At 42.2% G+C, this 288,358-nt stretch overlaps 2 protein-coding genes, 2 long non-coding RNA genes and 1 pseudogene across 5 annotated transcripts; 2 read left to right on the plus strand and 3 right to left on the minus strand.

The window, feature by feature from the left end:
• Positions 1-29,786: 29,786 nt before the first annotated feature.
• LOC117521481 (WW domain-containing adapter protein with coiled-coil-like) lies at positions 29,787-83,523 on the minus strand. 2 transcript variants are annotated; one of them, XM_034182780.1, is made up of 13 exons: positions 83,199-83,523; positions 82,607-82,640; positions 74,834-75,023; positions 66,391-66,482; positions 56,476-56,591; positions 45,072-45,169; positions 44,384-44,650; positions 43,846-43,947; positions 41,871-42,019; positions 41,669-41,760; positions 37,761-37,944; positions 30,884-31,011; positions 29,787-30,795 (listed from the first exon to the last, which is right to left on the minus strand). In XM_034182780.1, the coding sequence occupies exons 1-13, from the start codon at positions 83,237-83,239 to the stop codon at positions 30,726-30,728; spliced, it is 1,563 nt and encodes a 520-aa protein (XP_034038671.1). In that variant the 5' UTR covers positions 83,240-83,523; the 3' UTR covers positions 29,787-30,725. The 2 variants fall into 2 exon arrangements, with proteins under 2 accessions (XP_034038671.1, XP_034038672.1); XM_034182781.1 differs by having other exon boundaries at positions 41,871-42,016; positions 83,199-83,522.
• Positions 83,524-101,851: 18,328 nt separating this feature from the next.
• LOC117521756 lies at positions 101,852-102,287 on the plus strand. Its single transcript, XR_004564048.1, has 3 exons — positions 101,852-101,902; positions 102,029-102,114; positions 102,210-102,287. It is a non-coding gene; the product is annotated as an uncharacterized LOC117521756 (long non-coding RNA).
• Positions 102,288-114,783: 12,496 nt separating this feature from the next.
• On the minus strand, positions 114,784-123,140 carry LOC117522016. The gene is made up of 3 exons (XR_004564115.1): positions 123,065-123,140; positions 122,475-122,508; positions 114,784-114,909 (listed from the first exon to the last, which is right to left on the minus strand). It is a non-coding gene; the product is annotated as an uncharacterized LOC117522016 (long non-coding RNA).
• A 5,614-nt stretch (positions 123,141-128,754) lies between these two features.
• LOC117521220 (MAGUK p55 subfamily member 7-like) lies at positions 128,755-223,071 on the plus strand. Its single transcript, XM_034182561.1, has 17 exons — positions 128,755-128,848; positions 129,545-129,622; positions 134,484-134,564; positions 138,497-138,631; positions 141,736-141,817; positions 141,945-142,030; positions 142,125-142,202; positions 154,388-154,584; positions 154,690-154,748; positions 154,882-154,893; positions 175,087-175,131; positions 198,216-198,389; positions 200,324-200,403; positions 200,490-200,584; positions 203,525-203,633; positions 207,154-207,297; positions 222,907-223,071. Exons 1-17 carry the CDS (start codon positions 128,756-128,758, stop codon positions 223,069-223,071), a joined length of 1,713 nt encoding a protein of 570 aa, XP_034038452.1. The 5' UTR covers position 128,755.
• Positions 223,072-223,090: 19 nt separating this feature from the next.
• LOC117521221 lies at positions 223,091-224,734 on the minus strand (annotated as a pseudogene).
• Between the last annotated feature and the right edge of the window lie 63,624 nt (positions 224,735-288,358).

Consider the following 288,358-nt stretch of genomic DNA (forward strand, 5'->3'; position numbering starts at 1 on the left):
CCAAAACAATGAGTTAGGAATTTTTCAGAGCCAATCAATCTGTTCTTCTTTTGATTGTCTTTCAGCTTATTCAGGCAGCTGCAAAAATCAAGCATGCAGTGAGCTTTTCAGTTCAATATGCTGACTTAAAAGACAAGAATAAAAATGAAGATATATAGCTTATGTTAGGTGTTGTGATTTGAGGGAATACAGCCAAAAAGAAATGCATGGCACAATCAATTTTCCAGCAACTTTGAATGAAGTCAGAGGTTATGTTTTGCAGTTGTAATTCAGTGAGTCAGAAGCTGCACGTTTGTCATCTTTACTCCATCAGCAATGACCCAAGTCTATCTATTTCTTTTTTAATTTAATTTATTTCCAGTTCTTTTCATTTCCTTTAAGTAATTATCCAGAGAAAATGTGTTGACAAAATGTGTGGTGATGAACTGACCCTAAAACTGTTTCTTCCTATCTGCACAAAGCACAAAAACACAACTCCAACTGTGCTTATTTTTAAGAAATAAATAGAGCACAGCACTAGTTTCCAATTCCACAAAATTTTACCTTGGAAAAAATTTTCAAGGTCAAACTCCTGTTTGAAGTGGCTTGTCATAACCTAAATTAGATGTCAGGAGTATGTATCTACAACCCCTGGCAAAAATTATGGAATCACCGGCCTCGGAGGATGTTCATTCAGTTGTTTAATTTCGTAGAAAAAAAGCAGATCACAGACATGACACAAAACTAAAGTCATTTCAAATGGCAACTTTCTGGCTTTAAGGAAACACTATAAGAAATCAAGAAAAAAAGATTGTGGCAGTCAGTAACGGTTACTTTTTTAGACCAAGCAGAGGAAAAAAATATGGAATCACTCAATTCTGAGGAAAAAATTATGGAATCACCCTGTAAATTTTCATCCCCCAAATTAACACCTGCATCAAATCAGATCTGCTCATTGACATTGACCCTATGCCATGACATTGACCTTGTCTTTTGCAAGGAATGTTTTGCAGTTTTTGCTCTATGGCAAGATGCATTATCATCTTGAAAAATGATTTCATCATCCCCAAACATCCTTTCAATTGTCAAAAATATCAACATAAACTTGTGCATTTATTGATGATGTAATGACAGCCATCTCCCCAGTGCCTTTACCTGACATGCAGCCCCATATCATCAATGACTGTGGAAATTTACATGTTCTCTTCAGGCAGTCATCTTTATAAATCTCATTGGAAAGGCACCAAACAAAAGTTCCAGCATCATCACCTTGCCCAATGCAGATTCGAGATTCATCACTGAATATGACTTTCATCCAGTCATCCACAGTCCATAATTGCTTTTCCTTAGCCCATTGTAACCTTGTTTTTTTCTGTTTAGGTGTTAATGATGCCTTTCATTTAGCTTTTCTGTATGTAAATCCCATTTCCTTTAGGCGGTTTCTTACAGTTCGGTCACAGACGTTGACTCCAGTTTCCTCCCATTTGTTCCTCATTTGTTTTGTTGTGCATTTTCGATTTTTGAGACATATTGCTTTAAGTTTCTGTCTTGACGCTTTGATGTCTTCCTTGGTCTACCAGTATGTTTGCCTTTAACAACCTTCCCATGTTGTTTGTATTTGGTCCAGAGTTTAGACACAGCTGACTGTGAACAACCAACATCTTTTGCAACATTGCGTGATGATTTACTCTCTTTTAGAGTTTGATAATCCTCTCCTTTGTTCAATTGACATCTCTCGTGTTGGAGCCATGATTCATGTCAGTCCACTTGGTGCAACAGCTCTCCAAGGTGTGTTCCACATCCTTTTTAGATGCAGACTAACGAGCAGATCTGATATAATGCAGGTGTTAGTTTTGGGGATGAAAATTTACAGGGTGATTCCATAATTTTTTTCCTCAGAATTGAGTGATTCCATATTTTTTCCTCTGCTTGGTCTAAAAAAGTAACCGTTACTGACTGCCACAATCTTTTTTTCTTGATTTCTTATAGTGTTTCTTAAAGCCAGAAAGTTGCCATTTGAAATGACTTTAGTTTTGTGTCATGTCTGTGATCTGCTTTTTTTCTACAAAATTAAACAACTGAATGAACATCCTCCGAGGCCGGTGATTCCATAATTTTTGCCAGGGGTTGTAGTCCGTGCACTTGAATCAAAGTTTGTTGTAGTGTCGTCAGGTTTTGTTTTTTTGTTGTTGTTGTTGTTGTTGTTGTTTGTTTGTTTATTTGTTTTTACATTTTTGGTTTCTGAATTATCTTTCAGATAATTTACACCGAGCATTGTTTTTTGTTTGTTTGTTTGCTATGCACAATTTGTCACTGCTTTTTGGCACTTGGTTTCCGACTGATAACTGGTAGATAGACAAACAGGCATAAAAATGGAACCTCAGTCCAATTTTGGTGGTGTAGGTAAATCCATAACAGAAAAATGAGAGTGACTGAAATACTTTTGATTGAGATTTAATGCAAAATCTACACCAAATGGGCTTTTCAATATTAAATTCAATGGTCCACAAAATCCACAATTGGGATCAGATCCAGACCAAACTTTGTCAAGTGAGAGTGAGTGCCAGTCTGCACCTCACTTTCAAATATGAGAGTGATTGGGACACATTTGATCAAGATATAATGTCAAATATGCATTAAATTGGGGTTTCAGTGTTAAATTTAAATCTCCACAAAATCTGTTATCTGGATCAGATCTGCATGATTTTTGTCAGGCGATACTGAGTGCCCCTCTGCACCTCACTTTCAAATATGAGCGTGATTGGGGCACGTTTGTTTAAGATATAATGTAAAATATACATTAAATGGGAACTGAATTGAATTAAACTGTTTATACTTCAAAGCAGTGGCGTAGCAACCTCAGCTCAGGCACGAGTGCAAGATACAGTAGTGTTCAGAATAATAGTAGTGCTATGTGACTAAAAAGATTAATCCAGGTTCTGAGTATATTTCTTATTGTTACATGGGAAACAAGGTACCAGTAGATTCAGTAGATTCTCACAAATCCAACAAGACCAAGCATTCATGATATGCACACTCTTAAGGCTATGAAATTGGGCTATTAGTAAAAAAAGTAGAAAAGGGGGTGTTCACAATAATAGCAGCATCTGCTGTTGACGCTACAAACTCAAAACTATTATGTTCAAACTGCTTTTTTTTAGCAATCCTGTGAATCACTAAACTAGTATTTAGTTGTATAACCACAGTTTTTCATGATTTCTTCACATCTGCGAGGTATTAATTTTGTTGGTTTGGAACCAACATTTTGCTGGTTTACTAGTGTGCTTGGGGTCATTTTCTTGTTGAAACACCCATTTCAAGGGCATGTCCTCTTCAGCATAGGCAACATGACCTCTCAAGTATTTTGACATATCCAAACTGATCCATGATACCTGGTATGCGATATATAGGCCCACCACCATAGTAGGAGAAACATGCCCATATCATGATGCTGCACCACCATGCTTCACTGTCTTCACTGTGAACTGCGGCTTGAATTCAGAGTTTGGGGGTCGTCTCACAAACTGTCTGTGGCCCTTGGACCCAAAAAGAACAATTTTACTCTCATCAGTCCACAAAATATTCCTCCATTTCTCTTTAGGCCAGTTGATGTGTTCTTTGGCAAATTGTAACCTCTTCTGCACATGTCTTTTATTTAACAGAGGGACTTTGTGGGTGATTCTTGCAAATAAATTAGCTTCACACAGGCATCTTCTAACTGTCACAGCACTTACAGGTAACTCCAGACTGTCTTTGATCATCCTGGAGCTGTCAATGGGTGAGCCTTTGCCATTCTGGTTATTCTTCTGTCCATTTTGATGTTTGTTTTCCGTTTTCTTCCACGCGTCTCTGTTTTTTTTTTTTTTTTTTGTCCATTTTAAAGCATTGGAGATCATTGTAGATGAACAGCCTATAATTTTTTGCACCTGCGTATAAGTTTTCCCCTCTCCAATCAACTTTTTAATCAAACTACACTGTTCTTCTGAACAATGTCTTGAACGTCCCATTTTCCTCAGGCTTTCAAAGAGAAAAGCATGTTCAACAGGTGCTGGCTTCATCCTTAAATAGGGGACACCTGATTCACACCTGTTTGTTCCACAAAATTGACAAACTCACTGACTGAATGCCACACTACTATTATTGTGAACACCCCCTTTTCTACTTTTTTTTACTAATAGCCCAATTTCATAGCCTTAAGAGTGTGCATATCATGAATGCTTGGTCTTGTTGGATTTGTGAGAATCTACTGAATCTACTGGTACCTTGTTTCCCATGTAACAATAAGAAATATACTCAAAACCTGGATTAATCTTTTTAGTCACATAGCACTACTATTATTCTGAACACTACTGTACATACGCAATCACACACATGCACGCACCCACCCACACTATGAGGTCTATATAGATTTTTACCAACAGTGTTTTGGATTTTACCACAAAATAAATGACTTAGATTATTGTATGAGAAATTTTTTAAGAGGTCAAGAAGCTAGATTTAACAACCCAGCCCTGAATCGAATGTGCACAACAGTCTGCAGGTTAACACACCTCATCATCACATCAGACAGCTGAGGAGGAGCTGTCAATTTCAATTGACAAAAAAAAAGCTTTCAATTCAATTTTGCACAAGGGTCTGCTGTACAAACTTGAAAAGTGGGCTTGGAAGAAAGACATATGATATAAAATCAATGTACACAAACAACAAGTGTGCTGTTAAGATTGGCAAAAACACAGAGACTTCTTTCCCCAAACCAGGGGGGTTAGACAGGGATGAAGTTTGAGCCCAACCCTCTTCAACATACACATCAATGAATTGGCGAAATCATTAGAACAGTTTGCTGCACCGGGCATCGCTCTAGTGGACACGGAAATCAAATGCCTTTTTATCACAGATAACCTGGTATTGCTGTCTCCAACTAAAGATGGGCTACAACAACAACTTGACCTTCTACACAATTTTTCCCAAACCTGGGCCTTGATAGTCAATCTAATCAAGACAAAAGTATGATATTCCAAAAAGGACCCAGCCTCCAGTCACACAAATATAATTTCTCCCTGGATAAAATGATCCTAGAACACACACACAAAAACACACCTACCTCAGAATAAACATCAGCACCACAGGCAATTTCAGCAAAGCTGTAAATAACCTAAGACACAAGTCAACAAGTGTTTTTTATGCCATCAAAAAGAACAAGTAGACATCCCAATTCAAATCTCGCTCAAAATATCATAGAATCCATTTCCCTTTATGGTTGTGAGATCTGAGGCCAGCTTGCCAACCAAGATTTTGCAAAATGGGACAAACACCAAATTGAGACTCTGCATGCAGAATTCTGAAAATCTATCCTCCATTTCCAACGGAAAACACTGAACAATACGTGCAGAACAGAATTAGAATGATATCCACTAATTATTAAAGTTCAAAAGAGAGCAATTAAATTTTATGACCAACTTAAAAAATAGTGACCCCAGTATGGTCCATAACAAAGCCTTGATCTGCAGAGAGACTGTAGAGCAGGGGTGGCCAAGTTCGGTCCTCAAGAGCCACATTCCTGACACTCTTAGTTGTCTCCCTGCTCCAACACACCTGAATCCAATGAAAGGCTCATTAAAAGTCTGCTAACGAGTCTTTCATTGGATTCAGGTGTGTTGGAGCAGGGAGACAACTAAGAGTGTCAGGAATGTGGCTCTCGAGGACCGAACTTGGCCATCAATGCTGTAGAGAGATGGCCCCTCAGCCAGCTGGTTCTGGGACGCTCTACACAAACACAAGCAGAGCCACCAAACACAAACCCTATTAGACTAAACCAAATTATAACAAAACAAAAAGAAAATTATGTGACACACTGGAAAAAAAAAAAAAAAAACGACCAAAAACCAGAGTAAATTGGAATGCTATTTGGCCCTAAACAGACAGTAGTACTCCATGGCAGAATACCTGAGCACTGTGACCAACCCAAAGTGCAGGAAATCCTTGACCATGTACAGACTCAGTGAGCACAGCCTCACTGTGGAGAAAGGCTGCCACAGGCAGATCTGGCTCCCCAGAGAAGACAGGCTGTGCACCCACTGCTCACAACACTAGGTGGAGAACAAGCTGCACCAAGACATCAGAGACATGTACTTCCCACAGATCACAAACACCCAAAAAGACTGAGAGCATGACCAACATCGAAAAACTTCCATATCTGTTGGGTGAACTACAACAATGTGCAAACACAGCAGCAAGGTTTGTGAGCTGCTGCAACATGAAAAGAAGGAGCAAAGGACATAAATCACCATACATCCGAAACAGGAGATTAAACTGCTATGTCACTTTATCTACGAGGTCTGTTAGAAAAGTATCCGACCTTCTTATTTTTTCAAAAACCATATGGATTTGAATCACGTGTGATTGCATCAGCCAAGCTTGAACCTTCGTGTACATGCGTGAGTTTTTTCACGCCTGTCGGTTGCGTCATTCGCCTGTGAGCAGGCTTTGAGTGAGGAGTGGTCCACCCCTCTCGTCTTTTTTTTCATTGTTTAGGAATGGCTCAGAGACTGCCGCTTTGCTTGATCAAAATTTTTTCAGAAACTGAAAGCCTCTGCTCCTCTTTCCATGACAAAAACTCCTGTAACAGTGGAATGTGCCATTCTTTTCCAAACTGGCCGCTGTGTTTTATCCGGGATGTCATCTGGCTAGCACAGGAATTGTGAAAAGACGTGGACATCAGCACTTTTTCGGCACATTGAGACAGACGTGCGGAGGAATTCCGCGCGTTGCGGCGGTGCCGCATGGCGCAAAGCAACACCGTGATGAAGCCTCACAGGACATGTTCTGGTATGTCCAGGCTCATCCACAATTTCTCGTATAATCACACGACTGAAAAACCACTGACAGCTGTCTGAAAGCCATCTCAAAGCCGTCCTGTGAGACCAAAACGGAGGTGGTTTTGTCTCACTCCATCAGCGAATCCGTCATGACGCGCGAAGCCTCCGCGCGGCTTTCCATGACAAAATCTCTTGGTAAAAGTGAAATCTGCCAGAAAATGGTTGATGTCCAGCTCTTGTGATAACCAGAGAAATTGCACACGATGGTCACGGATCCATACAGCCATCCGTTTAGAAATGAAATGGTCGTTCAGCCTGTTGATTTTTGCTCGGAGCGCGGCGCACCATCAGCCGCTGTGGGCCATCCTTAAAGCGATAGTAACACTCCTTAATCTCTCTGAAGCCCATAAAATTTTCACCAAAAACCATCTGAATTTCTTGAATGGTGTCCACTTGGATGTGCCTCACAGTTTCTGAAAAAATTTTGATCAAGCAAAGCGGCAGTCTCTGAGCCATTCCTAAACAATGAAAAAAAAGATGAGAGGGGTGGACCACTCCTCACTCAAAGCCTGCTCACAGGCGAATGACGCAACCGACAGGCATGAAAAAACTCACGCATGCGCACAAAGGTTTAAGCTTGGCTGATGCAATCACACGTGATTCAAATCCATATGGTTTTTGAAAAAATAAAAAGGTCGGATACTTTTCTAACAGACCTTGTACATACGAGGTCTGTTAGAAAAGTATCCGACCTTTTTTTTTTTTTTTTTGCAAAAACCTGATAGATCTGAATCAAGCATGCTCGCATTAGCTGACCTTGAACCTTCGTGTGCATGCGTGAATTTTTTCCCGCCTGTCGACAGAGTCAGTTGCTGGCAAGCAGCATTTGCGTGAGGTAGTGTGTAGTGCTCTCAGCGGTTCTTCATTGCAAGGAAAATGACGGAACGACTGGAGCAGCGCTACTGCATCAAATTTTGCCAGAAACTGGGCGACAGCCAGGTGGAAACCATTCGGAAAATTCAGACGGTTTTTGGTGACGATGCTATGAGCATCACACAGATTAAGGAGTGGTACAACCAGTTTAAAGACGGACGCACAATGGTGCAGAGCGAGCCACGCTCCAGTTGGCCATGAACATGCCGAAATGACCAGGTCATTGCCAAAGTGAATGCTGTGGTGATGCGGGACCATCGTGTGACTATCTGAGAAATTGTGGAAGAGGTGGGCATCAGCACTTTTTCGGCACATTCCATTGTGACTGAAGATTTGGCCATGAAGAGAGTGGCAGCGAAATTCGTGCCGAAGCTGCTAACGGTGGAGCAAAAGCAACTTTGTGTTGAAGTCTCACAGGACATGCTGGACTCCACAAGCAGTGACCCCGACTTCATGAACACCATAATCACTGGTGACGAGTCCTGGGTGTACGGGTACGACCCAGAAACCAAATCCCAGTCGTCACAGTGGAAGCATTCCACGTCACCAAGACCAAAGAAGGCCCGCCAAGTGCGCAGCAACATCAAAGTGATGCTGACTGTTTGACTCCCGTGGTGTGGTACACCACGAGTATGCACCACAGGGTCAAAAAATCACCAAAGAGTACTACAGGGATGTCCTCCGTTGCCTACGTGATGCTGTGCGGTGCAAGAGACCGGAGTTGTGGTCAACAGGAAATTGGCGCCTCCATCACGACAATGCTCCAGCACATTCCTCGCACTTGATTCAGACTTTTTTGATGAAAAACCAGACTCCTGTGGTTCAACAGGCTCCTTACTCTCCTGCTATGGCCCCTTGCGACTTCTGGCTGTTCCCCAACCTCAAAAGGCCATTGAAAGGAATGTGATTTCAGACAAGAGAGGACATTATGGCTGCATCGACAGCCAAGCTAAACTCCATTTTGAAAGAGGCTTTCTCTGAATGCTTCCAACAATGGCAGCACCGCTGGGAGAAGTGTGTGGAGTCCCAAGGAGACTACTTTGAGGGTGATTAGGTTTCCAACGCTCCAGGTATGCCAGTTTTTTCCCCCAGCCAAAGGTCTGATACTTTTCTAACAGACCTCGTATAATATAATACATTTTATAGGACAGTATATTTTTACACCGATTACTATTATTTCAATCCCATATCTCCTGTTTAAACATTAATTTACTGTAGAATATTAACTGTATGTTTTGTTTTGTTTTTTTTTGCTCTATGTAACACTTGCTTTGACAATGTAAATGTATGTTTCTTATCTCAATAAAGCTAGATTGAAATTGACAAGAGAGAGAGAAAACCATATGTTTAAATGCAGCTCATTTTAGCAATCAAATTCACATTTTGAGCTGTTCCATCCATTTAATCCATACATATGTACATTTCATATCATTTCATTAATGCCTTTCACCTTGTGTTTAATTCTATTTTACAGCTTGTGATAATGTGATTCACACAGAAAAAAGTGGAGTCATCTTTTAATCAGGGTCATCTTATATTTTGAACAATACAGTATTTTGTGATGAAATTTGGAAGCTGTACTGCAAATACTGAGATATAATGAAGCACACTGTGCTACATCTATCCCCTGTCTTCCCTATTGTAACCCAGAGCAATCAGGGATTTCTGACATCCACCAATCTGGGTCCAGATCACCTCCAAAATTCAGTGGAGTCTTCCATACCCTAATCTGTGGTGCAAATTTGGTGAGAAACTGTGAAGTAGTTTTTACGTAACCTTTAAAAGATTAATATGTGTATGTCACGGGCATGAACGAGTGAAGCTCTTCAGCATCTCACCATGTCATTTAGGTCCTTCAGACTTTTTTTCAGTAAATGCATCTGGGGAGCATTACATGACTAAAAACCTTAAGCTTCTGGGGGGCTTTGCCCCCCTAGACCCCCCTAACTGCAGCCTTCTTAACCCCCTGCCACTTTAGGCATTTTTTTTAAATGTAGATGTAAGTTCATATTCAGACATTTCAGCTAGTTGACAGTACTGCTGCACAATATGGCTAAATTATTGTATCTCAATATCAATATGATATTACCAGCAGGGTTATAGCTACGGTGGGCAGTACCGCCCGGCATTGCAAATTTCCTCCGGGCTCTCGGGTTCAAATTTCCTCTCCCGCCCAGCACAGGTTTTCCAAAAAGTAACTGAAATGTTGCTGAAAAATGTACCAATTCATATTTCAAGCCTATAGTGTTGTACTTTTGTTTTATTTTGCAATTTCAACCAAAGAATTAAAGAAATAACAAATATATTAGTCGTTTTCTTCATATCTCAGCCGCAAACGGCAGAGAGCTCAGTCAACTGCTTTTACAGTTTAAAGGCTCCCATTTCCAAACAGCTCGGATGAATGGTGAGAGCGAGGGGGGGGGGGGGGGGGGGCAGGAGAGAGTAGAGTGCCTTGATAGAGAGAGTAGCGACATGATGAGTCGAAAAAAAAATCGGTCACGTGACTCATGGTGCCATCTTGGGTTCAAAATAGCATTCCCCCTATGTACCAGCTCGGGCCCTGCGTTCTCAGGGTGCAGGACTTCTGTGTGTTCCCAGGGTGAATAAAAAGTCTGCCGGTCACAGAGCTTTCTCCTACCACGCCCCAGCTCTGTGGAACAATCTCCCGGCACACATTCGGCAGTCGGATACTGTGGAGACTTTTAAGTCACGTTTAAAGACTCATTTCTTTTCCCTGTTTTATCATTAGTGTTATGATGTGTTTTTATTCTTGTATTCTTTTATGGTCGTGTTTTTATTGTTTTAAATTTTTAATACAGTTTTTTTTTTTATGTTGTGTGAAGCGCCTTGAGACAATTTCATCGTGAATTGTCGCTATATAAATTAATCAATTTGAATTTTTTTTAATCTGTCTGCATGTACTGTAAATCCAGCTATTTTATTTATTTATTCACTGAAAATGCTGGGTTGTTGTGCATTTGGATGCACAAATAGACACATCAAGATGTACAGATTCCCTTCACATCCAAACAGAAGAAGAAATTGGGAAAATAAGTTCAGCTGTGTGGGATGGAAGGCAACATCATCATCAAAGCCTTGAGAGGTAAATTTATTGTTCAGTCCCATGTACAGTACAATAAAACTCACCTAAATCGTCATCGTATAAATTGGATATTCGCAGTCACCGGACAAAAAAAGTCCCAAAGTTTTTGTATTGTTTTCCATGTAATAAACCCCATATATAATGGATTTTGTACAATGGATTTTTCGCTCACATCAGATAAAATGTCGATCCGATCGCAATGTATTTCCATTAAACCTCTCACATGTGGGACCGGAGTCATTTCCAAGATTAAAAGCCTGGCCGTTTATTTTTTCACACTGTGCTCAGACTTGGACCTGCAGCAGCCTGAGGCACATGTCAGGCTGCGCAGTGAAAGCAGCAAACACGTTGCTGATTTTCCATTTTAACAATGGATCAAATAGATTTGGCCGAAAAAAATTTGCAGAGGAAATTTTGACTCAGTCATTAAATGAGGCGCAGGTCCTGATTCAGGACGTAGATGTTTGGCGCCTCCTGACTGTAACTAATCTGTTACATACATATGGCTCACATCGGATAAATGTCCCGCCGATCACAATGTATTTCCATTAAAAACGCTGAGCAGTCTGGACCTGCAGAGGTACAAATTAAGGCTGAATCTCAATTCTACCCCTTGGCCCTTCCCCTTACCCCTTCTCCTCCATTTTGTGCGGGCACGAGAGACAGATTGGTGTCTCAATTCTCTTTTTGGAGGCTAAGAAATTTGTTATGAGCCCCTTGTCAAAGAATGCAAGGAGGCGGGATAGAAGGTAATGCATTTCCCAGTTGAAGTTGGCTGCAGAGGTTTCATCGTGACTAGCGTCAGAAAGTGGATGGGAGTGGCTGGACTTGGTCCGAAGACAGGGATTGCCATGACAAAAGCTCTACAGGAGACTGTTGGGAAAGCAAGTCACTGAATCTGGTTGAAGAGAGAGGACAGCAGCTGGAGTAAGTCCTGATGGTTGACAGCATACAGTCGAACTGGCAAGGAGACTTCCCATCAGTGAGGTGGCTTAGTGCGCCATTAAAGCTGTAGAGAGGTAGAGCCCGAAACAGTGACACATTCTCTCCTGATGATCTCCTTGCCAGATTCCAGTCTGCAGAGCTTTCGACTGTCATGTAGTGCAAGAAGCTGTTTTCAATTAACAGATCAATCCAGGATGTGTTCAACATTTGACATTTCTTGTTTCACTGTGGAGTCAAAATTTGGCACTTCCTGTTTGGGACACAGTGTACCATCAGCAAGCTTTGCACCGTTGTGTGGGGCTTCACTCCTATAAAGCAAAACTTGATACAGAATCCGGATCACCTCCAAAATTTAATGGAGTCTTCCATAGCCTAATATGTATATGTGGTGAAAATTTGGTGAGAATACGTGAAGTAGTTTTACCATAATCCTTCAAAGCCTATATAAAGTGAAATCTTGATCCAGGATGTGTCTCACTGACATAAAATGATGTGAGTTTTGAGAGACACTGTCATCAGCTATTTCATTTATCAAAAGTTTTACAAGGTCAGGGGAGCCAACAACCATCTCAGTTTGATGTGATGATCAGTCGGCTAGTCTAATGTAGATACTCTCACTGTCAGGGAGTGTGTGATGTTAGTGGGTGATTTTTTTTTTTTTTTTTTTTAACCCAGAGAGGTAAAATGAGAAGAGAGCTGAGGTCAAAGGCTTAGTAGAGAGGGAACAAGGCTAATTGAAGAGCAGAAGAGACCAGTGAATAGGGAAACAAGGCTAATGATGACACCCACAGCTGGATCTCTCACATTCCCAGCTAAAATAATTCAGGAACAGTAACAAATATAGAATGACATCAGCAAGTCTCTCGAGGATAGTGCGGGAAAAAAAAAGGCCAGTACCTTATGAGCTGTTCTGCCCCACTGTTCTGTGGTAGGCTACATTCAATTTTCTCATTTCACTCCTTGAAGATGCTGTTTAGTAGAGTTTCTACTGAGTTCAAATACTTATGTTACTACCTCACTCAGTTTGATGACTTCTTTCTGTACAGATTAGCATATGGCATTTAAAAAAAAAAAACATTTGTCTTTTTTTCAGCAAAAGACAACCCAAACATTTATGAACAACTAATCCCAATACAACCCCTGGCAAAAATTATGGAATCACCGGCCTCGGAGGATGTTCATTCAGTTGTTTAATTTTGTAGAAAAAAAGCAGATCACAGACATGACACAAAACTAAAGTCATTTCAAATGGCAACTTTCTGGATTTAAGAAACACTATAAGAAATCAAGAAAAAAAATTGTGGCAGTCAGTAACGGTTACTTTTTTAGACCAAGCAGAGGGAAAAAAAATATGGACTCACTCAATTCTGAGGAATAAATTATGGAATCACCTTGTAAATTTTCATCCCCAAAACTAACACCTGCATCAAATCAGATCTGCTCGTTAGTCTGCATCTAAAAAGGAGTGATCACACCTTGGAGAGCTGTTGCACCAAGTGGACTGACATGGATCATGGCTCCAACACAAGAGATGTCAATTGAAACAAAGGAGAGGATTATCAAACTCTTAAAAGAGGGTAAATCATCACGCAATGTTGCAAAAGGTTGTTGTTGGTTGTTCACAGTCAGCTATGTCTAAACTCTGGACCAAATACAAACAACATGGGAAGGTTGTTAAAGGCAAACATACTGGTAGACCAAGGAAGACATCAAAGCGTCAAGACAGAAAACTTAAAGCAATATGTCTCAAAAATCAAAAATGCACAACAAAACAAATAAGGAACGAATGGGAGGAAACTGGAGTCAACGTCTGTGACCGAACTGTAAGAAACCGCCTAAAGAAAATGGGATTTACATACAGAAAAGCTAAACGAAAGCCATCATTAACACCTAAACAGTAAAAAACAAGGTTACAATGGGCTAAGGAAAAGCAATCATGGACTGTGGATGACTGGATGAAAGTCATATTCAGTGATGAATCTCGAATCTGCATTGGGCAAGGTGATGATGCTGGAACTTTTGTTTGGTGCCGTTCCAATGAGATTTATAAAGATGACTGCCTGAAGAGAACATATAAATTTCCACAGTCATTGATGATATGGGGCTGGATGTCAGGTAAAGGCACTGGGGAGATGGCTGTCATTACATCATTAATAAATGCACAAGTTTACATTGATATTTTGGACACTTTTCTTATCCCATCAATTGAAAGGATGTTTGGGGATGATGAAATCATTTTTCAAGATGATAATGCATCTTGCCATAGAGCAAAAACTGTGAAAACATTCCTTGCTAAAGACACATAGTATAGTCCGTATCGTAATCCAATTGAAAATCTTTGGTGGAAGTTGAAGAAAATGGTCCATGACAAGGCTCCAACCTGCAAAGCTGATCTGTCAACAGCAATCAGAGAAAGTTGGAGCCAGATTGATGAAGAGTACTGTTTGTCACTCATTAAGTCCATGCCTCAGAGACTGCAAGCTGTTATAAAAGCCAGAGGTGGTGCAACAAAATACTAGTGATGTGTTGGAGCATTCTTTTGTTTTTCATGATTCCATAATTTTTTCCTCAGAATTGAGTGATTCCATATTTTTTTCTCTCTGCTTGGTCTAAAAAAGTAACCGTTACTGACTGCCACAATTTTTTTTCCTGATTTCTTATAGTGTTTCTTAAAGCCAGAAAGTTGCCATTTGAAATGACTTTAGTTTTGTGTCATGTCTGTGATCTGCTTTTTTTCTACAAAATTAAACAACTGAGTGAACATCCTCCGAGGCCGGTGATTCCATAATTTTTGCCAGGGGTTGTATACTAATCATAGGCCCTATGAAATAAGAACACACACACACAAACACGGCAAACAGTTCAAACAGGCCCAAAAGGTTTTAGCGATCCAAGAAGAGCAATACAAGGTTGGCACAATTGTAGAAACTCATCCACTTGATTTTTTTTTTTTTTCAAATTAAAAAACAAACAAAACATGAGACCTTTCAACCATAAAGAAATGGATGGGTAGCGTGGAGCTTTCCAGGATAATATTGTGTGTCATGCTAGCAATGAGGTAAAGGCGATTACATCTACCTACGAGGAGACAGGCTGATGTAAAAGGACAAAGTGAGGACTCCGGGAACTCCAAAAACAGAGGACAGGGCTCCAGTCTGTCTCCAATAACATGAGAGATAACATCAAAATCTGAAATCTAATATGGCTGAAGTTTCTGTCAAAGTAAAAAAATCATACAACTTAAATCACAGGGAGAGGAGTTACATCTTTCACACATTCACGTTTCACAACGTTCATGACCATCTGTCCTCACTGATGGTCATGAATGTTGGGGAATGACTGAAACAACAAGGTCGCAACCACAACCGGTGAAAATGAGATCATTTCTTTGTAAGTACCACCATATACAGCGCTAAACTGACTGTTTGCTTTGTAGCGTAAATGATGCAGTGTCGGCCTTCAGAGCGGAAAATAGGATGGAACCTCACCTGTCTCTTAACATTTCCCTTCTATCCTAACTTCAATTATAAAATGCATATTTTATATAGTTACAGTTGTATGGAAAAGTTTTGTCACTCCTGATAATTTTCATGATTTTCCTTTATAAATCACTGGTTGTTTGGATCAGCAATTTCAGTTAAATGTTATATGGCTGGGGGGGGCCTGGCTGCCGGTTTGTTTGTCGTTTTGTTTTCCTCCCAGGTGGCGTGCGTTTGGGACTGAGTGGCTGTGTTGCTGAGGCTGTCAGGACCTCACCCTGATCACCTGCGACTCGTCAGGACTCACAGCTGAGGTGCATCTGGATGGATTGGAGCATGTTGGCATGTAAGACTGGAGTGCACAGGGTGTATTTGCCAGAGACTCGACCTTGTGACCAGACGGGTGAGATCGTTGTCTCGGGAGCCATCTCATCAGCAGCGGACGCTGAGAATGTCCAGGTTTGATGCACGGTCTGTGAAAGAGGAGGGGGTGAGGTCTCACGCTCGTCAGCACACTTCCTGAGGTACGTTGGATTTTGTGACTAACAGTTATACAGTCAGTAAATGTGGTGTCCCTCACACCTTATTGTATTGAGCTGTATGTTAGTCATGTATCAGCTTCCACTGCGGTGGAGTTTTGTGAACGGGATGTTCCATGCCTGCAGGTTGGGAAGCTGATCAGTAATCAAGCCAGGAAGTGTTTGCTGTTTGTACACCTTTAAGTGTTCTGTGTGTAGAGTGTGGACTCACATAATGGTTCCTTCTTTCACAGACTCGGTTGTTGCGGCCACCTGGGGGGTGTCGGCGGGGTCCTTGGGTCCGAAACAGCTTCTGGCTCCGGACCGTTAGCGCTGCTGGGAGCGCACCACGCCAGGCCGCACCTTTTTGTTATTATATTTTCACTGTTATGTATTAAATTCAGTTAGCCTTTGTACCGTGCTCTGCTTATTTCATACTGGGTCCTTCAAACGCTGGTCGGTTCTCCGAGCTGCGTCCGACACATAACATTAAATATATCATATAGCAGACAAACACAGTGATATTTGAGAAGTGAAATGAAGTTTGTAGGATTTAAAAGTGTGCAATAATTCTTTAAACAAAATTACGCAGGTGCATAAATTTGGGCACCCCAACAGAAGAAATACATCAGTATTTCGTAGATCCTCCTTTTGCAGAATTAACAGCCTCTAAATGCTTCCTATAGCTTCCGATGAGAGTCTGGATTCTGGTTGAAGGACCATTCTTTACAAAACATCTTCAATTCAGTCAGGTTTGTTGGTTTCCGAGCATGGACAGCCCGCTTAAAATCACACCACAGACTTTCAATAATATTCAGGTCTGGGGACTGAGATGGCCATTCCAGAACATTGTACTTGTTCCTCTGCATGAATGCCTTAGTAGATTTTGAGCAGTGTTTACGGTCATTGTCTTGTTGAAAGATCCAGCCCCGGCACAACTTCAACTTTGTCACTGATTCATGAACATTGTTCTCAAGAATCTGCTGATATTGACTGGAATCCATGTGACCCTCAACTTTAACAAGATTTCCAGTACCTGCACTGGCCACACAGCCACACAGCATGATGGAACTACCTCCAAATTTTACTGTAGGTAGCAAGTGTTTTTCTTGGAATGCTGTGTTCTTTTCTGCCACGCATATCTCCCCTTGTTATGTCCAAATAACTCAATTTTAGTTTCATCAGTCCACAGCACCTTATTCCAAAATGAAGCTGGCTTGTCCAAATGTGCTTTAGCATACCTCAAGTGACTCTGTTTGTGGAGTGTACGCAGAAAAGGCTTCCTCTGCATTACAGCATCTTCTGATCCAGACAACCAATGATTTGTAAAGGAAAATCATGAAATTATGATGGGTGCCCAAACTTTTGCATCCAACTGTATGTATATTTTGTATAGTTATGTATGGATGTGATGATTATCACTCCCATACATAACTATACACAATATGTGTGGTTGCATGTACACATCATCAACTGTTTTTTCCTCTGTGTTGGCCAAACGTGAAGCAGAGGGACAGAGCAGATATAAAAACTCACAGTGCAAATACAAGTGAGAAGGAAAAAGTTGACATACAGTCACTGTCTGATGGAAACATCTGTCATAAATATCACATTGGCTGAGCAGAACAATACTGCCCCGCCAAGCGGGGGAAGCAGGGTCTGTGTGTGTGTAATCAACCCTCTTTCCTCCGCTCCTGAACCAATGAATAACTGACAGTATGATAAATATCCTATCTTCCCCAAAGATACTTAAAAGCCATTAAAGACAGCCAAATTAACCCCATCCAGACATCAGTGCAACTGAAATATGTCATAAAAATAGTTAACATTAAATAATGAATAACTAACTGTACATAAATAAATGTGTTTCCAGTACTGTAGTGAGAAAGGAGGAAGATCCAACAGTTCCCTCTAAATGCAATCTAATGGAAACTCACAATCTAAGTATCAGTTAACAAGAATATATTCAAAATGTAACTAGAAGCACTTGGAGAGCGCAAACCTCCGCCAAGGCCATATGGTCACTGACGTCACATGGAATACCCTTTAGCAAAGAGACTTATTCCACGACGTTTCGTGTATCTACCGTCATGTTTCAGATTCAGTGGTTAACCCTCTGGGGTCCGAGGACAATTTTTGGACAGTTCACTCACCTTGCATAATTTTTTTTATTATTGCTGTTAACAGCTCTCCCTGCATCCCACAATCAAGTTTTATGTCTCTTTTTTTCAGGACAACCTGTTCTTTCAAAATATATATGCTATAGTTGTGTTTTATAAGTGTAATAAAGGTTTACAATCAGAAATAAGAAAGGAAAAAGTAAAGCGGGAAATAATTTTCCATACACATTTATTCAAAACACACAGCAAACTATAATAAACTAGTAACACATCACTCCTAAAAACAATCTTTGGAGTGTCACGTGAGGTGAATCTGTCCTACGATTGGATTTTGGAAAACCATGTGACGATGAATCAATTGTGATTGGACACTCACATTGCTCACATCATCACACAGCTTCTATGAGGAGTACAAAGATGGTGGATGATGGCTCGAAAGAAAAAAAAGGAAAAAAGGAGTAAGTTTCTATCTCATATCATTAAAAAGTTATTTATAATTTGGTAAAGCTTGGTCTCAGCCATGTGCTTTGTTTCCTTAGTGGCATCGTGAGGGAGGAAGGAAACGCATGATCTGTAACAACCTCTAACATCAGTTCAAACAACTCACCAATGTAAGTGTGAAAGTGTAAGTTGACAGCATCTGTAGACTTTCATGAGCTGAACGGATAAACAATGTATGTCTGTGTTTCAATGGGAACGATTGTGAGGAAGAAGGAAGGAATGAAGAACTCCTCTGAGACAGCTTAACGACAGCTCACAATGTTAGTATTAGTTGACTAGAATATTAAAGGATTATTAACTGAACATACGGTCTGTACAGGAAAATATCAGATCGAGGTGTAAGTACGGACCAAGCATTAGTGAGGTTGTGCGAAAAACACAGCGGTCTGATATTCCCGTACAGACCAAGCAAGCGAGGTTAATCATTTGTTTATTATATGGCAATTATATGTATAAACACGCGAACATACAGTATCACCTGAATATGAAAACTGCTGACGGTTTTGAGCTCGTCGTCAGATCTCTGTGATGAACTTGCTAACAGATGGTCCGGTCGATAGCTGTAAGCTTTCAATCTGTATGTTTTTTCCAATGCCATTTAGATATTTATGAAGTATTTTCATATCCAACTTGGTTTTTCTAATCGTGTTTTTAGCTTTCTGGTTTGTAACGAAGTTGTCAATCTGTAATTGACTGTTAGCAGCTGTGTTTTCATCTTGTTGGTCTTCATTTTTCATGTTCACTTCAAGCGCGTTTGCTGTTAATTCCATCCATCCATCCATCCATTTTCTTCCGCTTTATCCAGAGTCGGGTCGCGGGGGCAGCAGCTCAAGCAAAGCCACCCAGACCTCCCAATCCACACACACCTCCCCCAGCTCCTCGGGGGGAACCCCAAAGCGTTCCCAAGCCAGCCGAGAGATGTAGTCCCTCCAGCATGTCCTGGGTCTTCCCCGGGGCCTCCTCCCAATGGGACATGCCCGGAACACCTCTCCAGCGAGGCGTCCAGGGGGCATCCGGAAAAGATGCCTGAGCCACCTCAATTGACTCCTTTCGATGTGGAGGAGCAGCGGCTCGACTCCGAGCTCCTCCCGAGTGACCGAGCTCCTCACCCTATCTCTAAGGGAGCGTCCAGCCACCCTGCGGAGGAAACTCATCTCGGCCGCTTGTACTCGCGATCTTGTTCTTTCGGTCATGAGCCAAATCTCATGACCATAGGTGAGGATTGGAACGTAGATCAATCGGTAAATCGAGAGCTTTGCCCCCCTACTCAGCTCTCTCTTCACCACGACGGTCCGATACAGCGACCGCATCACCGCAGATGCTGCACCGATCAGTCTATCGATCTCACGCTCCATCCAAATTCTCCTCTCCAGTACTCTGGAATAGACCTTACCAAGGAGGCTGAGGAGTGTTATCCTCCTATAGTTGGAACACACCCTCTGGTCCCCCTTCTTAAACAGAGGGACCATTCATCATCTTCTGCTGTTAATTCCTCCAATTCAAATTCGTCAGTGAAATAAAATTCGCTCGGAGAATGGTCCTCTTCGTCACTCATAATTTCTTTGTTCGCTGTTCCACATTACATCGGGCATAGACTGTAACCAATCCCAATCCAGTTACTCCACTGCCACAGTACTGTGTCAATAAGTAATACATGCCAGTGTCAAATCCAAAAATGGATTTATGAATGAATATTAAAAAAAATGGAACCTATTCTCTGTTCCCGTTCAACCTGTTCTCAAACTTTACATGGGTAAGTGTTGGGTATTTTCTCCTCCAAACATTTTTAAAACCTTTAACAAGACAAACAGAGTCAAGAAACACCAGTGAGACAGAAAATCAAATATTACGCGCGGAGTGCGGCCAGGCTGTACACCAAGGCTACACTAAAGTCTGGCCTGCTTTTCCGCTCTTTTTATTAAGAGACGCCCTCATCACATAAACAAGAAACTTGTCCTAAGGGTGGGGGTAATGACGCAAGACAAGTTTCTTCCCATAACATAAACGCATACGTCAAGTGCAGCTGTAAGGAAGAACACTTCAGGTCAGCACATCTCGTTCGTCTGTTGCAGTTATCAGCTGTTCTGCATCTGCCTGAAGTGTCCTGTCTTCCACACTCCTTCACACTAAACACCACATCACAATAGTCAAAACGTTCTCTTGCTCCCAGTCGTTAGAGGCTGCGAAAACAAAGTTATGTTATAACAATAAGTACATCCAGTCCTTCATTCCCAGCTCAGATTGACCCCAGAGTGCTAAAACAAAATTGAATTCTCAGGATTGCATTAAGACAGGTGCAAAACAGCACATCTCCGTTCTCATGAGAAAGAAGACAAAGCTAAAACAAGGTTGAATAACACGTACGTTCTCAGGGTGAAGTGCAAAACAGCACAACACCGTTCTCATGAGAAAGAAGACAAAGCTACAAATGTTTAACAGTGATAACATATATATATATATATATATATAAAATCCTTAACATTTCCCACCTGTTTATCACCTGTTAAACGTATAGCAGGCACCACCCAGCTTAGTTAGTTAGTTTATTAACTTAGTTTATTCTGTCCACGTTTTTATTAATTGAACACCACCAACAGATGGAAGATTTGAATCCAGCTGCTATTTGATCAACCAGTTTATACTCGTCAGGCACTCCTCTGGGGACTCCTATTGCGTCAATATATGTTGGATTTCCTACTCCTTTCCAATCTCTTTTTACTCTATGTCTGGCTATGCCTTTCTGCCAATCCTCAGGAATAAGAGGCTGCATATGTCGTAACGTCTTCAGGGGTCATGGGTATGGCTTCAACTGGTAACAATAATGATATTAATGCACAATAACCTGACACATTTCGTGGCAGTCTGTCAAAGATTCTGTTATCCCCACACCACCACCATACGTCACTCCTCCCGACAGGTTTGAATGTGGGAGTACTATGGACCACATTCTTACACCAGGCGGTGTGGTTTAAGCTACCCAAAGTCTTACTTGTCCCTGTCAAGTGTACACATGTATGGTTAGCATGCCCAACTTTGCTTGAGAATAAAGGTTTAATCTTAGTCAATTTGGTCACTGGATAGATCTTGTCCCACTTAGAACATTTGTTGTTTGCCGCAATGTATGTCTGTGTCATAGCAGTCAGTAGACAGTCTTTGGGTAATGCTGCCGGTATTACCTGTAATATAGGTCTGGGTCCCATACACACAACACAGTCCTTCTTTGCTGCTAGTCCTGCTTGTTCTGCCATTAAAAGCCAATTGTTATTTTGTCCACTAATTCCTGTAGTTACTAGGAACCAGTCATCTGCCTTCACGTCTTTTGTGCCTTGTACAGACACCCCCTTTGCTTGTATGGGCACCCCCTTTGCTTGTATGGACACCCCCTTTGACGTACTTAAGTCGGTCAATATTGGTTGCTGTACTCTATCTGTTTCACAGAGGAAGAAATGGAAATACGGATCTTTTCCTTGTTTGTATACCCAAAGGAGGAACAACCAACAGTCTCCCTCTATATCAGGTGGGAATATGGTTCCTTTTTCTGTGGTATTCACCACTATAGACAGCTTATCATCTGTTTGATACATTTTGAGACTTTGACTCTGGTACTTAGCCCACTCGGTTTGTGCCCATCTTGGTGTCCATCTACTCCATTCATCGGCTACCAACGTTTCCCATCTCCTATCTTGTTGATCGTTGGTCATATACCATGAGAAACTATTTCCGTAATTAGTCCCTCTGTCACCATCCGGCATTCCATGGATAAGAGCACTATATGGTACAGAGATGATCACAGAAGTATTTCTAGGAATGCAGGCCTGTACACCAAATCGGTATGCATTATTCCCATCACAGCTATGTACTGTGGCATTGATTATCGGACTGGGGTCTTTGTTACTTCTTTTTGGTCTCTGCAATCTGTGGATGTGATCCTTATTATCATGTCCCGTGCTCATGGCTTTTAATAATAATACCAATTCAAAAAAGAAAAGTAGCATAACAAGGACTGTCCGTGGGGTCCAGAAACCCCCTTTCTTTTTATCTTTTTCTTTCGCCATTTCTGCACACTACAGCACACCTATGTTCAGAACAGTGGCTTCTTAATGTCTTCTGCTAGCTTTCGTGTCTAACCTGGATCTTAACACCAAGCTCACACACTATTACTAGTCTTGTCCTACTGTTCTTACTGTTTGTCTGTGTCTGCAGGAATGACTTTCTTACAGTGAGTTAAATGAATCCATGTACTTCTTTCCCCAATTTTCAAAGCTGTGGGTGTTGTGAGTAGTACTTGATAGGGCCCTTCCCATTTAGGTGAATGCCAGTGTTTTCTCTTGATGCTTCTTATCAACACCCAGTCTCCAGGTACCACTTTAGGGTCCTCCTGTGGAGAAATGGGATCATCAGTGTTTGGAACTCTCCCTCGTTGTCCTTCTAACATTTTTCTCATGTAATCCGCCAAATTGGCTTCCTCAGGTACATCCCAAATTTGTCCATAATATGGCAATCGATATTTTCTGCCAAACAATGTTTCATACGGTGTCAACCCCATGGTACTAGTTATGTTTATATACATTTTTACCAAATCTACACAATGTGTCCATGGTCTGCCTGTTTCCTCCATTGTCTTTCTAAGTCTGTTTTTTACTGTTCCATTCATCCTTTCCACTAATCCGGCGCTTTGTGGATGATAAGCACAATGATTTTTGAGATTAACCTGTAGTGCTTCTCCTACGTATTGCACTATTGCATTAACAAAATGCGCTCCGTTATCTGAATAGACTGTTTCTGGTATTCCAAATCGTGGGATGATGTCTTTGCATAATGCTTTAGCCACTGTAAGTGAATCTGCATGTTTTGTAGGGAACAATTCTACCCATTTTGAGAAGGCATCAATTATGACTAAACAAAATTCCTTCCCTTCATGTTTACTCAGCTGTATAGGAGGAGCATGTAGAACCACATGTAATGACAACATACCTGTCCATCAATTAAGCAACGAACTCTTTAGGGTTCGCTCTGCAAATGGACAAACATCAGACGTCCCTATCACCAAACCCATAACGTTGACAGATCCATTTGGCCTGACGTGTACTATGTCAGTGTTAAGCATGCCACAATGTCCAGTTAACCTCCCGGACGAGCCCCCAGTCAATGTTGGGTATTTTCTCCTCCAAACATTTTTAAAACCTTTAACAAGACAAACAGAGTCAAGAAACACCAGTGAGACAGAAAATCAAATATTACGCGCGGAGTGCGGCCAGGCTGTACACCAAGGCTACACTAAAGTCTGGCCTGCTTTTCCGCTCTTTTTATTAAGAGACGCCCTCATCACATAAACAAGAAACTTGTCCTAAGGGTGGGGGTAATGACGCAAGACAAGTTTCTTCCCATAACATAAACGCATACGTCAAGTGCAGCTGTAAGGAAGAACACTTCAGGTCAGCACATCTCGTTCGTCTGTTGCAGTTATCAGCTGTTCTGCATCTGCCTGAAGTGTCCTGTCTTCCACACTCCTTCACACTAAACACCACATCACAATAGTCAAAACGTTCTCTTGCTCCCAGTCGTTAGAGGCTGCGAAAACAAAGTTATGTTATAACAATAAGTACATCCAGTCCTTCATTCCCAGCTCAGATTGACCCCAGAGTGCTAAAACAAAATTGAATTCTCAGGATTGCATTAAGACAGGTGCAAAACAGCACATCTCCGTTCTCATGAGAAAGAAGACAAAGCTAAAACAAGGTTGAATAACACGTACGTTCTCAGGGTGAAGTGCAAAACAGCACAACACCGTTCTCATGAGAAAGAAGACAAAGCTACAAATGTTTAACAGTGATAACATATATATATATATATATATATAAAATCCTTAACAGTAAGAAGTCAATGTAACATACAGAATAGGCAGAATGATACATGTAACAGAGTCACTCATTGGCACAGAAGAAATGGCATGCAAAATGCATCTGATTTGTGCTGTGTTAATAGACAAAAGGTTATGTTTGTGACAAAGTACTGTGGCAGTAGCCACTTCCAAATTTTATTTCTTTTGTGTCACATGAAAGTTAACTCTGTGGTACGCACGCATATGAATCACCCAGGATAATGACTTGACTATTTGTACGGAAACAGAAGTCATGTGTCCAAGGTCTCCATTAATCTGGATCCTATGAGTCTGCTGGCTGGCTGCTGCTAAGTACCAAGTGGTAACACTCCAGCTGGTAGTTTGACCCTATCCTGCAAGTGTAGTTCCTTGACTGGCCGCTTGAGGCTATCTCCAAAACAGAGCACATTCCTATAGAAGCCCATTTTAAAATGTCCTACTTTAGAGCAGAAACAAACATGTTTTCAATATCTTGTACTGTGTTGCTGTGGTTGTTGTTGACTACATTTCCCAGAATGCTCTGTTAGAGTATGACGGCATCAGTAAATGTTCAGAGAGAAACCCACACTGACTGTCTACGGGTCCTTTAATCTGCACTACCAAGCATAACATGGTACAAAAAACGTTTTTTGTTACGGTTAATACCACTAAGGAGACAGGAATTGTACCCCAAGATGCACGTAGCCAAAAATCAGAAGGATTAGGTGCAAAAACAAAGGTATTTGTTAATTCACAAGAGTGGTAGTGATAGTGGTAGTGGTAACGACTCCCACAATTTCAAATCCCCCCCAAAAAATGCTGACCGTGTCTTTAGTGCAGGAGACTGAAGCACAAACAAGTCCAAAAATCTTCAATTGATAAAGTAACAAATAAACAAAGTGAAACTCCAAGATCCTTTAACAACAGAATCAGAATCACCTTTATTGTCATTGCACAGTAAACCAGCACAACTAAATTTGCTTGTGCATCCTCAAAAACAATGCCCGCCCTCACACATAACTGACCCACACACAAGGGCGCAATTTAGAACTAGAAATTGGGGGAAAAAGTGTGAGGCCTGCAGGGCTGAAGCCTATAGGCCGGGGGTCTGGGGGCCATTTTAGGCCCCCAGAAGCCAACGGTTTCTAGATAAGCTCAGATGCATTCTGAGCATCCAGAACAGTAATTTTAATGTTTTGAGAAAACCATAAAGTGGACACCATTTGCCTTATGCAATTTGAAACTGTGGATATAAGTACTTTATTCTGAGAATAGCAAGCATTGATTTTATTAACATCCTGGTGTAAATAAGGTATCACCACGTGTAGAACTCAAAAAGAATGATAGGTTGAGTTTTCATTAAAAAAATAAAAAACTGCAATGTGGTAAAATGTATTCATAAATATGAAAGAACAGGCTCTTAATAATTATTAACTATCGCATACTGTATTTTTTTTTCCTCAAGATTTGTTTTTGCATAAGTTTGAAAAAACAACAGATCATAAAATTAGAATAAATTACTTATCATGAATTTAATTTTCGAAGTGGCACTAATGACAACACTCATACTGAACATAATTTCGCTTGCATAGACTGATTTTGGAGATCAAGCAATAATTGCAGATGGGCTTTCTGAGGTCCCAGATAGCTTTTCTGATTTCCTTTTCTAACTTTCAGAATTTAGTAAATTAGCATATGGTCCATTGATACTTATGTGTAGACACTAGTCCCTAGAGGCAACTATTTTTTGGTTTCAAATCTGGGCAAATGCAGTCCCAGAAAATTCCAAATGTGACAAACAAGAAACAGGTGTTGTAAACAAGTCAATGCTGCTAAAAATACAAACTTGCAGAAACAAAGATACTATTCTGACATGGTTTGCACATAAGACTGGCATAGCATGTTTCAAATACACACATATATGTCAGAAGGTGCAGGGACATACCATATTCTGTCCCCCGGGTTGAAAAGGTGGGGGGACATGTCCCCCATATCCCCCACCAAACTGCGCCCATGCCCACACCCCCTCACATGCACCCTCATCCACACCCGCACACACACATACTTCAGTAAATATTATGAAGAACATCAGGAGAACAAGATGAACAGACAAAAAGGTGAAATCCAAAAGAAAGACAAATGTCCAAAAGAGAACATGATACTCACAAACCCGGGCAGGTGGAGGTGAAAGACAGGAAAAAAACTAACAAGACTTTGACTGGCAAGACAGTGACTTAAGTTGAACTACAGAAACAGGATTGAACTAAATGACCCGCAAGGAAGGGAGTGACTTAAGTACAAACCACAACTAACGAGCAATAGGTGTGGACATAACAGGAACAGAGGAGGCACGTGAGAGGAATTCAAATAAGTGTACAATGAAAAGAAAATGAATGTACAACCCGAGAAGAAAAAAAATTAAACCCTATCATGAAACAACAAAAGTGTACAACAAACATAAAAAATGCTGAGAAGCAAATAAAAAAGGATAAGCACCTGAAATCTAAACACAGCGTGAACAACCGGGCATGGGCCCTCACATGACAGCTGTCAGAATGCAGCGTTCGGCTGTCAGGCTTTCTCTGACACCCAGGCATGGCTGGACCAGTAGTTTCAAGAGAAAATCTAATATAATACAACCAAAACCCAAGAAAAGAAAAAGGAACCGAGATGGACCTGAGCCACATCGTGAGGGCGGGGCCCTTCGAAGCCCAGGGGAAATGGAGAGGCGCAGCGCAGAGTTGGCCGGAACCGTGGCCACGGTACGCGACAGAGAAAGGAGACAAGAAGGGAAAGAAAATCACCACACTCTCGCAGACACGCCGACAACCCAAGTCTCACACACACACCCAGGGATCACAAAAAGGAGGGGCACACAGAGGAGAAAGACTGACTCACTTCCACACGGACCTCTCAACCAGAGATGCACAACACATCTGTGCTCTCACGCAGGACCCCCCCCCCCCCCCACACACACACACACACACACACAAAATAGGGGGGCAAACAAGACAGGTGCAGGGAGACATGAGAAGGGACACTGAGACAACTCACAAAAACCTGGCCAGAATCAAACCCTAACAGTTTTGGTGTCTATAGTTTCCTCCTCTGTGACAACTGTACAGGGGGTGATTTTTTTTTTTACCTTCTTAGTGTAAGATGTTTTAATCCATAAAATTCTGTATAATTGTGGGCGTGGTTGCTTTGAGTGACAGGGGCTCAGTCCAGTGACTCCACCTCCTACAGTAATGAAGCTACTTGCTGTTGTGTTGTTGCTGTGTCTCTTTAGTGTATTTTATTACAAACACCAGCAATAATATTTCTTGTTCAGTGGTGGGAACACCTAACCAATAAGTTAGCTTCAATAACTGCTAATCCAGTAGTTTGCAATGTGTTTTAGAGTGAGCATTGATTGTTACACATCTTAATAAAGCATTATCAGCAGTCACATTTTCCTTTGTTTTTATCATCTGGACCCACTGTGAAAATGGAATCATCCCACATTGATCTGCTCAATATGGTCGAAACCAGTTAAAGTATATGCAAAAAACAAAAAAACAGCTATTTGTGTTGAACTGGTTTATTATTTATTTTGTCCCCCGGTTTGATTTACATCTCAGTGTATGGAATCAAACTTTAACACACGTCCAAAATAATGAATAATTGAAACAAATACAACATATCTGCATACTATTTATTTGCAAATATTTCCAAAGGAACATGTGTATACATATGTGCACAATAAATTAAATATTGAATTGAATCACCCATTACTTGGTCCATTGTATTGAATGTGCATCAACACTAATCATAACCACTAACAAATAACTAATGGTTCCTCCACAGCCATTTGTAAATACAAAGAACCAAAACTATCTGGTTGTGTTCTTGATTTTGTTGCACCCAGATAACTTATTTCAGTTATTCAAAAAAAAAAAAAAAAAAGAAAGAAATTGTGCTTCTATAAACTGTGGCTTATGACAACACTTATTATAAATCCAGGTGTGGCTGTTGCATATCATAAAGCTTTTTGTTTAAAGTTATTTCATTATAAACCAGACTTGGGTGATAAATGGTTACCATGGTAACTGGGGTGTGGGGGGGGGGGACCTAATAAAATAACACCCAGAAATAGGATTAGCAACAGAAAAAAGGTGGTGGGTAATCACTGCCAGCCCAAGGATTTCTCTGCACACCTGACAGTGTACACTCCTGACCAACTGTATTTATGACTAGTTTACCCCGACAGTGCACATTACAAAACCTGAAATAACTGATCCCCAAAATAATTTATGCAAGAAATGAACAAAACATGTCTACATACAATCAACTATTTATTTGTAAAGACTTTTAAATGACTTAACATGTGCATACAGATAAATGAACTGGTTCATTGTACTGAATAAGCAGCAACAATAATCATAAGACATCAAGGTTTGGTTGATGTAGATCACTACAAAAAAAAAAAGAATGCAGAGAAAATAGATTTTTAAATGGTTACTGTGGTAATGAAGGAAAACCATGCACAAAACCAAGTCAGGCCATCTACAAGCATATCTACCGCACGCCACCACATCCTCCGCATTTCAGAACAACCCCGTTTCCTGGGTGGTGAACCATGGGAGGCAGACAACTGGAATATCACATGTCCAAATGTCATAGCTGAAGTTTCCTCACAATCCAAATGATACTCATCTCAGTCTGTAACAGTGATAAAACTCATCCCTTTAATTAGGCACAATTCAAAAACAATGAACAATTGGCAGCTGTAGTCCAGCACACTGGGACCAACTCTGGCTTTCAAGACTCTGCCTGGGTCAGTGACAGTCAAAGATGCATTTCTTGATGAATGTTTTGATGGCAGAAAGAAACCATAGTGCTCAGAAGAAACCCACACAGCCACAGGGAGAACATGCAAAGTTCACAAACTGGTGGAATTGAACCAGACCTTCCTGCTGCAAATCACAAGTGCTGATCATTGGTCCGTTACACTGCCATTTTATCTGCACCAACACAACCACAGCTCTTATTTCCTCAAGCCTTCGGACATATCACCTGACCCAAGCAGTAAATTTTCATCAGATTACAAGAGGCCGAACCTGACTCAATGCTGCCATCTTCTGGCCAGAACAAAAGCTGCTCTTCAGCCCACAGAACCTTCAGCTCCAACATGTCAGCTCAGTGAAAACATCAGCACACAGGAGGTGTGGTATAATATTTTATTCTCATTTTATGGAATACAACCCCCACCCCACAAATCCCTCCATCCCCAAAGACTGCGCACATCAGATCCTGTTGAGTTTCGAGGGCAGGGCAAATAAAAAGACAATTTACTTTGAGGGTGTAGAAGTGAACATTCACAACTTAATCTGATGCTTAATGGTCATGTAAAAAAACCCGACACCATCGCAAAATGAGCCATTTAAAATAAGTAACCAAATACAGGGCACAGCAGGCCGACTGCTATGACGACCAAAATACTGAGGGGGGAAAAGAAATAATATAAAAACATCTTCCCACCAGTCTCTCTTCAGAGCAAGAGCACGCAATCAAGCGTGTGCAACAATAATTTAGGTTTCATGACTGTGAAAGCCAGTCACTTCACTCATATGTAATTTCATGGAAAACTGCACAGTGGAATGGAATATTTCCCACTTGGATTTGGGGAAACAAAATATCAATTCTACAGAAGAAAAAAAAAAAAAAGGGGCGGTTAAAGAAATGGGCCAGCAAGACTACAAATCAAATGTAATAACAGCCACCCCTATAGGTCCAACAATGTAGGCTTTTTTTTAATGGCTCTGAAAGATTGGAAGGTGTGTGACATAATTAGCCACACCCCCTATACAACCGGAACTGTAATGCTGTTCCCCTCACTTTGGGACAAAATATGAAAATTTTCAAATCAGTCTGTCCAGTGGCCTTTGTTAACATCCTATCATGACAATGACATAAAATTAGGAAAATCACTATCAATTCAGCCATTTCAATGCATGGCGCTCCATTACTGACACGTGCTTTTGAGACCACACAAAAACACCCCGATGAGCGCCCTCAAGCTTATGAGATGGTTTATTTCATTTCAAAGAATGAACTGTCATCTTTTCCTCACCACTACACATCAAAACACACCAGAAACAAGTTAACCCGATACAAAACACACAATCCAAGGTTCACTGTCCAAAAAGGTGCCGTTTGAAAAGGTCCTCCATTGGTCACTGCTTAAAGTGTCCAAGTTTGTGAACAGTCGCTCTCTCTGTGTAATGAGAGACTTTCACATGGTGGACATGGGAAACATTTAAGAAAAGAAACGTTCAAGATCAAAGAACTTCAGCTTGTCGTCTGGCTCCTCCGGGCTTTCGTCTGTCGCTCTGACAGACAGAATACAACAGGCTGCAGCAGCATGTCATCTGAGTCTATTTCTCTTTATCATTGTTTTAGTCCATTTAGTTTTCACCCTCTGGTCAGATTCTCAAACCATGTATGAGTTCTGGTTCTTCAGCTTGTCTAGCTCTTTGCTCTGTTGCCTCAGGAACAGAATTCTGTAGTTGGGGTGATAACAGGAAAATTAGTATACGTTCTCCTTTCTCACTCATTACTGTTACTGCGCATATTTAACCACTGGCTCACCTCTGTTCCCTCAGCGTGGCTTGAATTTCACACACTCTGACCAGAGATCGCAGGTTTTTCATCTCTGTGCAGAGCTCAGACATGTACAAGCTGCCCATGTTGTGGATGTCCTCACGCAAACGTGCCGCCTAACAGAAAGAAACGTGTTTAATGTCAACTTTGCCTTCATATTCTCACCAAACAATTATAAGTACACAATCAGGGCATGGATACATAAATCACCAATGTGATTCGGTAACAGAGAAATTAGAGAAAAGTAAACTCTGAGGCTGCCAGTCTGCGGCTCACCAAGGGACCCATGAAGCTGAAGGGTTCTAGATGGTCTGAAATACGTTCCTGCATTTTGGAGTAATGAACTGAAGAAATTTCATGAGACGATTTCATAAAATACAGCAGTCTGAGTACTTATTAGCAAAGTTACACGTTATGACAATACAGTAAATAATATTCCTCTGTCCCCAACAGCAGGCCTATGATGTGCACAGCAGTAAAAGTTGTACTTAAGATTCATTCATATTCAACTGCACTAACAGAAAAAGAGAGTTTGACAAGTGATTATTCTACAACCCCAATTCCACTGAAGTTGGGACGTTGTGTAAAATGTAAATAAAAAAATACAGTGATTTGCAAATCCTCTTCGACCTATATTCAATTGAATACACCACAAAGACAAGATACTTAATGTTCAAACTGATAAACGTTATTGTTTTTGTGCAAATATTTGCTCATTTTGAAATGGATACCTACAACACATTTCAAAAAAGCTGGACAGTGGTATGTTTACCACTGTGTTACATCACCTTTCCTTCTAACAGTCCAGGGTCTCTGTTGTCGCATTTTGTGCTTCATAATGCGCCACACATTTTCAATGGGCGACAGGTCTGGACTGCAGGCAGGCCAGTCTAGTACCTGCACTCTTTTACTACGAAGCCACGCTGTTGTAACACGTGCAGAATGTGGCTTGGCATTTTCTTGCTGAAATAAGCAGGGACGTCCCTGAAAAAGACACTGCATGGATGGCAGCATGTGTTGCTCTAAAACCTGGATGTACCTTTCAGCATTGATGGTGCCATCACAGATGTGTAAGTTGCCCATGCCATGGACATGAACACATCCCCATACCATCACAGATGCTGGCTTTTGAACTTTGCACTGGTAACAATCTGGATGGTCTTTTTCCTCTTTTGTCTGGAGGACACGATGTCCATGATTTACAAAAACAATATGAAACGTGGACTCATCAGACCACAGCACACTTTTCCACTTTGCGTCTGTCCATTTCAAATGAGCTTGGGCCCAGAGAAGGTGGCAGCGTTTCTGGATGTTGATGTATGGCTTTCGCTTTGCATGGCAGAGTTTTAACTTGCACTTGTAGATGTAGCGATGAACTGTGTTAACTGACAATGTTTTTCTGAAGTGTTCCTGACCCCACGTAGTAAGATCCTTTACACAATGATATTGGTTTTTAATGCAGTGCCACCTGAGGGATCGAAGGTCACGGGCATTTAATGTTGGTTTTCGGCCTTGCCGCTTACGTGTAGAAAGTTCTCCAGAATCTTTGAATCTTCCGATTATATTATGGACTGTAGATGACGGAATTCCTAAATTCCTTGCAACTGAATATTGAGAAACATTGTTCTTAAACTGTTGGACTATTTTTTCCACACAGTTGTTCATAAACTGGTGTTCCTCGCCCCATCTTTGCCTGTGAATGGCTGAGACCTTTGGGGATGCTCCTTTTATACCCAATCATGACACTCACAATTAGTGTCCTCAGTTCCCAAATGCCTATTGAGTGTTGTTGGAAGGAAAGGTGAAGTAACACAGTGGTAAACATACCACTGTCTCAGCTTTTTTGAAAGTGTAGCAGGCATCCATTTCAAAATGAGCAAATATCTGCACAAAAACAATAAAGTTTATCAGTTTGAACATTAAATATTTTGTCTCTGTGGTGTATTCAATTGAATATAGGTTGAAGAGGATTTGCAAATCATTGTATTCTGTTTTTATTTACATTTCATACATCATCCCAACTTTATTGAAATTGGGGTTATAGTCTACTCTTTTTTTTAGATATACCTTAGTATACAGTAGTAGAGTTTTACCTTAGAATTGGAATGTATTATAGAAGACATACCTTACTGAATTTCATGTACAGCTCATTTCTTCCTAAGACAATTTTTTCTCAGATTTTGAGCCTCTAGGTAATAATTTGGCTTTTAATTTCTCCTGTAGAGTTGACTTAATGATAAATCTGCATGTATTATACACCAATCTCTTTGTAATTTTCTTGTGAATTAGGCAGTACCGAATACATAAGTATATTCTAACATTAGATAAATAAATCCAGTGTTTTTACTAACACTGCCCCAACCGATTTTCAGTTTGTGTAAAACATACATCCTGTTGTTAAAAAACACTCAATTTTGAATGTAGAGCTGCCAATATTGTACCCATTCATATGGGCCACAACCAGTTTACATTATTCAAGCCTAAAATTGTCTAAAATGAGATCAAGTTTTTTTTTAATGGCATAATTTTCATACTAGTTTTTGTAAAAGCTTACCAAATTTGCATGTATTGTTATGAATACTCAATGATGGAACCAATTTATCCTGCCAGAACAACTTGCATTGCATTGTGTGTATGTTGGCCCGTTCGGATTGTAATTAAAGTGCACCCTAGCCAGGCGCTACTACGTAGTGAGTAAAGTGTGATGTTTGCTACCTGACCTGAGTACCACGTGAACTGCGAAAATAAAGGCTCCAGTTAGCGGGTCATGATCTAATATATAAGGCTGACTGTGTGTGTGTGTGTGTGTTTGCACATAAGGGCCCCAGTGACCTCCCCCTTGGTAGGCTGTGTAAGTGCATGGCAGCAGGAGCGTGTCTCTCCACAACGCTGGTTTCTTTATTTCCCGTTTTTTTTTTTTTTTTTTTTGCATTCACTGCCCACTGATCATTGTGATGACCTCATCAGCTAAAATACGAAAATCAAGTTTTTGACATTGTGTATGATGTACATTCTATAACACTTTCAATCTTTTATCTTGTTGTCCACTGTTGTAATGAATCTGCTTTGTGTTCAGATAAATTCACAGATCCAGTCTTACCCTGTATGCCTTACTGATCATCTTAACAGCAGGGCTGTGAAATGAAAATTGTGAAATCAGAAGAAAATTTGCAGGGGGTCTGGGGGGCATAGGCCCCCAGGAGCCGGCATCCTGGGCTCCGTGGGATCCCAGAAACCAAATAAATTTTTTTATCTAATGATACATTTTCAGCATCTCCTGGAACTTAAAATGTCAAAATTAGTGCATATTTAAATTACCCTGTATTCAACCTTTCATTTGAACAGTCAATGATCATGTTGAAATAACAGAATATGACATGGAAGTAGGACCTGAAATGATTTTCCTTTTAACTGTAAATCAAATTATGCATCAACTCAGAACAATTAAATGACATGAAATTCATGAAGACTGAAAAGACTGTTACAGCATTTCAAAAACCACAGCTAAAGCTTGGAGAATATTTTGAAAATTATGGTAACATATCAATAACATACCTTATAGTAAAAAAGTCACCGCAGCAACCAACCAGTCCTGCTTTACAACAACTGTGGTAACAGCCAGGCTTTGAGAGGGATTTTTCTCCTTGAAACTGTGTGGATCCGAGGACACTGATTTGTATCTGTAACACATAGATCAGTGTCCGCGGACCGCCGCAGGCTTATAAAACTTGCACGATGTGGTAAAAAAAAAAAAAAAAAAAAAAAAAGAACACTTTGCGATAGACATTTTAAAAACTCAGTGACGATCACAGAGTAAAACACTAACACCCGCCCTCCTCCCTATGATTAAATCCACAGAATTTTGCGAATCCGTGGAGTTTCCATAGCCCTGTAATGGCTATAGTACTGGCGGTAGATGTAGAACCCACAGTGTCCCAAACAAAAAAAAGACAAGCCAAAAACTCCAGGTGGGAAAAAAAAAAAAATGCGTAAAGACCTGGAATGTGGGCAAAATGATAGCAGACAATATATGTAAATGACAAGAATTGGTTGTATTCCAATGGGAACTGTCATTGCCAAATTAGACAGTTTACATGGAACTGAGGCTACACTGGAAGCCATCCTGTAAATGTGCAAAAGTCACATTTCCATGCATTGAACTGTGTTTCTGCAGATGGTCCTCCCAGAAAATTTACAGCAAAATTACTCATGGAAAACTTGTTACTTTTGTGCAGACTTATATTGTTCATTGTAACAACATATTTTTTCTTAGCTGATAATTTTGTGATGGTGACATTCTTTTTCAAAATATGTAATTAAACAGATGCAGTGTACCTCTATATTGATATGTAATAAGATTTAAGGTAGCACTTGTATGTTTAGAAGATGTGGATTACATAAGGCTGGTATATGTAAAAACAGATATACCACTTTATACATGTAACACTGACCCACTTTTACTATCCTCAATACTTTGTGCCATAATAAAGTAATTTTCAAAGGTAAGCAAATAACAGGTTTGTTCTCTTGATGATTACCAACACCTCAGTTTAATTACAGGTGCCACAATATATATATATATACATATATATATATATATATATGTATACATATATATACATACACACACACACACACACACAGACAGTAGTGTTCAGAATAATAGTAGTGCTATGTGACTAAAAAGATTAATCCAGGTTTTGAGTATATTTCTTATTGTTACCTGGGAAACAAGGTACCAGTAGATTCACTAGATTCTCACAAATCCAACAAGACCAAGCATTCATGATATGCACACTCTTAAGGCTATGAAATTGGGCTATTAGTAAAAACAAGTAGAAAAGGGGGGTGCCCATTCGAGCCCTCTCGCGGCAGGTGTCGGCTAAATTCCAGGTGACACACATGAATATCTAACACCGCTCGCTAGGCACTTAGAAAATGTGTGGCGATTCGTGCTGTTAGCATGAAAACAGTCAGCAGACAATCACTTTCGAGCTAGATGAGAAATTTGTCTAATTTGCCCCCACGAGTGTGGCTTTGCAAAAAGGGGGCATACAAATGCTGATATATATGCTGCCCAGACATGATCAGGCCGGACAGGCAGGTCTGAGTTCACACAGCACAGCGAGGTGCCAGTCAGCTGCTGACCAGAGACTCATTGACACCTCACATAACACAGAAGAGAGTGACACGGTGTGTGTGCGCTGAACGGACAGGAAGTGTGGCCGCCGACAGCCACAGCTGTTAAGATCTCTAGCTCTGGACGTCCCAGCTGGAGAACACGTAGTGTGTTTGGATGGACATGAACTGTCCACTGTGACACTTGTGTCTACTTGCTGTCCTCATGTGGACATACATAAAAACATATATTGCTGTTGCGATGGGCTGCAGTGAAGGAGTGCACGGCGCACACATTGACAGATTGCCCCAGGTGATACGGGCCGTCAGACCATAACATGGAATGGGTGATCTGAATGTCACATTACCCATGTGAGCTCTGTTCCATGTGACATGGTGTCTGTCTTGCGGCACTGTGTTCCACATGACGCGTGTTTCAGGCCAGACATGCACATGTGGCTGGCTGGACACACCGGACCAGTAGATGTGGACATGATAAGAGTGCCCTGCTTCTCATTCATGTCATTTCATGACTGTATGTCTGTGACCATGGGTCATCTACAGAGGAACAGATGGTTCATACTTGTATTGTTCGCTCAATAAGAGGGATTCAATAAAATGCGGTGTTTTTTTTTTTTTTTTTTCTTTAAATGGTGTGTGGTTTTATTTTCGTTTCTTTTTTAAATACGTCCATCTCCTTGTTGATTTCAGGCTTTTTCCCCAGACCTTTTACAGGCCAGTGATGTTAGCGCAGTATTATTTTTCCCCCCCACAGCAGCTGTGCAACGTGTTTCCACATGCTCCAGCTACTCGCACTATGCTCCTGCTGTGATGGTTTCGTGCATGCAATGATGTCGTGCATGAAATCGTCACATTGTTCACGCCTACCCGTCGGCACAATGTTTTTGTGGTTCACTCATACAAGCTGTTCTGCTGTTATTTGCCCTGATTTGTACTATATGCGAAGGGGCCCTTAAAGGCATAACAAGCGTTCTGCCACAGTCCAAAAATAGATTGTTTCTCTGCAGCACGGCTTCGCCAGCTGCAACCACGCCACGCATCATCTGTCTCGGCAAGATTTGGAACAGAGTGGCAGTAACAAAGCCATATGGCAAATGTACTTAAACACATAGTACAATTCAAGGTAAAAAAAAAAAAAAGACTCAAGTATATGTAGAAATAAAAAGTACATAAAAAGTGTTAGCTAACGGTGGCCATCATCCAACATTTATAAAGTCAATTTATGACATTTATGAATTAATTCCGAATTGTCCAGCATCTGCACTGCATTCCCCCACCCCTAGTGTGTTCTCTTTACACATGCCTGGTTTCTTTGTACTCTGTTGTGATCCTGGTCACAATTTTGTAATCTGAGAACCATATCTATTACTGCATCAATAGGCAGGTTTCCATTAGCCTCCAAACTGCGCAGGTGGAAGCAAAGTATTGAAAATCCGCTTAATGTACAAAAAGTACAATAAGTAAAACAAATGTATTACAAAATGACTGGAAAATATTTGCATGATACTTGATAATATTGCACAGAACTCTGAGACTGATAGGCTTTGGCACCCCCGTGACCCTTCATTGGAATAAGCGTGTACAGAAAATGAATGACACGCTACATGTGGATGAAGTAATAAGTGAAGAAAGAGCTTGTTGAACATTATAAGAGATGCTATGACATTTAATAACATGAAGAAAGTGCCCTCTGATTCTGATCTTGTCCTTAAGCGGAGGACTTTACCTGTTTTTCAGTGTTCTCTGAAGGCCAGCCTTGGATATGTTTGATGAGCGTTTCATTGAAATGAGTTGCCAAGGTGGGGGTGAATGAGCCGGGGGTCTCAGTCTGGAACTGGCTGGTGCTGCTGGAAGAGACGTGAGACAAAGCAGCACCAGATAGGCCTGATCCCGTGCACAGAAGATCTTGACTGGTCGAGGAAGAAAAGAGGATAAATATAAAGGATAAAGGTGGTGAAAATGAGAGCAAGCTCTGTAATTTAGACAACTACTTTAGAAGCATATATCAAGATGAAATGATTTACTAAAACAAAAATCTGTGGGCAATGCCAAATGATGCACACACTGCTCTGCCATACTAGCTGCTTGCATCTATTTTGTATACATCACTGGAAGTAAATCTTCAATAAGTAAACACCTGAATTAAAGAAACTGGTCAACCTCTGTACCAAATAATACAACTGACAAACACACACTATCAAACAGGGATGGGTATTGATAAGATTTTATCGATATTGATACCATTATTGATTCCGCTTATCAATCCAATTCCTTATCAATTCCCTTATCGATACCTCTTGTGAATTTTCTGTATACTAAAAGTAGGCTTTACAGGTTTTCGATGTCAACAACATTTGATTGAGTCTTAAATTAAATAAATGTAAAATTGGTCACTGGATCCTTAAATTCTGGACATAAACTCTACATGGTGGCTCCTTAATCTCTGGACAAATAGAAATTAAAAAAAAAATCTGTAGTTTTTATCAAAAGTATTTCCATTCAGACATTACTGCCATGAATGTCTTTCCATACATCTGAGCTGAGCTCTTGCAGCTGGCTCTGCTGCACGTCAGGATGCAATTCATAAAGAATGCAAGATGTCTCATTTTGGGAGGAAAAAAAATGTTTTAGTCGATTGTAGTTTGTCTGTATTACAGCGTTTGGAAAGAGGTGATTACAGACCCGCTGCAGGGTCTGTAATCAACATAGAGGAATGATCATTTTCCCGACAAACACCCTCAAAAACAACGGCTGCTCTGAAGGACGGATAAGGGAATCGTTAAGCAAAAAGACTACCGATATCGGTGGATCGAATCATTTCTTAATGATACCCGAAAAGAACTCGATACCCAACCCTACTATCAAATGTATGGCATGTTATATTTTCATCATGAAATATAGACGATGATTATGAACAATGGATGCTGCTGCAGGCTTCAGCTGAAAGGGAATGACTGCTGTCACATAATCCAGACCATGTCTTGACAGTTTCTGAGCAGTGTCTATGGGGTTTCGTGTTGCTTTTGTGACAGCATCTTGCTGGTTCATGGCCATTTATTTTACTCATGCATCACTAAGAATACCATGACTCAGCAAGACACGTCACAAAACCACCAGGATACTGACAGGATGCAAAAATACACAGTCACGACATGGTACAATATGTCAAGACTCGAAAATAAACACTTCAAAATAAAATGTTGAACCACATCATGGGGCCTTTGGGCCCAAGACACCATGATGTACCAAAACATGGTGCCCAACGTCAGCCAGTTATCAACTGGACTCACCAACAGCCTCCAGTTCAGTGTGCACTGTATTAAACATAATTAAACATATTGAACACAAAAAAAAATTCCACATACATTTAACAGAGTTCAGTTTGTGAATACCTATTACTGCATTAAGTAACAATATCTGGGGTGTGACATGCGGGTTTGATTCTTGGGATGCAAAATATGGAGAACCATGCGTACTTTTTCTGGGCCAGGCTCCAAACGTCTCAGTGACCGCTTGGATATAGCACCAAATAACAACATGATTTGCCCCAAGTGCTAAATCTTACCTACCCACCCAAAGCAAGTACACTGGTAACAGCGGTAAAGAAAAACTCCTTCATGCATTTTTTTTTGATTATAGAAAGAAACAAGCTTTTACCATTTAAAATTTTGTTTCGCATACACGCTAATGGGGGAAAAAAAAAAAAAAATTACATATGAACACTATGGTGGTTAAGACAGTGTAGTACAATTTAGGAATCACTTCCTTAACCTTTAAATTCATTTGCCGAATATGAGGTTCTGTGATAACTGCTGGATGCACCAAGCAACACTCCATTAAGAAATTAAATCACTAATCGAAATGTACTTTCACTTAATATAAAGACCACAAAAAACATACAAAATCTGACTAAAATATGATAAACACGAATAAGCACCTGCTTCATAATGGAAACAATTTGAAACAATGATTTTAATCTACAACCCTAATTCCAATGAAGTTGGGACGTTGTGTAAAATGTAAATAAAAACATAATACAATGTATTTGCAAATCCTCTTCAACTTATATTCAATTGAATACACCACAAAGACAAGATATTTAATGTTTAAACTGATAAACTATTGTTTTTGCACAAATATTTGCTCATTTTGAAATGGATGCCTGCAACACATTTCAAAAAAGCTGGGACAGTGGTATGTTTACCACTGTGTTACATCACCTTTCCTTCTAACAACACTCAATAAGCATTTGGGAACTGAGGACACTAGTTATTGAAGCTTTGTAGGTGGAATTATTTCCAATTCTTGCTTGATGTATGGCTTCAGTTGTTCAACAGTCTGGGGTCTTTGTTGTCATATTTTGCGCTTCATAATGCACCACACACACTTTCAATGTTGTAACACGTGCAGAATGTGGCTTGGCATTGTCTTGATGAAATAAGCACGGACATTTTTGAAAAAGACATTGCATGGATGGCAGCAAGTGTTGCTCCAAAACCTGGATGTACCTTTCAGCATTGATGGTGCCATCACAGATGTGTAAGTTGCCCATGTCATGGGCAATAACACACCCCATACCATCGCAGATGCTGGCTTTTGAACTTTGCGCTGGTAACAATCTGGATGGTCTTTTTCCTCTTTTGTCCAGAGGACACGACGTCCATGATTTCTAAAAACAATTTCAAATGTGGACTCATCAGACCACAGCACACTTTCCACTTTGCATCTGTCCATTTCAAATGAGCTCAGGCCCGGAGAAGGCCGTTTTCTGAAGTGCTCCTGAGCCCATGCGGTAAGATCCTTTACGCAATGATGTTGGTTTTTAATGCAGTGCCACCTGAGGGATCGAAAGTCAAGGGCATTCAGTGTTGGTTTTCGGCCTTGCCGCTTATGTGTAGAAAGTTCTCCAGATTCTCTGAATCTTCTGATTATATTATGGACTGTAGATGATGGAATCCCTAAATTCCTTGCAAATGAATGTTGAGAAACATTGTTTTTAAACTGTTGGACTATTTTTCACACAGCTGTTCATAAAGTGGTGATCCTCACCCATCTTTGTTTGTGAATGGCTGAGCCTTTTGGGGATGCTCCTTTTATACCCAATCATGACACTCACCTTTTCCAAACAGGTGTTCTTTGAGCATTCATCAACTTTCCCAGTCTTTTGTTGCCCCTGTCCCAACTTTTTTGAAATGTGGTTGCAGGCATCCATTTCAAAATGAGCAAATATTTGCACAAAAACAACAAAGTCTATCAGTTTGAACATTAAATATCTTGTCTTTTTGGTGTATTCAACTGAATATAGGTTGGAGATGATTTTCAAATTATTGTATTATTTTTTTATTTACATTTTACACAACGTCCCAACTTCACTGGAATTGGGGTTGTAATATACCATTAAGGAAAACTTGTTTGTAAATTATGATTGCTTATCCAATATTTTATAACACAAAAGGTAAAGAAACCTTATTTTATCTATTGCATGTGCCTCCATGTAGTATGCCACTACAAATAAACTGAAAAGTTATTTATATCCATCCATTTCACTGATTCTTTTATCCAAAATGACTTACAAGTCAGAAAAACGCTACAAAGTTCAAATAAAGTTTAAGGTTCAAGCTACTCTGAAAGTACCTTCTCGGATGGAGAGCCCTGGGGTCCTCGGGACGTTTTTCTGCAGTGTGAGACAAGAGCATTGGTGTTTGCTTCCCTAAAGACATACTGCCCTGAAAAGCAAAGAAGTGATAAAGTGAGAAAAATGAGGATTTCATTATTATCCATAATGAAACTTCAAACCGGGCTCTTTTTGGCTCCTGTTAGTTATGGTGCTGCTGACCCTGGTTTGTGAAGAACTCATAGTGCCAGGATGAACACCAAGGGATTTCTGGCTGCTTTGTTGTGTGCCGTTTCGTGGAGAGACATAGGGCCGTGGTGATGAGGCATCCGATGTCAGAGAGACAGGGGACTGACTGGAGTGTTGGGCTGATTGGAATCAGAATACAGGAGAATTCAGGTAAGAATTAAGACTTTAAAGTATATTTAAATACTATATTTTCTAGTGTATAAGTCACTTTTTTTTTTTACTAGTTTGGGAAGTCCTGTGACTTATACTCTGGCATGACTTGCATATAAAAGAAAATGGCATTCGTTATTATTAATAATAATAATTATATTATTATATAATTATATTATTATTATGACTATTTATATAATACCTTCCAAGGAATCAAAGCACTAGACAAAAAAAAAAGTATAACAACAATAAAATACATTAATAAAAGCACACTACAACAATGCACAAAAATCCCAAATTAATGAGCTGAAAAAAAAAAAAAGAAAAAAAGAAAAAAGGTGCAACTTGTACTCCGGAAAATAAAGTAACTGGTTTTCATTACGGTGCGGAGACAAAAATTTAAGACACTTGAATTGACAAATGTTGCTCCAAACCTTTTACAGACTGTCATTTTATCTATGCATGCTGTCATATCACTGTAACATGTAGATTTCTTTACAAAACATTTTGGCACATTACAACATGACCACCCATTAAATATACAGAGTCTACCATGTATTGTTACTTAGTCATTGTGTTCACAAACAAAATCACTTCATCCTCATTAATATGCAATTTTATACATGCATCCATCACACCACAGAACAGCCGTCGGTCCCAGATGGCAATCACCCAGGCACACAGCTGGCCAACCCCCACTTCTCAAAAGTAACATCTATCTGCAGTCAGGTCAAACAGGAGTGTCCTCTTGACCTTTTCCAGTCACTGGGGTAGACGGGCTGGATTACACATATAGAAAATGTGCCGCACAGTCAAAATATTGGAGCTCTGCCATTCCCTCACAATCCAAGTGATATGCCTAAGTAATCACTCATTTGACACAGTATTCCAGTGGTACCCAAGGACACTCCAAAGAGAAGTAGTACTAAAGGCATGTCGTTATCACCATAGTTCACTGATTAGCATCCAAATCCTCCAACAGTACAGTAACAAAGGTAACATAAGGACAAGAACGACTTGGGCCTTCACTCTGCAAAGTTATCAGTTTGACCAAACACATCTGTCCAATGACCTCATGACTCCATAAGCTCTTCCCAGTCTTACAGACCGAGGACTGAAGCTTTATTCAGACTGCCAGTAATAGGACAATTATTTTATTTATTTATTTTTAAAAATTGGATTATATTTCTTCATTCGCATTGAAGTTATTAATTTGTTTTTTCATAACACCAAACTTTCAAGGTCACACCATCACACCACACTGCCTTCAATATTTTGTAAATTTTAAGCTTAACTTTTTATTTATTTTTAAATCTGATCTAAGCGTTCAGACCAATACATATGCACGCAAGTCAGATGTTTATTGGCAGTCTGAACAAGGACTGAAAGACATGAAGCTCACTGCTCAAAGTGTCTCTAAATGTTCAACACCTGCCTCATATACACTTTCACATTCAGAATTACACACACACACACACACACACACACACACACACACACACACACACACACACACACACACACACACACACACACACACACACACACACACACACGGTCTGTTAGAAAAGTAACAGACCTTTATTTTTTTCAAAAACTATGGATTTGATTCATGTTTTTACGTCAGCCAATGTTGAACCTTCGTGCGCATGTGTGATTTTTTTCACGCATATATATATATACACACACACACACACTCGTCCCCCCCCCCCCCCCCCCCGAAAATATTAAGTGTGTCCAATATCCATTTATTGTGTTCACAGACGTCTGTCCATACACAGAGACGATGAGGATGTACCTTGGTTGGAGTGCTGAGCAGCTGAGAGAAGAGCAGTGATGTTGAAAGCAGGTCCAGCAGCGAGTAACTTGTGAAGCACAGACTGCAAGGAAGCTTGAGTGACTGGTAGGATAAAAAAATAGTAGTCAGACAGCTATGACACACAAATACACAAAGTGAGGTCAAACTTTCACAATAAAAATCAGAAAATACATCAGTGGTGAAAACTGTCGACCAGACAGAACTCAATGGTGCCATTCACATTTAAGCTCGGTTTTACTGTGATAAACAATGCGTGTGTGTGTGTGTGGTAGTAGTTTATCACTCACAAATTATACTGTAACCTTGAGAGAAGTACATTATTGGCTTCACCAACAACCACATAATCAAAAGATGAAATGAGAACGGCAGTGTGGTTTCCTATTTTCATGCCACACTTTACCAAATTAAGTTATCTGAAATAAATAAATCACTCTGTAAATAAAGACAGTGTCTTTAAAGACAGTGTGGGTCAAAATTAAAAGTGCAACATTACTTCTATTTTCATTTGTGCCCTCACCCTCATTGATCTTGGCCATGTCTATACTGCCATTGTTCATCTGCAGAGTTGCCTGCAGTGCTGGGAGGAGCTGATGCAGGAGGGCTGGGTCCTGGAGCAGTGCTGATGACTGGGACTGAACAGCTGGGGGAGCCTGCCCCGATGAGGATGAGGATATGGTAGAAGGAGTGGATCCTAAAGCAACGGGAGCAGAATTCATGCTCTGAGAAGAAGAGGAGGAGGAATGGCCGCTGTTGGATGCTGTGGACTGGTCCCCTGGTGTGGTCTCTGTGGAGACAAGCACAAGAGAAGCAGAGCTTTGAGAATCTGAATAAAGATACCTTGACTCTTGCACGTACCCTGTGCAATTTGTTGTGCCAATGTGTATCAGTCAGTTTGGATGTGAAGCTTGATTTGCGTACTGTTCACAAAAAGTTCAGCAACAATTTCCTAGAAGGCACATCTGAGATGGACGCCTAGATTTGATGTTTTGGTGAAAGAAAATTTACCCACTCTGCGACCTGTTGTCAAATACGGTCCTTTTCGACTGCCCATGTTTCATCCACACGTTAATGTGTGGATGAAATGCCAAAACAATAAAAAAAAAAAAAAAAAAAAACTTGTGCAGATGCACCTAAATCTGTTCCCATGTGGAGGGGGCCTTAATCAGAGTCACTGACAGAAGTTCTAATGTCAGGCAAACACTTACTTGATGTGGCTTTGTCCTGCAAGGCCTCTTGTCTGTAGTCCATGTCCCTGGGAAAACTATTTGCTGCCATTTTGACTGAGTCTTTCTGCCGTTGTTCTCTGGAATAGATAAAAAGCAACCAGGATTTTGTAGACACTGTACTTGGGGGACTCAGAAGCCTACAACTGTGTTAAGGTTCCCTGACACAAGCATGTTTTTGATTCATGACACAGGTCGTGATGTGTCGTGCTGGAGAGTAAACTCGTCTTTAACGGGTGCAGATAGGATGCCAAGGGGCACCGGTGCGCGCTATTGCGCACAGAGAATTTCGAAATGTTCAAAATCTTTCACGCACAAATGTCGTGCTATGTGGCGTGATTTAAACTCCCAACACCACGTGTAGCTTGTCAAGTGGAGTAAACAAGAAGTGAACAGAGCGAGTGGTGACGTCAGCAGATCGCATCAGAGTGCAGCTCGTCTGAACAATTATAACAAGAAGTTAAATGTTATAAACATAAAAATAAATACTTTAACAGCTGCACACAAGAAGGTAAAAACATGCAACTGTTTTATCAAGCCATGACAATGTTAACAAGTCAAATAATTACCTTTTGAGACATCTCAAAATGCTTTCTGCAGCTTGTTAGGCGCGCGCACGGCTCCGGCTGCAGCCTCCTCTATGGTTCAGAAAGTGATTAGAGCCGTTTTCAACAGCCAATTTGCAGAAAAAAAAAAAAAGAATAATCCGTTACTAAATAATTATTTTATATACGCAGTGTCCAGCACAGAGCACGTGGCAGCCGGTAGAACAAAGAATGGTGTCCAGCTGTGAACACAGCGGGTGGGATCATCACGACATAGATCGTGCTGTTGCGTGAATCAAAAACATGCTCGTGTCAGTGCACATTTACTTTGCCAAGACAACCATAAAAGGAATAATTTCAGCTATAATCTCACATGACTGCATATTTAAAATAGATAACTGCTGATCACACTGTCTGTGTGATTAAATTAGATAGACACTGCATTAAAGAGACAGTACACTCCAGGCTGAGAATTCATTTCTGTAAGATTTAAACTTCATAACTACAATTCTATGCATAATGTGATATCTCAGGAGGACGTGTAATTTATTTTGCAGATAAATTATGCAAGAGTTTCAAATAACTTGACAATTCATGGACAACTCGTTTTTCTAATATCTGGTACCAATTTAGGACAACTTTTAATTGAAGATACTGGTTTAACAGATATAAATGAAAAAAGACAGGAGGAACTAATCATATTCCATCACATGGTAAGTTATTTTCAAATACAAATTGCTCAAGGTGAAGACAACATGAGAACACCAAATGCACATTGTGAATTTAGTGCGGACAAATTATCCTGAAGCTTCAGCCCGCACCTAATCAATTCATATTTAATTTTCAACTGAGGAACCCGTATCTGCTAATTTGCAATAATCAACTAATGTGCAGTATTATGGTGAAAAAATATATAATTTATGAAATATTGTACTGCTAACAAATTTATATTGTGGAAATACTATTTACTGAATATTGTAACAGAGCACAGTATGAAAAGTTTTATGACATGCATGGAAACTGTATTACAACAGTGTTGTTTTAAGGCCTGAGAAAGGTCACTGAATATGTGTGATGAATTTGGCTACTTCTGCACTTGTCAAAAAATGTTGTACAGGGTTCACAGCCCTGTCAGTTATTGCCATGAAACAACAAAGTCACTGTATAACTATATTTCCATGTCTCCAGATATTATGCATCATTTTTTCCCCAATTGGGCAATGTAGTCTTATTTGAGGGTGGGCGCTAAAGGGGCAAAATATGACGCATATGGTGCAATTTCCCTACATCCAAGGACAGCCCTTGTCTGTCCCTAGCAGAAACATGGCACTTTCTCTGAGTATTTGGGCAAATTACATGCAAACAAAGTGAAAATGCAAAGAAAAAGTGACAATGCAGTGGAAAGTAGACATGACAGCGTGGGACTCCGGTGAGGGCGGTCACATCTCCTCCTCTATCTCTGCTCCAACCTTCAAAGTCCCTACTTCAGCAGACTGTGAATTCTTCAAACTATATTGGATTAACCATGGAACTGATCAGCTGGTCTCTGAATGCTAGTGACACCATCTTTTTCTACAAGAAGATCAGGGCCGGCGGACCCTGCGTGCCCAAATGGAATCTACCCTGCAGGCTATGTTCTCGATGCCTGGGAGACGTGGTGAGTCGCACGCTTTGCTCGATTCTCTGTGGAGGACGTCTAGGATTTATTTATATTTGGTTTCATAGTAGGAGGGCTGGTATTATTGGCTTATGTGCTGCCCTGACCTACTGGAAAATTGGCAAGACAGCTGCCGCCAAAACCACAACCCTCACTTGTCCGTCATGATTAATGAGTTGGGCAAGGGGATGCATTCTCAGACTGCGTTAACCCTTTAACTCAGACGCAAATTGGATAACATCTCAGAGCAATTGCACACCTTGCAGTGGAAGACTTTAGAGACCGGGGAATATTCATAACTGGGATCTGGATTGTTCATGTGAGACTGTAAAAGTGTTTTTCACTGCTCAACCACAAACACGGCAGGCTTATCAGCCTCTGACGGACAAAATGCCCCGTTGTTTTCCTCCAGGAAGAATCTCTATGGCCTTGGTGAACATTCGGCTGCCTCCTTATCTTCGCTAACTCCAGTACACAAGGACAGAAACTGACTCACACATGGACAAAGACTGGAAGTATGCTCCACCCCCCTCCTGCCCCCATCACACACCCCATCCTGGCCACTGCTCACACCACCCCTTTAACCCTCTAGGGGCTGCGCAGTTTTAGCTGCGGCAGGTCCCCATTCCCCACAAGCTGGAGGCGGCACGACTCATGTTGCTGCGGCTACCACACACTCACATTGCCTCAATTCGGAAAACGGACTGTTTCAAGTTTAGTGCACATAATGTCAAATGTATATGTGTTGTCTTAATTCTGATGTGTGCCATTATTACGGTAAACAAGTAATAATTGTGGATTAATTGCTGTAACTTGTCTGTGGCAATTTGAGTGTGGACGTAATCTTGTTATTGCACTTGTAATGACAATGACAATAAATCTCATCCATCCATGTGTTGCGGTTTGTTTATAACTCAGAGCTCAAGCGTGTCGAGGCAAGTGTGCAGGCGAGACAACACACCTACTCTGGTTAGTTGTGTAGGCTAACACTTACCGACACAACCGCTCCCAATTGCCTCGTCTTCACTTCTCAATTGGGAAGCAAAAAAAAAAAAAAAACCTGCACATTTTGCGACTGCTTTGGTGACTGCAGCCGAAAACAAAACAGCACACCATTTTTCCATTAAAAGCGACGCTCTTTGTAGGGAGAGACTAATCCCTGGGTAGATGATGGACGATGGGGGTTTCAGCGAAAACCATTTTATATTTCACTCACTAACCATTGCTGTTCTTTTCTAATGCAGCATCATATTATAGAAAGACTTTAACCCACACATTATTTAAAAACTTAGGGATAAACACAAAGCTGCCACCTTTCTTTATTGGATTACGGCGACCTTTTTTATATGCATGCCCCTGCAAATTGTCTCTAATCTCTGGACTCCGTGTATCACGGTTCCCTGAGGTTTGTTACATGTTGCAAAATCCTCACTCACCCTTGCACCTTATATAGCAGAGTTGAGTGGCCCTTGTTGGCCACATGTCGTCTCTCACACTGGCACATTTTTATTTACAAAGCGATCTTAGGTCTACTCCCCCAATATCTATGTGGCTACATTTCAAGAACCCAGAGCACTTACTCCTTGCATTCCAATGATTGCTATTTGCTCAATGTCCCCAAAATTCGCACTGAGTTAGGTAAGCGATCCTCCATGTACTTCGTACCTGCTACCTGGAATTCACTACAGAGAACTTTGAACTTGAGGTAACTAACTTCTCTTGGAACATTTAAAAACATTATGAGGGACTTAGTATCTGCCTCATATTCTCAGGCCTGTAACCAGGATCTAAAATGGAGAGAGTGCTCTTTTGGTGAAAGTGGACTTTTGTCAGCAGGGGTTTTTCATGTCCAGGGATGCATTCTAGAAAGTTTTTTGATGACTATTTTCTCACCCCAGTCCCTCACCCTCCCCACCAATTTAGTTGTACTGCTTAATGTATGTTTTATTTGTATTTTCTTCTGCACATTTTCACCTTTTCTTTGCCTTTAGCCAAAACTGATACCAACCTACATGTTTGTTTGATAAGATTACAAACTCCAAGAGGCATAATCATTTTCATATTTTTGGCTTCCCTCATTCTAACTCACCTGATTTTAGAACCCCAAAGCAGACCCAGTAATGCTTGAGCTTAGACATTACATAAAAAAGATATTGCTTCACATCCCACTTTACTTATGCAGAAAAATTGAATTAAGTAAACTTATTTTTAAATGACTCATCAATTAAACTTAGTCCCAGAATGATACTGACTCAAACATTTTAGTTATTATTATTATAATAATATCAGAATCTGTTAATGTAATAATTCAAGTATTTTGAAAGTATTACCCTTTTCATGTCTTTATTGCTGGCACTGTGAGCGAACACATGCTAAATAGCCTAATCAATAATACCAAAAGAATTATTTTGCACTCTGAACTATGGAATAGCTAGGACTGAGAGTCTTGTCTGCACTTCAGAGCAGAAAATGGCAGCAGTGCACCGAAACACTGGGTGCCAACTACAGTTTTAAGAAGCAAAAAACAACAAACAATCTAAACTGTTCCTGTGGCTTTTTGTATGTGTGGCTTATACCTGATTAACAGATAGAGAAAAACTGCAAGACAAGTAAGCAGGCCACCTGCCCGCACTGTTAGCCTTCAAGCTTCTTGACTACAACAGTGAATGTTTTAATGAACTGGGAGACGACAAGCCTATTCTGAAAGAGAAGTGTCTGATCTTGTTCACTTTAAAACTTGGTTCAACTTATTCCTTCACAAATGCTACATTAATCTGTGAAAAGTATTTGTCTCTGTGGTCCACCTGCTTTGTTTTAGAGGAAGATGGCGACACTTCCTGCTCGCAGTGCAGCTCACCTGTCCAGTGCTTGCTTTCTTTATTTTTCTACTCACTCTGAAAGTTTTGCTCAAGTCACATGAAGAGGAGGAGGCAGAAGGAGAAAAAAGAAAAAAACACTATAGTCCAGTGGATCCTACAAAGCAAAGTCTAAAAATAAAATAAAATAAAATAAAAGTCAAAGGTCCACACACTGGTCTCCCATTTTCCAGCTGAGCTCTGCATACAGTAAGGATAAAGTTTGCTGTTAACAAAATCCATAATGGTGGACTTTATATGCAGCTCATTTCACTCACCTCTATTTAGCTGCACTTTTTGTGGACACGTGAGACTTTGTGTCACGCGTTTGTTTCTTAACCAACAGAAACAAGGAAGTGAGTTTGGTGACGTATGACTGAACATGTTGCTGTGAAAAACTGCGGTCAGCCAAATTTGCAAAAAAATTGCACTGACTGTTGCAAAAAATTGCAAGTAACTGTTGCAATCGGGATACCGCAACTCCCTGGAGAAACTGAAGAGTTGTTTAATACGTTCACCAAGGACACAATAAAATCATCGGTGTTTATTTATTCATTTGTCTGTCTGTCTGTTAGCAGGATTACGTCAAACCTACTGCACAGATTTTGACAACATTTTCACCACAGACAGATATTAGGCCACGGAAGACTCCATTAAATGTTGTAGGTGATCCAGATCCGGATTAAGTTTCACTTTATATAGGCTTTGAAGGATTACATCAAAACTACTTCACGGATTCTCACTAAATATGCACCACAGATAGATAGTAGGGCACGTTAGACTCCACTGAATTTTGGAGATGATCTGGATTCTGGATCAAGATTTCCCTTCATATAGGCTTTGAAAGATTACTTAAAAATTATGCAGGGATGAGAATGGGCAAAGAAAAAAAAAACTCTGAAAATCAGCAGGGGCCCGGGGGCCACCATAGGCCCCCACCAGGCCCCTGGACCCTGGTGGGGGTCCACAGGTTTTGAGCATTTAAGAGGCATTTTGGGGCCACTAGAGAGACCTAATTTCATGAATTTCCATTTTACATTTTTTTGTATGTTGGCGTATGTGGAAACCTGACTGTAATAACAGAATCTGTCTATGTAGACCTTCTTTCAGTGATACCTGCCTCATGCTATAGCATATGTACTCGTACTTACTATAAATGCCATAGCACTGGACAGATATTACTGAACGTGCCAAAACTATTCAAGTGTCTTTCCTTAACCTGCGATGAGCTCTGAATATACTCCAACTTCATGCAAGTATGTGTACATCATTTAAAGAGATTAAAACCTATCAAAAGAACATCTGTGGTATAAAACAGTGACTTTATTAATATTTACATGTGAACTGTATGCTTACAAATTATTGTCCCATAATAAATTCTGAAATCACACCATGTGAGTTTGCACCCCAACTACTTATGTCAGTCAGCAGGAAAACCCCACAGGCACATACAGCGTAGTATCATTAAAAGCACACATTCTGTGCACCAGCTGTACTGCAGTCTATGAATTCACCAAAATAAAAAATTTGATGAAAGCCAATTTCAGCATGCAGGCAAAATATATTGTCATTTTTGAATGGTTTATCTATTAAAGAGTAAAAACTGAAGGAATTCATAAGCCCACTGAAAAACATAAATGTATCTGGCAAAGAATTTGGAAATTTAACAATATTTAACAACTTACCTTTGTCAGTTATTAAATGGGGCCAAATTTGCAAACAACTACCAACTGAACACACTGACAAACTTGTAGCCCTATGCACAGCCTTATGTTAATTACAATTTGTTTATAGAGCACCAAATCACAAAAAGGGGGCCCAAAGGTACTACACGCAGTTAAGGTTTAACCTTAGTCACCACCTGGGCAAACAAGTAACCAAAAACTCCCTCAGATGTTTTGATTGTAGGAAGAAACCTCAGACAGTGTAGTGCCTGCCTGCTTTAGCCACACTAAAAACAACAACAACAAAACCCCACCAAAGAATTGTTAAACACACAGAGACAGAAATGTTGCAGCTAAACCATATACATATAGCGTCTGATTTACAAAGATCCCAGATAAAGAGTGCTAAATTGCCTCCAAAATTGAAACTGAATCCAAACTCTGTGTGGGATGGAGACAGTTTTGCAAGTGATTAAGTCAAATTAAACGCACAATTGGCAGCAGGAGGTAATGTGACAGACAGCAGGATTTAAATGAGGATTTTGTGCATGTTTACGACAGTAAGTGCAAAATTAAATTAAATATGCCACTTAAGTTACACTCAACAAAAATATAAACGCAACACTTTTGGTTTTGCTCCCATTTTGTATGAGATGAACTCAAAGATCTAAAACTTTTTCCACATACACAATATCACCATTTCCCTCAAATATTGTTCACAAACCAGTCTAAATCTGTGATAGTGAGCACTTCTCCTTTGCTGAGATAATCCATCCCACCTCACAGATGTGCCATACCAAGATGCTGATTAGACACCATGATTAGTGCACAGGTGTGCCTTAGACTGTCCACAATAAAAGGCCACTCTGAAAGGTGCAGTTTTGTTTCATGGGGGGGATACCAGTCAGTATCTGGTGTGACCAACATTTGCCTCATGCAGTGCAATACATCTCCTTTGCATCATCCGTGAAGAGAACACCTCTCCAACGTGCCAAACGCCAGCGAATGTGAGCATTTGCCCACTCAAGTCGGTTACGACGACGAACATGCAGATGAGCTTCCCTGAGATGGTTTCTGACAGTTTGTGCAGAAATTCTTTGGTTATGCAAAGCGATTGTTTCAGTAGTTGTCCGAGTGGCTGGTCTCAGACGATCTTGGAGGTGAACATGCTGGACGTGGAGGTCCTGGGCTGGTGTGGTTACACGTGGTCTGCGGTTGTGAGGCTGGTTGGATGTACTGCCAAATTTTCTGAAACGCCTTTGGAGACGGCTTATGGTAGAGACATGAACATTCAATACACGAGCAACAGCTCTGGTTGACATTCCTGCTGTCAGCATGTCAATTGCACGCTCCCTCAAATCTTGCAACATCTGTGGCATTGTGCTGTGTGATAAAACTGCACCTTTCAGAGTGGCCTTTTACTGTGGGCAGTCTAAGGCACACCTGTGCACTAATCATGGTGTCTAATCAGCATCTTGATATGGCACACCTGTGAGGTGGGATGGATTATCTCAGCAAAGGAGAAGTGCTCACTATCACAGATTTAGACTGGTTTGTGAACAATATTTGAGGGAAATGGTGATATTGTGTATGTGGAAAAAGTTTTAGATCTTTGAGTTCATCTCATACAAAATGGGAGCAAAACCAAAGAAGTGTTGCGTTTATATTTTTGTTGAGTATAAATTACTGGATGCAGGTGCAAGGTGCATCTTTATCCAGATCTAATATACATGGAAAAGAAAACTCAGTACTCAAACAGCAGTGTATTTTATTGATTTTTGCTATCTATATTTATTATTATTTCTCCAACATTTTGAGTTTTTAATGATTACACTGTGCTGTTTCTCATTACAGACAAAAATGTCCTCTAATCCAGATGCAACCTTAAAATAATTTCTTGCTGTCAGCCCTTCTATCGTCTTCTGATGACAGATCAGGAGTACATTCACTTGCAGTATGTGCTTTGTGCTGCAAACTGACACATAATAATTGTGTTTAAATGCTGGCAATGAAAAAAACCTAATAAATCATGATATCAATATCATGATGCTTGCACCACCATGGTTCACTGTCTTCACTGTGAACTGCGGCTTGAATTCAGAGTTTGGGGGTCGTCTCACAAGCTGTCTGCGGCCCTTGGACCCAAAAAGAACAATTTTACTCTCATCAGTCCACAAAATATTCCTCCATTTCTCTTTAGGCCAGTTGATGTGTTCTTTGGCAAATTGTAACCTCTTCTGCACACGTCTTTTATTTAACAGAGGGACTACGCGGGGGATTTTGCAAATCAATTAGCTTCACACAGGCGTCTTCTAACTGTCACAGCACTTACACGTAACTCCAGACTGTCTTTGATCATCCTGGAGCTGATCAATTTTCTTCCACGCATCTCCGTTTTTTTGTTGTTGTCCATTTTAAAGCATTGGAGATCATTGTAGATGAACAGCCTATAATTTTTTGCACCTGCGTAAAAGTTTTCCCCTCTCCAATCAACTTTTTAATCAAACTGCGTTGTTCTTCTGGACAATGTCTTGAACGTCCCATTTTCCTCAGGCTTTCAAAGAGAAAAGCACGTTCAACAGGTGCTGGCTTCATCCTTAAATAGGGGACACCTGATTCACACCTGTGTGTTCCACAAAATTGGCAAACTCACTGACTGAATGCCACACTACTATTATTGTGAACAACCACTTTTCTACTTTTTTTTTACTAATAGCCCAATTTCATAGCCTTAAGAGTGTGCATATCATGAATGCTTGGTCTTGTTGGATTTGTGAGAATCTACTGAATCTACTGGTACCTTGTTTCCCATTTAACAATAAGAAATATACTCAAAACTTGGATTAATCTTTTTAGTCACATAGCACTACTATTATTCTGAACACTACTGTATTACAGCAAGCGACCTCAAAGGTATTTTAAAGGCCTGACTAAAGTGTAATATGTGATCTTTAATAAGTTATTTTCATGAAAAAAAGACACATATTTGCATTAAACTTAAATAAAACAGAGATGAAGTGGAGTCACTAGGTGTTCACAGGAAACAGTTATTTATTTCTATATTTATTTATTTATGTTCACTGTTAGTTGGTTTACCTTTTCTGTTGTGTTTTGTTTTATCAGGTTCTTTTTGTCTGTTTCTCTAAAATTGTAGTGTAGCAATATTAGTTATTACTTATGTTGTTTATTATTATTAATATAGAAATAAAAATAAATAAAAAATATTACAATTAGTAATACATCTGACTCTTTTACGGCAACAAACACTAAGCCATTAATTATTTATATATGGAAAACAAATGCACACGAACTGTGCTGAGATGCGAACAGCTTAATGCTAACTTTAACATTGAAAATGCCATAGACATGCTAACGCATTAGCATCGGTCCCATTTTTAAGTAAAAAAAAGTACATCTATCAACTGTTTTAGAAGACCATAACAGGTCGGTTCAATATAAAAAAGGTAAATATTGCTCACAGACATATCTCTTTCAGGTTTTAGCGGGGGAAAATTAAGATAAAGCGAAATAATACAACAAACCATTGAAGCAGTAAGTCGGATCAATGCTTCATAGGTTCAAAGCAAAGCCACACCCTGCTCTACTTGGGGAGTGTTTGCCAATGTTCTCACCAAGACAGGGAGGAGAAAGACCGTGGCTCATGGCAAGCAGTAAACAGAGCAGGGCGGAAGGAAAATTCACACAGTCCCTTCTTCCGCAGTGCGGCGCCATCCACACAGACATTGCTGCTTTGATTAGTGCAGAATGGCATGTTGCTTTGAAGGCCCCAAAACACGCATGACACCACGTGCGCACGCGTATGTGTGGTTAAATTTTCCAAATAACAGAAATCCGTTGTGGTGACGGAGAACTTTAACCCATGAGTTAGGTGGACTCCAATTAAGCTGTAGAAACAGCTCAAGGATGAACAGTGGAAACAGCATGCACCTGAGCTCAATTTCGAGCTTCATGGCAAAGGCTGTGCATACTTAAGTACATGTGATTCCTTAGGTTTCTTTGCTTGTTTTTTTTTTTTATATATATATATATATATAAATTTGCAAAAATCTAAAACACTTTTCCCCCACACTGTCATGGGGTGTTGTGTGTAGAATTTTGGGGGAAAAATTAATTTAATCTATTTTGGAATAAGGCTGTAACATAATGTGGAAAAAGTGAAGTGCTGTGAATACTTAATGGATGCACTGTATTTGCATGCTTCCTCCCCCAATTTTGCACTCTTCAGTGGACAAACCCCAAATTGCATCGTCATGAAGGCAAATGCACTAAATTGACATTACAATCTATCTTGTGCATTTGACAGAAGCAATCCACTGTTAATAACTCAGCATGCAGGTGTATTTGCAAGTACATTTGGGTTTGTGCATATATTTTGCACACGCAAGCCTTTAGTAAATCAGGCCCATAGAGCCAAGTGGTCCCAACAACCAATGACTCAAAGGACATCCAAATGATGAAGAGCAGAATCTTAGTACGGACTGCAAATGGCCATTCAGCAATAGATGCCAGATCAGTCATTCAAGAAAACATTACCCAGTTTAAATCTACATCAGCTGCCGCAGTCAGCAGCAATTTTTTTTTTTTTTTATTTGTGCATGTCAGATCAAAAACCAAAAACTTAATCTCTCCCCCATTCAGGTTTACCTCTCCAACAGGTCTTTGGGCTTCTCCCACTGAGAAACTTCTGTTCTACAGTTGTAGTAGTACTTCTTCCCAGAAGAACTGATGTGTTCTGTCCAGTCATCTGCTGGGTCTTGGTGCTGAGTGAGACAAAGCAACAGATTGTGAAGACTGCATCACAAACTGGAAGGCACCCATGAGACATGTGAACTAACTGAGACAACCAAACGCATTACTAACTCTTTTGAAACATAAATTTGTCCCTGCACTTGTAACGTTTGGACAGCAAAGTGGGTGACTCAAAACTAGGCCTGTTGCGATAATTACTACAGATGAGGACCAAAATATTAGCCGTCCTACCCCACCCCTATTAAAGTTAACATTTTTCAACAGAGCAAGAAATTTTCAACACAGCATTTCTGAACATCCCAGTTTTATTTTGGATGCTTACATTATTTTACTGTGCCCACAGAAACAAAATTATTTCACAATAATTTTCCATTTTAGAATTGATTTTAAACTCTTAATATTTGTTTTTAAAACTATACATGGACTTGCACCTTCTCATCTTTGTGAACTTTTAACTGCATACACACCCACCAGATCTTTGCGGTCCGCTGGTCAGCATCATCTGGAGGTACCTTGGACCAAAAGCAGGCAATGGGGTGATCGCTCTTTTGTTGTGGCTGGGTCTAGACGTTGGAATTCTTTGCCCCTTGAGTTGCACTCAATCAGTACCTTGTCTCTGTTCAGAGTTAAGCTAAAAACTTATCTGTTCAGAATTGCTTTTAGCACGTAGAGTCGTATTATGATGGTTGTGTTGTTGCTTTATTGTTGTTGATTTTATGTATTCGTGTAAAGCACTTTGATTCAGTGGTTACTGTTGTAAAGTGCTATACAAATAAAGTTTGACTGATTTATTGACAATAACTAAAAAGTAGCAGGGCACACATTTGATCTAAAAAAAGACTTATTGCACATTTAAAATTAAGCAGTGCATTTATGTATGTTTTTAAAAACACAGCGCTGTGTGTTGATCCCCTGGTTGCTCGCTCTACCTCACACATGGTGCAAGGGGATCAAGGGAATCAAGCTTAACTGACTAATACTAATAATAATAATGTCTATATCAGGCCAATTTCTTTTTGAATAATGGGATTTGATTAACATTTTCTACAATTTTTCAACACGGCTAACACAGATTTATCAACATGGCTTCTGAGGAAATAAATGCAGAAAAGCCCCACACTACACTTATTCACAGGCTGTATTTACAACATGCATGTGCTGCCCCTCCACTCACTGTAATTTTACTGCAAATGCATTAAACAAGTAACCATGACACACACACACACACACACAAAAAAAAAACTAATGTAAACTTTCAATTTCAATTCAATTAATATCGCACCAAATCACGACAACGTCGCATCAAGGCGCCTCACATAAAAACTGCTCAAAAACAATATATATACATATATATAAAACAATGTAAAATAAAATAAAATTAAAAATGGAATTTTCTTAAAAGTCTTCACAGAATCTGAAAGTCTCACTGTGGTCAGGACAGCATTCCACAAAACAGGAGCACGGCAGGAAAAGGCTCTGTCCTGTAGACCCTTTCCTCACCCATGGGACACAGAGCAGTCTTGCGTCCCGTGAAAGCCCAGGCCGGTACATAAGGTTTAACTAAATCAGCCAGATAGGCCCGTGCCAATCCATGAACAGCTCAATAGGCCAATAGCAAAACCTTCAAATCCGACCTCGCAAAAACAGGTAGCCAGTGAAGGGATGCCAAAATGAGGGTAATAAATGATCAAAACTTCTGCTTCGTGTCAAGAGTCTGGCAGCAGCATTTTGAACCAGTTGAAGACCCCTAGTACTGGACTGATGCAAACCAGAAAATAAAGCATTACAATAATCAAATCTAGCAATAAATGCATGCATCAAAGTGTCAGTATCAGCCATAGAGAGGATGGGATGAATCCTTGCTATATTTTGCAAATGGAAGAAAGCAGTCCTCGTGAGGTCTCTAATGTGGAGGTCAAATCCTTGGTTGGATCCTCTTGCTTGCCTCTACTGGTGGTTGGCTCTCACTGCGGTATTGTATCACTTCCTGTTCCGGAGCACAGCTGTGTTTTTCTGTATCTGTTAGCTGTTTAATCTGCGCAGTTAGATTGATCTAGTTATCTAGATTACGATTTGTTTCCCAGTGTAATCTTTACGTGCCTTAACTAAAGCACTCCTTCTGCTGAATCACCTCTAAATTATTTACACATTATTCACTTTGCGTGTTTTTAGGAATCCGCTAGCTTAGCGTAGCTACTAGCTCTTAGCCGATTTAGCATGGTGGCTTCTCCTGTCTCTCCCGCACTTTTCTGCTCTGGGTGTGAAATGTTTAGTTATTCCTCGGCCTCCTTTAGCAGTAACAGTACTTGTAATAAGTGTAGCTTATTCGTAGCTTTGGAGGCCAGGCTGGGCGAATTGGAGACTCGGCTCCGCACCATGGAAAATTCTACAGCTAGCCAGGCCCCTGTAGTCGGTGCGGACCAAGGTAGCTTAGCCGCCGTTAGTTCCCCCCTGGCAGATCCCGAGCAGCCGGGAAAGCAGGCTGACTGGGTGACTGTGAGGAGGAAGCGTAGCCCTAAACAGAAGCCCAGTGTACACCGCCAACCCGTTCACATCTCTAACCGTTTTTCCCCACTCGACGACACACCCGCCGAGGATCAAACTCTGGTTATTGGCGACTCTGTTTTGAGAAATGTGAAGTTAGCGACACCAGCAACCATAGTCAATTGTCTTCCGGGGGCCAGAGCAGGCGACATTGAAGGAAATTTGAAACTGCTGGCTAAGGCTAAGCATAAATTTGGTAAGATTGTAATTCACGTCGGCAGTAATGACACCCGGTTACGCCAATCGGAGGTCACTAAAATTAACATTAAATCGGTGTGTAACTTTGCAAAAACAATGTCGGACTCTGTAGTTTTCTCTGGGCCCCTCCCCAATCGGACCGGGAGTGACATGTTTAGCCGCATGTTCTCCTTGAATTGCTGGCTGTCTGAGTGGTGTCCAAAAAATGAGGTGGGCTTCATAGATAATTGGCAAAGCTTCTGGGGAAAACCTGGTCTTGTTAGGAGAGACGGCATCCATCCCACTTTGGATGGAGCAGCTCTCATTTCTAGAAATCTGGCCAATTTTCTTAAATCCTCCAAACCGTGACTATCCAGGGTTGGGACCAGGAAGCAGAGTTGTAGTCTTACACACCTCTCTGCAGCTTCTCTCCCCCTGCCATCCCCTCATTACCCCATCCCCGTAGAGACGGTGCCTGCTCCCAGACTACCAATAACCAGCAAAAATCTATTTAAGCATAAAAATTCAAAAAGAAAAAATAATATAGCACCTTCAACTGCACCACAGACTAAAACAGTTAAATGTGGTCTATTAAACATTAGGTCTCTCTCTTCTAAGTCCCTGTTGGTAAATGATATAATAATTGATCAACATATTGATTTATTCTGCCTAACAGAAACCTGGTTACAGCAGGATGAATATGTTAGTTTAAATGAGTCAACACCCCCGAGTCACACTAACTGTCAGAACGCTCGTAGCACGGGCCGGGGCGGAGGATTAGCAGCAATCTTCCATTACAGCTTATTAATTAATCAAAAACCCAGACAGAGCTTTAATTCATTTGAAAGCTTGTCTCTTAGTCTTGTCCATCCAAATTGGAAGTCCCAAAAACCAGTTTTATTTGTTATTATCTATCGTCCACCTGGTCGTTACTGTGAGTTTCTCTGTGAATTTTCAGACCTTTTGTCTGACTTAGTGCTTAGCTCAGATAAGATAATTATAGTGGGCGATTTTAACATCCACACAGATGCTGAGAATGACAGCCTCAACACTGCATTTAATCTATTATTAGACTCTATTGGCTTTGCTCAGAAAGTAAATGAGTCCACCCACCACTTTAATCATATCTTAGATCTTGTTCTGACTTATGGTATGGAAATAGAAGACTTAACAGTATTACCTGAAAACTCCCTTCTGTCTGATCATTTCTTAATAACATTTACATTTACTCTGATGGACTACCCAGCAGTAGGGAATAAGTTTCATTACACTAGAAGTCTTTCAGAAAGCGCTGTAACTAGGTTTAAGGATATGATTCCTTCTTTATGTTCTCTAATGCCATATACCAACACAGTGCAGAGTAGCTACCTAAACTCTGTAAGGGAGATAGAGTATCTCGTCAATAGTTTTACATCCTCATTGAAGACAACTTTGGATGCTGTAGCTCCTCTGAAAAAGAGAGCTTTAAATCAGAAGTGTCTGACTCCGTGGTATAACTCGCAAACTCGTAGCTTAAAGCAGATAACCCGTAAGTTGGAGAGGAAATGGCGTCTCACTAATTTAGAAGATCTTCACTTAGCCTGGAAAAAGAGTCTGTTACTCTATAAAAAAGCCCTCCGTAAAGCTAGGACATCTTTCTACTCATCACTAATTGAAGAAAATAAGAACAACCCCAGGTTTCTTTTCAGCACTGTAGCCAGGCTGACAAAGAGTCAGAGCTCTATTGAGCTGAGTATTCCATTAACTTTAACTAGTAATGACTTCATGACTTTCTTTGCTAACAAAATTTTAACTATTAGAGAAAAAATTACTCATAACCATCCCAAAGACGTATCGTTATCTTTGGCTGCTTTCAGTGATGCCGGTATTTGGTTAGACTCTTTCTCCGATTGTTCTGTCTGAGTTATTTTCATTAGTTACTTCATCCAAACCATCAACATGTTTATTAGACCCCATTCCTACCAGGCTGCTCAAGGAAGCCCTACCATTATTTAATGCTTCGATCTTAAATATGATCAATCTATCTTTGTTAGTTGGCTATGTACCACAGGCTTTTAAGGTGGCAGTAATTAAACCATTACTTAAAAAGCCATCACTTGACCCAGCTATCTTAGCTAATTATAGGCCAATCTCCAACCTTCCTTTTCTCTCAAAAATTCTTGAAAGGGTAGTTGTAAAACAGCTAACTGATCATCTGCAGAGGAATGGTCTATTTGAAGAGTTTCAGTCAGGTTTTAGAATTCATCATAGTACAGAAACAGCATTAGTGAAGGTTACAAATGATCTTCTTATGGCCTCGGACAGTGGACTCATCTCTGTGCTTGTTCTGTTAGACCTCAGTGCTGCTTTTGATACTGTTGACCATAAAATTTTATTACAGAGATTAGAGCATGCCATAGGTATTAAAGGCACTGCGCTGCGGTGGTTTGAATCATATTTGTCTAATAGATTACAATTTGTTCATGTAAATGGGGAATCTTCTTCACAGACTAAGGTTAATTATGGAGTTCCACAAGGTTCTGTGCTAGGACCAATTTTATTCACTTTATACATGCTTCCCTTAGGCAGTATTATTAGACGGTATTGCTTAAATTTTCATTGTTACGCAGATGATACCCAGCTTTATCTATCCATGAAGCCAGAGGACACACACCAATTAGCTAAACTGCAGGATTGTCTTACAGACATAAAGACATGGATGACCTCTAATTTCCTGCTTTTAAACTCAGATAAAACTGAAGTTATTGTACTTGGCCCCACAAATCTTAGAAACATGGTGTCTAACCAGATCCTTACTCTGGATGGCATTACCCTGACCTCTAGTAATACTGTGAGAAATCTTGGAGTCATTTTTGATCAGGATATGTCATTCAAAGCGCATATTAAACAAATATGTAGGACTGCTTTTTTGCATTTACGCAATATCTCTAAAATTAGAAAGGTCTTGTCTCAGAGTGATGCTGAAAAACTAATTCATGCATTTATTTCCTCTAGGCTAGACTATTGTAATTCATTATTATCAGGTTGTCCTAAAAGTTCCCTAAAAAGCCTTCAGTTAATTCAAAATGCTGCAGCTAGAGTATGGACGGGGACTAGAAGGAGAGAGCATATCTCACCCATATTGGCCTCTCTTCATTGGCTTCCTGTTAATTCTAGAATAGAATTTAAAATTCTTCTTCTTACTTATAAGGTTTTGAATAATCAGGTCCCATCTTATCTTAGGGACCTCGTAGTACCATATCACCCCAATAGAGCGCTTCGCTCTCAGACTGCAGGCTTACTTGTAGTTCCTAGGGTTTGTAAGAGTAGAATGGGAGGCAGAGCCTTCAGCTTTCAGGCTCCTCTCCTGTGGAACCAGCTCCCAATTCAGATCAGGGAGACAGACACCCTCTCTACTTTTAAGATTAGGCTTAAAACTTTCCTTTTTGCTAAAGCTTATAGTTAGGGCTGGATCAGGTGACCCTGAACCATCCCTTAGTTATGCTGCTATAGACGTAGACTGCTGGGGGGTTCCCATGATGCACTGTTTCTTTCTCTTTTTGCTCTGTATGCACCACTCTGCATTTAATCATTAGTGATCGATCTCTGCTCCCCTCCACAGCATGTCTTTTTCCTGGTTCTCTCCCTCAGCCCCAACCAGTCCCAGCAGAAGACTGCCCCTCCCTGAGCCTGGTTCTGCTGGAGGTTTCTTCCTGTTAAAAGGGAGTTTTTCCTTCCCACTGTAGCCAAGTGCTTGCTCACAGGGGGTCGTTTTGACCGTTGGGGTTTTACATAATTATTGTATGGCCTTGCCTTACAATATAAAGCGCCTTGGGGCAACTGTTTGTTGTGATTTGGTGCTATATAAAAAAATTGATTGATTGATTGAAAAGACAAAGTAGCATCAAAAATTACCCTAAGATCGCTCACTTTCTCCGTATGATGTATCAATCATGTATGTATAACACACAAACCCAAGCTAAGCACTAGCTGGTCAAATTGATGCCAATGCCTCGCTGGACCAAGAACCATCATTTCAGTCTTATCAGAGTTTAAAAGTAGGAAGTTACTAGACATCCAACTTCTCACTGATGCAAGGCAATCTTCCAAAAATTTTAATTTGACTGAGATTACTCATCTTATTATTAAATTTTGCAAATAATCCTGCATGCCTATCCGTGGTATCAGCCGTTACACCACTAGAGCTCTCATTTACCTCAGGCCATCAAAATATGGCCATCGGGTACTGTGAAGGCTTTGCGCTTATCTGTCTGTGCTCAGCATAAGTCCATTCTTATTACGGCCAGAGTTTTCAAATTCACAGGGAACATTGTTGGGACACAGACCTTGGACAAGTTCAAAGATGGCTCTATGGATGGATCTATTTTAAAAGGCATTTAATAGGTTAAAAATTCACATTCAGTTTCCTATTTTTATGCTATGAATCATGCAAATCTGTTTATTTTCCCTTTTTTTATTTTTTAGGGGTGGGGAAGACAGCCAATCACAGTACAGCAGCACCGTGACTTCACTGGCTGGTCGCTCTCTAGCACTCCAAAACCACTTCATTTATGTGTAAATATAACATGTTTCTCATATATTATGTAAAAGCTAGCGAGAAATAAACACTTCTAAAACTGAAAGCGCTGTTTTTGTAACCTGGTAACACCTCTGGAGTGATTCACAATACATCTTGCGGACGTCAGCAAGCACACGCATTACAAGCAGTCAAAACTACCTTCCGCCCTTTTCAAAAGCTCATGTATCCGCACACGCACGCCCTCCTGCAGACACTGTTAAAACGTAAATTAAATATTGTTTATGACTGTTTCAGTTTATTTTGCAACATCAATATAAACATACTGAGGTGAATGTATTCAAGATACACTGATAACACAAAGCATAAAAGCTTATTTCCGTAATGGCCCTAGTGAAATTATCATGTGACAAAACAGAGGGGCTTGAATGAACATGAACAAATTGTGCATAAGACAATAGGATCTTAATAATTAAATGCAAATATACACTCAACAAAAATATAAACGCAACACTTTTGGTTTTGCTCCCATTTTGTATGAGATGAACTCAAAGATCTAAAACTTTTTCCACATACACAATATCACCATTTCCCTCAAATATTGTTCACAAACCAGTCTAAATCTGTGATAGTGAGCACTTCTCCTTTGCTGAGATAATCCATCCCACCTCACAGGTGTGCCATGTCAAGATGCTGATTAGACACCATGATTAGTGCACAGGTGTGCCTTAGACTGTCCACAATAAAAGGCCACTCTGAAAGGAGCAGTTTTATCACACAGCACAATGCCACAGATATCGCAAGATTTGAGGGAGCGTGCAATTGTCATGCTGACAGCAGGAATGTCAACCAGAGCTGTTGCTCGTGTATTGAATGTTCATTTCTCTACCATAAGCCATCTCCAAAGGCGTTTCAGAGAATTTGGCAGTACATCCAACCAGCTTCACAACCGCAGACCACGTGTAACCACACCAGCCCAGGACCTCCACATCCAGCATGTTCACCTCCAAGATCGTCTGAGACCAGCCACTCGGACAGCTGCTGAAACAATCGGTTTGCATAACCAAAGAATTTCTGCACAAACTGTCAGAAACCGTCTCAGGGAAGCTCATCTGCATGCTCGTCATCCTCATCGGGGTCTCGACCTGACTCCAGTTCGTCGTCGTAACCGACTTGAATGGGCAAATGCTCACATTCGCTGGCGTTTGGCACGTTGGAGAGGTGTTCTCTTCACAGATGATGCGAAGGAGATGTGTTGCACTGCATGAGGCATATGGTGGTCACACCAGATACTGACTGGTATTCCCCCCCAGTAAAACAAAACTGCACCTTTCAGAGTGGCCTTTTATTGTGGGCAGTCTAAGGCACACCTGTGCACTAATCATGGTGTCTAATCAGCATCTTGATATGGCACACTTGTGAGGTGGGATGGATTATCTCAGCAAAGGAGAAGTGCTCACTATCACAGATTTCGACTGGTTTGTGAACAATATTTGAGGGAAATGGTGATATTGTGTACGTGGAAAAAGTTTTAGATCTTTGAGTTCATCTCATACAAAATGGGAGCAAAACCAAAAGTGTTGCGTTTATATTTTTGTTGAGTATATATATATATATATATATATATATATATATATATATATATATATATATATACACACACATACACACATACATACACACATATTTAGCACTAACACACCAATTAAAACAACTACAAATTATAAAGAAGACAATGCTCATATGGCCTAAGGTATTTTAGTATTGCATTATATTTAAAATCCACAGTGTTTGCCATTCTGACTGCCGATACTTATGGATCCCTGCCAATGCATGCCCTACAACTTCTCTGAATGATATCAGAATGCTCTTTAATACTGAAACACCTTCCCCAATGAACGTGGGCAATTCCAGTGCAATTCTTGGCAGCTTTTGAGGGTCCTATAAGCAAAAGAACTCCTACAATGCATGAGGGTCACCCGTTGTGTCCATGTTTGCAGCCCAGAAAAAAATAAGCACTATACATTTAAATACCAAAAAATACACTGTAATTAGGATGGGGGGGGGGCTTTCAAAACTCACTTGAAGATCCCAAATCAAGCTGTAATTGATAAGCAAATGTATCCTTTGTGATGAAGAACTTATCTGAGTTATTCATCTCCAGAGGTGCAAAGGTGAAATGAAGTGTTGTGGAAAACCTGAAACCGTGGTGTTATATGCCATACAGTGACAGTATTTATACGATAAACTACCTCAAATTACAAAGATTCAAATATGATGCCTCTCCATTGAAATAGGGCACTTGAGTATTAAGTCACTTCTCAGTCATTCAATGACTAATTGGAAAGTTTAATTTGCAATTAAGCCTGAAATTCTATCAAACTACTCCTGAGAAAAGCACCACACACATGAAATTCCAATTACGTCTTCATTTTGAGTTTAACTGGCAGAGTCTACAGAAGTACAATGCTGCTTTATAATGTCTCACAAGCCATGTGTCAAGTTATCATGACTACAAATTTTACAGGAAGTACTGAGGACATTTTATCAGCTTACTCAGAAGAGCATCTTACCCTGTCTGGAGGTTTGTTTTGAGTCCCATGTGAGTCGGAGCCATGGTGCGATGTGTTGTTTTGGGAGTTCTCCTGAGGAGAGCCACTGGTCCCTGCAACAGATCCATTAATTAGGGAAAACACAAAACTGTGGCACGTTAGGAACAATGCATCAAATGAGACCACGTCCTGCCTATTATTGCTCTGTCTGCATATTTATATTAGAGCAGTATGAGCTTCAGTATTATTAAAGCTAAAACACCAGATTCTATTGTGATACAAATTAAACAAAATAATGGATCAGTATTTGATCTTGTTGCTATTACTGTTTCTTGTCAGACACCACGGACTGCATATTACACATGAATATTACTATAGAAACCTTGCGTGATGTCACCTATAGTTTTTCTATAAAGAACCAGAAGAATTGCTGCTCTGGGGTTCGCCATGTTGGTGGTGCTTAAACGGTGCTTATGTCACGGTCAACCCATATCTGGATAATAAAGTGAATCGTAGGTGAGAGTATGACCTGGGCAGGTCAAATAAAGCCCAAGCATGCCCGGATCTAAGTGTTACTGAACAAGCTAAGCAAACAGGCTAACCTTGGTTTGGGTGTTTATTAAATCATATTTTCACGGACTGGCCAGGGATTCTCATAACAGCTTGCTTTGGTGTGGGCAATAAAACTGACCCACTTATTTCCATAGTTCATCAAGCTACCAACAGCTGCTAAAAGTACTAATGCCTTTTACACCCAATATTAAATAAAATGATAATTTTACTTGATGGAAATTCTGGCATGTTACAACAACAGACGTGTTACAAGATACATTAAGACAATTAACACAAGTCACATTATTACAGATATTTGTAATAAAATGGTCAGAAAGAACAGACACGTTCCTCCAAATAGCTAGCAGCTGCAGCCATTCTGAGCAAACTAAACCATGAACTCAGCAGCATACACAAGCCGTCACTGAAAGGAACCACACCTCTAATTATGCATTTTCAATTGAATTTATTTTCATTTATATAGTGCCAAATCACAACCAAGTTGCCTCAAGGCGCTTCACACAAGTAAGGTCTAACATTACCAACCCCCAAAGCAAGCACACAGGTGACAGTGGTAAGGAAAAACTCCCTCTGAGGAAGAAACCTCAAGCAGACCAGACTCAAAGAGGTGACCCTCTGCTTGGGCCATACTACTGACAAAAATTCTAAAACAGATATACAGGAAATGTTGCCACTGCACAGGACAGGAGGATTTCAGAAACAGACACCAGACCGATCTCTGGATGGAGCCACGCCTCAAACAGAGAGAGACAAAAAACAGAATCAGGCATCAGAAAGACAACAAATACAGTCAAATTTGCCAGCATTAAGCAACAAGAAAAACAAAAGAAATACTAAGGCGATCACTGGCCACTAGCCCTAAGCTTCACTAAAACCATAATTTAGATAAAGTTGAGGCCGCGGCATGCTCCGTTTCCTGATAAAATTAATTAAAAGAGTAGAAAGCATAGTAACATACTATGCCAGTATGCTAGCCATACAAAAGGGAAAATAAGTAAGTCTGGACTTGAAAGTCTCTATAGAATCTGACTGTTTTACTGATGCAGGGAGATCATTCCACAGAACAGGGGCACGATAAGAGAAAGCTCTGTGACCCACAGACTTTTTATTCACCCTAGGGCCAGTATTCCTGCAGCTTGAGAACGCAAAGCCCGGGCTGGTATGCAGGGTTTAATTAGGTCAGCTAAGTAGGGAGGTGCCAGTCCGTGAACAATTTTATAGGCTAGTAAAGGGGTGGCCAAGTTCGGTCCTCGAGAGCCACCTTCCTGTCACTCTTAGTTGTCTCCCTGCTCCAACACACCTGAATCCAATGAAAGACTCGTTAGCAGCCTTTTAATGAGCCTTTCATTGGATTCAGGTGTGTTGGAGCAGGGAGACAACTAAGAGTGGCAGGAAGGTGGCTCTCGAGGAACGAACTTGGCCACCCCTGGGCTAGTAGCAGAACCTTAAAATCTGATCTCACAGGGACAGGAACCCAGTGAAGAGATGCCAAAATGGGTGTTATGTGGTAAAACTTTCTGCCTATTGTCAAAAGTCTGGCAGCAGCATTTTGAACCAATTGGAGACCCCTAATGCTGGACTGCGGTAAACCATAAAATATAACATTGCAGTAGTCCAATCTAGAAGAGACAAATGCATTAAGTAAGGATGATACATGGTCCAAACTATTCATTTTTAAAACTGTTAACTCAACTAGTAATTTGCATCACTTTTTACCAAAATTGGAGCAACTTTAACTTTTGACCCCTGTACAAAATGAAACTGACCTTTGTCACCATTCTTTCTGTTTTTATCCCGCAACTCCACAGAATTCAGTCACAGATAGTCCAAACTATACCTTTTTGGAATCTTTATGATCAGGCAAATAATGTGGAATATTTTCAATATGATTAGAGAATCTTTTAGTTTTGACCTCTGTGTAATTCTTCAATTGACCCCTACCTGACCACCGATTGATAATTCGTGACCAATCGGTTTTTCAAAAGAGGATTGTCTGAGGAGTATGTCTGCCGAATTTGATGCTTTTATCACCATTTGCAGGATTCCCCTCTAAATATTCTCTTATCCTCTGCACTATGAGGGTTGCTTCATACAATGCCACTGTTCCACAATGCCACAGCAATGCACTGGGTTTCTCAGTGTTATACAGAGTCTGTGCTGCTAACAATCTCTCACTTTGGTTTTCACATATTAGATGAAAAAGTAAAAGTGTGATATTTAAAAACTGAAAGTAGTGGTTTTTACAACTGTTAGAATGTACACTTTAGCCCCACAGTACACAAACACAGAAGCACTTCAAAAATTAATTTTTGGGAAAATGAGAGACCAACACGATAAATATTGGACATAAAATTAAAATGTACCCAATCAGTTTCTAGATATAGTCTGTATATATAAACTACTGTTTTCTCCAGGAATTACAATAATGTCTGCCAAGATTTTCTTCTGAAACATTTCTTTACACCTGTACACAAGTGGGGAAAAAGATATACTGGGCAAAATCTGTGGCACCAGTGACAACATAAGTATAGCGCAAAGCCGTCTTGTGTCACCAACAGTCTGCTGCACTGCCTTAGTGCTGGTTATGTTGCGCATTTTTAATCATTTTATGTTTGCAATATAAGTTAAAATTACAACACAAAAACAATCTATGGTTGTAGGTACACAGGAAGAGCAGTTTTAAAGGCAGTCTGATTTTTTGAGCAGTTAATTCAATTAAATACTATTATATTTTGTCTATTGAGAGCCAATAATGATACTTCCTGGTATATATTGTAAAACCACAAGTAATAGTTTATCAATCAAAGGCCTACATTCCCATATTTGATCTTGTACTCAAACATTCAAGAGCTTGGCAGCAAAATCCAGATGTTTATGCAGATTCAGAACAGTCTTTAATGCGCACCAACTTCCCTATTCCCCTCTAAATACTACTCTAGTTTTTTAATGGTGTTTTAACACCACTAGCATCCACCTTTCTTGTTCTTGTTTGCAAGTATTTGCACACACACAAGATCACACCTCTGCTCACATGGGCTTATGTCAGACACATGAATTGTTTTTATTAATACATGAAACAAAAACAGTACACATGTAAAATAAGATCATTGGCGATACTAAGCCCACAATTTGGGATGATTTTATGGGAAAATCTTTGTATTAAGCCAACATAAACTGATAGCGGGAGAAAATAAATTTAGGAGGAACTGACTGAGTACCTTCAACAAAAGCAGAAGGAGAGAGTTACTTTCACTGAATTTACCCTTTTACAATGTGAAATACTACAGAATTCAACCATCTATTTTTGTCAAACTTAATCCATGTGAGAAGCATTTGGACATGGACAATTATGAATCAGTTCACATATTCCAAAAATGTAATTTCTAAATGCAAATGGAAGAAAAAGGAGGAACTCATGAGTACAGAACCCCGACAGTCAATGGCAAGCAGACAACAGATCAGTTGTTCGCAAATCTTTAGCTGCACATTAGTCATTTCTCTCGTGCAGAAATCAGAAATACATCCAACACAGCAAAGAAAGACACACACAGGGAATAAAACTAAGTTAGTACAGTACGCATTTCTACTTCTACTTAGGAAACATCTACAAGGCATTTTCTTTTTGCATTGTTTTGTCTGTCTGGCTGTAAAGCCATGCAAAGTTTTCAGCATAAATAACTGATATGAAAGCTGGCCATATACTGCACGATGATGCTGTCAAAGTGCTACTGCAGGATTATGCATACCATATTGCTGTGTGTACAGAGTACCCGCATTGTGATTATACATTTTAGTGAGATCAAACCACATCATCACATTTCAAGCATGTTTAGATACAGTGCATCCTGGATGTGACCAGTGCAATTGTTTGTCTACTCCATTCTGATCATGCACAAAGACATTTTCCAAAATTAGCAACACTTAGCATTCTGAGCATGATTTCCTTCAAATCTGCTGTTGTCTTCACTTTCCCCTGACCAAAACAAGGTATGTGTTCTGAATACATCCCAGTCGATTATACAGTAGGGCCAAAAAGTATTTATTCAGTCCCTGATTGTGCAAGTTCTCCTACTTAGAAAGATGAGAGAGGTCTGTAATTTTCAACATAGGTACACTTCAATTATGAGAGACAAAATGAGGAGAAAAAAAAAAAATCCAGAAAATCACATTGTAGGATTTTTAAAGAATTTATCTGTAAATTATGGTGGAAAATATGTATTTGGTCACCCACAAACAAGCAAGATTTCTGGCTCTCATAGACCTGTAACAACTTCTTTAAGAAGCTCTTCTGTCCTCCACCTGTTACCTGTATTAATGGCACCTGTTTGAACTTGTTATCTGTATAAATGACACCTATCCACAGCCTCAAACAGTCAGACTCCAAACTGAACAATGGCCAAGACCAAAGAGCTGGCGAAGGACACCAGGAAGGAAACTGTAGATGTGTAACAGGCTGGGTGAGTGAATCTACAATAGTCAAGCAGGTTGATGTGAATAAATCAACTGTGGGAGCAATTGTAAGAAAATGGAAGACATACAAGACCACTGATAATCTCCCTCGATCTGAGGCTCCACGCAAGAGTTGAAAGTCCATGTTGCTCAGTGACAGACCCAAAACGTCACTGGTCTGGAGGAGATCTGCATGGAGGAATGGGCCAAAATACCAGCTACAGTGTGTGCAAACCTGGTGAAGACTTACAGGAAACATTTGACCTCTGTCATTGCCAACAAAGATTATGTTACAAAGTACTGAGTTGAATTTTTGCTACTGACTAAATACTTATTTTCCACCATAATTTACAAATAAACTCTTTAAAAATCCTACACTGTGATTTCCTGGATTTTTTTTTTTCTCATTTTGTCTCTCAGAGTTGAAGTGTACCTATGTTGAAAATTACAGACCTCTCTGATCTTTCTAAGTAGGAGAACTTGCACAATCAGGGACTGACTAAATACTTTTTGGCCCCACTGTACATGCATCACATTTGTTAAAAATTTTCATACTATACAGATTAAAAATAGAGTCTAAAACCCAATTTGAACAGAATTAGATTACAGTGCAGCCGGAAAGCATTCACAGTGCTTCACTTTATCTACGACTAGCAAAATACCTGTCCTTCGGACAGTGAAGGAAGAGTGTACTAACTGTGAGTCACTGACCCGGGAAAGAGTGCAGAACTACAACCCCTGGCAAAAATTATGGAATCACCGGCCTCGGAGGATGTTCATTCAGTTGTTTAATTTTGTAGAAAAAAAAGCAGATCACAGACATGACACAAAACTAAAGTCATTTCAAATGGCAACTTTCTGGCTTTAAGAAACACTATAAGAAATCAATAAAAAAAGATTGTGGCAGTCAGTAACGGTTACTTTTTTAGACCAAGCAGAGGAAAAAAAATATGGAATCACTCAATTCTGAGGAAAAAATTATGGAATCACCCTGTAAATTTTCATCCCCAAAACTAACACCTGCATCATATCAGATCTGCTCGTTAGTCTGCATCTAAAAAGGAGTGATCACACCTTGGAGAGCTGTTGCACCAAGTGGACTGACATGAATCATGGCTCCAACACGAGAGACGTCAATTGAAACAAAGGAGAGGATTATCAAACTCTTAAAAGAGAGTAAATCATCATGCAATGTTGCAAAAGATGTTGGTTGTTCACAGTCAACTGTGTCTAAACTCTGGACCAAATACAAACAACATGGGAAGGTTGTTAAAGGCAAACATACTGGTAGACCAAGGAAGACATCAAAGCGTCAAGACAGAAAACTTAAAGCAATATGTCTCAAAAATCGAAAAATGTACAACAAACCAAATGAGGAACGAATGGGAGGAAACTGGAGTCAACGTCTGTGACCGAACTGTAAGAAACCACCTAAATGAAATGGGATTTACATACAGAAAAGCTAAACGAAAGGCATCATTAACACCTAAACAGAAAAAAACAAGGTTACAATGGGCTAAGGAAAAGCAATTGTGGACTGTGGATGACTGGATGAAAGTGATATTCAGTGATGAATCTCGAATCTGCATTGGGCAAGGTGATGATGCTGGAACTTTTGTTTGGTGCCTTTCCAATGAGATTTATAAAGATGACTGCCTGAAGAGAACATGTAAATTTCCACAGTCATTGATGATATGGGGCTGCATGTCAGGTAAAGGCACTGGGGAGATGGCTGTCATTACATCATCAATAAATGCACAAGTTTATGTTGATATTTTGGACAATTGAAAGGATGTTTGGGGATGATGAAATCATTTTTCAAGATGATAATGCATCTTGCCATAGAGCAAAAACTGCAAAAACATTCCTTGCAAAAAGACACATAGGGTCAATGTCATGGCATAGGGTCAATGTCAATGAGCAGATCTGATATGATGCAGGTGTTAATTTGGGGGATGAAAATTTACAGGGTGATTCCATAATTTTTTCCTCAGAATTGAGTGATTCCATATTTTTTTTCCTCTGCTTGGTCTAAAAAAGTAACCATTACTGACTGTCACAATCTTTTTTTCTTGATTTCTTAGTGTTTCTTAAAGCCAGAAAGTTGCCATTTGAAATGACTTTAGTTTTGTGTCATGTCTGTGATCCGCTTTTTTTCTACAAAATTAAACAACTGAATGAACATCCTCTGAGGCCAGGGATTCCATAATTATTGCCAGGGGTTGTATACTGAGACAACATACTAGCTTCCAAAAGAAAGCTTTCAAAACATTTTGAAGTAGCAGCTATAACAGACACACTAAGCCCTTATTTAAGAAGGTTAAGCTTCATATTTTCTTAAGTCCTAATAATTATGAAATGACTGACTCTGTAGTGTAATGAAAATGGGTTTAACATTTTTTTTCTGATTATGTTATGAAGTTGTCAATAAAATATATCTATCACAAACACCAGGTGGCAGTAAAAGACATTTTCAGCAGTAACAGTGCCACCTAGTGTACACTGAAGTATGATGTGAATGACAGATTATAATAAATTATGAGAATGCATGAAATTCAAGGCAAGACTGGAAAGAAATTGTAATAAAAATATGCTGGCATTTGTTTGCAATAATTAAGAAGCAATGCTTTCACAAAACTATACTGTTTTATGCATTTTTTGGGGGCCTGCCCGACAGCTATTTTCGGCCTTAAAATGGGGCCTGTAGTACCCAAACCATAATAACTGGAGCAAATGTGATGGCAGATTTGGAATCTGTGGATGTTTTTGCCCTAGAAAACATCTTCAGATAATTTTAAATGACCTACCTCTATGAAATACGGACAAAAAAAAAAAAAAAAGCAGCGCTCAGTGACTGCATTAATGTCATACATGGAAGCTGGATGAATTCATACTCACTAGGCGAAAATGCCATTTGGCGGAAACTGGCGGTATATCACAGATCGGAGGTTCTAATTAACTGCAAAATGTGGCCAATTAAGGGGGTTTGTGAAAGAGACAAGATGTGCGCCTGTAACTACAGAGGATATGGAGAGCGTAGCGATTATGTGTGAGGTGAGCAGATCCAGAGAACATTGAGGACAAAAAAATGGGACCGCCACGGTTAGTATATAGATTAATGTTGCAGCCTTATTCCAAAATGGTTGAAATGTTTTTTTTCCCCCCTCAAACATCTACACACAATACCCCATAATGACAATGTGAAAAATTGTGAAATTTTTGCAAATTCATTAGAAATTACAATTTGTTACATCTTTCTAAAAAAAAACATAACATCTGCACATCTACTTGCAAATAACTATCTATACAGAATGTTCTGAATAAAACTGAGCAACCAGTGAAACCAATCAAATAAGTAAACACAAGTACATACTGTCCAACTCTGGACAGTTTGCAGTATATTCCACACTACATATGACATGTAGGTGAACTCTGACCTTACCATTTTTACCTCTGACAGTGTGTGAGGCTTTTGGCTTGCTATCTCCTCCGCTGTCTCCTTGTCTGCTAACAGGACTCTCATCTGAACGCCGCAGCATCTTGTATGGAGGTGTGGGATCCGACGAGCCATCACGCACCTTGTCATAACGGTGAATGCCGCTGGACTGGCTCTTTGGCTGGGATTTATGGGTCTAAAGTCGATAATGAATGGTCAACAAATGTGTAGATGTGTTTTCATCACAGTCACTGGTTAACATTCAGTCATGCTCTTGTGGCATGTATAAAAAAAGCAGTCATCATATCTCAGCCCAAACAAACACCCATGGGATATCATGACTTATGTTCTCAAGTTTTCGTAAATCCTAGAGCTGTTAACTAATCTCTAATAAAAGAAGTTGGGTTTGCCTCCAAAAATGCACTGTGCACCACAGCAAATGGCTCCAAAGGTAAAACAAAGGGTTGTTCACTACATCAGGATATTATGACTTATGTTCTCAAATCTTCATAAGTCCCAGATCAGTAAACTAATCTCTAAAGAAAGAAGCTGGATTTAACCTCCCAAAATGCACTGTGCACCAAAGTAAACGGATCCAAAAGGTAAAACAAAGTGTTGTTTACTATATCTCCAAACGCAAAGTTTTTTGTTTGTTTTTTTTTTTTTTAAATAAAACTTCATGGGCGTGTTTTACATTCAAGTCTGATGCAGGTATTAAATCAAAAAATGAAAAAAATCTGACAATTTTTTTTCACAGCCAAATCATAAGCTGTTCACCATATATCTTTTAATAGAAACTCCTTTGCAATTGTGCCCTAGGATTTAAGGTAAAACAAGGTGGAGACAGCTTAAAAAAAAAAGTCAGCTAATTGTTCTCCCACTGAACAGGATATTTCACTCACTCATTGCTGCTCTTTCATAATGCAGCATCGTATAACAGAAAGGCTTCAACCTACACATTATTTAAATACTTCAAGATAAACACATTTTAAGAGGGTAGCTTTTCTACAGCTTTTATGTAATTCAATACCAATTAAAATCTCAGGCCTGTAGCCAGGATCTAAAATAGGGAGGTTTGGGGAAAGTAGACCTTTGTTAGCATGGGGTCTAAAATTTTGGGTTTTGATGTCCAGGGATGCATTCTGGAGGGTTTTCTGTTGACTATTTTCTCACCCCGGTCCCCCGCCTCCAATTTAGTTGTACTGCATAATGTGTGTTGTATTTGTATTTTCTTTTGCACATTTTCACCTTTTCTTTGCCTTTAACCAAAATTAGTATCACAACCTACATGTTGTTTCATAAGATTACTAACTCCAATAGCCATAATCATTTTCATATTTTTGGCTTCCCTCATCTTAACTGACCTGATTTTAAAGCTAGAACCCCAAGCAGACTCAGTAATGCTCGAGCTTAAGGCCCAGTCACAAATTGTTGAGAAAATGTGGACAAATAAGCCTGGACTTCTCCCATCACCAAAAAGCCTGCGAGTACAGAACACATAAAAGATGAAAACGAAACCAAAACTAACAAAAGAAAACGAAGCGAACGGTGACCTTGACGCTTAAACAAAATCAAAATGAAGCGCCAGCATGTGATCTTTTCTGCAGTAGTCTGTGCTGTCCTCAGCCACCTGCAGTTGTATTGTGCTGACAACGTGTGCACGCACACACGCATGTCACAGCCAAAGACGATGAGAGGCTGGAGAGAGACAGAGTGGCTGGAGCTTGGACAAAGTTGGACAACAATCAAACAGAATGCTGATGGTACGGGAACCATACAAATGATGAGGAACAGTCAAGACAGAAAACAAAACGGAATACGGACGAATCGAGGTTGTGGTCAGTTAACAGTTTGCAAATTCTGACAAAGCGCCTGCTACAGAAACAAAGCTGGACAACAATGTCTCCGAAAGTCCACGTAACTCCAGATTTGTTGTTTTGTTTTGGCTTCGGTGTCCTTCGTTAGTGCCGTGTGACCAGGGCTTTAGACATTTCATAAAAGATAAAAAAAAAAAGGTATTGCTTCACATCCCACTTTAGTTATACAGAAAAGTTAAATTAAATAAACTTATTTTTATATGGGTCATCAATTAAACTTAGTCCAGAACTACAGTAAAACCTAGGCCTGTTATAATAATAATAATAATAATAATAAGTAATAGTAGTAGTAGTGTGAAAAAGTTTTCAAAAGTGGAGTTTTAATGAAGGGGTGTTGTTTAGGGCACCCCCCACCACAACACCCTCTTTCCGTCTGGATTTGCCCCTGGGTTGCAGTCTCTGAGCAGGAACAATCAAGAATTTGTGTATTTATGTAGAAAGCGCGACCTGATTGAGAGGTAAGAAGGTTTTATGGAGCATAGAACAGAATAGAAACTTTACTGTCATTGCACATATATACATATCACAAAACTTGTCCTCTGCAGTTAACCCATCTTAATTACAATTAGACACAATCCAACCACTAGGAGCAGTGGGCAGGCACAGTCCAGCGCCCGGGGACCAACTCCAGATGTAAACGTTGGTCAGAGGCAGAGAAAGGAGCAAACCTTCAATAAGCATGTTTTTGATTGTGGAAGGAAACCGGAGCGCCCAGAGGAAACCCACGCAGACACGGGGAGAACATGCAAACTCCACACAGAAAGGCCGGTGTTGTCGATCGAACGGTCCCCCTAAAAATCGGTCCCCCCTGATGACGCGGTTCACGGATTAACACCTCGTTTCTGCTTCAAACTGCACTCCAGTCATCCTCTACCTCGTCGACAGATATCTGAAGCTTTGGTACAACAATCATTTCCAAATAAATTCAGCATTATTTCATCATAAACAGCAGAAAATGTGATCAGAGCGCCACGGATAAACAAGCTGCTAGCTAATGCGTTCACTGCGCATCAGTCATTTCAAAGCGTCACAGAATTTTGTTGAGTTTCTGCTTAAAACAGCCTTGCTTCTGTTTAAAACTGACTTTAGAATGACTTAAGAGGTTTTACCTTTATCATCTGATGGTTAATAATCCCATTAATCCATTTGATTACTTTGGGTGAAGAGACGCCGTCTCAGACATGCTGCTGTGGTCCGAAATGACGCATGCGCAGATGCAAAAGGCAGATCGAGTTTTAGAGGCAGACCATTCGGTCTGCGACAACAGGAATTGATCCCACAACCTTCTTGCTGTGAAGCACCAGTGCTAACCACTAATCCACCTTGCCACCATTGCATATTTTATGTCATGCCATCCCCAGGAAGAAATTTTAGGCATATTTTGGGGAAAAAAAGCCTTCATATTTGTTGTTTATGTGTTGGAGTTCTGCAGCTGTGCTTTTAGTTTAGCCACAGCAACGACACTCACAGAGACCCTCAGAGCAGACTTTGACAGAAAAGTTTAAAAATATGTTTCTAAAACTCTGTCCTACTCGCTCTGTCATTACCACGCTGTGACTTAAACACATAGACTGACCCACCCCCTCTCACCTCCTCCTCATCCCTTTGGCGGAGTGCACACAGGACACAGAACAGACATAGGAACTTGTTGCAAGCATAAAAAAACAAAAACAGAGTAAATTCTATATCTTGCGTCCAGCCTTGATTTAGCATCAGGACAGCTCAGGGCAAACTCTGCCTGTTGGCAGCCCAATTGACGGAAATCTGTTGTAGCGACAGAGAACTTTAATCCCTGGTAATGTGCCATTGAAGGCAGAGACCAGCAGTTTCACTGCAATACAGCAACACAATGAATCTGTTGGTTGCAAGACTGGAGGTCCTGGTTGCACGTAAGTAACCTGACTATGACAACAGGCAGTAACAGTATTTAATGAGATAATGTGAAAATATGTTAAATCACATAACATATCTCAAATCTCTAAAATAATGTCTGTATGCTATGAACCATTTGTTTAACCTTTGGCAAATATAGTGGCACCAGGTTGCTGAAGGTCACGTGACTGTAAAGGGAGTCCTCTTATCTGTATAAGGGATGTCCCAAGCCAATCTCAAAGACTGGTACTGAATCTGATTTTAATTACTAACTCCTCTTCCACTTTACCACAAATTTAACCAACATTGCTGTCATGTAGCAAGTCAATCCTGAGACTATGCTGTAGTACAACACTTCAATCAATAAATCAACTTTTTTCTTATATAGCGCCAAATCACAACAAACAGTTGCCCCAAGGCGCTCCATATTGCAAGGCAAGGCCATACAATAATTATGAAAAACCCCAACGGTCAAAACGACCCCCTATGAGCAAGCACTTGGCAACAGTGGGAAGGAAAAACTCCCTTTTAACAGGAAGAAACCTCCAGCAGAACCAGGCTCAGGGAGGGGCAGTCTTCTGCTGAGACTGGTTGGGGCTGAGGGAAAAAACCAGGAAAAGGACATGCCGTGAAGGGGGGCAGAGATCGATCACTAATGATTAAATGCAGAGAGACCCACTTCAACAGAACCACAACACCACTGAGCCACCTTGGGTCCTAGACAGCAACCATCCAGGTACACATCCAATCCATTCCCACATCTCTAAAATAATCATCTATCTGCCACAACTAGGTCAAACGTGGTCATCTCCTTGCCCTTCTCCAGCCACTGGGGTCCTCAACACTCAGGCACCATTGTGCTGGATCATGCAAAGAGAACATGTCTAAGCTGATGCACCCTCACTATGCAAGTAATACTCATCCTAAACTCCCTAAGTAGCCACTTGTTTGATACAGTCATTCTGCAGTACCCAAGGATCCTCTCAAGGGACCTAGTACCAAAGACATTTAGTCATCACCTTAGGTCACAGGTTAAAGTCCCAAGTTTCACAAAAACACTGGAAGACAGGCAGGAGTCCTGTCTGCACCTAGCCATCTTAAATAAATACCAATTGATTCTTCGCTGTACCGTGATGTAAAAAGGATTCTGAATTAATTCCCAAATGTCAACATTGATTTTATAAATGTTAATTGTGGGGTTGGAATGCAAATGAGTACTTTTCATGTTCCCTGTTCTACCTTTGCAGAAGTCATTTTTTTGACCTGTAATGCACTTTTTATGCAAGTACACTTGCCATATAGCTTCAGTACAGCCTCACTATTTATAAGAATGGGAGGAGACAGTGCAGTTGCAGCTTCCATTCTGCATCCGCAATGAAACCGCAGCAAAACCAGCTGTTTTTCTGTCTGTTCTGCCTAAATCTGATCACAGATTTTAATGTCAAAATTTTAAAGACTATGTGACAGACTGTTTGTTTGCACCACTAGAGAAAATCTCTGCTTTTATCCATGTTTGGCTGATGGCTAAGCTGAAAACGGACTCATTCTGATGTTTCACAAAGGGCGAAGAAAGAATCAAAAGAGATTATTTGTGTTGTACCATGCCCAATTGCCTAACATTTCCTCCACCATTATTTTCATTTTAATATACACTGTGCAGTGCATGTACACTGCATACCTGTTTTAATTATTCTAGCATATGTACAAAGTACATCACAGCCAGTATGCACATGATGTGAAAAGAAAGATGTCAAGAAAGAAAGAAAGTTGTCACTGACAACTTTTTATTTTTTTACTGGAGTGGTAATATTCCAAACACGTGTCAACAAAAGCAACACTTACACAGGCAATTTTAACAGGTGGGATGAGCGGCAACAGCCCCCCTGGGATTTAGAAGGTAGAATGGCAATGAGAGCCAAGCAGGTGCTGAGTTGTTATCATTACAAATACTGTTATTTGAAAAGTAACAAGTAGTCACAGAGAGAAATAAGAAATCATGTATAGAAAAAAAACATGCATCGATAATCGTTTTCTAAATCGAATCGCAGCCCTCTGAACTGTACTTGAATCACAAAATGCGTAAAGATTCCCACTCTTAGACAGACACAGACACACACACACACACTATGCAAGTGTATTACTGAAGAAAATACAGAAATGAAAATGAATTAGATTTGGGGTGGGGGGTGGAGAGCTGCTTAATCAAGAGATCCCTACTATTTATTAGGGGTGCTGGAAAAAAAATCAATTCATGTCCAAATCGTGATTCTTATTTATTACGATTCTGAATAGATCCAAAATATCCAAGAATCGATTTTTAAAAAGCATTTTTTTTTTTTTTACATTTTCTTGCTTACTTGCTGCGTGTACTGTCTGTCAGGCAACGGCCTCCGTACTACAGTGTCCCCGTGAGGGGGGGTCCGGCGTGCTTCAAACATTCGTGAGCTGCAGCTTAGCATGGCGGATGAAGAGCTAATTCAGCCAGCACTGTCTTTGCTGAAGGCAAATCTTTGGACGCATTTTGGATTTTATTATTTGCTACGTAAGAAGGAGCTTGACATGACTTATGCAGTGTGCAAAATCTGCAAAATGAAAGTCAAGTACTTCAGAAACACTTCAAATCCAAACCCACATGCTACGCCATAACCTGGAGCTAAAAGGGGCGGAGCAGCGGTATCTGCCGACTACTGACCAGCGCTTCGCTAAACTGCCAGCCAACCCTGAATGAGCAAAGCAGGTAAGTAAATTTACATCTAGAATCACTTAATTAACCTTCACAGGTCTTGCGAAGTACTGTTAAGGTAGTAAAAAAAGTGCAGAAAAAAAGATTAGTACCAAATTAAAGTTCAGAATCTGAGGATTAAAAAAATGTAAAAAAAAAATTTTTTGATGAGGGATTCTCAAGAAATTGCATTTTGAAAATTATGCTTATTTTCATCCAAATAATGCCGTTTTGAGGTTTTCGCAAAGGCACAGTATTGTAAATGTTGGACCCAAATAGCATTTAAGACATGAAAGTGGATGTTTCAAGGACAACTTAGTGTAAATATTCTCGTTTTTGACTGGATTTAGTTCAGAGGAGTTACATACCTCCTTAAGCCTATCTACCACATCAAGGTACCAATCACAGACAGCATTTTTTTTTATATATTTCATATATGGTATTAATTCTGAAATATGAAAAGAAACAAGAACAAACATCTAACAACTAATGAAAAATCAATCATGAGCTTACGGACCCCTGAGTCTTCTGCAGCGGGTACAGATGCCATTTGGCAACTTTTGATCACTTGGATCAAAATCTTCCATGGAATATTTTTATACTCTGTCAAGAACAATGGCAATGATAGCAGTCATGGATGAGCCTTTCTTAAAGCAGACAAGGCAAACAAAAGATCTATTGACATCATGAGTTTTTGCTGGAGGCAGGTTGAGTTCAGCTAAAGTCACTATGTATCTCACCTTCACAAAAAAGAACCAATTGCTTTTGAAAGAGCTGACAATTTCTTTTTGGATATACCAAATGCTTTTGAAACAGTTGGCCACAGACCTAAAAATCATAATTTTCATGCTTTAAATGCTCTTTGATTCTAAAATTTGCAATGACCTCAAAATCACGTTATTTAGGTGAAAATAAGCATAATTTTCAAAATGCAATTTCTTGAGAATCCCTCATCAAAAATTTATTTTACATTTTTTTGATCCTCAGACAATGAACTTTAATTTGGCACATATCTTTTCTTCTGCACTTTTTTTACTACCTTAACAGTACTTCACAAGACCTGTGCCTTGTAAAGCTGCATTTTCTTAAACATAAACATTTTTTTAAGTAATATAACTATTTCTCAGAGCTCTTTGAATCGAAAATCGATTCTGAATCAAATCGTCACCCCAAGAATCGGAATCGAACTGAATCGCGAGTTGTTGTACGATTCACATCCCTACGATTTATCTATTTCTGTATTAATGCAGGATTTCATTTTTTCCTTTTGTCACCTGTCTGTAAATTCAGATCATGTTCAACACATACCTGATAGGATTGTGAATCCCTTCTGTCATTGCACCTGCAGAGATACACAGTAAATCAACACAATGGTGAATTAATCAGATGAATGACAGAAAATTAACAATCAACTATTTTGATAAACAAAGGAAACAAGTCTCTGTAATTCCTTGGACTATGGGTGAGACAACGTGAATATATGAACTCTATACATGAATATATTAAATAGCACTTTATAACCGACGGAATAAGGTACGGGGTAATCTCAGTACGTGACACAGGAGTTAAATACTACAATAAAATATCGCTAACTAGCTACAATTACCAAAGTTATCTTAACTATTTAGTTGTAGCTACTTGTTCAACTTGCACACAAGAGGTAACAAAAAAGGTAGAAAACGCTAAATGAGCTTAATATAAAGCGAGTGTCACAACAAAATGACATCAAGCTATCGTTAACTTAGCTAACGTTAGCTAGAGATAGCAACATCCGGTAAACTTAACGCTCGTTAGAAGCGCCGATCGATTCTTAGCGGCCAGCAATATAAAAATAAGTTAAGCCAAGTCCAAAAACTAAGATGTCCACATGAAGATCATTTTAGGTGTGTTCTTGGTTTACCCATCGCTGACTCTTGCTGGTTTCCTTGCATACATCACCATCAAGGCCGTGCTGATGTATGTGTGTGAGGGGGAGCCGTGGCCTCCTGTCCGTTTGCCTCACGGTGCCCTTTACTTCAGCTTCCTGACGGCTGCACTCGGTCTGCCCGAACAAACCGAGAGCTACAAGCTTTGCACCCAACACAGGCACCGCATCGCGGGTGGTGTTTGTGCAAAAACCACCCTCAGTGCATCAGCAGACAGGTTAGTCACGGTCACTGCTGTGGACGATGATGGAGCTCGTCAGAAAGCGCAAGAGGAAGCGAAGAGAACGTGACGCCACCACAAACACGACACATTCCGATTCGACCTTTCAAAATAAAGGCTTTATAGAACAGATCGCAATAGTCGGGTCTAAAGTATTTGGACAGTGACACAAAATTATTATTATTATTATTATTATTTCTTGCAGCTGATCTGCTCTGTGTAAGTCTGATCCCGTCAGATCTCGGAAGCTAAGCAGTGCAGGGACTGGTTAGTACTTGGATGGGAGACCTCTTTGGAACACCAGCGGCTGTGTGTGTTACTCCAGGTTACACTGGAGTTGCGTCAGGAAGGGCATCCGGCGTAAAACTTGTGCCAAATACCAATGCAGATCTGGCTGTACCCGGTGTGGCGACCCCAAACAAAAAACGGGAGCTGCCGAATGGACGACGACAACATTATTTTTTTTATTTCTTGGAATTTGTAAAGATGTTCATTGCACAAACTAAATATAAGGTTTACTGTTCATACAAATAATCACTTTTACAGACATTTCTTTTTTCTATTAAATTCAGGGAGTGGATATGTGCTATCTTAAAAAAGTAAGGCCCTTCAACTGCTCCCTCACAGCAGATCCAAGCACAAATTTCTTATGCCGGATGCTTTTCCTGATGCAAATCCATATTACATAGAGAAATTAGTGAACTCAAGATCTGCATGTGCTGATTAAGTACTTCAATTTAATATTGCCACAAATCAAATTTTTGCTTTATTATTTTACATCGAATGAATATTCTAAAGTTATTGCATTTGCCATTATCTTCTACCATTTGCTACTGCAGACAACAGTAATTCCATTGTAATGACTAGTATGACTGTTTTTCTACTGTGCTCATGTGAATGCATCATCAGAGGTATCATGGGTGTCTTGGTAACTTATGTCGTCTCGTTCATGCTTGGGTCATCCTGTTTTTGTTTTTGTTTTTTTCAGGATGGGCTGCAGGCCATCCATGATCTTTATGTTGTGTGGGCCGCCAGAAGAGGAGGTACTGCTGGCCCACCACCAGAGGGCGCCCTGCCTGAAGTGCGGGCTTCAGGCACGAGAGGGCGCTGCCGCCACAGACACAACCGGGAGTGACAGCTGTCACCCATCTTCATTTCATCACTCCATAAAAGCCGGATGTCATCTCCACCTCGCTGCCGAGATATCGTCTACCTGTGAAGGTAATTCTCTGCTAAACTGAAAACACTGACTAATAGTCTGAACTTCTTTGCAGCCGTTTTCCTGTACGTGTTTCCTTATCTGTGGGATTGGCGTTTGGTGTGATCAGCGACGGCTTCGCTTCACACCCCAACCAGATAAGTGGTTAGACAGGAGCTGCACGTGTGTGTGATTAGAGGTGGAGGTGACTTTCCACCTTCTGACTGTTTTTGTTACTGGGTGTGCACACACCCACATCTCACTGTTTGTGCTCCTCGCCAGCAGTACCAGATCCGACAGTCGGGGACGGTGATCCCCTGGGAATTCGGGACTTGGCGGCTCCAGTATTCTCCGGGTTCTGTGGCGGTGGGAATCGTGTGGTTCCGGCTCTTCTCAGGACAGACGTCTTCTATCCTCGAGCCTGCCCACACGTCACCTTGGTGTATTGACTGCTGTCAGATTCTGTGATTGTCTGTATCATCGTTGTGCACATTCACAACATTAAATTGTCACCTTTTGGCTCATCTATTGACCGTTCATTTGCGCCCCCTGTTGTGGGTCCGTGTCACTACACTTTCCCCAACACTTTATCGTTTTAAAATGTTGTCATGATAAAATTAACTGAACACCGCAAGATATGTAACACTATAAGTCAAATGTTGCTTTATTGAGTGACTTGTTCATGAATTATTGACATGTTCACATACAGTACATCTCATAGTAAAACAGCTCAGGTATTACATTGGGCCGACAAGTTTCTTTTATCAGTGTACTTGCAACTCCAATATGCTGTGCTTAAATAGCAAAAGCTTTATTATTGTCCAAATATGTATTTAACTATTTTATCACAAGAAATTATTTTATTTTACCATAGCTGGGCTGGTACTGGTGACAGTATAGAGTTGGGTCTGCAGTAACATGAAATTTTATTGATACCTGGTTTGATCTGGGCCAGGCTTGACACATTGGCTCAATGAAGTACAGCCCCTGATACAATCCGATACTATCAGTCAGAGAGGGTGCAGGCTATTTTAAAAGTGAATGATCAGAGTCTACAGGAGTAGTTTTATTAGTAGATAGCAGTCTGAAGTGTGAGGACAATCTCTGGTGAGTGCACCCTGAGCTTTTTGTTATTCTGATTTACTCATATTTTGACATAAAAACGATGTAAAATATGACCGTTGTATTCCTACTATTTATTAACTCATTTGTTAGGGTCCACAAAATTTTTATTTCTCACTGTGGCTTCTCTCTCTCTCAAACGCATACATGCATATATATATATCGTGATATATGTGACTGATCAATGAAGCAACATCATTGAAGCTGCACTGTAACACACAGAATGGTGATTAGCCCTAATAATGCAACCCCTAATCAGAAAAAGTTGAGATGCAAAATTTCAAAAAAGCTTCCTTTTTCATTGCGGACATTATGAACCCAAGATATTTCATGCTTGTTTCTGATTAGTTTCATTCCATCAGTTCCTGTATTTAATGCCTCTACATTCCAAAAAAAAGTTGGGACACTAAATGGTAAATGGACTGCATTTATAGAGCACTTTTCCATCTGCATCAGACGCTCAAAGCGCTTTACACATCAATGCCTCATATTCACCCCAATGTGAGGCTGCTGCCATGCAAGGCACCTACCGCACACCAGGAGCAACACAGGGATTAAGGACCTTGCCCAAGGGCCCTTAGTGATTTTCTGGTCAGGCTGGGATTTGAACCGAGGATCCTCTGCTCTCAAGCCCAACGCTTAACTACTAGACCATCACTGAAGCATTTACCACTTTGCATTGTTGACATTCCTTCTCACATTACTTAAAAAAAAAATTTGACATTGAGGATACAAGTAATGCAGCATTTCACGTCTTCCATTCTTCTTGCAAACATGCCTTAAGGTGTACAACAACAGTGTTGTCATCTTTACATTTTACATTTCAAAATTTTATCCAAATTCTCAAATGGGGACAGGTCAGGACTGAATGCAGGCCAATTCAGTCTCCCTCTGCTTCTGTAGACATCATGCCTTTGTAATGCATGCAGAATGTGGTTTTGCAATTTCTTGTTAAAACATGCATGGCCATTCCTGGAAAACATGTCCTCTTGAAGGCAGCATATATTGTTAAAATGCCTCAATGGACTTTTCTGCATTAATGGTGCCATCACAGAAGTGTACTGTAAACTACCTTTGCCAAGAGCACTGACACAACCCCATACTATGACATGGCAGACTCTGGTTTTTGGACTTTCGCTGATTTCATCTTTGGTTGTGAGCACAGAGTGTTCATTTCTTCAAAAATCAAATAAATTGCTAAAATGAAATCTGGAATACTGATTTATCTAACCACAATACATGTTTCCACTGTGTGATGGTCCAATCCAGATGCCTCTGAGCCCAGATACCTTCACATTGCTTCAGGGAAAGTTTAGCTTCATTTTTAATCAGTAAAGTTTTAAGTGGCATTTGTGAATGTAGCTCCACACTGTAGCATTTGACAAAGGTTTCCCAAAGTAATCCCTTGCCCATGTGGTTGTATCAGTATTGATGAATGACGGTTCCAGATGAAGTGCACCCTTACTCCTTTGTGCAGTGAAATTCCTCCAGATTCCTTGAATCATGTAATGATATTACGCACATGGGGGGAACTAAGCTCATTCCTTCCAATCTTTCTTTGAGGAACATTGTTTTTTAAACATTTCAATATTTTTGCAGTGTTTTTGTTGACAAATTGGAGATCCTCTGTCCAGCTTTGCAATTCAAATACTCAGACTTTCATGGATGCTGCTTTTGTACCAAATCATAATTACAATCATCTGTTGACATCACCTGTTTCAAATAACATCATTTATTTTTCACTAATTTCTAAAATCATGAGGTCATACTGTCTACAATGAAATAGAAGTCAAAGTAAATGCAAAGATCAGTTTTTCTTTCTATTCTTTAAATTTCCATTTCCACATTGTCCTAACATTTCCTAATTAGGAGTTGTACCTGGACCACTACAATAATAGTTATTTTTGATGGTGGGAAAGGTGACATCAACACTGAAATATCCAATTCTGCCATAAGGTGGCAGTAACATCTTAGAAGAATAATTTTACAGTTTTCCTTCCCTTTCAAATCACAATTTTTCTTTCTGTCTCACACTGTCAACTTCCACTAGACTCGTAAATATGAAGTAAACTGTAAAGGAACATTAAACAGTTTATTCTATTATGTCAGAGGAAGGATGTTGAACTGAGTAGAACACTTACACATGTAGATAGATAGATAGATACTGGCTGGGATGAGGTTAAAATAGATTTTGTAGGTGGGGTGGTGATGGTCTAGTGGTTAAAGCGTTGGGCTTGAGACAAAAGGATCCTCGGTTCAAATCACAGCCTGACTGGAAAATCACCAAGGACCCTTGGGCCTTGGGCAAGGTCCTTAATTGCCCCCTAGTTGCTCCGTGTGTGTAGTGAGCGCCTTGTATGGCAGCACTCTCACATCGGGGTGAATGTGAGGCATTATTGTAAAGCGCTCTGAGCGTCTGATGCAGATGGAAAAGCGCTATATAAATGCAGTCCATTTCTGAACAGAAGAACCACAGGGGAAACCCAAAATATGGTGGTTCTCATTGGCATACGCTGGTTAAATGATCATGGTGTGACAGCTGCATAACTTGACGTAGCTAGCGTATTCGCCAAATTTTTCACAAGTCGGCATGCGCTGGCTAATCATCAAGGTGTGACAGGCCCTTCAATTTTCATAAACACTTCATTAAATGTCAGTATTAACCCTTTAGATGTTGACAGTTACAGGGGACTCTTGACTCAGGCTGATTTTGTGGAGAACACAGAATGTCAGAGTCCCACAAACAAATTTTTTCTTGAGAACTGTGGCCACCAGCAGAATCAAAAGATCACGCATGTGATGTGATAATTAGGGATAAAGCGAATGTCACCACTTACTGTCCAAGTAACGTCTTTTGTGAGTCTCCCAAGTATGTAACAGTTGACCATGTTGGATTGTACTATGCAGGGAGCGTGCTTGAGATTGTAATGTTTTAACAGGTATTTTGATTTGGTTTAGTGTAAACATGGGCAGACTAATACACTGACTTAACTGGGTTGAAAGCGAGGATCCCCACGTCACACAGCCTAATATTTGTCACAAAATCATACTGGTGATTTACAGTAAGAGGTTGGAAGACTGCCTTGGCATGTGTTTGATTCTTGGTCCATCCTCCAGGTAATATCATCAACAATGTCAGTGAAAGCATCTCATCTTGACAGAGAAGAAGACTACAGGTTCCTCCACAGCATGCTGGTTGAAAAAAGCTACATCTGCTATTCAAGGTGAAATGGGAGATGGGACATTTTTGTTTGGTGCTCATATGAGAGCGCTTTACCGCCTGCTTTGCTTGGCACATGCAGCGTGACTGTCAAATAGAACCATTCTGGCACATAGAGAACACAGAAATGGGGAAAAAAGCACAGAAGCCTGGTCATTTAATTTAACTTCATTTATTTTATTAATTTATTTATTTGTAGGGCTGAGAGGTGGTGGGGGGGGAAGGGTATTGATTGAGGAGCCACTCCCATCTCTGTTTATACTGAAATTTCTTGTCATGCAAATCATGTCGAGAACAATTATGTTGAAAGACATTCTGGGGGTAAAATGACATTGCTCCATCTCCCAAAATAAAACTAATCTCATCCAATTGAGCTTAAGTATGAACTTTTTGGGTTCCTTATTCTGAACTACTTGAATCTGCTAAAACAGGATGTTATCTTTATTCTGATGTGATTCTGACTTTATCAGTATCTACAAATGACATCGGTCTGAAAAAAAGGGATGTGAGTTAATCAAGAGATTGTCATGACTGTTTGTTTTTTTATTTAACCAGTTGGGTTCCACCCTGACCAAAGCGCTTTTAATTCCTGGTATTTCAAAGGGACTGTGGGTTTTGTTGGGGTTTCTGTTTACCTTTTGGCGCTGTGACAGAATATATAATAACTGTAAGACTATATTGTGACACTCTACTCGACAGATCCACGAGCAGCTGAAGCATTTTGAGAAGCAATGCCCAGTCCCTTCTCAGGAACAGGCCGAAAGTCTGGTCGCGAACGTAAGTGACTCTCTCCAAACATCTTTTGCAGACAGACCCGCTGCCGAGAAAATCGACCTGACCTCAGAACAAACACGGAATATTTGTCACCACTTATACCCTTCTCACACGACTTTCCTGTCCACACACAGGCTTAAGTGAAGCGCGTGGTGTACAGCCCCGTATGTATTACATTTTGAAACGTTATGTCAAAGCGATGTCATGGCCGGATACTCAAGATGTTTTAAGGCGTGCTTCAGACCTGCCAGAAGTAAGGTCAGCAGGGACAGTGCTGGTGATCGACTGCTAAAAGCATTTAGTGCCTTGTCTAATGTTTCAGGTTGGCGGAATATAATTAATTTGAGATTTAAGATGAAGTGACATGGCGCACTCCCGCTACCGCTACGACCCACAGTTAAACAGCCCGTCTCTGTTCCACTCAGATGTACATCTCATTTCTTACCAGTCCCTTTACTTCATCTCATTCAGTCTCCCTCTTCTTTATTTCCTGATTGCTCTCCTTTCCTTCTTTCTTTTACTTTTCCATCCTCACATCCCCTTTCCAGTTCTTCCATTTCATTATCTCTCCTTGTTTCGGCCATGTTTCCATACCCACAATCCTCCTTCTTCTTCTTAACTCCCTTTGCTTCAGATTCGCTCTGACAGCCACCCTCCGCCTGGCTTATATCCTCACGACCTACTGGAAGGGCCAAACCATGAGTCTGTTTCCCCTCAGAGAGGCTTCTGTTTGCTCACAATGGAAACTAATACCTTCATGCATTGTGTTTTTGGAGACTGCCTCAACATCTTGAAGCAGTAGAAGTTATTACAGTAATACACACAAGAGGACGTCCGTGCACACTCACTCACTGCCTCTCTGCCTGCTGCAGACGATTGTGGCAACCCTGTTTTAGCTGTCGCCACACCTATTGTATAGCCTGAACATTAAACATTCAGAAGGTTTTTTTTTTTTTTTTTTATCAACAGGGGCTAAATAGGAACACAGAAAATTAGCATCAACCAAGGAAAGCACTTACTAATGAAAGGCACCAGAGGGCTGATACAAACCCTGTGTGCTCTCTGCTCTGCACACTAGGATATATCTATGTCCGACAGTTCATGTTACCAATCAATCACAAATATTTTGCTGTTCAATATAACTTTAAATAATCTCTCTAGCCCTTTTGGCTGTGGCGATATAACAAAAATGTTTTTTACACCATGTTGACCTTGACCTTTGTCTGATCCTCTTCAAAAATTAATCATCAAGATATCTGCCATATAATATTCCAGTCATGCTCAATGAAAATGTGTCTAGCTGTTTTTTGTTTTTTTTTTTGTTATCTTGTTCATAGTCAGACCACACACAGAACCAATTACAATACCCTGCTTTGCCGTTGTGCAGGGTAACAAGATGAGCAGTAGTATCTTAATAACTAGCCCCATCTGAGGATTTGTAAAGTACTATTGGTCTTTTTTGGCAGGTGATCCTGAAAATAGAATAACTGTTGTGGGAACTGAACCTGGACCACATCAGAATTTTGCTCCAATGCAAGACTTCCAACGTGTGCAAAGCTGTGGTGTGCAAGCAGAAGTTCAAATTTCCAAACTTTTCAAATATGCAGGAAATGAAACCTTACACCCTGACTCTTAATCCTGCCCATAACCTAACCATTTAAATCAAATAAATTGCAAGGTGCTATATAAAACTATATACTATACTACATCTATACTAATATACCATTATATTCAACTCCAGCACAGAAATTGGGATTGTATGGCTAAAGAATGTAACAAAACCCCTGCAGTATTCATCATTTACTTTGAACTCTGTTTCATTGCAGACCACATGAACCCAAGTTATTGCTTATATTTGTTAGTATACATCAATTCCTGCATTTAAAGTTATAGAGCATTTCAGATTTCATAAACCCTAAGAAAATTTAGTTTCTATCAAAATCCAAGCATTATAATGTAGGTTTATTTTTGTAACATGTTGCAAAATTACATCTCATTTTAATGAAGAGAACAAATTAATTTTGTGGAAAATTCCATAGTGAATATTTTCTTTTACGTCATTGCCATTATGCAGATTAACTGCAGGAGGAAGCATGTATGCGCATGTGTGATGTTATGAGATTACCTGTGCCTCATCTTATGTTAGCATCCATAAGATTTTTATAAATCACTTCCAAATCTACTAAATGTTCCTTTGAATTCCTTTGAATTTCTCCCCCTCAGGGGTTGAAATTCTAAATTCTTTTCAGACAGCATGAAATTTGATCACATTGGTAATATAATATTATGAATCCCTTATCTAAGTGTTAAAGAATAAAATTATAGTGGTGCCAAGAAAATTCTTTTTATGACTTAAATCGTAAAAAACCCTGGTGGCTGCCCTTCCTGGCCCCTGTGCCCTTCCACTGCCCTTTTTCTCCTGGTTTCTCCTGGGGCCCTGCATCCTGGACCCATTTCCATCATTGCTTATGGTCGGCTTCTGATGTGCCGGAGTGGTCCACGTCATATGGTAAGGTTCTGTACTCTTGTCTTGGCCCAACACACCAAGCCACAGTAGTGATCGGATATTTAGCTGTGATCTGGGTCTCTGTGTGTGGATGGTTGCGTGTTTGTGGCCGTCACCACAGTTCGGTTTTGGGTGCTCTCAAGGGGATCAAAACTCTGGTGTCCTAGATTAGGGTATGGATGCTCACTAATTAGACAACAGACTGTTGCTGTCACTACTTGTTCATGTGTGGTTGTTTGTCCTGGTATGTTGTATGGTTGGGGCCCCGTCTCCTCGGTGTCTCACTTCACAGCTTTTGCCTTCACCACTTGTCTTTCGTTCTTGTCTGTCTTTGTGTTGTTTTGGTGGTCGGCCCTTCCTGATAGAAGTTGCTGATTGGCTTTGAGTAGGATGTTGCAGGCTTATCGGGAAGGGCGGATGGGGGTCACACATGCACACCATGTTCACTCATGCAGTACATACCTTCTGTTTTGCAAGAATAAATGGCATATATGTGTACTAATGTTTATAAATGGTTCTGCAAGTGTGGCATTTACCATTACTGTGTATGCAGACAGGGAAAAAAAAGGTAAAAAAAACCCAGTGGCACTGACACTATATCTTTAAGGCCTGCAGCACATACACGTATAATGCAATGCTAAAATACCTTTGGCTGTATGAGCATAAAAATAGCAAACACAATGTGACCTTTTGACTTCTTAAAATAGATCAAGGTTAGCCATCTTTGAACTTGTCCATGGTCTGTGTCCCAAGAATGGTCCCTGTGAATTTAAACACCCTGGCAGTAACAGTAATGGACTTATGCTGAACCCAGATAGAATGATGGACGGACACAAATTCTTTGCACTACTCGATGGCCATATTTTGGCCTCGGCTAAAAAAAAAATCCCCTAGGCAGTCAAATGTTTTCTGTCTTGGATTAGCAAAGATTGTTTCAAAAGCCATTAAGTCCATTTTACAGTAATTTTGCACGAGTAATTTTCCACTGTAACTCATGAAATGTAGAGAAGTCTCTTTAACTTTTCCTGAGTTTTATAGTTAAAAACATTGTGAACTCAAATTTTACAATTATCATCATTGTCCTTTAAGTAAAAGCTCGCTCATGGTACAGGGAGTCCCAAATAGGAAGTGCCAAATTTTGAGTCCACAGTGAAACAGGAAATGTCAAACACTTCCTGGATTGACAGATGAGATCTCATGGAATCTCACGGGAATACAGTGGCAAGTTCACACTGAAACAGAAAGTGCCAAATTTTGAGTCCACAATGAAACAGGAAATGTCAAATGTTGAACACTTCCTGGCATGGGTAGAGCTAGAGCAGAGGCCAGGGTTGCACTGGACTCGCCTGAAATCTGATAGGACACATATGATTGACATGCCACGGCACCGCACGTCTGGTTAAAAAGAGTTGCATTTTGAAATCAGTTACACATATTGACTGCTAGGCCCCTCCAGTACAGTAGCTGGTGCTGTGCACCAAAAAGTTCTAATCCAGCTTAGCGGAAGAAGAAAAATGTTTGACTCATAGACTCCAAATGACACCAAAGTTATACCGGTGAGTAAACAAGTGTATTTATGCAAGAAATGAGGTCCAGGTTGTTAAAAGTGGCATTTCTCCTTTAATTCTGGTTGCCTTATATGTACATGTTTTTCCAGTGATTTTTAAATGCGCAAGCAGCTGTTGATTCATGAGATATAATGTGAAGATGCTCAGGCTGAAAGAAATACAGGTAATTTACTCCTAATCTGTTCTGTATAAAACCTGGTAACTAGTTTTAATTTAAGTTCATTTAATTTATTTTCAATTATATAGCACCACATCACAACAAGGTTGCCTCACACAAGTAAGGTCTAACCTCACCAACCCCCAGAGCAACAGTGGTAAGGAAAAACTCCCTCTGAAGAAGAAACCTCAAGCAGACCAGACTCAAAGGTGTGACCCTCTGCTTGGGCCATGATACAGACATAAATTACAAAACAATTCACAAAACGAATATACAGGAAATATTAGTTTCCTCTTAATTTTGCTTTCTGAAGGACTTATTTTTAAATAACCTCTTAATTTTGCTGTCTGAGTGACACACCAGTAACACAACTTTAGATAAATAAATCTAAAGTTATCTTCCTTAAACTCAAACTGAAAGCAAATCTCTACAACTTATAAATATATATATATAACAATATAAATTAATTAAAAATATAAATTCAGCTTCCTGATGAAGTGGTTCAGTCGTTCGTTCATGTCCGCAACATATACATATTAAAATGCATGCTATATTTAAACCCTGGCTGTGTTTCTCTCTCTGTTTTTGTTTGTTTGTTCCTCCAGTTGATAAAAGAGCTGATATGCCAGGGGTGGAGAGATGAAGTCAAAGAGCTGGTTGCTATCATTTCTAAACCTCACTTTAAGGTAAAGAGTTTTTCCATCTATGGCAGTATGGACCATTTATGATCACTGGGGTCAAAGGGCAATATAAAAGTTTGTTGTTGTGTTTGTTTTTGTTTTTGTTTTTTGTTTTGTCCATTTTGCCCCAAACTTGGCATGCAAGTTGGTGGGTTCTGGAATTGCCCAGATGAGGGCCAAGGTCAATCACTGGAGTCAAGGTCATTAGGCACAAATGTCAGGTTGCCGTAGCTGTTACTGTCTTCAAGTCCTAGTGACAATAACCACAAACATCATGCTGTGAGAAACAATTATACAACAGTGTGCAAGTAATGGAGTGGACACAATAACAAGGAATTACAAGGGCCCTCAGAGAATCCAACACCCATAGCTCACTTTTGACACAGACATACAAACAATGGAAGGTCATGTGACCAATGGAAATGTGTCATATTACTTTATGTTAGTATTTAATAGGAACATCGTGTATCTTTAACCACTTCATTAGAATAGTAGAGAAGCTTGAATCTTCTACTGGACTGGGTTGCTTGACACGAGGACGTTTCGCTTCAAATCGCAGAAGCTTCCTCAGCTAAAATTCTTGCTCTGGTGGTCTGACTTCTGTCTTGACTCTTGTAGAGAAGAATACAAGTCCGTCTGAGAAGTCTGAGAAGAAGTCAGACCACCAGAGCAAGAATTTTAGCTGAGGAAACTTCTGCGATTTGAAGCGAAACGTCCTCGCGTCAAGCAACCCAGTCCAGTCGAAGATTCAAGCTTCTCTACTATGGAAACCACCTGGACAACTGAGGGCCTACACAGATTCATTAGAATAGCCCAAATTTTGACCTTGTCCTGGCGTTTTTCCTGTATATCACATTAGTCTATCCTAGGATGACCCTCAATCATTTGCGTTTGGCCCAAATAAGATCAAAAATTTTGTTCACACTTGAGCAGATGAGCATTTGTGTTATGAGATTCTCCGATCTTATTTTTGGGGACAACTGTTGTTGAGAAGCTATGCTTAAGCTGTGAGGAACACAATACCTCCCTCCCAGGGAGGGTGAGAGAAAGTTTTTTTTATAGTATGTAGATATACCTGCTTACTTCAATTAAGGGTCATGAAGGGCTGGAGCCTATCCCAACAGTTATGGGGTGTGAGGCAGGGTACATCCTGGACAGGACACATAGTAACAAAATCACAGGCTACAATTATCAATGACAGATCTGCTTAAGTAAAGTAAATCGTTTCCAGGCAAATTTCCATATTTGAGTTTGAGGGAGATAGTTTTTAGAAAGTTTTATTCTTTATATTTTGTATTTCTTGTATTTGAAATGACATAAACAAATTAAAATGTGCGATATACCAAGTGTTCCAATACCTTTGGAGGACACAGTATCCTAACCTGTAACCTGTCGTGTTAGCATGAAGGTCATGAGAGCCTTTGACTCCCCATGGTAGGATGCTAGTGCATTGCAAGTTATTCCCAATCCAAATCTGGTACTCAATTACAGCTGGTGGAGTGGGACAGTAGAGATGAAGGATCTTGTTCAAAGACACAGACAGGATACCTCAATTGACACATCTGGAATTGAATCCCAGAGTTTAAGTTGGCAGTTCACCTCCAATTCAAAACCTCGCTCTGTCACCATCAGTTTAAGAACAGTTAGTAAAGCAAAGCTTCATTTAACTAAAACAAACAATAAATAAATAAAAAACAGCCAAATCATGACCCAAAAATGCTAACATTAACGATTTATGGGTGATATTTGTGTCCCTACAACATGCTGTATTAAATTCCAGTCAACCACACGGAGTGTCTGGTTTTCCAGTGAACGGCACACATCTGAGTTTTTCTCCAAGAAAAGCTGGAGACATCTGAGAACTAACAAGTTTATTAAACAGTTCTTAATGACGTGTATGTTGTTGGCTCCAGTGCAGGAGCTCACACATACTTATGGCAGACTCTGGCTAAAATATTCTGTAAATGAATGTTTGTTTTTGACAGCCCGAACCTAAAAGAGGCCAGACACACACCGTCTATGTGTCAACAGCTCGTAAGCAGAGTAACTGTCGACGGACACAAAGGATTCGAGCAGACCAATCGACAGAAGGATTGGCTGATTCGTAACTTGATGAGCAGATGTTTCCTCTCTTCCCAGTCTTTATTATCATTGTTTTATTCCCTCCCAAATGGCACTTCATACAGGATAAAATGAATGATTGGAATTGTTGTATTTTCACTACACTAAACAAACTGGAGTTCCTCACACTGCCATAATTCCTAAAAATCACCCGCTAACGCACAGATAGTAAAATTAGTGAACACTCTTGAGATGGGCATCATGTTTTTTTCAGCCCAGTCTCACAAGTTTTTTCATGCCCCCATCATGAAATGATTCAAATTTTCATGATGGGCTTGTTTTTAACTTACTATTACTAACCCTACCCTCTATAACTCTAAATATGTACTGTATACTAATATTTATATAACTGTAACTGTGGAGTAATGTAAAAAATGGAGGTATATATAAATCTACATTTTTTTTTTTAGGTATGTTGGTATATTGTAACATTATAATTATATTGGTATCTTGTAATGTCCTGGCACCACTTAATCCATGAGGCCATTACAATTCGAGCATAGGTGGAGGGGTGCCTCTGGAAGAAAAACACCAGAGGAGGAAAACCCGGGCTGCTACTGCCCCTTCTAACCCAAATATCATGCAGACTTTTAACTGCTGCCACTGTTGTAGAACTTGCTACTCACAGATTGTGTGTGTCCTTCCTAAATCTTCATCCGTGAAATCAAGCCAGAGAGAGATCAATGAAAGTGTAAGAGCCCTACATTTTTTATCAGAATTCCTGTCATATTAATGGCAAGGTTAAGTACACTCACAGAAATATTTACCCTAACTTTTAAGATTTATGTAGTTTTATTACATGACTAATTCCCATTTACTTTTTTAGATCATTTTAATACAAACCTACCACATAAACCTTACATGATGCATATTCATTAATCCTGTTTATTTCAAATGCATAATCCTCAGCTTTATGTATTTAGTATTAATAAAATATAATTACTTTAAATCAATAATAATGACAGTATTATTTAAAATACATAAAGTATATTGTTTGAATTGCATAATAATTATGTTACCTATACATAGGTAAAATAATTAAATTGTATTAAATTGTATTAATTTGTATTAAAATTATCTTTAAAAAAGTAAATGGGAATTTGTCATGTAATAAAATTACATAAATCTTAAAAGTTAGGGTAATATTTCTGTGAGTGTACTTTCATTTCATAATTTGATATATTGTAAGAATATCAATAAAATAATGCCACCTTTTTATTCATTTCTAGAGTGTTGAAAATGTGTGCATAATTCCACATTACTCTCATGTTGGCTCATTAATCAATGGCTTTTCAGTGGATGGTGGAGTGTTAACATGTTGAAACCCTCTGTTTTGTACTTCAGGGTTATGTGACAATTTCATTTCCATTTCGACCACAGATTCTTCCACTGAACAGATCTATTTAAGTGCACTCAGTCACCTTAATGGGCATGGTCATATGATGTTGGTAAAACATTGCATGACCTTGTAGAACAGGAGTTGTGATGTTGGTAAAACATAAATGTTGGTTAAATTTGTACTGACAGTGTTTCACAGTAGCTCACTCCAAAGCGGATGATGATGTACTGACTTTCCTCAGTGATTACTCTGGCACTCATTCTCCATTCTAAAGCTGAGAGCGATTTGACAGCCAGCATGCCTTACTCAATGTTTGGAGTTCTTCTGCCCAAAAATAGAAGTGAACCTTAAGAAATGCACCGTTTTTGCCCTATATATGTTAGATCCATCAGAGTAATGTGTAAGGATGTTGTCGTAATACCTCTGACTACTGATCAGCATCTTTAAATTGTTTGTCACAGAGTCTCCTGTTTGTGCACGATGCCGTTGCTCAGAGAGACTTTGAGCCTTCACTCCCCGCGATACCTGATGGAGCAATGGACGATGATGAAGACTCCATCAAAATCGTCAGTCTGGTGAAAACCAAAGAGCCCCTGGTCTGTGTGTCCAAGTTTTCATGTTTAAAAGTTCAAGGCAAACCTATATCTGTCAATAATAACAGGAGAATTACAACCGCTGGCAAATTCCTTGCTATAAATTATGAAATAAATGTTAATTTCCTATTTCCCGTCAACCCACAAGAAGTGGAAAAAAGATTATTTTTTATGGCTGCAGGGAACAAAATTTGACATTTCACTTTTCAAACCATAAGAAATGCAGAAATGACTCAAGTCATGTTATGTTGCTAAACCTCATCCTGTTTCTAATTTGGTCTTCTTGACCTAGTAATCCACATTAAACAAAAGAGAGCTGTGTCCTCAAAGTAAAGTTGCAGGTATTGAAGTTAAGACAACCATGAAACAGGGAAAGTACACTTGCAAAATTTGTAATTGTGTAGCCCCAATATGTGATGTACACAGGCCGTTCAAAGCAATAAAATAGATTCAAAGCAGTAATTCTTTCCCCCTCTATGGTGAGTAGTTTATGTCATGTCAAAATGCAAGAAAGCCTCTATATGAAAGTGCAGCAGGATGAAAGCCCAGCAGGAGAAGTAAAAAATTCCTAATGCAGTCTGGATCATGCTGTGAAACACAGTATAGATGTGGCATCATTGTGTAGTACATGTGCTATGTAGGATATGCATAATAATAATAATAATAGTAACAACAAGAGCAATCAGATATTTCTGATTGTCCGCCAACCAATCTGGATCACCTCCAAAATTCAGTGGAGTCTTCCACGCCCTAATAGCTATCTGTGGTGCAAATTTGGTGAGAATCCGTGCAGTAGTTTTGACATAAACTTTAAAAGCCTATAAGAGAAACTTGATCAAGAATCCAAATTTGGATCACCTAGAAAATTAGTGGAGTCTTCCATGGCCTAATATGTATCTGTAGTGCAAATTTTGTGAGAATCCGTGAAGTACTTTTGATGAAATCCTTCAAAGCCTACATTAAAGTGAAATTTGAGCCAGAATCCAGATCTGGATCCAGATCACCCTCCAACATTAATGAACTCTTCCATGGCTGAATATGTATCTGTGGTGGCAAATTTGGTGAGAATCCACGAAGTAGTTTTGATGAAATCCTTCAAAGCTGACATAAGTGAAACTTGACTCCAGAATCCAGATCTGGATCCAGATAACCTCCAAATTACTGAAGTCTTTCATGGCCTAATGTGTTTCTATAGTGCAAATTTTGTGAGAATCTGTGAAACACTTTTGACGACGATTCTTCAAAGCCTAAATAAAGTGCAACTCATCCAGAATCCAGATCTGGATAAAAATTTTCTGAATGAATAACATACATAAGCACAGGGAAATATGGTGGCCAGGGGATTTCTCCGGTTAAGACCCACCATGCCTATTTTCTATGTAATATGGAGTTGCATCAGAAAGGGCATTGGTGTGAAACTTGTGCCAAATCCAGCATGCAAACTCGTCATGGTCTGCTGTTGGTGAAAGCTGAAATAGGCTAATGCTTTTAACATTTGAGAATGGCTGATCTAAGGTTTTACAAAGTATGGACAATGTTTAAACCATGACCATCCGGAGTGTGCATCCATGTATTTCCTTGATTTTAAGAGTTTGTTACTAACAGAAGAACAAACAGGACAGAAGCCATAATTCTAATTGTGCAAAATGTCTTTGGAAATTCTCAGTATCTGAGTCATGGTATCAAGAAAACCTTCATCAAACAGAAGGTTCCCGGTTTAAGACCCACCCATGCTTATTTTCTGTCTAATATGGAGTTGCTTCAGAAAGGGCATCCAGCGGGAAACGTGCCAAATCAGCATGCAGACTCATGCCACATCTGCTGTGATGAATAGCCAAATAAGCTGATGCTTTCTAACATTTGCGAATGGCTGCTCTAAGGTTTTACAAATATGGATGATGTTTCAGACCATGACCTTCCAGGGTGTGTATCCATGGAAATTTCCTTTTCCCTTAGTTTCGTGATGTTTTGTTACCTCACAGAAGAGTAAACAGGACTGAAACCATAATTCTAATTGTGCAAAACGTCTGTGGAAATTCTCATTCATCCAAGTCAAGGTGTCCAGAAAAGCTTCATCAAACGAAGGATTTATGGATGAAGACCAAAACATTTACAAGGAACCAAACAAGTCCAGCTGACCTGACTCATCTTACTTGGACATACTGTGCAAAATTGTTGTTCTGTTTTTGAAATGCATATATTCCAATGGTGTGTGTGTGTGTGTGTGTGTGTGTATATATATAGGTGTGTGTATGTGAGGTTTCATCTTAAATATCTTAAAATCCGACAAAGTTCTGCATGTGGTCACTCGCTTGCCATAAGCAAAATATCAGCCTGAAACAGCAGCTGATCCTTTCCATTTAAGGTGACAGGCACAAGATCAGTTTACTGTATTTCTTGCAGACTTAAAAAACAAACAAACAAACATCAAGATATATCGCCTTGGTGTTGTATTTCCCCTGCAAACTGTAATAACTGTCTTTTAGGACATCTGTATGAGCTTGTTAAAAGTGGGGGAGAGGGGGGTACTATGACCCCTTTCATGAAAAATATGACTTTAACAGCAAATATGAGAATTACTTCACTCTATGACAGCCATTTGTTTGCAGTATGCAGTTGAGCTTTCAGAAAGGAATGTACTTAGAACCAATAATTAGAGAACATACTTTTGTATTGATCCCAAAACGATTGGAAGGGGTCTGACCTCTTTCTGACATGTCTCGTTTGATCGATCCAGTATGTTCCCGTTTCCAGACAACAGGGTTACACCCTCGCGCGAGAGCTGGATTGTAGTCAAATACATAAGAAGCTTTTTCCATTGTGATTTGCTCCCATCAGTCCCATCTGTTGAAAAGAATACACATTTTTAAAACCTTTTCCAGCTCTTTTTGTGTTACATGAATGCAGCTGGCTAATGGCACCATCATATACAAACAGCCTTCACTGAAATGAAGAAGCCGGTCTGGACTACATAATGAAATCATCATGTATTTGTACTTTCTGGGCTGCACGTCTCCTTTTGGACCACATCTGTCCATTTATCTAATTTTTCAATATTACTATCAGCCATTTACATTTTGCTCATCATCATCCATTAAAGGGGGCAACCATTAAGACAGATGAATCGACCGGGCTATTATTGTGGCGAGGATCATGAGAGGAGGTGCAGCTGACAAAAGCGGTGAGCCAACAGTGGAGTCGTCTACTCCTCCATCCATAACAATCTGTCTAGTGTTTGTCGAAGCATTACGATGGCATTACACCGAGGTGCATGAGGTATGAATTCCACACATCTATCTATTTGAAGATCTTATCCATGAAGGGGATGAGCTGAAGGAGGTGAACGGAGTGTCACTGGAGCACAAAAAGCAAAAGGAAATCCTTCGTCTTCTGGTTCGTCGCACCTCTATTGCTCATATTGTTTCTTTTTACTGTTTCACTGTTTTTAATTCCTTCTGTTGTACACGCCTTTCCCTGTTCTTGTGCAGGCGCGTTCTCAAAGTGAAGTGACTTTTAAAATCATTCCTGCCCCCACAAAGGAAGAGGTGTCATCAAGTGAGAGGAAGGTACAATCTGCACACATTCCTAAATCCTTACATCAGGAGAAACAAACTAGCACCCCGCAGGCCTGATTAAGGCCCACAATGTACAGCACTATGCAAAAGATTAGGCATCACAGAGTTGTAACAAAAGTAATGTTTGATGCCCCCACCCCCTTTTATTGGCATGTCAACACAAAATCAGTTGCAACAAAAGTCAATATGTGAGCTATATTTTGTCAGCCATAATAATAATATAATAATAATAATAATAATGTGTTTGTGTGGTAGCATACCACACAAACACAGTTGCAAATGATCATGCAACATAAATATGATTGTAAAACACTATCAGTCATACTTTAAAGGTACAGTGCCACTGGGTGTTTTAAGATTTAAGTCATTAAAAGAATTTTATTTGGCACCACTATAATTTTATTCTTTAGCATTTAGATAAGGAATTCATAATACGATATTGGCGATATGATCAAAATTTATGCTCTCTGGAAACAATTTAGAATTTCAACCCCTGAGGGGGAGAAATTCAAGGGATCAGATACTATGACCAGGGCAAAGAAGAAGAAGAGGAGGAGAATGTGTCCACAGACAGGGGAGAAGAGGAAAATTAGAATGTTGGAAGTGTGACCAGTAAAGAGAGAGAGCTGGCTGATATGATGAGGGGGAAAGGTAGACATATTGTCTGTGCAAGAGACCAAGTGAAAGGGAAGTAAGAGCAGGAGCGTAGGTGGTGGGTTCAAGTTGTATCATGTTGTGGATTAGAAGAGAAATGGTTTAATTAAACAGTCGGATTCCCCTGGTCCGCCAGCCGAGGCGCCTAGCAGCACCATTTCTCTTCTAATCCACAACATGGATTAAAGGAAGAGTATGTTAAGAGTGTGCTGGAGGTTAACCCTCTGGGGCCGACGCCGTCGTATACAATGGCTAAGACCAAGTTTTACTAAATTATAAATAACTTTTAATATGAGATAGAAACTTATTTTTTACTGAAAGGTTAACTCCGCAGACTTTGGAGCCAGCCATCGGCCATCTTTGTACTCCTCATAGAAGCTGTGTGATGATGTGCGCAATGTGAGTGTCCAGTCGGAATTGGTTCACCGTCACATGGTTTTCCAAAATCCAATCATAGGGCAGATTCACCTCACGTGAAAAGCCAAAGATCATTTTCAGGAATGATATGTTACTAGTTGGCCCATTTGAATAGCCCCTCGGTGCTCCAATGAGTACATCCAGTGCACCCTGCGCCATTACGCACAGCAATCATGGAAAGCAGATGGAGCAGACAGAGAGCCTCTGATGACAATTTCACGTGCTCAAACAAAGAGTGTGTAACTATCAGGATTGCTCCACTAGTTTGCATGTGGATGTTACTGGATAACTCTGTTGCTTTTACCATGAAGACAAAAAAACGCATAGACCATTTTGTATGTATTGTTCAAAATGTGCATTTGTGTTTATTGCATGAACCTTTTGTTGTACAGTCTTTCACACAAGACCTCAAATTACCTTTATAAAGTGTAAAAACAGTTGTTTATTACACTATGTAACACAATTTTTGTTCCTGGCTTCTAAGTGTTATACACTCAACAAAAATATAAACGCAACACTTTTGGTTTTGCTCCCATTTTGTATGAGATGAACTCAAAGATCTAAAACTTTTTCCACATACACAATATCACCATTTCCCTCAAATATTGTTCACAAAGCAGTCTAAATCTGTGATAGTGAGCACTTCTCCTTTGCTGAGATAATCCATCCCACCTCACAGGTGTGCCATACCAAGATGCTGATTAGACACCATGATTAGTGCACAGGTGTGCCTTAGACTGCCCACAATAAAAGGCCACTCTGAAAGGTGCAGTTTTATCACACAGCACAATGCCACAGATGTCGCAAGATTTGAGGGAGCGTGCAATTGGTATGCTGACAGCAGGAATGTCAACCAGAGCTGTTGCTCGTGTATTGAATGTTCATTTCTCTACCATAAGCTGTCTCCAAAGGCGTTTCAGAGAATTTGGCAGTACATCCAACCAGCCTCACAACCGCAGACCACGTGTAACCACACCAGCCCAGGACCTCCACATCCAGCATGTTCACCTCCAAGATCGTCTGAGGCCAGCCACTCGGACAGCTGCTGAAACAATCAGTTTGCATAACCAAAGAATTTCTGCACAAACTGTCAGAAACCGTCTCAGGGAAGCTCATCTGCATGTTCGTCGTCCTCATCGGGGTCTCGACCTGACTCCAGTTGGTCGTCGAAACCGACTTGAGTGGGCAAATGCTCACATTCGCTGGTGTTTGGCACGTTGAAGAGGTGTTCTCTTCACGGATGATGCGAAGGAGATGTGTTGCACTGCATGAGGCAAATGGTGGTCACACCAGTTACTGACCGGTATCCCCCTCCAATAAAACAAAACTGCACCTTTCAGAGTTGCCTTTTATTGTGGGCAGTCTAAGGCACACCTGTGCACTAATCATGGTGTCTAATCGGCATCTTGGTATGGCACACCTGTGAGGTGGGATGAATTATCTCACCAAAGGAGAAGTGCTCACTATCACAGATTTAGACTGCTTTGTGAACAATATTTGAGGGAAATGGTGATATTGTGTATGTGGAAAAAGTTTTAGATCTTTGAGTTCATCTCATACAAAATGAGAGCAAAACCAAAAGTGTTGCGTTTATATTTTTGTTGAGTATATTTCAACTGCTACATTCAACACAAACTTTGATTTTATTCTTTTTTTTTTTTTAGGGTCTAGAAAGTTCTAAAATTTTCTTGAAATTTCTAGATAATTCTGGAAACTTCTAGAAAATTCTGGACAGTTCTAGCAGTTCAAGAATATTCTAGAAGACTACTCAGTAGTAGTGAAGGTGAATCAAGAATATTCTTGAAAACAGACAAATTTAAAAATATCATTGTGCTGATCACAGAAGCAAAGTTTCTGTAGAATAACAGCTATTTTCTATTTATTTAAGGCATAACAGGTTAGGAAAACACACTGTGTACCCAGGAACAAAACAAAAATAAAAATTTGTTACATAGTGTTATAGTTTGCTGTGTGTTTTGAATAAATGTGTGTGGAAAATTATTTTCCGCTTTACTTTTTCCTTCCTTATTTTTGATTGTAAACCTTTATTACACTTATAAACAAACAAAAGCATATATTATGAAAAAGCACAGGTTATCCTGAAAAAAAGAGACATAAAACTTGATTGTGGGATGCAGGGAGAGCTGTTAACAGCAATAATAAAACATTTATATCAGGTGAGTGAACTGTCCAAAAAATGCCTTCGGACTCCAGAGGGTTACGCAACTGTCTGACAGGGTGAGGAGTGTAAAGTTGGAAATTGAAGGGGTGATGATGAATATCATTAGTGCATATACCCCACAGGTAGGTTGTGGTACAAAGGAGAAAGATGCTTTCTGGAGTGAGTTCGATGAGGTGGTGGATAGTGTGCCCAAGCAAGTGTGGTGATAGGAGCAGACTTCAATGGGCATAGGGAACATAGGTGATGAGGAAGTAATGGGTAGATATTGTATCAAAGACAGCAATGTGGAAGGACAGATGGTCATTGATTTTGCAAAAAGGATGGAAATGGCTGTGGTGAATACCTAGTTTAAGCTTTTCTTAAACAGGAGTACAGGGTGATGTATAAGAGTGGAGCAAGGTGCACACAGGTGGACTACATTCTTTGTAGGAGATGCAAGCACAGAAATTGGAGACTCTCTCCTGCGGTGGCAGGAGAGAGTGTAGCTAGATGGCATAGAATGCTGGTTTGTAGGATGACTTTAGAGGTAAAGAAGAAGAAGATTGTGAGAACTCAACAAAGGATCAGATGGTGAAAGCTGAAGGAGGAAGACTGTCATGTGAAATTCAGTGAGCAGGCGAGAGAGGCAATGGGTGGAGAGGAAGCAATTTTGGGCAACTGGAAAAGTACTGCAGATGTGGTGAGAGAGACAGCTAGGAATGTACTGGTTGTACTGGGTGGAGACTTGGTGGTGGAACGAAGATGTCCAGGAAAGCATAAGGAGAAAAAGGCTGGCAAAAATTAATTGGGATAGTCAAAGAGATGAAGAAAGTAGGCAGGATTGCAAGGAGATGCTGTGTAGATGAAAAGAGAAGTGGCAAAAGCTAAGGAAAAGGCATATTGCGAGCTGTACAAGGCGTTGAATGGTAAAGGAGACAAGGACTTGTACCAATTGGCTGGACAAATGGACAGAGCTGGAAAGGATGTGCAACAGTTTAGGGTGGTAAATGATGCAGATGGTAATGTGCTGTCAAGTGAGGAAAGTGTGTTGAGAAGGTGGAGGGAATATTTTGAGGAGCTGATGAATGAAGGGAAGGAGAGAGAGAAAAGGCTGGATGATGGGGAGAGAGTAAATCAGGAAATGCAAGAGATTAGTAAAGATGAAGTAAGGGCAGCTATGAAGAGTGGAAAGGCAGTTGGTGCAGATGGCATTCCAGTGGAGGTATGGAAATGTCTAGGAGAGATTGCAATGGAGTTTATAACTGGATTGTTTAATCAAATCTTGGAAAGTGGGAGGATGCCTGAGGAGTGCAGACAAATTGTGCTGGTTCCTATTTTTAAGAACAAGGTCGATGTGCAGACCTGCAGTAACTACAGAGGCATAAAGTTGACCAGCCACAGCATGAAGTTATGGGAAAGAGTACTAGAAGCTAGCCTTAGAAAACAGGTGAAGATCTGTGAGCAGCAATATGGTTTCATGCCGAGAAGGAGCATTACAGATGCAATGTTTGCTCTGAGAATACTGATGGAGAAGTATAGAGATGGCCAGAAGGAGTTACAATGTGTGTTTGTGGATTTTGAGAAAGCTTATGACAGGGTGCCAAGAGAAGAGTTGTGGTATTGTATGAGCATGTCTGAAGTGGAAGACTATACAAGTGTACAAGTATAGTGTAACAGTGGTGAGATCTGCAGTCGGAATGACAAACACATTCAATTTGGAAGTGGAATTACACCAAGGATCAGCTCAAAGACCTTTCTTGTTCACAATGGTGATGGATAGGTTGACAGATGAGCCCAGACAGGAGTCTCCATGGACTATGATGTTTGCAGATGACATTGTGATCTGTAGTGAGTGTAGAGAGCAGGTTGAGCATAGCCTGGAGAGGTGGAAACATGCTCTGGAGAGCAGGGGAATGAAAGTCAGTAGGAACAGGACTGACTGTGTGAATGAGAGGGAGCCCAGTGGAATAGTGTGGTTACAAGGAGAGGTGGTGAAAGTCGATGAGTTTAAATACTCGGTGTCAGCTGTCCAAAGAAATGGAGAGTGCGGTAGAGAGGTAAAAAAAGAGAGTGCTTGCAGGGTGGAATGGGTGGAGAAAGGTGGCAAGAGTGATTTGTGACTGAAGAATATCTGCAAGAGTGAAGGGGAACGTTTACAGTGGTAGTGAGACCAGCTATTTTGTACGGCTTACAGATGTTGGCACTAGCAAAAAGACAGGAGGAAGAGCTGGAGGTGGCAGAGCTGTAGATGTTGTGATTCCCTTTGGGAGTGGCAAGGTTAGGAATGAACATATCACAGGGACAGCTCAAGTGGGACGTTTGGAGACAAGGTCAGAGAGGTAGACTGAGATGATTTGGACATGTGCAGAGGAGAGACCCAGGGTATATAGAGAGAAGGATGCTGAAAATGGCGCCACCAGGCAGGAGGAGAAGACGGAGGCCAAAGAGGAGGTTTATGGATGTGCCGAGGGAGGACATGCAGGTGGTTGGGGTGACAGAGGAAGATGCAGATTACAGGCTGAGATAGAGTAAGTGGTTGAAGATGAGTGAGTGACTATCCATGTATGTAAAATGACTAAAAAAAAATCATCACACATTTAATTTATTTATGAATATTTATTTATTTATTATCTTTATTTATTTATTTCAGGTTTTCAAACTTTTGCACAGTGCTGTATCGCATCATGTATCATTAACCTCCAGATGCTATAAGTAATAATACACCCTGAAAACACACCCGCTATGTTTTTTTTAAGCAGTGAAGGAAGACTGGCATTAGCTTGAATGAACCCTGAAATGATATATTCACCTTTTATAAACTTTCCTGCTGCTTTCCAGTCATGAAGTATGTACTTGGATGCTAACCAGTGACCTAAAGTGAGGCTTGCAGGTCTTTGGTACTAGGCCTCTCTCAAGGATCCTTGGGTGCCCCTGCAATAGTTTTGTGTTAAATAAACAGACTCAGATGCAGTGTACTACTTGCAGTGTTGGGACAGTCACCTATAACATTTTGGGCATGTGGCACACTTCTATGAGCATACTGGAGTTTCAATTTTGAGGACTACAATAGACCCTGGACTATTAGTGAACCGAAGACATTTCACGGGTGACCGTGCCTCGAATACCCAAATCCAGACTACACTCTTTTTCGGTAATGAGTCAGTTAAACTCTAGGTCCTCATTGATTCAGGTGCTGATGCTTTTTTAGATCCTAGCCTTATTGATCAGGCTCACATCCCGGTTGTGGAACTGTACTGTCCTATCCACTTTTCTGCACTTGACGGCACTCATCTTCCCTCAATTACACATCAGACCATTCCTGTCACACTGTTAGTCTTGGGTAATCATCGTGAGTCTCTGCAGTTTTATGTTTATTCCTCTACTCCTTCTATCGTATTAGAGCACCTCTGCTTAACCTTTAACAACCCTGGTGTTGATTTGCCGACCGGGACTCACGGTGGAGTGAAGCCTGTCACCTCCATTGTCTCCATTCTTCCATTCCCCCCACCCAGAGTTCCAGGGAGTCTACGACCACTACAGTTGATCTTTCCTTAGTTCCTAAGCATTACCATGACCTTCAGGAGGCATTTAGTAAGAGCTGTGCACTCTCTTTGCCACCTCATTGACTGTATGACTGCTCCATTGATTTGCTTTCGGGGCGTCGTTCCCTTCCAGCCACCTTTACAATCTGTCGCGCCCGGAGAGGTAATTGATGGAGCAGTATATCCAAGACTCCCTGGTGTCTGCCAGATTTTCTTCTGAAACATTTCTTTACACCTGTACACAAGTGGGGAAAAAGATATACTGGGCAAAATCTGTGGCACCAGTGACAACATAAGTATAGCGCAAAGCCGTCTTGTGTCACCAACAGTCTGCTGCACTGCCTTAGTGCGGTTATGTTGCGCATTTTTAATCATTTTATGTTTGCAATATAAGTTAAAATTACAACACAAAAACAATCTATGGTTGTAGGTACACAGGAAGAGCAGTTTTAAAGGCAGTCTGATTTTTTGAGCAGTTAATTCAATTAAATACTATTATATTTTGTCTATTGAGAGCCAATAATGATACTTCCTGGTATATATTGTAAAACCACAAGTAATAGTTTATCAATCAAAGGCCTACATTCCCATATTTGATCTTGTACTCAAACATTCAAGAGCTTGGCAGCAAAATCCAGATGTTTATGCAGATTCAGAACAGTCTTTAATGCGCACCAACTTCCCTATTCCCCTCTAAATACTACTCTAGTTTTTTAATGGTGTTTTAACACCACTAGCATCCACCTTTCTTGTTCTTGTTTGCAAGTATTTGCACACACACAAGATCACACCTCTGCTCACATGGGCTTATGTCAGACACATGAATTGTTTTTATTAATACATGAAACAAAAACAGTACACATGTAAAATAAGATCATTGGCGATACTAAGCCCACAATTTGGGATGATTTTATGGGAAAATCTTTGTATTAAGCCAACATAAACTGATAGCGGGAGAAAATAAATTTAGGAGGAACTGACTGAGTACCTTCAACAAAAGCAGAAGGAGAGAGTTACTTTCACTGAATTTACCCTTTTACAATGTGAAATACTACAGAATTCAACCATCTATTTTTGTCAAACTTAATCCATGTGAGAAGCATTTGGACATGGACAATTATGAATCAGTTCACATATTCCAAAAATGTAATTTCTAAATGCAAATGGAAGAAAAAGGAGGAACTCATGAGTACAGAACCCCGACAGTCAATGGCAAGCAGACAACAGATCAGTTGTTCGCAAATCTTTAGCTGCACATTAGTCATTTCTCTCGTGCAGAAATCAGAAATACATCCAACACAGCAAAGAAAGACACACACAGGGAATAAAACTAAGTTAGTACAGTACGCATTTCTACTTCTACTTAGGAAACATCTACAAGGCATTTTCTTTTTGCATTGTTTTGTCTGTCTGGCTGTAAAGCCATGCAAAGTTTTCAGCATAAATAACTGATATGAAAGCTGGCCATATACTGCACGATGATGCTGTCAAAGTGCTACTGCAGGATTATGCATACCATATTGCTGTGTGTACAGAGTACCCGCATTGTGATTATACATTTTAGTGAGATCAAACCACATCATCACATTTCAAGCATGTTTAGATACAGTGCATCCTGGATGTGACCAGTGCAATTGTTTGTCTACTCCATTCTGATCATGCACAAAGACATTTTCCAAAATTAGCAACACTTAGCATTCTGAGCATGATTTCCTTCAAATCTGCTGTTGTCTTCACTTTCCCCTGACCAAAACAAGGTATGTGTTCTGAATACATCCCAGTCGATTATACAGTAGGGCCAAAAAGTATTTATTCAGTCCCTGATTGTGCAAGTTCTCCTACTTAGAAAGATGAGAGAGGTCTGTAATTTTCAACATAGGTACACTTCAATTATGAGAGACAAAATGAGGAGAAAAAAAAAAAATCCAGAAAATCACATTGTAGGATTTTTAAAGAATTTATCTGTAAATTATGGTGGAAAATATGTATTTGGTCACCCACAAACAAGCAAGATTTCTGGCTCTCATAGACCTGTAACAACTTCTTTAAGAAGCTCTTCTGTCCTCCACCTGTTACCTGTATTAATGGCACCTGTTTGAACTTGTTATCTGTATAAATGACACCTATCCACAGCCTCAAACAGTCAGACTCCAAACTGAACAATGGCCAAGACCAAAGAGCTGGCGAAGGACACCAGGAAGGAAACTGTAGATGTGTAACAGGCTGGGTGAGTGAATCTACAATAGTCAAGCAGGTTGATGTGAATAAATCAACTGTGGGAGCAATTGTAAGAAAATGGAAGACATACAAGACCACTGATAATCTCCCTCGATCTGAGGCTCCACGCAAGAGTTGAAAGTCCATGTTGCTCAGTGACAGACCCAAAACGTCACTGGTCTGGAGGAGATCTGCATGGAGGAATGGGCCAAAATACCAGCTACAGTGTGTGCAAACCTGGTGAAGACTTACAGGAAACATTTGACCTCTGTCATTGCCAACAAAGATTATGTTACAAAGTACTGAGTTGAATTTTTGCTACTGACTAAATACTTATTTTCCACCATAATTTACAAATAAACTCTTTAAAAATCCTACACTGTGATTTCCTGGATTTTTTTTTTTCTCATTTTGTCTCTCAGAGTTGAAGTGTACCTATGTTGAAAATTACAGACCTCTCTGATCTTTCTAAGTAGGAGAACTTGCACAATCAGGGACTGACTAAATACTTTTTGGCCCCACTGTACATGCATCACATTTGTTAAAAATTTTCATACTATACAGATTAAAAATAGAGTCTAAAACCCAATTTGAACAGAATTAGATTACAGTGCAGCCGGAAAGCATTCACAGTGCTTCACTTTATCTACGACTAGCAAAATACCTGTCCTTCGGACAGTGAAGGAAGAGTGTACTAACTGTGAGTCACTGACCCGGGAAAGAGTGCAGAACTACAACCCCTGGCAAAAATTATGGAATCACCGGCCTCGGAGGATGTTCATTCAGTTGTTTAATTTTGTAGAAAAAAAAGCAGATCACAGACATGACACAAAACTAAAGTCATTTCAAATGGCAACTTTCTGGCTTTAAGAAACACTATAAGAAATCAATAAAAAAAGATTGTGGCAGTCAGTAACGGTTACTTTTTTAGACCAAGCAGAGGAAAAAAAATATGGAATCACTCAATTCTGAGGAAAAAATTATGGAATCACCCTGTAAATTTTCATCCCCAAAACTAACACCTGCATCATATCAGATCTGCTCGTTAGTCTGCATCTAAAAAGGAGTGATCACACCTTGGAGAGCTGTTGCACCAAGTGGACTGACATGAATCATGGCTCCAACACGAGAGACGTCAATTGAAACAAAGGAGAGGATTATCAAACTCTTAAAAGAGAGTAAATCATCATGCAATGTTGCAAAAGATGTTGGTTGTTCACAGTCAACTGTGTCTAAACTCTGGACCAAATACAAACAACATGGGAAGGTTGTTAAAGGCAAACATACTGGTAGACCAAGGAAGACATCAAAGCGTCAAGACAGAAAACTTAAAGCAATATGTCTCAAAAATCGAAAAATGTACAACAAACAAATGAGGAACGAATGGGAGGAAACTGGAGTCAACGTCTGTGACCGAACTGTAAGAAACCACCTAAATGAAATGGGATTTACATACAGAAAAGCTAAACGAAAGGCATCATTAACACCTAAACAGAAAAAAACAAGGTTACAATGGGCTAAGGAAAAGCAATTGTGGACTGTGGATGACTGGATGAAAGTGATTATTCAGTGATGAATCTCGAATCTGCATTGGGCAAGGTGATGATGCTGGAACTTTTGTTTGGTGCCTTTCCAATGAGCTTTATAAAGATGACTGCCTGAAGAGAACATGTAAATTTCCACAGTCATTGATGATATGGGGCTGCATGTCCAGGTAAAGGCACGGGGAGATGGCTGTCAGTACATCATCAATAAATGCACAAGTTTATGTTGATATTTGGACAATTGAAAGGATGTTTGGGGATGATGAAATCATTTTTCAAGATGATAATGCATCTTGCCATAGAGCAAAAACTGCAAAACTTCCTTGCAACAAAGACACATAGGGTCAATGTTCATGGCAATGGGTCAATGTCAATGAGCAGATTGATATGATGCCGGTGTTAATTTGGGGGATGACAATTTACAGGGTGATTCCATAATTTTTTCCTCAGAATTGAGTGATCCATATTTTTTCCTCTGCTTGGTCTAAAAAAGTAACCATGTACTGACTGTCCAATCTTTTTTCTTGATTTCTTAGTGTTTCTTAAAAGCCAGAAAGTTGCCATTGAAATGACTTTAGTTTGTGTCATGTCTGTGATCCGCTTTTTTCTACAAAATCAAACAATGAATGAACATCCTCTGAGGCCAGGGATTCCATAATTATTGCCAGGGGTTGTATACTGAGGACAACATACTCAGCTTCCAAAAGAAAAGCTTTCAAACATTTTTGAAGTAGCAGCTATAACAGACACACTAAGCCTTATTTAAGAAGGTTAGCTTCATATTTTCTTAAGTCCTAATAATTATGAATGAACTGACTCTGTAGTGTAATGAAAATGGGGTTTAACATTTTTTTTTCTGATTATGTTATGAAGTTGTCAATAAAATATATCTATCACAACACCAGGTGCAGTAAAAGACATTTTCAGCAGTAACAGTGCCACCTAGTGTACACTGAAGTATGATGTGAATGACAGATATAATAAATTATGAGAATGCATGAAATTCAAGGCCAAGACTGGAAAGAACATGTAATAAACATATGCTGGCATTTGTTTGCAATAATTAAGAAGCAATGCTTCACAAAACTATACTGTTTTATGCATTTTTTGGGGCCTGCCCGACAGCTATTTTCGGCCTTAAAATGGGGCCTGTAGTACCCAAACCATAATAACTGGAGCACATGTGATGGCAGATTTGGAATCTGTGGATGTTTTTGCCCTAGAAAACATCTTCAGATAATTTTAAATGACCTACCTCTATGAAATACGGACAAAAAAAAAAAAAAAGCAGCGCTCAGTGACTGCATTAATGTCATACATGGAAGCTGGATGAATTCATACTCACTAGGCGAAAATGCCATTTGGCGGAAACTGGCGGTATATCACAGATCGGAGGTTTCTAATTAACTGCAAAATGTGGCCAATTAAGGGGGTTGTGAAAGAGACAAGATGTGCGCCTGTAACTACAGAGGATATGGAGAGCGTAGCGATTATGTGTGAGGTGAGCAGATCCAGAGAACATTGAGGACAAAAAAATGGGACCGCCACGGTTAGTATATAGATTAATGTTGCAGCCTTATTCCAAATGGTTTGAAATGTTTTTTTTCCCCCCTCAAACATCTACACACAATACCCCATAATGACAATGTGAAAAATTGTGAAATTTTTGCAAATTCATTAGAAATTACAATTTGTTACATCTTTCTAAAAAAAAACATAACATCTGCACATCTACTTGCAAATAACTATCTATACAGAATGTTCTGAATAAAACTGAGCAACCAGTGAAACCAATCAAATAAGTAAACACAAGTACATACTGTCCAACTCTGGACAGTTTGCAGTATATTCCACACTACATATGACATGTAGGTGAACTCTGACCTTACCATTTTACCTCTGACAGTGTGTGAGGCTTTGGCTTGCTATCTCCTCCGCTGTCTCCTTGTCTGCTAACAGGGACTCTCATCTGAACGCCGCAGCATCTTGTATGGAGGTGTGGGATCCGACGAGCCATCACGCACCTTGTCATAACGGTGAATGCCGCTGGACTGGCTCTTTGGCTGGGATTTATGGGTCTAAAGTCGATAATGAATGGTCAACAAAATGTGTAGATGTGTTTTCATCACAGTCACTGGTTAACATTCAGTCATGCTCTTGTGGCATGTATAAAAAAAGCAGTCATCATATCTCAGCCCAAACAAACACCCATGGGATATCATGACTTATGTTCTCAAGTTTTCGTAAATCCTAGAGCTGTTAACTAATCTCTAATAAAAGAAGTTGGGTTTGCCTCCAAAAATGCACTGTGCACCACAGCAATGGCTCCAAAGGTAAAACAAAGGGTTGTTCACTACATCAGGATATTATGACTTATGTTCTCAATCTTCATAAGTCCCAGATCAGTAAACTAATCTCTAAAGAAAGAAGCTGGATTTAACCTCCCAAAATGCACTGTGCACCAAAGTAAACGGATCCAAAAGGTAAAACAAAGTGTTGTTTACTATATCTCCAAACGCAAAGTTTTTTGTTTGTTTTTTTTTTTTTTAAATAAACTTCATGGGCGTGTTTTACATTCAAGTCTGATGCAGGTATTAAATCAAAAAATGAAAAAAATCTGACAATTTTTTTCACAGCCAAATCATAAGCTGTTCACCATATATCTTTTAATAGAAACTCCTTTGCAATTGTGCCCTAGGATTTAAGGTAAAACAAGGTGGAGACAGCTTAAAAAAAAAGACAGCTAATTGTTCTCCCACTGAACAGGATATTTCACTCACTCATTGCTGCTCTTCATAATGCAGCATCGTATAACAGAAAGGCTTCAACCTACACATTATTTAAATACTTCAAGATAAACACATTTAAGAGGGTAGCTTTTCTACAGCTTTTATGTAATTCAATACCAATTAAAATCTCAGGCCTGTAGCCAGGATCTAAAATAGGGAGGTTTGGGGAAAGTAGACCTTTGTTAGCATGGGGTTCTAAAATTTTGGGTTTTGATGTCCAGGGATGCATTCTGGAGGGTTTTCTGTTGACTATTTTCTCACCCCCGGTCCCCCGCCTCCAATTTAGTTGTACTGCATAATGTGTGTTGTATTTGTATTTTCTTTTGCACATTTTCACCTTTTCTTTGCCTTTAACCAAAATTAGTATCACAACCTACATGTTGTTTCATAAGATTACTAACTCCAATAGCCATAATCATTTTCATATTTTTGGCTTCCCTCATCTTAACTGACCTGATTTTAAAGCTAGAACCCCAAGCAGACTCAGTAATGCTCGAGCTTAAGGCCCAGTCACAAATTGTTGAGAAAATGTGGACAAATAAGCCTGGACTTCTCCCATCACCAAAAAGCCTGCGAGTACAGAACACATAAAAGATGAAAACGAAACCAAAACTAACAAAAGAAAAACGAAGCGAACGGTGACCTTGACGCTTAAACAAAATCAAAATGAAGCGCCAGCATGTGATCTTTTCTGCAGTAGTCTGTGCTGTCCTCAGCCACCTGCAGTTGTATTGTGCTGACAACGTGTGCACGCACACACGCATGTCACAGCCAAAGACGATGAGAGGCTGGAGAGAGACAGAGTGGCTGGAGCTTGGACAAAGTTGGACAACAATCAAACAGAATGCTGATGGTACGGGAACCATACAAATGATGAGGAACAGTCAAGACAGAAAACAAAACGGAATACGGACGAATCGAGGTTGTGGTCAGTTAACAGTTTGCAAATTCTGACAAAGCGCCTGCTACAGAAACAAAGCTGGACAACAATGTCTCCGAAAGTCCACGTAACTCCAGATTTGTTGTTTTGTTTTGGCTTCGGTGTCCTTCGTTAGTGCCGTGTGACCAGGGCTTTAGACATTTCATAAAAGATAAAAAAAAAAAGGTATTGCTTCACATCCCACTTTAGTTATACAGAAAAGTTAAATTAAATAAACTTATTTTTATATGGGTCATCAATTAAACTTAGTCCAGAACTACAGTAAAACCTAGGCCTGTTATAATAATAATATAATAATAATAAGTAATAGTAGTAGTAGTGTGAAAAAGTTTTCAAAAGTGGAGTTTTAATGAGGGGTGTTGTTTAGGGCACCCCCCACCACAACACCCTCTTTCCGTCTGGATTTGCCCCTGGGTTGCAGTCTCTGAGCAGGAACAATCAAGAATTTGTGTATTTATGTAGAAAGCGCGACCTGATGAGAGGTAAGAAGGTTTTATGGAGCATAGAACAGAATAGAAACTTTACTGTCATTGCACATATATACATATCACAAAACTTGTCCTCTGCAGTTAACCCATCTTAATTACAATTAGACACAATCCAACCACTAGGAGCAGTGGGCAGGCACAGTCCAGCGCCCGGGGACCAACTCCAGATGTAAACGTTGGTCAGAGGCAGAGAAAGGAGCAAACCTTCAATAAGCATGTTTTTGATTGTGGAAGGAAACCGGAGCGCCCAGAGGAAACCCACGCAGACACGGGGAGAACATGCAAACTCCACACAGAAAGGCCGGTGTTGTCGATCGAACGGTCCCCCTAAAAATCGGTCCCCCCTGATGACGCGGTTCACGGATTAACACCATCGTTTCTGCTTCAAACTGCACTCCAGTCATCCTCTACCTCGTCGACAGATATCTGAAGCTTTGGTACAACAATCATTTCCAAATAAATTCAGCATTATTTCATCATAAACAGCAGAAAATGTGATCAGAGCGCCACGGATAAACAGCTGCTAGCTAATGCGTTCACTGCGCATCAGTCATTTCAAAGCGTCACAGAATTTTGTTGAGTTTCTGCTTAAAACAGCCTTGCTTCTGTTTAAAACTGACTTTAGAATGACTTAAGAGGTTTTACCTTTATCATCTGATGGTTAATAATCCCATTAATCCATTTGATTACTTTGGGTGAAGAGACGCCGTCTCAGACATGCTGCTGTGGTCCGAAATGACGCATGCGCAGATGCAAAAGGCAGATCGAGTTTTAGAGGCAGACCATTCGGTCTGCGACAACAGGAATTGATCCCACAACCTTCTTGCTGTGAAGCACCAGTGCTAACCACTAATCCACCTTGCCACCATTGCATATTTATGTCATGCCATCCCCAGGAAGAAATTTTAGGCATATTTGGGGAAAAAAAGCCTTCATATTTGTTGTTTATGTGTTGGAGTTCTGCAGCTGTGCTTTTAGTTTAGCCACAGCAACGACACTCACAGAGACCCTCAGAGCAGACTTTGACAGAAAAGTTTAAAAATATGTTTCTAAAACTCTGTCCTACTCGCTCTGTCATTACCACGCTGTGACTTAAACACATAGACTGACCCACCCCCTCTCACCTCCTCCTCATCCCTTTGGCGGAGTGCACACAGGACACAGAACAGACATAGGAACTTGTTGCAAGCATAAAAAAACAAAAACAGAGTAAATTCTATATCTTGCGTCCAGCCTTGATTTAGCATCAGGACAGCTCAGGGCAAACTCTGCCTGTTGGCAGCCCAATTGACGGAAATCTGTTGTAGCGACAGAAAACTTTAATCCCTGGTATGTGCCATTGAAGGCAGAGACCAGCAGTTTCACTGCAATACAGCAACACAATGAATCTGTTGGTTGCAAGACTGGAGGTCCTGGTTGCACGTAAGTAACCTGACTATGACAACAGGCAGTAACAGTATTTAATGAGATAATGTGAAAATATGTTAAATCACATAACATATCTCAAATCTCTAAATAATGTCTGTATGCTATGAACCATTTGTTTAACCTTTGGCAAATATAGTGGCACCAGGTTGCTGAAGGTCACGTGACTGTAAAGGGAGTCCTCTTATCTGTATAAGGGATGTCCCAAGCCAATCTCAAAGACTGGTACTGAATCTGATTTTAATTACTAACTCCTCTTCCACTTTACCACAAATTTAACCAACATTGCTGTCATGTAGCAAGTCAATCCTGAGACTATGCTGTAGTACAACACTTCAATCAATAAATCAACTTTTTTCTTATATAGCGCCAAATCACAACAAACAGTTGCCCCAAGGCGCTCCATATTGCAAGGCAAGGCCATACAATAATTATGAAAAACCCCAACGGTCAAAACGACCCCCTATGAGCAAGCACTTGGCAACAGTGGGAAGGAAAACTCCCTTTTAACAGGAAGAAACCTCCAGCAGAACAGGCTCAGGGAGGGGCAGTCTTCTGCTGAGACTGGTTGGGGCTGAGGGAAAAAAACCAGGAAAAGGACATGCCGTGAAGGGGGGCAGAGATCGATCACTAATGATTAAATGCAGAGAGACCCACTTCAACAGAACCACAACACCACTGAGCCACCTTGGGTCCTAGACAGCAACCATCCAGGTACACATCCAATCCATTCCCACATCTCTAAAATAATCATCTATCTGCCACAACTAGGTCAAACGTGGTCATCCTCCTTGCCCTTCTCCAGCCACTGGGGTCCTCAACACTCAGGCACCATTGTGCTGGATCATGCAAGAGAACATGTCTAAGCTGATGCACCCTCACTATGCAAGTAATACTCATCCTAAACTCCCTAAGTAGCCACTTGTTTGATACAGTCATTCTGCAGTACCCAAGGATCCTCTCAAGGGACCTAGTACCAAAGACATTTAGTCATCACCTTAGGTCACAGGTTAAAGTCCCAAGTTTCACAAAAACACTGGAAGACAGGCAGGAGTCCTGTCTGCACCTAGCCATCTTAAATAAATACCAATTGATTCTTCGCTGTACCGTGATGTAAAAAGGATTCTGAATTAATTCCCAAATGTCAACATTGATTTTATAAATGTTAATTGTGGGGTTGGAATGCAAATGAGTACTTTTCATGTTCCCTGTTCTACCTTTGCAGAAGTCATTTTTTGACCTGTAATGCACTTTTATGCAAGTACACTTGCCATATAGCTTCAGTACAGCCTCACTATTTATAAGAATGGGAGGAGACAGTGCAGTTGCAGCTTCCATTCTGCATCCGCAATGAAACCGCAGCAAAACCAGCTGTTTTTCTGTCTGTTCTGCCTAAATCTGATCACAGATTTTAATGTCAAAATTTTAAAGACTATGTGACAGACTGTTTGTTTGCACCACTAGAGAAAATCTCTGCTTTTATCCATGTTTGGCTGATGGCTAAGCTGAAAACGGACTCATTCTGATGTTTCACAAAGGGCGAAGAAAGAATCAAAAGAGATTATTTGTGTTGTACCATGCCCAATTGCCTAACATTTCCTCCACCATTATTTTCATTTTAATATACACTGTGCAGTGCATGTACACTGCATACCTGTTTTAATTATTCTAGCATATGTACAAAGTACATCACAGCCAGTATGCACATGATGTGAAAAGAAAGATGTCAAGAAGAAAGAAAGTTGTCACTGACAACTTTTATTTTTTTACTGGAGTGGTAATATTCCAAACACGTGTCAACAAAAGCAACACTTACACAGGCAATTTTAACAGGTGGGATGAGCGGCAACAGCCCCCCTGGGATTTAGAAGGTAGAATGGCAATGAGAGCCAAGCAGGTGCTGAGTTGTTATCATTACAAATACTGTTATTTGAAAAGTAACAAGTAGTCACAGAGAGAAATAAGAAATCATGTATAGAAAAAAAACATGCATCGATAATCGTTTTCTAAATCGAATCGCAGCCCTCTGAACTGTACTTGAATCACAAAATGCGTAAAGATTCCCACTCTTAGACAGACACAGACACACACACACACACTATGCAAGTGTATTACTGAAGAAAATACAGAAATGAAAATGAATTAGATTTGGGGTGGGGGGTGGAGAGCTGCTTAATCAAGAGATCCCTACTATTTATTAGGGGTGCTGGAAAAAAAATCAATTCATGTCCAAATCGTGATTCTTATTTATTACGATTCTGAATAGATCCAAAATATCCAAGAATCGATTTTTAAAAAGCATTTTTTTTTTTTTACATTTTCTTGCTTACTTGCTGCGTGTACTGTCTGTCAGGCAACGGCCTCCGTACTACAGTGTCCCCGTGAGGGGGGGTCCGGCGTGCTTCAAACATTCGTGAGCTGCAGCTTAGCATGGCGGATGAAGAGCTAATTCAGCCAGCACTGTCTTTGCTGAAGGCAAATCTTTGGACGCATTTTGGATTTTATTATTTGCTACGTAAGAAGGAGCTTGACATGACTTATGCAGTGTGCAAAATCTGCAAAATGAAAGTCAAGTACTTCAGAAACACTTCAAATCCAAACCCACATGCTACGCCATAACCTGGAGCTAAAAGGGGCGGAGCAGCGGTATCTGCCGACTACTGACCAGCGCTTCGCTAAACTGCCAGCCAACCCTGAATGAGCAAAGCAGGTAAGTAAATTTACATCTAGAATCACTTAATTAACCTTCACAGGTCTTGCGAAGTACTGTTAAGGTAGTAAAAAAAGTGCAGAAAAAAAGATTAGTACCAAATTAAAGTTCAGAATCTGAGGATTAAAAAAATGTAAAAAAAATAAATTTTTTGATGAGGGATTCTCAAGAAATTGCATTTTGAAAATTATGCTTATTTTCATCCAAATAATGCCGTTTTGAGGTTTTCGCAAAGGCACAGTATTGTAAATGTTGGACCCAAATAGCATTTAAGACATGAAAGTGGATGTTTCAAGGACAACTTAGTGTAAATATTCTCGTTTTTGACTGGATTTAGTTCAGAGGAGTTACATACCTCCTTAAGCCTATCTACCACATCAGGTACCAATCACAGACAGCATTTTTTTTTATATATTTCATATATGGTATTAATTCTGAAATATGAAAAGAAACAAGAACAAACATCTAACAACTAATGAAAAATCAATCATGAGCTTACGGACCCCTGAGTCTTCTGCAGCGGGTACAGATGCCATTTGGCAACTTTTGATCACTTGGATCAAAATCTTCCATGGAATATTTTATACTCTGTCAAGAACAATGGCAATGATAGCAGTCATGGATGAGCCTTTCTTAAAGCAGACAAGGCAAACAAAAGATCTATTGACATCATGAGTTTTTGCTGGAGGCAGGTTGAGTTCAGCTAAAGTCACTATGTATCTCACCTTCACAAAAAAGAACCAATTGCTTTTGAAAGAGCTGACAATTTCTTTTTGGATATACCAAATGCTTTTGAAACAGTTGGCCACAGACCTAAAAATCATAATTTTCATGCTTTAAATGCTCTTTGATTCTAAAATTTGCAATGACCTCAAAATCACGTTATTTAGGTGAAAATAAGCATAATTTTCAAAATGCAATTTCTTGAGAATCCCTCATCAAAAATTTATTTTACATTTTTTTGATCCTCAGACAATGAACTTTAATTTGGCACATATCTTTTCTTCTGCACTTTTTTTACTACCTTAACAGTACTTCACAAGACCTGTGCCTTGTAAAGCTGCATTTTCTTAAACATAAACATTTTTTTAAGTAATATAACTATTTCTCAGAGCTCTTTGAATCGAAAATCGATTCTGAATCAAATCGTCACCCCAAGAATCGGAATCGAACTGAATCGCGAGTTGTTGTACGATTCACATCCCTACGATTTATCTATTTCTGTATTAATGCAGGATTTCATTTTTCCTTTTGTCACCTGTCTGTAATTCAGATCATGTTCAACACATACCTGATAGGATTGTGACTCCCTTCTGTCATTGCACCTGCAGAGATACACAGTAAATCAACACAATGGTTGAATTAATCAGATGAATGACAGAAAATTAACAATCACTATTTTGATAAACAAAGGAAACAAGTCTCTGTAATTCTTGGACTATGGGTGAGACAACGTGAATATATGAACTCTATACATGAATATATTAAATAGCACTTTATAACCGACGGAATAAGGTACGGGGTAATCTCAGTACGTGACACAGGAGTTAAATACTACAATAAAATATCGCTAACTAGCTACAATTACCAAAGTTATCTTAACTATTTAGTTGTAGCTACTTGTTCAACTTGCACACAAGAGGTAACAAAAAAGGTAGAAAACGGCTAAATGAGCTTAATATAAAGCGAGTGTCACAACAAAATGACATCAAGCTATCGTTAACTTAGCTAACGTTAGCTAGAGATAGCAACATCCGGTAACTTAACGCTCGTTAGAAGCGCCGATCGATTCTAGCGGCCAGCAATATAAAAATAAGTTAAGCCAAGTCCAAAAACTAAGATGTCCACATGAAGATCATTTTAGGTGTGTTCTTGGTTTACCCATCGCTGACTCTTACTGGTTTCCTTGCATACATCACCATCAAGGCCGTGCTGAGTATGTGTGTGAGGGGGAGCCGTGGCCTCCTTCCGTTTGCCTCACGGTGCCCTTTACTTCAGCTTCCTGACGGCCTGCACTCGGTCTGCCCGAACACACCGAGAGCTACAAGCTTTGCACCCAACACAGGCACCGCATCGCGGGTGGTGTTTGTGCAAAAAACCACCCTCGTGCATCAGCAGACAGGTTAGTCACGGTCACTGCTGTGGACGATGATGGAGCTCGTCAGAAAGCGCAAGAGGAAGCGAAGAGAACGTGACGCCACCACAAACACGACACATTCCGATTCGACCTTTCAAAATAAAGGCTTTATAGAACAGATCGCAATAGTCGGGTCCTAAAGTATTTGGACAGTGACACAAAATTATTATTATTATTATTATTATTTCTTGCAGCTGATCTGCTCTGTGTAAGTCTGATCCCGTCAGATCTCGGAAGCTAAGCAGTGCAGGGACTGGTTAGTACTTGGATGGGAGACCTCTTTGGAACACCAGCGGCTGTGTGTGTTACTCCAGGTTACACTGGAGTTGCGTCAGGAAGGGCATCCGGCGTAAAACTTGTGCCAATACCAATGCAGACTTGGCTGTACCCGGTGTGGCGACCCCAAAACAAAAAACGGGAGCTGCCGAATGGACGACGACAACATTATTTTTTTTATTTCTTGGAATTTGTAAAGATGTTCATTGCACAAACTAAATATAAGGTTTACTGTTCATACAAATAATCACTTTTACAGACATTTCTTTTTCTATTAAATTCAGGGAGTGGATATGTGCTATCTTAAAAAAGTAAGGCCCTTCAACTGCTCCCTCACAGCAGATCCAAGCACAAATTTCTTATGCCGGATGCTTTTCCTGATGCAAATCCATATTACATAGAGAAATTAGTGAACTCAAGATCTGCATGTGCTGATTAAGTACTTCAATTTAATATTGCCACAAATCAAATTTTTGCTTATTATTTTACATCGAATGAATATTCTAAAGTTATTGCATTTGCCATTATCTTCTACCATTTGCTACTGCAGACAACAGTTAATTCCATTGTAATGACTAGTATGGACTGTTTTTCTACTGTGCTCATGTGAATGCATCATCAGAGGTATCATGGGTGTCTTGGTAACTTATGTCGTCTCGTTCATGCTTGGGTCATCCTGTTTTTGTTTTTGTTTTTTTCAGGATGGGCTGCAGGCCATCCATGATCTTTATGTTGTGTGGGCCGCCAGAAAGAGGAGGTACTGCTGGCCCACCACCAGAGGGCGCCCTGCCTGAAGTGCGGGCTTCAGGCACGAGAGGGCGCTGCCGCCACAGACACAACCGGGAGTGACAGCTGTCACCATCTTCATTTCATCACTCCATAAAAGCCGGATGTCATCTCCACCTCGCTGCCGAGATATCGTCTACTGTGAAGGTAATTCTCTGCTAAACTGAAAACACTGACTAATAGTCTGAACTTCTTTGCAGCCGTTTTCCTGTACGTGTTTCCTTATCTGTGGGATTGGCGTTTGGTGTGATCAGCGACGGCTTCGCTTCACACCCCAACCAGATAAGTGGTTAGACAGGAGCTGCACTGTGTGTGATTAGAGGTGGAGGTGACTTTCCACCTTCTGGACTGTTTTTGTTACTGGGTGTGCACACACCCACATCTCACTGTTTGTGCTCCTCGCCAGCAGTACAGATCCGACAGTCGGGGACGGTGATCCCCTGGGAATTCGGGACTTGGCGGCTCCAGTATTCTCCGGGTTCTGTGGCGGTGGGAATCGTGTGGTTCCGGCTCTTCTCAGGACAGACGTCTTCTATCCTCGAGCCTGCCCACACGTCACCTTGGTGTATTGACTGCTGTCAGATTCTGTGATTGTCTGTATCATCGTTGTGCACATTCACAACATTAAATTGTCACTTTTGGCTCATCTATTGACCGTTCATTTGCGCCCCCTGTTGTGGGTCCGTGTCACTACACTTCCCCAACACTTTATCGTTTTAAAATGTTGTCATGATAAAATTAACTGAACACCGCAAGATATGTAACACTATAAGTCAAATGTTGCTTTATTGAGTGACTTGTTCATGAATTATTGACATGTTCACATACAGTACATCTCATAGTAAAACAGCTCAGGTATTACATTGGGCCGACAAGTTTCTTTATCAGTGTACTTGCAACTCCAATATGCTGTGCTTAAATAGCAAAAGCTTTATATTGTCCAAATATGTATTTAACTATTTTATCACAAGAAATTATTTTATTTTACCATAGCTGGGCTGGTACTGGTGACAGTATAGAGTTGGGTCTGCAGTAACATGAAATTTTATTGATACCTGGTTTGATCTGGGCCAGGCTTGACACATTGGCTCAATGAAGTACAGCCCCTGATACAATCCGATACTATCAGTCAGAGAGGGTGCAGGCTATTTTAAAAGTGAATGATCAGAGTCTACAGGAGTAGTTTTATTAGTAGATAGCAGTCTGAAGTGTGAGGACAATCTCTGGTGAGTGCACCCTGAGCTTTTTGTTATTCTGATTTACTCATATTTTGACATAAAAACGATGTAAAATATGACCGTTGTATTCCTACTATTTATTAACTCATTTGTTAGGGTCCACAAAATTTTTATTTCTCACTGTGGCTTCTCTCTCTCTCAAACGCATACATGCATATATATATATCGTGATATATGTGACTGATCAATGAAGCAACATCATTGAAGCTGCACTGTAACACACAGAATGGTGATTAGCCCTAATAATGCAACCCCTAATCAGAAAAAGTTGAGATGCAAAATTTCAAAAAAGCTTCCTTTTTCATTGCGGACATTATGAACCCAAGATATTTCATGCTTGTTTCTGATTAGTTTCATTCCATCAGTTCCTGTATTTAATGCCTCTACATTCCAAAAAAAAGTTGGGACACTAAATGGTAAATGGACTGCATTTATAGAGCACTTTTCCATCTGCATCAGACGCTCAAAGCGCTTTACACATCAATGCCTCATATTCACCCCAATGTGAGGCTGCTGCCATGCAAGGCACCTACCGCACACCAGGAGCAACACAGGGATTAAGGACCTTGCCCAAGGGCCCTTAGTGATTTTCCGGTCAGGCTGGGATTTGAACCGAGGATCCTCTGCTCTCAAGCCCAACGCTTAACTACTAGACCATCACTGAAGCATTTACCACTTTGCATTGTTGACATTCCTTCTCACATTACTTAAAAAAAAAATTTGACATTGAGGATACAAGTAATGCAGCATTTCACGTCTTCCATTCTTCTTGCAAACATGCCTTAAGGTGTACAACAACAGTGTTGTCATCTTTACATTTTACATTTCAAAATTTTATCCAAATTCTCAAATGGGGACAGGTCAGGACTGAATGCAGGCCAATTCAGTCTCCCTCTGCTTCTGTAGACATCATGCCTTTGGAATGCATGCAGAATGTGGTTTTGCAATTTCTTGTTAAAACATGCATGGCCATTCCTGGAAAACATGTCCTCTTGAAGGCAGCATATATTGTTAAAATGCCTCAATGGACTTTTCTGCATTAATGGTGCCATCACAGAAGTGTACTGTAAACTACCTTTGCCAAGAGCACTGACACAACCCCATACTATGACATGGCAGACTCTGGTTTTTGGACTTTCGCTGATTTCATCTTTGGTTGTGAGCACAGAGTGTTCATTTCTTCAAAAATCAATAAATAAATTGCTAAAATGAAATCTGGAATACTGATTTATCTAACCACAATACATGTTTCCACTGTGTGATGGTCCAATCCAGATGCCTCTGAGCCCAGATACCTTCACATTGCTTCAGGGAAAGTTTAGCTTCATTTTTAATCAGTAAAGTTTTAAGTGGCATTTGTGAATGTAGCTCCACACTGTAGCATTTGACAAAGGTTTCCCAAAGTAATCCCTTGCCCATGTGGTTGTATCAGTATTGATGAATGACGGTTCCAGATGAAGTGCACCCTTACTCCTTTGTGCAGTGAAATTCCTCCAGATTCCTTGAATCATGTAATGATATTACGCACATGGGGGGAACTAAGCTCATTCCTTCCAATCTTTCTTTGAGGAACATTGTTTTTTAAACATTTCAATATTTTTGCAGTGTTTTTGTTGACAAATTGGAGATCCTCTGTCCAGCTTTGCAATTCAAATACTCAGACTTTCATGGATGCTGCTTTTGTACCAAATCATAATTACAATCATCTGTTGACATCACCTGTTTCAAATAACATCATTTATTTTCACTAATTTCTAAATCATGAGGTCATACTGTCTACAATGAAATAGAAGTCAAAGTAAATGCAAAGATCAGTTTTTCTTTCTATTCTTTAAATTTCCATTTCCACATTGTCCTAACATTTCCTAATTAGGAGTTGTACCTGGACCACTACAATAATAGTTATTTTTGATGGTGGGAAAGGTGACATCAACACTGAAATATCCAATTCTGCCATAAGGTGGCAGTAACATCTTAGAAGAATAATTTTACAGTTTTCCTTCCCTTTCAAATCACAATTTTTCTTTCTGTCTCACACTGTCAACTTCCACTAGACTCGTAATATGAAGTAAACTGTAAAGGAACATTAAACAGTTTATTCTATTATGTCAGAGGAAGGATGTTGAACTGAGTAGAACACTTACACATGTAGATAGATAGATAGATACTGGCTGGGATGAGGTTAAAATAGATTTTGTAGGTGGGGTGGTGATGGTCTAGTGGTTAAAGCGTTGGGCTTGAGACAAAGGATCCTCGGTTCAAATCACAGCCTGACTGGAAAATCACCAAGGACCCTTGGGCCTTGGGCAAGGTCCTTAATTGCCCCCTAGTTGCTCCGTGTGTGTAGTGAGCGCCTTGTATGGCAGCACTCTCACATCGGGGTGAATGTGAGGCATTATTGTAAAGCGCTCTGAGCGTCTGATGCAGATGGAAAAGCGCTATATAAATGCAGTCCATTTCTGAACAGAAGAACCACAGGGGAAACCCAAAATATGGTGGTTCTCATTGGCATACGCTGGTTAAATGATCATGGTGTGACAGCTGCATAACTTGACGTAGCTAGCGTATTCGCCAAATTTTTCACAAGTCGGCATGCGCTGGCTAAATCATCAAGGTGTGACAGGCCCTTCAATTTTCATAAACACTTCATTAAATGTCAGTATTAACCCTTTAGATGTTGACAGTTACAGGGGACTCTTGACTCAGGCTGATTTTGTGGAGAACACAGAATGTCAGAGTCCCACAAACAAATTTTTTCTTGAGAACTGTGGCCACCAGCAGAATCAAAAGATCACGCATGTGATGTGATAATTAGGGATAAAGCGAATGTCACCACTTACTGTCCAAGTAACGTCTTTTGTGAGTCTCCCAAGTATGTAACAGTTGACCATGTTGGATTGTACTATGCAGGGAGCGTGCTTGAGATTGTAATGTTTTAACAGGTATTTTGATTTGGTTTAGTGTAAACATGGGCAGACTAATACACTGACTTAACTGGGTTGAAAGCGAGGATCCCCACGTCACACAGCCTAATATTTGTCACAAAATCATACTGGTGATTTACAGTAAGAGGTTGGAAGACTGCCTTGGCATGTGTTTGATTCTTGGTCCATCCTCCAGGTAATATCATCAACAATGTCAGTGAAAGCATCTCATCTTGACAGAGAAGAAGACTACAGGTTCCTCCACAGCATGCTGGTTGAAAAAAAGCTACATCTGCTATTCAAGGTGAAATGGGATGGGACATTTTTGTTTGGTGCTCATATGAGAGCGCTTTACCGCCTGCTTTGCTTTGGCACATGCAGCGTGACTGTCAAAATAGAACCATTCTGGCACATAGAGAACACAGAAATGGGGAAAAAGCACAGAAGCCTGGTCATTTAATTTAACTTCATTTATTTTATTCATTTATTTATTTGTAGGGCTGAGAGGTGGTGGTGGGGGAAGGGTATTGATTGAGGAGCCACTCCCATCTCTGTTTATACTGAAATTTCTTGTCATGCAAATCATGTCGAGAACATTATGTTGAAAGACATTCTGGGGTAAAATGACATTGCTCCATCTCCCAAAATAAAACTAATCTCATCCAAATTGAGCTTAAGTATGAACTTTTTGGGTTCCTTATTCTGAACTACTTGAATCTGCTAAAAACAGGATGTTATCTTTTATTCTGATGTGATTCTGACTTTATCAGTATCTACAAATGAACATCTGTCTGAAAAAAAAGGGATGTGAGTTAATCAAGAGATTGTCATGACTGTTTTGTTTTTTTATTTAACCAGTTGGGTTCCACCCTGACCAAAGCGCTTTTAATTCCTGGTATTTCAAAGGACTGTGGTTTTGTTGGGGTTTCTGTTTACCTTTTGGCGCTGTGACAGAATATATAATAACTGTAAGACTATATTGTGACACTCTACTCGACAGATCCACGAGCAGCTGAAGCATTTTGAGAAGCAATGCCCAGTCCCTTCTCAGGAACAGGCCGAAAGTCTGGTCGCGAACGTAAGTGACTCTCTCCAAACATCTTTTGCAGACAGACCCGCTGCCGAGAAAATCGACCTGACCTCAGAACAAACACGGAATATTTGTCACCACTTATACCCTTCTCACACGACTTTCCTGTCACACACAGGCTTAAGTGAAGCGCGTGGTGTACAGCCCCGTTATGTATTACATTTTGAAACGTTATGTCAAAGCGATGTCATGCCGGATACTCAAGATGTTTTAAGGCGTGCTTCAGACCTGCCAGAAGTAAGGTCAGCAGGGACAGTGCCTGGTGATCGACTGCTAAAAGCATTTAGTGCCTTGTCTAATGTTTCAGGTTGGAGGAATATAATTAATTTGAGATTTAAGATGAAGTGACATGGCGCACTCCCGCTACCGCTACGACCCACAGTTAAACAGCCCGTCTCTGTTCCACTCAGATGTACATCTCATTTCTTACCAGTCCCTTTACTTCATCTCATTCAGTCTCCCTCTTCTTTATTTCCTGATTGCTCTCCTTTCCTTCTTTCCTTTACTTTTCCATCCTCACATCCCCTTTCCAGTTCTTCCATTTCATTATCTCTCATTGTTTCGGCCATGTTTCCATACCCACAATCCTCCTCTTCTTCTTCTTAACTCCCTTTGCTTCAGATTCGCTCTGACAGCCACCCTCCGCCTGGCTTATATCCTCACGACCTACTGGAAGGGCCAAACCATGAGTCTGTTTCCCCTCAGAGAGGCTTCTGTTTGCTCACAATGGAAACTAATGACCTTCATGCATTGTGTTTTTGGAGACTGCCTCAACATCTTGAAGCAGTAGAAGTTATTACAGTAATACACACAAGAGGACGTCCGTGCACACTCACTCACTGCCTCTCTGCCTGCTGCAGACGATTGTGGCAACCCTGTTTTAGCTGTCGCCACACCTATTGTATAGCCTTGAACATTAAACATTCAGAAGGTTTTTTTTTTTTTTTTTTTATCAACAGGGGCTAAATAGGAACACAGAAAATTAGCATCAACCAAGGAAAAGCACTTTACTAATGAAAGGCACCAGAGGGCTGATACAAACCCTGTGTGCTCTCTGCTCTGCACACTAGGATATATCTATGTCCGACAGTTCATGTTACCAATCAATCACAAATATTTTGCTGTTCAATATAACTTTAAATAATCTCTCTAGCCCTTTTGGCTGTGGCGATATAACAAAAAATGTTTTTTACACCATGTTGACCTTGACCTTTGTCTGATCCTCTTCAAAAATTAATCATCAAGATATCTGCCCATATAATATTCCAGTCATGCTCAATGAAAATGTGTCTAGCTGTTTTTTTGTTTTTTTTTTGTTATCTTGTTCATAGTCAGACCACACACAGAACCAATTACAATACCCTGCTTTGCCGTTGTGCAGGGTAACAAGATGAGCAGTAGTATCTTAATAACTAGCCCCATCTGAGGATTTGTAAAGTACTATTGGTCTTTTTGGCAGGTGATCCTGAAAAATAGAATAACTGTTGTGGAACTGAACCTGGACCACATCAGAATTTTGCTCCAATGCAAGAATTCCAACGTGTGCAAAGCTGTGGTGTGCAAGCAGAAGTTCAAATTTCCAAACTTTTCAAATATTCAGGAAAATGAAACCTTAACCCTGATCTTAATCCTGCCCATAAACCTAAACCATTTAAAATCAAATAAATTGCAAGGTTGCTATATACAACTATATACTATATACATCTATATACTATATACCATTATATTCAACTCCAGCACAGAAAATTTGGGATTGTATGGATAAAGAATGTAACAAAACCCCTGCAGTAATTCATACATTTACTTTGAACTCTGTTTCATTGCAGACCACATGAACCCAAGTTATTGCTTATATTTGTTAGTATACATCAATTCCTGCATTTAAAGTTATAGAGCATTTCAGATTTCATAAACCCTAAGAAAATTTAGTTTCTATCAAAATCCAAGCATTATAATGTAGGTTTATTTTTGTAACATGTTGCAAAATTACATCTCATTTTAATGAAGAGAACAAATTAATTTTGTGGAAAATTCCATAGTGAATATTTTCTTTTACGTCATTGCCATTATGCAGATTAACTGCAGGAGGAAGCATGTATGCGCATGTGTGATGTTATGAGATTACCTGTGCCTCATCTTATGTTAGCATCCATAAGATTTCTTATAAATCACTTCCAAATCTACTAAATGTTCCTTTGAATTCCTTTGAATTTCTCCCCCTCAGGGGTTGAAATTCTAAATTCTTTTCAGACAGCATGAAATTTGATCACATTGGTAATATAATATTATGAATCCCTTATCTAAGTGTTAAAGAATAAAATTATAGTGGTGCCAAAGAAAATTCTTTTTATGACTTAAATCGTAAAAAACCCTGGTGGCTGCCCTTCCTGGCCCCTGTGCCCTTCCACTGCCCTTTTTCTCCTGGTTTCTCCTGGGGCCCTGCATCCTGGACCCATTTCCATCATTGCTTATGGTCGGCTTCTGATGTGCCGGAGTGGTCCACGTCATATGGTAAGGTTCTGTACTCTTGTCTTGGCCCAACACACCAAGCCACAGTAGTGATCGGATATTTAGCTGTGATCTGGGTCTCTGTGTGTGGATGGTTGCGTGTTTGTGGCCGTCACCACAGTTCGGTTTTGGGTGCTCTCAAGGGGATCAAAACTCTGGTGTCCTAGATTAGGGTATGGATGCTCACTAATTAGACAACAGACTGTTGCTGTCACTACTTGTTCATGTGTGGTTGTTTGTCCTGGTATGTTGTATGGTTGGGGCCCCGTCTCCTCGGTGTCTCACTTCACAGCTTTTGCCTTCACCACTTGTCTTTCGTTCTTGTCTGTCTTTGTGTTGTTTTGGTGGTCGGCCCTTCCTGATAGAAGTTGCTGATTGGCTTTGAGTAGGATGTTGCAGGCTTATCGGGAAGGGCGGATGGGGGTCACACATGCACACCATGTTCACTCATGCAGTACATACCTTCTGTTTTGCAAGAATAAATGGCATATATGTGTACTAATGTTTATAAATGGTTCTGCAAGTGTGGCATTTACCATTACTGTGTATGCAGACAGGGAAAAAAAAGGTAAAAAAAAACCCAGTGGCACTGACACTATATCTTTAAGGCCTGCAGCACATACACGTATAATGCAATGCTAAAATACCTTTGGCTGTATGAGCATAAAAATAGCAAACACAATGTGACCTTTTGACTTCTTAAAATAGATCAAGGTTAGCCATCTTTGAACTTGTCCATGGTCTGTGTCCCAAGAATGGTCCCTGTGAATTTAAACACCCTGGCAGTAACAGTAATGGACTTATGCTGAACCCAGATAGAATGATGGACGGACACAAATTCTTTGCACTACTCGATGGCCATATTTTGGCCTCGGCTAAAAAAAAATCCCCTAGGCAGTCAAATTGTTTTCTGTCTTGGATTAGCAAAGATTGTTTCAAAAGCCATTAAGTCCATTTTACAGTAATTTTGCACGAGTAATTTTCCACTGTAACTCATGAAATGTAGAGAAGTCTCTTTAACTTTTCCTGAGTTTTATAGTTAAAAACATTGTGAACTCAAATTTTACAATTATCATCATTGTCCTTTAAGTAAAAGCTCGCTCATGGTACAGGGAGTCCCAAATAGGAAGTGCCAAATTTTGAGTCCACAGTGAAACAGGAAATGTCAAACACTTCCTGGATTGACAGATGAGATCTCATGGAATCTCACGGGAATACAGTGGCAAGTTCACACTGAAACAGAAAGTGCCAAATTTTGAGTCCACAATGAAACAGGAAATGTCAAATGTTGAACACTTCCTGGCATGGGTAGAGCTAGAGCAGAGGCCAGGGTTGCACTGGACTCGCCTGAAATCTGATAGGACACATATGATTGACATGCCACGGCACCGCACGTCTGGTTAAAAAGAGTTGCATTTTGAAATCAGTTACACATATTGACTGCTAGGCCCCTCCAGTACAGTAGCTGGTGCTGTGCACCACAAAAAGTTCTAATCCAGCTTAGCGGAAGAAGAAAAATGTTTGACTCATAGACTCCAAATGACACCAAAGTTATACCGGTGAGTAAACAAGTGTATTTTATGCAAGAAATGAGGTCCAGGTTGTTAAAAGTGGCATTTCTCCTTTAATTCTGGTTGCCTTATATGTACATGTTTTTCCAGTGATTTTTAAATGCGCAAGCAGCTGTTGATTCATGAGATATAATGTGAAGATGCTCAGGCTGAAAGAAATACAGGTAATTTACTCCTAATCTGTTCTGTATAAAACCTGTGTAACTAGTTTTAATTTAAGTTCATTTAATTTATTTTCAATTATATAGCACCACATCACAACAAGGTTGCCTCACACAAGTAAGGTCTAACCTCACCAACCCCCAGAGCAACAGTGGTAAGGAAAAACTCCCTCTGAAGAAGAAACCTCAAGCAGACCAGACTCAAAGGTGTGACCCTCTGCTTGGGCCATGATACAGACATAAATTACAAAACAATTCACAAAACGAATATACAGGAAATATTAGTTTCCTCTTAATTTTGCTTTCTGAAGGACTTATTTTTAAATAACCTCTTAATTTTGCTGTCTGAGTGACACACCAGTAACACAACTTTAGATAAATAAATCTAAAGTTATCTTCCTTAAACTCAAACTGAAAGCAAATCTCTACAACTTATAAATATAATATATATATAACAATATAAATTAATTAAAAATATAAAATTCAGCTTCCTGATGAAGTGGTTCAGTCGTTCGTTCATGTCCGCAACATATACATATTAAAATGCATGCTATATTTAAACCCTGGCTGTGTTTCTCTCTCTGTTTGTTTGTTTGTTTGTTCCTCCAGTTGATAAAAGAGCTGATATGCCAGGGGTGGAGAGATGAAGTCAAAGAGCTGGTTGCTATCATTTCTAAACCTCACTTTAAGGTAAAGAGTTTTTCCATCTATGGCAGTATGGACCATTTATGATCACTGGGGTCAAAGGGCAATATAAAAGTTTGTTGTTGTTTTGTTTTGTTTTTGTTTTTGTTTTTTGTTTTGTCCATTTTGCCCCAAACTTGGCATGCAAGTTGGTGGGTTCTGGAATTGCCCAGATGAGGGCCAAGGTCAATCACTGGAGTCAAGGTCATTAGGCACAAATGTCAGGTTGCCGTAGCTGTTACTGTCTTCAAGTCCTAGTGACAATAACCACAAACATCATGCTGTGAGAAACAATTATACAACAGTGTGCAAGTAATGGAGTGGACACAATAACAAGGAATTACAAGGGCCCTCAGAGAATCCAACACCCATAGCTCACTTTTGACACAGATTCATACAAACAATGGAAGGTCATGTGACCAATGGAAATGTGTCATATTACTTTATGTTAGTATTTAATAGGAACATCAGTGTATCTTTAACCACTTCATTAGAATAGTAGAGAAGCTTGAATCTTCTACTGGACTGGGTTGCTTGACACGAGGACGTTTCGCTTCAAATCGCAGAAGCTTCCTCAGCTAAAATTCTTGCTCTGGTGGTCTGACTTCTGTCTTGACTCTTGTAGAGAAGAATACAAGTCCGTCTGAGAAGTCTGAGAAGAAGTCAGACCACCAGAGCAAGAATTTTAGCTGAGGAAACTTCTGCGATTTGAAGCGAAACGTCCTCGCGTCAAGCAACCCAGTCCAGTCGAAGATTCAAGCTTCTCTACTATGGAAACCACCTGGACAACTGAGGGCCTACACAGATTCATTAGAATAGCCAAATTTTGACCTTGTCCTGTGCGTTTTTCCTTTATATCACATTAGTCTATCCTAGGATGACCCTCAATCATTTGCGTTTGGCCCAAATAAGATCAAAAATTTTGTTCACACTTGAGCAGATGAGCATTTGTGTTATGAGATTCTCCGATCTTATTTTTGGGGACAACTGTTGTTGAGAAGCTATGCTTAAGCTGTGAGGAACACACATACCTCCCTCCCCAGGGAGGGTGAGAGAAAGTTTTTTTTATAGTATGTAGATATACCTGCTTACTTCAATTAAGGGTCATGAAGGGCTGGAGCCTATCCCAACAGTTATGGGGTGTGAGGCAGGGTACATCCTGGACAGGACACATAGTAACAAAATCACAGGCTACAAATTATCAATGACAGATCTGCTTAAGTAAAGTAAATCGTTTCCAGGCAAATTTCCATATTTGAGTTTGAGGGAGATAGTTTTAGAAAGTTTTATTCTTTATATTTTTGTATTTCTTGTATTTGAAATGACATAAACAAATTAAAATGTGCGATATACCAAGTGTTCCAATACTTTTGGAGGACACAGTATCCTAACCTGTAACCTGTCGTGTTAGCATGAAGGTCATGAGAGCCTTTGACTCCCCATGGGTAGGATGCTAGTGCATTGCAAGTTATTCCCAATCCAAATCTGGTACTCAATTACAGCTGGGTGGAGTGGGACAGTAGAGATGAAGGATCTTGTTCAAAGACACAGACAGGATACCTCAAATTGACACATCTGGAATTGAATCCCAGAGTTTAAGTTGGCAGTTCACCTCCAATTCAAAACCTCGCTCTGTCACCATCAGTTTAAGAACAGTTAGTAAAGCAAAGCTTCATTTAACTAAAACAAACAATAAATAAATAAAAAACAGCCAAATCATGACCCAAAAATGCTAACATTAACGATTTATGGGTGATATTTGTGTCCCTACAACATGCTGTATTAAATTCCAGTCAACCACACGGAGTGTCTGGTTTTCCAGTGAACGGCACACATCTGAGTTTTTCTCCAAGAAAAGCTGGAGACATCTGAGAACTAACAAGTTTATTTAAACAGTCTTAATGACGTGTATGTTGTTGGCTCCAGTGCAGGAGCTCACACATACTTATGGCAGACTCTGGCTAAAATATTCTGTAAATGAATGTTTGTTTTTGACAGCCCGAACCTAAAAGAGGCCAGACACACACCGTCTATGTGTCAACAGCTCGTAAGCAGAGTAACTGTCGACGGACACAAAGGATTCGAGCAGACCAATCGACAGAAGGATTGGCTGATTCGTAACTTGATGAGCAGATGTTTCCTCTCTTCCCAGTCTTTATTATCATTGTTTTATTCCCTCCCAAATGGCACTTCATACAGGATAAAATGAATGATTGGAATTGTTGTATTTTCACTACACTAAACAAACTGGAGTTCCTCACACTGCCATAATTCCTAAAAATCACCCGCTAACGCACATAGTAAAATTAGTGAACACTCTTGAGATGGGCATCATGTTTTTTTCAGCCCAGTCTCACAAGTTTTTTCATGCCCCCATCATGAAATGATTCAAATTTTCATGATGGGCTTGTTTTTAACTTACTATTACTAACCCTACCCTCTATAACTCTAAATATGTACTGTATACTAATATTTATATAAACTGTAAACTGTGGAGTAATGTAAAAAATGGAGGTATATATAAATCTACATTTTTTTTTTTAGGTATGTTGGTATATTGTAACATTATAATTATATTGGTATCTTGTAATGTCCTGGCACCACTTAATCCATGAGGCCATTACAATTCGAGCATAGGTGGAGGGGTGCCTCTGGAAGAAAAACACCAGAGGAGGAAAACCCGGGCTGCTACTGCCCCTTCTAACCCAAATATCATGCAGACTTTTAACTGCTGCCACTGTTGTAGAACTTGCTACTCACAGATTGTGTGTGTCCTTCCTAAATCTTCATCCGTGAAATCAAGCCAGAGAGAGATCAATGAAAGTGTAAGAGCCCTACATTTTTTATCAGAATTCCTGTCATATTAATGGCAAGGTTAAGTACACTCACAGAAATATTTACCCTAACTTTTAAGATTTATGTAGTTTTATTACATGACTAATTCCCATTTACTTTTTTAGATCATTTTAATACAAACCTACCACATAAACCTTACATGATGCATATTCATTAATCCTGTTTATTTCAAATGCATAATCCTCAGCTTTATGTATTTAGTATTAATAAAATATAATTACTTTAAATCAATAATAATGACAGTATTTATTTAAAATACATAAAGTATATTGTTTGAATTGCATAATAATTATGTTACCTATACATAGGTAAAATAATTAAATTGTATTAAATTGTATTAATTTGTATTAAAATTATCTTTAAAAAAGTAAATGGGAATTTGTCATGTAATAAAATTACATAAATCTTAAAAGTTAGGGTAAATATTTCTGTGAGTGTACTTTCATTTCATAATTTGATATATTGTAAGAATATCAATAAAATAATGCCACCTTTTTATTCATTTCTAGAGTGTTGAAAATGTGTGCATAATTCCACATTACTCTCATGTTGGCTCATTAATCAATGGCTTTTTCAGTGGATGGTGGAGTGTTAACATGTTGAAACCCTCTGTTTTGTACTTCAGGGTTATGTGACAATTTTCATTTCCATTTCGACCACAGATTCTTCCACTGAACAGATCTATTTAAGTGCACTCAGTCACCTTTAATGGGCATGGTCATATGATGTTGGTAAAACATTGCATGACCTTGTAGAACAGGAGTTGTGATGTTGGTAAAACATAAATGTTGGTTAAATTTGTACTGACAGTGTTTCACAGTAGCTCACTCCAAAGCGGATGATGATGTACTGACTTTCTCAGTGATTACTCTGGCACTCATTCTCCATTCTAAAGCTGAGAGCGATTTGACAGCCAGCATGCCTTACTCAATGTTTGGAGTTCTTCTGCCCAAAAATAGAAGTGAACCTTAAGAAATGCACCGTTTTTGCCCTATATATGTTAGATCCATCAGAGTAATGTGTAAGGATGTTGTCGTAATACCTCTGACTACTGATCAGCATCTTTAAATTGTTTGTCACAGAGTCTCCTGTTTGTGCACGATGCCGTTGCTCAGAGAGACTTTGAGCCTTCACTCCCCGCGATACCTGATGGAGCAATGGACGATGATGAAGACTCAATCAAAATCGTCAGTCTGGTGAAAACCAAAGAGCCCCTGGTCTGTGTGTCCAAGTTTTCATGTTTAAAAGTTCAAGGCAAACCTATATCTGTCAATAATAACAGGAGAATTACAACCGCTGGCAAATTCTCTGCTATAAATTATGAAATAAATGTTAATTTCCTATTTCCCGTCAACCCACAAGAAGTGGAAAAAGATTATTTTTTATGGCTGCAGGGAACAAAATTTGACATTTCACTTTTCAAACCATAAGAAATGCAGAAATGACTTCAAGTCATGTTTATGTTGCTAAACCTCATCCTGTTTCTAATTTGGTCTTCTTGACCTAGTAATCCACATTAAACAAAAAGAGAGCTGTGTCCTCAAAGTAAAGTTGCAGGTATTGAAGTTAAGACAACCATGAAACAGGGAAAGTACACTTGCAAAATTTGTAATTTGTGTAGCCCCAATATGTGATGTACACAGGCCGTTCAAAGCAATAAAAATAGATTCAAAGCAGTAATTCTTTCCCCCCTCTATGGTGAGTAGGTTTATGTCATGTCAAAATGCAAGAAAGCCTCTTATATGAAAGTGCAGCAGGATGAAAGCCCAGCAGGAGAAGTAAAAAATTCCTAATGCAGTCTGGATCATGCTGTGAAACACAGTATAGATGTGGCATCATTGTGTAGTACATGTGCCTATGTAGGATATGCATAATAATAATAATAATAGTAACAACAAGAGCAATCAGATATTTCTGATGTCCGCCAACCAGATCTGGATCACCTCCAAAATTCAGTGGAGTCTTCCACGCCCTAATAGCTATCTGTGGTGCAAATTTGGTGAGAATCCGTGCAGTAGTTTTGACATAAACTTTAAAAGCCTATAAAGAGAAACTTGATCAAGAATCCAAATTTGGATCACCTAGAAAATTAGTGGAGTCTTCCATGGCCTAATATGTATCTGTAGTGCAAATTTTGTGAGAATCCGTGAAGTACTTTTGATGAAATCCTTCAAAGCCTACATTAAAGTGAAATTTGAGCCAGAATCCAGATCTGGATCCAGATCACCTCCAACATTTAATGAACTCTTCCATGGCTGAATATGTATCTGTGGTGCAAATTTGGTGAGAATCCACGAAGTAGTTTTGATGAAATCCTTCAAAGCTGACATAAAGTGAAACTTGATCCAGAATCCAGATCTGGATCCAGATAACCTCCAAAATTTAATGAAGTCTTTCATGGCCTAATGTGTTTCTATAGTGCAAATTTTGTGAGAATCTGTGAAACACTTTTGACGAGATTCTTCAAAGCCTAAATAAAGTGAAACTTCATCCAGAATCCAGATCTGGATAAAAATTTTCTGAATGAATACATAATAAGCACAGGGAAATATGGTGGCCAGGGGATTCCCAGTTTAAGACCACCCATGCCTATTTTCTATGTAATATGGAGTTGCATCAGAAAGGGCATCTGGTGTGAAACTTGTGCCAAATCAGCATGCAAACTCGTCATGTCTGCTGTGGTGAAAGCTGAAATAGGCTAATGCTTTCTAACATTTGAGAATGGCTGATCTAAGGTTTTACAAAGTATGGACAATGTTTAAAACCATGACCATCCGGAGTGTGCATCCATGTAATTTCCTTGATTTTAAGATGTTTTGTTAACTAACAGAAGAACAAACAGGACAGAAGCCATAATTCTAATTGTGCAAAATGTCTTTGGAAATTCTCAGTCATCTGAGTCATGGTATCAAGAAAACCTTCATCAAACAGAAGGTTCCCGGTTTAAGACCACCCATGCTTATTTTCTGTCTAATATGGAGTTGCTTCAGAAAGGGCATCCAGCGGGAAACGTGCCAAATCAGCATGCAGACTCATGCCACATCTGCTGTGGTGAAAGCCAACATAAGCTGATGCTTTCTAACATTTGCGAATGGCTGCTCTAAGGTTTTACAAAATATGGATGATGTTTCAGACCATGACCTTCCAGGGTGTGTATCCATGAAATTTCCTTTTCCTTAGTTTCGTGATGTTTTGTTACCTCACAGAAGAGTAAACAGGACTGAAACCATAATTCTAATTGTGCAAAACGTCTGTGGAAATTCTCATTCATCCAAGTCAAGGTGTCCAGAAAAGCTTCATCAAACGAAGGATTTATGGATGAAGACCAAAACATTTACAAGGAACCAAACAAGTCCAGCTGACCTGACTCATCTTACTTGGACATACTGTGCAAAATTGTTGTTCTGTTTTTGAAATGCATATATTCCAATGGTGTGTGTGTGTGTGTGTGTATATATATAGGTGTGTGTATGTGAGGTTTCATCTTAAATATCTTAAAATCCGACAAAGTTCTGCATGTGGTCACTCGCTTGCCATAAGCAAAATATCAGCCTGAAACAGCAGCTGATCCTTTCCATTTAAGGTGACAGGCACAAGATCAGTTTACTGTATTTCTTGCAGACTTAAAAAACAAACAAACAAACATCAAGATATATCGCCTTGGTGTTGTATTTCCCCCTGCAAACTGTAATAACTGTCTTTTAGGACATCTGTATGAGCTTGTTAAAAGTGGGGGAGAGGGGGGTACTATGACCCCTTTCATGAAAAATATGACTTTAACAGCAAATATGAGAATTACTTCACTCTATGACAGCCATTTGTTTGCAGTATGCAGTTGAGCTTTCAGAAAGGAATGTACTTAGAACCAATAATAGAGAACATACTTTTGTATTGATCCCAAAACTAGATTGGAAGGGGTCTGACCTCTTTCTGACATGCTCTGTTTGATCGATCCAGTATGTTCCCGTTTTCCAGACAACAGGGTTACACCCGCGCGCGAGCTGATTGTAGTCAAATACATAAGAAGCTTTTTCCATTGTGATTTGCTCCACATCAGTCCCATCTGTTGAAAAGAATACACATTTTTAAAACCTTTTCCAGCTCTTTTTGTGTTACATGAATGCAGCTGGCTAAATGGCACCATCTATATACAAACAGCCTTCACTGAAATGAAGAAGCCGGTCTGGACTACATAATGAAATCATCATGTATTTGTACTTTCTGGGCTGCACGTCTCCTTTTGGACCACATCTGTCCATTTATCTAATTTTTCAATATTACTATCAGCCATTTACATTTGCTCATCATCCATCCATTAAAGGGGGCAACAATTAAGACAGATGAATCGACCGGGGCTATTATTGTGGCGAGGATCATGAGAGGAGGTGCAGCTGACAAAAGCGGTGAGCCAACAGTGGAGTCGTCTACTCCTCCATCCATAACAATCTGTCTAGTGTTTGTCGAAGCATTACGATGGCATTACACCGAGGTGCATGAGGTATGAATTTCCACACATCTATCTATTTGAAGATCTTATCCATGAAGGGGATGAGCTGAAGGAGGTGAACGGAGTGTCACTGGAGCACAAAAAGCAAAAGGAAATCCTTCGTCTTCTGGTTCGTCGCACCTCTATTGCTCATATTGTTTCTTTTACTGTTTCTACTGTTTTAATTCCTTCTGTTGTACACGCCTTTCCCTGTTCTTGTGCAGGCGCGTTCTCAAAGTGAAGTGACTTTTAAAATCATTCCTGCCCCCACAAAGGAAGAGGTGTCATCAAGTGAGAGGAAGGTACAATCTGCACACATTCCTAAATCCTTACATCAGGAGAAACAAACTAGCACCCCGCAGGCCTGATTAAGGCCCACAATGTACAGCACTATGCAAAAGATTAGGCATCACAGAGTTGTAACAAAAGTAATGTTTGATGCCCCCACCCCCTTTTATTGGCATGTCAACACAAAATCAGTTGCAACAAAAGTCAATATGTGAGCTATATTTTGTCAGCCATAATAATAATAATATTAATAATAATAATAATAATGTGTTTGTGTGGTAGCATACCACACAAACACAGTTGCAAATGATCATGCAACATAAATATGATTGTAAAACACTATCAGTCATACTTTAAAGGTACAGTGCCACTGGGTGTTTTAAGATTTAAGTCATTAAAAGAATTTTATTTGGCACCACTATAATTTTATTCTTTAGCATTTAGATAAGGAATTCATAATACGATATTGGCGATATGATCAAAATTTATGCTCTCTGGAAACAATTTAGAATTTCAACCCCTGAGGGGGAGAAATTCAAGGGATCAGATACTATGACCAGGGCAAAGAAGAAGAAGAGGAGGAGAATGTGTCCACAGACAGCGGGAGAAGAGGAAAATTAGAATGTTGGAAGTGTGACCAGTAAAGAGAGAGAGCTGGCTGATATGATGGAGGGGGAAAGGTAGACATATTGTCTGTGCAAGAGACCAAGTGAAAGGGAAGTAAGAGCAGGAGCGTAGGTGGTGGGTTCAAGTTGTATCATGTTGTGGATTAGAAGAGAAATGGTTTAATTAAACAGTCGGATTCCCCTGGTCCGCCAGCCGAGGCGCCTAGCAGCACCATTTCTCTTCTAATCCACAACATGGATTAAAGGAAGAGTATGTTAAGAGTGTGCTGGAGGTTAACCCTCTGGGGCCGACGCCGTCGTATACAATGGCTAAGACCAAGTTTTACTAAATTATAAATAACTTTTTAATGATATGAGATAGAAACTTACTTTTTTTACTGAAAGGTTAACTCCGCAGACTTTGGAGCCAGCCATCGGCCATCTTTGTACTCCTCATAGAAGCTGTGTGATGATGTGCGCAATGTGAGTGTCCAGTCGGAATTGGTTCACCGTCACATGGTTTTCCAAAATCCAATCATAGGGCAGATTCACCTCACGTGAAAAGCCAAAGATCATTTTCAGGAATGATATGTTACTAGTTGGCCCATTTGAATAGCCCCTCGGTGCTCCAATGAGTACATCCAGTGCACCCTGCGCCATTACGCACAGCAATCATGGAAAGCAGATGGAGCAGACAGAGAGCCTCTGATGACAATTTCACGTGCTCAAACAAAGAGTGTGTAACTATCAGGATTGCTCCACTAGTTTGCATGTGGATGTTACTGGATAACTCTGTTGCTTTTACCATGAAGACAAAAAAACGCATAGACCATTTTGTATGTATTGTTCAAAATGTGCATTTGTGTTTATTGCATGAACCTTTTTGTTGTACAGTCTTTCACACAAGACCTCAAATTACCTTTATAAAGTGTAAAAACAGTTGTTTATTACACTATGTAACACAATTTTTGTTCCTGGCTTCTAAGTGTTATACACTCAACAAAAATATAAACGCAACACTTTTGGTTTTGCTCCCATTTTGTATGAGATGAACTCAAAGATCTAAAACTTTTTCCACATACACAATATCACCATTTCCCTCAAATATTGTTCACAAAGCAGTCTAAATCTGTGATAGTGAGCACTTCTCCTTTGCTGAGATAATCCATCCCACCTCACAGGTGTGCCATACCAAGATGCTGATTAGACACCATGATTAGTGCACAGGTGTGCCTTAGACTGCCCACAATAAAAGGCCACTCTGAAAGGTGCAGTTTTATCACACAGCACAATGCCACAGATGTCGCAAGATTTGAGGGAGCGTGCAATTGGTATGCTGACAGCAGGAATGTCAACCAGAGCTGTTGCTCGTGTATTGAATGTTCATTTCTCTACCATAAGCTGTCTCCAAAGGCGTTTCAGAGAATTTGGCAGTACATCCAACCAGCCTCACAACCGCAGACCACGTGTAACCACACCAGCCCAGGACCTCCACATCCAGCATGTTCACCTCCAAGATCGTCTGAGGCCAGCCACTCGGACAGCTGCTGAAACAATCAGTTTGCATAACCAAAGAATTTCTGCACAAACTGTCAGAAACCGTCTCAGGGAAGCTCATCTGCATGTTCGTCGTCCTCATCGGGGTCTCGACCTGACTCCAGTTGGTCGTCGAAACCGACTTGAGTGGGCAAATGCTCACATTCGCTGGTGTTTGGCACGTTGAAGAGGTGTTCTCTTCACGGATGATGCGAAGGAGATGTGTTGCACTGCATGAGGCAAATGGTGGTCACACCAGTTACTGACCGGTATCCCCCTCCAATAAAACAAAACTGCACCTTTCAGAGTTGCCTTTTATTGTGGGCAGTCTAAGGCACACCTGTGCACTAATCATGGTGTCTAATCGGCATCTTGGTATGGCACACCTGTGAGGTGGGATGAATTATCTCACCAAAGGAGAAGTGCTCACTATCACAGATTTAGACTGCTTTGTGAACAATATTTGAGGGAAATGGTGATATTGTGTATGTGGAAAAAGTTTTAGATCTTTGAGTTCATCTCATACAAAATGAGAGCAAAACCAAAAGTGTTGCGTTTATATTTTTGTTGAGTATATTTCAACTGCTACATTCAACACAAACTTTGATTTTATTCTTTTTTTTTTTTTAGGGTCTAGAAAGTTCTAAAATTTTCTTGAAATTTCTAGATAATTCTGGAAACTTCTAGAAAATTCTGGACAGTTCTAGCAGTTCAAGAATATTCTAGAAGACTACTCAGTAGTAGTGAAGGTGAATCAAGAATATTCTTGAAAACAGACAAATTTAAAAATATCATTGTGCTGATCACAGAAGCAAAGTTTCTGTAGAATAACAGCTATTTTCTATTTATTTAAGGCATAACAGGTTAGGAAAACACACTGTGTACCCAGGAACAAAACAAAAATAAAAATTTGTTACATAGTGTTATAGTTTGCTGTGTGTTTTGAATAAATGTGTGTGGAAAATTATTTTCCGCTTTACTTTTTCCTTCCTTATTTTTGATTGTAAACCTTTATTACACTTATAAAACACAACAAAAGCATATATATTATGAAAAAGCACAGGTTATCCTGAAAAAAAGAGACATAAAACTTGATTGTGGGATGCAGGGAGAGCTGTTAACAGCAATAATAAAACATTTATATCAGGTGAGTGAACTGTCCAAAAAATGCCTTCGGACTCCAGAGGGTTACGCAACTGTCTGACAGGGTGAGGAGTGTAAAGTTGGAAATTGAAGGGGTGATGATGAATATCATTAGTGCATATACCCCACAGGTAGGTTGTGGTACAAAGGAGAAAGATGCTTTCTGGAGTGAGTTCGATGAGGTGGTGGATAGTGTGCCCAAGCAAGTGTGGTGATAGGAGCAGACTTCAATGGGCATAGGGAACATAGGTGATGAGGAAGTAATGGGTAGATATTGTATCAAAGACAGCAATGTGGAAGGACAGATGGTCATTGATTTTGCAAAAAGGATGGAAATGGCTGTGGTGAATACCTAGTTTAAGCTTTTCTTAAACAGGAGTACAGGGTGATGTATAAGAGTGGAGCAAGGTGCACACAGGTGGACTACATTCTTTGTAGGAGATGCAAGCTAACAGAAATTGGAGACTCTCTCCTGCGGTGGCAGGAGAGAGTGTAGCTAGATGGCATAGAATGCTGGTTTGTAGGATGACTTTAGAGGTAAAGAAGAAGAAGATTGTGAGAACTCAACAAAGGATCAGATGGTGAAAGCTGAAGGAGGAAGACTGTCATGTGAAATTCAGTGAGCAGGCGAGAGAGGCAATGGGTGGAGAGGAAGCAATTTTGGGCAACTGGAAAAGTACTGCAGATGTGGTGAGAGAGACAGCTAGGAATGTACTGGTTGTACTGGGTGGAGACTTGGTGGTGGAACGAAGATGTCCAGGAAAGCATAAGGAGAAAAAGGCTGGCAAAAATTAATTGGGATAGTCAAAGAGATGAAGAAAGTAGGCAGGATTGCAAGGAGATGCTGTGTAGATGAAAAGAGAAGTGGCAAAAGCTAAGGAAAAGGCATATTGCGAGCTGTACAAGGCGTTGAATGGTAAAGGAGACAAGGACTTGTACCAATTGGCTGGACAAATGGACAGAGCTGGAAAGGATGTGCAACAGTTTAGGGTGGTAAATGATGCAGATGGTAATGTGCTGTCAAGTGAGGAAAGTGTGTTGAGAAGGTGGAGGGAATATTTTGAGGAGCTGATGAATGAAGGGAAGGAGAGAGAGAAAAGGCTGGATGATGGGGAGAGAGTAAATCAGGAAATGCAAGAGATTAGTAAAGATGAAGTAAGGGCAGCTATGAAGAGTGGAAAGGCAGTTGGTGCAGATGGCATTCCAGTGGAGGTATGGAAATGTCTAGGAGAGATTGCAATGGAGTTTATAACTGGATTGTTTAATCAAATCTTGGAAAGTGGGAGGATGCCTGAGGAGTGCAGACAAATTGTGCTGGTTCCTATTTTTAAGAACAAGGTCGATGTGCAGACCTGCAGTAACTACAGAGGCATAAAGTTGACCAGCCACAGCATGAAGTTATGGGAAAGAGTACTAGAAGCTAGCCTTAGAAAACAGGTGAAGATCTGTGAGCAGCAATATGGTTTCATGCCGAGAAGGAGCATTACAGATGCAATGTTTGCTCTGAGAATACTGATGGAGAAGTATAGAGATGGCCAGAAGGAGTTACAATGTGTGTTTGTGGATTTTGAGAAAGCTTATGACAGGGTGCCAAGAGAAGAGTTGTGGTATTGTATGAGCATGTCTGAAGTGGAAGACTATACAAGTGTACAAGTATAGTGTAACAGTGGTGAGATCTGCAGTCGGAATGACAAACACATTCAATTTGGAAGTGGAATTACACCAAGGATCAGCTCAAAGACCTTTCTTGTTCACAATGGTGATGGATAGGTTGACAGATGAGCCCAGACAGGAGTCTCCATGGACTATGATGTTTGCAGATGACATTGTGATCTGTAGTGAGTGTAGAGAGCAGGTTGAGCATAGCCTGGAGAGGTGGAAACATGCTCTGGAGAGCAGGGGAATGAAAGTCAGTAGGAACAGGACTGACTGTGTGAATGAGAGGGAGCCCAGTGGAATAGTGTGGTTACAAGGAGAGGTGGTGAAAGTCGATGAGTTTAAATACTCGGTGTCAGCTGTCCAAAGAAATGGAGAGTGCGGTAGAGAGGTAAAAAAAGAGAGTGCTTGCAGGGTGGAATGGGTGGAGAAAGGTGGCAAGAGTGATTTGTGACTGAAGAATATCTGCAAGAGTGAAGGGGAACGTTTACAGTGGTAGTGAGACCAGCTATTTTGTACGGCTTACAGATGTTGGCACTAGCAAAAAGACAGGAGGAAGAGCTGGAGGTGGCAGAGCTGTAGATGTTGTGATTCCCTTTGGGAGTGGCAAGGTTAGGAATGAACATATCACAGGGACAGCTCAAGTGGGACGTTTGGAGACAAGGTCAGAGAGGTAGACTGAGATGATTTGGACATGTGCAGAGGAGAGACCCAGGGTATATAGAGAGAAGGATGCTGAAAATGGCGCCACCAGGCAGGAGGAGAAGACGGAGGCCAAAGAGGAGGTTTATGGATGTGCCGAGGGAGGACATGCAGGTGGTTGGGGTGACAGAGGAAGATGCAGATTACAGGCTGAGATAGAGTAAGTGGTTGAAGATGAGTGAGTGACTATCCATGTATGTAAAATGACTAAAAAAAAATCATCACACATTTAATTTATTTATGAATATTTATTTATTTATTATCTTTATTTATTTATTTCAGGTTTTCAAACTTTTGCACAGTGCTGTATCGCATCATGTATCATTAACCTCCAGATGCTATAAGTAATAATACACCCTGAAAACACACCCGCTATGTTTTTTTTAAGCAGTGAAGGAAGACTGGCATTAGCTTGAATGAACCCTGAAATGATATATTCACCTTTTATAAACTTTCCTGCTGCTTTCCAGTCATGAAGTATGTACTTGGATGCTAACCAGTGACCTAAAGTGAGGCTTGCAGGTCTTTGGTACTAGGCCTCTCTCAAGGATCCTTGGGTGCCCCTGCAATAGTTTTGTGTTAAATAAACAGACTCAGATGCAGTGTACTACTTGCAGTGTTGGGACAGTCACCTATAACATTTTGGGCATGTGGCACACTTCTATGAGCATACTGGAGTTTCAATTTTGAGGACTACAATAGACCCTGGACTATTAGTGAACCGAAGACATTTCACGGGTGACCGTGCCTCGAATACCCAAATCCAGACTACACTCTTTTTCGGTAATGAGTCAGTTAAACTCTAGGTCCTCATTGATTCAGGTGCTGATGCTAATTTTTTAGATCCTAGCCTTATTGATCAGGCTCACATCCCGGTTGTGGAACTGTACTGTCCTATCCACTTTTCTGCACTTGACGGCACTCATCTTCCCTCAATTACACATCAGACCATTCCTGTCACACTGTTAGTCTTGGGTAATCATCGTGAGTCTCTGCAGTTTTATGTTTATTCCTCTACTCCTTCTATCGTATTAGAGCACCTCTGCTTAACCTTTAACAACCCTGGTGTTGATTTGCCGACCGGGACTCACGGTGGAGTGAAGCCTGTCACCTCCATTGTCTCCATTCTTCCATTCCCCCCACCCAGAGTTCCAGGGAGTCTACGACCACTACAGTTGATCTTTCCTTAGTTCCTAAGCATTACCATGACCTTCAGGAGGCATTTAGTAAGAGCTGTGCACTCTCTTTGCCACCTCATTGACTGTATGACTGCTCCATTGATTTGCTTTCGGGCGCGTCGTTCCCTTCCAGCCACCTTTACAATCTGTCGCGCCCGGAGAGGTAATTGATGGAGCAGTATATCCAAGACTCCCTGGCCGTGGGTCTTATCTGTCCCTCCTCCTCGCCCCTAGGGGCAGGGTTCTTTTTCGTAGGGAAGAAGGATGGAACCCTCCCCCCTGCATTAACTATTGTGGGTTAAATGCCATAACCATCCGTAACTGGTACCCTCTGCCTCTACTGGATTCCAAGTTTGACTCACTGCAGGGAGTGGCTATATTTTCCAAACTGGACCTCAGGAACATTTACCACCTGGTCCGCATCAAAGAGGGGGACGAGTAGAAGACTGCGTGCTTGGGCACTTTGAATACCTCGTCATGCCCTTCGGCCTCACTAATGCTCCTGCCATTTTCCAAACCTTAGTCAATGATGTCCTCTGGGATTTTCTGAACCGGTTTGTTTTTGTGTACCATGACAACATTCTCATTTTCTCCAGAAATCTGGAGGAACACATTCAACATGTCAGATTTGTTCTGAAAAGACTCCTAGAAAACTGTATCTTTATTAAGGCTGACAAATGTGGCTTCCACCAGTTCTCCATGTCCTTCTTATGGTTTATTTTCAAACACAACCAGCTTAGATCTGATCCAGCCAAGGCCTCAGTGGTCGCTAAGTGGCCTGTTCCTTCCAACATCAAAGAACTTCAACAGTACTTAGGTTTTGCCAATTTCTATCACCGTTTCATTTGTAACTTTAGTCAAATAGTCACACCCCTCCATAAACTCACCTCCTCCAAAAAATCTTTTCACTGGTCCCCCGAGGTCGAGCATGCATTCCAATCTCTGAAACATAGGTTCAGCACAGCCCCTGTCCTCATCCAACCCAATCTGGATTGCCAGTTCATAGTGGAGGTTGATGCCTCTGACATCAGATTGGCTTGTCCTCTCCCAGCAGGCTGTGGGTGATAAACAGTTGCACCCTTGTGCATTTTTTTTCACGACGTCTCTCTTCTGCTGAGTGCAATTACGATATTGGCAACTGGGAACTCCTGGCCATTAGGGGGCATTGGAGGAGTGGAGACATTGGTTGGAAGGCACGTCAATTCTTTTTGTTGTTTGGACTGATCATAAAAAACTGGCCTAAATACAGATTGCTAAAAGACTTCCAGACAGGCCAGGCGATCTCTGTGTTTTGGCCGTTTCAATTTCTCACTCACCTACAGACCTGGCTCCAAGAACATTAAGCCTGATGCCTTATCCTGGCAGTTTGTTCTACAGGACTATTTTACAACTCCGGACCATATCCTCCCAAGCCAGATGGTAATAGGAGCTCTCACCTGGGACATCAAGAGTGTTGTCCGGGAGGCCCAGAAGACTCACCCAGACCCTGGAGGGGGAACTCACGGCTGTCTCTTTGTGCCCACCTCAGTTCATTCAGATGTTCTGCAGTTTATCCACACATCCACGTTCTCCTGTCATCCCGGAATTCATAGAACATTTCACCTGGTCCGGCAGCATTTCTGGTGGCCCTCAATCCAAGCAGACATTCGGGAGTTTGTCAACGCATGTACCACCTGCGCCAGGAGCAAGGCATCTCACCAGCAGCTGTCTGGTCTCCTACATCCTCTTCCCACGCCGGGCCGACCATGGTCACACATCTGTTTGGATTTCATCACCGGATTGCCTGCCTCAAGTGGAAACACTGCCAAACTCACCATCCTGGAATGGATCTCAAAGGCAGCACATTTCTTGGCCCTGCCCAAGTTACTTTCAGCACTGGAGACTGCCAACCTCCTAGCATGTGTTCCAGCTGCATGACATGACATCCCGCTGGACATTGTATTGGACCGAGGGTACTGTTGTCCTGCCTTTGTCTGCCGTGTTTTGCTTCTGTTTGCTGCTGTCTGCCTCACTCCCCCTCCTTTCCTGTGCCGTCTGGAGTCTACAACTGGAGCTGATTGGATTCACGTGTTCACACTCATCACCACCTGAATCAATACCACGCCTCTTCACTCAGTCAGACACCAGAAACTCAGTTTCATCAGCAGGGTATCCAGGCCTCGTTCAAGTTTTTGAACTCCTACTGTTCTCTGTTTTTGGCTTGATCTAATTCTGTGTTTCCTACATCCTTACCTGGTTCCATCAGCTCCGTTGTGCCACCTGGTTCTGTTCTGGATCCTTCTGTGCTGCCATCTGTTTTGGGAGTTCATTGCACCAGCCTGTTCCAGTCGTCTCTCCCTCCTCCATTGCTGGCTTCTCGGCTTGTACAATTTATCTACCTTTTGTTGCAACAATAAATTGTTCAATTTTTGAAACTACAGTTTGCTTTCTGCTATTTGGGACCTACTTCCTTGTCTCTGGGGTTTTTACCGCAACTGTTGCTGTGATAGATGATGACTGTAGTGCAGTTTTAAGCAGAAATGTGGTGATGATTGGCAAAATGTTGGTGAAGCTCAGGAATGATGTGGCTCAGCTCCGAAATGATGCATGTGCAGTGAAGGCAAGGCGGGCCGATCTTTAAGCGGGACAGTTCGGTCTGTGTCACTGGTCCTAGTGCATGCTGCATACATATTTAAAAAATTGAAGTGAATAGAGATTACTGCATTTTCCAAGTCATAAGTCAACCTGTGTAGAAATTGCACCTGTTAAAAATGCCTCTTGAAGAAGGAAAACCCATATATAAGTTGCACCTTTTTCTGAATTGTCAGATCTATAATTTGGGATTTTTGTGTATTGTTGAAGTATACTTTTTATTATTGGCATTTATTCTTTTATTATTAGTGTTTATTTTGTTTAGTGCTATGATTTCTGTGAAAGTCCTATATAAATAATCATTATACACTCAACAAAAATATAAACGCAACACTTTTGGTTTTGCTCCCATTTTGTATGAGATGAACTCAAAGATCTAAAACTTTTTCCACATACACAATATCACCATTTCCCTCAAATATTGTTCACAAACCAGTCTAAATCTGTGATAGTGAGCACTTCTCCTTTGCTGAGATAATCCATCCCACCTCACAGGTGTGCCATATCAAGATGCTGATTAGACACCATGATTAGTGCACAGGTGTGCCTTAGACTGCCCACAATAAAAGGCCACTCTGAAAGGTGCAGTTTTATCACACAGCACAATGCCACAGATGTCGCAAGATTTGAGGGAGTGTGCAATTGGCATGCTGACAGCAGGAATGTCAACCAGAGCTGTTGCTCGTGTATTGAATGTTCATTTCTCTACCATAAGCCGTCTCCAAAGGTGTTTCAGAGAATTTGGCAGTACATCCAACCAGCCTCACAACCGCAGACCACGTGTAACCACACCAGCCCAGGACCTCCACATCCAGCATGTTCACCTCCAAGATCATCTGAGACCAGCCACTCGGACAGCTGCTGAAACAATTGGTTTGCATAACCAAAGACTTTCTGCACAAACTGTCAGAAACCGTCTCAGGGAAGCTCATCTGCATGCTCGTCATCCTCATCGGGGTCTCGACCTGACTCCAGTTCGTCGTCGTAACCGACTTGAGTGGGCAAATGCTCACATTCGCTGGCGTTTGGCACGTTGGAGAGGTGTTCTCTTCACGGATGAATCCTGGTTCACACTGTCCAGGGCAGATGGCAGACAGCGTGTGTGACGTCGTGTGGGTGAGCGGTTTTCTGATGTCAATGTTGTGGATCGAGTGGCCCATGGTGGTGGTGGGGTTATGGTATGGGCAGGCGTCTGTTATGGACGAAGAACACAGGTGCATTTTATTGATGGCATTTTGAATGCACAGAGATACCGTGATGAGATCCTGAGGCCCATTGTTGTGCCATACATCCAAGAACATCACCTCATGTTGCAGCAGGATAATACACGGCCCCATGTTGCAAGGATCTGTACACAATTCTTGGAAGCTGAAAATGTCGCAGTTCTTGCATGGCCGGCATACTCACTGGACATGTCACCCATTGAGCATGTTTAGGATGCTCTGGACCGGCGTATACGACAGCGTGTACCAGTTCCTGCCAATATCCAGCAACTTCGCACAGCCATTGAAGAGGAGTGGACCAACATTCCACAGGCCACAATTGACAACCTGATCAACGCTATGCGAAGGAGATGTGTTGCACTGCATGAGGCAAATGGTGGTCACACCAGATACTGACTGGTATCCCCCCCCAATAAAACAAAACTGCACCTTTCAGAGTGGCCTTTTATTGTGGACAGTCTAAGGCACACCTGTGCACTAATCATGGTGTCTAATCAGCATCTTGGTATGGCACACCTGTGAGGTGGGATGGATTATCTCAGCAAAGGAGAAGTGCTCACTATCACAGATTTAGACTGGTTTGTGAACAATATTTGAGGGAAATGGTGATATTGTGTATGTGGAAAAAGTTTTAGATCTTTGAGTTCATCTCATACAAAATGGGAGCAAAACCAAAAGTGTTGCGTTTATATTTTTGTTGAGTGTAGATGTTCTTATTAACAACAAATGTGTGATATTTCGGTCTCAGAGTGTAAGATATAGGACCTTCCAAAACATGTAAAAAAAAAACACGAGTTATACCCTGGAAAATATAGTATATCTAATGTGCCTTTGGTCATATTTTGTGTTTTTCCTTTTATTGTTGCATAATACACCCAATATACTCATAATACAAATGTTATGATAGTGATTACAATTTAATTATTTGGCTTACTTTAATGTTTCTTAAATCACACCTCACTTCTGCAGTGATCAATTCATTTTACAAAAAAAAAAATTTTCTTCCACATCCTCTGAGTAACCAGTCAAGATGCTCAATCCTTTCTTTAATCAGGAGGATTTCTTGGCCATTGCCACATATACTGTAATGGAACACATCCAAGATTGAAACTTAGAGATTTATTTGCAAGGGATGAAGAGAAATTCTTTTCACCGAGTGTTGTTTTTGTTCAGAAATGTGAAATGGCATAAACTGAAGAATTTGTGACTCAAGATTCAATTTAATTTATTTCATTTATATAGCACCATATCACAACAACGTTGCCTCAAGGCGATTCACACAAGTAAGGTCTAATCTTACCAACTCCAGAGCAAGCACAAAGGTGACAATGGTAAGAAAAAACTCCCTCTGATGATCTGAGGAAGAAACCTCAAGCAGACAAGACTCAAAGGAGTGACCCTCTGCTTGGGCCATGCTACCGACATACAGCTAAAAGACTCAATTGCAGACAGGCCAGATAGAGACATAAGCAATATTATTGATACAGATTTAAAAGCTAAACTGTTCAAATGTTGTCTTTTACAGCTGTTTGTTCAGACTCTGTTCGACTATGATCCGCGCAAGGATCCCACTGTGCCATGCAAGGATGCTGCAATAGCCTTTAAAAAGGGCGATGTCCTACAGATTGTCAGCATGGATGATGACATTTGGTGGCAGGCTTTCCACTATGAGGATGGTAATGCCCGGGCGGGGCTCATCCCCTCACAGCAGCTTCATGAGAGGTGTCTCCTCTGTTCCAACTGCCTCCAGTAACAAAGTGCTGTCACTTATTTTAACAAAACATTTTAATCTGTCCTGGTTTTATTGTTTTTCTGGGTTTCTTACAGGAGAGTTGCCCTGCAGCGTCCTAAAGAGTTGTTCAAGCCTCAACGAGTCAAACCAAAAGGTGATTCTACAGTTTGTCCAAAATTACTATAACTAAAAAAAAAAAGCAAGAAAGAAAATAAAAATAGAACCATCACTGCCCTCTGCCCTTCCTCTTGTATTTACTGTTCTTGTTTCCTCTACATGCTCTGCAGATGAGGATGAAGGTACTGTCAATGTGAATTTACCTTTTTCACGACCACAGACATAATGATTTCTTCTCCTTCTTCCGGCTGCTCCCATTAGGGATCGCCACAGCAGAACATCCGTGTCCATCTCTGTTTCGTCGTTGTTAACAGACTTCCATTCAAAATGCTCATGAAGTTTGTCTGTTTTGATCCACTGCAGTGTTTTCGCAGTAATTAAAGATGGCGCCATTAAATGTGTCAAACATACGCCGCAATAAAGCCTTAAAAAGTGGTGTAAAAAACGTAGTTTAGATGCACAAAACGTGTCAAATACACGATCACGGTTGGGCGAATACGATAAGACATTATATTTATCTGCCCAACGGTTGTGCATGTAACGTTCAATGTATGACTTACCTGCCCAACGGTTGGGCGAATAAGGTAAGACATTATATTTGTCTGCCCAACGGTTGGGCGTATAGCCTTTGCCATATTTGTAGATCACCCTCTGTGCATTGGCAGGTATTAATGAGACAAATATAACTCTATAGTAAGTTAGCTTTGAGTTAATGAAAGTTAGCGTGCATGCTAACGTCCACAATTTTGCTCCAGAGGTGTTATTAGGTTCCAAAAACAGCATTTTCAGTTTTAGAAGTGTTTATTTCTCGCTAGCTTTTACATGCTATATGAGAAACATGTTATATAAACACATAACTGAAGTAATTTTAGACAGACCTGCCACTGATGTCACGATGCAGCTCTACTCTGATTGGCTGCCACCCTCGCCACTCAAAAAATAAATATATAAATAAACAGAACAGATTGGAACAAAATTTGACTTTTAAAATTCCTAAAATACCTCTTAAAATAGGTCAAGGTTAGTCATCTTAGAACTTGTTCAAGCTCTGTGACCCAAGAATATTCCCTGTGAATTTGAAGACTTTGTAAGTAATAGGACTGGACTTATGCTGAGCACAGACAGATGGACAGACGCAAATCGTTCGCAATATCCCGATGGCCATATTTGATGGCCTCGGATAATAAGAGAGTATACTTTTCAGATTACTTTTTATGTACCTATCAGATATATACTTAACAGCTTATACTACTTTGTTTATACTGACAAGTATACTAAAAAAAAATAAATCACAGTATACTTGGCATAGCTCGAGCTCGGAGTCGAGCCGCTGCTCCTCCACATCGAAAGGAGTCAGTTGAGGTGGCTCGGGCATTTTTTCCGGATGCCCCCTGGACGCCTCGCTGGAGAGGTATTCCGGGCACGTCCCATTGGAAGGAGGCCCTGGGGAAGACCCAGGACACGCTGGAGGGACTACATCTCTCGGCTGGCTTGGGAAGGCCTTGGGGTTCCCCCGGAGGAGCTGGGGGAGGTGTGTGTGGATCGGGAGGTCTGGGCGGCTTTGCTTGAGCTGCTGCCCCCGCGACCCGACTCCGGATAAAGCGGAAGAAAATGGATGGATGGATGGATGGATACTTGGCATATATTGACAGCTTTTCTTGTCATGACTTATGCTGGTAGCTACAAGGAGCATCTCTAGGGAACATACATCAGTAGTTATTAAGCTGGACGTCATGGTCTAGGATGGAGGGTGGTGGGCTTGTAACAAGAGCCTTTGTTCAAATCCTCATTAGTCTGAAAAATCCTTTAATACTGTGGCAGAATGTACTTTCATAAACTTAAAAAGTGGGCCAGAGCTTCCATCTGTAAGTTCACTTGCACTGTAAATTAAAACTAGTTGTGTACTCATCCTTTTCTACCCTGATATTATACTTAGTAGTTGTATACTAGTACACTAAAAAGGGAGGCAATTTGTCTCAGCTTGCATCTTGCACCCTGCCACTATGTGTTGGACTGCCTCAGGGGCATCTTTGCACAGCCTGCACCTTAGATTTTGGCTACCATTGCAGACTCCTGCCCTGCCTCTATGGACCAAGTGTTTGTATTTGGACAAAGTGCCCAGCCTTTGCTAGCCATTGTTAACATTCCTTGATGTCAGCCACCCCCACTCTTTGCCTGTGGTACATTCCATAGAGAGGTCTGATCTTCCATGAAGTCTCCTTTTCTTCCTCACCACTCTATGTCTTTGTCTGTTGGAGGCACTCACCTTGCGATTTGTCACTGGGGACCAGAAAATTTCTTTGATGTTTATTAACATCCAGCCTCGCTCTTTTTGTTGATCACAGTTTCAGAGTGCTGGACTTTAGGTGGGATCCTCCATGTTTTGTGAGGAGCTTGTGCCTTGTCATTTGTACATAGCATCTCTCTTCCTGTGGCCAGCTTATTATTCAAGCAGACTGTATGATGACTGGTAGGGCATACGTTTTGATGGCTTGAATCTTATTTCTACCCCTGAGCTGGGTCATGACTACTTGCCTTACTCTGTAGAGGTACTTGGCTGTGGCTGTCCTCCTGGCTTCCATTGAATGTGGAATACCAAGGAACTTGCAACTGTCCTGTATGTCCACAATCCTGCCTTCCTGTAATGCTACGCCTTGAAATGCTACCATTTGTCCAGTCTGAATGTAATGTTGGTATCACTGCTGAATATCCTGGTGGCATGGATCGGTGAATCAATGGCTCATTCACTGATCGTACAGTTTGATGTCATCCATGTAGAGGAGGTGACGGTGGCCACCCCACTCCAGAACCCGTATCCATGTTCAGTCCTTCCAGGACTATACAGAACAGCAGCGGGGACCATCCATCACCTTTGTATATGGTACACCTGATGATCACTTGTGTGATGATCCTATAGTTTGCCTCTAATCTTGTTCACACCCAGACTGAGTTCCTGCTTTCTTGTCATCAATCCAGGTCATTCTCAGATTAATCTGTCTGGTCTTAGAATTCTGGGTGATTGCTCTGTCGATCAGTAGCTGGAGCTTTAATATTCTGGTATTGTTTACAGTGTTCTCTGAGCTTCGCTCATGTACTGACTCCTGTGCCTGTTTAAGTTGCCCACGATGATGCCTTCATATTGTGAAGAGGCAGGTTATTTGATGTTGGGGGTACTTCATGATCATTATTGTCCTGCACTATGTTAGCCAGCCAGCGTGGCACTCTGATGTTCGCAGCTGGTTCAGTTGTACTGCCAGATGCTCATGGAATGCTGTTAGCTTCTTCTGTCTGGCTTCTGGCTCATTCAGGTCCTGGTGCTGCCTAGCTTTTCTGTCTTGAGATGAATTACTGGATAGTTACCTTTGTGACAATAACTGGGTTTTTTTCTCGGAGGTTAATATGGTCTGCTTTCAGGTCTATCAGCCACTGGGCAAATATGGAGTTGCATCAGGAGGGACATCTGGTGTGCCAAATTAAAATTTAGATCAACCTCCAAACTGCTGTTGCAACCCCAACTGAAACATGGGAGAAGCTGAAGAGACTCGCAATGATGCCTCTGATCTGTTATTTTGCCCGGGTGGATTACTAATGACTTTAAAAAACAAGAGTTGGGTGCGCAAGTTTGAATTTATCTTATTTAATCCACACAAGGTCAAAATTATACATACAGGCTCAAATGTATACATTCATGTATTCACTTGGTGGACACAGTTCAGATAATCCGATAATTATTGAAGATAATGTTTTCATTATCGGAATATCTTTTCAGATAACTTTAAAAAACATTATCGGACTAATTATCTTCTGATAAATTTTTGTTCGATAATTTTTAGACCGTTAACGTGGTAAACTAAGCTGAACTGTTGTGAAAGTGTAGGAACACGGACCCACAACAGGGGGCGACAATGAACGGACAATGGAGGAATCAAATATACTGTTTTTACTGTTGTGAAAAAAAGGGCACAACAAATACAACTGATAACAATAGAGAGATTAAGTCTAATTCAAAGGTGTCGTGTGGGCAGGCTCGACGATAGGAGACGTCTGTCCAAGTCGAACCGGAACCAACCCGATCTCCGCCGCCACCGGACCCCGGGGATACTGGAGCCGCCAAGTCCCGAATTCCCAGGTGGCCACTGCCTCCGCTTGCCAGATCCGGTACTGCTGGCAGGAAACAGAAACAGTCAGGTGTGGGTGCGGCTGCACCCAGCAAAACGGAGGGTGGAGAGTCCACCTCCACCTCTCGTCAGGAAAATACTGGTGAGTGCAGGAGTGTGAGTACTTATCCAAGAAGTCCAATACAATCTCCCGCTGTATTACTCACTATCTGCTATCCAACACACAAGCAACAAGGTATTATCGTCAAGAATACAATCGGCTGAGTACGTTACCTCTTAGGTATGGCAATATCTCGGCAAATGAGGTGGAGATGCCGTCCTGCTGATATACCTCCGTCTTGATTGGGATCAGCTGTCTCTAGTGATGGATGACAGCTGTCGTCCTGGCTGCTCCTGTGAGGCGGCAGCGCCCTCTGGTGCCTGGAGCCCGCACTCCAGGCAGGGCGCCCTCTAGTGGTGGTGGGCCAGCAGTACCTCCTGTTCAGCGGCCCACACAACAGGACCCCCCCCTCAACGGGCGCCTCCTGGCGCACGACCGGGTTTGTCAGGGTGGCGACGGTAGAAGTCGGCCAGGAGGGCCGGGTCCAGGATGAAGCCCTTCTTCACCCAGGAGCGTTCTTCGGGGCCGTACCCCTCCCAGTCCACCAAGTACTGAAAACCCCGGCCCATTCGTCGAACGTCAAGGAGCCGGCGCACGGTCCAGGCCGGCTCTCCGTCGATGATCCGGGCAGGAGGTGGCGCCGGACCCGGAGTGCAGAGGGGTGAGGTGTGATGGGGTTTAATCCTGGAGACATGGAAAACCGGATGAATCCGCAGTGAGGCCGGAAGCTGGAGCCTCACTGCGGCGGGATTGATGACCTTGAGAATCTTGTAAGGACCAATGTATCGCTCCTGCAGTTTCGGGGAGTCCACTTGAAGGGGAATGTCCTTGGTGGACAACCATACCTCCTGCCCAGGACGATACGTGGGAGCCGGGGCCCGCCGCCGGTCTGCATGGTTCTTCGCCCTCGTCCGGGCCCTCAACAAAGCAGAACGGGCGGCACGCCACACCCGACGGCACTTCCGTAGGTGGGCCTGGACCGAGGGCACACCGACCTCCCCCTCAACCACCGGAAACAAGGGGGGTTGATACCCCAAGCACACCTCGAAGGGGGAGAGGCCGGTGGCGGACGACACTTGGCTGTTGTGGGCGTACTCGATCCAGGCCAGGTGGGTACTCCAGGCCGTCGGGTGCGCGGCTGTCACACAGCGTAGGGTCTGCTCCATCTCCTGGTTGGCCCGTTCTGCTTGTCCGTTGGTCTGGGGGTGATACCCGGACGAGAGACTGACCGTGGCCCCCAGTTCCCGGCAAAAGCTCCTCCAAACATGCGAGGAGAACTGGGGACCGTGATCGGAGATGATGTCTGATGGTATCCCATGCAGACGGACGACGTGGAGGACTAGGAGGTCCGCTGTCTCCTGGGCCATTGGTAGCTTCGGGAGGGCCACGAAGTGGGCCGCCTTGGAGAATCGGTCCACTATCGTGAGGACGACGGTGTTTCCCTGGGACGGCGGGAGACCCGTGACGAAATCCAGGCTGATGTGAGACCAGGGGCGATGAGGCACGGGCAGCGGCTGTAGCAATCCCGGTGTCTTGCGGTGGTCCGCCTTGCCCCTGGCGCAGGTGGTACAGGCCTGGATGTAACCCCAAACGTCGGCCTCCAGGGACGCCCACCAGAAGCGCTGCCGGATGACTGCCACGGTTCTTCGCACCCCAGGATGACAGGAGAGCTTAGAACCGTGACAGAAGTCCAAAACTGCAGCCCTGGCTTCTGGTGGGACGTAAAGTTTGTTCTTCGGTCCGGTTCCGGGGTCCGGGTCTTGTGTCAGGGCCTCCCGGACGGTCTTCTCCACGTCCCAGGTGAGAGCGGCCACGATAGCGGACTCCGGGATGATGGGTTCCGGGGGATCCGACGGCTCCGTTTTGACCTCATCTTCATGTACCCGGGACAAGGCATCCGATCTTTGGTTTTTGGTCCCGGGACGGTAGGTGATCCGGAAGTCAAAACGGCCGAAGAACAGTGACCAGCGGGCTTGCCTGGGGTTCAGCCGCTTGGCGGTCCTGATATACTCCAGGTTCCGGTGGTCAGTGAAGACCGTGAATGGCACGGACGTTCCCTCCAACAGATGTCTCCACTCCTCAAGAGCCTCTTTCACCGCAAGGAGCTCTCGATTGCCGACGTCATAGTTCCGTTCGGCTGGGGTCAACCTGCGGGAAAAATAGGCACACGGGTGAAGGACCTTATCGGTCTTCCCGCTCTGGGATAGCACGGCTCCTATCCCTGAGTCCGAGGCGTCCACTTCAACCACTAACTGGCGATTAGGATCGGGCTGCACCAGAACAGGTGCAGACGAGAAGCGCCGTTTCAACTCCTTGAATGCGACATCGCACCGATCCGACCAGGTGAAGGGGACTTTTGGTGAGGTCAGGGCTGTCAGGGGGCTAACTACCTGACTGTAGCCCTTAATGAACCTCCTGTAGAAATTAGCAAAGCCTAGGAACTGTTGCAATTTCCTACGGCTTGTGGGTTGGGGCCAGTCTCTCACCGCCGCAACCTTGGCCGGATCAGGAGCGACGGAGTTGGAGGAGATGATGAACCCCAGGAAGGACAAAGAAGTGCGGTGGAACTCACACTTCTCGCCCTTCACAAACAGCCGGTTCTCCAACAACCGCTGCAGGACCTGACGTACATGCCTGACATGAGTCTCAGGATCCGGAGAAAAGATGAGTATATCGTCTAGATATACAAAGACGAACCGGTGCAGGAAGTCCCGCAAGACATCGTTAACCAAGGCTTGGAACGTCGCGGGGGCGTTTGTGAGGCCGAACGGCATGACCAGGTACTCAAAGTGACCTAAGGGGGTGTTAAATGCCGTTTTCCACTCGTCTCCCTTCCGGATCCGAACCAGATGATACGCATTTCTAAGATCAAGCTTGGTAAAAATTTTGGCTCCATGCAGGGGTGTGAACACCGAATCCAACAGGGGCAACGGGTATCGGTTGCGAACCGTGATTTCGTTCAGCCCCCTATAATCAATGCATGGACGAAGTCCGCCGTCTTTTTTACCCACAAAAAAGAAACCTGCGCCCATCGGGGAGGTGGAATTCCGGATCAACCCGGCAGCTAACGAGTCCCGGATGTAGGTCTCCATTGATTCACGCTCAGGCTGTGAGAGGTTGTACAGCCTACTGGATGGGAACCCACTGCCCGGAACCAAATCAATGGCACAATCGTACGGACGGTGGGGGGGAAGCGTGAGAGCCAGATCTTTGCTGAACACGTCGACAAGGTCGTGGTACTCCACCGGCACCGTCCCCAGATTGGGCGGGACTCTGACCTCCTCCTTAGCTTGGGAGCCGGGAGGAACCGAGGAACCTAGACACACCCGATGGCAGGTCTCGCTCCACTGAACCACTACCCCGGACGGCCAATCAATCCGGGGATTGTGCTTCAACATCCAGGGAAAACCTAAAACCACACGGGAAGTGGCCTGAGTCACAAAAAACTCGATCACCTCCCGGTGGTTTCCTGACACCACCAGCGTTACAGGTGGTGTCTTATGCGTGATCGGAGGGAGTAGGGAGCCATCTAGTGCCCGAACCTGTACAGGCGAGGTAAGCGCCACCAGAGGGAGCCCTATCTCCCTGGCCCATCTGCTATCCAACAGATTCCCCTCAGAGCCCGTGTCCACCAGTGCTGGGGCCTTCAGGGTTGAGTCCTCATAAAGGATCGTAACTGGGAGTCGTGTGGCGATGTGGGTGTGTCCCACGTGAATGTCTCGGCCCACCCCTAGCCCAGTTTCTAGGGGCGGGCGTTGGAGTTTAACCGCTCGGGGCAGTCTCTCATATGGTGCTCTATTGCACCACAAACAAAACAAGCTCCATGGGCTCGTCTCCTCTGTGCATCTGGTGCCCTAAATGTTGCCCTACTCGTGTCCATAGCTTCGTCAGTAGGAGGAGCTGTGGCCCCACGGAGCGCAGGGGCCGTGGAGCGTGGGGAAGGCCGAGCGCGGTCGGAACCGGAAGGGAGAGTGACGGCGCGTACCCGGCCACGCCCTTCGTCTCGTTCCCGCCGACGTTCTTCTAACCGGTTGTCTAATCGTATGACGAGATCGATGAGCCCATCTAAGTCCCGCGGTTCGTCCTTAGCCACCAGGTGCTCCTTAAGAACCAAAGACAGTCCGTTTACAAAGGCGGCGCGGAGGGCAGTGCTATTCCAGCCGGATCTCGCAGCCGCAATGCGGAAGTCGACTGCATAGGCAGCTGCGCTCCGGCGCCCCTGTCTCATTGACAGTAGCACGGTTGAAGCGGTCTCGCCTCTATTAGGGTGATCGAACACGGTTCTGAGCTCCCTTACAAACCCATCGTATGTCAGAAGGAGCCGTGAAGTCTGCTCCCAGAGCGCTGTAGCCCAAGCGTGTGCCTCACCTTGAAGCAGGTTTATAACATAAGCTACTTTACTAGCATCGGTCGCGTACATAACGGGACGCTGTGCGAAGACGAGCGAACACTGCATCAGAAAATCCACGCACGTCTCCACACAGCCTCCGTACGGCTCTGGGGGGCTTATGTATGCTTCCGGGGAAGGTGGGAGAGGTCGTTGAACAACCAGTGGAACGTCAACGCTACGCACAGGGTCTGCGGGAGGGAGAGCCGCAGCGGCGCCCGGAGGGCGCGCTTCCACCTGCGCGGCGAGAGCCTCCACCCTGCGGTTCAGGAGGACGTTCTGCTCGGTCATCAAATCTAACCGAGTCGTGAAAGCGGTGAGGATCCGCTGCAACTCACCGATTACCCCTCCCGCGGACACCTGCGCGTCCTGTTCTTCCATTGGCCGTTCAACAGCCGGTTGACGCCCCTCGGGATCCATGACGCTGGCCGAGATATCCTGTTGTGAAAGTGTAGGAACACGGACCCACAACAGGGGGCGACAATGAACGGACAATGGAGGAATCAAATATACTGTTTTTACTGTTGTGAAAAAAAGGGCACAACAAATACAACTGATAACAATAGAGAGATTAAGTCTAATTCAAAGGTGTCGTGTGGGCAGGCTCGACGATAGGAGACGTCTGTCCAAGTCGAACCGGAACCAACCCGATCTCCGCCGCCACCGGACCCCGGGGATACTGGAGCCACCAAGTCCCGAATTCCCAGGTGGCCACTGCCTCCGCTCGCCGGATCCGGTACTGCTGGCAGGAAACAGAAACAGTCAGGTGTGGGTGCGGCTGCACCCAGCAAAATGGAGGGTGGAGAGTCCACCTCCACCTCTCGTCAGGAAAATACTGGTGAGTGCAGGAGTGTGAGTACTTATCCAAGAAGTCCAATACAATCTCCCGCTGTATTACTCACTATCTGCTATCCAACACACAAGCAACAAGGTATTATCGTCAAGAATACAATCGGCTGAGTACGTTACCTCTTAGGTATGGCGATATCTCGGCAAATGAGGTGGAGATGCCGTCCTGCTGATATACCTCCGTCTTGATTGGGATCAGCTGTCTCTAGTGATGGATGACAGCTGTCGTCCTGGCTGCTCCTGTGAGGCGGCAGCGCCCTCTGGTGCCTGGAGCCCGCACTCCAGGCAGGGCGCCCTCTAGTGGTGGTGGGCCAGCAGTACCTCCTCTTCAGCGGCCCACACAACATGAACAGCTACAAACATTTCTAAAATTTAAAATCAGTTGAGCACCAACCTGTTAAATGTTTCTTAGTAGATGTGTAGTTCTACCCTCTGCAAACAGAGAAGAGCTGCTTCTAGAAGAAACCGCTCTGTCCTCTGCAGTCAAAGGAGAACTGGTCACACACACACACACACACACACACACACACACACACACACACACACACACACACACACACACACACACACACACACACACACACACACACACACACACACACACACACACACAAAAATTTCTTTTAAACCCATACTGATACGCGGGCAATATCACCCAAGTCATCCAGAGTCATACATTTTTAACTTATGGTTCAAATTTTAACCAAACTAATTTCGGACAAGTTATTTAAAATAATGTCATGTCTGAAGTTTTATAAAGTGAAAATATCATATATGTGTTTTAGTTTTAAAGTAATGCGCTAATTTTTAAGGTTTTAGTGTGGACATGCTGTGCCAAGTGCATTATGGGTAGGATAGGGTAATCTCAGTACGTTCACGACAGGAGAAATGCATTTCAGACATGCTGATCAGGCTCCACGGACAACAGCATTAAACTCTAGTGCCTAAAACATTCGTGAATATATTCTCTGGGTTAATAGACGTTATTGTGTTTACGTTTATTAAATTCCACGCATCTTAAATGTAGCAGACATGGATTATCTGGAATTTTGTTTTGGCAAGTTTTCACGGCCTCTACTGCCATCTACTGGCCAGTAGTGTTCATGGCAGTATTGGCCCTGAAGCTGGGCAGACACTGACACTGTATGATATTTTCAATCACTGTACTCGGTTCCAGCTCAGACTGTACGACAGAACCGCACGGTGTAAAAGTTCTGAGCGCACGATTTATGTTCTCACACACATTGTACATTCAAAAACCACACGTCGGACTCGTGTTTCCAGAAGCAAAACGTAAACAGAAGCTTTTTTTCAAATTTAATTTACATTTCTTATTTTTCACAAAAACTCTTGATGGGAGACATCAAAGTTTAAAAAAAAAATTACAAAACAGGTCTGCGGTGTTTGCACAGGCACAGTGCGAGAAGTTGGACACTTGTAGCACTTCAGCAGTGGGATACCCTCATGACAGCCGACTAGAATATCAAGCAGGTTTGATTTTCATCTGACCATATGATCGCCAATTAGGGGGTGGTCTTGAGATGTTAAACGCAGCTCGTTACTCCATGTATACTAAACGATGCAGGACGCGCGATTAACCTGAAACTCGGTGCGATCCAAAAAATTCTCGCACAAATGAAAAATCTGCTGAAAAAGGGCCAAAACTTGCACAGTTTAAACCCAGCTTAAGTACTGAATGTCTGGCACCAGTAGATCATGGCAGTGTTCTATTTATTTTTGACACTGATTATATCAGACATCTGATTACAGCTTGGCTTTTTTTTTTTTTTTGAAAATGCCTTTTTTTACAAATAAAAAATGGAATATTTTACAAAAGCACATTTATCTGTAAACACCAACACATGACACACCTCACATTAACGTATTGGTTTACATAATGAATGAGTCAACCAATCAGTATTAGCGGACGCACATTTTACCCAGAATCCTTTGCGATCTGTCTGTGTTTGTTACAGAAATTCAGAATTAGTGCATTATTCAACATTAAAAGGTATATGTTATATTTTAACTTTGTACAAATGACAGAATTGACATTAATGGAGTTATTCTATCTGTATTCATTTTATTTATACACCAAAGTATAACTCAACACTGCTTTATTTTCCAAGACCTCCGCCTGACAGCTCGAGGTGGGCGATACCGGGAGTTTTGGTATTGATCCGATACGATAAGTAAATACAGGCCCAGTATCGCCGATATCAATACTGATACCAATACCAATACTTTTTCATATTTAAGCTTCATAGATGCAAAGGATCCAAAAGACCTAGGATAGAATTTTGCCAATGTGACAACAGAATACTTTATTATCACAATCAACATTTTTGTTTAAAAAAAATCACTCAACACAACTTAAAACAAAATCTCCTGAGGTAGAGGGCTGACAAACCACAATACAAGGGTGTTGTGTGACACAGCGCAGTGCTGCTCTTACAGACAGAGAGTAGACTTTGATGAATCTGCGTGCGCAGCAGTCAGTGCATGTGGGAGAGGAAAAAGCTTGAGTATCAATCTTTTTACACGAGGATCATTCGGTATCAATACCAGCGTTGGTATCGATATTATCGATATTAGGATCGATCCGCCCACCTCTACTGATGGCAGCATTATGATTGAGTAGAGAGTTGAACTTCGTGGCTCCTCTCAGCTAGCTTCTGTGCTGGAAGCCATGTACTAAACAAGAACTTCCAGCAGGGGGCAGGATGTTCAAAGACAGAAGTATTGACTCATTGTTTGGGTCTGTTGTCGCTTTTGATGCTACCAGAAGAGATTGTGGTGTTAAACACAAAATCAGCTTGTTAGTAGTTGCAAGTGTACCGGAGACAATAATGGAATTTATCAGTTATCTGTAACTTCCGATACATTTTTGGGTGGTTTATCGGTTTAGTTTTATAAAAGATAACTTTTCAGTTATCTGATTATCTGTTATCGAAGTAAATGTTTTGGTTATCTGTGCCCACCACTGCACTTAAATCATTTAAGGTTCTACAGTGTCTTTTAATATTTTGAGGTCAAGGCCTATTAACTCCTCATTAGTGATCGTGACTGATTAAAATTGATAGTTTCTCTTTGCCAGTGTAAAAAAGGTGTGTTTGACAACACTCATTGGACTGGCTAATAAGCAGAAAAATCAGAAAGTCCAAGGAACTCAGTGAAGATCTAAGAAGGGGAATTGTCGATTTGCACAAGTTGGGAAGGCCTTTTGGAGCCATTTCTAAACAAGTGCAGATTCCAAGATCATCTGTTCAAACAATTGTACCTAAGTACAAGTTAGTTGGATGTGTCACCACTTTTCCAGCGTCTGGAAGAAACCGTCACCCTCATTTGAGAGGAAATTGGTTAGGATGTTCAGGATCACCCCAAGAACCCTAGGCTGTCATGAGCTGGAAACTGTTGGAACACCAGCGTCACTGTCCAGAGTGAAGTGAGTTTTACATCGCAATGGACTGAGACGGTGCTAACCAAGAAAGAAGTCTCCGCTCCAAAATCAACACCTTCAAGCTAGAGTCCAGGGATGGGCAATGAGGGCCAAGACAGTGCAGGTTTGCCTTGAAACCAGTCACCTTAGCAGGTGGGTTTGCTGATGAGCTTCTCCTTTGAACATAAACATCTGATCATTAATGAAATCACCTGCTGAGACAGCTGAACATCAGTGAAATCACCTGCTGAAGTCATTGGTAGAAAGTCCACCGGATCCTGGTTTTAATTCTGTTTTTAACCAGTTGTCACCTCAGTTGTTTTCCACACCTCTAGCAGATGAGTGGCTGATGAGTGACAGACTATTGAAACCTTGATCAGTAGTTGCCAGATTCTTCCATGGTCCTAGAGCCATGCCAGCTTCTCCCTGATGACAGATGATCCAGGACATTCTGTGAGACTCCTCAAGCCTAAGACTTCCAAGAGTCTTACCAGACGCTTCCATGATCTAGACTGTACAGTAGGGCCAAGCCTGACTCCTCTCTGTGACCTTTACCACGTCTTTCTGTTGCTTTCAAGCACCCAAGATGTTGTAACTTTCCGTAGCTAAGCTCAAGGTAACCTGGCCAACACTCTAATTCCCGTATTAGAGTGAACTGTCTTTACTGGTGTTCCAGATGCTTCCTGCGCAGTTCCCACGCTGCCCTGGTTCCTGGCAACCTGCACAGCAACACCACTTTGGAACTCTATGGCTCTCTGCTCAGAGCGTGACTCTGAGCAGATCCTTCCCGTTCTCACTCGTTCCTGTCTGTGACTGTGCAAAGATAAAGAACTGTTCCAAGAGCACTTGACTGGATACAGTTTATGAACTGTGTACAATTCCTGAACAGTAAACCTTATTTCCTAAGAAGAGAACATTATTTCCAGACATCTGAAAAATCCTGTGTTAAGCCTTCTGTGAACTGGTGAATTCACTCACCAGTTGTGGCTTTATTCCTCTAGTTCCTGGTCTCGGAGGCGAGCGTTCCACCTGGTCCTGGTCCCTGAACCCCTGTTATCAGTTTTCCTTCAACACTGGCTCGGGATACTGTAGCTCCCTATTTTCACTGGCAGGAGGCAGGTCATCTCTCCATTCTGCAGGCACCCCCAGCGCAGCATTGTTATTTTTATTCTTATAAATAAATATATTTTCCTTTGTAATCTTTCACATGTCCTGCTCCCAAGCATTTGGGTCCATTGCCTGATTCTGTCCGGTTCCGCCCGGACCTCTAATCATAACAAAACCTGCAGTGCCTTGGCCCTTCATGGTACATGACTGCCCACCTCTGAGCTAGACTGAAATTTGTAGCTGCCCACACGGACAAGTAAAATGCCTTCTAGAGAAAAGTTTAATGGTCAGACGAGACAAAGACTGAGCCTTTTGGCCACATTAACAAGAGGTAGCTTTGGAGGAGTAAAGGTGAGGCTTTCAAGTTTCAAGTTCAAGTGTATTCGGTTCAAGGAAAGAACTTTGCAACACAAAATAAAAGTAAACTAAACTAAACTGATTTGCACAGTCTTAAATGTAATCATATCATGAAGTTTTAATATTTTAGATTTAATAAACAGTGATTTAGTGTGATCTCGATAACCTACACTGTGAATTGTTCTTAATGCTCTTTTTTGAAGAATGAATAATGACTGCTATGTTTTATAATTATTGCCCCATACTTCAGCACAGTAAGTCAAGTAGGCAGCAACCAATGAACAATACAGAGTATGAAGTGCTTTGCAATCAAGAACATGCTTTACCTTATTTAATACTGCAATACTTTTTGACACTTTCTTTAGAATATGCTGAATATGAGCTTTCCAATTTATTCTTTCATCGATAATAACACCTAAGAACTTATTTTCTTTGACACGCTCTGTGATTACCCCTTGTATATTTAACTGAATTTGTATGTCTTTAATGTAATTCCCAAATAACATTATTTTAGTTTTAGAAAAACGTAGTGATAATTTCTTAATAACAAACCATCTCTTTAACTTTATCATTCCAATATGTAAATCTGACAATAATTGCTGCAGATTTACAATGATGTACAGAATAAATAATTTTGGTCCAACACAGAACCCTGAGGAAGCCCACAAACCATGTCCAGATACGAAGAGCAGCAATCCCCGAGTTTAACAAACTGTTTCCAGTTTTGTAAGTCCTTTTTATTCCAGTTCAAAGCTACCCCTCTGATCCCATACAGTTCCATCTTTTGAAAACACATGTTGTGATCTATTGTTTTAAAAGCCTTTTTTGGGTCAATAAATAAACCTATTACTATTTCAATTTTGTCCACATGACTACTGATCTCTTCTACTGAATTGAGCAGAGGACCTACCTGCTCTAAAACCATATTGACTTTCGACCAGCAAGTTATGTTGTTCAATAACTTTATTCAATCTGCTATTGTAAAGCTTTTCCAATATCTTAGAAAATTGTGACAATAGAGACATAGGCCTGTAATATGTAAAAAGATGTTTACTACCAGATTTAAATAAAGGTATCACTTTTGCCACTTTCATACTGTTTGGAACAATTCCAGTTTGAAATGATTTATTAAAAATATATGCTAATGGTTTTGCAATTTCAGTAATTATTTGCTTTACTAAGGACATATGTACCTCATTATGATCCATTGACTTTTTACTTTTACAAGTACTAATTACCATAATAATTTCCCTTTCATCTACTGGACCAAAAAACATTGTGTGTGGATTTCTATCAAGTAATTGATGATTTTCCCATGGGCTGTGTGGAATTTCAGCTGCCAGAGCTGGCCCAACATTAGCAAAGAATTTATTGAAACTATCCACTACTTGGCTCATGTCATATTCATCTTTGTTCTTATACGTAAAATATGCTGGATAGTTATTTGATTTGGATTTATTTGTTATAATACTATTCAGTATTTTCCATGTTTCCTTTATGTTGTTTTTACTGTCATTTAGTATTTTTCCAAAGTATGATTTTTTTTTTTTTTTTACAATTCCGCATGATAACTGTTAATTTATTTTTATAGTCCTTATATTTAATCTCTGCCTCTCTTTATTTAGTTTTAATGAATTCTCTGTATAGCATTCAAACCCAAGAACACTGTGCCAACTGTCAAGCTTGATGGTGGTAGCATCATGCTCTGAGGATGTTTTGCTGTTAGTGGTACTGGTGCATTGTGCAAAATGGACGGAATAATGAAGGAGGACTACCTTCAGATTCTTCATCATCAGCTCAAATCAGCAGCTAGACAGTTGGAACTTGGCCTCAATTTGGTGTTCCAACAGGAAAATGATCCCTAACACACATCAAAACTGGTTGTGGGTTGGATAATAGCATTAAACTTCTGGCATGACCTTCCAAAAGCCCCAAACCTCAACCATATTAACAATTTGTGGGCTGTGGTTGAAAGCCAGATCCGTGCCAGGAAATCAACCAATTTAAATAAACTCTACCAATTCTGCCAAGAAGAGTGGTGAAATATCTGGCCAGAATTATGCCAGAAGCTTGTTGATGGCTACCAAAAGCATCTGGTCAAGGTTCAGCTTGGTGAGGGACGTTTAAAAAGAAAAAAAATTCTGGCGGTGTATGTACTTGTTTGCGCCTGTATGTATACTTTTGACCATGTGTGGATTAGAGAAGATCCAAAATAAATTCAAACTAGTGCACCCAATTCTTGTTTTTTAAAGTCATTTTTGATGTATGCTGTACCATCTTTCCACCCTGGAAAAAAGAACAGTTCAAAGACATTATTAAAACCCTAAAATTACCATGACATTCATGTTCATGATGAGTGTGTGTCAACTTTTGACCACAACTGTATGTCCTACCAGTATCGTCTATCTCAGGTATGGGGGGGTGTTTAATCCACCGGTCGTTTTCTTGCAGCTGTGAGTACAGGACGGTTCTTTGCACATTCATCCTCTTGGCTTCTGCTTCCTTGGTGTGTCTCTTCAGGCTTATTGCCAGAGCTGAAACTATGTATTTCGCCATTTCTTGTCATACTTCCTTTTGAGCCAGGACCTGTCCTAATCTTTGAAATATTGTGGAGGTGAAATGGTACAATTCTTGTCCCCTCCCTAATGAGCACAACAAAGGACAAAGGCTGACTGAAAATTACACAAAGATTCCAAACTGTATCACTGTGTTTAATCACACCACAGCCTGAAGATGACTACTTAAGTGACTGAATACAACCCTTTGCACTCTGCAGAGTACTTAGTATGTGCTCAGACTACATTCCATCATTAGCAAAATTAAACTGGACACTCTCCAAATGCACTTTCACTATGTTCTTTAGACCATGCACCATAATTCGCCCTATTGAGATATCCCATAATCCCTTGTGCACCAGAGTCACTGCAGTCAAAACAGCATAGAGAATCTACATGATGACAATTGCAAATGAACATTATCCAACCAAAATGTAATTTTTTTTTTATGCTTTTCATTGTGTTAATACAAAACTGCAGCAATGAGACCCTGAAAACGTCCTAAAACAAATATTCCAAATAATCCATGTCTGCTACATTTAACCTGCATGGAATATAATAAATGCAAAACATATTTCAGACATTATATATGCATTACTCTGGAACAAACAGGACAAACAGTGTTGTAAAGGACAATAAGCAGGGTGTTAAAGAACAAACTTCACTTTCCCGCAGAACGGCATGAACAGGAAGCGGTTGCAGCTCACAGCAATTACGATTGAAAATAACGGAGAAACAACCTGAGCTTCTCGTATGTTTACATAAAACAAACACAGTAACAATGTCTAAAAATCCAGATAATGTATTCACAAGAGTTTTAGGCACAATATACAAAGAGTTTTATGTTGTGACGTTAATGCTGTTGTCCATGTGCAGTGGTTAAAATGCAGCCTGACAGATCGTCTCATTGCATTTCTCAGTGTTACTAACATCTCGCAGAGTGGCAAACTTTCTGAAGTTTTATGAAATTTTACGGGATTTGAAACCTCAGTAGGGCGAATGGTAACACTGGGCCATCTAATATATAAAGCTGACGGGTATCTCAGCTAGTACCTTAACTAAAGTGACATGAAATGTGCAATGACATGGTCAATTCATCTCTTTTACCTATACATAGAACGGGGAGCTCAGCTTGTATGTTTTATAATAAACTAGCTGAGTTACCTAATCTACACAGGGGTAACAGAGAAGAATTTTAGCCCTTTGTGTATTTCATGTCACTTTAGCTAAAGTGTAGTTAGTTGCATTGTGTTGTGTGTATCTAATCATTAATTTTCTTAGAGCAATTTGTGACATTCATGAGACTGAAGTTTATGATGATAAATAGGTGATAGCATGTCATATCACTGCAATGCTGTGGGATATATGTTCTTAGTGTCTCTACAGATGTTTCCCCAGCTCCATGACATTTCATCCATTTAGCACTTGGGGTTTTACGACCTAACATCTCTCGCTTCTTGGGAGGCACATCAACAGTTTACCAGTATGCATACCGTATACAGCAGGTATATTTTATGTCGAAAAACACATGCTTTAACTCACTCATGGTGTGCACTAGCTCGTTCGGATTGTAATTATTGAATAATGAATAATGACTGCTATGTGGTTTTATAATTATTGCCCCATACTTCAGCACAGTAAGTCAAGTAGGCAGCAACCAATGAACAATACAGAGTATGAAGTGCTTTGCAATCAAGAACATGCTTTACCTTATTTAGTACTGCAATACTTTTTGACACTTTCTTTTGAATATGCTGAATATGAGCTTTCCAATTTATTCTTTCGATAATAAAACCTAAGAACTTATTTTCTTTGACACGCTCTATGATTACCCCTTGTATATTTAACTGAATTTGTATGTCTTTAATGTAATTCCCAAATAACATTATTTTAGTTTTAGACAAATTTAGTGATAATTTCTTAATAACAAACCAGCTCTTTAACTTTATCATTCCAATATGTAAATCTGACAATAATTGTTCCAATTTTTTTCCTGAACTAAACAGGTTTGTATCATTTGGAAACAGAACTGCCTTAAACAGATCTGAAACTTTACATAAATCATTAATGTACAGAATAAATAATTTTGGTCCCAACACAAAACCCTGAGGAAATCCACAAACCATGTCCAGATACGAAGAGCAGCAATGTAATAATTAAAGTGCACCATAGCCAGCTGCTACTACGTAGTAAGTAGTGTGTGATGCTTGCTACCTGACTCGAGTACCACGTGAACTGCGAAAATAAGGCCTCCAGTGAGCAGGTCGTGATCTAATATATAAGGCTGACCGTGTGTGTGTGTGTTCACGCACATACGCTTTCAGCCTAAGGGCTGCAGTCACCTCCCCCTTGGTGCCCCCAGTCACTATAGCAAGTTTGGTGTCGATTTCTTAATTACTGTGGCTGCGAACACACTTGCACATGGTCAGCTTTATATATTACACAAGGGCTTTCTCTTTGTGACTACAAAAACAGGCAAAACAAAAACTGAACACCTGAACATTTACAGACCATTGTATATCTTGAACTACAAGAGTTTTTTTTAACATGACAGCTATCCGAATGCATGTGTTCAAGAGACTTTAGATTTATATGAATTTGCAGATGCGTAGTCAGCAGGTTTTCGTTGTGTCACGGATGTTTTGTTTGAATATCACCAAGGAAGCTGACAAGTTTGCACATGAACACAGCAAACTTTATTTCTGGTCTGAAACAACCAACGGGTCTCGTCTTCCACCTAATTCTATGCTGGGCTGTCCATAGCTACATCCTTATATAGTGGCGCTTAGCCTCAGGTATTGCACTTATAGAACCTTCCAGATACCACAGTTTCATCAAGATAAATGGATTTGATTTTGAAAACATACCAATTAAGAAAAATGCTCCAATCTTACCTTGCAAAATAAATGCTTAAAAACACCCTAATCCCAATCAGAACCAGAATTGAATGACTTTTTCCTCTTGATGATGCCAATCATTCCTCTGAGTTTTGACTGTTGGTTTATTTAACTGCAGGATTACTCAAAATATTGCAGTTAATCGCCACAAATCTCTATGCAATGATCAGTCTGGTGAAGAGGAAGAAATTATTCCATTCTGGTTTTGATTAGGATCTGGATGTAGATTATGGATGTTTTAAAAAAAATTCTTGCACAAGGTAAAATTGTGTCATTTTATCATAATTTTTTTTTTTATCCATTTCTTACAAAATGAATACATGAAATAACATCATTGATGGCAGCAGTAATGAAACTGGTGTTTATAATGATTTTCACATTGACAAAAATGTGATGTATTTTTTTTTAAAACAAATATGCTTTCTATTGAAAATGATTTATAACTTGACAGTATTTTCAAATAAAATATATGCCTGAACATAGGTTTGCACAAATGTCAAGGTACATTTGGAGTTTGAGACTATGGTTTCCTGTCCCTTTAATCTTCTGTCTTTATGTTTTTCTAGTCACAGAGGATGCAGACTATGGCGCTATAACAGGGATCCACATTGGTGAGTTGTTTGATGAGTTTCACCCAAATCCCACCAACACTAGAGAGCATACATCAGTCAGCTATAATGTCTTGACCATTGACAGCTGAAGTCAGTAACACTGATTATCTTGTTACAATGGCATCTGTCAGTGGGTGAGATGTACTAAGCAGCATGTTGACATTTTGTTCTCAACATTGACAAGTGACAAGTGACAAAGTTTTTTATTCGGCACACAAAATATTCAAATAGAAAAAAATGAACAATTCCACAAACAAACACAGACAAAACTAGTGAGTCCGAAAGGGTGTGGGCTGAAGCAAAGCTTATTAGCGCCCACCCCTGCTAGTACAAGTCCAACAATTCTAATCAGTCATATTTACATAAATATAAATTCACTACTACATGTCGACACAGACATACACATCAATATACTATTCACTTATAATTATATTTATATAGTACCAGATCACAAGAAAGTCGAATCAAGGCACTTTACGCCAGTAAGGACTAACCTTACCAACCCCCAGAGCAAGCACTAGGCAACTGTGGTGAGGAAAAACTCCCTATAAGGAAGAAACCTCAAGCAGACCAGGCTCTTGGGGGTGACCCTCTGCTTGGGCTGTGCCATATATACCTATATACATACATATACACAGTCACTTATATACATATACACCTACCCATATCTATATATCTACATACGCATATACATACCCACACATTCAAATATACAATAAGTCCCATTTATAAATTGAACATTCCATATAAATCAAATTATATTAGCTTCTTTATGATACTTAGACATGATGTTCTTTTTGAGTAGTTTCTTAAATCTTACTAAGGTACTACTCATTCTAACCTCTGTTGAACATTTGTTCCATTTCCTCACCCCAACCACAGACACACAAAAACCCTTCACATTTGTTCTTACTGGTGGTTTCATAAAAATTGCACAACCTCTTAAACTATATCTGGATTCCCTCAATCGGAACAGACTCTGGACATGTCTCGGTAAGGCTTGGTTTTTCGCTCGAAATAAAGTTTGAATTGTAATGTAATCGACCAAATCAATGAATTTTAATAAATTTAAAGACACAAATAGAGAATGAGTTGGTTCACGATATTGTTTATTGCAGATGATTCGTATGGCTCGTTTTTGCAAAAGGAATATTGGATTGGTATTTGATTTGTAAGTGTTTCCCCATGACTCAACACAATATGTCATATATGGTACCAACAGAGAATGATATAAAGTAAGTAACCCTTCTTGCGGCAGTAGGTCTTTGGCTTTCACATAATTTATATGTGGTTTCCAGCTAAGTTTATTATCAATTATAACACCTAAAAATTTATTCTCTGTTACTAACTCAATTTCCTTATTGTTTATAGTTAATTTTTTACATTTGGGTGCCTGTTTATTTCCAAATATAATACATTTAGTTTTCCCAAGGTTGAGTGACAACTTATTAGCGTCAAACCAAACCTTAAATTTTTCCAGTTCTTTCTCCACTATGTCCAGAAGCTGTTCAAGATTTTCACCGCTACAGAACACAGTTGTATCATCCGCAAAAAGGACACATCTCAGTGAACTCGACACCCAACTTATATCATTTATATAGATTATAAACAACAAAGGACCCAGCACTGAGCCCTGCGGCACCCCACATGTGACATCCCTGAGTTCAGAATTTGCATTATTGAATTGAACATACTGAAATCTGCCTTGTAAATAACTAGCTATCCATTCATATGCCAGACCTCTGATTCCATATTTCTGCAGTTTACTTAATAGTATTCCATGGTTAATTGTGTCAAACGCTTTCTGTAAATAAAAAAAAAAACACCTATTGTGTATTGTTTATTGTCAATTGCTACGTTGGAAGTAGGAAAAATGGGGATGCATTAAGATTTGAATGTCTTTGACAAGGCCCAAAATGTGATGGCAAGAATACTTGGTCAGGGCATCTCCAAAACTGAACCTTTTTTGGGATGTTCCCAGTTTTTAGTGGTCAGTACTTTCTAAAAATGGACCAAAGAAGGAAAACCGGTAAACAGATGGCAGGATCATGGGTGGTCAAGGCTCACTGATGCACTTAGAGAGAGAAGACTGGCCCATGTGGTCCAAGCGAACAGAAGGATCTGCAAGTAATGTTTCAGTACTGGATACCACAGCACACCTTCAGGAGTCTAATGGAGTCCATACCTCAGTGGATCGGGGCTGTTTGGGTAGCAAAAGAGGACCTACATAATATTAGGCAGGTAGTTACAATGTTATGGCTGATTGTGTATGTACCAGCAAAACCAGTACTAAAGAAACATTTGTCTTCATCACAAAATGACACAACCAGCAATGCAAGAAGAGAAAAAAATGTAAGAAGACGAGAGCTCAGTTATATTTACAGTCCAGTTTGTAGAGTGCGATGATGTCGTTTTGTGGTTTTGATCTTTTGGAAGGAAAGGACAAGAACAGCCAATGCGGTTTTAGCATTCCCATTTATCCCATCTGTCTTGATGTCATGGACTGGATGTGATGTGCGCTTATGGAGTACAGCGTGTTTATACAGGGGTGTGCACTTACGGCTGATTGTGAAAAGGCTCTTGTGTCTCTTTGAGGCAAGGTGTAATTACAGATGTTAAGAATCATGTGCATTTAATAACACATACTTCATTTTATGTGAAGCCAGGTTCCACCTAAAGACACAGTGCAGACTGCACTTTTTTCTCAGCCAGAGATTGTACATCTGGTTTGTTGATACTGCACAACACGGAAAAGGGCCACACTGGAACATTAAGGATACACATAAAGTTGAACAGGGGAAAATGGGTTGGATTATTTCCTTTTCACACTCAGAAAAATCCACATTACCCTGAAAATAAGAATCAAGCTTCAAATCACTCATGTATCAGCATCTTCAAGGTCATGCTGCTCTGCTTGACCTACTTATACCTATCTAATAAAGGGCAAGGTGTCATTAAACAGTAAGGCACTATTGTGTATGTTTAATAATAAAGGTTCTATTTGCATCTTGAAAATTTGACTGTATTTTCATTTAAAAACATCATTAATATACTTGTGTTATAGTGCGATTGTGCCATCATAACATACTGTATGTAATACGAGCAAAGCGATGTGCAGCGGTGCAAAGCTCACTGCAGGGGGTTATGGTTTAATGTTTCCCCTTACTTTGACCCACCTTCTGCTCCAGTTGTTTTATTAGTTATTTATCAGTGTTTATTCTCTGTTCTATTTTGCTTTGTCACTTTGTTTCTTTGTTACTTTTCATTCTTTAGCCATTGTCCAGTTCCTTTCTAGTTCTGCCAGACTGTGTTTTCATTGTTTATCATTCAGTTGTCATCTGTTAATTTTTGCTGTTCTCATTTCTGTTTTCTGTTGTTCTTTAATATCAGATTTTGCTTTCAGTTTATTATGTAGTCTCTGCTTGTTGATTTTGTCATCCAGTTTTCTTTTTACATTCTTTAGTCATTTGTCAGTACCAGTTTAGTTTTGCCTTTGTGTTTACATTCTTATTTTTCCCTGATCAGTTTGTCATGTTCTTGCCCGGTCCATCTATTCTGTCTTCTGTTTAGCCTGATTCATAGTTCCCTGTTTGACTCCATGCCCTGCACCTGCCATTATGTCTTCATCCCTCTCACATCTTTGTTTGTATTGTCACATCACTTAACCAGCTCAGTGCCCTCCTCCCACACTTTGATCCAGTCTACTTTGTGTTTTCATTTACTCCCGCTCTTGCACCAGCTCATGTCTTTGTCTATTACATCACTCCACTTTGCATACTCCCTTCTTCACTATCTTGCCCCATCCATACTCTTTGATCACCAGCCACATCCCCTTTCTAGAGTCTTCTCCTCATGTGCACCTTGTTAATACTTGCCTATTTAATCTCCTCCCAGGCACACCTTTGCCAGTTTGTTGTTGCTTGTAGCACACATTTCAGCCTTTTTGTAGTCAGTCCTGATTTGTCTTGCCGTGTACCAGTATTTTGCTCCGTGTTTCTCGACTGCACCTTTTGCCTCAGCCCTGATGTCACTGCTTGTGCCTCCGACCCCTGCCTGGATATGACTGCGTCTTTGCCTTACCCTGTCTGTACCTCTGTTCTGCTGCCCGACAACCTGTGTATTGAACCTCAGCCTGGAATAAACACGACAACTACTTTTACTCCAAAGCCTGGTCTGGGAGTTTGTATTGTGGGTCCACAGGTGCCAAAGTTATGCTGGTGAGTAAATGACCGTATTTTATGCCAGATATGAGGTCCAAGTTGTTAAAAGCAGCATTTCTCCTTTAATTTAGGTTGTCTTATATATGTGTGTGTCTCCAGTGATTTTTAAATGAGCAGGCAGTTGTTGATTAAATAACCTCTTAATTTTGCTGTCTGAGTGACACACCAGTGGCAACTTTCGATAAATAAATCGAGTTATCTTCCTTAAATTCAAACTGAAAGCAAATCTCCATATCTTGATATAAATGAATTAAAATATAGAATCCAGCATCCTGATGAAGTGGTGTAGAGGGGTATTTTCTTAAAAAGAACACCTGATAGTTCAGCAACAATTTGCCAGAAAGTACATCTGAGATGCAAGCCTATATAGATTTGATGTTTTGGTGAATGAAACTTTTGTATTTCTTCATAATTGATGTAAATAAAATCCAAGACATATTCAGTGACTTGGGAATGTTCATGTTTCCATCCCCTGACTTGCCTGAAGAAAACTGCCAATAAAACTGATTATTATTTACAGGTATTATCAAGTTTTAGAGATTTGTTTTCAAGAGTTTGAGGAAGATAATTTTAGAAATTTTTATTCTTTTTTTTTTTTTTTTGTATTTCTTGTATTTGAAATGGCATAAACAAATTAAAATATGTGAAATACCAATTTCGAGGAATGTCACCTCGCTAGGGGGGAAAGAGCCTGAGCTTGTGCGGGAGGTTGAGAGATACCGACTAGAGATAGTCGGGCTCACCTCCATGCACAGCTTGGGCTCTGGTACCCAACTCCTGGAGAGGGGCTGGACGCTTCATTTTTCTGGCGTCGCCCACGGGGAGAGGCGGAGAGCTGGGGTCGCATTGCTTATTGCTCCTCAGCTCAGTCGCCAAGTGTTGGAGTTCACTCCGGTGAACGAGAGGGTCGCGTCCCTACGCCTTTGGGTTGGGGACAGGTCTTTCACCGTTGTCTCGGCCTACGGGCCGAGCGACAGTGCAGAGTACCCGACTTTCCTGGAGTCCCTGGGAGGGGTACTAGATAGCGCTCCGACTGGGGACTCCGTTGTTCTCCTGGGGGATTTCAACGCCCACGTGGGCGGCGACAGTGAGACCTGGAGGGGGGTGATCGGGAAGTACGGCCTCCCCGATCTGAACCCGAGTGGTGTTCAGTTGTTGGACTTCTGTGCTAGTCACAGTTTGTCCATCATGAACACCATGTTCGAGCACAAGGGTGTCCATAAGTGCACGTGGCAACAGGACACCCTGAGCCGGAGGTCGATGATCGACTTTGTAGTCGTATCATCTGACCTTCGGCCATGTGTCTCGGACACTTGGGTGAAGAGAGGGGCAGAGCTGTCGACTGATCACCACCTGGTGGTGAGTTGGATCCGCTGGGAGGGTAGGAAGCCGGTAAGACCTGGCAGGCCCAAACGTATCGTGAGGGTCTGCTGGGAATGACTGGCAGAACCCTCTGTCAGCGAGGTCTTCAACTCCCACCTCCGGGAGAGCTTCTCCCAGATCCCGGGGGAGGTTGGAGACATGGAGTCCGAGTGAATCATGTTCTCCACCTCCATTGTCGATGCAGCTGCTCGTAGCTGTGGTCGCAAGGTCTCTGGTGCCTGTTGTGGTGGCAATCCCCGAACCCGGTGGTGGACACCGGAAGTAAGGGATGTCATCAAGCTGAAGAAGGAGTCCTACTTATCTTTGTTGCTAGGTGGGACCCCAGAGGCAGCTGACAGGTACTGGCAGGCCAAGTGTGCTGCAGCCCGTGTGGTCACAGAGGCAAAAACTCGGGTCTGGGAGGAGTTCGGGGAGGCTATGGAGGAGGACTATCGGTCGGCCTCTAAGAGATTCTGGCAAACCGTCCGACACCTCAGGAGGTGGAAGCAGCTCTCCACCAGCACTGTTTACGGTGCGGGTGGGGAGTTGTTGACCCTGACCCCTGGAATGTTGTCGGGCGGTGGAAGGAGTACTTCGAGGATCTCCTCAATCCCATCGTCACGTCTTCCGAAGAGGAAGCAGAGACTGGGGACTCGGAGGTGGACTCATCCATTACCCAGGCCGAAGTCACCGAGGTGGTTAGAAAGCTCCTTGGTGGCAAGGCTCCTGGGGTGGATGAAATCCGTCTTGAGTACCTTAAGTCTCTGGATGTTGTGGGGCTGTCTTGGCTGACACGCCTCTGCAATATCGCGTGGCGATCGGGGACAGTGCCTCTGGATTGGCAGACCGGGGTAGTGGTCCCTCTGTTTAAGAAGGGGGACCGGAGGGTCTGTTCCAACTATAGGGGGATCACACTCCTCAGCCTCCCCAGTAAGGTCTATTCCAGAGTACTGGAGAGGAGAATTCGACCGATGGTCGAACCTCGGATTCAGGAGGAGCAGTGTGGTTTTCGTCCTGGTCGCGGCACACTGGACCAGCTCTACATGCTCCATCGGGTGCTCGAGGGTTCATGGGAGTTTGCCCAACCAGTCCACATGTGTTTTGTGGATCTGGAGAAGGCATTCGACCGTGTCCCTCGGCGCACCCTGTGGGGAGTGCTGCGGGAGTACGGGGTCCGGGGTCCTTTGCTAAGGGCTATCCGGTTCCTGTACGACCGCAGCAGGAGCTTGGTTTGCATTGCCGGTAGTAAGTCAAACCTGTTTCCAGTGCACATTGGCCTCCACCAGGGCTGCCCTTTGTCACCGGTTCTGTTCATTATTTTTATGGACAGAATTTCTAGGCGCAGCCAGGGTGTAGAGGGGGTCTGGTTTGGGAACCACAGAATCTCGTCTCTGCTGTTTGCGGACGATGTGGTTCTGTTGGCTTCGTCAAATCAGGACCTTCAGCATGCACTGGGGCGGTTTGCAGCCGAGTGTGAAGCGTCCAGGATGAAAATCAGCACCTCCAAATCCGAGGCCATGGTTCTTAACCGGAAAAAGGTGCTTTTCCCTCTTCAGGTCAGTGGAGTGTCCTTGCCTCAAGTGGAGGAGTTTAAGTATCTCGGGGTCTTGTTCACGAGTGAGGGACGGATGGAGCGTGAGATCGATAGACGGATCGGTGCAGCGTCTGCAGTGATGCGGTCGCTGTATCGGACCGTCGTGGTGAAGAGAGAGCTGAGTAGGGGGGCAAAGCTCTCGATTTACCGATCGATCTACGTTCCGATCCTCACCTATGGTCATGAGATTTGGCTCATGACTGAAAGAACGAGATCGCGAGTACAAGCGGCCGAGATGAGTTTCCTCCGCAGGGTGGGTGGGCGCTCCCTTAGAGATAGGGTGAGGAGCTCGGTCACTCGGGAGGAGCTCGGAGTCGAGCCGCTGCTCCTCCATGTCAAAAGGAGTCAGTTGAGGTGGCTTGGGCATCTTTTGCGGATGCCCCCTGGACGCCTCACTGGAGAGGTGTTCTGGGCATGTCCCACTGGGAGAAGGCCCCGGGGAAGACCCAGGACACGCTGGAGGGACTACATCTCTTGGCTGGCTTGGGAACGCCTTGGGGTTCCCCCGGAGGAGGTGTGTGTGGATCGGGAGGTCTGGGCGGTTTTGCTTGAGCTGCTGCCCCCACGACCAGACTCCGGATAAAGCGGAAGAAAATGGATGGATGGATGAAATACCAATGTTCCAATACTTTTGGGGGGCACTGTATCCTAACCTTATGATGAGTGCAAAATGACTGTGGTATTATTACGGTTTTGTTTAAGAATGTTTAATTTTCACTGTTGCTGCACTTTGTGTGAAATCATAGTCATATCGTATATCATACTGATATGACAATACTGAGCTATGGTCATTTGGCCATATTTTACAACCACAATTCCAATGAAGTTGAGACATTGTGTGGAATGTAAATAAAAACAGAATACGTTTTGCAAATCCTCTTCAAGCTATATTCAATTGAATACACCACAAAGACAAGATATTTAATATTCAAACTGATAGACTTTTTTGATTTTGTGCAAATATTTGCTCATTTTGAAAGGGATGCCTGCAACACATTTCAAAAAAGCTGGGACAGTGGCAACAAAAGACTGGGAAAGTTGATGAATGCTCAAAGAACACATGTTTGGAACATTCCACAGGTGAACAGGTTAATTGGAAACAGGTGAGTGTCATGACTGGGTATAAAAGGAGCATCCTCAAAAGGCTCAGCCATTCACAAGCAAAGATGGGGCTAGGATCACCACTTTGTGAACAACTACATGAAAAAAATAGTCCAACAGTTTAAGAACAATGTTTCTCAACGTTCAATTGCAAGTAATTTAGGAATTCCATCATCTACAGCCAATAATATAATCAGAAGATTCAGAGAATCTGGAGTACTTTCTACATGTATGCGGCAAAGCCAAAAACCAACATTGAATACCTGTGACCTTCGATCCCTCAGGTGGAACTGCAGTAAAAACCAACATCATTGTGTAAAGGATCATACCGCGTGGATTCAGGAACACTCAGAAAACCATTGTCAGTTAACACAGTTCGACGCTACAAGTGCAAGTTAAAACTTCATCAACAACATCCATAAACACCGCCGCCTTCTCTGGACCCAAGCTCATTTGAAATGGACAGACGCAAAGTGGAAAAGTGTGCTGTGGTCTGATGAGTCCACATTTCAGATTGTTTTTGGAAATCATGGATGTCGTGTCCTCCGGACAAAAGAGGAAAAAGACCATCCAGATTGTTACCAGCGCAAAGTTCAAAAGCCAGCATCTGTGATGGTATGAGGTGTGTTAGTGCTCATGGTATGGGCAACTTACACATCTGTGATGGCACCATCAATGCTGAAAGGTACATCCAGGTTTTGGAGCAACACATACTGCCATCCAAGCAACGTCTTTTTCATGGATGTTCCTGCTTATTTCAGCAACACAATGGCAAGCCACATTCTGCACATGTTACAACAGCGTGGCTTCATAGTAAAAGAGTGCAGGTACTAGACTGGCCTGCCTGCAGTCCAGACCTGTTGCCCTTTGAAAATGTGTGATGCATTATGAAGCGCAAAATACAACAACGGAGACTCCGGACTGTTGAACAATTGAAGTCATGCATCAAGCAAGAATGGAAAAGAATTCCACCTACAAAGCTTCAACAATTAGTGTCCTCAGTTTGAAAATGCTTATTGAGTGTTGTTAGAAGGAAAGGTGATGTAACACAGTGGTAAACATAGCACCATCCCAGCTTTTTGAAACATGTTGCAGGCATCCATTTCAAAATGAGCAAATATTTATACAAAAACAATAAAGTCTATCAGTTTGAACATTAAATATCTTGTCTTTGTGGTGTATTCAGTTGAATATAGGTTGAAGAGGATTTGCATTTATTTACTTTTTACTTTTTTATTTACTTTTTACAACAACGTCCCAACTTCATTGGAATTGGAACATTTTTAAACTTTACTCACTTTACCAAAAAAAGTTAGCGGGCTGAAAGTTAGCTGAACTAAATTTTTATGGGAAGCTAATTGGTCCGCTGATGGTTTTCAAAGTTAGCTGAAAAGTTAATATGCTAATAAAAAAGTTAGCTTTGCTAATTCGCGGTTAGTGGAACTGTGCATACTATAAGTGACTGCATAGGCAGAGAACAACAGGATGTACTTCCCAGTATTTATTTTTTTAAATTATCTGTTAAATTAAAATGGCATAATTTTAAGAAGATGTAGTATATGCATGAATTAATGTTCTGGACTAAACTATATGGGTCATGTTGAGTTTGTCGCCACCCTTTGCACTGAAGGTTAAGGGTCATATTTTATCATCTTGAGAAGCAGGAATGTGTCTAGTCCAGCTCATGATGTGTCCCATATGTCACTGACCTCTTTGTCTTATCTGTCCTGTCATACTTAATTACGCTGTCAGTGAGGCAGAAATATGCTGTAGCATTTCCAAATAAATGGACTCAGGCTGAAAGCTTTTCATAGCTGGATGCTTTTCCACTGGAAGAATGGTTAATAGCTTAAATCAAAATGATTTAAAACACACAATGACAACATCTTTCCTCTTCATTTTATCCCCCTCTAGTATTTGATACAGTGTATAACATTAGTTTATCATTTCTGTGTGAAATCAGCCATTTGATCCTTTGTCAAGAGCCTGTAAACAAATGTTTGAAATCCCTTGTCACACAGAATTATACTTCAGAATAAAACAGGACAGGAACAGATTGTAAAATTACAGTGATGTTCAAGAAAACCTGGCAGTATCACTTAGCGGTTACCATGATGAAGGAGAGCCTGGCAGGTCAAACCGCAGTGGTATGGCGAACGCTGGCTGTTAGACGTGCTACAAGCCACCCCCCCCCCCACACACACACACACTCTATTCTGGGATTCTTACGTTGCCATCTGTTGAATTTTGTTCCACCCAAAGATGTGTGTTGAATCAAGATAATTTTTAAGGCACTTTTGGATGTAGTGGTGATGATTTTTTCGTCTTTTGTGTCCCGCTGTTCATTTGTACTGAAATGTTTGTTCCAACACTGTATTGATACAGTTGTATGTAAAGGTTTGGGCACCGCTGATGATTTCCATGATTTTCCTTTATAAATCTTTGGTTGTTTGGATCAGCAATTTCAGTTAAATCTCTCATATACTGTAGCAGACAAACAGTGATATTTGAGAAGTGAAATAAAGTTTATAGGATTTACAGAAACTGTGCAATAATTCTTTAAACAATTAGGCAGGTGCATAAATTTGGCCACCCCAACAGAATTAATACATCAATATTTAGTAGATCCTCCTTTTGCAGAAATAACAGCCTCTAAATGCTTCCTAAAGCTTCCACAATGAGAGTCTGGATTCTGGTTGAAGATATTTTGGACCATTCTTCTTTACAAAACATCTCAGGTTTGTTGGTTTCCGAGCATGGACAGCCAGCTTAAAATCACACCACAGATTTTCAGTAATATTCAGGTCTGGGGACTGAGATGGCCATTCCAGAATGTTGTACTTGTGCAGATTTTGAGTAGTGTTTAGGGTCGTTGCCTTCTTGAAAGATCCACCCCCGGCGCAACTTCAACTTTGTCACTGATTCATGAACATTGTTCTCAACAATCTGCTGATTTTGACTGGAATCCATGTGACCCTCAACTTTAACAAGATTCCTAGTACCTGCACTGGCCACATAGCCACACAGCATGATGGTACCACCTCCAAATGTTAATGTAGGTAGCAAGTGTTTTCTTGGAATGCTGTGTTCTTTTTCTGCCATGCATACCTCCCCTTGTTATGTCCAAATAACTCAATTTTAGTTTCATCAGTCCACAGCACCTTATTCCAGAATGAAGCTGCCTTGTCCAAATGTGCTTTAGCATACCTCAAGCAACTGTTTGTGGTGTGTACGCAGAAAAGGCTCCCTCTGCATTACAGCAAAGTGCGCTGTATAGTTGAATGATGCACAGAGGCAATATCTGCAGCAAGATCATGTTGTAGGTCTTTGGAGCAGGTCTGTGGTTTGAATATGACTGTTCTCACCATCCTTTGCTTCAGCTTATGAGATTTTTCTTGGCCTGCCACTTTGGGCCTTAACTAGTACTGTGCCCGCGGTCTTCCATTTCCTCACTATGTTCCTCACGGTGGAAACTGACAGCTGAAATCTCTGAGATAGCTTTTTCTATCCTTCCCCTAAACCATGATGTTGAACATTCTTTGTTTTCCGGTCATTTGAGAGTTGTTTAGAGGCTCCCATGTTGCCACTCAGTAGAAGAGATGCAAAGAGGGGAACCATTTGCAAATGGGCACCTTAAATACCCTTTCTTGTGAGTGGATTCACTTGTGTAAGGAGGTCAAGGGTCAGTGAGCTTATCAAACCAATTTTGTGTTCCAATAATTAATGCTAAATGTATTCAAATTAATAAAATATCAAGGGTGCCCAAATTTATGCACCTGCCTAATTTTGTTTAAATAATTATTGCACACTTTCTGTAAATACTAGAAACTTCATTTCACTTCTCAAATATCAGTGTCCTCATCTGCTGTATGATATATTTAACTGAAATTTCTGATCCAAACAACCAATGATTTACAAAGGAAAATCATGAAAATTATCAGGGGTGCCAAAACCTTTGCATACAACTGTATTTGATGAAGTTTATTGAAGTTGTTTCCTCATGGAAGTGCCCAAACCTTTTAATAAAGTGCACTAAATGGCAATGAAAGCATAGCACAACTAAACCTATTCTTAAAATTGAAGTCCCCTTGGCCACCACTGTAATTTTGTTCCTTAGTATTCAAGTAAGGAATTCAATCAAAATTCACCTTTTCTAGAAAAAAATTAGGATTTTCCCAGCTAACAAAATGAAGTTCCCAAACCATTATATAAACGGTCAAATGTTATCAGAACATTAGCTGTAAAGTCCTTGGAACATTTTTCAGGAAAGTATCTTTTTGGTTGCCAGAACATTTGACAATAACATTAGCACGAACATTCCCATAATGTTGGTCTAACATTCTCTTACATAGTCCAACCTTTGTGCTTGGACTATGTAGAAGCAGATGCCCTTCTTGATGCAACTCTACATTACATGTAGGAATGTGGCTGGGGTGAGGTTTGAACCAGGAAGCTTCCACACTGAAATAAATCATTATTGCCTTCTTCTTCTTGTCATCGTCTTCTTCGTCGCCGTCTTCTTCGTCTTATTTGTCATCGTCAACTTTGTCTTTGTTGTCTTCATCATCTTCGTCATCTTCGTCGTTGTCTTCTTCTCCTCATCTTCTTCGTCTTCGTCATCTTGTCGTCGTCGTCTTCTTCTTCTTCTTCTTCTTATCTTTGTTGCTGTCTTCTTCATCATCATCTTGTTCTCATTGTTGTCATCTTTTTCTTGTCATTGTCTTCTCATTGTCATCATCATCTTCTTCATCTCGTCATCGTCTTCTCGTCGTCAGCTGCTTTCATCATAATCTTCCTCATCGTCGTCTTCTTCATTGTCTTCTTTGTTGTCTTGGTTTGTCATCATCTTCTTCTCATGTTCTTTGTCTTTTTTGTCATTGGTGACTTTGTCTGCATTATCTTCATCATCTTCGTCGTTGTCTTCTTCATTATCGTCTTCTTCTCATCATCGTTGTCTTCTTCTTCTTCTTGTCCTCTTCATCGTCATCATCTTCTTCATCATTGTCTTCTTCCTGGCATCGTCATTATCTTCTTTGTCATCATGTTCTTCATCATCAACATTGATGTCTTCTTCTTCATGTCATCGTCTTCTTCTCTTCATCGCCATCTTCTTCATCTTTTTTGTCATCGTCTTCTAAATCTTCATCGCCATCTTCTTCATCATCATCTTGTTGTCATCATTGTCGTTGTCTTTTTCTTGTCGATGTCTTCTTCTCATTGTCATCGTCGTCTTTATCATTATCTTCTTCTGGTCATTGTTGTCTTCTTCTTGTCGTTGTCTTCTTCTCATTGTCATCATTGTCTTCTTCATCTTGTCATCTTCTTTGTTTCGTCATCATCTGCTTTCATCATCGTCTTCATTGTCTTCTTTGTGGATGTCTTCTTCGTTGTTTTTGTTGTCATCGACTTCGTCGTCATTGTCTTCTTCATCGTAGTATTCTTCTTTTTGTCGCCATCGTCATCGTCTTTTTGTCATTGTCGTGTTCTTCTTCATGCCTTCGTTGTCATCTTCACCATTGTGTTCTTCTTCGTCTCGTGGTTTTGTTCTACTTTGTCAAAGTTGTTGTCTTTTTGCCATCATTGTCATCATTGTCTTCTGCATCATCATTGTCATCTTCTTCTCCTCATCGTCATCTTCCTCATTGTTGTCTTCCTTGTCTTCTTCTTGTATTGTTCTTCTTCATCATCGTCCTCTTCATCATCGTCTTCTTCATCATCATCTTCTTTGTCATCTTCTTTGTTGTCGTCTTCGTCATCTTTTTGTCGTCCCGTCTTCTTCTTCTGAGCATTGTCTTCGCCGTTTTCTTCGTCGTTGTCGTCTTTGCCATCTTCTTCATCATCATCATTGTAGTTATCTTCGTTGTTGTCATCACTGTTGTCATCTTCTTCTTCCCATCATCTGAATTGAAAACAAAAATAAATGCAATACTAGTAATATGCATATGTCGCGGACACGTACAAGCGAAGCTCGTCAGCATCTCACCATGTCATTTAGGTCCTTCAGACTTTATTTTGAGTAAATGCTTCAGGGGAGCATTAGCATGGCAAAAACCTTTCAGCTTCTGGGGGGCTCTGCACCCCCCCAGACCGCCCATGTTTTTAAGCATTTTCCTTATTTTGCCTTTCAGTTTCTGGAGGACTCTGCTCCCCCATACTCCCCACCTTTTTAAGCATTTTTCTTTTTTTTGCTTTTCAGCTGACTCCCCAATTACAGCCCTGTTAACCCCATGCCACTTTAAGCATTTTTTTTAATGTAGATGTAAATTAATATTCAAAGTTTTCAGCTAGTTGACAGTAGGGTTGTACAATATGGCCAAATTATCATATCTCAATATTGTCATGTAAATGTCACTTATATACATGCTGTCCATATTCTGAGCAACTTAGGTGGCTTTTCAACCTACCATCCCTGGTTCTCAAGACCAGGCACCTAAGTAGCTCTTCTCTCTCTCTCTCTCTCTCTCTCTCTCTCTCTCTCTCTCTCTCTCTCTCTCTCTCTCTCTCTCTCTCTCTCTCTCTCTCTCTCTCTCTCTCTCTCTCTCTTTTTAAAGATATTTAGGTGTACCTTAGTAAACACTAGTAGAGTTCCACCTTAGATTCGGAATGTATAATCGAAGATATACCTTACTGAATTTTCATAACAATATGATATACAATATGACTATGATTTGACACAAAGTGCAGCAACAGTGAAAATTTAACATTCTTAAATAAAACAGTAATAATACCACACTCATTTTGCACTCATCATAAGGTTAGGATACAGTGCCCTCCAAAAGTATTGGAACACTTGGAATTTCACACATTTTAATTTGTTTATGCCATTTTAAATACAAGAAATACAAAAAAATAAAGAATAAAAATTTCCTAAATTATCTTCCACAAACTCAGCCTGAAAGCAAATCTCTAAAACTTGATAAAACCTGTAAATATTAATCAGTTTTTCAGTTTTATTGCCATTTTTCTTTAGACAAGTCAGGGGATGCAAACATGAACATTTCCAAGTCACTGAATATGTCTTGGACTTTATTTACATCAATTATGAAGAAATACAAATGTTTCTTTCACCAAAACATCAAATCTAGGCTTTCATCTCAGATGTACTTTCTGTCAAATTGTAGCTGAACTTTCAGGTCTTCTTTTTAAGAAAATCCTCCTCTACACCACTTTATCAGGAAGCTGGATTTTATATTTTTAATTAATTTATATCAAATTGTAGAGATTTGCTTTCAGTTTGAGTTAAGGAAGATAATTTTAGGAAAAAAATGTATTTGATATGGAATAAACAAACTAAAATGTGTGAAATACCAAGTGTTCCAATACTTTTGAGGGCAACTGAGAAACACTGAGGAGGAGCATCTTACATCTCATATATAGTGCAACAGATAAGAGAATATTTAGAGTGGAATCCTGTCAATGGTGATACAAGCATCAAATTCGGCACACATAATCCATAGACATTAACTCTTTTTTAAAAAATTGATTGGCCACTTGAATTTTCAATAGGTGGCCAGATAGGGGTCAATTGAAGAATTACACAGGGGTCAAAATTAAAAGATGCTCCAATCATATAGAAAACTACACCACATTATTTGCCTGATCATAAAGATTCCAAAAAGGTATAGTTTGGACTATCTGTGACTGAATATTATGGAGTTATGAGGTAAAAGCAGCAAAAATGGTGACAAAGGTCAGTTTCAGGTTGTTCCGGGGTCAAAAGTTAAAGTTGCTCCATTAATTTTGCTCGAGCTGTATTTGATGATTGTATCACAATTTGAAGGACTGTTTCAGTTATCTGCTGCACTAATAAACCAACAGAGCATGAACCAGCTGCTGTCTGTTAGCTTAAACGTGTCCATAAGGCAACCAGAATTAAAGGAGAAATGTTGCTTTTAACAACCTGGACCTCATTTCTGGCATAAAACATGGTCGTTTACTCACCAATACAAGTTTGGTATGATTAGAAGTTCATAGCTGAAACAACGTGTTCAGTTCAAATCTGAAGCAAACATTTTTCTTCTTCTACTAAGGTGGATTAGAACCTTTTGTGGTACACAGCACCAACTACTGGACAGGAGGAACCTAGCAGTCAATGTGACTCACTGATTTGAAAATGCAGGTCTTTCAACCAGACGTGTGGTGCAGTGACATGTCAATCATCTGCGTCCAATCAGATTTCAGGGGAGTCCAGTGAAACCCCGGCCTCCGCTCTAGCTCCACCCATGCCAGGAAGTGTTCAACATCGGACATTTCCTGTTTCACTGTGACTGAAAATTTGTCACTTCCTGTTTGAGTGTGAGCTTGTCACTGAGTTCCTGCGAGATTCCATGGGATCTCATCTGTGTCAGTCCAGGAAGTGCTTGAGTTTTACTGTGGATTTGAAATTTGGCACTTCCTGTTTAGGACACCCTAAATCTCTATCCAGAGATGTTCAATCAGATTCAGCTCTTGGCTCTGGCTGGGTCATTCAAGGACATTCAAAGAGTTGTTCTGAACCACTCCCTTGATATCTTGGCTGTGTGCTTAGGGTCATTGTCCTGCTGAAAGATGAACTGTCGCACCAGTCTCACCAGTCAAGAGTGCTCTGGAGTAGGTTTTCATCCAGGATGTCTCTCTACATTGCTGCATTCATCTTTCCCTCAATCCTGACTAGTCTCACAGTTCCTGCAGCTGAAAAACATCCCCACAGCATGATGCTGCCACCACCATGCTTCATTGTAGGGATGGTGCCTGGTTTCCTCCAAACATGACGCCTGGCATTCACGCCAAAGAGTTCAATCCTTGTCTCATTAGAACAGAGAATTTTGTTTCTCATGGTCTCAGGTCCTTCAGGTGCCTTTTGGATCATCTGGTCTGAATCCCAACACTTAACCACTAGACCATCACCTCCCCTAGAATGGATGGACCAGAATGGATAGAGTGGCAGGGAACCAGAACAAGGTGGTCACACACAGAGCTGACTGGAAGTAGGAATGCTGAGGAACACAGAAACAAAAGGCGGTTCAGAAAAAGGATAATGTGGAGACAAGAGCAGCATGCAAACACTGTCGCAACAGGTAGGGAGGCCAGGTTACCATGGAATGAACACCGAGCTTCTGGCAAAGGTGGAGTGACTGAACCAAAGCTTATAAGCAGGAGAGTTGACTGGTGACAGGTGTGGTCATTTGCCCTGTGATGCAGCACCTGGAGAAAACAGAAAGTGAGGGGAAGGAGAGCAGAGCAAACCCCAAGGCAGCACAACAGTCCGTCTGTCTGTGCTCAGCATAAGTCCAGTCGTATTACTGCCAGGTTCTCCAAATTCACAGGGAGCATTCTTGGGACACAGACCTTGGACAAGTTCAAAGATGGCTAACCTTGACCTATTTTAAATGGTCAAAAGGACACATTCTTTCTACACAGTCTTTCATTGATTACATCCATTCTCTCTGTTGTAACATTTACAGGGTGTAATCTCAAGATAATGAACTTGCAGGAGAATGAAGGTAGCTGACCTTGGCCAAGTGAAACTACATGTTGCGCTTCCTATTTTTATTCTCATACGGCTGAGGGTACTTTAGCATTGCATTCTAAATTTTTATTTCTAATAAATTTGCAAAAATCTCTAAAACGTTTTTCACATTGTCATTATGGGGTATTGTGTGTAGAATTGTGAGGAAAAAATGAATATCATCCATCTTGGAATAAGGCTGTAACATAACAAAATGTGGAAAAAGTGAAGCTTGGTGAATATTTTCCAGATGCACTGTACATACAGAACAGAGTTTCTCTCAATATACTTATGAGTGCAACAGCGAGAATGCATCTGTTTTGCACGCTTCTTTATCTTTCAGCTCTCACTATTCCAGGAAAGCCCAACCGAGGTTGACCCGTGTGTGACATGCTCTTTTTTCTCCTTGCTTCCACTGAGAGTGGTTTTCTTTGCTTTTTTGCCAGCTCTGCCATGACAATGAACATGTAGGATATAAAGCTTTCGGCAACTTTCGGCAGTTCTTAAAGCTGCTAGCTTGTTGGTGCCTCAATAGGGGGTTCAGTATGTCTTTTTGTTTCTTGCAAAACCCAAGATTCTCATTCAAAGGACACCGGGTCAGTGTCCCTAAAGTTGCAAGGCTGGTTTTCTGCTATGAGGCATCTGTGGGGTGGGAGTGCCCCCCGTTTCTTCCCAGAACAAGCCATTTAGTAATTACAATTACTCCCAAACTGTAAAATATAGGTTAAAAATGTTGCATATTTCTCCTTTAGACCCCCATCACACATAGCATGAATGAGGCCGAATGGCATCAGAATGATGAATCGGCCCACATCTGAAAGTGTCAAAGTACAGTCTGAAAAGGTCGGACAGCAGTCTCAGAGCAGTCTACATAGGCGGGCCCATTAGCGCAGCTGCTTTGAATATTATGCACATGTCCAAAACACTCATGGCACAGTCCAGGTGGGACACCCATCGAACGGCAGTCTAAGCGTAATCCCACTGCAATCTACATATTTGTATGGTGTCATAACAGCATTCAGAACAATCTGATCTCAGTTGGGGAAACCCCAAAATGGATGGGACACATCAGATCCTGCCGGCATGTCCTGCTTGTGCCACATAGTGCACCTCCACTGGATCCCATTCAGGGAGCCCAAAGGATATGTTGATATGCAACATGTATGTGGCACGCATCCATCATGTAAAGTGGATGTGAACACTGTGCAATCAAACTGAAAGCACCATCTGTTACTGCAAATCCATGCGTCATTATGCACGTCAGAGGCTCGTGCAGCACCCACAAGACAGCTGAACAGAGTGTCATACCCGTAATACACAAATTATGACATATTTGTCATCTATAAGAATGATGGTGGAACTGTTTCACCAGCCCATGACACCGTAAATCAACATGTGAACTCACCTCCGGTACGGCCCCAGGTGTGTTTCACAGCACAGGAAAATCCCTCTTGCCACAAATGCACCATATTCTGACAACATTGGCTCACAAATGCCTCGTTAAAGACAGCATAAATATATCTATCCCATGTCCGGTGCCGTCACATGGCGCGCCGCGTGCCAGTGATCCAACCGGTCAGTGTGGCACACAGCTCTTCAGTGCACTCCATTTGCTGACAACAGTGACTTACAAATGCCTCGTCCACCATGGTAAAGAAATGTCCCATGTCAGGCACTGTCCCGCAGTGCAGCGTGGCACGCCGCGGGATGGTGATCTGACCAGACAGCACGGAGCACAGCTCTTCCATGCACTTCATGTGCTCAAAACACCACTGTTGCTGTGCTGTGTTCATGAGCACAGTGCTGACAGTCTGTCATGTGTGGGACCCATATGGCAATCATGGCCACACAATGTCCCGCTCAGAGGTCAGTGTGCGAGAAGGAGTAGGTGGACGAGCGAATTAGTTAAGCCCGGCGCCAGAAAAAAAATATTAAGGGGGCAATGAGTTTATCACAGGGGGCGGGGTTGCCGGTTGCCCCCCCCCCCCCCCCAAAAAAAGTGCGCACTGGAGGGGACGTGCCTCTGAGCGTGCGTAATGAATTGGGTACACTCCTGGAAAGCTCATGTGTTTAGGCTACACCGTTGTAAGAGACTGACTGAGTAAGTGTAAAGAGTGATGACAGTATTTTTTTAATTATTATTTGAACGTATAGACCCTCGGTCAAGTGATCTCCTGCATACCACAAAACCAAACCAACAACTGATCTGAGAAACGACATGAGACAGTAGATTAACCCCACATACAGCCCTCCATCACAAGCGCAAACACAGCGCAATTGGGCATGTGCGCCACTCCATGGCACAGAGCCCAACTACGCATGCAGTCACAAAGTTCTTCTGAAAAACTGAAGTGATCTGAATTCGGTTGGATGAATATGGGTTTGTGTGTGTGGAGACAATTCACCTCGTTCACAATGTGACAGAACTTAACGATGCGCTGTTACGCACAATAGCGCGCAATAGCGCACAATAGCGCGCAACAACATGGAACACTATTCTTGACCGTGCATAATGGTTCCTGATAATTCTCCAGCAACACGTGCCATTAATTGTAACATGTGGTAACAGGTTGCAGCAGTTTCTGAGGACACCTGACGCCTCCTCCCCGAAACATCACATTCGTGATCAGCGGCCAAGAATGTGTACTTTGTGGCATTCGTGACTTGTCGTCGTTATGTGTAAACGCAGCATTAACACCCTCCCCAAGTGAGTCGTGCTGCATGATCTGCCTTTTGCTTGGTGGACTTGACGAATCCCAGGAACTCCAGCTCTGACACTGCTTGAATAAATAGAGCATGCTTTAGTTCGTCCACCTTGCCATAATTGCTGGACTAAGGATCCTTGCCCTCTGCCGCACTGACAAGCGCAACCCTCAACCTATCAAATCACTTGAACACAGACACACGCCATATCCATTTGCTTTAAAATTAATGACTTTAGTTAATAAATTTGGTTTATTTGTTAAATACGTGATATTATTGAATAACTAATATTTTGCTATATTTTCCAGTATTTCTTTTTCTTTCTTTTTTGATAACTCTCACATCCAAGGGGGCGGGGTTGATGACGTGAGGGGGCGTCGCCCCCAAACGCCCCCTCGTGGCGCCGGGTCTGGAATCAGTGAGTGAGTGAGTGAGAGCACTCCATCCGCCCGGCAGTCTGAGCGCTTATTCTGATGCAGTCTGACAGCAGTCCTTGTCTACATACTGTTGTCCAACAATGTTTGGGCTGCGGTCATGCAGGTGTGCACGACTCAGTCTGGACTGGCTCCGACCACATTCTACGTGGTTGTCTGGTAGTTAATGTACACGGCCAACTGTCTGTGACCCCCAACTGCACCTTGATGTTTGGGTTTTTTCCCCATTCAGGCTGATTCTGCTTGATTCCTGCTCATTCTTGCTGTGTGACCGGGGTCTTAAATAAAAAATATCAAATCCAAAATAATGGACTGCATAATTCATGGTACCATTCACTCTAACATAAATAAATCATGAGTTTCACCACCATTTTTCTTTTTTGACAAGTCAGGGGATGAATACATGAACGTTTCCAAATCACTGAATATGTCTTGGACTTCATTCAGTTTCTTTTGAATGAGATTACACAAATGCAATGTAAAATCTTCATGAAAAACATCAAGGATGTGTAAACTGTCGCTCCTCAACCCAGGTGTTGAAAAATGCCTAGTAATATTATTCCATGTTTTGAATATTGTGTTTTTTTGTCTGTATGAAGAAAAGTGACAGGAATGTACCATGATTTGAACCGTACCATGATGTTGAAAGTATGATTTGTAAAGAACTGTGAGGGAGGTGTCCTGTTACTCCCGTTATACAAATGCACAAGCACTTGGTGTCCATATATTCTAAAGGGAATGACAGATAACACTCTGACTGCTTTATTGTGTAGCCCAAAGCATGTCACTTACTTTATCCAATGCCTTTGCACCTTGCTATATATATATATATATATATATATATATATATATATATATATATATATATATATATATATATATATATATTGGCCAGGAGTTAGGTGGAGTCAAGCACTGCCAAGTTAGTGACATACAGAGCTGCCACGCCACTCTTCAAATAAGCTATGGGTGACATACATATATATATATATATATATATATATATATATATATATATATATATAAAAAAAACTCCCGGCCAATCTATAAATGGGTAAAGAGGTGTAGCATGAGCAACACCAGCGTGAAGAATGACTGATGCATATTTTTTTGCAGACTGGTTGGTGGTTCTTATAAAAGGGGTGGCTTAGGTGCGGGTATTAAACATTAGCAATGGAGCCATGAATTTGTTTGTTATTACTGATACCTGCTAATTACTGCTAATGGCATGAACATACAAATTCAATAAAATAATAAAAATTTCACTGAAAGGAAAAATAAAGCATAGATTTCTTAGAAGGTCATTGGTACAGTTAACCACACAATAAGCCATATCATCTCAGGTATTTGTAATAAAATGCCCAGAAAGAACAAACTTGACTGAAACCACAGATGCTAACGGCCACTGCTAGTGGGGCTACTAGCTGTCATGCATAGCTACCACAGCCCAAATTATTCATAGGTTTATGGTTTAAAATAGGCATAACATATATGTTATATAAAAATTTACCCCATATTGTTGTCATGAACAAGGAGACTAGTTATAGAAATAAAAAACCAGCCTGAAAACATGTTATTTCTGCTGTAAAGTTGGACATTTTAATATGGAATTCTATGGGGAGTGGCTCACCATAAAAAAAAAAAAAAAAAAAAAATAATAATAATAATAAATCAGGTTTTGGTACCTCCACATTGGCTTAATTTTGTAGCACCAGCTGGTGGGGGCTTTGGCTTATATTATTTATGGCACTCCTTCAATTTGACTGGGCAGAGATTTGTTTGTATAGCACTGTATAGCCACCAGTTGGCGGAATGGTGTCATAAAGCCGAGCAACTACCGCCAGTATAATCAATAATCTATTAATATATCATATCTGAGTATGACTGCACACATTAAATTCTAAGTTATTCATTTGTTCATGTTTGTACGTGCATTCATTTGTGAATTTTAATATTTTGTCTCAGTATCAAGTTTCATGTATTGAACCAAATTGCCTGCAAACTACATTATACAGGGCAAGACAAACAGTAGGCCTTAAACTACTAGATTGTGGGCATGAATCAGCCCACCACCACCTGTTTGGCACTTCTGTTATAGGGTTCCTATTATATTTCAAACATGTATGTTCTGTTGTTCTCTTCTACAGCCACATGCACGCATACAAACTCCTTCTCTGTTTTAGATGGTTTAAGGAGGAGTTTCCGGCTGGGCAGAAAGGGAAATCAGGCCCGACAAGCAGCCCGATCCAAGCTGTGGAATGCTGGGGTTCACAGCACAGTTCCTGTACCAACTTACAAGGAGGTGATCTCGTACCGCAGAAACCCCAAAGACAGACATCGTCTGGTGGTTCTGGTTGGTATGTGTGACCCAAACATGCAATCATGTAGGATAGAGTCAGATTTTGAGCTAAAAAGCTTTGCATACAAAACTGAGTGAATAATTTACAGCAAAGCTTCTCAATCCTGATCCTGGAAGAGATCTGCTCTGAATATTTTCCATCTCTTTGCTACAAAGCCCTGATTATCTGAGTCAGGTAGGATCAGCCAATCAATAGCTAGTACCTGCCAGATTTTGATTGGCTGAATACACCTGATCCAGACAGACAGTCAGTTTGTGATGAGAGCAAGGACAGATGGAAACTATGCTGAAGCAGGCCCCTTCGGGATCAGGATCGTGGAACAGAAAGTTGAAAAGTTGAGAAAGAGGTTGGAATCATCCGAAGGGGTCAGTGTGGTAGATCATATTGACACACTCTGGTGATAACATGAAATCCCGATCATGCGTGCGTTGTGTTCTGTACTTTGTTAATCCATCCAGAATCCTGTGGTCCAACTCTTTACTGAAGCTCCTGCTGCTCCAAAGGGGGTGGGGGGGTGGGGGGACTAAGTGAGGAAGAATTATGGTCCCAGTTTTAGTGCAGCAATCATTTCCCATCAGAACCACATAAACACCATCAAAAGACACCAAATGTGTTTTCTTACGTTACGTATCAGCCCACCCAAAACCCACATTTGTGCCAAATACACAGATCTGCTCTCTGTATTTATGATCTGTATCTGTCCCAAGAGAATTTTACATTGGGTCCCGCTGAAGATCTTTTTAAATGTTGCATTATTGTAGGTCATCTGTGACAGAGGAGGACAGAAGACAGAAGAGGAGGAAAGAAAAGTGGAAGCGGAAGAGAGAGAGAGGAGAGAGATGCAGTGAAATGAAGAGGTGGAAAAAAGGGACAGAGGGCTAGATAAATGATGAATGGAGAGAATCTGATGAGTGGATTGTAAATAAGATCCCTCATAATGTCATCCAAGTGCTCCATCATAAAACTGGAACAGTTAAGACAGCTTGGATTTAGATTTAGACCCCGTTAATTGAGTTGGACCTCCTTTCAACTCTGGATTACATTTTACTGTCTGCTGCAGAGGCTCTTCATTGACTAGAGGACATCGTTAAGGAGATATAGCTCATTGGCAACGATAGTTATAGACGGGAAAATGAAAACCAGGATAGCTAAAACAGCATCAGCTGGGTAATTCTTGAGCAGGTTGAAAATCTATATTTTTGTTTTTGTGTTTGTTTACATTTTCTTTGGATATGTTGACTGCAGTGACTCCGGAAAGCTGGCAAAAATTAGTCACTTTAATTCCTTTAGATCAAGTAACACTGAAAAAAAAATGGTTTAGAAGAAAATTCCCAATTGGGAGTGCCTGACGATGCTCCTCACTGACTCTTTTCAACGTCTGTAAAAGTCATTAGTGGTGTTAAAGTGGAGAATCTATAAACTTGATATTTTGTAATGTATTGAGCTCATGGAACGCTGTGATGGAAAAGGCAGGTATGTCAGGAATCCTAGCTTCAGACAGCACTCCATTTGTGTCTGATGCAATCTGGAGCCGGAGAAACGTGCCTTAGAAGAAAATCCCAGATGCTACGTGTATGCATGTGCACATTTCCTGTCCATCCTACACTATAATTGACAATGATACTGTGTTGCTTTGCTGAGGTCACATTTCAGTGCGATGCTATGGATTTTCCAGAGGGTATAGAAGCATAAAGTGTTCAATACGGAGACACAGACAAAGAAAAGAAAGCGGGGCCGGGTGGAGAATAGACAGACTGAAATCGGTATGAAATCAGACCTCTGTCTGTCTCCCCTTTGCACTCCTTGTTTCCAGTTAATGATCGAGACAGATGTGTCCCCAGATCACCAAGTCCATCTGATGTTGAATTTGTCTTCAGGAAAACATTAGTCTGCAGTGATATTGCAAACCAGTTTTTTGTGTTTGTGTCGAGGGCCCAGCGGCGTTGGTGTTAACGAGCTAAAGAAGAGACTTCTGGTCTCTGACCCTGATCGCTATGGCGTCACCGTGCCATGTAAGGCAAACACCAGAAAAGATCATTTTCCTATTTGCATGCTAAATGGATTTTCTTTTGTTCAGCCTTTAGCCTTTTGTCCTCTTCCACCACACGTGAGAAAAGAAAGGCTGAGAAGGATGAGGTTGATTATCACTTTGTGTCGATTCCCATGTTTGAAGAGAACATCCTCAATCACAGGTAAGGACATCAGCTATGTCTGAGGATTCCATTTCAATGGTATAAAATACCACAGCTTCTACATGTTCATCCAGCCCAGTTTCATCACCAGCGCATCAAATCCCAATGCGTTGTCACTGTTTTGTTACTCTGAGATGGGAGCGTGTTCAGGCTCTTTTCTTCTTCCAAACAAAAAACTGGCTTTGCTATTCTTTGTGCTGATGAGTGGGTCTGGAAAATAACAAGTATTCCCAGTTCTTCCAAGCATCTACTCAGTAGGAGTCGTAGCACCACTGATCTGAATTCATTCAGATTAGTGTATAGGATTTATATATTTATCCCGAACAGGTTCTAAATGAAGTTATTTTTGTTATCGTCTTATCAGACAACATAGACATTCTCATCTTTCTGAAAAAGAATATGAAGTTATAAACTACAACTTTTTATTATATGGCTGCAACACTATGCACACTCTGATTGGCTGATTTCCGGTCTGATATTTTCCCATATCAGACTGGTTACCATGATGATCGGTCCGGAACGCATATCACATTCGTTACAAACCAGAAAGCTAAAAACACAATTAAAAAAAGCCAAGACGGACATGAACATACAGCATAAATATCTATACAGCATCGGAAAAAACCACACAGATTGAAAGCTAACGACCGGACCATCTGTTAACAAGTTCTTCATGGAGGTGAAGCGAACAGGTCTGACTACAAGCCGTGACCAGCTTTCATATTCTGGCGATACCGTAAGTTCGCATGTTTATATATTGTTGTTGTTGTCCATTTGGCTGCTCCCGTTTTGTGTTCAGGGTAGCCACAGCGGATACAGCCAGATCCGCTTTGGTAGCTGGCACAAGTTTTACGCTGGATGCCCTTCCTGAAGCAACTCCAGTTTTACCTGGTGAAACACACACTCTTTGGTGTTCCAAAGAGGTCTTCCATCCAAGTACAAACCAGGTCCCACACTGTTTAGCTTCTGAGATCTGAAGGGATCAGGCTGACACAGATCGGATATATATATATATATATATATATATATATATATATATATATATATATATATATATATATATATATATATACATATACGAGGTCTATTAGATAAAAAAAACAACACTTTTATTTATTTTTTTTAACTATATGGATTTGAATGACGTGCGATTACACCAATCATGCTTGAACCCTCGTGCGCATGCGTGAGTTTATTCACGCGTGTCGGTGACGTCATTTCCCTGTGGGCAGGCCTTGAGTGAGATGTGGTCCCGCCCTCTCGGCTGAATTCCTTTGTTTCACACGCTGCTCGAGATGGCGCGTGTTGCTTTATCAAAATTTTTTCTGGACCTGTGAGGAATATCCGAGTGGACAAGTGAAAAGTTTAACGGCTGATGAGAGATTATGGGGTGTTTCTGTTGTTGTAAGGACTTCCCACGGACCGGGACGTCACGCAGCGCTTCCAGGCGCCGTCGTCGGCCTGTTTCGAGCTGAAAACATCCTAATTTAAGGCTTAATTCACCCAGGACGTCATGAGAGAACAGAGAAGATTCAGAAGAGGCCGGCATGAGGACATTCCACTGTTTAAGGACATTTTTTAATGAAAGACATGCGCGCAAATTCGCCGAGTCGTTTCCGTGACGACTCGACAAATCTGTGTGCGCCGCGACAGGAAAAACACCTCCGTGTTGAAAACCATTTGTAAAATTCAGGCGGCTTTTGATGGCTTTCAACAAGTGAGTAACTGAGAAATTGTTTAAAAGCTTGGGCATGTTCCAACTTGCCCGTTAAGGTTTCCAACGGAGATGTTTTTCCTGTCGCGACCCCCCGTGGTCGGGTCCGGCCCGACATGCGACTCTGCCCGCACGTTCTTTCATTACAAAATGTCCGTTAACAATGGAATGTCCGAATAAACTCGTGCCGACTTCTTCTGAAAGTTCTCTGTTCTCTGACGACTTACTGGGTCAACAGAGCCTGAAATGTGGAAGTTTTCAACTTGAAACGGCGAGATGCTGCCGCCTCGAAGCGCAGATCGCTGTCAGGCGCCGTGGGCCGTCCTTACGGTGACACTACCAGACCAAAATCTCTCATCAGCCATTAAAATTTTTACCGAAAACCAGCTGAATTTATCGAATGGTGTCCACTCAGTTGTGCCTTACAGTTTTGAAAAAATTTTTATCAAACAAAGCAGCAGTCTCTGAGCCATTCCTAAACAATGAAAAAATCGACGAGAGGGTGGGCCACTCCTCACTCAAAGACTGCCCACAAACGAATGACGTAACCGACAGGCGTGAAAAAACTCTTGCATGCCCACGAGGGTTCAAGCATGTCTGATGTAATCACATGTGATTCAAATCCATATGGTTTTTGAAAAAAATAATAAGGTCGGATACTTTTCTAATGGACCTCGTATATATATATATATACATATATATATATATATATATATATATATATAATAAAGGAATTACTAACCTCGCTTGCTTGCTAACCTCAGTGTTTTTCGCACAAATGTCGCTCCTCTGAATTACTGAAACCAGCCCCACTGACTAACTCTGTTTTGTTTTTTTGGGGGGGGGGGGGGGGTCGCTATTCCAATATTTTTGCCAGAGAATGAACATCCAATTCTTCAAGATACTGGTGCCTTTAGTTTTCGTCTGTGGTTGTGAGATGTAGAAATTAATCAGGAGAGAGCTGATAAGAGCTTTGCCCTTTGCCTCCTGTGCTACAATAATCACACTGACAAGTACTCCATTGTAAAGTAAGGGAAGGCCTGAGTGCCAAGGGCTCTGACAAACTGTTGGTATTTGATGCCTCTGAATAAGAACACATTGGTCCTCCAAGTTTTCTTTCCAGGTTGTCTTCATTGATTATTGTCACCTTTATAAATGTCAGCAGAAAACCACATTTTGCTGTCTTTCTGGTTTTTCTGTTCAAGTCTGTTTCTTTCTATTACCAGGTTTATAGAATATGGACAGTACAGAGGTCACTACTATGGAACAACTCTTGACTCTGTTCAGCAAGTAATGGCAGAGGGCAAAGTGTGCCTTCTAGACATACAACCGAGTGTGAGTAGTACATCATCATGAAAGGCCTATTCCCATTCCACACGTAAGATGACAAAATGAGTTTAGAGAGGATTTTTGGGGCGAGTTAGTGGAAAGCATTCCTAAGAAAGAAAGATGGATGAGTAAAGCGGACTTCAATAGGTTTGTTGGTGAAGGGAACAGAAGTGATGGGTACATACAATGGAAAGGAAAGTGACACAGCAGATGGTGGCTTTTTTTTAGAAAATATATGGCAATAACTGTGGTGTCATACTTTATAGAAGAGGACGGGGTCATGTGCAAGAGTGGAGGAAGGTGCCCGCAGGTGGACTATGTCCATGCAGAAGATGGAATGTGAAAGAGATTGGAGACTGTAAGATGGTGGCATTAACAAAAAAGAGAGGAGGTGGAGCTGGAAGTGGCAAGGATGAACAGGATTATGAATGAGCATATCAGTTGGACAACACAGTGTAATGATTTGGCAAAAGGACCACAACTATGGCAGGTAAAAGCAGGTTTATTGTCCTGCAGACAAAAATAGCACAGTCTTACATTTGCAGAAAAACAGGCTTGGTTATGAAAACAGAGTTCAGGCACAAGGGTAGTCAGTGTCACAGGGAGGCAGCTGACGATAATCCTAAAATGGTCCAAAGGTCAATTACAGAGAGATCTCATCCCAAATAATCAAACCAAAACGGTTGACAAAAACCAGGAACAGCAACGTCTGGTAAAAGGATTGTAATACCACCAGGGGAAAACAATGTAACATTACAGCAAGAGTGTAGGATGTAGCCGTCCAATCTGGTGATGAGGGAATGCTCCAACAGCAGTGATGAAGATGAGTAAACAAATTAAACACATAAGTGCAGAGATCCATGAACTTGAAAGACCAGAAACAAGAAGTTAAGCTTCAAGAGATGAACACAGCAGAAACGTTAAAGTAAAAGTGCCAGGGGAGGTGATGGTCTAGTGGTTCAGCGTTAGGCTTCAGACCAAACAATCCTCGGTTCAAAACCCTGCCAGACCAGAAAATCACTAAGGGCCCTTGGGCAAGGTCCTTAATCTCCTAGTTGCTCCCTGTGTGTAGTGAGCACGTTGCATGGCAGCACCCTGACATCGGTGTATGAGTGTGTCTGTGTGAGTGGGTGAATGTGGGGCATAATTGTAAAGCGCTTTGAGCTTCTGATGCAGATGCAAAAGCGCTATATAAATGCAGTCCAGTTACCATTTGTCAGAAAATATTTACAATGAGGCAGAAGTAGCCAAAAAACTAGAGAATAATAACGCCAGCGATGGGAATTCTTCACCCACAGACAGAGCAACACAGAGAATAACACCAGAATCAGAACAATGTGTGAGATCAAACCACAACACCAAAGTGTGACCCATGACTCAAAAGTTGTACATACTGGAGAAAAAGTGAGAGGGGCAAGACTGACATGCAGAGGAGATGCAGGGTATATCCAGAGAAGGATGCTGTGGATAGAGACATCCGGTGTAAGAGCCCTGTCCCACTGGCGTTTACGAGGACTTGCGTATGGATTGCGCACAAAATTGGCCCATATTCGCCAAACATCCGCAATATCTGTGTAACATGCCTGTATGAGTTGGCCGTTATCCGACCACGTCCGTGATCATCCGCAGAGGCACGCATGTCCGCAGCCAGGATTTTTGAGCTGTTCAAAAATCTGGATGCGACTGACATCCGCCTTACATACTCCATATATACTCAATTCATACACAATACATACTCACTCTATGCGTTGTATATCTGCCGTTAACCGCTGATATCCGCAACTGATGGGGATTTGCGGCTTGGCAGCGGACCGGGACAGTGTGTAAAACAGATATATATCATGCCTATCATGTCCACATCACAAACTAAAATATGTTGTAGTGACTGCATACAGATTGGCCATGAATAAAACATTTTTATTACATCTGCTTTGCAGCTGATTTGCGGACAATCTGTGAATGCATAACAAAGATGTCACGTAAACCCAAAGTACTATATGTGGCAGAAAGCGACATACCTGCCAGTCAGTGCCAGTCCGGATGTGTAGATCCACAAAGACGTAGCTGCTGCAATCGTGTCTCCTCCAGGACTTTTATTTAACACCAACAAAAGGAAGCGTTGCTGTTTAGCCACAACTCACGATGAAGTCTGTTTTCTGTGACACTCTCAAAAAAACCAAAAAAAAAACCACCGTCTCACACCCGAGCGGCTTCCCCCCTCCCACTCTCCAAACTTATGAACAGTTAACCCTCACATAACAAAATGAACATTAACTCTGTGATCAACTTGTCCAAGTCCAGCAAATGCTCCAGAGGCTGTATTGTTGGTGTGAATAGTGATGCTGAAAGGCCCGAGTGAGCTTATTTTATGACCGCAATGCAGATGCCGTGCACGCGCAACACGTGCGCGATGCATTCATAATACACCCATAATACTGCCGTGATAATCTCACTGTGTCGGATCAGTTTCCTCACTACATGTGTTATATAACCGTGATTGTTCATTATATATTCGCTATATATTATTAATATATCCGTAATTCATACTGGGACATTTGTCATTTTTGGTCATTTTTGTTGCGGACGACAACGAACGCCTGTAATTTGTGTACTCAATTCATGCACAATTGATCCTCTCCCCAGTGGGACAGGGCCCTAACAGTATATCTTTCACCTTATCCAGCGGGGAAGATAAACTGTTACACCGGCAATAGGAGCAATAGGATAAGAGGAAGGCTAAAGAGGAAGGTTAGGATGGCTGTTAAATTAAGTTTTTGAAAGCAGGCATATAGCAGAAAGTTAATAAAAACAAGATGTCAAAATCAGCTTTGTGTCATTTTTCTTGTCAGCATATATATATATATATATATATATATATACACACGAGTGTGTGTGTGTGTGTGTGTGTGTAAAGACTGTTATTGCTGATTTTGATGAAAATTGCAGAAATTCTGGCTTTCCTACTCTCTTCAATCAAGCACAAATGTCAGTCCTTAAAAGTTCCGAAGCCAGCAAAGACTCATGTCATTCTTGCTACTTACTGACTGCCAATGTCATTTGTGAGAACTTTGGGATGCTTTTGAACTGACAGCTCAATGTCAGTTCGCTGAAGCATTAGTATGGCTGTGTTAAAAACGAATGATTTTCGAATGTCACATATTTCCAAAATCTTGATGTCTTCCTTCAGCCAATGACCATTTTTACCCCAGTCTCTTGACAAAACATCCACATGGTGACACTTTCGGTATTTATGAAGCCACCCTTCTGAGAGAGGCATGTTGCTTCACCTCCAATCAAACAAAAATGTAGTCCATGAAAAGAAATCATTACACTGTTTGGCATATGGATTTCTATACAGAGACTGAAGCTGCCCTTTTATATCCTGTAGTAACAAACTATCGGGTGTCACAGTGCAGATGTTTTAGGATGAAAATGTCTTGACTTTTCTGGCATTTAGCACCACATAAATACCGCATTCTGGCTCCATCTACTGAACTCAACTTTCTTATTCTCTTTGTCATGACAGAGTATAATCCACGTGTACACATCTGAATTCAAACCCTATGTGGTGTTTGTGAAACCCCCGTGTATCGAGGAGCTACACCTGACCAGAAGCAGGGCTAAATCCATCTGCGATGAAGAGAAGAAGAATCCAGTCAGGGTGTTTTCTGTAAGAGCAACTACACAGGATAACGTGCACATAATCTCTCACATTTAAGTATTCTGTGTGAAGTATGGTGTTTGTTGTCCCACCGCGTCCACGTGGCACAGGGTGGGGTCAAGTCAAAGACAATGGCTTCTGTACACATGATAGTGAATTTATTATATATCCGACACCAAGTAAATACAGGACCAGTACCCAGTGGGCACAGCTAACTGAAAAGTTAACTTTTATAAATGCTAAACCAGTAAACCGCTAAAAAATGTAGTGGATGTTACCGCTAATTTTTAGTATTGACTCCGCCACGTCATATTACACTGTCAGTCACTGATAAGCCAGTTTTGAGGTTAAGCGGCGCAGGGGCTGCTGGGTAAGTTCAAAGGACAAGTCACATAACCCGCACATTCCCAGGATCACAAACACAAAACTAATGCACCAAACACACACACACACACACACACACACACACACACACACACACACACACACACACACACACACACACACACACACACACACACACACATATTCAACCACTTAGTCCAATAAAGGGTAGCAGGGGGCTGGAGCCTATCCCAGCAGTCATAGACACCAGTCTGTCACAGGGCCACATATAGACAATCAAATACATTCACACCCGCACGCACACCTACAGACAATTTAAAATTTCCAGTCCACCTAACCTGCATGTCTTTGTATGTGGGAGGAAGCCGAATACACGCAAACATGGGGAGACATTACACGGTTTGCACACGATTCCTGCATCATGCGCACTAAGTGTGCACTTCGTCCAAACTTCACACTATGTGTGAAGGGGCCCTAATATGTGCAAATTTAAATCCACATTCAAAACAAGTCACAGCTGCACTTTCAGCAAGAAAACACATTTGCTAAAGTATTGATATTTGAACTTCTTATCTCCTTAGTTTCTTCAGTCATTCTGAAATACATGCTGCCTTTCATTACTGCTTGTTAGTGCCACCTTCAACCAATGTGCTGCAGACAATTTTTGTTTGTTTGTTTGCTATAGGCTACACAAAATCAGATGTTTCTAATCTTTCTACCCCATAGAGGTACTAAAATATTGAACTATATTTTTTTGGTTCCCTTCACACATAGTGCAAAGTTTGGATGAAGTGCACACTTAGTGCGCATGTCACAGGTATCCTGTGCAAACCGTGTAATGCCGTCCCTGCCTCCAACGCCTCATACACCTGTTGCTACAACTATTTGTGCACACAAACGCCTGAAAGACAGTGTACGCTGTGCGAACCCATCGCACCCTCTCGCGGCAGATGTCGGCCAAATTCCAGGTGACACACACAAACATTTAACACCGCTTGCATGGCACTTAGAAAATGTATGGCCAGTCGCACTCTTGGCACGATAACAGACTGCAGACAATCACTTTTGTAGTCCCACACGAGTGTGGCTTTGGTGTGTGCACTGAGATGACAGGAGGTGTGTCCTTCCACTGAAGCGGCTGTGGAGATCGGTGGATCTGGGCAGTCCAGCTGGACACCACGTACTGTGTTTGGACAGACATGGACAAATAACTACCCACTGTGACACACATGTGTCTGTTTGCTGTTATCAAGTGGACATAAATAAAAACATATTTCACTGTGGTGCTGCAGCGAGCAAGCGTGCATGGCGTGGACATGGACAGGCTGCTCCCAGGTTGAAATGGACCGTCAGATCAGATCACGCAGCAGTGATCTCACTGACATGGCACCTATGTGAGCTCTGTTCCACATGATGCAGCGTCCTATGGCGCATCGTCCACAAGACATGCGCGTGAGGCCAGTTGGAGATGCACCACCAGATGTGGACATGAATGAGATGAGTGAACTGCTTCTCATTTATGTTATTTCATGACTGACCATGGGTCATTTACAGAGGAACAGAATGGATCATATTTGTATTGCTCGCTTGATAAATGCGGTGTTTTTATATGGTGTGTGATTTTAATTTTTTTTTTTAATAAAAACTCCATGTCCTTCCTGATAGGACACAGATTCCCGGAGCTTTCAAAGAACAGCTCCGTAGCTCAGTGGTAAAGTTTGACTGGTAATCAGAGCTTTTGGATGGCATGGGTTCACGTCCAGTGGGTTGTATTTTTTTGCCCCCCCCCCCACACACACACACATAAACGGCGCAATGTGGTGCCACAGGTACCGGCTGTTTTTTTTATATTTCCTCCACATAAGCGGTGTGATGTGCCATAGCTGGCACTGTGTATTCCTTCCCGAAAGACACCGGCGCATGCACAAACTCTCCCACCGGGTTTGTGCATGCCTGCCCGTTGGCACAATGTTTCGTGGTGCGATAATTTTGAACTGTTTTGCCGTTTTCGTCCAAATGCCATCCAAACTTTGCACTATGTGTGAAGGGGCCATTAAGGATGCATGAATAGTCAGATTTCTTGTGTAATTGTGCTAGTTTTTTGGAGATTTGGTAAACTATACATTTTTAGAAAGCTTATGAAATGACCAATTACGTTAGGTTTTTTGTTTGTTTTTTGAGATTTGATAAAGTATGCATTTTTAGAAAGCTTAGGAATTCAAAAAACAAGGTTTCCATTTGTTCAAAGGTTGTTATTTAAAATTGGTGACCTTCAGAAACTAACTTTTCACTTTCTTGACTTCTGGTTATTTGTGCGCTGACTTCATGGTACACAATTAACAAATAACAGCACCATTCTTGGTTGAAGGGGTCATAACCACTATTACAAATTACTAGTAGTGCCAATTTCATACCACTGTTGCCTGTGTGCTTGTTGAGGGGGGTTGGTCAGTCCATGCTTGTGTGAAGTGTCTTGAGACAGCGTTGTTGTGATTTGGTGCTATTAAATAAAATAAATTGAAAAACGGATTGAATACATTTTTTGTTTTGATTTTTAAATAATGAACAGTTACAAATAAATCTATTTAGTAAGGAAAAGATACCCACATAGATCATAACTCATGCAACCTTTTCCAAAAAAGGGGAAACACTGTTTTTTGGATTCCTCATTTCATAAGCTTTACAAATATGTATAGCTGATCAAATCTCCAAAATTACACAACAAACCTGAGTATTGCAGAAGGTTGTCAATTTTGGAAATTGAAGATATTGGCCAGAACAACGTTTGAAAAAAATATGTACAGTGTTTGTGGATTCTCATTTCATAAGCTTTCTAAAAATATATTTTAAACAAATCTCCAAATGTGTGGAATGTGTTATTTATTACAGAGATTAGAGCATGCCATAGGTATTAAAGGCACTGCGCTGCGGTGGTTTGAATCATATTTATCTAATAGATTACAATTTGTTCATGTAAATGGGGACTCTTCTTCACAGACTAAGGTTATTATGGAGTTTCACAAGGTTCTGTGCTAGGACCAATTTTATTCACTTTATACATGCTTCTCTTAGGCAGTATTATTAGAAAGCATTGCTTAAATTTTCATTGTTACGCAGATGATACCCAGCTTTATCTATCCATGAAGCCAGAGGACACACACCAATTAGTTAAACTGCAGGATTGTCTTACAGACATAAAGACATGGATGACCTCTAATTTCCTGCTTTTAAATTCAGATAAAACTGAAGTTATTGTACTTGGCCCCACAAATCTTAGAAACATGGTGTCTAACCAGATCCTTACTCTGGATGGCATTACCCTGACCTCTAGTAATACTGTGAGAAATCTTGGAGTCATTTTTGATCGGGATATGTCCTTCAATACGCATATTAAGCAAATATGTAGGACTGCTTTTTTGCATTCGCGCAATATCTCTAAAATTAGAAAGGTCTTGTCTTAGAGTGATGCTGAAAAACTAATTCATGCATTTATTTCCTCTAGGCTGGACTATTGTAATTCATTATTATTAGGTTGTCCTAAAAGTTCTCTGAAAAGCCTTCAGTTCATTCAAAATGCTGCAGCTAGAGTACTGACGGGGACTAGAAGGAGAGAGCATATTTCACCCATATTGGCCTCTCTTCATTGGCTTCCTGTTAATTCTAGAATAGAATTTAAAATTCTTCTTCTTACTTAAAAGGTTTTGAATAATCAGGTCCCATCTTATCTTAGGGACCTCATAGTACCATATCACCCCAATAGAGCGCTTCACTCTCAGACTGCAGGCTTACTTGTAGTTCCTAGGGTTTTTAAGAGTAGAATGGGAGGCAGAGCCTTCAGCTTTCAGGCTCCTCTCCTGTGGAACCAGCTCCCAATTCGGATCAGGGAGACAGACACCCTCTCTGCTTTTAAGATTAGGCTTAAAACTTTCCTTTTTGCAAAAGCTTATAGTTAGGGCTGGATCAGGTGACCCTGAACCATCCCTTAGTTATGCTGCTATAGACTTAGACTGCTGTGGGCTTCCCATGATGCACTGAGTGTTTCTCTTTTTGCTCTGTATGCACCACGCTGCATTTAATCATTAGTGTTTGATCTCTGCTCCCCTCCACAGCACGTCTTTTTCCTGATTCTCTCCCCTCAGCCCCAACCAGTCCCAGCAGAAGACTGCCCCTCCCTGAGCCTGGTTTCTTCCTGTTAAAAGGGAGTTTTTCCTTCCCACTGTCGCCACTGTTGCTTGCTCACAGGGGGTTGTTTTGACCGTTGGGATTTTTCTGTAATTATTGTGTGGCTTTTGCCTTACAATATAAAGCGCCTTGGGGCAACTGTTTGTTGTGATTTGGTGCTATATAAATAAAATTGATTTGATTGATTTGATTATTTTGTACTCTGTAAAGTGCAATTTTTCTTGTGGTTTTTAATTCATTACCATAGAAAAAAGAATACAATAAATGAAATGAAATTATCAGGTCACTAAAATATGTTAACATAAAAATGTGTTCATATTTTATGGCACATGTTATCAACTTAGATTTTTGCCTTGTTTTTCACTCTGAAAATGCTCTTCAGTTGAAGTTATACAGACTAGCTCCATGAAACAGTCTTAAAGTGTACCTGGATATTCTTGGCCTCTGCCAGTGAACACTGTCTCTGTCTGTGCTGTAGGGTTTCTTTCTGCAGCTCGTAGTTTTTTCATGGATTTTGCTTTTATAAGTTGGTGGTGTTGCAACAGGAGTAAATAGCCTCGTTACAGACATCACAGTTGGCAGTATTTTCATTTACAGATGTAAAATATGTCCATACAGCGTTGCTCTTTCTCTGCCATGCACTGTGTGTGTGTGTGTGTGTGTGTGTGTGTGTGTGTGTGTGCGTGCGTGCGTGCGTGTGTGTGTGTGTGTGTGTGTGTGTGTGTGTGTGTGTGCTCTAGAAGCCTGCAGTTTGTCTGTGCTGCTGGTGTTCCTGTCACTCCTGGTAATAGTTGATATAATGCATATTCACCCAACATTACTGACTTTAGAAATATCGATTTATTTATTTATTTATTTTTGATTGATCCACACATCACTAGTGCATGGTTTCTTGTTAACCCTCAAGCAACCGAGTGGGGTCATTTATGACCCCGTGCATATATTTGTGTGCACCCATTTTTATAATTTTAATTGGAAACGTTTCCTACCATGAAACTGTCAATCCATCTGTCCTGCATTTGTTCACAGAATTTTGCAAGGATCTGCCTATCTGTGTGGAAAGTATAATCCAAACTTGTGTGGGGTCACTTATGACCCCTGAAAGATATATGAGATTTTCAACATTATAGCTTCAGATGGTATTGTAATTTGCCAACTCTAATCATATTTTACGCTTTTGCAAGGAAGCATAGCCAACAGAGCCAGAATAGCAAGATTTTATCAAGGTTCATGACATGAAATGGCTGGACACAAATGCTTTGCTCAGACACAAACGGGATTCGTTCAAAAGGATTTACTGAGAGAACAAGCGGGATTCAGTACACAGAAAGGTAGTCCAAAATCAGCAACGGCAGAGACAGAAGCATGGTCAAAAAACAAGCAGGCAATTTACTAAAAACACAGCAAGGCAAGGAAGACAAAATAAATAAATAAATAACAAATAAACAAATAAAGATCCAAAGCAGGGCATGGAAAACAGAAAGGCTTCCACCCAAGTGACAGACAAGAGAACGCAGTGAAACAAACCCCAAACAGAAAAGTAAAAGACAAAATTAACCCATAACACCCAACAAAATCCCCAAACCTGACAGAATTACAGCTACACAGGCATTGAGATTGATTCTTGATGCCCACAATGGGGATGAAAAGGATGATGGACAAATATATTACAAAGTGAAAAAATATGAAAAACCCTATCACAATCATTTATATAGATGTATTTCAATATAAAGTCAATGGGGTCATAAATAACCCCACTCGGTCATATTAGTCACTAATGTAGCTTGGTCGCTTAAGGGTGAATGTTAGACTGTACAGTGTAAAAAAGTGCATTCAGAATATGTCAGCTTATCTGTTGTATCTGTGACTTACGAATGAGGGACAGAGGGGTTTTCTTTTATTTAGACCTTTGGGTGTGTACACCAGTTTTAGGCACTGCTAACCCAATAGTTAGCTTCTAAAACTGCTAACCCGCTCATCGAAAAGTTAATTGTGATAACACTAAACTCATATACTGCTAAAACAATTAGCTGAAGCTACCACTAACCACTAATTTTTATTATATGAATTTATCTTTGCCTTTATTTAGATCAAAAACCCTGAAAAACAGGCCTAAAATTTTAATATGTTAAAGTGCACGCTGGTTCCTTTTTGCCAGGGGTCATCACATCATCCACACTGGACACAAGTCCAGTATGGATGTACATGTTGATTTGGTCACAGGTTTTATGCCAGATGCCCTTCCTGACACAACCGCACATTACATGAAGACTGGGTCCAAGTGGCCCTGAACCGGGAACCTTCTGTTTTGAAAGAAAGTGCATTAACCACTTGGCCACTGAAACATGGAGCTTCCCAAAAAAGGTTTGTGAACAGATCAATTTATGATTAAAATCTAATTTTAATCATCTAATTAATGCATTGACTCTGGCTTGATCTCCTGTTCCCTCATCTCCTTAAGGTGATGCTTGTTTGTCCAATATTACACTGCCCAACCCCCTATATATTTAAATAAAATATCTGATTTCATCTCAAATAACTCACCCCATGTAGTGCCAGATGGTATCAGATTAGTCTGCCTTGTGCGCAACTCTTGTACTGAAAACTCTCAAATTGACATCATTATCATGTGACTACTACTGATGTTTTTTTGTTTTTTTTAAGAAAAGTGTGTGCATGTGTAACATAATTCTTAACAGTTTCCCAGTCAAAACAAAAATTATTGTGGGTCACCTGGTACAGTTCTGGAACTAGGGAAAGGCCAGCACACACTGACGACATTGTGAAAGATACAATGTGGAAACGATGAGAAAAACCTCATGAAAACTTACTATTTTTTGGTTTTTATCATGTGTTGGTGTCACAATATGAATTTAACTGAAGGTGGGCCTGATGGTAAACACACCACAAGCAATGACAGTAATTGACAGATGACAAAACAGAAACAGATTATTAATTGTCATTGTAACCAGTACAGTGAAAGGTCAGGTGCAAGCCTTTCAGTGCAAATATAAACATGAGAAAACCACACGCAGACTTGAAAGGTCTGGAGAAGAAAAGAAAAATAAACGTAAAATTTCACCAAATGAAATAGGTATGTCCAGAGCGCAAATTAAAGAAATAAAAATTATAAGCATGTAGCAGCAAAAAAGAGATTGTATTTAATAAAAGAGAAAAGTATGAACAGAACTGGATATTTTAAGGATGGTGTTGGCTCTTCTGAGACTGTAACAGCCATGAAGGTCCTCCAGTGTGGGTAGAGGGCACCCAGTGATCTTTGCCATTTTGGTAACCTTCTGGAGCTCCTGCTTGTTTGCCACCATGCAGCTGCCAAACCACATACAGAGGTCGTATGTGAGGATGCTCTCCATGGTAGAGCAGTAAAAAGACATGAGCAATATCTGGTTTATGTTATTTTTCCTGAGGCTTCTCAGAAAGTGAAGTATTTGCTGTGCCTTCTTTACCAACTGTGTGGTGTTCCTGTCCAAGGTCAGTTTCTCCTCTGTGTGGACTCCCAGGAAGGGAAAGTCTTTGACCCTTTCCACACAGGTACCCCCAATGATAATGGGATAAAAAGTACAACAAACAAGACAAAATACAAGAAATAATAATCATACAATCATACAAATCATACAGTTTGATGATTGTATGATTTGTATGACAGATTTTCTTAAAAATAAGTCATTACATTTAAGCTACAATTTGCCAGAAGGGATATGAGAGATTCAAGCTTAGATCTGATCTGTCCTCTTAAAAAATAAAAATCCTTTTCTACTCCACTCCACCATAAAACTGTATAATTAGTGAATAAACATACTGAAGTTGCAATATGTATATAGGTTTTTTCCAGTCAGAAGCACAGAAGCCTATAAAGGCCTGGTCCCACTAACATGTGAATTGCGCACAAACTTGGTTTATATTTGCTAAACATCCACAATATCCATGAAACATGCATGTATGAATTGGCCAAAAGCGTCTGTATTACGTCTACTTTGTATCTGATTTGCGGACAATTTACAAATGCATAACAAACACTTTATGTAAACCCAAAGTACTATATAAATGTGGCAGAACTCGACATACTTGTCAGTCATTGCCAGTCCAGCTGTGGAGACATACAGATGTAGTTATGGATCCCCAAAGATGTAGTGTGATAGTTGCTGACATCCAACAACATACCAATGAACTTGTCCAAGTCCAGCAATCGCTCCAGAGGCTGTGGTGTTGGTGTGAATAGTGATGCCGAAAGGCCCGAGTGCGCTTCTTTTATGACTGCAATGCAGATGCCGTGCATGCGCAATACAACCGCTGTTTCCACAACATGCGCAATGCATTCTCAATACATCCGTAATATTTCCGTGATAATCGCAATGCGTCCGGTCCGTTTCCTCAATACATGCGTTATACATCCGTGATTGTTCGTCATATATTCGCTATACATTATTAATATATCCGCAATTCATACTGAGACATTTGTCATTCTTGGCCAATTTTGTTGCAGACGACAACGAACGTCCAAAATTTGTATACTCAGTTCATGCGCAATTAATCCTCTCCCCAGTGGGAGCCTTTAGTCCATAAGAGTTGTCATGGGTGTCTTTGAAGCTTCCCTCACTAGTCACCTTGCCTAGTCATTTGGTTTTTGAGAACTGTCTGTTGTGTGGGCCGCTGAAGAGGAGGTACTGCTGGCCCACCACCAGAGGGCGCCCTGCCTGAAGTGCGGGCTTCAGGCAAGAGAGGGCGCCGGAGCAACCGGGAGTGACAGCTGTCACTCATCAACAAGCACCAGCTGTCACTCATCATCACCATCACCTTAAAAGCCGGGCAGCAACTCCACCTCGCTGCCGAGATATCATCTACTACTTAGGTAATATTCTCTGCTGTATCCCTACTGTGACTTACGTCTGATCTGTTTTGCAGCCGTTTTTCCTGTGGTGCACTCTGCTGGGTTGGCGTGTAGTGAGAGAAGCAACGTCTTCGCCTCTCACTCCATCCAGATAAGTGGTAACAGGAGCTGCTCATGTGTTCCTACTTCGGAGGTGGAGGTGCTATCCACACACCCACCATTAACTTTCTCTGCTTCCTGCCAGCAGTACAAGGTCTGACAGCTGGAGACGGTGGCCACCTGGAGATTCAGGGCTTGTCAGCTCCAGTGTTCTTCAGATCCATTGGCGGTGGAAGCCGTGTGGGACCCGGCTCTTCTCTGGACGGACGTCTTCTATCCTCGAGCCTGCCCACACATCACTTTTCGTATAATTGACTATCATTCTTAAACTGTATTTGTCTGTATTCCGTTGTGCACAATTTGCAACATTAAATTGTTGTATTTTGGCTTATACATTGTCCGTTCATTTACGCCCCCTGTTCAACTCAATCAATCAACTTTTTTCTTGTATAGCGCCAAATCACAACAAACAGTTGCCCCAAGGCGCTCCACATTGCAAGGCAAGGCCATACAATAATTATGAAACACAGTCTACGTCTAAAGCAACATAACCAAGGGATGGTCCAGGGTCACCCGATCCAGCCCTAACTATAAGCCTTAGCGAAAAGGAAAGTTTTAAGCCTAATCTTAAAAGTAGAGAGGGTATCTGTCTCCCTGATCTGAATTGGGAGCTGGTTCCACAGGAGAGGAGCCTGAAAGCTGAAGGCTCTGCCTCCCATTCTACTCTTACAAACCCTAGGAACTACAAGTAAGCCCGCAGTCTGAGAGCGAAGCGCTCTAATGGGGTAATATGGTACTATGAGGTCCCTAAGATAAGATGGGACCTGATTATTCAAAACCTTATAAGTAAGAAGAAGAATTTTAAATTCTATTCTAGCATTAACAGGAAGCCAATGAAGGGAGGCCAACACGGGTGAGATATGCTCTCTCCTGCTAGTCCCCGTCAGTACTCTAGCTGCAGCATTCTGAACCAACTGAAGGCTTTTTAGGGAACTTTTAGGACAACCTGATAATAATGAATTACAATAGTCCAGCCTAGAGGAAACAAATGCATGAATTAGTTTTTCAGCATCACTCTGAGACAAGACCTTTCTGATTTTAGAGATATTGCGTAAATGCAAAAAGGCAGTCCTACATATTTGTTTAATATGCGCTTTGAATGACATATCCTGATCAAAAATAACTCCAAGATTTCTCACAGTATTACTAGAGATCAGGGAAATGCCATCCAGAGTAACGATCTGGTTAGACACCATGCTTCTAAGATTTGTGGGGCCAAGTACAATAACTTCAGTTTTATCTGAGTTTAAAAGCAGGAAATTAGAGGTCATCCATGTCTTTATGTCTGTAAGACAATCCTGCAGTTTAGCTAATTGGTGCGTATCCTCTGGCTTCATGGATAGATAAAGCTGGGTATCATCTGCGTAACAATGAAAATTTAAGCAATACCGTCTAATAATACTGCCCAAGGGAAGCATGTATAAAGTGAATAAAATTGGTCCTAGCACAGAACCTTGTGGAACTCCATAATTAACTTTAGTCTGTGAAGAAGATTCCCCATTTACATGAACAAACTGTAATCTATTAGACAAATATGATTCAAACCACCGCAGCGCAATGCCTTTAATACCTATGACATGCTCTAATCTCTGTAATAAAATTTTATGGTCAACAGTATCAAAAGCAGCACTGAGGTCCAACAGAACAAGCACAGAGATAAGTCCACTGTCCGAAGCCATAAGAAGATCATTTGTAACCTTCACTAATGCTGTTTCTGTACTATGATGAATTCTAAAACCTGACTGAAACTCTTCAAATAGACCATTCCTCTGCAGGTGATCAGTTACCTGTTTTACAACTACCCTCTCAAGAATCTTTGAGAGAAAAGGAAGGTTGGAGATTGGCCTATAATTAGCTAAGATAGCTGGGTCAAGTGATGGCTTTTTAAGTAATGGTTTAATTACTGCCACCTTAAAAGCCTGTGGTACATAGCCAACTAACAAAGATAGATTGATCATATTTAAGATCGAAGCATTAAATAATGGTAGGGCTTCCTTGAGCAGCCTGGTAGGAATGGGGTCTAATAAACATGTTGATGGTTTGGATGAAGTAACTAATGAAAATAACTCAGACAGAACAATCGGAGAAAGAGTCTAACCAAATACCGGCATCACTGAAAGCAGCCAAAGATAACGATACGTCTTTGGGATGGTTATGAGTAATTTTTTCTCTAATAGTTAAAATTTTGTTAGCAAAGAAAGTCATGAAGTCATTACTAGTTAAAGTTAATGGAATACTCAGCTCAATAGAGCTCTGACTCTTTGTCAGCCTGGCTACAGTGCTGAAAAGAAACCTGGGGTTGTTCTTATTTTCTTCAATTAGTGATGAGTAGAAAGATGTCCTAGCTTCACGAAGGGCTTTCTTATAGAGCAACAAACTCTTTTTCCAGGCTAAGTGAAGATCTTCTAAATTAGTGAGACGCCATTTCCTCTCCAACTTACGGGTTATCTGCTTTAAGCTACGAGTTTGTGAGTTATACCACGGAGTCAGACACTTCTGATTTAAAGCTCTCTTTTTCAGAGGAGCTACAGCATCCAAAGTTGTCTTCAATGAGGATGTAAAACTATTGACAAGATACTCTAACTCCCTTACAGAGTTTAGGTAGCTACTCTGCTCTGTGTTGGTATATGACATTAGAGAACATAAAGAAGGAATCATATCCTTAAACCTAGTTACAGCGCTTTCTGAAAGACTTCTAGTGTAATGAAACTTATTCCCCACTGCAGGGTAGTCCATCAGGGTAAATGTAAATGTTATTAAAAAATGATCAGACAAAAGGGAGTTTTCAGGGAATACTGTTAAGTCTTCTATTTCCATACCATAAGTCAGAACAAGATCTAAAATATGATTAAAGTGGTGGGTGGACTCATTTACTTTTTGAGCAAAGCCGATAGAGTCTAATAATAGATTAAATGCAGTGTTGAGGCTGTCATTCTCAGCATCTGTGTGGATGTTAAAATCGCCCACTATAATTATCTTATCTGAGCTAAGCACTAAGTCAGACAAAAGGTCTGAAAATTCACAGAGAAACTCACAGTAACAACCAGGTGGACGATAGATAATAACAAATAAAACTGGTTTTTGGGACTTCCAATTTGGATGGACAAGACTAAGATACAAGCTTTCAAATGAATTAAAGCTCTGTCTAGGTTTTTGATTAATTAATAAGCTGGAATGGAAGATTGCTGCTAATCCTCCGCCCCGGCCCGTGCTACGAGCATTCTGACAGTTAGTGTGACTCGGGGGTGTTGACTCATTTAAACTAACATATTCATCCTGCTGTAACCAAGTTTCTGTTAGGCAGAATAAATCAATACGTTGATCAATTATTATATCATTTACCAACAGGGACTTAGAAGAAAGAGACCTAATGTTTAATAGACCACATTTAACTGTTTTAGTCTGTGGTGCAATTGAAGGTGCTATATTATTTTTTCTTTTTGAATTTTTATGCTTAAATAGATTTTTGCTAGTTATTGGTGGTCTGGGAGCAGGCACCGTCTCTACGGGGATGGGGTAATAGGGGGATGGCAGGGGGAGAGAAGCTGCAGAGAGGTGTATAAGACCACAGCTCTGCCTCCTGGTCCCAACGCTAGACAGTCACAGTTTGGAGGATCCCAAAAAATTGGCCAGATTTCTAGAAATGAGAGCTGCTCCCTCTAAAGTGGGATGGATGCCGTCTCTCCTAACAAGACCAGGTTTTCCCCAGAAGCTTTGCCAATTATCAATGAAGCCCACCTCATTTTTTGGACACCACTCAGACAGCCAGCAATTCAAGGAGAACATGCGGCTAAACATGTCACTCCCAGTCTGATTGGGGAGGGGCCCAGAGAAAACAACAGAGTCCGACATTGTTTTTGCAAAGTTACACACCGATTCAATGTTAATTTTAGTGACTTCCGATTGGCGTAACCGAGTGTCATTACTGCCGACGTGAATTACAATCTTACCAAATTTACGCTTAGCCTTAGCCAGCAATTTCAAATGTCCTTCGATGTCGCCTGCTCTGGCCCCCGGAAGACAATTGACAATGGTTGCTGGTGTCACTAACTTCACATTTCTCAAAACAGAGTCGCCAATAACCAGAGTTTGATCCTCGGCGAGTGTATCGTCGAGTGGGGAAAAACGGTTAGAGATGTGAACGGGTTGACGGTGTACACGGGGCTTCTGTTTAGGGCTACGCTTCCTCCTCACAGTCACCCAGTCAGCCTGCCTTCCCGACTGCACGGGGTCTGCCAGGGGGGAACTAACGGCGGCTAAGCTACCTTGGTCCGCACCGACTACAGGGGCCTGGCTAGCTGTAGAATGTTGTGGGTCCGTGTCAGTCCCAACACTGTCTGCTTCAGACAGACTCTCCATGCAGTATCATATTGTTTGTATTTCTGACTGATTGATACCACTGAAGTCCAAGAATGTTCAGCACTTGAAAAATGTCTTGAAAATTAAAAATAATACATGTTTGTTCAGTTACTTATGAGTTCTAAAAATGAAGACTTTATGTATACAAATTGTTGTCATTCCTAAATAGCTAATGCAGTATTTTTGTAAAGGCCCTTTAATTAAATCATAGGGCACCTGAACACATCGTATGAACAAGTACAAATCAGGGCGAATCACGGCAAAACAGCTCGTATGCTCCTTGTGTGCTCCTCCCCCCCACGCCACATGTGCGGGGGGGGGAACACACATACGCCAGATGTATTTCGGGGGGAGCAACACGCGTACACGTGCAAGACACATGCAGCACGTGTGTTGCTTTTTTGCAACGCCACACTGGTGGGGGCAGCTCAAAAGTGATCGTGTGCTCACTATTCTTGTGCTGACAGCGCGAATGGCACCACATTTTCAAAGTGTCAAGCGAGCAGTGTTAGATGTTCATGTGTGTCACCTGGAATTTGGCCGACACCTGCCACGAGAGGGATCGAATGGGCTCTCACAGGGCACTCTCTGTCTTTCAGCCGCTGGTGTGCGTACACGTGTATGAGGCGATGGAGGCAGCTCCAATTTTTCATAAATGGCATGCAATTCCTCCTTCATGCGTTAGTCAGCTTAAATCGTGTTACGTGTGAAGGGGCCCTTATTGTCTACACTACAAGCAGCTCTTGGATGTTTGATTTCAAGCTCCTTGTGGTCGTTGAGAGAGAAATTACAAAAATGATATGTCTGTCCGAAATACGTATGGCCCAGACAGTATTAATGAGTCAACTGATCCTTTGTGCGGATCTTTTCTAGCCTTATTTGATATGTTTGGGTTTCATCCATTTGTTAGGAATTCCAATTTTGGCATAGAGTGGAGATGATTCCACTCTTTCTCATCTTCTTTCTGATCACCTTCATTTCACCACCATTGTGGTGAGGTACAGAGGCAGAATCAAAAACTTTGTCACTGTCCAACTGCTTTTGGACCTGACTCTATGGAATGGGCATGCATCGTTACCACTGCATCTGGTTTTCCAGTATTTATTGATTATATAATTCCAAACAAAGTTCTTCACAGACTTCTTTTAGCCAAAGAAATGGAATATTCTCGACTGGTGGAAGCATCTGTGGGTTCCAGGCTTTTGGGAGTTATGACTGCATAAGATTGGTAATTCAACAAAAATGTAAATCCAACACTTGTTTTCATTCTCATTTTTCTTTAATCGAAGCCAGGCTTATTTCCCCTCAGATTTTTGTCCCATATATAGTAAAATCTGTGTTTACATTTGCCAGGGTAATCCAACCACCTAGAAGGCCTAGCATATCAAGATGGTGATTAAACATAATTATGCCAGCACTGTCACATATTTTGAGGGAACATGCAACTGGCATGCTGACTGCAGGAATGTCAACCAGAGCTGACGTCCATGAAATGAGTGTTAATTTCAGAACTATAATCCACCTCCAACATCGTTTCTGAGAATGTGGCAGGACATTCAACTGTCCTCACAACCATAGACCATGTGTAAGCATCCGTCTTCATCACCTGACAAATAATCTGAGACCACACACATAGACACCTCTTGCACAATTGAAGAATTTATCTGGACAAACTGTCCGAATCCATCTCAGGTGTCATCCTCACGAGATTCTTGAACCTACTACAGCCCATCATTGTACCCAATTTGATTGGGAAAATATTCACCTTTGATGACATGTGGCACTTTGGAGACTTGCTGTCTTCAAGGTCGAATCCTGTTTTACAATCTATGGGCCAGATGGCAGATCACATGTGTGGCATTGTGTCAGCAAGTGGTTTCGTGGTGGGGTGATGGTATAGGTGGGCATGAGCTACGGACAATTATTTATTTGGTATGCATAGAGATACCAAAGATGTCCAAACATAGACAGAACATGAGCAGCATGAAGTTGAAGCTGTGGCATCACACCAGGGGGCAGAACACGGTAAAAGTCCTCGATTTCAGCATCCTGGAACTTTGCTCTCAGGCCACTGTCGCTTTGAAGCTCGATTAACTCCATCTGAAGGTGATGGGGCACACTGCTGACATCGGTGGTGAAAGGACTGGAAAAGATGGCAAAGCTCGAGTGCCGTGCTCTGAAGTCAGAGAAGCGCTGATCAAACTCATTCATTAACTGGCTCAGTTTGGTAGCCAACCTGGTACATGAAAAAACACCGGGAAGTGAGGCCGAAATGTTCTGACAAACAGAAAAGTGGCCAAGATTGCCCTGTTCCATTTGGCACTTCCATAGGTCAAGTTTACGCTGGAAACATGTGATCATGTCCGACATCTGCGTGATCATTTGTTTGAGTCCCTGCAGCCTCTTATTCAGTTGGGCAAGATGGTCAGTTATGTCACATAACAGCAAAATCACACAGCCAGTTTGGATCAGCCGGTTGAGACACGGGTTTTCCTTTACTCTGCATGAAAACAGCAATATCTTTCCTAAGCTCAAAAAATCATTTGAGTATTTTGCTCCTACTCAGCCACCGCACTTCTGTATGGTACGGCATACAGGTCTTTGTGCTCTGAGCCCATCTCCTGCAAGAACAGCTGGAACTGGCGGTGATTCAGGCCACGCGCCCGAATGAAGTTCACTGTTTTCGTGACTGTTATCATTATATTCTCCATCTCCAGCACCTTTCCACACAAAGCTTCTTGGCGTGTGACAGTTACTTTTTTGCATTGTCTCCTTCATTAATCCAACCTGGCCCGTTTTTTTCTCCACTCATTGCAGGTGCACCATCTGTAGTTAATCCCACCAATTTTTCCCAGGGCAATCCAGTTTTACTTACAGACTTCTACGCTTCATAAATATCCCGTTCCGTTGTGGTCCCATGCATGGCAGCTACATCCAAGAGCTCCTCGGTGACCGAGAGGTCCGACTTTATGCCTCTAATAAAAATAGATAGGTGGGCCGTGTCCGTGTTTGTGCTTTCATCAACAGCTAATGAAAAAGCTGTGTAACTGCGTGACTCTTCAGCCAGCTGTGTTGACAGGCTTGCTGCCAGCTCCTTAACTCAGTCCGCGATGGTGTTTTTTGACAAACTGACATTTTTAAAAGTCTCTGTCTGGCCGGGGCACACCTGCTCACACACCTTCAGCATGCACTGCTTCAAAAAGGCACCCTCAGAAAAAGACTTTGAAGTGCGAGCAATTTCTTCAGCCACAATAAAGCTAGCTTTCACTGCTGCATCATTTTTGGTGGTGGCTTTTGTGAACACATTCTGTTGTGATCGCAGTTTGCCTTTTAATTCTTTCGCATTTGTTGTTTTTCTTGAAGGCTAACTTTAGCATACTTAGTTCCGTGTTTGGTCTCAAAATGCCGACGTAGATTGTACTCTTTGATGACCGACAACGCCTCGTAACACACAAGACATACCGGTTTTTCTCCCTGAAGCACAAACATATATTTGCCTTCCCATCTTTCATGAAACTGCCTTCCATCTTAATCAATCTTTCGCTTCCTGGACATTTGGGGATATTTTGTGGATATTTCTATATCTGATGAATCTCACTTGTGGGCACTGCGATGTAGTGGCAGGATGCTGTCACCAGAGGGGTTCTGGCCGTCACTTCATGGGTAACATAATCGCCATGTATTGTGGGAAATGTAGTTTATGGTCAAAACACGATTTAAAGCAACATAGACCTATAAGACAACCTGTTTTTTACGACCAATTAAGCACTTGCCAAATAAAATGACGTGGTGGGCCACATCTGGCCTGCAGGCCTAGAGTTTGACACATGTGATCTAGAGGTAAAAACAGTGAGCTGGAGTCAGATTGAGGATCTAGTTTGATTTCCCCATCAGGCACCCAAATGTGTGTCGAGCGCATTGCATGGCGGGACGCTGACATCGAAGTATATGTGTGAATATGAATCATCTCTGTGAAGTGTAATGAGCATCTGCATCAAATGGAAAAGTGGTATAGAAATACAGTCCAAGTTACTGAGGTCCAGTCATGTGCAATTCATCTACCATCATCACCTCAGCATGATAATGCATGACCCCATGTTGAAAGGACGTGTACATTCACCAATACAATTACCCGTTCTTGCATGGACTGCATACTCACCGGCCTATGTGGGATGTCTTGGATTGACGTGTATGACAGCATGTTTCAATTCCTACCATTATCCAGCAACTTCACACAAACCATAATCTTGTCCAGGTGGTTTCCATAGTAGAGAAGCCTGAATCTTCGACTGGACTGGGTTGCTTCACGCGAGGACATTTTGCTTCTAATCTTAGGAGCTTCCTCAGCTAAATTTCTTGCTCTGGTAGTCTGGCTTCTGTCTTGACTCTTGTAGAGAAGAAAAAAATCTTCTCTACAAGAGTCAAGACAGAAACCCAGTCCAGTCGAAGATTCAAGCTTCTCTACTATACAAACCATAATCAACAACCTGACTAACTCTATGTGACGGAGGCAAATGGTGATCACATGAAATGTGTGTGTGTGTGTGTGTATATATATACACACTTTAAGACATGTTTGCACAAAGAATGAGACAAAATAACACCTGAAACATATCATGGCTTGGTATTCTCAATGCCAAAATGTGTTTTAAGTGTTGTGAGAAGGAATGGCAAGATTACAAAGTGGTAAATTCTTCAGTGTCCAAACTTTTTTTGGAAGATGTTGCAGTCCTTAAGTGCAGGAACAGATGTATATTAACAAATGAAATGATGTTGCCCAGACAAAACATAAAATGTATTGGGTTTGTGGATAATCTTTCCAAAGGTGAAGATCTTAGTAACGCAGATTTTAATATATTTTGGAAAACAATTTGAGAGAAAAAAGCTCTTTGTGTGCATAGAAGTCATCTATCTTTTACTTCAATTCATGAACAATGACAATGAAAACAAAAGTATCCTTTGGAATCACAGCTACTGAAAGCATGGATGAACACAGGCATGCCCACCAGTCCAGAACATTCCATTTCTTTGGCTAAAAGAATTTTGTAAAGCACATTTGTTAGGAGTCAGACTGTGGTCCAGTTGTAGCAACCATGCACTCCATAGAATCAGGTCCAGTAGAAGTTGGACTGTAACAATGTTCATAATTTTGCTCCCTACCTCCCCACCAAAAAACTTATCAGAAAGAACATGGCTGAGTGGAAGCATATACTACAAACCCCAATCAGAAAAAATTGGGACAACATGGAAAATGCAAATTGAGATAAAAAAAAGAAAGAAAAGAAAACCAAACACAATGATCCTGATATATACTTTTTCTGTTTCACTGCAGACAGTATGAACCTGACATTTCATCTTTTGAGTGATCAGCTTCAATACATTTTTTAAAAAACAACAAAAAAAAATCCAATCCTGCATTTAAGCCCCCCCCCCCCCCAAAAAAAAATGGGACAGGGGAATTTATTATAAATGTTACGATTAAATCATCACTTTTAGAGCCACTGTAATTGAGACAAGTCAGGGGATGAATACATGAACATTTCAAAGTCACTAAATACTAAATTTTCCTGAATTTTTCTTTTGTTTTGTGACGCCCTAATTTTTTTTTAAACATGTACTTGTACAAGTTCAAGGGTGCACAAACATTTTCACAGCACTAATGTATCTGCAATGAAACAGAAGTCAAAGAAAGTGTAAGGAGCATATATATATATATATATATATATATATATATATATATATATATATATATATATATATACGTACCACCTTGTTCTGATTTGGGGTTGTACAGTCTGGGCTAAAAGTGTGTGGAAACTCTGTGAAACTAAAGAAACCAAAACATATCCAACAGTGTGAGAAAAGATCTGCACACAGGATAGGCTGGCTTATTAATACCATCAGGTCCATAAGTATTTTCGACGGTGATACAATTTTTGTAGTTTTGCCTTTGTACACCACCACAGTGGAGCTGAACTGAAACAAAATACTGCATTAACCATTTAAGAATTACAAATATGATCATTTGTATGCATAGTCCCTCCATTTTCAGAGCTCATAAGTAGTTGGACAAGCTACGGTGCATCCGGAAAGTATTCACAGCGCTTCACTTTTTCCACATTTTGTTATGTTACAGCCTTATTCCAAATTGGATTAAATTAATTTTTTTTCACTCAAAATTCTACTCACAACATGCCATAATGACAACTTGAAAAAGTATTTTTAATTTATTAAAAATACTTTTACTATAGTACTAAGAAATCACATGTACATAAGTATTCAGACCCTTTGCTCAATACTTCACTGATGCACCTTTGGCAGCGATTACAGCCTCAAGTAAATGGACTGCATTTATATAGCGCTTTTCCATCTGCATCAGACGCTCAAAGCGCTTTACAATAATGCATCACATTCACCATGGTTGCTGCCATGCAAGGCGCTCACTACAGACTGGGAGCAATAGGGGATTAAAGACCTTGTCCAAGGGCCTTTAGTGATTTTCCAGTCAGGCTGGGATTTGAACCAAGGATCTTCTGGTCTCAAGCCCAGTGCCTTAACCACAAGACTGTCACCTTCCCACAAAGTGTCAAGTCTTTTTGAATATGATGCCACACGCTTGGCGCACCTATCTTGGGCAGTTTTTCCCAATCCTCTTTGCAGCACCTCTCAAGCTCCATCATGTTGGATGGGGAGCGTCAGGGTTTCTTCCCTTTTGGAATAAGGCTGTAACATAGCAAAATGTGGAAGAAAGTCAAGCGCTGTTAGTACTTTCCGGATGTACCATACATATAAGGGTCCTATCTCACTAGCCACAACTGTTGGAGTGCAGTTGGACATGTGAATTAGCAACCAAACACATCAACGAGTGCCAGTTTCGCAATTGATATCTCAATGAAGTGACCAGTTTGCACACAAAGTGTTCAGCTCTTATTATCCACCTGTGATTCATGGGAATAGACTGTGGAAATTTACCCGCTGTACCCAGTAATGGTAAAATTAATAATAAAATAATAACAATAACAAAATATTAATAATAAAACCTACAGCACACTCACTGACTTGCAGAATGATGTCCCTGCTGGATATATCATCCCCAGCTTACATGATCCTTTTGTCATTGGCTCAGAGATCACCTTACAGCACTTGTCTGCATGTTGGGCCAGCCTCTTCTCTATGACATGGTGATGTCCAGCAGCGCTTCAGTACATCCTTTGATTTGACCCGCATTGGACCCGCATGTTGATTTCACACAGATCAAAAACAAATTTATTAATTCATATAGAGCCAATTTGCGATGAGCTCACCTCAAGGTGCTTCACACAGCATAATAAAAACAGAAAAAATGGAATTAAAATTTCAAAACACAATAAAAAGACAAAACCATAAAAGAATACAAGAGTAAAACACATTATAACACTAATGAAAGCAAATGAGTCTTTAAACATGATTTAAAAGTCTCCACAGTATCCAACTTCTCGTATGTGTGTCGGGACATTGTTCCACAGAGCTGGGGCACGGTAGGAGAAAGCTCTGTGACCGGCAGACTTTTTAATCACCCTGGGAACACATAAAAGTCCTACACCCTGCGAACGCAGGGCCCGAGCTGGTACAGAGGGCCTTACCAGGTCAGCCTGATAGGGAGGTGCAAGTCCATGAACAATTTTATAAACTAATAACAGTACCTTAAAATCCGATCTTGCAGCAACTGGAAGCCAGTGTAGGGATGACAAAATGGGCGTAATGTGGTCAAACTTTCTGCTTTGTGTCAAAACTCTGGCAGTAGCATTTTGAACCAGTTGAAGACCCCTAATACTGGACTGCAGTAAACCAGAAAATAGAGCATTACAATAGTCCAATCTAGAAGAGACAAATGCATGAATCAAAGTCTCAGCATCAGCCATAGGCAGGATGGGATGAATCTTTGCTATATTTCGCAAATGGAAGAAAGAGTCCTCATAATGTCTCTAATGTGGAGGTCAAAAGACAACATAGGATCAAAAATTACCTCAAGATTCCTCACTTTATCCATATGATGTATAACACACAAACCTAAGATAAGTGCTAGCTGATCAAATTGATGCCGGTACCTCGATGGACCAAGAACCATAACTTCAGTCTTATCGGAATTTAAAAGTAGGAAGTTATTAGACATCCAACTTCTCAATGATACAAGGCAATCTTCCAAAGATTTTATGTGAATGAGATTACCAGCAGTTATCGGCATGTACAATTGGGTGTCATCAGCATAGCAATGAAAGGCAATCCCAAAACGCCGCAGTATATTAGGGTGCTACATAAAGGGAAAAAAGCAGGGGGCCTAAAACAGATCCCTGTGGAACCTCAAACTTCATATTCTTATGATCAGAGGAAGTGCCATTGCACAACACACAGTAAGAATGACTGGACAGGTATGACGTCAACCATGCAAGGGCAGTTCCAGTAATCCCAAAATGATTCTCCAGCCTATCAAGTAAAATATGATGATCCACGGTATCAAACACAGCACTAAGATCCAACAGCACCAAGACTGTAGTTGGTATCCGAGTCCATTGCTCGCAAAAGGTCATTCACAACTTTAGCAAGTGCTGTCTCTGTGGAGTGATATTTTCTAAAAGTAGATAGATATGTCCTCCTGCATTCTGGCTCTGATGGACAGATGTGGTCACATTTCCACAGCACAACATTTAGCAGAAAGATTTTCCCAGTTTAAAAACACATATGTGTGCTGTGGGAGAGCTGGATCTGAGCAGAGTGTTTAATGAAAGTATGCTGTAATATTTCCTCACGCACAATGAGCACATCAAAGGACCTCAACTGCATGTCCTCAGAGAAAGAAAGGGGGTGAGAGAAAGAGAGAGGGGGAGAGAGAGAAGGAGAGAGAAAGCAAGAATGAGAGAGAGGGGGAAAGAGAAAGGGAGAGAAAGAGAGAGGGAGAAAGTGCTCAAGAAGATTAAAAATGACAGCACTGTGTGCTGCCAAACTTGTGCTCCTCATGAAAAAACAAAATGTTGGGTATTTTCTCCTCCAAACATTCTTAAAACCTTTGATAAGACAAACAGAGTCAAGAAACACCAGTGAGACAGAAAGTCAAATTAATCACGCGCGGAGTGCGGCCAGGCTGTACACCAAGGCTACACTAAAGTCTGGCCTGTGCTCCCGCTCTTTTTATTAGAGATGCCCTCATTACATCATAAAACTTGTCCTAAGGGGGGGGGGGGACAACGCGAGACAAGTTTCTTCCCGTAACATAAACACATACGTCAATAAGCGCAGCTGTAAGGAAAAACAGTTTCTTTCTTTTACTCTTATCGTCGGAGGTCAGCACATCTCGTTCGTCTGTTGCAGGTATCAGCTGTTCTGCATCTGCCTGAAGTGTCCTGTCTTCCACACTCCTTCACACTAAACACCACATCACAATAGTCAAAACGTTCTCTTGCTCCCAGTCGTTAGAGGCTGCGAAAACAAAGTTATGTTATAACAATAAGTACATCCAGTCCTTCATTCCCAGCTCAGATTGACCCCAGAGTGCTAAAACAAAATTGAATTCTCAGGATTGCATTAAGACAGGTGCAAAACAGCACATCTCCGTTCTCATGAGAAAGAAGACAAAGCTAAAACAAGGTTGAATAACACGTACGTTCTCAGGGTGAAGTGCAAAACAGCACAACACCGTTCTCATGAGAAAGAAGACAAATGTACAAACGTTTAACAGTGATAACATATATACAAAATCTTTAACATTCCCCTCCTGTTTATCGCCTGTTAAACATACAGTAGGCATCACTCAGCTTAGCACTTCTTTTTGAGATTTTCACTAAGAGGTTCATCATGGTATGTTTTCTCTATAGGCTTACACCCCAGAGGTGATGTCATCATTGTCACCATCATCGGTGTCTGGGTCATCATACTTCCATTGGTCTGGGTACAGGTCAGGAGAGCCATCGTCCTCCTTGTCGTCATCTGTCCCCAGAAGTGGATATGATGCTGGACCCCCTCCTGGTCCTGGACTTATTGCTGTGGTTATCATTCTATTTACAAGGCCTCGGAGACATGGAATACAACAACATCCACACAATGTTAGAATTGCAGCAAATACTGCTATAGACACTAATAGTGAAGAAATCAAAGACCTCCATTTTCCCATCCCTTCCAGCCACCAATCCCAGCCTTCGGTGTTTACTCCACTGTGCTCTTTCATCTTCCTGTTCAACGTTCTCAGCCCGTCAATGGCTTGAGTGAGACTGCCGTCTGCAGCTGTGTTGTTGGGAATGAATGTGCAGCATTGTTCTCCGAACATAGCACAAACACCTCCTTTCTCCACCAACAACATATCCAGAGCAATACGATTCTGGAAGGCCATAAGGGACGTGGCTTCTAACTGTGAATGGACAGCCTTAAATCCTTCCTCAGTCCAATTTCCTAATTTCTGTACATTGTAGTGGATGTAGTTTATTCTGTCCACGTTTTTATTAATTGAACACCACCAACAGATGGAAGATTCGAATCCAGCTGCTATTTGATCAACCAGTTTATACTCGTCAGGCACTCCTCTGGGGACTCCTATTGCGTCAATATATGTTGGATTTCCCACTCCTTTCCAATCTCTTTTCACTCTATGTCTGGCTACGTCTTTCTGCCAATCTTCAGGAATAAGAGAGGCTGCATATGTCGTAACGTCTTCAGGGGTCATGGGTATGGCTTTAACTGGTAACAATAATGATATTAATGCACAATAACCTGACACATTTCGTGGCAGTCTGTCAAAGATTCTGTTATCCCCACACCACCACCATACGTCACTCCTCCCGACAGGTTTGAATGTGGGAGTACTATGGACCACATTCTTACACCAGGCGGTGTGGTTTAAGCTACCCAAAGTCTTACTTGTCCCTGTCAAGTGTACACATGTATGGTTAGCATGCCCAACTTTGCTTGAAAATAAAGGTTTGATCTTAGTCAATTTGGTCAATGGATAGATCTTGTCCCACTTAGAACATTTGTTGTTTGCTGCAATGTATGTCTGTGTCATAACCGTCAGCAGACAGTCTTTGGGTAATGCTGCCGGTATTACCTGTAATATAGGTCTGGGTCCCATACATACAACACAGTCCTTCTTTGCTGCTAGTCCTGCTTGTTCTGCCATTAAAAGCCAATTGTTATTTTGTCCACTAATTCCTGTAGTTACTAGGAACCAGTCATCTGCCATCATGTCTTTTGTGCCTTGTACGGACATCCCCTTTGCTTGTATGGGCACCCCCTTTGCTTGTATGGACACCCCCTTTGACGTACTTAAGTCGGTCAATATTGGTTGCTGTACTCTATCTGTTTCACAGAGGAAGAAATGGAAATACGGATCTTTTCCTTGTTTGTATACCCAAAGGAGGAACAACCAACAGTCTCCCTCTATATCAGGTGGGAATATGGTTCCTTTTTCTGTGGTATTCACCACTATAGACAGCTTATCATCTGTTTGATACATTTTGAGACTTTGACTCTGGTACTTAGCCCACTCGGTTTGTGCCCATCTTGGTGTCCATCTACTCCATTCATCGGCTACCAACGTTTCCCATCTCCTATCTTGTTGATCGTTGGTCATATACCATGAGAAACTATTTCCGTAATTAGTCCCTCTGTCACCATCCGGACCTGGAGGATCTTTATGCCACATTGTGACATGCAGGTCAGGTGGTGACATCTGTTGTTCAGGATTTTTTAGTAGGGCTGTCGCTTGCAAGACGACATCTTTACCCCATCCTGCAGCATCTTCTTCTGAGATGTCAAATGTATAGTAATAGTGGAATGTGGGGTCAGCGCTTTCTTCTCTTACCATGTTAACGCCTCCTGTGCGTTCAACAACTAATTTCCCTTGTTCCACAATTATGGACAAGCCCAATGCAGTCAATCCGTCTCGTCCTAGGAGGTTAACTGGACATTGTGGCATGCTTAACACTGACATAGTACACGTCAGGCCAAATGGATCTGTCAACGTTATGGGTTTGGTGATAGGGACGTCTGATGTTTGTCCATTTGCAGAGCGAACCCTAAAGAGTTCGTTGCTTAATTGATGGACAGGTATGTTGTCATTACATGTGGTTCTACATGCTCCTGTATCACAAAGGAATGTCACTGGTCGTCCATTTACCAACAAAGTCACTTCTGGTTTTGGTACCGGATTTCCCAGTAAGGCACACAGATCCATATCACAATCAGACTGCCTATCTGATGTGGAATCATGGATTATGGATTCTAGTCATTGTGGATACTGTGGCTGCGGAGGATTATTCCGTTGTGGAATTCCTCCTGCTGCTCCCTCAGTAGGTGGATTCGGACAATTTCTATACATATGTCCCTCTCTTCCACAGTTCCAACAAATCAGGGGACCACGTGGTGGCCCTCCCTGTCTGGGCTGCTGTTGTGGTTGCCATGGTCCTTGACGTTGTGGCTGTCCACCTTGTCTATTTTGCCATGGCTTTTTGGGGCGTTTGCACTGCTTCTGCTGTCTTAAGTTACCCTGCTGGTAATATATTTCGTCATCTCCATGTGCTACATACACTCCTTTGTCGCTGTTTCTTGTCTTTTTCTGCTTTAAGACTTCTTCTGCATGACAGCAGTGTGTATGTGTGTCTTCCAATGTGCCTGTAGGCAATCCAATCCAATGTTTCTGTATCCAAGCTTTTATATCCTTATTGGAATGTTGGATCAGAGCGTTTTTCAATTGTTGTTCATACACAGGTGTTTCTGGCAATATGCCACTATGGACCCTAAACACATTCTCAAATCTGCACTTAAACTCTGTCCATGGCTCTCCTTCTTTCTGAGTTGTCCTGGTAATTTCAGTATAATTTATCTTTGGTCCTAACACTCCTTTTGCACGTGTAATCATAGCTTCCACTCTTGTTTTCAAGACTAGATCATCATGTGTCAGTGGTACGCCTTGTTGATCTGCAGGATTCCAGTCTCCGCGTACCTGACTCCATTTAGGGCCACATGCTTTCATCCACACCTGTTGGACTTCAGGTCCATTAAGGTGGTAAGATGTTCTAATGTTTTCTATATCCTGCATAAATCCCTCAATATCGACATGTGGCGATGGTATCATGTCGACTGCTGCTTTGATATCATCAGCATTCCATGTCCGATAAACGAGCATGGTTGGTAGCTGTCCTGCTGTTCCTGCACGAGGATTTGGTACTTCTATCATAGGATAGGCACCTCCCTGATCACTATGTTCCACCATGGGAGGGGCTGTAGGCACTTTCGCTTGACTGCGTGTTTGTGGTTTTTCTGGTTTTTCTCTTTTTACCTTAGGTTTTACCGCCAAATCATACTGTGGTGGCGGTACATCATCATCCTCTGGTAGAGGAGATAAAGGTCTCTTTGTCACCGACGATCCAGCCGGCGGTGGTTGTTGAGGCTGTTCTGGTTCTTTGTGCTGAATTATCACATCTTCTTCTACCTTACCTACAGCTTTCTTTTTCCTTGCTTTCTCTAATCGTCGCTTCCCTGCTCCCTTCTGTCTGTTCTCTGCTTCCTCCTCCCAAAATGCCACTAAATCTGCCCCTACTTTCTGCATCTTTTTCTCATCACCTTTATGTTTCTGTTCTAACTCCTTCTTTAGCTTCTGTATGCTGATCAGGTTCAGTCGTCCGTCAAAGTCATGTTTATTTATCCAGGTCTCCAATTTCTTTGTTGCTTTTGGATTTTTTGCTTCCATAAATTTCCAGTCGTCAGTTGATAAATTTTCCTTATTTTTAGACGTCTTACCCCCCATTTTTATTATCCCTTGTTATAATTTGGACTTCAGACGGGGGCACACCTAGGGTGTTCTAAATCTGAAGTTTTCACACTTTCTTTGGACGTGACAATTAATTTGCCGTCGTGTGGTTGATTCCTTTCACCTCCCCGTAGGAAGCGGAATCACTTGCCTTCGCATCCACACACACGGTTGTCACTAACGTTGTCCAAAGTATTACACTTTCACACAGTTATTTACACTTACACAAAACACTATTTACACATAGAAACACTTTTAATAATCGTACGCGTATTCTTATGCCAGGGGAGCTCGCCCTCCCGTGAAATTTAACTAATGTCCTGCATTAGGGGACTCCGCCGTCCCTGCCGAATTTAACTACTTTTTTACAGTGCACGTATTTCTACCCGGGATTTCCTTTACGTATTAAAACAGAGGAGTCCGTATCCTCCTTCCGGAATTTAACTACGGGCGTCCCTCGCAACCGTAGAGGAGTCCGCCCTCCTTACAGAGTTTAACTGTGTTTCATTAACAGACGATTCCACGCCATCGCTTACGGAGTTTAACTGTTTTATGTGATCACTTTTATCCCCTACCGGTACGCGTATTAAAACAGAGGAGTCCGCACCCTCCTTACAGAGTTTAACTGCTTTGCATTAACAGGCGATTCTGTATCATCGCTTGCGGAATTTAACTGTTTTATGTGATCTGATCACCACTCACTCAGTACTGTTTACAAAGAAATTTTACTCACTGACTCGACTTCCTGTCTGTCTTCTTCGGGAAAATCTCGTCAACCAGACGATGCCAACGGTGGTCGACAATTGCAGACACGATCAATCGATCGGACCTTGGCCAAGGATTTGCGTCTGGACTTGACGACCTCCGCCGGACACCTCCGGTGTTGTTGAGATCCCGGACGAGCCCCCAGTCAATGTTGGGTATTTTCTCCTCCAAACATTCTTAAAACCTTTGATAAGACAAACAGAGTCAAGAAACACCAGTGAGACAGAAAGTCAAATTAATCACGCGCGGAGTGCGGCCAGGCTGTACACCAAGGCTACACTAAAGTCTGGCCTGTGCTCCCGCTCTTTTTATTACAGATGCCCTCATTACATCATAAAACTTGTCCTAAGGGGGGGGGGGGACAACGCGAGACAAGTTTCTTCCCGTAACATAAACACATACGTCAATAAGCGCAGCTGTAAGGAAAAACAGTTTCTTTCTTTTACTCTTATCGTCGGAGGTCAGCACATCTCGTTCGTCTGTTGCAGGTATCAGCTGTTCTGCATCTGCCTGAAGTGTCCTGTCTTCCACACTCCTTCACACTAAACACCACATCACAATAGTCAAAACGTTCTCTTGCTCCCAGTCGTTAGAGGCTGCGAAAACAAAGTTATGTTATAACAATAAGTACATCCAGTCCTTCATTCCCAGCTCAGATTGACCCCAGAGTGCTAAAACAAAATTGAATTCTCAGGATTGCATTAAGACAGGTGCAAAACAGCACATCTCCGTTCTCATGAGAAAGAAGACAAAGCTAAAACAAGGTTGAATAACACGTACGTTCTCAGGGTGAAGTGCAAAACAGCACAACACCGTTCTCATGAGAAAGAAGACAAATGTACAAACGTTTAACAGTGATAACATATATACAAAATCTTTAACACAAAACAAAACATTAAATGCATAAGTCCAGAAGTCATGATGTCCGCCACAACTGCAACCAGACTGGCAGTAGTGCAGACACGTCCAGAAGCAGCTGTTCCTCTTGGATTCAGTGTCCTGGGGGCGTATCGCAGCAGTCTTTGGGCAATAGGCAGGGTGCACCATGAGCACTGTTCTGTTTGTATTTCATAATGGATGTAAATGAATTCCAAGACATATTCAGTGACTTGACAATATTCATGTATCCATCCCCTGACTTATCTAAAGATAACTGGCGGCAAAAATGATTTGCTGCAAATTCATTAAAGTGTGTCAATAACTGTATCACACATACAGTATATTTATGGCTATTTTTTCACTATATTAAAAGCATTTATGTTGTTGCTATTGTTCTATAGCTTTGAACTTTTTTTTAAATATCATATATTAAATTGGTTCATTTACAATGATTTTTTGAACATGTTGTAAATTATGGCCAAGTGGCCTCTGTGTGTGTACATGCGTGCATGCGTGTGTATGGCTTTGATCACGCAGAAACCGGGGAGAGCTAACATCTGCCATTTGGTATAAGAATGCTGTGAAAACAGAAAGTTGATAGGACAAATATTTTTGGAGAAATTAGCCATTTTATCTAACCAGTAAACAATGGACATTGTGCTGCAATCCACCATGGGAGTTCAAAGTTTTGGGGTTTTACATGTTGTTGTGGTTCATGTTAGTTAGTGTTGTCTTGTTAGTGTTGAGATTTATTGTGTTTTTGTAGTTCAATTGGTTTGTCAGTTTAGTTTCGTCTCATTTTGCCAATAATATGAGTAAGTTGTTTCTTGTTGCCGGTACTATGAGTGAAAAGTGCATTACGTTTGATGTCTTCCACCACCGTCTATGTTTCTGCCTGTCTAAAAATAGAAGCACCTGCTTGCAGCAGAATGCAGAAAACACAAAAAGCTCTCAGTGCGTGCGTGCATATAACTTTGATCACAGACAAAACGGAACATTGATTGGACTAATATTTTTGGAGATGCTACAGATATTAGCTAACAACACTGAACAATGAATGTTGGTAACTACATTCTGTACTCACACGCCATTCCAGCAGGGGTGGTAAATCATCTTTATATTAAAAGCATGAGTCTGTGCATGTGTGATTGTATGTAGTAAGTTCAATGTAAGTACATAATATAATTGTAAATATGTTAAAAATACATGGATGACACAAAAAAGCGAAAACAGTTATTTCCATTGTGGTCCATTTACAAATTAATGACTAAATAGAAGTAATAATAAAAAAGAAAGGAATATAATAATAATAATAATATAGTGTGTATATGATAACAGTAACCTAAATAATTTATAAATACATTAAGACAGGAAATTAACATTAAAAAAATTACATAATTAACAGGAAATAAAATGGCTGAGTTCCTCTTCTAAAAACTGTTGAAGTCTAACGTTCTAAAAACATTCTGGACTCACAAGCCATTCCAAGTCATTATGCAAGCTATGCTTAATTTATTACCACCTTTGAAAAATGTCAGCTACCTATTTTATAAACACTACCCAGTCTAGAGCCCATGGATCCCCATCAGGGCCGGCCCAAGCCTTTATGGGGCCTTAAGCAGAATTTCATTTGGGGGCCCCCCTACCATCACCTCAGCACCAGATGCCTCATTATTCCGTAGGCTACACTGTTGTGTGTGTAACGTACCCACAATCATTAGCATTATTTGTAATTATCTTACATCATACAGGTGTCATTCTTGTTTTTAACCTTAAAGGGGTAGCAAACTCATAAATATGTTTTAATTAACTTCTACATACAGAGTGATGTATAAGTATGGCTCATTAATTTAACTATTTGAAAGTAACATCAGCAGGCAGGAGACTGCATTTACAGTAGCACCCGCTGCTCGGTAGCGACAGAAACTGCGATAGAAGTCAGAAAGAGTGATAGAAGTCAGTCTCCAAACACAAGCAGCTACAAAAAAAAAAAAACAAACACCAGAAATAGAAGCTCGATTTGTCGCTAGTCATTTTTAACAAAGAAAATGCCGCTAAGAGGATTAGGAAAGTCTCCGGTTCAACTCAGGACAGAATGAAAATGCTCCCACGGATGTTTACACCAAAAGATCGCTGATTCGCTCATTTCGCTGTCAATCAAAAAGGGATTCAGCCTCAGACAGATCATCCAATCATCATGCAGAAGCTGAGCGTCCGGGCCGGCCGAGGCCAGCCCACTGCCCCATAGACCCACAGACACGCTGAGCATCCGATGGGCGGGACAAAGCCCAGCATTTATCCAATGACTCGTCTCGTTTCGCTGCATGCTTTGTGTCGCACACTGTTTAAAGCACTGTGAAGCTGCGGGTTTGAGTGAGAGGAAAGCCGCGTCGTTACCAGTGATAAGAAGCTGATTCTGAACAAAAGTTGAGCGCGTTGTAGCGCATATTTAGTCAATGACATGTACACACAACAGTATATATTTAAACACTTATTTTTTGACATTTTAGGGGAAGCTGAGCTTCACTTGCAGTCTTAGAGCAATCGCCTCTGACTTTAAGACACCTAAAGCACTTTACACTAAACGAACGGATCATTTCGCAAATGGCAACAAAAATTATAATATTGCAAACCTACTTTTGTTTTGTTTTTTCTCGTCTTCCAACTTCTTCTTTTTTCTTTTCTCCGCTCCAGAGGGATAATTTCTTTTCTGAGACCTGACTTACACTCGCTTCATTCCTCACGATTAGTCATCGACCACCTGACCCAAGCGGTGTATCTAAATTTGCCCAACGGTGGCAGCAGCCAACAGGAGGCATCAATTAACCTAGTATTGGTATTTTGTCAAAATGAATTTATTTTTTTCGGGTGTAATACAATTTCGTTTAAATTATTCAATATTATTTTAATTTCATGTATATATTTACTTTTTTATCACAACGTCTCAGTGCTCTCGGGGCCCCCTGGTGGCGTGGAGGCCCTAAGCGACCGCGTAGTTGGTGTATGCCTTGGGCCGGCTCTGATCCCCATGGGCAACACACTAGTTACTTTTAACATGGTTTTAGGTATTTAAGCAAATTAGATTTTAATTTTATATTATAAATAAAATCTCAGGCTTTTGCCAATATAACTGTAACACCAGACCTGTCCACGGACACACACAGGATTTTTATTTTGTTTTTTATTTTTGTTTGTTTGTTTGTTTTTTTATGGGGATTTTCCACCTTAGTTCTTTCAATAAATCCTATCTATCCAAGGACTCTTTAAAAATAAAAATCTTAATTCACATGGAAAACAGCAGTTAGCTGAGGTGCATAGGGAGCTGACAGGGGCTGTACTGTCATGTACTAAGCCAGTGCCTGAGGTGGGGGTTGGCAGGTGTGACGGTCAGTCTGATTTTTATCCATGTAAGAGCCCAGCACACGTCTGTAAACACAGTCATTAATTTCTCTCTCTCTCTCTCAACAGAACACACATAATGAAACCTCTGAGATGTCATTTCATCACAATCAGGAGGCATTTTCATCTTTTCCTGGGAATGGGAAAAATAGTAGGCGGTGCTTCCAGCTTTCACATGTGTTTTTGCTTCATGTTTATTCCCATGTCAGAAAAAAAAACACGGGTCCTTCCACAAAGCGATCCAGCGTATCGCTCACATTCTGTCTGTTGTCTCTTTCATTTCTGCACTCAACCACAGTGAACCTACGAGGCATATTTCTACACTAAATGATGCCTTTTCTGATCAGTATCAGAGCTGTAATAGCCATCCGTGTCACATGAGTCTTGCTGCTTCAAGGGTACTTTTACTGGACATTTTAAATCTTATAAAAATTGCAAATTGGCACTTTGTAGCATGTTTTTTATGTATTATTGGGACTTAGTACATTATGTGCAATTGTGTTATGTAAAGCATAACAAACAATGTCAGTTACATTTTAAAGTGCATTAGTTTTGAAATTTTGGCATAAAGAAGCATGACTTTCTCACCCATTTGGAGCAACGTGATTGTATTGTATTGTTTATGATCCTGACTGTCTATCCTGTGCCTGTGCAACAAATGTGTGATGAAATCACATATATTTCACCAAAGTGGAAAGGCTGAAGGTTATCTTGGGACAAAGTGAGAAGAATTGATCAAATATATAGAGAATAATTTGAATTGTTTTGTGATATCATATATGACCTATCAGTAAGTTCCACAAGCTTATCCCCGAATGCCATCTGAATGAAAATCTGACGTACATTCCGATACAGTCGAGGTGCATTTGAAAACCTCTGACTGCAATCTGAGTGTGTTCCAAACAGTCAGGCAAATTCCTGTGACCAGCCCGAATGTTTAGCTCATGTTCAAAACATTTGAGGTGCAGTCAAGGTGGAAAATATCATACATCAGTCAAGGTAGACTCTAACTCCATTCTGACTGTGATCTACACATTCTCATGGCATCAAAACAACATTTGAAACACTCTGATCACGTTTGCAAGGATGTCAAAATTTTCTGGTATGTCAAATCATGCTGGCATGTGTCAAATGTGGCACGGAGCCACGGGACAACACGTCCAGTACGATGTGATCAGGGTGCAATAACTTGCCCAAACTGAGTAAGACTGACCCACACTGCCTCCAGTTATGTGAACTGTATATTACGTAGTGTACATATGTAAGGGCTCCTTCACACATAGTGCGAAGTTTGGATGAAGTGCACACTTAGTGCGCGTGACGCAGGAATCGTGTGCAAACCATGTAATGTCGTCCCTACCGCCAATGCCTCGTACACCTGTTGCTACAACTATTTACGCACACAAGTGCCTGAAAGACAAAGTGTGTGCTGTGTGAACCCATCGCACCCTCTTGTGGCAGGTACCAGCCAAATTCCAGGTGGCACGCACAAACATCTAACACTGCTCCCGTGGCACTTAGAAAATGTATGGCCAGTCGCACTCTTGGCACGATAACAGACTGCAGGCAACCACTGTCGTACCGCTGTGAAATTTGTTCCCCACGAGTGCGACTTTGCAAACACACGCACTGACATTTTGGTGTGCGCGCTCCACTCAGGGGAGGCATGGCTTCCGACAGAAGCAGCTGTGGTGATCTGTCATTATGGACAGACCAGCTGGACAACACCTACTGTGTTTGGACAGTCATGGAATACCAAGTGTCCTCTGTGAGGCGCATGTGTCTGATTGCTGTATTTACATGGACATAAATAAAAACATATCGCCGCGGTGGCTACAAGCTGCAGCAAGTGAGTGCGCACACGGAGCGGACACTGACAGCCCCCCAGGTTGAAACGGACGGTCAGATCAGAACGCGCAGCAGGCAATTTGACCATCACGTCACCCACGTGAGCTCTGTTCCACATGACGCGGTGTCTGTGCTGCGGTGCGCCGTCCACAAGACACGTGTGTCAGCCGACTGGACACACCTGACCAGTAGATGTGGACATCAGAGCACACTGCTTCTCATTCATGTCATTTCATGACTGTATGTCTGTGACCATGGGTCATCACCAGAGGAACAGACAGATCATATTTGTATTGCTCGCTTGATAAATACGGTGTTTTTATATGGTGTAATCTTTTTTTGTAATACTTCCATGTCCTTCCTGATATGAGTCAGCTTCCCGCAGCTTTCAAAGAACAGCTCCGTAGCTCAGTGGTAAAGTCTCTGACTGGTAATCAGAGCTTTTGAAAGGCGCAAGTTTGCGTCCCGGGTAGTGTGTTTTTCTTCTTCTTTTTAAAAAATTATTCCACATAAGCAGCGAGATGTGGTCCCACAGGTACCGGCTGGTTTTTATTTTTTTATTTATTCCACATAGGCGACGTGATGTGGTGCCACACGTACCAGCTGGTTTTTATTTCTTCCACATAAGCGGCACCATGTGCTGCGCCTGGCACTGTTCCTGCTCGACGGACAACAGCGTGTGCATGAACTCTTGCATCGGGTTCATGCATGCCTGCCCGTCGACAAATTGTTTCGTGGTGCGCTAATTTCGAAACTGTTTCACGCTGTTTCACCGTAATCGACCAGATGTCGACCAAACGTCGCACTATGTGTGAAGAGGCCCTAATGGTGGTGTTTGTGGTCTCCCCCAAATGGCACATGAGAAGCAGATCGCACTCACCTCTCCAGTGGGACAGTGGGACTGCACCACAGCCCTGTGGAGCTGTGACGTCAGATCACGCACAGCCCTGTGGAGCTGTGATGTCAGATTGTGTGCAGCTCTGTGGGGGGCTCCTAAACTCTCACTGTGCAGAGGGTCCATTTTGTGTGGGAAGAAAATGTTCATTCTGAGTGGTCACAGTGTCCTGCTGATGGACAGTGCAAGCAAGAGAGGGAGAGAGACAGATGTGCATTCTTCTTATTCTTACTGCAATCTGCCAGTATTCATACTGCCATAGTAGGCATGCACATGGAATGTGCACAGATAGTCGAGGTGGGTTCCGACCACATTCTAAGTGTGCAAACGGCATTCGTACATGGCTTTCTCGGTTAGCATCCTTTCAGTCAGTGATGTAAAAGTGGCTTCACTCTGAACAGTGACGCTTGTGTTTCAGCAGTTTTCAGTTCATGGCAGAAGGCCTTTTTAGTTCCTGGGTTGTTCCTGAATATCCTAACCAATTTGTTTCATTTGAGGGTAACAGTTGGGGTCTTCTTCCAGACACTGGCAAAGTGGTGACACATCTGACTAATGTACTTCAGGTGCCTTTACACATATGTAGTACATATTTGAGCCTCTATGTATAATTTTGACCATGTATGGATTAGGGAAGAGCCAAAATAAATTCAAACTTGATTATCCAATTGTTTTTTTTTTAAGTCATTAATGATGTATCCTGTTCAATCATGGACCCTGGCAAAAAAACAGTTCAAATACATCATTAAAATCCCACAATTACCATGATATTCATGCCCTCATGAGTGTATATAAATGTCCAACCACTACTGTATGAGTGAATTTCTTTTTCAGATGAATGCAACTCTGCATAGCTTGTGAAACCAACAAAAAATATAAATAAATCTATAAAGTGTTCATTAAACCACTCACAGGGAGGAGTTTTCACCAGTCTCTACTACATTCACTTCAGATTAAAAAAACAAAAAACTTATATAATGACTAAACTAGCTGATGCAAGCTATTCTTCTTAAGTTAACACTTCAATGTAACAAGTTCCTGAAGTTGTGATGGAAACCCTGGAACACAAACGCATAACCTCTGACCAATAAGGGGACAATGTCCTCACATGTAACTTTTGTTGAAAGGTCTGGTCTGTTTAGCTGTGCAAAACTGAGAAACATAAGTAAAAGTCAGTCCAATATTGTCTCTGAGGCCCCCTCAGCCTGGTGCCTATCCCCAGAATCCAGGGATAAGCACCAACACCAGTGAACGTGAAGCGGATGAGTATCAACAACTTCCCATGGATGGGACACCAATCCAGTGCAGGTTACCTCCCCAGCCAGATCCAGTACCCATTTACAACTGGGTGGACTGAGACAATGAAAATTAAGTGTCTTGTCCAAGAACACAGACAAGTAACATGAATAGGAATTGAACCCATTTGTCGTTCATCTGAAATCTCATTGAAGGAAAACTGAAAAAAAAAGTAAAATTATGGTCCTTGATCTGGTGTGAAAATCACTTGAGTGATATTTCTTGTTTTATTTTAAAATATGTATACAGGGTTTCCTAAATTTTTGTATACACCTGTACGAGGTCTGTTAGAAAAGTATCGGACCTTTTTATTTTTTGCAAAAACCATATGGATTTGAATCATGTGTGATTGCATCAGCCAAGCTTGAACCTTCGTGCGCATGCGTGAGTTTTTTCACGCCTGTCGGTTGCGTCATTCGCCTGTGAGCAGGCTTTGTGTGAGCAGTGGTCCACCCCTCTCGTCGGATTTTTATTGCGAATAAATGTCTGAACGATTTGGAGCTTTGCTGCATCAAATTTTTCCAGAAACTGTGAGAGACCTCCAGCTGGACACCATTCGGAAAATTTAGATGGCTTTCAGCGACGATTTTATGGGGATTACACAGATTAAGGAGTGCTCCAGCCGGTTTAAAGACCACCCACAGCGTCTGAGAGCGCGGCGCGCTCCGAGCGCCGATCGACATGCTGACACCCCACTGAAACAACCAGATCATTTCCAACGTGAAGGCTTTGTGCCCCAACATGTCCTGTGAGGCTTCATCACGGCGTTGCTTTGCGCCATACGGCTCCGCCGCGACGCACGGAATTCCTCCGCATGTCTGTCTCAGTGTGCCAAAAAAGTGCTGATGTCCATGTCTTCCGCAATTCCTGTGCTAGTCAGACGACATACCGGATCAAGACAGCGTCCAGTTTAGAAATGAATGGCACATTCCACTGTTACAGGAGTTTTTGTCATGGAAAGAGGACTGAAGGAATTCTGCGTGTCGCGGCGGAGCCGCATGGCGCAAAGCAATGCCGTGATGAAGCCTCACAGGACATGTTGGGGCATGTCCAGCTCATGCACAATTTCTCGGATACTCACACGACTGAAAAGCAACCAGAAGCCGTCTGAAAGCTACCTGAAAGCCGTCCTGTGAGACCAACACGGAGGTAGTTTTGTCCCGCGCCATGAGCGGCACGGTGGTGCAATCCTTCGCTTCTCTTTCCATGAAAAAAACTCCTGTAACAGTAGAATGTGCCGAAAAAGTCTTGATGTCCACGCCTTCTGCCTTTTTTGTGAAAGTCAGGCGACGTCCCGGATCAACAAAGCCTTCACGTTGGAAATTATCTGGTTGTTTCAGCGGGGTGTCAGCATGTCGATCGGCGCTCGGAGCGTGCCGCGCTCTCAGACGCTGTAGGCGGTCTATAAACCGGCTGGAGCACTCCTTAATCTGTGTAATCCCCATAAAATCGTCGTTGAAAGCCATCTAAATTTTCCGAATGGTGTCCAGCTGGAGGTCTCTCACAGTTTCTGGAAAAATTTGATGCAGCAAAGCTCCAAATCGTTCAGACATTTATTCACAATAAAAATCCGATGAGAGGGGTGGACCACTGCTCACACAAAGCCTGCTCACAGGCGAATGACGCAACCGACAGGCGTGAAAAAACTCACGCATGCGCACGAAGGTTCAAGCTTGGCTGATGCAATCACACGTGATTCAAATCCATATGGTTTTTGCAAAAAATAAAAAGGTCTGATACTTTTCTAACAGACCTCGTATATGACCTCAACAGGTATCTTGAAAAGTTAACAGTGTAATCATGTTGAAAGTAACAGTTAAATCCAACAAATTATGTCAGTAATTGAAAAATTGTAAAAAAAAAAAAAAAAACCTGTTCATTTCCTGTTACTAAATATTCGTCTAATCTTGGCTACCACAGAAAATACTGATGTTTTCATTCATAGAACTCCAAAAAATTTCTAATTACAGTAGATGGCAGCTAAAAAAAACGCCATGTGTTTCTCTGTTTTTGGCGTTTTTGCAACATTTTAAACACTTAGTATATTTTGTAAACATAGTCTGTTATTACTACCGTACAGTACCTTAGTTTTCCACAGTGTGGACTTAATTATGCAAACAGAATCCATCTCTCTCTCCATCTGTCTCTGTCTGCTTCTTTGTGCTGGCACTGGGCTAAAATAACACTGGCTTGCAAGATGAAAAAAGGAAACTCTCCAGAAATTGTGGCTGCATGTAATACTTCCCAGCCAAGTCGCAAACATCAGCATGTAATTATTCTGACAGCTGCTGTACTTCAATTAACTGTAATGCACACCAGAGAAATATTGTTAGTAGCAGTGAGAGAGACATTTTGCCAAAAACATGCTGCACAAAAAAGAGACACAAACAAGATAACTGATAATTAAAGTCTTCAGATGAAGCCGAATGGAAACTGATTTTATGGCTGAGTGTTTGAGTTATGTGTGCTGATAGATGATGTTTTACAATATGGCTATTGTGTAGTGTAGCCATTTGCCAATGCTTTCACTACATACAGATACACATCTGATGGCTGAGACCAGAAAGCTGTTAAAAGCCGGAATCTTATGGCCCCTTCACACATAACACAATTCAAGCTGAATGGCCCACGTAGGAGGATTCAACTGGCACTCATGAAAAATCGGAGCCGCCTTGAAAGCCTCGTACAGCAGTTGCCACATCCATTTGGGCATAGCACATACATTCATGTGTCAATTGCAGCTGGAAACCCATTCGAACGGCGGTCAAGATGAGGTCACACTGCTATCTGATCGTGCTCACAACATTCACACAGCATGTCGAATGCAGGTTGGACATATCGTGCCGCAGCCAAGGGGCTACACGAAATCATCGGCCACGTCGAACCTTGGCTGAATAGCATGATCAAGACAGCCTTCACACCAGCAGCTGAATGACAGCGAATGGCGTGTGAGTGCCCATTCGACCCACTCTCGGCTGGAGTTGGCCGGAGTCCAGGTGCCACCCACGAACATCCAACACCACTTGCAGGGCACTTAGAAAAGGGGGGGCCATTCGCGCAGCCAGCATGAAAGTAGAGAGCAGGTGACCACTTTCGAGCTGGCTGTGTGAATGGCCTCACATTTTCTAAGTGCCCCGCAAGTGTGCCATGTCCCCCCAAGCAACACAAATAGCGTGCGAGTGTGCGGTGCCTCTCCCAGCAACACAAATGCCGTGTGACTGTACTGTACCCCCCACCCACCCCCACACTATAATCCAACATCATTGAGGTGTGGCTGAGATGTGCAAGGCTCGAACGGTGGCCAGAGTGTGAACACTGTCCAGCGCAACACGCACATCTGGACAGCTGTCATGTACATGCTGTGAAACCACTGTGTCACCACAACTCACAGCTGGAGAACACATATCGTGCCATGAAGAACATCACCTCTCAACACGCTACCGCGATGCACGCGATGTGTGGGCAGGCTCTCAAGAAATGGGGAATATAACAAACAAACAAGATCACCTTTGGATCGCCCCCCAGCCACATCACAGCATACATGGCGCTGACCATGCAGCCAGGCTGGGCCATCTGAAATTATCTGTGAGACCTTTGTGATCAGCCAGCTGACCAGGCTAATGTCACACCCACTGTTGTGTGGGCCGCAGAAGAGGAGGTACTGCTGGCCCACCACCAGAGGGCGCCCTGCCTGTTGGCGGGTTTCAGGCACCAGAGGGCGCAGTGGCCTGGTTGGATCACCAGGGGCACCTGAGCTGTCAGCTGTCATCCATCACCTCATCACACCATTCCATAAAAGCCTGGGAGAGACACCATAACTCTGCCGAGTTATCAGCTTACCTTACAGGTAAACCTACTCAGCCACTTTGTGCCGTACGCACATTCATTGTTTTCTGAAGTCTTTGCAGTTGTGATTTATACTTGCAGCTTGTAGCCGAGTTTGTGGAAGTTGGAGGAGTTGGCGTTTCCACTCCTAACTTCTTACTACTGAGTATAACACTTGAGACTGCACGTCCTCCAGTTTTTCCTCTGCACTCTGGGAGTATCTGGATTTATTCCTCCAAGAGGATAACTGTGAGTTGCTGACTGTTTGCTGGGTGTACACACACCCACCATTAACCTGTGTTTGCTCCTGCCAGCAGTACCGGATCTGACAGCTGGAGCGGTGGCCACCTGGGGATTCAGGACTTGGCGGCTCCGGTGTGTTGCAGGTCTTCATTGGCGGTGGAACTTCATGGGTCCTGGCTCTTCTCTGGATAGGTGTCTCCTACCCTTGGGCCTGCCCACGCGTCACCGTTTTGGGATTGACAGTCTAAAGCATATTTGGTTATCTGTGCACTTTTGTAAAATAAATTGTATTTATGTGGGAAATCTATTGACCATTCATTTACGCCCCCTGGCGTGGGCCTGTGCATTCACTTTCCCCAACAGGATAACTCGGCCATGTCATGGACTCAGAGGGGCGTTTACCACTGAGTGAACAACCAATGGAGATGCAAGGTGCGCAGGCTCCAGCAGGAGGTGTATTGGGTGAGTTGCAGCAGATTCTCATCAACCTCACTGCTCGGGTGGATTTAGTGACTGAACAGAATATACTTCTCAATCGTAGGATGGCGGCTCTCACCACTCAGGTGGAGGCACGCACGCCAGGCGCGGCTGCAGCCACTCCTCCTGTGGACCTGTCGCAAAATAAAGGAAAATCCAGTGGTCGTTCAACGGACCCCCCCCCCCGTCACCTGAAGCTTACATTAGCCCCCCGGAACCGTATGGGGGTTGTGTTGAGATGTGCGCGGATTTCTTAATGCAGTGCTCGCTCGTCTTTTCACAACGCCCCGTGATGTACGCGTCACACCACAGCCAGTTGGCTTATGTCATAAATTTGCTTCGAGGCGAGGCATGCGCCTGGGCTACGGCGCTCTGGGAGCAGGACTCATGGCTCCTTTCGACCTATACTGGGTTTATTAGGGAATTTCGACAGGTGTTCGATCATCCTAACAGAGGCGAATCCGCTTCACATATGCTGCTGTCCATAAGACAGGGACGCCGGAGCGCGGCCGAATATGCAGTCGACTTCCGTGTTGCGGCAGCGAGAGCCGGCTGGAATTCGGTAGCGCTCCGCGCCGCCTTTGTAAATGGGCTGTCTCCGGCCCTAAAGGAGCATCTGGTGGCGACAGATCAGCCGCGGGATTTAGATGGGCTGATAGATCTGGTTATACGATTAGACAATCGTTTAGAAGAACATAAACGGGAGCGAGACGAAGGATGTGGTTGGGCGCACGTTGTCCCTCCCCCTTCCAGGTCCGAAGCAGCACCGTCTTCACCCCGCTCCAAAGCCAGGGCTTTTCACGTAGCACCAGCTCCCACTGCTGACAAAGCTATGGACATGAGCAGGGCTAAAGTGAAATCTGATAACAGACTGAGGAGGTTGGCCCGTGGAGAGTGTTTTTACTGCGGCTCGAGTGAGCATGTGCAGAAAGACTGCCCCAAACGGTTAAAACGCCAAGGCTCGCCCTTAGAGACTGGGTTAAGGGTGAGCCATAACACGCACGCGGGCATTCCATGGAAATGCGCACGACTCCCAGTCACAATCCTCTGTGGGGATTTAACCCTTACTGCCCCAGCACTAATCGACACGGGGTCAGAAGGGAACCTACTGGACAGTAGGTGGGCTAAGGAGGTGGGGCTCCCTCTGGTGGCTGTTCCTTCACCATTGAAGGTGCGGGCACTAGATGGCACTCTTCTTCCAGAAATCACACACCAGACACACCCCTTAACCTTGGTTGTCTCTGGTAACCACAGGGAGGAGATTGTGTTTTATGTGACACCTTCTACCTCCAGAATGATTTTGGGTTTTCCATGGATGGTGAAGCACAATCCCCGGATCGATTGGCCGTCTGGGGTTGTGGCTCAATGGCGCGAAACCTGCTACTGGGAGTGTTTAAGATCCTCGGTGCCACCCGGTGATGCTCTTAAAGAGGAGGTCCAAGTCCCCCCCAATCTCACGATGGTGCCGACTGAGTATCATGATCTTGCTGACGTTTTCAGCAAAGATCTGGCACTCACTCTGCCCCCGCACTGCCCGTATGATTGTGCCATTGATTTGGTTCCACGTGCTGAGTACCCATCCAGCAGGCTGTACAATCTCTCACGTCCTAAGCGCGAATCAATGGAGACCTACATCCGGGACTCTTTAGCTGCCGGGCTTATCCGAAATTCTTCATCCCCGTTGGGTGCAGGTTTCTTTTTTGTGGGCAAGAAGGACGGCAGACTCCGTCCATGCATTGATTATAGAGGGCTGAATGAGATTACGGTTCGCAACCGATACCCGTTACCTCTATTGGATTCAGTGTTCACACCCCTGCATGGAGCCAAAATATTTACGAAATTGGATCTCAGAAACGCTTATCACCTGGTTCGGATCCGGAAGGGAGACAAATGGAAGACGGCATTTAACACCCCCTTAGGTCACTTTGAGTACCTGGTCATGCCGTTCGGCCTCACCAACGCCCCCGCGACATTCCAAGCATTGGTTAATGACGTTCTGCGGGATTTCCTGCACCGATTCGTCTTCGTATATCTAGACGATATACTCATCTTCTCCCCGGACTCTGAGACCCATGTTAAGCATGTCCGTCAGGTCCTGCAACGGTTGTTGGAGAACCGGCTGTTTGTGAAGGGCGAGAAGTGCAAGTTCCACCACACTTCTTTGTCCTTCCTGGGGTTCATTATCTCCTCCAACTCCGTCGCACCCGATCCGGCCAAGGTAGCGGCGGTGAGAGATTGGCCCCAACCGGTAAATTGTAGGAAGCTGCAACAGTTCCTAGGGTTCGCCAATTTTTACAGGAGGTTCATTAAGGGCTATAGTCAGGTTGTTGGTCCCCTTACTGCCCTTACCTCCACAAAAGTCCCCTTCACCTGGTCGGATCGGTACAAAGCTGCGTTTAGGGAGTTGAAACACCGGTTTTCGACTGCGCCAGTTCTGGTGCAGCCCGATCCTAGCCACCAGTTTATTGTTGAAGTGGATGCCTCTGACTTTGGGATAGGAGCTGTGCTGTCCCAGAGCAGGGAGTCCGATAGTGTTCTCCACCCTTGTGCCTATTTCTCCCGCAGGTTGACCCCCGCTGAGCGGAACTATGACGTTGGCAACCGGGAACTCCTGGCGGTGAAAGAGGCCCTTGAGGAGTGGAGACATCTGTTGGAGGGACCTGTGGTCCCATTTGTGGTTCTTACTGACCATCGGAACCTGGAATACATCCAGACGACTAAGCGTCTGAACCCCAGGCAAGCCCATTGGTCACTCTTCTTCGGACGTTTCAATTTCAGGATCACCTATCACCCCGGGACCAAAAACCTGAGGTCTAACGCTCTGTCCCGGGTGCATGAAGAGGAGATTGGAACGAGGCTGTCGGATCCACCTGATACTATCCTGCTGGAGTCCACTATCATCGCTGCCCTCACGTGGGACATGGAGGAAGTGGTCAGGGAGGCCCTGATGCGACATCTGGATCCCGGAGGTGGACCACCGAATAGGCTATACATATCACCAGACGCTCAGACTGCCGTATTGGACTTCTGTCACGGTTCCAAACTCTCCTGCCACCCAGGGGTGCGAAGAACCGTGGCAGTGGTCTGGCAGCGGTTCTGGTGGGTGTTGGTCGAAGCCGACACCCGGGATTACGTCCGGGCCTGTACCACCTGTGCCAGGGGCAAGGCAGTTCACCAACCGGAAAGAGGACTCCTCCAGCCATTACCTGTGCCTCGTCGCTCCTGGTCCCACATCGGCCTGGACTTCGTCACGGGCCTCCCTGCGTCCCAGGGAATGACCACCATCTTGACGATAGTGGACCGGTTTTCCAAGGCGGCCCACTTCGTGGTGCTCCCGAAGCTCCTGACGGCCCAGGAGACTGCAGACCTCCACCACGTTGTGCGTCTGCATGGTATTCCAACAGACATTGTCTCGGACCATGGTCCCCAGTTCTCCTTGCACGTCTGGAGGAGTTTCTGTAGGGAGCTGGGGGGCCACGGTGAGCCTGTCGTCCGGGTACCACCCCCAGACCAACAGCCAAGCACAGCAGGCTAACCAAGATCTGGAACAGGCCTTGAGGTGTGTTACCTCCGTGCACCCGACGGCCTGGAGTCAACATCTGGCCTGGATTGAGTATGCCAACAACAGTCAGATCTCGTCAGCTACTGGCCTCTCCCCCTTTGAGGTCTGTTTGGGGTACCAGCCCCCATTGTTTCCTGCCATGGAGGGAGAGGTCGAGGTCCCCTCAGTCCAGGACCACCTCAGGAGATGCCGTCGGGTGTGGAAAACAGCCTGCTCTGCTCTCCTGAAAGTCCAGACGCGGGCAAAAGACCATGCAGATCGCCGACGAGCCCCGGCCCCAGCTTACCAGGCCGGGCAGGAGGTTTTGCTATCCACCAAGAACATACCTCTGCATACGGACTCACCAAAACTCACTGACCGGTACATCAGACCATTCACCATCCTCAAGGTCATCAGCCCTGCCGCAGTGAAGCTCAAACTCCCTGCTTCACTGCGGATACATCCGGTGTTTCACGTGTCAAAACTCAAACCATACCACACCTCGGACCTCTGCACCCCCGGACTGGCGCCGCCTCCTGTCCGCATCATCGACAGTGAGCCAGCATGGACCGTACGGAAGCTCCTCGATGTTCGTCGGAGGGGTTGGGGGTACCAGTATCTGGTGGACTGGGAGGGATACAGACCTGAAGAAGGCTCCTGGGTGAAGAGGAGCTTCATCTTGGATCCTGCCCTCCTGGCGGACTTCTACCAGCGACACCCCGACAAGCCAGGTCGGGCGCCAGGAGGTGCCCATTGAGGGGGGGTCCTGTTGTGTGGGCCGCCGAAGAGGAGGTACTGCTGGCCCACCACCAGAGGGCGCCCTGCCTGTTGGCGGGTTTCAGGCACCAGAGGGCGCAGTGGCCTGGTTGGATCACCAGGGGCACCTGAGCCATCAGCTGTCATCCATCACCTCATCACACCATTCCATAAAAGCCTGGGAGAGACACCATAACTCTGGCGAGTTATCAGCTTACCTTACAGGTAAACCTACTCAGCCGCTTTGTGCCGTACGCACATTCATTGTTTTCTGAAGTCTTTGCAATTGTGATTTATACTTGCAGCTTGTAGCCTAGTTTGTGGAAGTTGGAGGAGTTGGCATTTCCACTCCTAACTTCTTACTACTGAGTGTAACACTTGACACTGCACGTCCTCCAGTTTTTCCTCTGCACTATGGGAGTATCTGGATTTATTCCTCCAAGAGGATAACTGTGAGTTGCTGACTGTTTGCTGGGTGTATACACACCCACCATTAACCTGTGTTTGCTCCTGCCAGCAGTACCGGATCTGACAGCTGGAGCGGTGGCCACCTGGGGATTCAGGACTTGGCGGCTCCGGTGTGTTGCAGGTCTCCGTTGGCGGTGGAACTTCGTGGGTCCCGGCTCTTCTCTGGATAGGCGTCTCCTACCCTCGGGCCTGCCCACGCGTCACCGTTTTGGGATTGACAGTCTAAAGCATATTTGGTTATTTGTGCACTTTTGCAAAATAAATTGTATTTATGTGGCAAATCTATTGACCGTTCATTTACGCCCCCTGGCGTGGGTCTGTGCATTCACTTTCCCCAACACCCACCACGTAAGTTATAGTCCATATGACAGAAAGAAAGAGTGGAAAAATAAATTATCATGTTTATTATTGGACTGTTCTTAAAGCCAACAGCCAGCTAAACTCGTCTCTTCAACAAATCCCCCAAGGAAGAGGCAGGTCTTGTAGTTAGCAAGGTTTATTGAAAAGAAGGTAAAACTGAAATAAATATAAATACAGCAGGTAAGTATCAAATAATAAGGTGAGTATTACAAAATATCTACACAGATAGATAGGAGAGATACATAACTAAATGCTATACTTAGCTTAGCTTCCATGCTAATTAGGTCTATGGTACTTCACAAAAAGGAATGCTAACATTAGCTGAGTCACACATCATTTCTAGTACAATAACTGCATTACTGTTTCCATATGAATTAACTTATTTTGTCATCAAAGTTCGACTAAACTATTTATCTATACATTAATCACTTCTTTCTACAGGTAAATCAACATAAATGTACTTACTGGCAATGCCACACCAAAATGGAAAGATAAAGTTTCAGAGGAGCTGAGCTGACATGTGACCTTCACCTTGAATAACTGAAAAATGACTATTCCCAGGAACAGGAAGTGACATCATACCACAATCTGAGAAAATACTGTATCAAAATAAAAGCCCCTGTCAAAATATATTACCCGTGGCATCACACTCCCCGCCTGGCATCCCTAGATGCCACACCCCATTAACCTACATAGTCTCTGCCTCTAGGAGTAGGACCACATCAGAGACAGGTCTCAGGTAAGTCTTTGGCGGATGATGAGATGCGCCCTTGACGTCCACTTTTCTGACAAGTCCATCATCACTTGGGAAGGTCTTCATGATCCTTCCAATGGACCACTCATTCCTTCTGGCTTGCTTGTCTTTCAATAGCACTATGTCTCCTTCCTTGAGGTTTGGTTTCGTTGCGTGCCACTTCTGCCTGGCTTGAAGTACGCTCAAGTACTCAAACCTCCATCTTGCCCAGAATGTCTCTGCTAAGGCCTGTACTCTCTTCCATTGATGCTTCAACAGACTGGCCTCTGAGCCGTCTGCAGGAGCTGGTGGAGTACCACTCTTCTGCGTGAGCAGCATCGCTGGAGTAAGTATCAGTGGAGCTTCAGGATCTGAGGAGACTGGTATTAACGGCCTCGAGTTGATAATAGTGGTGACTTCAGCCATGAACGTGCACATGACTTCATGAGTGACCTTTGACCTTCCAGCTTGGAGCAACATTGAATCCAGGATGCGACGTGCTGTACCTATCATGCTCTCCCAGCTTCCACCCATGTTGGAGGCATGCAGTGGGTTGAAGACCCAGGTGCACTTCTGAGAGCACAGGTAAGTATTCACACTTTCTTCCTCAGCTTCTGTTGCAGCATTCAAGTTGGAGTTGGCACCCACAAAGTTTGTTCCCCGATCTGAACGTAACTGTCTCGCTGGTCCCCTAATTGCGAAGAACCTGCAGAGGGCATTGATGCAGCTTGAGGCACTCATTGCCTCAATCACTTCTATGTGAACTGCTCTTGTGGACATGCACGTGAACAGTACTGCCCATCTCTTACTGTTGGCACTACCGCCTTGGGTCCGTCGGGTGACGACCTCCCAGGGTCCGAAGACGTCTAACCCTATGTAGGTGAATGGAGGTTCCTGCTTTAGGCGCTCTTGAGGAAGGTCTGCCATCTGCTGCTGTTCCAATTTGCCGCATAACCGCCTGCATACCACACACTTGAACACCATGTTGCTGATGGCTCGCTTGGCTCCCACTATCCATAGACCACTTGCACGCACTGCTCCTTCAGTGAAGTGCCTTCCTTGGTGTTGCACTCTGAAGTGGTGGTGACGAATGAGCAATGTGGCGACATGGTGCTTGCCAGGAATGAGGAGTGGGTGAGTCTCATCGGTCGGCAAGTTCGAGCGGGTGATTCGGCCTCCGACGCGTAGCAAACCCTCTGCGTCTACCACAGGGTGAAGCTTCTTCAACGGACTCTGTGCAGGTAAAGCCGGGTTCACACGGCAGGATAATTAGGCCGATATCGGACCCGATCTCCCCCTTCCGACAATCTTAAGGACGCCCCGACAATCATGATGAGGTCAAAGATAATCTTATCAGATATTCCTCCTGTGTGTGGTGTGTTCAGAGTGCTCTGATCTGCTCGGAAGGACAACAGGAGCGCAACGATCGCAAATCGGGGATATTCAACATGTCGGATTTTTTTGGTCCGATATCGCAGCGTGCGTTGTGTCCTCCGACCACAAACGAGCTCACAGCCTGCTGAATGTGATGTGCAGCCAATCAGAAAGCGAGGTGACGGACGACCGGAGTGGAAAATAAAATCAAAACAGCTGTTCTGACTTACCAGAATGTCCGGTGGTCGCGCTGTCTCCACTCCTTTAAAGAACACCTTTTCTTTCTCTTTTTGTATCGTTTTTCCATCTGTTTAAAATAGTCCACAAAGTACCTCCGTTTGTTTACTCTGAAGTCACGTTTAATCTCGTGAGATTCTGCGAGATTTCCTGTCTGAACTGTGAATGTCAGTGCGTGAAATCTGTCCGTGTGTGGTGTTGTTGTTATTACAGTGTGGCTGGACACCACACACTGTATGACCAAACCTGTTAGAGCTATGATTTTTTTATCTTCATGTGTGTTGTCTCTCAGGTTTTGGGAACCTAAAGATAATTTTAAGATCCTCCTGTGTGAACCAGGCTTAAGTCTTGTCCCTGCTGGATACATCTGATCTCATCTGCGTACACCTCATGTTGTACAGTTTTGATGATGACATGCTCTGCGGCTGTGAGCTCTGGAGCTGTTACTCCTTTCTTGCAGAGATGCCGTCCGACACATCCTGTGTCAGGTGCTTGGTTTTGGAAACTTTGGGCTATGTGCCTTAGACGCACCACAGCTCTTGTCAGACGCTCCCAGGATGAGAACTTCTCAAAGCGTTGTGAGTCCAAGTGAGTCCCTGCAACCTTGGTCAGGAAAGTTGCTGCCTCAGGACGAAGTTCTGGGTCTGCATCTGGATCGATCAACTGAAAGTCATTGTCAGGTGATGAGCAGCTGTCTGGCTGTAGCAAGAACTTTGGTCCGGTAAGCCAATTCGTTGCTTGCAGCTGGCTTGCAGACACTGACCTCATGGCATGGTCTGCTGGGTTGTTCTTGGTGGCAACATACCTCCACTAACTTGGGTGACTGGACTGCCAGATCCGGTGAATGCGATTACTCACAAACAAGTAAAACCTTCTGGATCTGTTATTCATGTAGCCCAATACTACCTTACTGTCAGTAAAGAATGTGATCTTGCCCAGTGCTCTGCCTAGTTCTTCTTTGACCTGGTCTGTGATTTCTGTAGCTAACACCGCTGCACAAAGCTCAAGTCTGGGGATGGTGAGCTCCGCTAGAGGTGCAAGCTTGGCCTTGCCCAACACAAAGCTGACTTCTGTGTGGCCATTCTCATCCTCTACCTTGAGGTAAGTTACTGCTGCAATCGCCTTCACTGAAGCATCCGAGAAGACGCATAACTCGGTGCACTTTGCTATCTTTACTGGGAAGGAAGCGTAAGTGCGAGGGATGTTCAGCTGATTCAGCTCCTGCAGAGACTCCTGCCATCTCTGCCACTTGAGGAACTTCTCATCAGGTAACGGCGTATCCCAGTCTGTACCTTGGGACACTAGTTCTCTCAGTAGGAGTTTGCCTTGAATTCTCACGGGTGCTAAGAATCCAAGCGGATCAAATAAGCTGTTAATTGTGGATAGAACGCCTCTGCGTGTAAAAAGCTTCTGAGACTCAGGAATGGTGAATGTGAAGGTGTCCTTGGTTATGTCCCAGGCAACACCTAGACTGCGCTGGACAGGTAAGTCATCAACAGCAAGATCTAGAGCCTCGATGCTCTTGGACCGATCGTCTGCGGGAAAGGCTTCCATAACCCTTGTTTTGTTGGAGGCAATCTTGTGAAGCTTTATGTTGTAGCCTTTCAGCAACTGCTGAGCTCGTGTCAAGACATCCACTGCTTCAGCCTCTGAGGGAAAGGACCGGAGGACATCATCGACGTAGAAGTCAGTCTTGATGAACTCACAGATGTCGCTGCCGAAGTCCTTCTCTCCCTCTTGGGCTGATCTTCTCAACCCGTAGGTTGCGACTGCCGGTGACGGGCTGTTCCTGAACACGTGAACTGTCATGCGGTAATCCACTACCTCATTCTCAGGGTTGTTATCCTTGAACCACAGGAAGCGTAATACATCCCTGTGTTTCTCCTTCACATAGAAACAATAGAACATCTGTTTGATGTCTGCAGTAACTGCTACCGGGTCTTTCCGGAATCTGAGAAGCACTCCGAGAAGGCTATTGTTGAGGTTGGGACCCTGAAGCAAGACATCGTTCAGGGACACTCCCTCAAAGCTAGGGCTTGAGTCGAACACGACCCGGATCTTCCCGGGCTTCTGGGGATGATACACCCCGAAGATAGGAAGGTACCAAGCTTCCTTTCCATCCTCTAAAGGTGGTGCCCGCTCTGCATGGTGACTATCCAGAATCCCCTGAATGAATTCAATGAAGTCTTCCATCATGTTGGGTCATCTCTGGAAGTTGCGTTGCAGTGACTTAAAGTGTTCGTAGGCATACCACATGTTGTTAGGGAGTGGTTTTCTTGGAGTCCGAAATGGCAATGGGGCTACCCAACGTCCGCTGTCATCCCTGATGAACTCTTTGTCCATTAGTTGCAGGAATGTGAGATCATCAATAGATGGCGCTAGATGATAGTCCTTGTCAGACCTCGAGAAGACTGTTCTGCCCAGGTGGTCTTCTTGTAGCACTGTAGCACATGACCAAGGGCTATCTTGCTTGAAGCTCTGACTCAAGTCTTCTTTGACTTTGACAACATTCAGGCAAGGATTCATGCAGCTTGGACGGCCATTTTCCATGAAGCATGTCTTGAATGTGTTCACTGATTTTGGAGAATGAGCTCCACTCAAACAGATGTCGCCAACAATCACCCACCCAAGGTCATGCTTCTGGTCAAAGGGTACACTGGGTGGGCCATTGTATTGCTGACGAACTTTGTGGACCTGGAGTATGTCACGTCCTAACAGCAGCCAAATCTCTGCAGAGTCATCCAGAGCAGGTATTCTGTCAGCAATGCATTGCATGTGGCTGTGGTGGTATGCTGCCTCTGGAGTGGGAATTTCTGCTCTACTGTTAGGAACATTGTTACACTCTATCAGAGTAGAAAGGGGAATGCTCAATTCTCCTGTGAGTGGTTCGACCACATAGCCATGGGCTCTCCTTCCTGTGACATTTGTGGCTCCCACACGTCGTGAGGATGTATGGCAGTGATGGCCCTTCGATGTGGAAAGCGTCGAAGAACTCTGTCTTGGCTAAGGAAACATTGCTTTGATCATCTAAGATCACGTACATCCTCTTCATCTTGTCACGACGGCCTTGCAGATACACGTTGACTAAGCATATCTTTGAACAAGACTTGCCTTTGAAGCCCTGACCGCACACCTGTGTGCACATGGTCGTTGCAATTGAGCTTGGTGCATCATCAGATTGCTCAGATGCATCCTTTGACTCCCTGCCATGATCTTTGGAGGGGCTCTGCACCTTAGATCCCTTAGGAGTAGGCCCTGGATGCAGTGCGGCAAGGTGTTTCTCACTGTTGCATTCTGCACACTTTATGGCAACACTACAGTTCTTGGCCATGTGCGAGACTGATGCACGGCAGCGGAAACATACACCGTTGTCCTTCAGGAACTTCTTCCTGTCGTCAAGCAACATTGCTCTGAAGCTCTTGCATTTCCTTAGTGGATGGGGTTTCTCGTGTATCGGGCAATGCACATTTGGGTCCTCTGTCTGCCAGCTCGCTAAGCTTGTGGTTATCCCGGTTGGAAATCTTTGGAAAGTTATCCAGTTTAGTGAACAGCGCCTTCTCAATGGCCTCTGGAGCTCCATATCGTTCCTCCAGCCTGGTCCAAATCAGTCTGAGAGCAGCAGATGGGTGGCTGATACTAACCGATTTCATCCTGCGTGCTAACTGACTTGACTCAGGGCCTAACCATTTAATGAGAAGGTCCACTTCATCGTTGGGTGAGATATCTAAGCCATGTAACACACTGGTGAATGTTGCTTTCCAGCTGAGGTAGTTTTCAGGTTGGTCATCAAAGCGACTCAGTCCACTTGTTACCAGTTGACTCCTTATCAGAAACTTAGCTAGATCTGATATGTTGCCGTTTACATCCTGGCTGGGCATATGGTGTGGTGAGTATGAACTAACCCCGGGTTCTCTTTTGGGTTGAGGCTGGTTCACTCCTTGTGAGTATTGGTAATACGAGGTGTTACGCTGTGACTCTCTGTCAATCCGTTGTAATACAGGAGGCTGCCTATGTGTGTGAAGCGATACTGGAGGCTGCATAAGCGCTTGCGGTACAGGAGGCTGAATATGTGGCTGCTGTGGGCCGAAGCGTTGCTGTATCCCATTGTCTGGAGGGGTGCTCGGTTGTGCTGGAGTGGAAGCATTGGGCCCATGAATGTGCATGGGTAGGGCAGGTAGTTGTGGTGATTGAGGGGTTAAACCCAATTCTTCTTCATAATCTTCTACATGAGTGTGGTTAGCAACATATTCGCTGACTTTTTCTTGCACGTTCTGTTCTTTGGGTAATGACTCAAAACTTGCCAAGCTACCACGAGAGCTTACATCACCAGCAGCGGCTTCCATGACAAGTGCTTTGGCGATAGCTGCCTCTGCGTCTCTGTCTTGACGGAGTGCATCCAATTCAGCTTCAAGGCGAGCTTTCTCAATTTTTAGTTCCTTTTCTCTCCTACTGTAGGCTGCTCTAGCCTTAGCTGCTTCAGCATTTGCCCGTGCCTGCGCAGCTGCCATGCTAATTGATGAAGCCCATGAGCCTTTGGTTCGGTGAGAACCGGATACATGGGACCTAACCTCCAGTGACTGTGCATCAGTGTCCTTTAGTTGCGCTTCTTGCGCAGAAAGCTCTTGCTGAACCTCTTCATCTTCCTCCATCTTCTGATGAGAGGCTGCCATTTTACTGTACTGTTCTTAAAGCCAACAGCCAGCTAAACTCGTCTCTTCAACAAATCTCCCAAGGAAAAGGCAGGTCTTGTAGTTAGCAAGGTTTATTGAAAAGAAGGTAAAACTGAAATAAATACAAATACAGGTAAGGTAAGGTAGGAGAGATACATAACTAAATGCTATACTTAGCTTAGCTTCCATGCTAATTAGGTCTATGGTACTTCACAAAAAGGAATGCTAACATTAGCTGAGTCACACATCATTTCCAGTACAATAACTGCATTACTGTTTCCATATGAATTAACTTATTTTGTCATCAAAGTTCGACTAAACTATTTATCTATACATTAATCACTTCTTTCTACAGGTAAATCAACATAAATGTACTTACTGGCAATGCCACACCAAAATGGAAAGATAAAGTTTCAGAGGAGCTGAGCTGACATGTGACCTTCACCTTGAATAACTGAAAAATGACTATTCCCAGGAACAGGAAGTGACATCATACCACAATCTGAGAAATTACTGTATCAAAATAAAAGCCCCTGTCAAAATATATTACCCGTGGCATCACAATTATCATTTTTAACATAATTGTCTTCCACCGCGGGATCGCACACCAATTCGTTTTTCGGGATTTTTTCGGCCTTCTTTGGCCAGTTTCTACATCATTTGCCCAACTTCGTCTTATGAGTGAAGGGTCCATTATTCTTGATCCATGACAATCTCAAACCGAGACACTCAGATTCCTCACTCAGCTTTGCAGGTACTGCAATTAAATTATCCATTGATTCCATAAAGATCACAGCATCATCCATGCAGTCAAGGTCAGTAAACCTTTCCTGGCCAAACAAAAGCACCCAAGTCACTGGTTTCCACAACTCTACCCAACACCCAGTCCATACAAGCACAGAACAGTGTAGGAGCCAAAACATATCCCTGATGAATGCCAGTTTTCAATGGAAACAACTCAAGAGTCTGTGCCTCCAGTCCACTCCATACAGCACTCACAGTATTTGTGTACAGGCTGGCTATAATGTTCAGGAACTTCTTGGGAATCCTCAGGATGTCCCAGAGAGCAGCACAATCAACTGAATCAAATGCTTCATGTATATCATCAAAGCCTGCAAAAGAGGAACTGCTAGTATTCATGCCTGCATTCTTGTGGTACTTGAATGCGGTCGATGGTTGACTTTTTGGACGTGAAGCACAACTTTTCTGGTCACTGAGCATAAGTAGCTGGAACTGAATCCTATTTAGGACAATCCTTGCAAGCACCTTCCCTGGCACAGAAAGCAGTGAGATACTCTCATATTTGTTACAATCCATGTATTTTCCTTTCTAATTACAACTTTCATCCAGTGTGTAGGGTTTGATACCTGTCTCCCAGATTGAAACAAATATCATTTGCAAGGAGAATACTCTCTACTACCTCATCTAACTCACTCCAGCAATCTTCTTTCTCTTTCATCTCACAACCTACCTGTGTGGCATATGCACTGATGACATTCACCATCACACCTTCAATTTCCAGTTTCATACTCAACACTCAGACACTTGCTTGACCTCCAGCACACTCTTAATATACTCTTCCTTTAGAATAACCCCAACACCATTTCTCCTCCCATCCACACCATGATGCAATGGATTGAACCTACCTCTGTTGCTCCTGGCTTTAATTCGCTTGCATTTGGTTTCTTGTACACACAGTACATTTTTCTCCTGTCCGTGAAATCAGCCAACTCTTTCCCTTTAGCAGGTATACTGCAAACATTCAAAGTCCTGACTCTCATTTCTCCACTTCTAACTTTCCTTCTCTCCCTCTGCCTCTGGACTGCCTCTGCCTCTTCATCTTCTTCACCTAACAGTAGACCAATTTCTGCCACCACCTTAGTGGACAACACTGTCAGTGATGGTGGTTGTAACCAATCCGGTGTAGAAAATAGATTTGGTTTGGAAAAATTTAAGCTGGATGCCCTTCATGATGCAACCCTTCTCATTATTTTGGGTGTGGGTCCTGCACTCCAAGTATATTGGCTTGTCCACCAAGTGTGGTTAAATTTGGACAAAATGCATGGTGTATGCTTTTTGCTACAACCCTCCACATTTACTTTGGCTTGGGACTGACACTCAGAATCCACTGGCTGTACATCCCAATACATGTAATGAGTCTAGAATAGATTAAATTTTCACTTTCTGAAATAACTGACAAAATTATTGAGCTGTTTCACGATATTCAAATTTGAGCTGCATCTGCATTCATTTATTTATCTTCTATACTAGAGACTCCTATTGACATTTTCGCATGTTCAGTGGTGACAAGAAACAGTTTTCTGTGTGTTTTTTTGCTTGCCGTGTACAATTATATTCTGTGGCCTTGTTAGCCTGGAACTGCGTTTTCATTCTACAACCCCAGTTCCAATGAAGTTGGGATGTTGTGTAAAATGTAAATAAAAACAGAATACAGTGATTTGCAAATCCTCTTCAACCTATATTCAATTGAATACACCACAAAGACAAGATATTTAATGTTCAAACTGATAAACCTTATTGTTTTTGTGCAAATATTTCCTCATTTTGAAATGGATGCCTGCAACACATTTTAAAAAAGCTGGGACAGTGGTATGTTTACCACTGTGTTACATCACCTTTCCTTTTAACAACACTCAATAAGTGTTTGAGAACTGTGTTTGAGAAGGTGAATGCACGGACCCACATTAGGGGGCGTAAATGAGCGGTCAATAGGAATACCAATAAATAACAATTTATTATGCAAAAGGTGCAAACAGAGTCCAAAGTATGCAGAGTCCAATTAATAATAAATGGTGACACGTGGGCAGGCCCGAGGGTAGGAGACGCCTATCCAGAGAAGAGCCGGGACACATGAAGTTCCACCGCCAGCCGGAAGCCTGCAACACACCAAAGCCGCCAAGTCCTTGTACCCCCAGGTGGCCACCGCTCGAGGCTGTCGGACCGGTACTGCTGGCAGGAGCAAAAACAGGTTAGGGTGGGTGAGTGTTCACCCAGCAAACAGTCAGCAACTCACAGTTATCCTCTTGGAGGAATAAATCCAGAAACTCCCAGAGTGCAGAGGAAAAACTGGAGGACGTGCAGTGTCAAATGTTATACTCAGTAAGTCAGAAGTGAGGAGTGGAGATGCCAACTCCTCCAACTTCCACAAACTCGGCTACAAGCTGCAAGTATAAGTCACAACTGCAAAGACTTCAATTACAATGAATGTGCGTACGGCACAAAACGGCTGAGTCGGTTTACCTGTGTGGTAAGCTGATAACTCGGCAGAGTTATGGTGTCTCTCCCAGGCTTTTATGGATGTAGTGATGGATGATGACAAACAGCTGATGACAGTCTAATGGTGCACACCTGGTGGTACCAAAAGCAACCAGTGCCCCCTCTGGAGGCTCAAAACTCTGCCAACATGGCAGGGCGCCATCTGGTGGTGGGCCAGCAGTACCTCCTCTTCAGTGGCCCACACCTGCCTGCAACATGTTTCAAAAAAGCTGGGACAGTGGTATGTTTACCACTGTGTTACATCACCTTTCCTTCTAACAACACTCAAACATTTGGGTACTGAGGACACTAATTGTTGAAGCTTTGTAGGTGAAATTCTTTCCCATTCTTGCTTGTACGATTTCAGTTGTTCAACAATCCGGGGTCTCCATTGTCGTATTTTGCGCTTCATAATGTGCCACACATTTTCAATGGGCAACAGGTCTGGACTACAGGCAGGCCAGTATAGTACCCGCACTCTTTTACTACGAAGCCATGTTGTTGTAACACATACAGAATGTGACTTGGCATTGTCTTGCTGAAATAAGCAGGGACATCCCTGAAAAAGACGTTGCTTGGATGGCAGCATGTGTTGCTGCAAAACCTGGATGTACCTTTCAGCATTGATGGTGCCATCACAGATGTGTAAGTTGTCTATGCCATGGGCACTGGGCATTCGCTTCACATGGTAGAGTTTTAACTTGCACTTGTAGATGTAGCGACAAACTGTGTTAACTGACAATGGTTTCCTGACACGTTCCTGAGCCCACGCAGTAAGATCCTTTACACAGTGTTGTCGGTTTTTAATGTAGTGTCTCCTGGGGGATAGAAGGTCACGGGCATTCATTGTTGGTTTTCGGCCTTGTCGCTTACGTGTAGAAAGTTCTCTAGATTCTCTGAATCTTCTGATTATATTATGGACTGTAGATGATGGAATCCTTAAATTCCTTGCAATTGAACATTGAGAAACATTGTTCTTAAACTGTTGGACTATTTTTTCACAGAGTTTCCCATCTTTGCTTGTGAATGGCTGAGCCTTTTGGGGATTGAGAGATTGAGATTTGAGATTGAGATATTTGATTTATTGTCATTGTCATTACACGAGTGCAACGACAACAAAATTGCGTCCGCTCTCCACAAAATTGCGTCCACACTGCTTTTGCTCCTTTTATACCCAATCATAACACTCACCTGTTTCTAATTAATCTGTTCACCTGTGGAATGTTCCAAACAGGTGTTCTTTGAGCATTCATCAACTTTCCTAGTCTTTTGTTGCCTCTGTCCCAGCTTTTTTGAAATGTGTTGGAGGCATCCATTTCAAAATGAGCACATATTTGCACAAAAACAAAAAAGTCTATCAGTTTGAACATTAAATATCTTGTCTTTGTGGTGTATTCAATTGAATATAAGTTGAAGAGGATTTGCAAATCATTGTATTCTGTTTTTATTTACATTTCATACAATGTCCCAACTTCATTGGAATTGGGGTTGTAAATCAATATTGCACTGACTAAATTATTTTTTGTCCTGACTGAAAAGATGAACTCCAAAGCATCTTAAAAAAGAGCCCAGGTTGAAAACTACCACAGTTCTTCTTTAATAATGTCTCACCTGCACAACCTTCACATCCCACCAAAGGGTTGCGGCCCACACGTTAGGAACCACTGGTGTATTGGATTGCAATACAAATCACTAAATGCCAGAATCTTGAGTTGACACACCATTTTTTAGTTAATTAAGGATAACTGTCACTGTCTGTGTGGGTGAAATGCCTGAGCATCGCTGCCTGATGCAGATTCCAATAGCCTGCTTTACACTGTTTGGTTCCTGTAAAATAGCTGCATTCCTTGACTTTCACAGGGTTCCCTTCCTCTTTTAAAAATGCTATGTCAATTAGGTATGAAGGAGTATTAATGTGTTTATTATGTCATGTTTTGGAGGAAGAGAGAGCAGCGTGATGTGAAGGGACAGTAATGGTTTTCTTGGGAAATGGGCCTTCACAGACATACAGAGAAAAGTTACAACTGCACATAAAAGCACAGCACGACACGTCATGCTGTTCATGCAGGGAGGGAGAATAAACTATGACTTCTCAGATATTTATAACTAGAAGTGGGTTTTTTTGTCTCTCGACCACCAAATGGATGAACAACGTTGTCACGACAACAACTGCTCTTGTGCCCAGCTGAGCATGTCGGTATAATCATCACACCACTGAGAATCTGCAGGCACCATGTGAGATCATAGCAATGCATTTAGAGACATCGACGTGATTCAATAGAAATGCACCCTTGTGTTTTTGCTGCTCTTCGCACTTTAAATGTTACACAGAAGTATGATGTCAATCGGTCTTGTATAATTTGGCTCACCGCATAACTGTCTATTTGAACAATTTAAAAATAAATACAACTCATGTTCAACAAAATCTTTGCATGAGTTGTGTGTAACTTTTAAATAAATGGAGCAGTAAAATGTATATCTAAACTATAATGTTGTTATATGTAACTAATGGGGGGTGGACTGAAGGGAAACCCTGTTTTATTCAGTGCAGAATACTACAATCTGAATGCGATTGCAATCTTTCCAGCTTTCAGCAACAATTCAATGCATCAAAATATCTAACTTTTAGCTAGCTGGCCACTTTGATTAAATATGCTGTTTGTTTTTTAAAGGTGATTTGGTCACTGATTTTGGAAGAACAGAGGTTCAATAAATATGGAGATGTCAATATCAAATATCGCTACACTACAATTCAGTGATCACTCATCTACACTACAATTCAGTGATCACTCATCTACACTACAATTCAGTGTTAACTCATCTGAACTTTGGAGTTTGGGTTGTTGGAACCCTGGCACATGATTGTGGGATATGAGACATTTTGTAGGGTTTTGGAGATGTACCAGGGATGCCTGAACCAGATGCCCGAACCACCTCAGCTGACTCCTTTCAACATGAAGGAGCAGTGGCTCTACTCCGAGCTCCCCACGAATGACCGAGCTTCTCACCCTATCTCTAATGCCATGTTTACACCAGGTGTGACCAGATGCCACAAATTTGCTTTGGTCACGTGGTGACGGACGCGCCACCATCAGCCAGTGTGTCGCTCTGCTTTCGCTGAAAATTCGCCCCAGTGCTTCATCAAATAGGAGGAGCTTCCATTCCGCTCACCGGCTCCGGTTGTCAGTCAAGTTAACATGACGGACCTTGATCACACTGAGCGAGTTGTTGTGGAAAGCTCCCAATTCGGGGAGTATCATTATTTGCTGCAGGAGCTGCGTCTGGATGACGGCCATTTTCAGTGGTCCTTCCGCCTCTGCAGGACCCAGTTTGAGGACCTCCTGTCCCATTCACGCGTGCACATGTAAACAATAAAAAAAAAGAAACTCTGCTGCTTGCTGTGGGGCTGCTCCTCGCTCTTCTCCAAAAAACTCTGTCATAATTGTGTTTAGAAACCAGTCACCATTTGTTTTATTACACATCTGTGTAGTTAAGTAAAATAATCTTCATGGACGATTCGCTTGCGCGCGCACGTAAATAAAAAAAAAACCTCCGCTTCCCCTGCTGTGGGGCTGCTGCTCGCTCCAAAAACTCTGTCATAATTGTGAAATAAAGGACAAAAGAGACATAAGTCCTGCTCACAGGCTGGCTACCAGAGACAGGACATGTTCACATCTTCAGTCAAACTCCAGACATCTCCACGTCACTACATATTCAGTCCCTGATTGGTCATCGTGGCGTGACAAGACAAAGTTGTTCAGTTTTTTCAACTTGGGGAGGAGGGCAACACGATGTGACGCGACGCAATATCGCGTCACAAACATGGCAATCACTCAAAATCACTTCACTCGGGTTGCTTCATTTGCGTCGCACTGCGTAACTTGGCGCCAAAACGCGTCCATCCATAGGGATTACATGGCAACCTGTCACTGCTGTCGCTCGTGTTGCGCCCGGTGTGAACGTGGCATAAGGGAGACACCAGCCACCCTCCTGAGGAAGCCCATTTTGGCCGCTTGTACCCACAATCTACAGTAGTTCTTTCACTCATGACCCAGCCCTCATGACCATAGGTAAGAGTAGGAACGAAGATTGACCAGTAGATCAAGAACCTTTTGTCTCAGCTCCCTTTTCATCACAACAGGACAGTAGAGCGAATGCAATACTGCCCCTGCTGCGCCAATTCTCTGACCAATCTCATGCTCCATTAGCCCCTCATTCGTGAACAAGACCCTGAGGTACTTGAACTCGTTCACTTGGGGCAAGACTGCATTAAGCTACCCGGAGTAGGCAATCCATTGGTTCCTGGTAAGAACCATGGCCTCAGATTAAGAGGTGCTTTCCCTCATCCCAGCCATTTCACACTCGGCTGCAAAACCATCCAGTGAGTGTTGGAGGTCACAGGCCGATGAAGCCAACAGGACCACATTATCTGCAAAAACCAGCGATGAGACCCTCAGCCCACCAAACTGGAAACCCTCCTCTGCCCGACTACGCCTCGATATCCTGTCCATGAATATCACAAACGGGATTGATGGCAAGGCGCAGCCCTGGTGGAGGCCAACCCCCAGCGGAAATGGGTCCGTCTTACTGCTGAGCACCCAAACACAGCTCTCACTTTGTGAGTACAGAGATTGGATGGCCCTGAGAAGGTATCCTCTCACTCCATACTTCCACAGCACCTCCCACAGTATCTCCCAGGGTACCCGATCATACGCCTTCTTCCAGCCCACAAAACACATGTAGCCTGGATGGGCATACTCCCAGGCACCCTCCAGGATCCTTGTGAGAGTGACGAGCTGGTCGGTTGTTCCATGACCAGGACAGAACCCGCATTGTTCCTTTTCAATCACAGGTTCGACCATTGGCCAAACCCTCCTTTCCAGCACCCTGGAGTACACTTTACCAGGGAGGCTGAGTAGTGTGATGCCTCTATAATTGGCACACAATCTCTGGTCCCCTTTTTTAAATATGGGGACCACCACCCTAGTTTGACAATTCTTGCACTGTCCTAGACCTCAATGCAATCTTGAAGAGACATCTCATTCAAGACAGTCCCGCCACACCCAGAGCCTTCAGTATTTCTGGATGGATCTCATCATCCCCCGGGGCCTTGCAACTGTGGAGTTGTTTGACTACCTGAGTGACTTCCATCAAGGAAACTGATGATGGTCCTCCATCAGTTTCCAGCTCTGCCCCTACTATAGAGGGCGCTCCAGTCTGATACAGGAGTTCCTCAAAGTGTTCCTTCCAGCGGCGGATTACATCCTTATTTGAGGTCAACAGAGTCGCACCCTAACTGTAGACAGCTTGGATGGTTCCCTGTTTACCCTTCCTGAGGTGCCTCACGGTCTGCCAGAAGCACCTTGGTGCCAACCGAAAGTCCTTTTCCATGGTTGTGCTGTACTCCTCCCAAACATGCTGCTTTGCCTCCCCCACAGTAGAGGCTGCTGCCGTTCAGGCCTGTCGGGACCTTGCAAGGGAGGGGTGGGAGGGGTAGGAGGGGGAAAGCGTGTGTCATGTGCACAAATGAGTTCGTATCAGTCTCTGTCTGTGTGTGCATAAAGTCTGTAGTTGCCTTGACAACAGCAGGCTGTAGGGGAGGGCATGAGGGCAGATAAGACGGGAGCCAAATGCTTCACCAAGACCGTTGAATCCGTCTGGAGGAAAAACAAGCAGGGCGTTTTGACCTTCAGTAGCTGATAAGGCTGCCATGTTTTGGGTTTGGCAGAGAGACACAGAAATTCCATTTGTGGCTCCTCTGACCATCAAAATCCAATTGATGAATATTCCCTGGTCTGCAACATCTTCCTTTTGTAAGGCAGATATTTGCTCCGAGATGTTTTCCAATTTGCGTTTGAGTTCAAAAGTTAACGTAGTCTGAGATTGTACTGCCCTGCCCACCTCATTAATCATGATGGACATTTGTGGGGTTGTAGTTCTGGTACCAGCCGTCTTGCCAATTTTCCGGTAGGACAGGGCAGTGCATAACCCAATCAGCATAGAAGCAAATAAGAATAAATCTAAATAAATCTTTGACGTCTTCCATGGAGAGTGGTGCCAAGCACGTGACGCGCCATTTCTCCCAGGCATTGAGAACATAGCCCGCAGGATAGATTTCATCTAGGCACACAAGATCCCCTAGCCCTGATTTTCTTTTTGAAAAAAAATGGTGTCAGTAGTGTTGAGAGACCAGCTGATCAATTCCATGGTTATTCCAAATATAGGTTGAAGAATTCAGTCTGGTGAAGTCGGGACTTTTGAAGGTTGGAGCAGAGATACAAAAACACAGAGGAGAGGAGAGAGGAGGCCACGCGACCGCCCTCGCTGAAGTCCCAGCTTGTTTGTTGCTTTCAATATGGCTTGGTAGATCTCGATACACTATTAACTTTAAAAGTATATCTTGGTTCAAAAAAGGTTGGGCACCCCTGCTATATACCAAATGGTTTCTATGCTGAATTCAGATCATGTGTATCATATCATCAGTTGTGGTCAATTTACGCTGATGGTAGCTCAGCTAACTTTGACCAGAATAAGAGAACCTCACTATTTGACAATGAACAGGACACTTACCCAACTACATTACAGACATTAAAAATTATAAGTCAGTCACACAGCAGCCGTTGGCGTGCTTTCTGGTTTTGACTCAGTACTCACCAGTCACCACATCTGCACCCACAGAGGTACTCATGCCAGTCATCATGTCGGGCTCCACAGTGATGACGCTTGACTTCACATTGCTCCAGGCTGACCTCACCTCATTCCACTCAGCCCATGCATCGTTCCAGTCTGCCTTCTCATCAGTTCTTATGTCACTCCAGCCATTGGCATCAGAGATCCTTTTTGTGGAATTAGCATCAATGCACGCCCTATGCTGCCGAAGTCTAGGCGTAGCTACAGGCTGTCAGCCCTCAGTCAAAGTCTGAGACCAAATGCACCCATGCATGAATGTCTTCCTGGTGCCTCAGATTTATTGCAGACTTCTAGCTACTCCACTGATGTATTGGCACTGCAGCCTCTGGGCCTTCCTCTAAAGGTTCCAGTGCTGCTGTGATCTCCTGGCCACTCTCCACACATTTTTGCCCTGCTCCAGCCTCCCATCTACTCCCATGGCTACTCTCCAAATGTTCCTCCACTGGCCTTATTTCCAGCCCCCCTTCCACCATCCTTGTCCTTCTACCTTTGCTCTGCTCTTGCCTGTCCTCTAGGTCCCTCCACCCTGCTTACTGTTGTCTGTCGTCATCTTCCTTGTGTTGACATCTCTAAGACACTGTCCTCTGGGGAAAGGGTGGGGTTGCTGTCATGGCTCTAGGATTGCTGACAGCTGTTCTAGTTCTGGAACCAGAACTAGAACATTGACAGCTGTTATAGTTCTAATCGTAGGTTGTATTTCTGCCTGTGTGTCTGCTTCCCTATGGCATGGAAAAATGCATTCTATGAACAGGGAGCAACTGACACCTGCAAGGTTTGCCTCATCCATGGATCCCCTACCCCATGCATCACCTCACTCAGTTCTGAGCATCCATGTTTGTCACTCCTGCAGTTGGATCCTGACAATGTTTGTCTGCTCCAGTAACTGCTTCATTGTCTTCTCCTTCACTCCAGCCACCTCATTCGATCTTAGTACTTTCACATACACACACATTAGACAAGGTAATCAATCACTCAATTCAACTGCACTCCGTCACCTTGTTAGCAATCAACCATAATCTCAGATTAAAATTTTCAGTTTATAAAGGGAACCCATTAACTGGGTGGTTACTAATTAATAAAGCTTCCTAGGACACTACTTACTGTCTGTCAGGGGGCAAAACAGTTGATTTTATTGAACTCATTCTAGCTCTCCTTGACATCCATCCTCTATTTACACTGTGGCAGTAGTGCACATTAGATTAGATTAGATTAGATTAGATTAGATTAGATAAAACAGAACTTTATTAATCCCTTGGAAGACTCCCTTAGGGAAATTGAGGTTCCAGCAGCATTGTAGAGCAGCACACAGGGTAAGAAGCAGAGAGAGTATCAAAAGTGAAAGTTGATGGGGAAGCGTTTTTTTCCATTCATTGATGGCGTAAATTCAAACAGGTTTAGCAAAGTTCAGATTGCCGTTGTCCATCAGATCCTGAAGGCAGGCATCTAAGATCAATGGACACCAATGAAATCATGACTAGGCAAATCCATTCAGTTGCATTATAAACTTGAGTGTCTAGAATCCTAAAATGACATCTTAGGGAGGAGATGTAGGCTGTCTCATCCCACTCCCAATATGACCAATTATAGTGCATGCTAAATTTTACTACTACTTTATGACTGGACTTATTACTGGAGACATTTAGAAGTACTTCTGGACCACATGGGACCTGTTAAAACATGTAACAGTAAAATACATTCAAATTAATTTTCTGAAGCTACTTTGTCATAGTACAGGCCCCGTCACACATATGCCAATGAGGCCGAATTGTGTCAGAATGACACATCCGGCCACAATTGGGAAATACTGAGTTGCAGTCTGAAGACCTACGGACGGCAGTCTGTGAGCATGTACATATTTGATCCCATTCGCTCAGCTGTCTCAAGTATGTTGCACATGTTCAAAACACTCTTGGCGCTATCAAGATGTGACACACATCTGACGGTGGTCTATATGCAGTTGTTGCATCATCTGATCAGAGTCTGCATATTCTGACAGCATCAAAACACCATCTGAAATGATCTGATCATGGTTGATTGAGCTCTGAGATCAATCGGTCACAGTAAAGCCTGCCGGCATTGTGTGCCACGGATGTTCACCTCCACTGGACCCGTCAGGGAAGACAAAGGAAATGTTGATATGTAACAACATGTATGTGGCAGGCATTCATCATGTAAAGTGGGTGTGAACAGCACACAATCAAAGTGAAAGTACCGTGTGCCGCTGTGCCTCTCCGTGGTCTCATGTGCAGTAATGCGTCATAGCACACGTCAGGCACAGAGCTGAATGGATTTCACCACTGTAATATACATATTATCTGATCACCATCTAAACTCTGTAGGAGGTGTGACATGCAACTGTATAGCCAGGCCAAGACAAGATTATTAAACATTAAACTCACCTCCAGCACCCAACCAGGACAGCGCAGAGTGCAGAGGATCCACAGCCTGTAGTGAAAAGCCTCTCACAGCTGCAAATAACCATGCAAAAATTAAATGTGATAATCCAACCGACATCATGATGTACAGACCTGCATTGTGCTCCTGAAGTAAGCAAAAAAGAAAAAAGAAATCAAAGTTCGCTGAAAAGGCTGCATCTGATGTATGGTGTGACTGCTGCAAACTTTCAGCAAAGGTGTCCAGTGGCACGCATGCACGTGCACCCCGCACTCATGTCTGCACCCTGCACACAAGCACAGGGCTGGAATTATCACTCAGCTGTGTGCATGTGTGTTCATAACAGCTGCATGAGCCACTAAGCATGCGAGTGAGCGTGCACACGTGCCACTGGACACCTTTGCTGAAAGTTTGCTGACAGTGGGCCAAGCAGTTACACCATGCGTCAGACGCAGCTTTGACACATATGGCATGGGTCTGGTCCATACTTTGGTTGTACAACAGTGTCCAGTACTGGCAGGGACTGTGCAAAGGGAGGAACACAGCGCTCCCTCCCACTCCAGTCCTGTGTTTGCCATCTAGACCTTTGGACTATAGGCAGTCTTCAGCACCTTTTATGGCTATCTGGCACCAGTCTGTGTCATCTACCTGTTGTCCACATACGCTTTGGATGCCATCATGCAGGTGTGGACAAGGTAATCTGGATGCCTTCTGACATGGCTGACCATGCCTCTTTCCTTCCCAACTGCACATGATTATGGGAATTTTTGCCGTTTCGGCCTGGTTCTGTTGTGTGGGCCGCCAGAAGAGGAGGTACTGCTGGCCCACCACCAGAGGGCGCCCTGTCTGGAGTGCGGGCTCCAGGCACCAGAGGGCGCAGCCGCCTCACAGGAGCAGCCAGGGTGACAGCTGTCACGCATCACCTGCAACAGCTGTTACCAATCATCTGATTGGCAGGGGTACATCAGCAGGACGACGTCTCCACCTCTTTGCCGAGATATCGTTCTACCTGGAAGGTAACATTCTCAGCTAACTGTGTGACAGTAACCTTTTGTGACTTTTGTGCGTTGTATAACAGACTCCTTTTCCAACGAGAGGTGGAGGTAGTTTTCCTGCCGTGCGGATTGCTGGGTGCAAACGCGCCCACATTTAATTGTTTCTTTGTTCCTCGCCAGCAGTACCAGGTCCGACACGCGGAGGCAGTGGCCACCTGGGAATTCGGGACTTGGCGGCTCCAGTATTCCCGGGGTCTGGTGGCGGAGGAAATCGTGTGGTTCCGGTTCTGCTTTGGACAGACGTCTCCTATCTTCGAGCCTGCCCACACGACACCTTTTGTGATTTGGCTTTTTGTCCATTGTTGTAATCTGTTGTATTTGTTGTGCCCATTCACAACAGTAAAGTGTTGTTATTTCACTTCCTCCATTGTCCGTTCATTTGCGCCCCCTGTTGTGGGTCCGTGTACCTACACTTTCCCAACAGGATATCTCGGCCAACGTCATGGACCCCGTGGGGCGTCAACCGGCTGTTGAACGGCCAATGGAAGAGCAGGGCGCACAGGCGTCTGCAGGAGGAATGATCGGTGAGTTGCAGCGAATCCTCACCGCTTTTACGGCTCGGCTGGATCTGATGACCGAGCAGAACGTCCTCCTTAACCGCAGGGTGGAGGCTCTCGCTGCGCAGGTGGAAGCGCGCCCTCAGGGCGCTGCTGCGGCTCCCCCTCCTGTCGATCCTGTGCGCAACAGTGACGTTCCACAGGTCGTTCAACGACCCCTCCCACCTTCCCCTAAAGCATACATAAGCCCTCCAGAGCCGTACGGGGGTTGTGTGGAGACATGCGCGGACTTTCTTATGCAGTGTTCGCTCGTCTTCGCACAACGTCCCGTCATGTACGCGACTGATGCTAGTAAGATAGCTTATGTAATTAATCTGCTTCGCGGCAAGGCACGCGCTTGGGCTACAGCGCTTTGGGAGCAAAATTCACGGCTCCTTCTGATATATGATGGGTTTGTGAGGGAGTTCAGAACAGTGTTCGATCACCCAAATAGAGGAGAGACCGCTTCAGCCGTGCTGCTGTCAATGAGACAGGGGCGCCGGAGCGCAGCTGTTCATGCAGTCGACTTCCACATCGCGGCTGCGAGGTCCGGCTGGAATAACACTGCCCTCCGCGCCGCCTTCGTAAACGGACTGTCGTTGGTCCTGAAGGAGCTCCTGGTGGCCAAGGACGAACCGCGGGATTTAGACGGGCTTATTGATCTCGTTATACGATTAGACAATCGGTTAGAAGAACGCCGTCAGGAACGAGATGAAGGGCGTGGCCGGGCACGCGCCGTCCCTCTCCCTTCCGGTTCCGACCGAGTTCCGCCCTCCCCACGCTCCACGGCCTCTACGCTCCGTGTGGTTACAGCTCCCCCTGCTGATGAAGCTATGGACACGAGCAGGGCCACATTTAGGGCACCAGATAGACAGAGGAGGCTGGCCCGCGGAGCGTGCTTTGTTTGTGGCTCAATAGAGCATCAAGTGAGGGACTGCCCCGAGCGGTTAAAACACCAACGCCCGCCCCTAGACACTGGGTTAGGGGTGGGTCAAAACATTCACGTGGGACATACCCATATTGCCACACGACTCCCAGTTACAATCCTTTATGAGGATTTAACCCTGAAGGCCCCAGCACTGGTGGACACGGGCTCTGAAGGGAATCTGTTAGACAGCAGATGGGCCAGGGAGGTAGGGCTCCCTCTGGTGGCGCTTACCTCGCCTGTGCAGGTGCGGGCACTAGATGGCTCCCTACTCCCTTTAATCACACATAAGACACCACCAGTAACTCTGGTGGTGTCAGGAAATCACCGAGAGGAGATCGAGTTTTTTGTGACTCCTGCCACCTCCCGTGTGATTCTCGGTTTCCCTTGGATGTTAAAACACAATCCCCGGATCGACTGGCCGTCCGGGGTAGTGGTTCAGTGGAGCGAGACCTGCCATCGGGTATGTTTAGGTTCCTCGGTTCCTCCCGGTTCCCAGGCTAAGTAGGAGGTCAGAGTCCCGCCCAATCTAGGGACGGTGCCGGTGGAGTACCATGACCTGGTGGATGCGTTCAGTAAGGATCTGGCGCTCACCCTTCCCCCCCACCGTCCGTACAATTGTGCCATTGATTTGGTTCCAGGCGTTGAGTTCCCATCCAGCAGGCTGTACAACCTCTCACGTCCTGAGCGCGAATCAATGGAGACCTACATCCGGGACTCTTTAGCCGCCGGGTTGATCCGGAATTCCACCTCCCCGATGGGTGCAGGTTTCTTTTTTGTGGGTAAAAAAGACGGCGGACTTCGTCCATGCATTGATTATAGGGGGCTGAACGAAATCACGGTTCGTAATCGATACCCGTTGCCCTTGTTGGATTCAGTGTTCACGCCCCTGCATGGAGCCCAAATATTCACTAAGCTAGATCTTAGAAATGCGTATCACCTGGTTCGGATCCGGAAGGGAGACGAGTGGAAGACGGCATTTAACACCCCCTTAGGTCACTTTGAGTACCTGGTCATGCCGTTCGGTCTCACAAACGCCCCCGCGACGTTCCAAGCATTAGTTAATGATGTCTTGCGGGATTTCCTGTACCGATTCGTCTTCGTATATCTAGACGATATACTCATCTTTTCTCCGGATCCTGAGACTCATGTCCGGCATGTACGTCAGGTCCTGCAGCGGTTGTTGGAGAACCGGCTGTTTGTGAAGGGCGAGAAGTGTGAGTTTCACCGCACATCTTTGTCCTTCCTGGGGTTTATCATCTCCCCCAACTCCGTCGCTCCTGATCCGGCCAAGGTTGCGGCGGTGAGAGACTGGCCCCAACCCACTAGCCGTAGGAAGCTGCAACAGTTCCTCGGCTTTGCAAATTTCTACAGGAGGTTCATTAAGGGCTACAGTCAGGTAGTTAGCCCCCTGACAGCCCTGACCTCACCAAAAGTCCCCTTCACCTGGTCGGATCGTTGCGATGCCGCGTTCAAGGAGTTGAAACAGCGCTTCTCGTCTGCACCCGTTCTGGTGTAGCCCGATCCTAGTCGCCAGTTAGTGGTTGAAGTGGACGCCTCGGACTCAGAGATAGGAGCTGTGCTTTCCCAGAGCGGGAAGACCGATAAGGTCCTTCACCCGTGTGCCTATTTTTCCCGCAGGTTGACCCCGGCCGAACGGAACTATGACGTCGGCAATCGAGAACTCCTTGCGGTGAAAGAGGCTCTTGAAGAGTGGAGACATCTGTTGGAGGGAACGTCCGTGCCATTCACGGTTTTCACTGACCACCGGAACCTGGAGTATATCAGGACCGCCAAGCGGCTGAACCCCAGGCAAGCCCGCTGGTCACTGTTCTTCGGCCGTTTTGACTTCCGGATCACCTACCGTCCCGGGACCAAGAACCAGAGATCGGATGCCTTGACCCGGGTACATGAAGATGAAGTCAAAGCGGAGTTGTCGGATCCACCGGAACCCATCATCCCGGAGTCCACTATCGTGGCCACCCTCACCTGGGACGTAGAGAGAACCATCCGGGAGGCCCTGGCACGAAGCCCGGACCCCGGAACTGGGCCGAAGAACAAACTATACGTCCCACCAGAAGCTAGGGCTGCAGTCCTGGACTTCTGTCACGGCTCCAAGCTCTCCTGTCATCCAGGGGTGCGAAGAACCGTGGCAGTTGTCCGGCAGCGCTTCTGGTGGGCGTCCCTAGAGGCCGACATCCGGGATTATATCCAGGCCTGCACCACCTGCGCCAGGGCCAAGGCTGACCATCGCAGGGCATCAGGTTTACTCCAGCCGCTGCCTGTGCCTCATCGCCCCTGGTCCCACATCGGCCTGGATTTTGTCACGGGCCTCCCGCCGTCCCAGGGTAACACCACCATCCTCACGATAGTGGACCGATTCTCCAAGGCGGCCCACTTCGTGGCCCTCCCGAAGCTCCCAACAGCCCAGGAGACAGCGGACCTCCTGGTCCACCACGTCGTCCGGCTGCATGGGATTCCAACAGACATCGTCTCCAATCACGGTCCCCAGTTCTCCTCGCAAGTCTGGAGGAGCTTCTGCCGGGAACTGGGGGCCACGGTGAGTCTCTCGTCCGGGTACCACCCTCAGACGGGCAAGCAAAACGGGTAAACCAGGAGGTGGAACAGGCCTTGCGCTGCGTGACTGCCGCGCACCCGGCGGCCTGGAGTACCCATTTGGCCTGGATCGAGTATGCCCATAACAGCCAGGTGTCTTTAGCCACCGGCCTCTCCCCTTTTGAAGTGTGTCTGGGGTATCAGCCCCCGTTGTTTCCGGTGGTTGAGGGAGAGGTCGGTGTGCCCTCGGTCCAGGCCCACCTACGGAAGTGCCGTCGGGTGTGGCGTGCCGCCCGTTCTGCTTTGCTAAAGGCCCGGATGAGGGCAAAAGCCCATGCAGACCGTCGGCGGACCCCGGCCCCTGCGTATCGGCCAGGGCAGGAGGTGTGGTTATCCACAAAGGACATTCCCCTCAAAGTGGACTCCCCCAAGCTACAGGACCGTTACATCGGCCCTTTCAAAATCCGTAAGGTCATCAGTCCAGCCGCAGTGAGGCTTCAGCTTCCGACCTCACTGCGGATCCATCCTGTGTTTCATGTGTCCCGAATCAAACCACATCACACCTCACCCCTCTGTACTCCGGGTCCGGCGCCGCCTCCTGCCCGGATCATCGATGGCGAGCCGGCTTGGACGGTACGCCGGCTGTTGGATGTCCGTAGGATGGGCCGGGGCTTCCAGTATTTGGTGGACTGGGAGGGGTACGGTCCCGAAGAACGCTCCTGGGTGAAGAGGAGCTTCATCCTGGACCCGGCCCTCCTGGCCGATTTCTACCGCCGCCACCCAGACAAGCCTGGTCGGGCGCCAGGAGGCGCCCGTTGAGGGGGGGGTCCTGTTGTGTGGGCCGCCAGAAGAGGAGGTACTGCTGGCCCACCACCAGAGGGCGCCCTGTCTGGAGTGCGGGCTGCAGGCACCAGAGGGCGCAGCCGCCTCACAGGAGCAGCCAGGGTGACAGCTGTCACGCCTCACCTGCAACAGCTGTTACCAATCATCTGATCGGCAGGGGTACATCAGCAGGACGACGTCTCCACCTCTTTGCCGAGATATCGTTCTACCTGGAAGGTAACATTCTCAGCTAACTGTGTGACAGTAAGCTTTTGTGACTTTTGTGCGTTGTATAACAGACTCCTTTTCCAACGAGAGGTGGAGGTAGTTTTCCTGCCGTGCGGATTGCTGGGTGCAAACGCGCCCACATTTAATTGTTTCTTTGTTCCTCGCCAGCAGTACCAGGTCCGACACGCGGAGGCAGTGGCCACCTGGGAATTCGGGACTTGGTGGCTCCAGTATTCCCGGGGTCTGGTGGCGGAGGAAATCGTGTGGTTCCGGTTCTGCTTTGGACAGACGTCTCCTATCTTCGAGCCTGCCCACACGACACCTTTTGTGATTTGGCTTTTTGTCCATTGTTGTAATCTGTTGTATTTGTTGTGCCCATTCACAACAGTAAAGTGTTGTTATTTCACTTCCTCCATTGTCCGTTCATTTGCGCCCCCTGTTGTGGGTCCGTGTACCTACACTTTCCCAACAGGTTCCTGCAGATTCTTGCTATGTGTGATGGGGGCTTAAGGGTCACATGGAACTGTCATTGGGCAGTCAGGAGGAGCAAGAGGAGGGGCACACACTGGGCAGGGTCCCAGGCCATAGCAGGACAACGGGAAATTGATTTGGAGTTTTATTCATTTTAGTGCATTTAGCAAATAAATATGCTGGGATAGATCTTGGCCAGCATTCTGGCTCTGTACTTCATAGCCGTGTCTCAGACAGCATGGGCCAGGATGGTGCTGATTTTGGCTTTGTTCCCCCCACGTTTCTCTCATTAAATAATTTATTCCTGCTAGGTGAATGAAGGTGTGCATCACTAAAATCTATTTACAGTCCACACAGAAACACCTTTGTCACAGATACACAAAATCACTTCTTCTCACAAACCACCACTGAATCAGCTAAATTCTGCTTACTCAAAGTAAAATCCTTTTCCAGGATTATTAACAAATATGGATTTCTATTTTAATCATCACAGAGTCCTGGACTAATCCTGATGAATGTGCCTCTCTCACTCAGGCTTTTACCCAAGAATATTTACTTTTTTCTGCAGCCAATAATAACAGACTAAGAAGGTGGCCTTTCAGTGATGTAAAGGAATTATTTTATTGTTCCCCAGTCTTACTTGGCAGTGTCTCCTCCTTTGAAAGAAAATAAACTACCAGTCATGTGTCTTTAATCTATTGTGGCTGGTTTAATTAAAGAATTTTCAGACTTTTTTCAGTCACAGGATTTCTTCCTCTCTGGATAACTGCTTAACTACTGATTGTGTGGTCACTAGAAATACTGAGTTTGCTAACTGTGTCTCCTAACAGTGTCTCTCAACTGAATATTCTAGCAGTCTGCCAGCGGCATCTTCAAGCAGTGTCTGCTACAGGAACTGCTAGTGCCTGGCTGCCTGGACCCACATATTATGGTCGCTCTAAGGCCCTGTTCACACAGAGACATGTTTAGGCATATCCACAAAAGTTTTTCATCATATTGCTGTTTCCTCCACACAGAACCGGTGTTTTTGGTGTCTGAAAATGCTGCTTTTTGAAAACGGATCCCAGAGTGGATAAATCTAAAAACGCTGGATTTGCATTTTCGTGTGGACAAGCAATACGGAACTTTTCTGAAGTAATTATGTCATAGCTCTGCCTCTCTCACCTTAGCTGCTCATAACATGCTAACACATCTTGCAGGCGAACTCCAAGTGGCTTTTGTCCCTCTGCCAGGGGAACCAGAGTATCACAGACTTTTTGGATGAATTCCAGGTTCTGGCGGTGGAAGCCAGCTGGAACACAGCAGCACTGTAGCCCACATTTATTAATGGTCTTACCAAGGAGATTAAAGATGAGCTGGCATTCAGGGACAAACCCAGTACACTCGACCAACTCATTTCATTAGTTGGTCAGCGGGAGAAGAGCCGGAAGGCCAAATACGCACCTTTCCCTCCACGACTCAGTCCCGTTCCTTCTTCCTCAAGCTTCACCGGCCATGCACTCCCCGCAACCACAGCTACCCCTGCTGATGAGCCTATACAGCTTGGCAGGGCTCAATTAACACCAGAAGAGCAACAGCACAGGATCGTGGCCAGGAAGTGCATTTACTGTAGTGCTCGGGGGGATATTGTCCGTGATTGTCTGGTGCCACCAAAAGCCAATGCTCACCAATAGATTCCAGGCAATTGGTGAGCCAAACTCAAGTCACGGGTAATAAGTCGTCATTTACACGAATCTTGGCAACTATTCACTTTTGGCACCAATCCCTATTAGTTCAGGCTTTTGTTGACTCTGGGGCAGAGGGTAATTTCCTTGATGCAGACGTGGTCTCCCAAGCTCACATTTCAATCATGGAACTCCACACTCCCATCATGGTTAACGTCCTCAACGGCACTAGCCTTCTTTGGTTATTCTTCATCCACACCATTGGTGTTAAGGCACACCTGGCTCACCTTACATATTCCAGTTATCAAGTTATCATCTGGTACAATTACCTGGTGGAGCAAAGTCTGCCACCTTAGGTGTTTACAATCATTAGTGCCTTCCATTCAAGGTGCCAGAGAGTCAGACTATCCACCACCAGATCTCACTTGTATTCCCTCTATTCCCGCTAACTATCATGATTTGGGTGAATTATTTAGCAAGGCTCTCTCTCTCTCCCCCCTCATAGACTTTATGACTGCTCCATTAATTTACTTCCGGGCACATCCCTACCCTCCAGTACAACCTGTTGCACCCAAGAACAGAATCAATGGAGCAGTACATAATTAATTCTGATAATTAATTAATTCTGATGTGTGTCATTATTATGGTAAACAAGTAATAATTGTGGATTAATTGATGTAGCTTGTCTGAGGTAATTGGAGTGTAAACGTAATTTCATGATTGTTGTAATGACAATAACAATAAATCTCATCTGAATAAGGGACTGCTTGGCAGAAGGTCTCATCCATCCCTCGTTATCCCCCAGGGGGCAGGCTATACAGGAAATTTAGCTGAGCAAAAAAATTACTCTGCTGGGATAATATTTGATCCCAGTCTAAATATAGTAAAATATACTCTACCACAGGGCTAATTCAACTCAACATAGTGTAAAATCAACTCTTTATGGAGTAAAACCACTTGCATTGACTAGACGGTGTCACTGACCGAATGGTCTGCCATAAAACTCAGTCAGCCCTGCCTTCACTGCGCATGCATCATCAGCCACGATTCACTGATTAACACCTCGTTTTTGCTTAAAACACTTCAGTCATCATCTCTCTCAGAGACAGATATCTGAAGCTTTAATACAACAATCATTTCCGCATAACTTCAGCATTATTTCATCAGAAAAGGCAGATGAAGCGATCACAGCGCAGAAGCTACACGGATGCTAGCTGTTGCATTCACTGACCGTTCGTCATTTCAAAGCGTCACGGAATATCGCCTTGTTCCTGCTTAAAACTACCTAATTTCTGCTTAAAACTGACTTTAGAATGATTTAAGAGGTTTTACCATGTCATCTGATGGTTACTAATCCAAGTGATTCATTTAATCGCTTTGGGTGAAGACAGTCCGTCCACAGAGTGGCTGTGCTCCGAAATGGCACATGCGCAGTGGAGGCAGGGAAGGCCGGGTGGGTCGTTCCATCGGTGGCACTGGTAGAGCTGATTTCACTATACAATAGAGTGTTTTTACTCTGTTTAGACTGGTATCAAATGTTATCCCAGCAGGGTAAATTTTACTCAGCAAAATTTCCTGTATTCTTTTTTATAGGCAAGAAAGACGGGACCTTGCACCTGTGCATAGATTCTCGGGGGCTGAATGCCATTACAGTCTGCAACCGGTACCCATTCCCACTCCTCGACCCTGCGCAGGGCCACTATTTTCACTCAGTTGATTTTACGCAGTGCTTACCACCTCATCAGGGTCAATGAGGAGGATGAGTGGAAGACCACGTTCAACACACCATTAGGGCACTTCGAGTATCTGGCCATGCCTTTCAGCCTTACTAATGCTTCCGCCACATTCCAGGCATTAGTCAATGATGTCCTCCCCAATTTCCTCAAACAGTTTGCGTTTGTGTATCCAGACAACATGCTCATCTTCTTCAATAGCCTTTCTGAACACACTCATCAGGTCCGTCTGATCCTTCAATGTCTCCTAGAGAACTGTTTATAGGTCAAAGCTGAGAAGTGCGATTTCCATAATTACTCCATCTCCTTCCTAGGTTTCATTTTCGAAAGTAATCAAATTAAACCCGTTCCAGTTAAAGTGAAAGCAGTAACTGATTGGCCCACTCCCAACAACATAAAACAAGTCCAACAGTTTCTAGGCTTTGCAAATTTCTATCACAGATTTATTCGAAACTTTAGCCAGGTCACAGTTCCACTCAAAAACACACCTTTTCCAAAACACCCTTCCTTTGGTCCACTCCTGCCAAACATGCATTTCAAACCCTCAAACACAGTTTCTTCAAAGCCCTCATTCTTATCCAGCTGGACCTGGTCTGCCAGTTCATCATGGAGACTGATGCCTCTGACATCGGGATTGGGCCATCCTATCCCAGCGGGTGAAGGGTGATAAATATCTCCATCCTTGTGCTTTTTTTTCTCCTGACATCTGTCTCCCACTGAACAAAATTATGACATAGGTAACCAGGAACTCCTGGCGGTTTAAGGAGGCACTGGAGGAATGGAGACATTGGCTGGAAGGTACAACTGTTCCCTTTGTAGTATGGACAGATCATAAGAACCTAGCTTACATCCAGTCAGCCAAAAGACTGAATTCTCACCAGGTCAGGTGGTCGCTATTTTTTGATGATTTAACTTTACGATTACCTACCAACCAGGATCAAAGAACAGCAAACCAGACATTCTGTCTCAACAGTTTTGGCAAGCTACTCAAACACCACCTCTGGACTGTATCCTCCCTACCAATATGCTCGTAGCGATGCTTACCTGGGACATCGAGAACATTGTCCAGGAGGCTCAACAGCACCATCCAGATCCAAGAGGAGGACCTGGCCATTTTTTTATGCCACTCTGCCCGGTCTGGCATTCTGCAATTCTGCCACAACTCCAAAATCACCTGTTGTCCTGGATTCACCTGCACACTGGACACTGTTTCCCGCCACTTCTGGTGGCCCACCGTCCAGGCAGATGTGAGAGACTTTGTCCAGGCCTGCACCATCTGTGCCAGGGGCAAACCATCTCATCAACCTCCTGCTGGTCTCCTCCAACCTTTGCCCACACCAAGCAACCCCTGGTCTCACATCTGCCTGAACTTCATAACTGGACTCCCTCCTTCCGATGGACACAATACCATCCTCACAGTGGTAGATTGTTTCTCCAAGGTAGCGCACTTCATGACCCTGTGCAAACTGCCATCAGCCAGGACACTGCTGACCTCCTAGTCCACCATGTCTTCTGAGGGCATGGTATTCCATCGGACATCTTGTCGGACTGAGGAACACAGTTCACCTCCCAAATCTGGAAGTTGTTCTGTGCTGCGCTTGGGGCCTTGGTTAGTCTCTCGTCTGGCTCCCATCCTCAGACTAATGGCTAGGCGGAGTGGGCCAACCAAAAATTCGAATCCACCATCCAGTATGTGATGTCCTCCCACCTGGCCACGTGGAGTGCACAGTTGCTGTGGGTGGAGAATGCCTATAACACCATTTCAGTGCTCCCTGGGTTACCAACCCCCTTCCGTACTGCTCCAGACAAAGGACCCGACTAAAGGCCATGCAGGCTGGCATTGAACCCTGGCTCCCCACTATCTGCTTCTTCTACAAACTGCTCCTTCCCAAGTGCAAGACCAACAGACTGAAAAACTCCTTTGTCCTTCAGGCCATCAGACTGTACAACTCTTCACTCAGGAGGAGGAGGAGTAACAGGAAGACAGAGGTCGGGAATGAGAGGAACAGTAGTAGCCAGTAAACCAGTATTGATCAGCATGTCTGGTATTTATATTGTGTATTTATATTTACAAACTGTTGACTTTTGATACTCTGTGCTTCATACCCTGTGTGCTGCTATACAGTGCTGCTGGAACTTCAATTTCTCTGAGGGAGTCTTCCCAAGGGATGCCAAGGGATCAATAAAGTTCTATGTAATCGAATCTTATCTATCGCCTGGGTCAGGAGGTATGGTTGTTAGCCAAGGACATCAACATGAAGGCAGAAGCATGGAAGCTGGCTCCCCGTTACTTTGGTTCTTTTGTGGTGGACCAAGTGCTTAACCATGCGGTGGTCCGGCTTCGCCTGCCCTATTCTCTGCAGATGCAGTCAACATTTATTGTCTCTCAACTCAAGCCTGTGCACACTAGACCATTGTACCCTCCGGCTGATCCCCCTCCTTCTGCCGAGCTCATGAATGGCCATCTGGCCTGGATGGTCCAGCAGATCTTGGATGTGTGTCATCGGGTCAGGGGTTCCAGTATCTGGTGGGCTGGAAGGGTTATGGAGCTGAGGAGCACTCCTGGGTGTCGCGGGGTCTCATCCTCTCCTTGATGCGGGACTTTAATCGGGCCCACCCAGGCTGTCCTGGTGGGTTGTCCTGGGGGGTCTCTTTGAGGGGGGGTACTGTTCTGTTGCCCTGTTCTGCTGTGTCTCTCTCTCTCTCTCTCTCTCTCTCTCTCTCTCTCTCTCTGTTCCCCAGGTGCTGCGAAACAGAGCTGATTACTCACACCTGCCATCAATCATCCTCACCTGTATTTAAAGCCTGGTTCAGCCACTCCACCTCTGCCAGAAACTCAGTGTTCATCCTGTGGTACCTGACCCCTATCTTCTAAGATAGTTTATTCATGCATTTATGTCCTTGTTCCTCTCGTGTCCTGATTCACCTCTGCTTTTTGTTCCAGCATTCCCACCTGCAATCAGCTCTTTTGCAGCCACCTGGTTCTGGTTCCAGCGCCGCCGTTCGGCATAAGCAGACTACGCAGCCTGCGTGGGGCACCAACCATGTTGCACTAGTTTGCAGGGCCTCCAATTGACTGAAAAATGTGTTGAAATTATTACATTATTACCAGTGATGCCAGTGATAACCACTTTTTTTTGTAACGAGTAATCTAACGCGTTAATCTTTCCAAATGAGTAATCAGATTAAAGTTACTTCTCCAAGTCACTGTGCGTTACTATTATTTTTGCATTGTGGGTCGACAGCAGCATTAAACTTGGTACGTGGGCAGGAGGTCGGGGTTCGACTGAACTGCCCACTTTAAGCGAGCTGTGAGCTTTTCATCAGCTACGACTCGTCCTCACCTCTTAAAGCGCGGTGAAAACAGCACACCTGCACTGAGCTTTACAAAGTCATTTTTATGCTTTATTTTTCTCCTTTATTTATAATTCTGAGCTGAGCCGCTCCGTATTGTCTCGTTAAAAACAGCTGATCCTCCACGACGTGTCAACAACTAACACTATTTTCCACTCAAATGCACCTAAACTCTCTTTCTGAGGACCACATGATGTGAAAACACAATAAAACTTTCTTACCTGTAAATCTGGTCATGTTTTCTGCATAAATAAATGTTATCCATTCTTTGTGCTCAAACGCCAAAGCAGGGGCGAATCCAGATGGAATGGGGGCGTGGGGCAGGGATGTGCCCCCCTCCCCCACAACACTCCTAGATTAAAGGTCCAGCTTTGAAGCCGTTTTTTTTTTACTACAAGTACTAATACTACTTAAAATAATAATAATTTTGACAAGTAAAATGTTTATAGAGAATTTAAATGTTAGAAAAATGTTAGCATTCAATAGTTACATTTATAAACAATCAATCAATCAATTTCAATCAATTTTATTTATATAGCGCCAAATCACAACAAACAGTTGCCCCAAGGCGCTTTATATTGTAAGGCAAGGCCATACAATAATTATGTAAAACCCCAACGGTCAAAACGACCCCCTGTGAGCAAGCACTTGGCGACAGTGGGAAGGAAAAACTCCCTTTTAACAGAAAGAAACCTCCAGCAGAACCAGGCTCAGGGAGGGGCAGTCTTCTGCTGGGACTGGTTGGGGCTGAGGGAGAGAACCAGGAAAAAGACATGCTGTGGAGGGGAGCAGAGATCAATCACTAATGATTAAATGCAGAGTGGTGCATACAGAGCAAAAAGAGAAAGAAACACTCAGTGCATCATGGGAACCCCCCAGCAGTCTAAGTCTATAGCAGCATAACTAAGGGATGGTTCAGGGTCACCTGATCCAGCCCTAACTATAAGCTTTAGCAAAAAGGAAAGTTTTAAGCTTAATCTTAAAAGAGAGGGTGTCTGTCTCCCTGATCCGAATTGGGAGCTGGTTCCACAGGAGAGGAGCCTGAAAGCTGAAGGCTCTGTCTCCCATTCTACTCTTACAAACCCTAGGAACTACAAGTAAGCCTGCAGTCTGAGAGCGAAGCGCTCTATTGGGGTGATATGGTACTATGAGGTCCCTAAGATAAGATGGGACCTGATTATTCAAAACTTTATAAGTAAGAAGAAGAATTTTAAATTCTATTCTAGAATTAACAGGAAGCCAATGAAGAGAGGCCAATATGGGTGAGATATGCTCTCTCCTTCTAGTCCCCGTTAGTACTTTAGCTGCAGCATTTTGAATTAACTGAAGGCTTTTCAGGGAACTTTTAGGACAACCTGATAATAATGAATTACAATAGTCCAGCCTAGAGGAAATAAATGCCATAGTTTTTCAGCATCTCTCTGAGACAAGACCTTTCTAATTTTAGAGATATTGCGTAAATGCAAAAAAGCAGTCCTACATATTTGTTTAATATGCGCTTTGAATGACATATCCTGATCAAAAATGACTCCAAGATTTCTCACAGTATTACTAGAGGTCAGGGTAATGCTATCCAGAGTAAGGATCTGGTTAGACACCATGTTTCTAAGATTTGTGGGGCCAAGTACAATAACTTCAGTTTTATCTGAGTTTAAAAGCAGGAAATTAGAGGTCATCCATGTCTTTATGTCTGTAAGACAATCCTGCAGTTTAGCTAATTGGTGTGTGTCCTCTGGCTTCATGGATAGATAAAGCTGGGTATCATCTGCGTAACAATGAAAATTTAAGCAATGCCGTCTAATAATACTGCCTAAGGGAAGCATGTATAAAGTGAATAAAATTGGTCCTAGCACAGAACCTTGTGGAACTCCATAATTAACCTTAGTCTGTGAAGAAGATTCCCCATTTACATGAGCAAATTGTAATCTATTAGATAAA

This window comes from Thalassophryne amazonica, chromosome 12, assembly GCF_902500255.1.
Source record: "Thalassophryne amazonica chromosome 12, fThaAma1.1, whole genome shotgun sequence".
NCBI lineage: Eukaryota > Metazoa > Chordata > Actinopteri > Batrachoidiformes > Batrachoididae > Thalassophryne > Thalassophryne amazonica.

Coding starts and splice junctions, on each gene's coding strand:
- LOC117521481 (XM_034182780.1), bottom strand. CDS start 83,239: ATGGTGATGTATGCAAGGAAACCAGCAAGAGTCAGCGATGG. Junction 45,170..56,475: donor CCCAAAGACCTGTTGGAGAG/GTAAACCTGAAT, acceptor TATCTATTCCAG/AGAACAACGGCAGAAAGACT. Junction 30,796..30,883: donor GCCACGCTGAGGGAACAGAG/GTGAGCCAGTGG, acceptor CCCCAACTACAG/AATTCTGTTCCTGAGGCAAC.
- LOC117521220 (XM_034182561.1), top strand. CDS start 128,756: ATGTCAGTGAAAGCATCTCATCTTGACAGAGAAGAAGACTACAGGTTC. Junction 134,565..138,496: donor TTTCTAAACCTCACTTTAAG/GTAAAGAGTTTT, acceptor TGTTTGTCACAG/AGTCTCCTGTTTGTGCACGA. Junction 141,818..141,944: donor AGGTGCAGCTGACAAAAGCG/GTGAGCCAACAG, acceptor ATCTATTTGAAG/ATCTTATCCATGAAGGGGAT.